Raw genomic sequence first — 222,488 nt, 5'->3', positions numbered from 1 at the left:
AAAGATAAACATCTTTTTTACAAAATTCTACTGGGGAGTGAACACTTGGTTACCTACTTGATATTGGTGGATGTTACCCTTAGGGTGATGGGATTTAGTAGAATTGGCACCTCTCAAAGCTTTGTAACTAACTCATAATTTCTCTAAAATAGATCAGAAGGAAATATTTTGGCTTAGAATTCCTTTTCTAAATTAACAAAGTTTCGGGCAATTCCCTGGTGGTCCAGGGGTTAAGACTCAGCGCTTTCACTGCTGTGGCCCAGATTCAATCCCTGGTCAGGGAACTAAGATCCTGTAAACCGTGCAGCGCGGCCAAAGATAAAAATAAAAAAATAATAAATTCACAAAGTTTTCAACAAATGATCAACATTAGAGAGAACCTGTAACTATATTGAATATCAACAATTATATTAATGTACAATCATTTGGTATTCTTATATAATAACATATTAATGTTAACATTAGCTACTAACCTGTTATACCATACCTTTTTTAACTAGAAGCTCTGCAAGGGACACTCATTCATTCAAACAGTCAAGAAACACATTTGTTCTAGGCACTGAAGTGTGAAGATAAATAAGGTTTGATTCCTGCCACCCAAAAGAGTTCAGTTTCTAATGAGGAGGGAAAACCATATAAGAAAAAGGTCAAAAACAGTATTATAAGAACTTTGTGTCTTAAAGCTGGATGGGAATTTAGAGGTTAGTTTAATCCCTTCAAATTCCCAAGGAGGACTCTGAAGCCCAGAGGAATTTTAAAATTGCCCGGGGTCCCACACTGATTTGTGATTTAGAATCCAGTATTCCTTAATTTCAGTTAGATGTTATTTCTACCACACAACACACTTCATTTGACTTTTATCATAAAATCTGAAAACAAATTCATTCATAGATAGTTTGTAGCATAAAGAAATAATATATGATAGAGTCAGAAACAGCACAGATTTCCAAGACAGTGTGTTTTCTTTTTCTCCAAATGTGAAATTGTTTTGTTATTTTTAATAAACTACCTCAGAAGTTCACAAATTTATAATCGAAGCTTCATTTCTTTCATGTCACATTTGCAAATAGATAGTAGGGAAGGACTTAAGTCCTTAAGTATGACCTCTTAGGTAATTTCAGGACGTGTGTTTTCTTATCATGCCCTTTTGTGAACAACACATCTACCAGTCTGTTTCCTGCAGGACTCTGGGCTAGTTCTTTATCATTCAACAAACATATACTGAAAAATAACTACTAAAATTTATTTAACACTTATTAAATGTTAGACACTGTGCTGAGTGCTTTAAATATGCATTAACATCTAATTCTCACAACAGTTCTATGAGATATGTCTTACCTTTATTTTATACATAAGGAGACTGATGTAGCATCCTTACCCTGGATGAGCTACCCTAGTGGAAGGAACTAAGAGAGAAATAACACATTATGCTATTGTTTGGTAAGATAACAATTGTATATGGTCAGAGTTGTAATAGCTCAGAGGGAAAAGCTATGAACAGATTGTCAGGAAGAAAAGATTAGAGAAAGCTTCTTAAGGGCAAGTAATATTCAGTGAAGCTTCAGAATTTCTATAAAGGGGCTTGGTGGCTGCAATCTAGTTGGAAGTGTAGGCCAGGCAACTTGCCTTGAAGATGAACTTTTATAGGAAGTACTTTGCTTTTCCTTAGATTGTATGTTACAGATCAATAAAAATACAAATGTTTTTAAAACATGCTTTTATACATAGTTTACCTAAGACTCAAAAACTCCATCCATACAAAAAAAAAATCATATTTTTTTTTAAATTTGAGTTCTTGGTGGAGGACTGATGAAGATTATGGAGAGAGTCTAAAGCCCCTTTGTACCATCTCTTGGAGCAATCAAGTAATAGCTGATGCTGGCTTTCAAGGATGAGTAGGAATTTGCTTGGTGATAGGGCATTCTAGACATTGGAGCACCTTAAGGAATGGTGACCAGGATGTGTGTTGAGGATGCAGACAAGGAGTGGTAGAAGATAAGGCTAAAAAGCTGAGTTGGAGTTGGATTCTGGAAGTTATTAAAATACTATGCTTAAATGTTTAAATAGTCAAAGCTCTGGATTTGGTAGGCATCATGTCTCTTTCCATTATGCATTCATTTATTTTTAACTCTCCCTGGACAATCTGTTTGCACATTCTTGGGGAAATAACCACCTACTGCTCACAATGGGTAGTCATCAAACTTGTTTCTTAAGTTACTAGGTAACATAACCAGGTGTTTCAGAAAGATAACTGTCAGCAGTAATGAAGATGGCCTGTTTTGGAGAAGCACTCAGATCTCAAGATGCAATTACAATAGTTTTGTCAACCTTAGAAATGGGGAATGGAAGAGGATTTGGTAACAGAGACATTAGGTAGATTGAGATATGGTGGCAGAAGATAGAAAGGAATTTTTTAATTGCTATCAAAAATAACATTTATTCCACACATATTTGAGGGCCCATGATATTTCTGGGTATTAAAAGATGAATGGCATCGTACCTGTCCTTGAATATCTCAGTTTAGTGAGAGATTGTTAAAACTTTTTAAGTTGTGTCAAAATAAAGCTCTGTATGAAGTGTAATCAATGAACACAGGAGAGAGAAATGATGGAGTGATACTTGGATGGGCTCCGTTACTATTTTAGGACTAGCAAGTGTTCACAAGACAAAGGAAGAGGCATATTCGGCACAAAGAGAGTTTAGAGGCAGTGGGGAATTCTTGTTCCATATGGCTGAAGAGTAGAAGGGAATGGATGGGGAGGGCAAGAGATGAAGTTGGACAGGGACATATAGTACAGAGAGGAGCATGATCAGATCTGCATCACTCTGGAAGCAGTATGTACAATTGAGTAGAACAGGGTCCAAGGCAGGTAGACTAGTGATGAGTGTTAAAATAATAAAGGCTTGAACTAGGGCAATGGCTGTGGAGATAGAAGGAGTGGCCATATTAGATTTAAGATGTGGATTGGAGAAACTGATTTTGGGTGAGAGGAGGGAGTCATCTTAGAAGACTCAGGATTCTGACTGAAGTGCCTGGGTTGTGGATGACATCATTAGCCAAAAATTGAAGCAAGCTCAGGAGTGGGGATGAGTTCAGTTTAGGACACACTGAGTTTGTGAGGCCTGTGGGACATTCAAGAGGCTGAGGACAAAATACTGTGGAATAGTCAGAAAAAGAAAAGCCGAAAAAGGAGACTGAAAAGGGATATTCAGAAGTAAGAGAACTAGGAGGCCAAAGATAAGAGGAGACAGTGGTGAATGTATAATCACCACTAATCAGAGAAGGGCAAATCAAGGCTGAGATTCTACTTTAACCTATCAAAGTGGCAAGGATTTTTAAAAGTTTGTAAAAAAAAATTCAACGTTAGCAAGAGAATGGTAAGTTTGGGATCCTTGTATGTTGCTGTAGGAGTGTAAATTACCTTTCCAGGAAGTAATTAGGCAATCTATGTCAAGAATGTTTATAACTTTATATCCTTAAACTAGTCCTTTCCCCTCTTGGGACCTGCCATTGAGAAATAAGAAGAATCTGAGACAAAGATTTGTCTACAAAAATGTTTGTCAGAGAGCTAGATATATAAGTGAAAACTGAAAACTAGCTAAATGTCAACAGCAGAAAGGCTAAATTATGGTACATCTATATAACACATTATGAAATGATTAAAATTGTTTTCAAAACATCTATTTCATGTCAAGAGAAGATACTTATAAGAAAAAAACCCAGAATATTAATTTACAAATATAACATCCAATTTTCTATACTTACAAGTACATAGAAAAAGAGACTTGAAGGAAATAAGTATTAATAGTGGTTATGGTTAAGTGGTGATTATTATTTTTATCTTTTAACTCATATTTTTCATGTTTTCTACAAGGCACAGAAAAATAAGTATGTTTGTTTTTAGGTAAGTAGTAGCGGTTAACAGTGCCAAATGCTGTTTGAAATGTCAAGGTTCACACTTAGACTAGTACATTGGATTTGGACATTAGGACTTTATTGGTAGTTTTTGTCAATTGGTGTTTTCTTTAGAGTAGTAGTAAGGACAGAAACTAGACTACAGTGGGTTGAAAGGTGAACAGGAAGTAAAGAAGTAGAACTTGTTCTTTTAAGGAGCCTGACTGAAAAAGAGACAGTAGTAGCTTGAAGTTACTGTTGTTTTTAAGATAAAAGTAACTTTAGCACTTTGAAAATAAGAGGTTGGGAATAATCAATGAATCAGGGGCCATCAAGGAAGAGGCAGGAGAAGGTGGGATCAAGCACAAAGAATACTAACTGATACAGGGCACTGCAAGGAACTTCAGGTGTTTAAAGCACTAAATGCATGTGGAACAGTAGAGGAAGATAAAGCTGGAAAAGTATAGGAAGGCCAGGACATGAAGAACCTGTAAGCCATGCCAAGGACGGGGAAAGCCATTTAGGCAAACATATTAAATATTTTAAATATATTAAATCAAAGGTAAACATATTATAGGACTGTTTTTTGTTTGTTGTTTTTGGGTTATTTTTGGCCTTGCCGTGCGGCATGTGGGATCTTATTACCTGAGCAGGGATCGAACCTGCACCCACTGCATTGGAAGCATGTAGTCTTAACCATTGGACCACTAGGGAAGTCCAGGACTGTTTTATTAAGATTATTCTAGCTGCATAGTGTGGAAAAGTATCTTAGAGAAGAGACTGGCAGAAAGAAGACCTGTAAAGGGGTCATTGGAATAATTAAGGAGAAAAAGAGACCCAAACTAAGGAAAAGATGGCGAAGATAGAAATAAGAAGATGGATTTGAGAGAAAATTAGGAGGTAGAATGAACAAGATGTGGTTACCAACTGAGTATGAAGACTTGGAAGAAGGGATAAAGGTGATTCCTCTTCATACCCCAGAATTCTAATAGGTAAAAAATGGAAGGCTGATGCTTTGTAGTTGAAAAAAAGATAATTTTCAATTTGGACATGTCACATTTGAAATGCAGTTGAGACAACCAAGGTATATGTCTTTCAAAAGTCAGAAACCCAACAAACTATGACCTTTCCACTCCCCACTCCATGTACTGCTAGTTTTGTTTCTTTGTGTTTTTTTTGGTGGGGGGGAGTAGGGGGGTGGGAACTTGGTTTGTCTCAATTTCGTGATTTATTGCAGGAGCTATTTTGGGATTGGAATTATCTACATACTCTTCTCCAGTGCTATGTATATTATTTATACTATAAATTCCTATATTAAGACTACTTTGAATCCAGCTAGTTAGATATGAGAAGTATACATTTCTATCATGTTAATATTGCATGAGTTACTTTCAGTGTTTGTGATTCATCTTACACACAATGGTTTCTTAATTACTTCCAAATTTAGCCAGTATTATCACAAGAATTTTAATTCTAATCTGAGAATTTCAATTCTATTCTGATTCTATATTTTATGATAACGTTATCCCAATCAATTAAATAATACATTTCCAAATCAGGAAGATATTAGGAAAAAATACTTCCACACCAAAAAATACAGTATTTTTCCCTAAAAGGTTTTCAAATAAAATGTTCTGAAGCTTACCTCTTTTTATTCAATTTATGGTCAACTTCAGTCAGGCAAGAGAGCTAGATAAAAAATTAAAATAGAAATATACCTGCACTTAAACAATTACATGCTTAAGGAAGAAGATGTCTAACACTCTTACAAAATTGTCCTTTTACTTAGATCCAAACTCTCAAAACATGCATAATCTACTTTTAAAGTCAAGAAAGTAAATAGAATACCTTCCTACAGTCTTCTGATCTGGATAAGTTATAGAGAACAACACAAACTCAAGAAGTTAGAAAAATAACATTAAATTGAATCCAAAGAAAGTAGAAGAAAGGGATTAATACAGGCAATAGTGGAACTTAATGAGAAGTCAGAAAAAGAATAAAACTGATAAATCTAAGGGCTAATTCTTAAAAACAAAACCACCCACACACTAGCTTAATGGAGAGAAAAGCATAAGTACACAATATTAGACAGAAAAAACAACAGAAATTAATAAGGTAGTATTTTATACAACTACATATAAATACAGTAGAAAACCTGGATGAAATGAATAACTTCTAGAGATATATAAATTACCAAAACAGGCTCAAAAAAAGACAGAAAATCTACACAGATTTTTAGCCTTGGAAGAAACTGAGAAAGCATTCAAGATCTATCATTTTGGCATATTGGAGAAAGAAGAAAGCTTCCAGATGCAATTTAAGAAGCCATCATAATATGATCACCAAAATTTAACTAAAGATAGCATAAAAGAGAAAATTATGGAATAATATCACTTATAATAATCAATGCAAAATTCCTAAAAGATCCAGAAATATATTAAAATAATATGTGGCAATTTATTTAAGGAATGTAAGACAATTTAAGGTTGGGAAACCTATTCATATACTATATCCACATTAATAGGTCAAATATAGAAAAATCATCTCCATAGATACCAAAATTTAACTTGAAACAATGATGCCAAAAAGTACTATAAGAAAACGTGAGATTATTTACAATTGCCAAGACATGGAAGTAACCTAATTGTCCATCAACAGATGAATGGATAAAATGCGGTGTGTATATATATATAAATACACACACACACACACACACACACACACACACACACAGAGTGGAATATTATTCAGCCATAAAAAAGAACGAAACTTTGCCATTTGCAACAACATGGATGGACTTAGAGGGCATTATACTAAGTGAAATAAGTCAAACAGAGAAAGACAAATACTGTATGTTATCACTTATTTGTGGAATCTAAAAAATACAACAAACTAGTGAACATAAAAAAGAAGCAGACTCACAGATATAGAAAACAAACTAGTGAGGGAGGGGCCAGATAGGGGGAAAGGATTAAGAGGTACAAACTATTATGTATAAAATAAGCTACAAAGATATATTGTACAACACAGGGAATATAGCCAATATTCTATAATAACTATAAATGGAGTATAACATTTAAAAATTGTGAATCAGTATTTTGTACACCTGTAACTTATATAATATTGTACATCAACTATACTTCGATAAAAAGAAAAAAGATAAAAAAGGAAAACGTGTGATAGTTTAATATAATCCTGCAGTAAGAAAGCACATGAGGGCTTCCCTGGTGGCGTAGTGGTTGAGAGTCTGCCTGCTGATGCCGGGGACGCGGGTTCGTGCCCCGGTCTGGGAAGATCCCACATGCCACGGAGTGGCTGGGCCCTTGAGCCATGGCCGCTGATCCTGCGAGTCCGGAGCCTGTGCTCCGCAACAGGAGAGGCCACAATAGTGAGAGGCCCGCGTACCCCAAAAAAAACAACAAAAAAAGAAAGCACATGAGACCCAGAAAAAACACATGGAACTCCAAAACATAAAATATAAGATTGTTAATTTGGTTATTTAAATTTTAGAATGAATATATGCCCCAGATATCATAAACAGAATGAAGAGGCAAAAGATAAACTGGGGGGAAATTTTTTTCTTTTTAACAAAAACTAAAATGCAGATGGCTGGTAAATAATCAAAAGATGTCTAACCAGACTCAAAGAAGCATAGAAAAAGAACCATAAAAGAGTTTTTGAAAATATGAATACATTTAATAAGTAATAAATTTGATAAGTGAGACTATTATAAGTAAATAAATGACTATCCACTAAACATTTTAATTACTTAGGAACTATGAATGAAAACTAATTAGATGCTTTGCCAACATAAAAAATTATTGGAGTCAATTAGATTCAACTAAGCAATTGAAATATATTAAGGTAGAGAAACAATTCCAAGTATTATTATACTATACAAGCTTAAATTATTGGTCAAGTCAGTTACCTTGCTTGGAATTCAATTTCACTTCTAATTTTGAAAATCAACCTAAAATTCTGGGCAGGTTACATTAAAATCAATCCAAGAACAGTGTGTGGGTTGACTGTACTTTTCATAGTCAATGAAATAAGAAAATCTAAAAACTACTGAGGAAATGAAATCATTTTGAGCTGTCATGTGCATCACAAATGCCTGAGTCAGTTTATATTATCACACAGATTTATTTATAGCATGTCAGTGTCAAACAGCTATTACTGCCATCACAAATCCTTATTTGCTGCTTTTTCATTTTTAAATTTTTTTAGAAGCAGGAAATAAGTCATCTTATAAGATCATTGTTTAATTCATTCATTAAAATGATCTTACTGATAATTTTAAAATTTATTTGAACATAATGTTGACATCTTAGAAACAACAATTCAGTCAGGAGACTCTAAAGTTAGTAATACTGGGCTTCCTGGTGGCGCAGTGGTTGAGAATCTGCCTGCCAATGCAGGGGACACGGGTTCGAGCCCTGGTCTGGGAGGATCCCACATGCCGCGGAGCAACTAGGCCTGTGAGCCACAACTACTGAGCCTGCGCGTCTGGAGCCTGTGCTCCACAGCAAGAGAGGCCGCGATAGCGAGAGGCCCGTGCACCGCAATGAAGAGTGGCCCCCGCTTGCCACAACTAGAGAAAGCCCTCGCACTGAAACGAAGACCCAACACAGCCAAAAATAAATAAATAAATTAATTAATTTTTAAAAAGCAAGTTAAAAAAAATAGAGTTAGTAATACTACTACTAAATGAAGAAAAATATTACATAGGTAAGAATTCTTAGGGGAAAAATATTGAGTTTTCTCAAGCACTTTTTTTGGAAAGATATGACTGGTTACCTGACTCATCCGTGGGAATGATGCTTCATTTGTGTATGAAAATAATCTAATCTTCATGTTTCAGTTCCCTTTATTTTAGTCACCAATAATATGAAAGTATATTTATTAATTTTGATTGTTTACCCTAAGTGAAAAGTTGAAGTATATATAGTTTCTTTCTTTAAGTAATTTGTATTCTAGAAACTTTATAATAAGAAAAAAGTAAGAGCAAATTAGGAATCATTTACAAGAGAGACAACAATGATTTATATTATTAATATATAAATACCTCATATATCAATCAGAAGAATGCTAACAGCCCAGTAGAAACCTAGGCAAAAAGTAAAAACAAAATTAACAAAATAAGAAATAGAAATGGTCAATAAAAATACAGTGAATGATATAATGTTTTATATACCAGTTAGTAAAGAGGTAAGAAACAAAATATGGTCATTATTTAATTGTAAAGATAAAATCATGAAACCTAATGTCTAGAGTACAGTGAGACTGGCACTGCATTCATATATGTTAGTGTAAGTATAAATCAGTGCAAACTTACTGGAAAGCATTTTGGCAATAGGAATAAGGGTCTTAAAAATCTTCATAATTGTTGAATCAGTAATCTCACTTTTAGAAAAGTAATGAATAATCAGAAATGGTTAAAAATAAGCACATGTATATAATATTTTAATGTCCTAAAACATAGTAATGAATAAGTTATTTTGATATGTTGGGATATTAAGCTATTTGTTAAATATCATGTTTGATAAGAATATTTGGGGACGTCCCTGGTGGTGCAGTGATTAAGAATCTGCCTGCCAATGCAGGAGACACGGGTTTGAGCCCTGGTCCAGGAAGATCCCACATGCCGCGGAGCAACTAAGCCCGTGCGCCACAACTACTGAGCCTGCGCTCTAGAGCCCACAAGCCACAACTACTGAGCCTGCAAGCCACAACTACTGAAGCTGGAGTGCCTAGAGCCCATGCTCTGCAACAAGAGAAACCACCACAATGAGAAGCCCATGCACCACAACGAAGAGTAGACCCCGCTCACAACTAAAGAAAGCCCACATGCAGCAACAAAGACCCAACACAGCCAAAAATAAATAAATAAAATAAATAAGTGTATTAAAAGAAAAAGAATCCGCCTGCCAATCCAGGGAACATGTATTCGAGCCCTGGTCTGGGAAGATCCCACATGCCACGGAGCAACTAAGCCCATGCGCCCCAACTACTGACCCTGCGCTCTGGAGCCCACAAGCCACAACTACTGAGCGCACGCGCCTAGAGCCTGTGCTCCGCAAAGGAGAAGCCACCGTAATGAGAAGCCTGCACACCGGAACGAAGAGTAGCCCCACTCACCACAACTGGAGAAAGCCCATGTGCAGCAATGAAGACCCAATGCAGCCAAAAATAAATAAATATTTTTTTTAATTAACTAAAAAAAAAAAAAATTGATGATTTGGGGTATGCTCACAATAAAATGAAGGAGTTAGATGTTAATATGTATGTATATGTAATATATTAATGATAAACACTTTAGTCTTATGTGTCAATCTGGGTGGGCTCTGGTACCCAGTTATGTAATCAAACATTAATCTAGATGTTGCTGTGAAGGTATTTTGTAGGTGTATATAACCTCTACAACCACTTGACATTAAGTAGAGATTATCCTTGATAATGTAAGTGGACCTCATCCAATCAGTTTAAGGCCTTAAGAGCACAAACTGAGGCTCCCTGAAGAATAAATTCTGCCTCAAGATTGAAACATCAATTTCTGCCTGAATTCCAGCCTGCCCTACAAATTTCAGACTTGCCAGCCCCCATAATCCTGTGGACCAATTCCTTAAAATAAATCTCTTAATATATATGTCCTATTGGTTCTGTTTCTCTGGACATCCTGACTGGTATAACTGCTAATATCCCACCCTAAATTCTGGTTTTCTCCTTTTCCTTCTCAACAGCATCCTAAATTTTATAGCAGGGCACTTGGCTACTCAGAATGAAAACTACATTTCCCTGCCCTTCTTGCAGTTAGCTGTAACAATGTGACTAGGTATAAATAAAAGTGTTGAGTGACACTTCCTGAAAGTTTCTCTATAGAGGATGATGATTTCTTTTCTTCTTTCCTATATCAAGCTGCTTGAAGCACAAATGTGTTCTTTTTTTTTTTTTTTTTTAATATGGAACGCTTCACGAATTTGCATGTCATCCTTGCACAGGGGCCATGCTAATCTTCTCTGTATCACTGCAATTTTAGTATATGTGCTGCCGAAGTGAGCATGTGCAAATGTGTTCTATCAGCCCTCTTTTGTACCATGAGGATGAGGGCCACACCCTAGAGATGGCAGAGTGGTAACCTATGTACCTGAATACCTCATGAAACCACTGTACCAACCCTGGACTACCTATCTTAGGATTGCTATTACATAAGGGAAGAGAACTTTGTATGTTAAACTTAGTATTTCAGACTATTGTTGATTTGGATTTTCTCTTACTTGCAGCCAAACACAAACCTAATTGGTGCACGACATATGAATACATTACTAAAAAGAAATACCTAACACATTGGTAGTAGTTAGCTCTGGATTTTGGAATTTGTTGTTGATGTTATATTTACTATTCTTTCTGTTTTTTATATTAAATATATATATTAATTACTCATATAATAAATTTTTAATAAAAATACTGAAAATAATAGGAATTATTTTTCCTAACAATTTTTGTAATGATTGTAGACATTGTAAGTGAAACATAAAAGATGGGTCTCATTGTGTCTTTAAAAGATAGATGATAGCCTTTAATATGATCATTAAAATGTTTTTGAACACGAAGCAAGTCAAATGAGTTTAAAAGCATAGAATTAGGAAAAGGACCCATTCATTTCCATTATTTTCATCAGAGTTATGCATACAGTTTAAACAGTGAAATAGTTCTGCAAGCTTTAGTAAAAAACAAACATCAGTCCCCTGCCTGGCTCCACCTACCCCAATCCCACTTCCTACAGCAACCACTTTCAAGTCTCTAAGCTATTTCTTGTTTGCTTCTATTTCCCTAAATAACATGAACTCCCTGTGACATAATCTGTCACAAATTAACTTTTCAGTTTTAGATATTATCTATTGTCATCTCACTCTGAAAAATGAGAATTTGATTCTCATTTACCCACACCCATTACCCAACATAGATGTATAATAATTTTAGTTGTATCAGAATTTAGAGTTTACATTATTATAATCATGAAAAAACTACTTACTGCTAAGTAAGTTAGTAACATGATTACTTTTCCTTCCATTCAGTTTTTCTTCCCTCTGAAGTTATAACTGTAGTTTTTTTAATTGAAGTATCATTGATTTACAATATTGTATTAATTTCAGATGTACAACAGTGATCCAATATTTTTATAGATTACACTCCATTTAAAGTTATTATAAAATATTGGCTATATTCCCTATGTTGTACAATATATCCTTGTAGCTTATGTATTTTATACATAGTATTTCATACCTCTTAATCCCCTACCCCTATCTTGTCCCTCCCCCCTTACCTCTCCCCACTGGTAACCACTAGTTTGTTCTCTACATGAGTCTGTTTCAGTTTTGTTATATTCATTCGTTTCACTTTTTAGATTCCACATATAAGTGATAACATACGCTATTTGTCTTTCCCTGTCTGATTTATTTCAGTAAGCATAATACCCTCTGGGGTATTATGGGTCCATCCATGTTGTTGCAAAAGGCAACATTTCATTCTTTTTTATGGCTGAGTAATATTCCATTGTATGTATACACCACATCTTCTTTACCCATTCATCTGATGATGGACACTTAGGTTGCTTCTATGTCTTGGCTATTGTAAATAAGGCTGCTATGAATATAGGGGTGCATATATCTTTTCTAATTAGTGTTTTTGTTTTCTTCAGATAAATACCCAGGAGTAGAATTGTTGTATCATATGGTAGTTCTTTTTTCAGTTTTTTGAGGAATCTCCATACTGTTTTCCACAGTGGCTACACCAATTTAAATTCCTACCAACAGTGCACAAGGATTCACTTTTCTCTACATCCTCACCAACACTTGTCATTTGTTGTCTCTTTGATAACAGCCATTCTGACAGGTGTGAGATGATCTCATTGCAGTTTGAATTTTCATTTCTCTAATGGTTAGTGATGTTGAGCACCTTTTCATGTGCCTGTTGCCCATCTGTATGTCTTCTTTGGGAAAATGTCTATTCAGATACTCTGACCATAGTTTTACTTCCAAATTTTGAATATATTGTTTCCAGTGTTGCTGTTGTTAAGAAGTCTGATGCTGGGCTTCCCTGGTGGCGCAGTGGTTGAGAGTCCACCTGCCGATGCAGGGGACACGGGTTCATGCCCCAGTCCGGGAAGATCCCACATGCCGTGGAGCGGCTGGGCCCATGAGCCATGGCCGCTGAGCCTGCGTGTCCGGAGCCTATGCTCCGCAACGGGAGAGGCCACAACAGTGAGAGGCCCACATACAGCAAAAAAAAAAAAAAAAAAAGAAGTCCGATGCTATTCTGGTTCTTGATTCTTTATAAGTAGTCTGGAGAATTTTAGGTTTCTCTCTTTGTCCTCAGAGTTGTAAAATAGTATGAACCTGTGCTCGATGTGGGTGTATTTTCATCCATTGTCCTAAGCATTTGGCAGGCCTTTTCAGTTTGGAAACCACATCCCTCAGTTCTAGAAAAATTCCCTAAATTAGCTAACAATTTCTTCCTCCCTCTAGTTTCTCTGTTTGTATTTTTGGAACTCCTATGATTTAGACATGAGACCATTAGTACCTTTTCCTTCATACTAATCTCTTTGTCTTTGTTCTTTACTTCTTGAGGTATTTCCTCAATTTTATCTCCCAATCTTTCCATTCAGCTTTCCATTTTTCATTATTGCTATTATATTTTCTATTTTGTTCTTTGAAATTTCTCTTAATAGTATTTTGTTCCTGTTCCTTTGATGCAATGTCTCCCCTATTGATCTGAGGATATAATTTTTTTTAAGTTTTACTCTCTGAACAGCGAATTTCTCCAAATTTGCTTTTTTTCTATGTGTTTGTTTTAGTCTCTATTTTTTACATTAGAGGAATTTGTGGGCTGTTTGCTTATACTTTAGGGACTCAAAAGCTTTTTTGAAAACTCTGTGTGAGTGAGTGGGACTTGCTGCTGACAGTGGGCCTCTCTGCAGGGTCAGCTGATGGGGCTCAATTTTTGTAAAACACCAGTGTCAGTATCTTGAGGTCTTTTCACCTGACCTGGTTCAGTGCTTCATAGAGCAATCTTCCTATTGCTTGCCTGGAGGAAATGACCTTGATACAAATATTCTAGGCTGTGACTGTGGAAAGATGGTTGAGGGTCTCACTTTCCATGTGTAACTGTTCTCTTATCCTCCTATTTTCAGCAAACTCCACTTCCAACTGCACTTGCAGTCCCCCAGTCAGAGACCCTCATGTTTCCCTCTTCAGAGAAAGAACCTCCAGTTCTGCTGAGGTGAGAGACATGGAATCACCTGGCCGTGAGGAGGGCATCTTGGGTTCTGAGTGCTTCTTAAACAGACTTTTGACAATTCTTCTAAATTTTAGTCACACCTCTGGTACACCAGAACCTCTGGAACAAATTCCTAAGCCTTTGGGAGTTCTGAGTTACTTTTTGACTTTCCCCATTGCTGGCTTAGGCTTTAGCTTTCTTGGATTTATTAGGTTAGTTATCACTCCTTTTGCTTAGAGCTTCCCCAATGTAGTTACCATCTCCTCTACCATTCTGTTTTGTCTTTGCTAATGTACATTTTTATTTTTATTTAAATATCTTCAACATCATTTATAAGATTTACATTTATTAATTTTGTCATTTTGTTTTATATTTTTATGGTTTGTGCTTCTTTCTTGTTTTTTATCTTTTTTCTCTATAAATCAGATTTTATTTACTTTTCTCTAGTTTTTGAAAAGTCAGTATTCCATTTTTAATTCTCCAAACAGTTAACCCTATTTTCCCTAAAACATTCTTTAACTTATATTTCTCAAATCCACAAGAATCAAATGTGTAATTCTATCTTTTGAGTTTCCCCTATTTAAGATAAGGAATTAGCATACCTCTCCATCACTCTCCTCTGTTATGTCCTTTCTTACTTCTTTCTCTGTTACTGAGATATTTTGAATGTTTGGATCCAGAATATCATTCATAATTTTTACGTAACTTCTCTAGAGTAATTTTGACTGTTTTAACCCGGCTCCCCAGAAAACAGAGCCTAGGGCAAAGCTTGTGGAACTAATGCTTTGTTGGAGGGTTCAGTCCCAGGGGAGCAACAGTGAGGGAAAAAGTAAAACAATGAAGGAAGTAAACAGAAGGTGGCAAGTTGTGCTCGGCTTCATGAGACACAGCTGGTTTCTTGGTCACACAGGACATCTTTGGAGAAGCCAAGGGAAGTTCTGGATTTTGGAACAATTGGGAGGAAGAAGAGTGAACAACTTATGTGCTCAGTCCTACCTCTTTCCTCCCATTGCTCAAAGTATGCTCAATAGGAGTTAACTACCCCCACACTTCTAGTTTGTGACATGGGTCCCTACTGGCAGCTACTGGAGAATCCAGAGACTATGTGGATTCCATTGAGCCATACAGCTCCCACTGTAACATGTATGACAGAGGCCATGCCAAAGCTGGCCTTTAATACCTGCCTGGGAAGGCTGAGCCAGCTGGTGGTGTCAGGAGACAAAATGCAGTTGGAGCAATCAAGACTTATTATTGAAGGAAAGGCAAGAGCCTTTGACAAGGTTGCTTGGGCTGGGAAGCAGAGCAAGTGCTGAGCCATAGGGGACAAGAAATGGAAAGGATCTGAAGACTTGCATAAATGAGTGCATTACATTTGTGTTTATCTTCTGTGGCCATATTTATAGTTCTTTAGATTTATGTCTTCATTTAACTCTTTTAGTGCTTATTGCCAGTCCTTCTTATCTCTCAGTTGACAGAAAAATAGCTTGTAGTAATCATCTCCTGTAATTTGGTGTGGCAACAGAGAAGTGCAAGGCTAACATGATTTTTTCTTCTTTCTAGGCAACATCTTTTATTTCCTTCATGGATGTCTGAACTACTTCTTCTATAGCACTGTAATTTAAAAACAGTGTCAGGGGGGCTTCCCTGGTGGTGCAGTGGTTAAGAATCTGCCTGCCAATGCAGGGGACACGGGTTTGAGCCCTGGGCCAGGAAGATCCCACATGCCGCGGAGCAACTAAGCCCGTGTGCCACAACTGCTGAACCTGTGCTCTGGAGCCCCTGAGGCACAATGACTGAAGCCCGCAGGCCTAGAGCCCATGCTTCACAACAAGAGAAGCCACAGCAGTGAGAAGCCCGTGTACCGAAGGAAGAGTGTCCCCTGCTCGATGCAACTAGAGAAAGCCTGCATGCAGCAAGGAAGACCCAACACAGCCAAAAATTAATAAATAAAATAAATAAATTTATTGAAAAAATAAAAACAGTGACAGGCCATGTCTAAATGTAGGTCTTTGTCATTTATTTTTGCCAAAAACACGGCTATTCCTTTCTGTCCGCATCTATGGGCTTTTTTCTCATCAAGAAAATGTTCTTCCCATCAAACATTTGATTTTTCTCCCATTTGTTTTGGTTTCTTCTTCATGAATACCTATTACCTTTTCTCACCTTTAGCTGTATCACCTACCTCTGACCCTTCTTTATCCTGGAGTGTCTCAAATAAACCTCATTATGTATTCAATATTCCTCCAGAATCAAGTTTTTCTTCATTGCCAATGTGGATATTTTAATTCTGTGGTTGTATAATTTTTGTATCATTCCATTCCTCCTTTACTTCATTCGTAACATTCTATTGACTTTCCACTTCAGCCTGTTGTCTTAGATCTTTCTTCTCATACTCTGGATGCATGTTTATAGAACATGCATGGCTTTTTGTACTCTAAGGATGCAAGTAGTCTCTTAAAGTTTTCTTTTGGATCATGCTTTTCCTTTGAGTCTTTATGATGCCATTTCCTTTCCCTTGCTCTGAAATATTCTGTCATAGGCTCCATGTCGACTTTTTCCTCTACTCATAAGTAAGAGTCCTTAGACTTAGTGTTTATCAGCAGACAAAATGTGTACATTTCCCTTGGTCCTATTCCCTACCCACTTGTATGTATGCCATTTCTTATTTCAATTTCCATGTCTACTAGGCATGCATCTACCGCTGTTTGCTCTACTGGCTTTTCCTACCCCACTGTTTGATCATCCGTTACTCTGAAATGATGGAGCACATGAAAAACTACAATATTCTCAGTGTGCACTGCTCTTAAGTTCATCCTCTCTCTGCCCCTACCTACAATGCTATACTAGGTTGGGACATTTCTCAACATGCAGTCCACTATCTTTTTCCTGCCCAGCTGTTTTTTGGAGCTCATCTCTGTGGATGTAGAACAACAGGACAAGGCAATGGAGGTAAAGGGAGGAAGAGAGAAAGGTGATTAATACAGTTCTGGCTGCCTCAAAAAGTGGTGCCTACCAGGTAAAGTGATAACCACAAAATTTCTAGTTGGTGTAGGCCCTTGAACTGAGGCAGAGTGCAAAGAGATAGATACTATGTACCTTATATCCTTTTTCAGACAGTGTCTGAATTATATGATAAAACTTGGCTAGGCCTTGAAAGGAAGCCTAGGTAGGAATTTCTTTATCCAGCTCAATACTAAATTTAGGGATTTTTGGAGGCCCTGAACCAAGATGGCAGAGTAGAAGGACGTGCTCTCACTCCCTCTTGTGAGAACACCAGAATCACAACTAGCTGCTGGACAATCATCGACAGGAAGACGCGGGAACTCACCAAAAAAGATACTCCACATCCAAAGACAAAGGAGAAGCCACAATGAGATGGTAGGAGGGGTGCAATCACAATAAAATCAAATCCCATAACTGGTGGGTGGGTGACTCACAGACTGGAGAACACTTATACCACAGAAGTCCACCCACTGGAGTGAAGGTTCTGAGCCCCATGTCAGGCTTCCCAACCTGGGGGTCCGGCAACGGGAGGAGGAATTCCTAGAGAATCAGATTTTGAAGGCTAGTGGGATATGATTGCAGGACTTCGACAGGACTGGGGGAAACAGAGACTCCACTCTTGGACGGCACACACAAAGTAGTGTGCACATTGGGACCCAGGGGAAGGAGCAGTGACCCTAGGGGAGACTGAACCAGACCTACCTGCTAGTGTTGGAGGGTCTCCTGCAGAGGTAGGGGGTGGCTGTGGCTCACCACGGGAACTAGGACACTGGCAGCAGAAGTTCTGGGAAGTACTCCTTGGCATGAGCCATCCCAGAGTCTGCCATTAGCCCCACCAAAGAGCCCAGGTAGGCGCCAGTGTTGGGTTGCCTCAGGCCAAACAACCAAGGGTGAGGGAACCCAGCCCCAGCCATCAGCAGTCAAGTGGATTAAAGTTTTACTGAGCTTTGCCCACCAGAGCAACAGTCAGCTCTACCCACTACCAGTCCCTCCCATCAGGAAACTTGCACAAGCCTCTTACATAGCCTCATCCACCAGAGGGCAGACAGCAGAAGCAAGGAGAACTACAATCCTGCAGCATGTGGAACAAAAACCACAGTCACAGAAAGATGGACAAGATGAAAAGGCAGAGGGCTATGTACCAGATGAAGGAGCAAGATAAAACCCCAGAAGAACAACTAAATGAAATGGAGATAGGCAACCTTCCAGAAAAAGAATTCAGAATAATGATAGTGAAGATGATCCAGGACCTCGGAAAAAGAATGGAGGCAAAGATTGAGAAGATGCAAGAAATGTTTCACAAAGACCTATAAAAATTAAAGAACAAACAAACAGAGATGAATAATACAATAACTGAAATGAAAACCACACAAGAAGGAATCAATAGCAGAATAACTGAGGCAGAGAACGGATAAGTGACCTGGAAGACAGAATGGTGGAATTCACTGCTGCAGAATAAAGAAAAAAGAATGAAAAGAAATGAAGACAGCCTAAGAGACCTCTGGGACAACATTAAATGCAACAACATTCGCCTTATAGGGGTCCCAGAAGGAGAAGGGAGAGAGAAGGGCCAGAGAAAATATTTGAAGAGATTATAGCTGAAAAATTCCCTAACATGGGAAAGGAAATAGCCACCCAAGTCCAGGAAGTGCAGAAAGTCCCATACAGGATAAACCCAAGGAGAAACACGCTGAGACACATAGTAACCAAATTGGCAAAAATTAAAGACAAAGAAAAATTATTGAAAGCAGCAAGGGAAAAACGACAAATAACATACAAGGGAACTCCCATAAGGTTAACAGCTGATTTCGCAGCAGAAACTCTACAAGCCAGAGGGAGTGGCATGATATACTTAAAGTGATGAAACGGAAGAACCTACAACCAAGATTACTCTACCCGGCAAGGATCTCATTCAGATTCGATGGAGAAATCAAAAGCTTTACAGGCAAGCAAAAGCTAAGAGAATTCAGCACCACCAAACCAGCTCTACAACAAATGCTAAAGGAACTTCTCTAAGTGGGAAACACAAGAGAAGAAAAGAACCTACAAAAACAAACCCAAAACAATTAAGAAAATGGTCATAGGAACATACATATTGATAATTACCTTAAACATGAATGGATTAAACGCTACAACCAAAAGACACAGGCTTGTTGAATGGATACAAAAACAAGACCCATCTATATGCTGTCTACAAGAGACCCACTTCACACCTAGGGACACATACAGACTGAAAGTGAAGGGACGGAAAAAGATATTCCATGCAAATGGAAATCAAAAGAAAGCTGGAGTAGCAATACTCATATCAGATAAAATAGACTTTAAAATAAAGAATGTTACAAGAGACAAGGAAGGGCACTACATAATGATCAAGGGATCAATCCAAGAAGGAGATATAACAATTCTAAATATATATGCACCCAACACAGGAGCACCTCAATACATAAGGCAATGTGCTAACAGCTATAAAAGGCGAAATTGACAGTAACACAATTAATAGTGGAGGAATTTAACACCTCACTTACACCAATGGACAGATCATCCAAAATGAAAATAAATAAGGAAACAGAAGCTTTAAATGACACAATAGACCAGATAGATTTAATTGATATTTATAGGACATTCCATCCAAAAACAGCAGATTACACTTTCTTCTCAAGTGCGCACGGAACATTCTCCAGGATAGATCACATCTTGGGTCACAAATCAAGCCTCAGTAAATTTAAGAAAAATGAAATCATATCAAGCATCTTTTCTGACCACAATGCTATGAGATTAGAAATGAATTACAGGGAAAAAAACGTAAAAAACACAAACATATGGAGGCTAAACAATACATTACTAAATAACCAAGAGATCAATGAAGAAATCAGAGGAAATGAAAAAATCCCTAGAGATAAATGACAATGAAAACACCATGATCCAAAACCTATGGGATGCAGCAAAAGCAGTTCTAAGAGGGAAGTTTATAGCTATACAAGCCTACCTCAAGAAACAAGAAAAATCTCAAATAAACAATCTAACCTCACACCTAAAGGAACTAGAGAAAGAATAACAAAAAAACCCCAAAGTTAGCGGAAGGAAAGAAATCATGAAGACCAGAGCAGAAATAAATGAAATAGAAACAAAGAAAACAATAGCAAAGATCAATAAAACTAAAAGCTGTTTCTTTGAGAAGATAAACAAAATTGATAAACCATTAGCCAGACTCATCAAGAAAAAGAGGGAGAGAACTCAAATCAATAAAATTAGAAATGAAAAAGGAGAAGATACAACAGACACCACAGAAATACAAAGCATCCTAAGAGACTACTACAAGCAACTCTATGCCAATAAAATGGACAACCTGGAAGAAATGGACAAATTCTTAGAAAGGTATAACCTTCCAAGACTGAACCAGGAAGAAATAGAAAAGACGAACAGACCAATCACAAGTAATGAAATTGAAACTGTGATTAAAAATCTTCCAACAAACAAAAGTCCAGGACCAGATGGCTTCACAGGTGAATTCTACCAAACATTCAGACAAGAGCTAACACCCGTCCTTCTCAAACTCTTCCAAAAAATTGCAGAGGAAGGAACACTCCCAAACCCATTCTATGAGGCCACCATCACCCTGATACCAAAACCAGACAAAGACACTACGAAAAGAGAAAATGACACACCAATATCACTGATGAATATAGAAGCAAAAATCCTCAACAAAATACTAGCAAACAGAATCCAACAACAAAACATTAAAAGGATCATACACCATGATCAAGTGGGATTTATCCCAGGGATGCAAGGATTCTTCAATATACGCAAATCAATCAATGTGATACACCATTTAACAAAGTGAAGAAGAAAAACCACATGATCATCTCAATAGATGCAGAAAAAGCTTTTGACAAAATTCAACGCCCATTTATGATAAAAACTCTCCAGAAAGTGGGCATAGAGGGAAACTTCCTCAACATAATAAAGGCCATATACGACAAACCCACAGCAAACATCATTCTCATTGGAGAAAAACTGAAAGCATTTCCTCTAAGATCAAGAACAAGACAAGGATGTCCACTCTCACCACTATTATTCAACATAGTTTTGGAAGTCCTAGCCACAGCAATCAGAGAAGAAAAAGAAATAAAAGGAATATAAGTTGGAAAAGAAGTAAAAAAGTCACTGTTTGCAGATGACATGATACTATACATAGAGAATCCTAAAGATGCCAACAGAAAACTACTAGAGCGAATCAATGAATTTGGTAAAGTTGCAGGATACAAAATTAATGCACAGAGCTCTGGGGCCGGGGCTGCCCCACTGTCGCAGAGCCTCCCGCCTGGCCGCCCATGGCTGTGCGCGCATGGCCGCCGCACTGCAGGACGGCACGTGCACAGCCCCCACCTCCCAGCAGTGCAGAGCAGCCCCCGTTCCGGCTCCACAGAGCACAGTGCCCTCCTGGCGGTGGTGCGATGCTGTGCTTCCTGAGGGGAATGGCCTTCATCCCCTTCCTCCTGGTGACCTGGTCGTCCGCCGCCTTCATCATCTCCTACGTGGTCGCCGTGCTCTCTGGGCACGTCAACCCCTTCCTCCCCTACATCAGTGATACAGGAACAACACCTCCAGAGAGTGGTATTTTTGGATTTATGATAAACTTCTCTGCATTTCTTGGTGCAGCCACGATGTACACAAGATATAAAGCAGTAGAGAAGCAAAACCAAACCAGCTATTTCAGCACTCTTGTTTTTAATTTGTTGTCATTAGTTCTAGGATTGGTGGGATGCATTGGAATGGGCATTGTAGCCAATTTCCAGGAGTTAGCTGTCCCCATGGTACACGATGGCGGTGCCCTTTTGGTGTTTGTCTGCGGTGTTATGTACATGCTCCTGCAATCCATCATCTCTTACAAATCGTGTCTCCAGTGGAACAGCCTTTCCACATGCCGCATACGGATGGCCATCTCTGCCGTTTCCTCTGCAGCCGTCATCCCCAGAGCTATAGGGACTTCCCTGGTGGCGGAGTGGTGAAGGATCCACCTGCCAATGCAGGGGACAGGGGTTCGAGCCCTGATCCGGGAAGATCCCACATGATGCGGAGCAACTAAGCCCGTGCACCACAACTACTGAGCCTGTGCTCTAGAGCCCAGGACCCACAACTACTGAGCCTGCATGCCACAACTACCGAAGCCCACGTGCCTAGATCCCATGCACCACCACATGAGAAGCCACTGCAATGAGAAGCCCACACACTGCAATAAAGAGTAGCTCCCACTCGCTGCAACTAGACAAAGCCTGCGCGCAGCAAAGAAGACCCAATGCAACCAAAAATAAATAAATAAAATTTCTTAAAAAAAAAAAATTAATGCACAGAAATCTCTTGCATTCCTATACACTAATGATGAAAAATCTGAAAGAAAAATTAAGGAAACACTACCATTTACCACTGCAACAAAAAGAATAAAATACCTAGGAATAAACCTACCTAGGGAGACAAAAGACTTGTATGCAGAAAACTATAAGTCATTGATGAAACAAATTAAAGATGATACCAACAGATGGAGAGATATACCATGTTCTTGGATTGGAAGAATCAATATTGTGAAAATGACTATACTACCCAAAGCAATCTACAGATTCAATGCAATCCCTATCAAATTACCAACGGCATTTTTTACGGAACTAGAACAAAAAATCTTAAAATTTGTATGGAGACACAAAAGACCCTGAATAGCCAAAGCAGTCCTGAGGGAAAAAAACGGAGCTGCAGGAATCAGACTCCCTGACTTCAGACTATACTACAAAGCTACGGTAATCAAGAAAATATGGTACTGGCACAAAAACAGAAACATAGATCAATGGAACAAGATAGAAAGCCCAGAGATAAACCCACACACCTATGATCAACTAATCTATGACAAAGGAGGCAAGGACATACAATGGAGAAAAGACAGTCTCTTCAATAAGTGGTGCTGGGAAAACTGGACGGCTACATGTAAAAGAATGAAATTAGAACACTCCCTAACACCATACACAAAAATAAGCTCAAAATGGATTAGAGACCTAAATGTAAGACCGGACACTATAAAACTCTTGGAGGAAAACATAGGAAAAACACTCTTTGACATAAATCACAGCAAGATCTTTTTTGATCCACCTCCTAGAGTAATGGAAATAAAAACAAAAATAAACAAACGGGACCTAATGAAACTTCAAAGCTTTTCCACAGCAAAGGAAACCATAAAGAAGATGAAAAGACAACCCTCAGAATGGGAGAAAATATTTGCAAATGAATCAGTGGACAATGGATTAATCTTCAAAATATATAAACAGCTCATGCAGTTCAATATTAAAAAAACAAACAACCCAATCCAAAAATGGGCAGAAGACCTAAATAGACATTTCTCCAAAGAAGACATACAGATAGCCAAGAAGCACATGAAAAGCTGATCAACATCACTAATTATTAGAGAAATGCAAATCAAAACTACAATGAGGTATCACCTCACACCAGTTAGAATGGGCATCATCAGAAAATCTACAAACAACAAATGCTGGAGAGGGTGTGGAGAAAAGGGAACCCTCTTGCACTGTTGGTGGGAATGTAAATTGATGCAGCCACTATGTAGAACAGTATGGAAGTTTCTTAAAAAACTAAAAATAGAATTACCATATGACCCAGCAATCCCACTACTGGGCATATACCCAGAGAAATTCAAATTATACCCATAATTCAAAAAGACACATGCACCCCAATGTTCATTGTAGCACTATTTACAATAGCCAGGTCATGGACGCAACCTACATGCCCAGTGACAAACGAATGGATAAAGAAGATGTGGTACATATATACAATGGAATATTACTCAGCCATAAAAAGGAACGAAATTGGGTCATTTCTAGAGACGTGGATTGACCTTGAGACTGTCATACAGAGTGAAGTAAAGTCAGAAAGAGAAAAACAAATATCGCATATTAACGCATGTATGTGGAACCTAGAAAAATGGTACAGATGAACCGGTTTGCAGGGCAGAAATAGAGATACAGATGTAGAGAACAAACGTATGGACACCAAGGCGAGAAAGCAGCGGGGGGTGGGGTGGGGGTGTGATGAATTGGGAGATTGGGATTGACATGTATACACTGATGTGTATAAAATGGGTGACTAATAAGAACCTGCTGTACAAAAAAAACAGAAAATAAGATGGTATTATATGCATTTTCTTTCATTCTTTCAGATGAAACATACATATTTACTAGAAGGATGATTTATTTATTTGATCAAATTTATTTATATTCTCTTTCCTTTCTTTTAACCTTACAGATTATAGTCAAATTAAGTCTTGATTTTTTGTTGTTGTTGCCCTTGGGTGGGTATTTATTTTTGTTCTACATTGGTTTTTGTTTGTTTTAATATTCATTATCAGCTATGGGCTCACTGACAAAAAATTTGGAGAAAATTTTAAAAAAATAGAAAAAATTCACTAATCCACACTACTATAAAACAAGACTTTAAATTCCCGGTAAAAGTTCACATATACAATAAAAAATAAATAAATAAAATAAATTTACGGATTTTTAAGTTGTCAGACTTACTTGTTTGCTGGTGTGTTCAGTTTTCATCTTAGTTGTTTTTACGTTATGACTGTGGACTGAGGCTAAAAATAATCTGTCGAAATATCTAAACCTTGAGGAAGTCATCACTGAATTACAGCTGTGCTCAATAAGCACATTAGACCAACAGCAGCACAAGTGATTACCACGAGAGACAGCTGAGAACCAGGAGAGATTTAGGTCAAAGAGGACAAATAGGACCAGTGAGGTGAGAGAGTGCAAAATTTTTTCTCAGTGCGTAAGTAGAGAACTGAATGTTTGCTTTTATTATCTAAGTCATATAAATTCATACTCAAACCTATTTAGAAACAGAAAAACTTTGGATGTTTTTAAAACGTCTGATGGTTTAATTAAATTGATCCTGTTGTTTCCAAAACAATAAATTGTCTAAATCCAATGATTTAAAAATAAGAATTATACCTGGTCAGGGTCTGAGAATATAGTACTGTGTCAGTTTTTCATATCAAAGAAAACTGGTGAAGGGCTATTTGAAAACAGCCACTTTTCTTTCATCCAACTTCCTCTATAATTCTGTGTGTGTGTGTGTGTGTGTGTGTGTGTGTGTCCTTTTGATGGGCTACAACATCAAGATTGGAACATCAAGAATGAAGCAGATAACATAAAGAACGTGCAGTGGAGCCTCAAAGGAAAATGATTGTTCAACATTTGCAAGTGACTAAAAGGGAAAAAATACTGAAATACATTAATTATTTTAGATCTATCCAAGTGTTCAAGCCACTAAGTAGATTCAAGCCTTCGTTGTTGCTTCTGAAACGGAGGCATCTCACAAAAAACATATTTTTGCAGTCTCATAACAGGTTGTCACTCTGCAACTAATGTGGAAGTATGGCATTGCAAGGTTTATGAAATATCTATTTCTTATTGATTCTATGCTTTCAAGTTGAATTTTACATTTTCAATCCAGGAATCAATAATTTATGGAATTAAGTTTTCATCGTAACTTTCTCACAGCTGGTGAATTAGGAATGTTCTGACACTAAACAGAAATGTAAATTGAACATATTTCTTTGTAGGCATTGTAGGGAGTAGGGAATCAGGGAGCTGGGCTGTTATAGAGTTGCCAAATATATTTGTGTATTCAGTTTCAATATATTTGGGTCTGAATCTTGTAGAAACCCTTAAAAGCACAACTTAAACAGCTTTATCTGTTCCATAAATGAATGAATTGTGGTAATACATAAGCCTCCTGAATAAAAACTCATTATCAGGATTAACTGTTGAACTTTTATTTCCAGCAAATATCTCTCAGACAAATTAGTTAGCCCTAACCCAGAAGACCAAAGCTTGAAATAAATTAGTTCAAGCCTAAAAGTAATAAGGGTAAGAATTTTAATAAAAATAGAGGCCTCCATTGGTACTATTCATCTCATGGCTACTAACATTCAATGAAGTCTGATATGTTATCATTGAGACATAAGCCTGAAGGAACTTTATAAGTGAGAGTGAATGATACTTCAGTATTTGACTATATTTGTTAGTGCTTAATAGGTACCAGACATTGTTCTAGGTGAAAGAGATTCATCAGCGAACAAAAGAGACAAAAATTCCTGCTCTTGTGGAGTTTACATCCCAGTGAGAGGAGAACAGCTATAAACAATAAACATAATAAGTACACACATTATATAGTATGTTAGAAGGTGACAAATGCTATTAAAAAGACATAGAGCAGGCTAAGAGAGATCAAGAATGGTTCCAATTTTAAATGAGGAAGTCAGGGTGGGTGGGCTTTACTGGAAAGATGACAGCTAAGATTTGAAGAGGAGAGAGAGTGAGTTATGAATATATCTCAGGGGAGAGCACTTCAGACAGAAAAGCTGATGCAAAAGCCTTGAGGCAGGAGCATGCCTGGCAGGTACGAGAAGCAGGAAGGGGGCCAATGTAGCTGGAACAGTAGAAGCAGGTGAGAGAGAGTAGTAGAAAAGATTGGCTAGGTAATAGGGAAACTGGATCACATAGGGCTTTGTAGGTCATCATAAGGACTTTAGCTTTAATTCTGAGAAAGCTGAGAGCCATTAGAGGGTTTTAAGCAGAGAGGAGACAAAATCCATCTTCTGTTTTAAGAGGATTACCCTGGTTGCTATGTTGAAAAATACTTTAGGGAGCAAGGCATACATAAACAAGGAGACCTGTTAAGAGGCTAATGCAATAATCCAGGTGAGAGTTGATAGCGGTTAAGACAAGGGAGGTGGTCAGGCTCTGGATATATTTTAAAGGTACAGGCAACAAGATTTCCTGATGGGTGAGATGGGGTAAATTGTATTTACCTGATGTATTTTACCTGATGTATTTACCTGATGTATTTACCTGATGTAAATTGTATTTCCTGATGGGGCAAGGTATTTAAATCTAACAATAGGAAAAATGTGAGTTATTAACAGAGATGGGGAAGACTCTGGGTGGTACAGCTTTGCAGGGTGGAAATTAAAAGTTGTCTTGCCATGTGAAATTTGAGATGGCTGTTAGTGGAAATATTAAATAGGCAGTTGTATATACCAATCTGGAGTTCAGGAGAAAAGTTAAGTCTGGAGATAGAAATTTGGGATTTGTCAGCATACAGATTACATCTAAAGCCACGAGTTCATGAGATCACCACAAGAGTGAATACAGTTGACCCTTGAACAACGCAGGGGTTAGAGGCACAGTCAAAAATCTGTGTATAGGGAGACTCAAGAGGGAGGAGATAATGGGATATATGTATATGTGTAGCTGATTCACTTTGTTATAAAGCAGAAACTAACACACCATTGTAAAGAAATATCTGTATCTCCAATAAAGATATTAAAAATATATATATATAAAATATAGTAAAGAAAAAAAAATCTGTGCATAACTTTTGACTCCCCCAAAACTTAACTACTAATAGCCTACTGTTGACAGGAAGCCTTACCAATAACATGAACAGTCGATTAACATATATTTTATATAATATATTGTATTCTTACAATAAAGTAAGCTAGAGAAAATATTATTTAGAAAATCATGAGAAAACACATTTACAGTACTGTACAGTATTTATTGATACAGTAAGTTTCCATCATCTGTTTACAAGATGAGTCACCTGTCAGTACCTACATCAATATTGTCTTACATGATACAAAACACTGTGGATGTTGTATGTATTACTAACACTAGACATCAAAACTGAAAAGATAATGTGAAAAATAAATTAATTTTTATTTACAAGTATAACAATTCATGCATTGGTAAAGAAGCAGCAATATGATTGTTCTATGGTAGCCTAATGTTTTTGATACAATTGCTTCACAGTAACCTAGCCTATACACTAATGAATGAATCATTAAAAAATTTTTATGGCATACATTATTGCAGTCATATTCATAATACAATACTGGAAACATTGTTACTTAAAAAGACACACTTACCTGTGATAATAGGCTGATATGCAGTTTCTCCAGCTATGAGAAAGAGGCATACTGTACAGTAATATAACTCTGAAAGCAAAGTTATAGAACAGTAAGAAAACTAACATTATTAATTTTACATTAAATATCACTCATGTCTATGTAAAGATAGACTAATATTTACATATATTTTATGCATTCACGACATGCCTAATTTTTTCTTAATTTTTTCAATATTTCTAGGTTAACGGTTTGTGAGTTTCTTCAAATTGTCACAAATCTCCAAAAAGATTTCCAGTATATTTATTGAAAAAAGTTCATGTATAAATGGACCCATGCAGTTCCAGGGTCAACCATATAGCCAGATAAGAAAAGAGGTCCAAGGATTGCACTTGGGGTGCTTCCAAGAGGTTGGGTATTGAGGGAAAAACAATAACAGATGTTGCAAAGTAGCCTGTGAGGTTAGAGGAAAACCATGAGAGCATGGTGTGGGAAAGCCAAAGGAGAACGTGTTTCCAAGAGGAGGAAGTGATCAACTGCAACAAATGATACTGATTGACCAAGTAAAATTAGTATTGAAACTGCTGAATTTAGCAAGGACCTTGACAAGACCAATTTCTGCGGCATGGTGGAAATTTTAAAAAGCCTAACTGGTTTTTAAGAAAAAGCTGTAGAGGTAGGGATGTGGCCTAGACAACTTAGGTTTGAAGCCCAGCCCTTTTCTCACTAGCTATATCATCAGGCCCAATAACTTAATCTCTATGAGCTCCAGTTTTCTTATTTTTAAAATGAGAATAACATAAATTTTACAGCATCTATGAAGAATATTAATATAATCATGTATGTAAAGCAGCTGGTATAGTACCTGGTACAGAGTAGGTTCTCAATAAGATTAGTTTTCCTTTCCCTCCCTATTCTGGTGAGTTGCCCAGAACTTCAGTACCCTCCCCAGAATGGACCCTTCTTTGCACTTGCCAGGTTCCCTACCACAACTGGAGTCTCTGCTCTCAACCCAGCCAAGTCTCCTTGTAGTATCACAGTTGGAGAGGGAACTGCTGTCCTGCACTCAGCCCACGGAGACCCTCCGATGCTTAATCTTGGATGTCTCCCCTACCCCTTTGCTATTAGCCTGCTCTGAAACGTGAGGACCTTCCAAGGAGAGTCCTCCAGCCCACACCAGCTGCTGACTCAATTCCTTGAGCTCTCAAACCCAGAAGGTGTGGCTCCAGCCAGGTCCTGACTCTTGTAATAAGTTTTGCCATGCCTTAACAAACTGTCCAGAGGCAGCAAAAGAGGGCACCGAATTATAATATCAGTTATAGGAAACTCCACACTTACAAAAGGGCTACCTCGGAATAATTAATCCACATTACAAGTGTGCACCAAAGGACTTTTTCCTGGAGCACTCTCCCCCATATTTTATAAAGTAAGACACAAATAGTTTTGCATTCTAGCCATTAGGCTCTAGGCAAATGGTGGCTTTTCTTTTTCTTTACTTTTGAATTTTTACAATTGTGAGCACCAGTGCCTAATAACTTGCTGAGCTTCAGTTAGGTCTGAAAAAAATGGAGTCCCAAGAGGAAATACAAAGGCCTCTATAAGTTACATTTACGGCCATTAATGAAAATGTATTTTTACCATAATTTGGATAAACCAGAGGTCACCTTGATTTTACGTTCACAGTGGTACTACAAGAATTGAGCCTAAATTTAAGAAAATTGTGAAAAATCAACTGCAGGCAACTCAATCTAACATGAAAAATCCCTCGGCTTTTTCTTAATCTCTTACCGGTTGGAGCAAATTTTACGCTCTAAAGAGCGGGGCACGCCGGGCCGTGGTTCACGGGGTCTGCGGCTGCGCAGAAGCCCTGCAAGCAGAGGGGGCTGAGGCAGCCGAGCGCAGAGAACACGCCTGGGCTTCCTGCTCCGCCCGCGGAGCTTCTCGCGGAAGGCTCTGGAAGTGTGCGAGCAGCGGATGGAAGTGTGCGAGCAGCGGAGCTGTCCTGGACGCCGTGTTGATCAGGTGTGTTTGCAGGCTTGGGGATGAGGCTGCCGAGAACGTGGTTCTTCGCGTTTTTCTTTCTTGGTTCTTTTCCAGTGTGGTTTTTCCTCACACGTGCCGAGATCAGATCTTTACCTCAGGGCTTTGGCGGGTGAGAAAGGATCCTCCCCAGCCTTTTCTTCCTTTGGGAATCGTGTGGAAAGGGGTTTTCTTGGGTTTTTCATGTAGGATTGTAGAATTGCCTCCTTTTCCGAAGCTCTGTCTTCCACCCCTCGAATTCATATTTGACTTCGGGCGGTGTTCGTAACCTCTTCCCTCCTCCCACTCCCGAGAGCGGGAGAAAGTCCTAAAAAGAATCGAAGAGGGGCTTCCCTGGTGGCGCAGTGGTTGAGAGTCCGCCTGCCGATGCAGGGTACAAGGGTTCGTGACCCGGTCCGGGAGGAACCCACGTGCCGCGGAGCAGCTGGGCCCGTGAGCCATGGCCGCTGAGCCTGCGCGTCCGGAGCCTGTGCTCCGCAACGGGAGAGGCCACAACAGTGAGAGGCCCGCGTACCGCAAAAAAAAAAAAAAAAAAAAAAAAAATCGAAGAGGCCGTGAAAACCACTGTAGGCCAGACTTCCACTTGATGACGGAGGAGACTGAGCGGGTTAGCGATGTACAGGAGGTTGTTGTGCAATGTTAAATTTATTTAAATTTGAAAACTTGGGAAAGACAAAACCGTAATGACGGAAGACCAGAATATTAGGGCCTTGGACCTGGCAAAGGCGTTAAGAGGCCATTGGGTCCAACCTGATTTGCAGATGAGGGAACGGGCCACCTGGAGGTGTGGTGAGTGGCTCACAATCAGCGATGAGTGGGGCTTGGTTGCTAGTCTAAGAGCGTTTCCCCGGAGAGATTGAGGGAACCTTGCTGCCTCAGCCCTGTTTATCTGACGCGTTCTCAGTCGTTAATAGTACGCTTCTGGGGGTCTGCGACCCCAATTCCTTTCTCACTTATTAGTGCATAAAATTAGTTAACCTCTAAGTTTAGTTAAATTAGTTAAAATTGTTTATTAAACCTGTATAGAGGGGTGTGAGGATTTAAATGACCGTACAGGTATGCCTTGGAGATATTGCAGGGTTTGGTTCCAGGCCTTAGCAATAAAGCGAGTTACATGAAGTTTTTTTGTTTCCTGGTGCATATTAAAGTTATTTCATACTATACTGTAGTCTGTTAAGTGTGCAGTAGCATTTTGTATCTAAAAAAATAATGTATGTACTTTCATTTTAAAGTAGTTTTTCAAAAGGTAATCATAGTCTGGGCTTCCCTGGTGGCGCAGTGGTTAAGAATCCTCCTGCCAATGCAGGGGACACGGGTTTGAGCCCTGGTCCGGGAAAATTCCCACATGCCGCGGAGCAACTAAGCCTGTGTGCCACAACTACCGAGCCCGCATGCCACAACTACTGAAGCCTAGAGCCCATGATCCACAACAAGATAAACCACCGCAATGAGAATACCATGCACCACAACGAAGAGTAGTCCCCACTCACCGCAGCTAGCAAAAGCCCACGTGCAGTAACGAAGACCCAAGGCAGCCAAAAATAAATAAATAAAATATATTTATAAAAAAGAAAAAAGCTAATCATAGTCTGACAAGGCAGGGTTGCCACAAACCTTCAATTTGTCAAAAAAAATCAAAACAAACAAAAACCACAATATCTGCAAATCACAATAAAGGGAAGCAAAATAAAATGAGGTTTGCTTGTATGTTTTGTGGATGTATTATCAGGTGGATTGTTATTAGCTAGACAGTAAATTAAGTTGTATGGGAGGAAATAAAAATTTCAGTCGTTCCCCCAGACAGCCATTTACTCATTCATAAACAAAGTTTGAGTATCTACTTTGTGCCAGGTGTTGGAGGTACAGTATTGGATAAAACAGGTGTCTCTGCTCTCATAGAGCTATTAACTTGTCATTCATTCATTCATGCAATGAATGAGGAAATTATAGAGCAGCTGGTTTCAACCCAGCAGGGAGAACTTTCTAATTATTAGAATTGTTCAAAAGGAGAATAAAATTGCCTTAGGAAATATTAGCTCACCATCACTGAAAGTTACTTTCACTTGGATTAGTTGGTTTCTAAATTTTGCTTTAAACTAATTTTGTATTAAGTAACATGGAGATTACAAATTTGGTTGACATTAAGGAGATTATGATCTAGGGGAAATGAACTACGTTTATAAATAATTTTATGGGGCAAAATATGAGAAGTGCTTAACAGGTGTTGTAAAGTGGATTCTGAGGAAGGAGAGGTCTCATTTAGTTTGAGGGAGACAGAGATAGTTTCTTGCAGAAGGCGGAATTTCTAATGGGCCTTGAAGGAGAGGTAGGATTTTTTTTTAAAATAAACTTTATTTTTTAGAACAGTTTTAGATTTACAGAAAACTTGAGATTCTACTTCACATTCCACTGCACATTGCATTACACTGCAATGTGAAGCCCGTGCACCACAATGAGGAGTAGGCCCTGCTCGCTGCAACTAGAGAAAGCCCATGCACAGCAACAAAGACCCAGCGAAGCCAAAAATAAATAAGATACATAAATTTATTTTAAAAAAAGAAAATTTAAACAAAAGTATGAGGAATACAGTAAAAAAAAATGCTTCTATGAACATTCTTATACAAGTCTCCTAGTACACATTGCATGCATTTCTTTTGAGTATATATTTAGGATTGGAATTGCTGGGTTATAATTTATGTGTATTTTCAGCTTTAATAGATAATGCCTGTCAAGAACTGTGAAAGGTCTTTTTACTCTACTTGCAACCTAACAAGCTAACCTATTACCGTTTTATTAATGCTGGCAGAAGATAAAAGATGCCTGGATTAGAAACAAAAGATTTTTAAAATTTTGTGGCAAAAGCAGTAACCAAAGTTTCAGGTTCTTGTTCGTTCCTCTGGCCCCCAAATTCCGCAGGGGTGTGGGAATAACATAAGTAAACCTAGGTGAATGTACATTCAATTGGTTGTGTTAACAGAGAGAAACACTGAAGGGAAGAACACTTGTTAATTAGTAGTAACAAGCCTGCTTGCCTCATTCCTCAATGTTTATTGCAAGTGAAAAATGGCCCGGATAAAGAGTAATCAGGGGCTTATATTTACATACCCAGCAAAAACATGCAGACACTAAAGGCCCCTCACAGATTATCTACCCCAATAATGCCTAATCATCTTCCAAAATGGTCATATCAATTTGCACTCTACCCATGTATAAGAGTCCTTGTTGCTTCATATCCTTACCAGTTTTTTTTTTTTTAATTCTAAGTTTTGTCATTCTAATGCAGCCATTCTCAACAGGAGTTCTATGAGAGAATTAAACCTGTAGAATATGGTTTGAGTGATTATTTTCTCAATTCTACCAAAGTTGGTAGATGACTAGTACCATTCTAGATGTACAGAAGAAAAGTAAAGTCATATCATGGATGTCTTAGGGAGGGCTTGGCAAACTACGGCCCATGAGCCAAATCTGGCCCTCCACACTTGGAGCCAAGAATAGTTCTGGTTCAAGTGACTGGAAAAAAATCAAAGAAAAATAATACTTGTGACACATGAACATTATATTAAATTTATATCTTAGTGTCCATAAATAAAGTTTTAAGAAATACAGCCATGTTCATTTGTTTACTTATTATCTGTAGCTGCTTTCACACTACAATTGCAGAATTGAGTCACTGCAACAGAGACTGTATGGCCCACAAAGTCTAAAATATTTACTCTCCAGCCTTTTACAAAAAAGCTTGCTGACCCCTGTCTTAGGGCATTAGAGCTTCATATCCCAGAACCCTAATTAAGAAGGCTGTCATGCGTACAAAATGATATCTCCTTGTGGTCTTAATTTACGTGTAATTTATCATTTTGAGTGTGATGTAAATAAAGTGAGTATTTAAAAGGTAAGTAGAATTTTGGCAGGCAGAGATCAGGGTGGTTGTTTCAGATGGAAGTAAATAGTATGGCATGGTAGTGAGGTGAGAAAGTATAGGGTTTCTTTGGTATAATGGGCAGGACTGACTATATAATTTGCAGGCCCGGTGTGAAATGAAAACATAAGATCTCTTGTTTAAAAATTAACATTTTCAAGACAGCAATAGGGGATAATAGCAATAAGACAAGTACAGGATCCTTTTAAGTGTGGAGCCTTGTGTGACTCCACAGATTGCATGTCAGTGAAGCTGCCCATGTTAGTGGGAAGTAATTCTGGAAAGGAAACGTGGCATCAGTCTTTGGGGAGAGGAGCTTGAATACTAGGCTAAAGAATTTGGATTTGATTTCTTAAGCCTTAGGGAGCCATTAAAGTTTTCTGAACAGAACAGTAATCTATGGGCTTCCCTGGTGGCGCAGTGGTTAAGAATCTGCCTGCCAATGCAGGCAACATGGGTTCGAGCCCTGGTCCAGGAAGATCCCACATGCAGTGGAGCAACTAAGCCCGTGTGCCACAACTACTGAAGCCCACATGCCTAGAGCCCGTGCTCTGCAACAAGAGAAGCCACCGCAATGAAAGCCTGCACACCACAGCGAAGAGTAGCTCCTGCTCACTGCAACTAGAGAAAGCCCACGCGCAGCAAAAAAAAGACCCAATGCAGCCAAAAATAAATAAATTTTTTTTAAAAAAGAAGAGTAATCTAGTTATAAATTAAGTTTTAGGAAAATTATTTGGGAAGAGTTTGTAGAATAGATTTGAAAGGAGGCAAGACCAGTTAGGAGGTAAATATAGTAGCTCAGGCAAGAGGTAATAAACATGGTATTAATGAAAAAGGAAGAGGAAAAAGGAATAGATCTAACATTGGACTCATTCACTTTTTTTCTTTTATTGTGGAAAGAACAGTTAATATAGATCTACCCTTTTAATAAAATTTTAAGTATATATTATTGTTGACTATAGGTACAATGTTGTACAGCAGATCTCTAGAGCTTATTCACTCATAAAAGAAAATTACCTGATATAATAAAGGCCATATATGACAAGCCCACAGCTAATATCATACTCAAATGTGAAAAATTTTCCTCTAAGATCAGGAACAAGGCAGATGTGCCCACTTTCACCGTTTCTATTCAGCATAGTACCAGAAGTCCTGGCCAGATCAGTTAGGCAAGAAAAAGAAATAAAAGGCATCCAAACTGGAAAGAAAGAGGTAAAACTGTCCCTGTTTGCAGATGACATGATCCTATAAAAAAACTGTTAGAACAAATATATCAATTCAACAAAGTTGCAGGATACAAAATCAACGTATAAAAATCAGTTGCATTTCTATATAGGAACAGCAAACTATATGAAAAGGAAATTAGGAAAATAATCCCATTTACAAGAGCACCAAAAAGAATAAAATACTTAGGAATACATTTACCTAAGGAGGTGAAAGACTTGTGCACTGAAAACTACAAAACTTGGATGAAAGAAGACACAAATAAATGGAAAGACATCTTGTGTCAATGGATTGGAAAACTTAATACTGTTAACATGTCCATTCTGCCCAAAGTTAACATGTCCATTCTGCCCATTCATTTTCACTCTGTAGGTGTATATGACCTTTGCCACCATCCTCTCTCATCCTGAATTTCCTAAAGTGTAAAATTATATAAATACTTTCTTTTTCTTTTCACATTTGTTGCTCAAAACCCAGCCCAAACTGAAGTTCAGTGTGAAATTTCTTGTGTTTTCCTTTGAGCATTCCTCGTAAGATATATATATATTTAAATATGAGTGTATACACATTCTCATTCCATTTCTAACTGATCTTTTGTTTTGTGATATGTCTCTACTCTGAGCAGCCTTTAATTTTATTATCAAGTTTGAATCACTTCAGTTTCCTCTCTCTCCTCTTGTTGCCACAAACTGCCTCTGCTGGAAGGAAAAGCCTGGTTTGTGGATGCCAATTAAATCAAATAACAAAATGTTTATAAACTGTCTACTGTGGACTAGTTTGGAAGAAAATCAAAAATTGAAATATCATTAGAGAAGGCTTCATGGAAATGCTGGGTCTTCCTTCTTTAAGTTAATGCTCTGAAATGGGAACCATTGCTTTTAATAATTCTTAATAGGAAGCATAATATTGAATGAGCTTAATGTATAACAAGACAGATATTTTTTCAGTGTCAATTTTTTTTTTTTTTGGCTGTGTTGGGTCTTCGTTACTGTGCGCAGGCTTCCTCTAGTTGCGGCAAGTGGGGGCTACTCTGTTGCAGTGCACAGGCTTCTCATTGCAGTGGCTTCTCTTGTTGTGGAGCACGGGCTTTAGGCGCACAGGCTTCAGTAGTTGTGATGCATGGGCTCAGTAGTTGCAGCGTGCGGGCTCTAGGGCATGCAGGCTTCAGTAGTTGTGGTGCATGGGCTCTAGAGCGCAGGCTCAGTAGTTGTGGTGCACAGGCTTAGTTGCTCCGTGGTATGTGGGATCTTCCCAGACCAGGGATCGAACCCATGTCCCCAGCATTGACAGGCGGATTCTGACCCACTGTGACACAAGGGAAGTCCCAATTTAAAAAAATATATATTTATTTATTTATTTGGCTGCACCAGATCTTAGTTGTGGCACTTGGGATCTTCATTGCCACGTGCGGAATCTTCATTGCCGCATGCAGCCTCCTTAGTTGCGGCATGCAGACTCTTAGTTGCGGCATGCAGGATCTAGTTCCCAGACCAGGGATGGAACCCAGGCCCCCTGCACTGCGAGTGCAGAGTCTTAACCACTGGACCACCAGGGAAGTCCCATCAGTGTCAAATTTTGACTTTCAAATATTCTTTAGAATGTCTCCATTACCCTAATTTTATTTCTTTCTGTAATTTACTCATTCATCAAGCAAACATTTCTATGTGTTCTTTTTGTTCTTATTTTTCTCAGATTATTGGCACCACTAGAAGCTGGTTTGATACAGAGAGATGGCTGAAAGTGATGGAAAAGAAAAAATTAAATGGACAACCACCATTATTATTAGCTCATCGCTTAAGGTAAAAGAGGCATTTGGGCCATTGATCTTGAATTTAAAATTAAAAGCAATAGAACAATATTTTTAAATATCTTTAGCTTGATTATCCAAAGTTGTGTGAATCGGCAAGTACATAATCTAAAATGTGTTTTAAAGACAAATTATGAATGTCCCTGCATCCATTTTCCTACTTCTCTAAATATTTGAAGGTTGGAAAATTTCTAAGTTCCTTTTTTTTTTCCTCACTAAGCCTATTCTAATAGAGATGTTAAGTGATTACAGAAACAATGCATATGCACATATATATTACTTAAGGTTTTTTGAAAGGTAAACAACAGAAACTGATCTGTCTAGACTTAGTGGCCTTGGGAGGAGGCTGTCTCCCTACAGTTTGGTTGGGCAGGGAATGGGAGTTGAATGCCTGAGGGCAGTTGGTCATTCCACAACTGTTTTTAACTCCTCAGCCAACAGGATTTCTCCATTGCCCTGATGTTTATCTTATGGACACCACCTAATGTCTAGAATGAAGGGGCAAGAAATGATTATTCTATGGTAAAGAGAGAGGCTAGAATAAGACTCTGAATACGATCTGTTTTATTCACCCTATCCATTCACTGCTGCCTCAAGCTGCACTTTGCTCTGTTGGCTTTAGCCATCTAGCACCATACCAAATACCCATTTAAGACAGCCTCAAGGTTCATTGGAATTTTTCATGCTTCTTTTTGTTAGGTTTCTGGAATCCATATTTCTCTCTTGTTTCTTTAGCTTTTCCAGACTGATTTTGAGAGAGGGAGACAGCAACCCATGCTAATGTGCTTGTTTTGTGCTTTCTTCTCTTTTTTCTTTCCTTTTTGTCCCACCTTTTCTTTTCTTATTATTAATTTTTTTTTATTTATTTGGTTGTGTCGAGTCTTAGTTGCGGCATGCGGGATCTTCATTGCAGCATGCAGGATCTTTCATTGTGGTGTGCAGGCTCTTCATTGTGGCACGCGGGCTTCTTTCTAGTTGTGGCGTGTGGGCTCCAGAGTGTGCAGGCTCAGTAGTTGTGGTGTGCAAGGCTCTAGAGCACACAGGTTTAGTCGCCCTGTGGCATGTGGGATCTTAGTTCCCCAACCAGGGATCGAACCTGTGTCCCCTGCGTTGGAAGGTGGATTCTTAACCACTGGACCACCAGGGAAGTCCCACCTTTTCTCTGTTTCTTTTTTCTCTTCTTTTTTGCCTCCTTTTATATTGATTGGTAATTTTTTCTCATTTTTTTCTTAACTAGCTTTGAAACTAGCTAGTTTCTTAACTAGCTTTGAGGTAATTTTTTCTCAACTAGCTTTGAATAGTTTTTTCTTAGCTGGCTTTAAACAGCTCTATTTATGTTTTTTAATAGTTACCCTAGAAAATTTAACATGTATACTTAGCCCCACAAAATCCAAAGTAAATAATTATTTTTATCTTCCTCTTAAATGACAAACAAATCTTAGAACACTAATTCCAATTACCCTTTTCTGTATTATATTTTGTTACCATATACAGTTTAATTCTATCAATTTTTTAACTCAACAAAGTGCTATTATTTTCTAAAGTTAGCATTTGTTTAGATTTACTCATGTCTTTGTTACTTTCTTTGCTCTTCTTTTCTTCTTTTGGCTCAGACCTTCCATTTTGGATCATTTTCTTTTTTATCTGAAGAATATAATTTAGAAATTATCTAAATGAGGATCCTCTCAGTTTTTGTTAGTATCCAAATACAGTTGACCCTTGAACAACGTGGGCTTATAGGCAGTGACTCCCTCACTCCCTCCCTCAAAACTTCACGTTTAACTTTACATTTGGCCCACTGTATCAGCAGTTCTGCATGCGAGGATTCAACCAACCTCAGATCGTATAGTACATGTATTTATAGAAAAAAATCCACATAGAAGTGGATCCACACATTTCAAACCTGTGTTGTACAAGGATCAACTATATTTTTGTCTTCCCCTTGATCTTGCAAGATGTTTTAAAAATCACTTTAATTCAGGTATAACTTACATACAATAAAATACATTTTAAATGTACAGCTTAATGAATTTTGACAAATGTGTATACCTGTGTAACCATCACCCCAATCAAAATATATAGAACATTTTCGTCACTCCAGAAAGTTCCTTCATGCCCTTTTGTAGTCAGTCCTTTTCCAGTTCCCCACCTCAAGCAACCATTGGTCTGATTTATCACTATAACTAGTTTTGCCTGTTGTAGAACTTCATATAAATGGAATGATACAGTTTGTACTCTTGTGTCTGGCTTCTTGCATTAAGCATAATGCTTTTGAGATTCATCCATGTTGTTACATATAACAATAATTTGTTATCTTTTCTTTGCTGGGTAGTAGTGTGTTGTATGAGTGTATGCCAGTGTATCTATTCACTAATAGATAGATATTTGGGTTGTTTCCAGTTTTTGGCTATTATGAATTAAGCTGCTCTGAACATTTATGTATGTCTCTGTTAAGACGTGTTTGAATTTCTCTTATAAATACCTAATAATGGAACTGCTGGGTCGTATGATGAGTGTATGTTTATAAGAGATTACAAACTGTTTTTCAAAGTTCACTACAAATGAACACTGAATCCATTTAACTATATAGCTATACTAAAACTAAATGCAGGGATTATGGTTTTATATTTCCATCAGCAATGTATAAGAGTTCAAGTTGCTCCAAGTTGAAAGATATTTTCCACTTGATTTACAGATATTTTCTCTCAGTGTACTGAAAATATCTTCACTGGATTCTGGCTTCTGTTGTTTTTTCTTTTTTTTCTTTTGTTTTGTTTTAACTTTTTTTTTAATATCTTTTTTGGAGTATAATTGCTTTACATTGTTGTGTTAGTTGCTGCTATATAACAAAGTGAATCAGCTATGCATATACATACATCCCCATATCTCTCCCTCTGACATCTCCCTCCCACCCTCCCTATCCCACCCCTCTAGGTGGTCACAAATCACCGAGCTGATCTCCCTGTGCTATGCGGCTGCTTCCCACTAGCTATCTATTTGACATTTGGTAGTGTATATATGTCAGTGCCACTCTCTCACTTCATCTCAGCTTCCCCTTCCCCATGTCCTCAAATCCATTCTCTACATCTATGTCTTTATTCCTGTCCTGCCCCTAGGCTCTTCAGAATATTTTTTTTTTTTAGATTCCATACATATATGTTAGCATACAGTATTTGTTTTTCTCTTTCTGACTTACCTCACTCTGTATGACAGACTCTAGGTCCATCCACCTCACTACAAATAACTCACTTTCGTTTCTTTTTATGGCTGAATAATATTCCACTGCATACATGTGCCACATCTTCTTTATCCATTCATCTGTTGATGGACATTTAGGTTGCTTCCATGTCCTGGCTATTGTAAATAGAGCTGCAGTGAACATTGTGGTACATGACTCTTTTTGAATTGTGGTTTTTTCAGGGTATATGCCCAGTAGTGGGATTGCTGGGTTATATGGTAGTTCTATTTTTAGTTTTTTAAGGAACCTCCATACTGTTCTCCATAGTGGCTGCATCAATTTACATTCCCACCGACAGTGCAAGAGGGTTCCCTTTTCTCCACACCCTCTCCAGCATTTATTGTTTGTAGATCTTTTGATCATGGCCGTTCTGACTGGTGTGAGGTGATACCTCATTGTAGTTTTGATGTGCATTTGTCTAATGATTAGTGACGTTGAGCATGCTTTCATGTGTTTGTTGGCAATCTGTATATCTTCTCTGGAGAAATGTCTATTTAGGTTTTCTGCCCATTTTTGGATTTTTTTTTTTTTTTTTGATATTGAGCTGCATAAGCTGCTTGTATATTTTGGAGATTAATCCTTTGTCAGTTGCTTTGTTTGCAAATATTTTCTCCCATTCTGAGGGTTGTCTTTTCGTCTTGTTTATGGTTTCCTTTCCTGTGCAAAAGCTTTTTGTTTTTTTTTTTTTTGCGGTACACGGGCCTCTCACTGTTGTAGCCTCTCCCGTTGAGGAACACAGGCTCCGGATGTGCAGGCTCAGCGGCCATGGCTTACGGGCCCAGCCACTCCGCGGCATGTGGGATCGTCCTGGACCGGGGCACAAACCCATGTCCCCTGCATCGGCAGGCGGACTCTCAACCACTGCGCCACCAGGGAAGCCCTGTGCAAAAGCTTTTAAGTTTCATTAGGTCCCATTTATTTATTTTTGTTTTTATTTGTTTCTCTAGGAGGTGGGTCAAAAAGGATCTTGCTGTGATTTATGTCATAGAGTGTTCTGCCTATGTTTTCCTCTAAGAGTTTTATAGTGTCTGGCCTTACATTTAGGTTTTTAATCCATTTTGAATTTATTTCTGTGTATGGTGCTAGGGAGTGTTCTAATTTCATTCTTTTACATGTAGTTGTCCAGTTTTCCCAGCACGACTTATTGAAGAGGCTGTCTTTTCTCCATTGTATATTCTTGCCTCCTTTATCAAAGATAAGGTGACCATAGGTGTGTGGGTTTATCTCTGGGCTATCCTGTTCCATTGATCTATATTTCTGTTTTTGTGCCAGTACCATACTGTCTTGAATACTGTAGCTTTGTAGTATAGTCTGAAGTCAGGGAGCCTGATTCCTCCAGCTCCATTTTTCTTTCTCAAGATTGCTCTGGCTAAAACTTCCAAAACTATGTTGAATAATAGTGGTGAGAGTGGACATCCTTGTTCCTGATCTTAGTGGAAATGGTTTCAGCTTTTCACCATTGAAAACGATATTGGCTGTGGGTTTGTCATATATGGCCTTTATTCTGTTGCAGTAAGTTCCCTCTATGCCTATTTTCTGGAGGGTTTTTATCATAAATGGGTGTTGAATTTTGTCAAAGGCTTTTTCTGCATCTATTGAGATGATCCTATGGTTTTTAATCCTTCAATTTGTTAATATGGTGTATCACATTGATTGATTTGTGTATATTGAAGAATCCTTGCATTCCTGGGATAAACCCCACTTGATCATGGTGTATGGTCCTTTTAATGTGCTGTTGGATTCTGTTTCCTAGTATTTTATTGAGGATTTTGCATCTATGTTCATCAGTGATATTGGCCTGTACGTTTCTTTCTTTGTGACGTCGTTGTCTGGTTTTGGTATCAGAGTGAGGGTGGCCTCGTAGAATGAGTTTGGGAGTGTTCCTCCCTCTGCTATAGTTTGGAAGAGTTTGAGAAGGATAGGTGTTAGCTCTTCTCCAAATGTTTGATAGAATTTGCCTGAGAATCCATCAGGTCCTGGGCTTTTCTTTGCTGGAAGATTTTTAATCAAGTCTCAATTTCAGTGCTTATGATTGGTCTGTTTATAATTTCTCTTTCTTCCTGGTTCAGTCTCAGAAGTTCTGCTTTTCTACGAATTTGTCTATTTCTTCCAAGTTGTCCATTTTATTGGCATATAGTTGCTTGTAGTAATCTCTCATGATCTTTGTATTTCTGCACTGTCAGTTGTTACTTCTCTTTTTTTATTTCTAATTCTATTTGAGTCTGTTTGAGACTTCTCCTTTTTTTTCTTGATGAGTCTGGCTAATGGTTTATCAATTTTGTTTATCTTCTCAAAGAACCAGTTTTTAGTTTTATTAATCTTTGCTACTGTTTCCTTCATTTCTTTTTCATTTATTTCTGATCTGATCTTTATGATTGCTTTCCTTCTGCCAACTTTGGGAGCTTTTTTGTTCTTCATTCTCTAATTGCTTTAGGTGTAAGGTTATGTTGTTTATTTGAGATGTTTCTTGTTTCATAAGGTAGGATTGTGTTGCTATAAACGTCCCTCTTAGAACTGCTTTTGCTGCATCCCATAGGTTTTGGGTCATTGTGTTTTCATTGTCATTTGTTTCTAGGTACTTTTTGATTTCGTCTTTGATTTCTTCAGTGATCTCTTGGTTATTAAGCAGTGTATTGTTTAGCCTCCATGTATTTGTACTTTTGAGAGATTTTTTCCTGTAATTGATATCTAGTCTCATAGTGTTGTTGTCAGAAAAGATACTTGATATGTTTTCAATTTTCTTAAATTTACCAAGGCTTAATTTGTGACCCAAGATATGATCTATCCTGGAGAATGTTCCATGAGTACTTGAGAAGAAAGTGTATTCTGTTGTTTTTGGATGGAATGTCCTATAAATATCAATTAGGTCCATCTTGTTTAATGTATCCTTTAAAGCTTGTGTTTCCTTAATTATTTTCATTTTGGATGATCTGTCCATTGGTGAAAGTGGGGTGTTAAAGTCCCCTACAATGATTGTGTTACTGTCGATTTCCCCTTTTATGGCTGTTAGCATTTGCCTTATGTATTGAGGTGCTCCTATGTTGGGTGCATAAATATTTACCATTGTTATATCTTCTTCTTGGATCGATCCCTTGATCATTATGTAGTGTTCTTCTTTGTCTCATGTAATAGTCTTTATTTTAAAGTCTATTTTGTCTGATATGAGAATTGCTACTCCAGCTTTCTTTTGATTTCCATTTGCATGGAATGTCTTTTTCCATCCCCTCACTTTCAGTCTGTATGTGTCCCTAGGTCTGAAGTGTGTCTCTTGTAGACAGTATGTATACGGGTTTTGTTTTTGTATCCATTCAGCCAGTCTACGTCTTTTGGTTGGAGCTTTAATCCATTTACATTTAAGGCAATTATCGATATGTATGTTCCTATTACCATTTTCTTAATTGTTTTGGGTTTGTTATTATAGGTCTTTTCCTTCTCTTGTGTTTCCTGCCTAGAGAAGTTCCTTTAGCATTTGTTATAAAGCTGATTTGGTGGTGCTGAATTCTCTTAGCTTTTGCTTGTCTGTAAAGTTTTTAATTTCTCCATCAAATCTGAATGAGATCCTTGCTGGGTAGAGTAATCTTGGTTGTAAGTTTTTCCCTTTCATCACTTTCAATATGTCCTGCCACTCCCTTCTGGCTTGCAGAGTTTCTGCTGAAAGCTCAGCTGTTAACCTTGTGGGGCTTCCCTTGTATGTTATTTGTTGTTTTTCCCTTGCTGATTTTAATATTTTTCTTTGTATTTAATTTTTGATAGTTTGATTATTATGTGTCTTGGCATGTTTCTCCTTGGATTTATCCTCTCTGCACTTCCTGGACTTGATTGACTATTTCCTTTCCCATATTAGCGGAGTTTTCAACTATAATCTCTTGAAATATTTTCTCAGTCCCTTTCTTTTTCTCTTCTTCTTCTGGGACCCCTATAATTCCAATGTTGGTGTGTTTAATGTTGTCCAAGAAGTCTCTGAGACTGTCCTCAATTCTTTTCATTCTTTTTTCTTTATTCTTCTCTGCAGTAGTTATTTCCACTATTTTATCTTCCAGGAAACTTATCCTTTCTTCTTCCTCAGTTATTCTGCTATTGCTTCCTTCTAGAGAATTTTTAATTTCATTTATTGTGCTGTTTATCATAGTTTGTTTGCTCTTCAGTTCTTCTTTGTCCTTGTTGAACATTTCATGTATTTTCTCCATTCTATTTCCAAGATTTTGGATCATCTTTACCATTACTCTGAATTCTTTGTCAGGTAGACTGCCTATTTCCTCTTCATTTTTTTGGTCTGGTGGGTTTTTACCTTGATCTTTCATCTGCTCTGTGTTTCTCTGTCTTCTCATTTTGCTTAACTTACTGTGTTTGGGGTCTCCTTTTTGCAGGCTGCAGGTTCGTAGTTCCCATTGTCTTTGGTGTCTGCCCCCAGTGGGTAAGGTTGGTTCAGTGGGTTGTGTAGCCTTCCTGGTGCAGACGACTAGTGCCTGTGTTCTGGAGGATGAGGCTGGATCTTGTCTTTCTGGTGGGCAGGACTGCGTCCGGTGGTGTGTTTTGGGGTGTCTGTGACCTTATTATGATTTTAGGCAGCCTCTCTGCTAATGGGTGGGGTTGTGTTCCTGTCTTGCTAGTTGACTGGCATAGGGTGTCCATCACTGTAGCTTCCTGCTCGTTGAGTGGAGCTGGGTCTTAGTGTTTAGATGGAGATTTCTGGGAGAGCTCTCGCCGTTTGATGTTACGTGGAGCCAAGAGGTCTCTGGTGGACCAGTGTCCTGAACTTGGCTCTCCCACCTCACAGGCACAGGCCTGACACCCAGCGGGAGCACCAAGACTCTGTCAGCCACACGGCTCAGAAGAAAAGGGAGAAAAAAAGAAGGAAAGAAAGAAAGAAAAATATAATAAAGTTATTAAAATAAAAATTATTAATTAAATAATTAAAAAATAATAGTAAAAAGAAAAGAAAATAGAAAGAAAGAAGAGAGCAACCAAACCAAGAAACCAAATCCACCAATGATAACAAGTGCTAAAAGCTATGCTAAAAACAAAAACAGAAACAAAAAAACCCCAAAAATGGACAGAGAGAACCCTAGGACAAATGGTAAAAGCAAAGCTATACAGACAAAATCACACAAAGAAGCATACACACTCACAAAAAGACAAAAAGGAAAAAAATATATATATCATTGCCCCTGAAGTCCACCATCTCAATTTTGGGATGATTCGTTGTCTAGTCAGGTATTCCACAGATGCAGGGTACATAAAGTTGATTGTGGAGGTTTAATCCGGTGCTCCTGAGGCTGCTGAGAGATTTCCCTTTCTCTTCTTTGTTCGCACGGCTCCTGGGGTTCAGCTTTGGATTTGGCCCTCCTCTGTGTGTAGGTCGCCTGAGGGCGTCTGTTCTTTGCTCAGACAGGATGGTGTTAAAGGAGCAGCTGATTCGGGGGCTCTGGCTCACTCAGGCTGGGGGGAGGGAGGGGTATGGAATGCAAGGCGAGCCTGCAACGGCAGAGGCCGTCATAACATTGCACCAGCCTGAGGTGCGCCGTGTGTTCTCCAGGGGAAGTTGTCCCTGGATCACAGGACCCTGGCAGTGGTGGGCTGCACAGGCTCCCTAGAGGGGAGGTGTGGCTAGTGACCTGTGCTTGCACACAGGCTTCTTGGTGGCTGCAGCAGCAGCCTTAGCATCTCATGCCTGTCTCTGGTATCCGCGCTGATAGCCACGGCTCACGCCCATTTTTGGAGCTTGTTTAGGCGGTGCTCTGAATCCCCTCTCCTCGTGCACCCCGAAACAATGGTCTCTTGCCTCTTAGGCAGCTCTAGACTTTTTCCCAGACTCCCTCCCGGCTAGCTATGGTGCACTAGTGCCCTTCAGGCTGTGTTCACGCAGCCAACCCCAGTCCTCTCCCTGGGATCTGACCTCCGAAGTCTGAGCCTCGGCTCCCAGCCCCCACCCGCCCTGGTGGGTGAGCAGACAAGCCTCTTGGGCTGGTGAGTTCTGGTCGGCACTGATCCTCTGTGCGGGAATCTCTCCGCTTTGCCCTCTGCACCCCTGTTGCTGCGCTCTTCTCCATGGCTCTGAAGCTTCTCCACTCCGCCACTCGCAGTCTCTGCCCACGAAGGGGCTTCCTAGTGTGTGGAAACTTTTCCTCCTTCACAGCTCCCTGCCAGTGGTGCAGGTCCCATCCTTATTCGTTTGTCTCTGCTTTTTCTTTTTTCTTTTGCCCCACCCAGGTACGTGGGGAGTTTCTTGCCTTTTGGGAAGTCTGAGGTCTTCTGCCAGCATTCAGTAGGTGTTCTGTAGGAGCTGTTCCACATGTAGATATATTTCTGATGTATTTGTGGGGAGGAAGGTGATCTCCACGTCTCACTCCTCCACCATCTTGAAGGTCTCCCTCAGTGTTTCCCAGTCTTATTTGAATAAGGCACATCTTTTAATATCTCATGGGACTAATATTTAATGAAACATAATTTGGAAAATCTAGTCTTAGCTCCTTGTTATGTTGAAAACTTAACTCTTGAACTTACCTATTTTTTCGTAATTCAGTACTTTCTAATTTTAACTTTATTACTTTCTTCTACTATTTTCTTTATACTTCTCTTAGTTGGCTCCTGGATAGGACAGAATTGAAATTCATCAGCGTGGCATACATGGTCCTAATTATCTGCCATCAGTTATTCCTAACACTGTCTCCAAATTAACTGACTCATACACAACTAACACACTTAAAAGAATCATACTTTCAGGTCTGAATACCTTTGTCTATGTTTTCTGTCTACGTTCTTCTCACATTTGTCTTCTTCCTTCACTTGTCTGCTTAATAAACTGTTTTCCATTTAAAAGATTTGCCTCGGGCTTCCCTGGTGGCGCAATGGTTGAGAGTCCGCCTGCCGATGCAGGGGACACGGGTTTGTGCCCCGGTCCAGGAAGATCCCACATGCCACAGAGCAGCTGGTCCCGTGAGCCATGGCCGCTGAGCATGTGCGTCCGGAGCCTGTGCTCCGCAACGGGAGAGGCCACAACAGTGAGAGGCCCGCGTACCGAAAAAAGATTTGCCTCCAATTTTATGAAACTTTCCTGACTCACATCTGTTACATCCTTTTATATATTTTCTGGTTCTTTGCCAAAATTCTTAACCTTGCCTTTCATCTCCTTGAACATAGTAAACAGCTATTTTAAAGTATATACATGGTATCTTTACTATATGTATCCCCTATGACTGCTTCTATTACCTGTTGTTTTTCATAGTTCTCTTTCATGTAATTTTGTTTTTGTATGTCTGATTATTTTTAACTGTGTGTTGGAATTTGTATTTGAAAAATTGTTTGTGGAAATAATTTGAGGCCTAGAATAGTTTTATATTCCCCTAGAGAAAACTTAATTCTGCGAGAGAATTAAACCTCTAATGTCCTAAGCAGGGTTGCCAGATAAAATACAGGACACTCAGTTAAATCTGAGTTTCAGATAAACAATGAATTTAGTGTAAGTTCATCCCAAATATTGCACAGGACATACTTATATCAAAAAATTATGTTGTTTATATGAAATTCAAATTTAACTGGATGTTCTATTTTTTTATTTGCTAATCTGGCAACCCAAGCCCTAAGGCTTCTATTGTATGTAATAAAGGAGCTTATCTCCTGTCATTTAGATGATACTAGTTATGTGAGAATTGAGAAAATAATCATTCAGATAATTTTCTTTGTTCTGTAGTTGAAATGAGGAGACCTAATTGAGAAGGGTCGCTCTAGGGGGTGCTTCTGCAAGGTACTTGGGAGCACTAGTAATACAGTATCACTTTAATACAATTTTAAGGATTGAAATGGTTTGAAGCTAGGCTGCAGCCCCTGTGAGAGCTGTTCTACTTTTGTCAAAAGCTCTGTTCAGCCTCTCCTCTCTCTTCCTGAACTGACAAATGCCCTCAGGAAAAAAAATCACCTAAGTGCTGATCTCTTATCTTTGAATTTCTGTATAGGTCTTGGTCTTGTAATTTTTCACTATCCTGCTAACTCTCTGATGCATTCAAGATTTTTTAAACTTTCCAGCTTTTCTAGTTGCCTTCAGCAGGAGGGTTGGCCTAAATTACTTAATCTGCCATCACTGGACGCAATGTGTAATTTTAAAACAGCAGCAGAAAACTCATGCGAAGAGTCTTAATTGAACTCTAGGTCAGGATCTGTTTGAGTACCATAAAATACTCTTTTTAGGAAGGAAGGGAATCAAGTATTCTATATCTAGAATACTTGATATTCTAGATATATTTAAGTATGCTTAAAATATACATGTTCTGAGGCTAAATATAAAATTTATATAAGGGATTTTTATCTACTTGGAGACTAACAAGCTTGAGTTTTAACCAATTCATAATTAGTATAAACCACGTCTATTTTAGTGCTTCGGGTAATATCTAATTACGTGGGTAGAATAGGAAATTAGATGAATTTTGAAACGCTTAGTATTTAAACCAAAAGTCCTATTGCTGTCTTCATGTTTTCTAACTCACCTAAGGCTTAAAACATTTGAAAAGTATACTAAAAGTAACTGTAATGTAAACATGAATTGGAGAATTGGTTGTCTCCTTGTGGTACTGTGTATGGCACTTCATGGTTCTGTCAACCATCTAAGAAACACACCACCATACACCTTCTATTTATACAGTAATGCATGTCAGAATCCATCTTCAAGTTGTTTTTCAAAGAGAAGTTTGTGTTTGCTCTTATAGTTTAATTCTTTAATACTGTCCTTATTTTCTTCCCTAAGTAACGTAACTAGTACACAACTCATTTCCAAACCACAGTGTCTTTCAAAACTAAATATTTTTACCTTTTTTTAAAGTTTTTTTCTCCATAGAGAGCACATTTGGTATCTCTTGTTGATGATCAATCTTTAAGTGGTATAGTTATAAAAGAAGCTATTAAACTTGTCTTAATTTTTTGATTAGCTTTAATTAAACTCTTTAAAACATGTCTTAAGTTTGTATTTCTGAAAATTTTTTTAAGAGTTATGAAGTTGCAACCGCCCTAGAAAATCGAAGCCATAAAGTTCGGTATTCAGATACAGTGGAAAATGGATCAATTATATTTTCTCTTTCTGGTACAGTATATTTGCTAACTTCCTTGATTTAAGTTTCTTAATAAATAAGTAAGTGTAAATTCTAATAATTTGGTAGTTCAGTAACTGAGTAATAAGCTTAAGGTGTTACCTTTTGGGAGAGGTAAATGTATAAAACTTTGTTACTGCTGCAAAAGCAGTACATATGGCCAATTACAAAATATATTCCTTTTTAGATTACAATTGTTGAACTAAAGCTGAACCAGTGGAGTCTGGTAGAGGATGGTACAAACTACTTGCTTTGGAACGAAGTTGAAAATAGAACAAAGCCACCCTCTGCAACAGTCAATACTTAAAATATTACCCATATTAACAGAGACCAACATCACGATATTGGTCAAAATCCATATACAAAAACAATATAATGTTTTTCATAATTTTGTACAAGAGTTTGCTGAACATAATATTGATATAAACAAATACTAACTAAAGGAAACAAATGGGGACAAATGTTCCTGAAATCATAAAACTGTACAACTGTGAGTCATGGGCAAAGTACAGGAAGGAATTAGATTAGGATATGAGAAAGCTAGGGACATGGGAAGGAGGCAGCTCCACTTGTGCTTGGAAAATGACAGAAGTGATAAAAAAAAAAAACATGGAGGTGAAGGATTTTATTAGGATGGTTACAAACAGACCTGTACTCTAGCAGAGATTTTGGAAGACAGGCACTTTCAAAAGCTCCTAGAAATAGACCTCCAGGCTGAAAATGGTCCAACCTCAAATTCATCTTTCCCGGTTGAATAGAGAGCCCTATATGCATTCTCTTATTTAATCCTTTCAACAAACCTATCAAAGAACTATTATTCCAACCTTACAGATGAAGAAATTTAGGTTCAGAGATATTATATAAATTTTTAGCTCAGGTTGATTCAATTAGTATAATCACATAGTAGCTTTCCTCAGATTGTGTCCTCCCCTCATCTTTTAAAGAGCTAAGTAGATTGTTTCCCTTCTGGACCATTCTTATAGGCCTGATACTGTTTCAGAGTTCCTAGATATCTGCTTACTGTTTTAATTTATGTAATAGTTTATGTTCTGATATAAAAGATTCTCCAAGAAATAACTAAAGGCTTGCTTAAAACAACTTTTCTTTAGTTGATTTCCAGCTTTTAAAAATCATAACATGTAACTAAAATTAGGCATTACTTTCATTGTGGACAGTGCCTTAGAGTAAAAAAAAAAAAAAAGGTTACTGACCAAGAAAGGGTTTTTCCCTTATTTAGATTAAGTCATCCTTTTATATACAGAGCACTTCAAAGAACTACCTAATTATTTTGTCATGTAAGACTTTCATTATGGTAATTTCCATTTGTTATGGGTTTAGGGCCTGGACACTTACAGCTATGTTTTACTTATAGTTATTTTTGTTGATTTTACTGAGTTTACAAAAAAAAATTTTATCAGTATGACGAAGTGACATTTTATATTACACTCACCTTTCCTAGGAGTTGCATTTTTATTGATGGATGCTAAAAAATGCTTTATGTCTGCTGAAGAAACATTTCTAGCCAAAATTGAGAAGTTTATTAACATTCACCGAAATAGTTTTTTGGTTCTGTCTGCTGCCCTGCATGGGCCTGAGGAATGGAAACTGATGTTCAGGATTCAGCAGAGGTATGGACAACAGCACTACAGACCTATTTTCCTGAAATTATTTTATTTACTTCGATTCTGAATTATATTAGGCAAGCGAATTATGTTTTTCCAAAAGGTAAACTTTATAATGTTAACCTGTCCTATTTAATAAAATGCAGGCCAAATAGCTAGTCTATGAATCAGGGTGACAAGTTGCAGAGTGCATGCTGATATATGGGATTCTCCAGCAAGACTAAATCAGAAGTGAACACTTCTTAGTCAATTAAGTTCTGGCTGTAAAGCCATATCAAATCCTCTGTGGAATAAGGCAGGCATGAATGAATAAACAAATGACAAACAATAAGAGGTTTGTCTCTTCTTTCCACTTAAGATAACAGATGTAAGTCATATCAACTATTTAACTTTTGAATTTTTTTTTCCAGATTCCTGGGTAGTAACCTACGGATCCTTCCAGTACACAACACAATAAATGCTATTAATCTTATGTGCACCATAGCTAAGGTAAGTCACCTGAGGAAAATGCCATACATACATACACACTGATACACTTCAAGGTTCTTGACTTCAAAATGCACACCCTCTTCGGTAGAACTGACAAATATTCTACTTCTGTTCCCCTCAGAGAGGTTGCTATTTCCAAACACATGCAACTCTTTCCCAAGCCTGAACTTAGCCTCTCAAGTCTTCTCAATTTACTTCCAGTACCAACTACCAGGATCACTCATTTAGGGCCAAAAGAGCATTTGGCCATATATATACAGTGTTGGCCCTATTGGTTACTTAAATCTTCTTTCAAATTCTAAAGTATAAATATTGGTAGTCATGAACTGTCAGAGTGCATACATACTATTTTATAACTTCACTGGTTATCCACTTTCTTTTCATACTTATTCTCCTCTGTAAAGTGTGCTCCCAACTCCCATAGGCAGTTAGGTGTTCCTTACTCTTATCCTTGGAACAGATCTCTGTTGAAGCAATTCTTAATAGTATTCTATTTTTTGGCTTGCACATCTGAAATCTCTTAAAGACACAGATCAGGTATTTTTCTATTACTCTAATAACCCATATACAATACTGATTGATGCTTGTTGAATAAATAATGTTAGGTATTTTATGATGTGACCCTGTAAAAATACCTTATTTCTCAAATAATATTGCATGTTTATATCTTCTTCCAGATCACCTCCAAACCACACATAGATAGCATCTGCTACAGAATGATAACAACTAAAGCTTACATCATTGAGCAAAGTCCAGTTTGGAAAACACTTCAAAAGATAAAACTGAGTAGTGATACATTTAACCCAAATTAGATTATCAGTTACAAATGTTCTTTTGGAAGAATATTAAAATAAAATACATACAATTAAAAATGATTTTATTTTCAGGAGTTCTGTTACTTCCTTTAATAATGTTCAGAAAAGGGACTTCCCTGGTGGCACAGTGGTTGGGCAACCGTCTGCCAATGCAGGGTACGCGGGTTCAATCCCTGGTCCAGGAGGATCCCACATGCCACGGAGCAACTAAGCCCGTGTGCCACAACTACTGAGCCTGCACGCCACAGCTACTGAAGCCCGCACACCCTAGAGCCCATACGCCACAACTACTGAGCCCACGCACCACAAATACTGAAGCCTGTGCGCTCTAGGGCCCACGTGTTGCAACTGCTGAGCTCACGTGCCGCAACTGCTGAGCTCACGTGCTGCAACTACTGAAGCCTGTGTGCACCCAGACCCTGTGCTCTGCAACAAGAGAAGCCACCACAATGAGAAGCCCACACATCGCAACGAAGAGCAGCCCCCACTCCCTGCAACTAGAGAAAGCCCATGCGCAGCAATGAAGAACCAATGCAGCCAAAAAAAAAAAAAAAAATGCAGTATCTGCAAAATGCAATAAAAAATGAGGTATATAAAAAAAAGTTCAGAAAAAATTGGTACATATATTATAAAACTCAGATGCAGTTTCTTAATGATACAAATTAAGTTGGATGAACAAATATTTAATTGCAAATAAATATACAGCATTTTCTAATTAGCCCCTTAGGTTAAAGGAGAAGTCATATATACTTCTTTATAATACAAGCCAGCCAGTATTTCTAAAATTAATCTTCACAGATGCTTTCACATTGTAACTACTGCTGGAGAGCTGGTGACTGATAGGACTCTGCCCCCTAAGATTCCTGAGGCAGGGAAAAAGAAGGAAATTAAGAGAAGTAGTCAGCTGGTCCAAACTCAAAATTTCTCTCTAAGCTCTGTTAGCTCTTAGTGGTGTGATAGCCAGTTTGATACTAGGAGTTCTAAAATGTAACACAGCATCTAACTGGAACATAAAGTGTATCAGTATTTTTATAAACTCACTACAACTGTATGAATGAATAAAGGCAATTCCAGTACATTTTATGAAGTCATAATATAAAATTATTGATTTGTATTGGATTTTCAATAGTAGTATTTAAATTACACATGGGCATTATTTACCATGTAGATATCTTTTTTTTTTTTTCATGTAGATATCTTTTTAAAACCAAACAATACTACTGATCCATAATGTGTCATTGCTGAAACGGATAAATGAGAAAAGCTACATTTATTTTCTATCAGTGTGTTTTACAGAAACGCTTTTATAAAGGTATTAAATAAACATAATGGAAAATATAGTATATTTCTAGTTTTTATTTAGGGGATGGAGCTTTCACTTTATCCCATATTTTCCTCAGAGGTAGACTTTGTTTTTATTTCAATGAGTTCTTCTACTCGAGCCAGAACACTTTCAATCAAATCAAATGTGAAAAGAGCTGAATGTAGGACCTGCAATGCCAAGAAAAATTAGTGTTATTAAGGCTGCCTTTAAAGCAAAACAAAGCAAAAAGAAAAGACTTCAGCTGTATGTAGCTTAGGAAAATTTCATATCTACCTTAAGCTGCATTTCAGGAGGCATATTCGGGATCTCTTCTCTACCTACAGTTATAGAACAAAGATCTTTAGACTTCTGGACTTCTGTAAGAGAAAAAAAAAATCGTGTCACACTTAATCATTAAAACAACTCTCAGATTTCAATAATAAATTTATAAGCTACTTTAATCATTTACTAACTTAAAAAATGCCAGTTATTTGTGTAAATTAAGCCTTAGTGTTTAATAGCTCAGGATATGCTAAAATCAAGCTATGAACAAACAAAAATATTAAAATTCTGCAACATGTGAATAAATGTTTAGGTGAATAGTATTTTGGCATGTACAGGATGAATGAAAATTTTAAAACTTTTTTCTTCAATATAAAATCAGAAATATACCTGTCACACTAAAAATGACAAAATTTTTAGTAATGCCTACAGAAATACCACCATAGTTAAATGGAAAAGACCACAAGATTATTATAATAGAATTGCTGACTTTAAAAAGTAATTCCGGATCTAAGATTCTTTTTCATAATTTGTACTGAGTACAGGGTGAAGTGGGGGATGGACCCCACAATACTAAAGGAAGTACAATGACATCCAAACAGAAATACTTGTGATACAATTAGATTCTTAATCAGACCTTGAGGTTTGAAACCAGAATATGCTTCATTTTGGTTTAAATCTTTGTTAACCCAATTTCAGTGTTAACTGGCATACAGATTTGCCAAGAAACATTTTAATTATAAATAAAATGACTTAGCTATCACAGTTCCCTGTTTGCTCTAAGTTAGACAAGTACAAGATAAAGTTCTTTATTTTGAATATAAATGACAGTTCAAAAAAATATGACTAATTTTTAGACCTAACTGAAAATGAAACTTCACATTACCAACCTTGGCTATTTTTAATTTCTGCTTCATAATGTGCTTTTGACATATTAAGACCTGTATGGAGTGGCTTTAAGAAATTATTCTCAATCTTTTCGAGTTCTGTCCATAATCCAGTCTGTTTGGAAGAATTAATGAAACAATTAGTTATTTGGTTCAAGATGTATTGATTGCCTACTAGTATTAAACATGTGCTGACAGTTGGAGAAACAGAAATGAGTAAGACATGATCCTTGCCTTTCAAGGTAGAGTTGACTGTTTAATAATACATTCATTACTACATCTAGTTATTTTATCTAAATACCAATCAAAACAAAAATGAACTTGTTCATACACTCATTACTGTGCCATTTGGATAGCTCCTGGTTTTGAGATCTGCAACTTAGAAGTTTTATCCATGAGAAAATTATTTGAAAATAATCCACACGGTCTGAGACATCTTTTTTTTTTATAAACCACCCCACAATGACTCTACCTTATAAGTCCCTTCAACTCTTTATCTTTCAAATGATATTCCTGTCACATATCTAGTTCCAGGGGATTCTTCTCTATTGATGGAAACTTTTCTAACACAAAGCTGATACAGACTTTCTTGGGGACCAATATACATGGAGATTTTACCTACCTAGGACAGCTTAGGGTTATTTTGTCATTTGTATTAGAGGTTTTTATTCCAAGAGCATTTCCTCCTATAGTACTACAGGAAGGGAATCATAAAGTCTTAATTTAAAAAAAAAAGAAAAGAAGGAAGACAAAGAAAATTCATTGGTATTGCTAAGTTTCCAGGTACTTATTACAAAGGAAAGTATCTTAGGCAAAAAAGGGAAACTTAGGAATCCAATTATCCTTAACTAGAACTGGATCACATGAAAATCTATTTTGTAATGAACTTATTTTGATCCAGGTAGTATATAACATTTAACATATACAGCCCTCCAAAATAAAATCTACACATGTCTGTGTTGAATAATTTATAATTTCACTGTCACATATATCCTTTTAATTTAAATCTGTCCTTTCTCATTATTCCTATTTTGCTAGGAAAAGTGGAGTTCTTGAGAGGAACTATCAAGAATCCAAAACCTCAAAAATATGCATACTTTTTCACTCAGAATCTATGAACTTAATCTGGGGAAGAATTAAATATGTATGTTATAATGATTCCACTGAAGAGATGTTTATAAAAATATGTTTAAGTAGTGAAAAGTGGTAAGTAATGACAATTTTTCACAACAGGAGCAGGGTAAATTGTATATCCACACAATGGAAAACTACACAGCCGTTAAAATAGTGTTCTTCAATACATATTGGTGAGTGGAAAAAAGGTTACAGCATGACTCATATAATATGATCTTTTTTAAAAAAGAAGTATGTACAGATTTGCTGGTATAAAGCCTAAAAGGGCATACACTATAATGTCAAAAATAAATGGTGAGATTTTGATTATTACTTTTTGCTTATTTATCCTGATTTTTAAACAATGAACCTGTTTTAATTGTATACTTTAAAAAACATTTTTTAATGTTTTTAAACTTCCATTGAAATTGTAAGTTTTCTTGTCCTCACATGGAAACGTGGGTTACGCATTAGTACAGCAGAAACTTCAACCAGTAGTCACACAGGATGTCAAGTATGTTACTCTACCACACGCACCCACTGCTCTCATTTCTCTTACGTTCCTCCCTCTCTCTCCAGCATCTTCTTTACCTTTCTCTATCCCGCCCCCACTTTTTTAAACGTTGTTTCCCTTTACCTCTAAGCTTAAAAGTAGAACCCACTACTACTGGCCAATATCATGGATGGCTTTCAAGGCTACAGAGGTTACTGATGACCCTCTACAGATTAAAACACATTCAGACATAAAGAATATAGAGAAAACACCTTTTTACTCACACCTAGCTTTGTCAAATGTAAACATGCTACCATATTTACTTTACAAAATACATTAGATATGGTTGAAGCCCTCTTTATCCAAGAGAAAGCCATTAACTAAGCTATGTAACATTTTCTAAAACTTGAGGTTTTAGTATTCTTAATTTATACAATATACCACAGTTTTTCATGTTTAAAACTTATACAAATGATATCACAGTGTACATATCCTGCGTTAGCTCCCTTTTGTTCAATCCTGTTTTTGAGGGTTATTTATGTTATAGCTCTAATCCTTTCATTTTAATTGGTATATAGGCATCCCATTATACTATACCTTTTATCCTGTTACTAGTTTTTTTAGTACTTCAAACAATGCTCACTGAAATTGCTGCATATGTTTTCCTATTCACATGGAATAAAAGTTTTTCTAGGGTAGCGTTTTTCAAAATATTTTTACCATGGCCCACAGTAAGAAATATAATTTACATCACAACTCACATTTATTTATATAGTTGAAACAAAAGTTTCACAGAATGTCCTTTCTATTTATAACATCAAATATAGCCTGGTCCTTTCCTTTTTATATATTATTTTTTAATGTCTGGTGTATTAAGGTATCATTTACATACAGTAAAATAAACATTTTTTAGCTGTACAGTTCTGAGTTTTGACAAAGATATATAGTTGTATAACCACCACCACTATAGTTAAGTTCCCTTGTTCCCCTTTGTAGTCAGTTTTCTTCCCCCACCCCCAGAGAATCACTGGTCTGATTTTTGTTTATATAATTTTTGCCTTTTCCAGAATGTCATATAAATGGAATCACTACTGTGTAACTCTTTATAGTAGAGTGATATTGTGACTTATAATAAATATATACCGTATTTGGTCTCCATCCTGTTCCTGGCAAAGAGCTCCTAAAACTCTTGAATTTCCTAAGAACAGTAAAACTGTCTTTTGTTATTTATAACAAGCCCTTTCAGCCATGAATATGACTTTTGGAAAGCCCCTAATAAGAATGGGGGCTGGTTGCCAGAGGAATCAACCATGTGATTAAAGGGTTCCAACTTTCAGCTCCTCTCACCACAAACTCCTGGTAGGAGAGAGGGGCTGGAGACTGAGCTCAATCACCAATGGCCAGTGAATTAATGAATCATGCCTATGTAATGAAGCCTCCATAAAAACTCAGAAGGATGGGGTTCAGAGAGCTTCTGGGTTGGTGAACACGTAGAGGTGCTGGGACAGTAGTTTAGGAGAGGGCATGAAAACTCAGCGCTCCTTCCCTCATACCTTGCCTTATGCATCTCTTCCATCTGGCTATTCCTGAATTACATCCTTCTATAATAAACCGGTAATCTAGTAAGTAAAATGTTTTCTTGAAGTTCTGTGAACAGCTTTAGCAAATTAATCGAACCTGAGGAAGGGGTCGTGGGAACCTCTGACGGACAGCCAGTCTGTCAGCAGCACAGATCAATACCTGGGCTTATGATTGGTAACGGAAGGGGGATAATGTTGTGGTCGAGCCCTTAGCCTGTGTAATCTGATGCTATCTCCAGGTAGAGTGTCAGAAGGGGACTGAATTGTAGGACATCTACTTGGTGTCAAAAAAAATTGCTCGCTATGGGAAAATCACTACACATTTGGTGACGAGAAGTATAAAAAATGAAGTGAAATACTGAGAGTAGAGCAGAAACACCGGAATGTTTTTCCTCTACAGGTAGAAACTGACAAAATTATTCTAAAATTCATATGCAGAAGCAAAGGATCTAGAACAGCCAAAAATTTTTTTAAAGAAAAAAGTTGGCAGACTCACACTACTTGAGTGTAAGACTTACTATAAAGCTACAGTAATTAAGATAGTGTGGTACTAGTGAAAGAAGAGACATAGGTCAATGGAACAGAACAGAATACAAAAGTAATACCCACACTTACATGATCAACTGATTTTTGACAAAGGTGCCAAGACAATTCAAGTTAAGTATAGCCTTTTCAACAAATAGAGCTGGAGTTGAAACAAAACCTTAACCCATACTTCTTCACCATATAAAAAATTTACTTGAAGTGGATCATAAACATAAATATAAAATCTAAAACTATAAAACTTCTATTAGAAAATTTGTGACCTTAGGTTAAGCAAAGATTTCTTAGAACCCCAAAAAGCATAAATCATTTAAAAGAACAAAACTGATACACTGGACTTCATCAGAATTTAAAATTTCTGCTCTTTGAAAAATTCTATTAAGATAATGAAAATACAAGCCACAGACTGGAAGAAAATATTTACAAAAACCAAACCTAATAAAGGACTTACATCCAGAATATAGGAAAAAGTTTCCTTTAAAAAAAGTTGGTCTAAGTTGAAAAAATTTTCTTTCACTCCTACTTAGTAATAGAAATTATTTGAAATCTCATTCCCAAAATGATAAATTTAATGTCTTATATTCATTCTTTGGTGTAAATGAATAACTAAGCTTCACTAATTAATTTTCTTCAGCCAACAGGTTTAACCTAACTACTGATTCAGGATTTTTAAAAGGAAATGTATCTTTTATCAAACATTTTTCTTGAATGTTTTAAATTTCTCCTTTATAAAGTAATGATTAAAAGTTTAAAACAGAGAAATGAGATGTAACAATATATCTAATTTTATATTCAGACTTAATTCATTAATAAATTCTATTCAGTAATGTCAGAAACATATATTAGTTAAAGCAATTACATTTAAGCCTTCCTTCTATAACAGTAGTGTCTTCTACAACCGACAGATAAGTTTAACATACTGAAATATATAATCATGTCTTCCTGCGGTTTCAGATTTCATTTCTTAGGCATGCCAGAAAATCAGACACATGTCAATTTTGCCACTCAATATTATCTTTGAAAATATCTGCCACATAAGATTGCTTTCCAACTAGAAAAACATGAATATTATTCCTGAGTTCTTATGTCCTACTTAGAACTTTCCATAGGAACAATAAATGAATTTTGATATGATACAAGGGTCATGCTTAGCTCTAATCACTGAAAAAAGTTTCAAGAGTTTGGTTAATCAGTGAACCTTTAAAATTAACAATTTTCACCACTTTTACAAGATATTTATAATATCCAGAGGGATTTCCTTGGATACCAAAGCTTTCCAAAAAAAAATACACTGACTTCAAACAACTTTGGTAGTGCTTCTGACAATTTAAAAAGATAATTGCCCATAGTTCTGTTACTTGTCATTCCTGTAAAAAATTTTCTACTTTAAGTTTTAATGACCCACAGTGTGTTTCCAATTCAGTAAATGTAGGTAATCTTTAGGTGTATGTAAGGTTGAGCTGAAACAATACAACATCATATTGTTTTGCAAATACCAGATATCAATTTAAGTGTTGCACAATTTATAATAAGTCTCATCAAGAAGCATCATAACCTTTGCATACATGTTTTGCAATATAGATTTGATAAAACATCACATTACCATTAAAACATACTTCTAAATAAATAAATAGACACAAACACTGTATATGCTGGGAAAATAATCTTTCCAGGTCCAAATGAGCCATTTTCTCATTTGCCAAACAACACACAATTATATACGCTGATAATAAGGTTTCTTTTCTACCTCTACAGAGACTAAAAGAATGTTGGTAACTTTTCATCTTTCAAAACATTAGGGGGCCTCATTCACAAGTTCAGTATGTTGTTTCTAGCTGTCTCTAATTTTGAAGGTTTTAAGCTTTCATTTGCAAGAAAAATTATACTTTAGACTATCATTTTCATTGGGTATTTACTTTTGATGAAACTATCTTAAATAGTCTTAGCTTTAAAGTCTTACACTCATTTTCTTTCTTTTTAGAATGTGGCTGAAATTAAGGCTAAGTTTACTAATTATAGAGTCAATACTTTTTTGAATATTGTCACTCTTTAGTTTCAGATACAGTTGAATGTGAACATGGTTCTGTATTTTTCACTTATTTTTGTTACTGTCATGAATTTGAAAAAAATATATCTCCCTCAATAAAAGTTCATTCTGAAAATACAGATTAAAATAATTTGCTTGTAAAACTTCACAATTTTACTGACAGCAGGTACAATTTATTTCCCAATTAACTACATACTGTTACTATAAAGTTAAACTGTACAGTATCATAGCCTTTCTGCTAACTGACCACTAAATACATCATAAGAGATATTGGTAAGCAACATGCATCTTATTCCTAGCCAATCTGTCATATCCCCTCCACTTTCAAACACCGTTCTTTGCAATTGACCACAAAATTTGCTGCAATAACCATAACTCTTACTAAGAATCTGTGCAAGCAACCTGATGTTTCAATTATATTCTATTTCATTTTGTAAAAATTGCCAGTCTGAACCACTAAATTGATTTAATGACTCTAATATGCTTGGTTATGACCAGCAATTTGAAGAACACTGCTCTAATTATATAGCTTAGGAGAGAAGTTGCTGAGTTAAGAGTATTTATTCTTCAACTCCACTGGATAATGCCAAATTGCCCAAAAAGGATTATCCGCTTTGTTTCATCACTGTGCTGGATCCTAACCTATGCTACCCACCTTTTTTAACATTCGCCATTTTGATGGGTGTGCAGTGGTATCTTACTGCAGTTTTAAGTTACACTTCCATAAACACTAGTGATACTGGGAATCTTGTCTTGTGGTTATTGGCCATTTGGGTTTCCTCTTCTGTGAGCTGCCTTACAATGTGTGTATCCTTTACCTATTTTGCTGATTTGTGGTCTTTTTCTTCTTGCTTTGTAGTTATTTTTTTGATACTAACTATTGGATGGAGAAAAGAAGACATTTTTTTCTCTTTTTGTGGCTTTTTCAATTTGTACACATTTTCTTTTCTTGAATAGGTTTTAGTTTCAATGTTATTATCAATCTACTTTTTTGTGGTTAGTGCTTTTTTACTTAAGAAACCCTTAGGTCACACAGATCTTCTCTTACAATGTGTTCTAAAAATTTCTAAGTCCATTTTCAATGTTATGTCTTTAATCTGTTTGGAATTTTGTTTTGTATATGTGAAATAGGCATCTAACCCCCCCTTCCCCGTACATATGACAAATTACCCAGCATCATCTATTGAAGAGTCCTATTCTTTCCTTCCAATTTGTAATGGCATCTCCATTTCAGACAGGAAGTTCAGTGCAATGGTGTAATTAAGAATGTTAGCTCTTGGAGATTGCCCAAGTCCAAAAACTGGCTCCTTCACTAGCTACGTGACTTTGAGCAAGTTCTACTTACCCTCACTATGCCTCAATTTCCTCATACCTTCCTCATACTAAAAAGTAATACCTTACAGGAGGATTAAATGAGTTAATACGTGCTTAAAGCACAACTTGGCAAATGGTTCTTAATAAATATAAGCTACCATTACCAGCAGCATCATATATATCTATTATATATATTTTCCACAGATATCTATTTTTAGATTCTCTACTGTTTTCTACTAGTCAATCTATCCAGTCCCATGGCAATACTACTCTAAACTACTGTGGCTTTATAATAAATTATGATATCTGGCAAGGCAAGTTCCTGTCCACACACCTTGCTCCTCAAAGGTGCTTGGCCCTTAACTGTTCCATATGAAACTTATAATCAATCATCAAATTCCATTTTAAAAAACTAATGGGTGTTTTGAATTATACTGAATTTTTAGATTAATTTGAGAACTGACAACTTTAAGATACCAAATCTTTCCATCCACATACGTATTCAAATCTCTACTTATATATTTTTTTATATCTCTCTATAAAGTATTATAATTTTCCTCAAAAAGTTTTATACATATTTTTACATGTTTTCCTAAGTATCTCATATTTTTGTTGCAATTAAAATAAAACTATTTTCTGGTTGACTAAGAATTTTTATCACGATTATGTACTGAATGTATCAAATGCTTTTTTTTTTCCTGTAACTATGTATTTCCTCTACTTTAACCTATGAATTACATTACCTTGCATTACTGGAATAAAACCAACTTAGTCCAATGACTTAAAAACATTTTTTTTTGCTAGATCTGGTTTGGTAATATTAGTATCTATATTCATAAGTGAGATGAGCCTGTAACTTTACTTCAGCATACTATCCTAGTCTGTTTTCGTATTAAGGTTATATCTTACTAAACAGATGCATAACATTAAGCACAACTATTCTTTTTCTAGTCTTTTGAACATTTTATATAAGACTTGAGTATCTGTTTCTTGAAATTATGGTAAAAATTATCTGACCTTGTGATTTCTCTTAGTAGATTGTGGCAGTTTTGTTAGATTATATTTTCTAACAAATTCTATTTTATTGAAGTTTCCAAATTTACTGGTATGTTTTCATGTAATTTTCTTCCTGTTTTTCAATCTGTGCTGTATTTATACTTCCTTTTTAATTAACATATTATGTCTTCATGCATTTTAAAAATCAATCTAAACAAGTATGTATCAGGAATTTTTACAAATCAAATTATATAAGATACCCAGCTGATTTTGATTAGGACCATATGCTGAGAAACAATAATCTAGAATGGCCCTGTCCAATGCCAAGGAGGCACTGAATTTTTAATTAAACATTTAAAAAAAAAAAAATTTAAATAGTCACATGTGGCTACTGTCTATTGGACAGTGTAACACTAGGAGGTCTTTATTAAGACTTTAGTTGTTCTTAATGGCAATAATTTAATACACAGCCCATAATCTAAAACTTATAATAAGGTAATAAAATGTGCCAAAATTAGGCTAAAGAAAATTTGTGCACATTCTGTTCAGCATAATTCCACAAATTTTTCATGTGATGAACAACAGTAATATTTTTAGAAGCATGTAGGAGTGAAGAAGCTATGGAAATAAGAATATTTTCTCTCTCCTACATTAAGATTACTAGATCTTTAAAAAAAAAAAAAAACACTACGAAGAAAATCATCTTTTTTTTTTTTTTTTGCGGTACGCGGGCCTCTCATTGCAGAGCACAGGCTCTGGACACACAGGCTCAGCGGCCATGGCTCACGGGCCCAGCAGCTCCGCGGCATGTGGGATCCTCCCGGACCCGGGCACAAACCCGCGTCCCCTGCATCGGCAGGCAGACTCTCAACCACTGCACCACCAGGGAAGCCCAGAAAATCATCTTAACATTTGTTTTATCTTCAGTGTCTAGAAAGTAACAAGATGTTAAAAAATAGTACTAAGGATAAAAATCTGAAATGTTCACAAATGCTTACTTTGAAATTTTATACCCAAGTAACTCACTGGTGGAGTAGTTCTGAGATCTTTTCAGTTCTAGAGCTTAACTATACATTTCAAATTTCACTGCAGCCTGTCTCACGAAAGAGAGAACGCAGTTTTATACCACAGTGAAATTTATTGCCAGAGCAGACAGGGACCTTGCAAAGGACACAGCCAACCATGATAATAAAGAAATAAAAAGAAGGAAATGAATAAGACCCAGTTTTCCCTTTTCTAATTTGTGTATCACTTCTTATTTATGAAGTAATATTGTAGAACTTCTATCACTTGTAATATTAAGGAATGTGCATAATCTTAAGTCATTTGGATCTGCAAATAACACACAAGGGATATGTTTTAATCTTGGAGAAAGAAACAATTTAAATGAGAACGTAAAATGTGGATTATATAGAACTATAAGTATGTGTTTGTATGCCAGATACTTGTTGTGTTTTCCTAAATGAAAAGCATATATGCATACATTACATAATTCAATTTTTAAAAATTCCTGATACATACTTCTGGCCTTTACAATCTTAAATTGCTTCCCTTGACCCTGCTCCCATTCTACATATTACAATCACAAATTATTTAGGAAAAGAATAGGTAAGCAGGTGGACAGGAAAGGACATGAGCAGATGGGACAGAAGGTGAGGGATAAATTATTATGGCCTATGTATTAGAATAAATTACTATAATTAAACAATTAACACTTACTTAAAGATACCTACCAAATAGTAGGGAACACTAGGTCTAAAAATTAAGTTGGTTTTATCAGTACAGATAGATGGAGGTTCAAGGTCCAAGAAGTTCTGTCAAACTGAAGTGTGGGAGAAAGTGCCTTCAACTTATGCAAAGAGATAAAGAGATATGAAATAGTAAGGTAAGGAGGGGAATGATTTATGAAAAGAATAAGTTAGTTGACAGTAACCCAATATAGCAGGGAAAGAAGTGATTATTCAATTATGAATCATTTTTTGTATTTTAATGATTCTGTTCTTATTTAATTTTTCTATACACCTTTCTGATTGCTTTTCAGCTTTTCATCTGACTAGTTACCACCTCAGCACACTTAACTGCTCAAAAATAGGTACTGGTAGGAATCCTTTTGAATAAAACTACCCACAATTCAGCATCACTAGAGTATCATTTTGTTTCTCCTTTAATCACAATTTCTAAAACTCAGAAGGCTCTTATTTTTTGATTAACCACAGCAGACAGATTTGCCTCTCATTTATATACATGACCTACTGTGACTGCACTTGGAAGAAATGCTTCCATGATGAACAAGCTGCCTCAAAGATGTTAGGTTGCCATCTTGGACTGAGTTTTTGGCCAATTTCCTTGGTATGATAATCCTTACAGTAACTTGCATGGCAATACTATGGAATATTTGATCCCTAAGAAAAAATTTTAAAAACCATTAAATAAGAAAGCAATCTTATAAGCTGGCTGTATCCTTTTCTTCACTGTACAGTGTTCAAGCCAAATAAATGTGAGGCATTATCTGTGGATATCATAGTAGACATTGCACAATGCTAAAACCGCTTTGCCTTCCCTCTCTAGGCAGAGGCCCGTTTGCTGCCCCTGTAGTACACTGTGCTCACTCTTAATCAAAAAGGTTCAGAAAGATTCTTTTTCGTCCTGTCAGGCAAATCAGATCATTTCTAGGTATGGCCTCATCCTGATGAAAGTAAAAACTCATACCATACTCTAAGGACATCTTCCTGAAGCCTCAGGGCTTCCACTGCCACTGAATTTACTTGTTATCTTTCTCTTTTTATCACAAAAAGGGAGTCAGGATTTAGTTTGTGATTCAAAGATTCTGGTCACTGCCTGGGGTCATAGCTATTTCTGCCACTTACTAGGTATATGCCCTTGTGCAAGTTAAAGATCCTTCCTGTGCTAACACTGTCTATGAAAAATAAAAACTAAAGAGCACTTATAGCACAGTGAAGAATAAATGATAGGGCTTCCCTGGTGGCGCAGTGGTTGAGAGTCCGCCTGCCGATGCAGGGGACATGGGTTCGTGCCCCAGTCCAGGAAGATCCCATATGCCGCGGAGAGGCTGGGCCCGTGACAACGGGAGAGGCCACAACAGTGAGAGGCCCGAGTACTGCCAGGGGTGGGTGGGGGTCTAAGCATTTGTTAAACCTCAGTGAATGTACAATTAAAATTTGGGCATTTCATTTTATGTAAACTTAAAGAAAAACTATAGACAAATATTTAACTCTTCTTAATGAAATACATGCTGAAATATTTACGGTAAAGTATGCTGATGTTTGCAGTTTACCTTGAAATGCATCAAAAAATAAGAGACTAATGGATGGATAGAGGGTGGAGAGATGGATAAGTGATAAAAGCAGAGTAAAATGTTAACAGTAGAATCTTGGTGGTGGGTAAATCAGTGATCGCTGTAAAATTCTTTCAACTTGGCTTTATGTTTGAGGGAAGGAAACTACTACTTTTTCCATAAACTTTTGATCCCAAATTATGATTTACTTAAATTAAAAAAGAAAAAACAACCCTCTGGCATTCTTATATAAAAATCAATTACTTGCATTTCATTTATTGCTTTCTAAAAAGTTTAACCATGCATGTAATCCAGGTAGTTACAGTTAATAAGATGACACATACACAAAAAGCAACTATTAGAATAAAGTAGGTAGAGACTTCCCTGGTGGCACAGTGGTTAAGAATCGGCCTGCCAATGCAGGGGACACGGGTTCGAACCCTGGTCCAGGAAGATCCCACATGCCACGGAGCAACTAAGCCCATGCACCACAACTACTGAGCCTGCACTCTAGAGCCCGAGAGCCACAACTACTGAAGCCCGAGCACCTACAGCCTGTGCTCCACAACAAGAGAAGCCTGCCTGCCCACTCTCCGCAATTAGAGAAAGCCTCAGTGCAGCAACGAAGACCAAATGCAGCCAAAAAAAAAAAAGAATAGAGTAGGTAGAAAGAGAAGATAAAAAGCAAATGTAATTTTACTGTATGATAAATCTCCCTCAAATAGTTTTCTATTTATTGAATACCTCTAATGGTGCACTATTTTAAAAAATTTCAACTGCCTACACATTATTCAAAAGGTGCTGTTAATGGATTTAGTGCTGAAAATGCTTCAATTTGTCATTTCTGATGAGGGGATATCAAATGATCAGATGATTTTATTTTATATAGCTCAGACTTAAATCATGAGCAATAGATGGCGGTTAATGAACAAGATACGCAAATACATGTTGAGTTTCAAAAGGTTAGTTAAGTTAGGAGCTGCAACTTATCTACCTAACAAGGTTAAGCAATGTTTATAGCAAGAGAGCAGAGGTACAACAGGAAAAGAAAAGGGAAAGCTGGATGTGGGGTGGTAAGCGCTCCTGGGAATTAACTTCAAGTTGAAAGAATAATTGTTGGCACTTGTTGGAGCTTTACAGCTGGGTAAAATATTAATAATTATGGCTTAAGTAGGTATTGATAAGAAAATACAAAACGCTCCTTATGCATTTGAATAATAGTTTTTTTCAAAAAATTCACTTACTTGATTGTCATTTTCATTATCTTTGATAACCAAATACCTCAGTAAGTTTAATGAAGCCATTATCCTGTTAATTAAAAATATATAATTTGTTACATACAGTACAGTTTCATATAATCAACAATTTCAATGAATAAAGGTAAGTTAAAACCTTGGGTATAATTCCACAATTATGTTTGCCATTAGAAGCTTCTCCCTTTAAAATACCTTATCAGCAAATGACGAGGTGGCCAAGTGGTTGAGGCGATGGACTGCTAAAATATCTTATCACACATCTCACTCCCTTAACATAACGTATTACTTTTGTTCTCCACGTTCACAAAATATAATTGTGAAAATTACTATTCGTTTTTCCCCCAAGGGAGACTTGTAATCTTTAATGTTCGAGAGTAGTCTTTTGTTTCCTGAATTTTAAGATTCCTTTGAAAAATGCTTACAACCATTTCTCAACGTTCATTCGAGTATACTGAAAGTAAAATTACATGTTGTATATGAAAAAAATTGATGTATGTCTTCGAAATAAAATCCAAACGTATAAGCCTTTTATAAGTTATATACACGAAATTCTTAGTGTTTAGTCACCAGTGCTATAGTCCCAAATCTCTATGAGCTAGGTACATCAAAGGTACAAAATCATACTGTTAGTCATAGTTCTGGAAAGGAGAATTTTTGATTGTTTTTATCTAATTTTTAAATATGAAAATCTTTATGTAATTTGATGAACTAACCATTGATTATAAAATCACGGAAAAATACGTTTTATTTTCGTTTAGGTTCCCAAAGCAGGAGTTTCACATTTTATTCTGAATTTACTACGTGAACCTTAGTAATGGTCACCTCACCTATCTGAGTTTTGCAGTAGATCTGTTTCAGCACCCTCTGGGAGAAAAAGTACCAAATCTAGAAGGGAAATCAGCTGCGGTCCTGTAAACCATTTGTTATATGTTCTCTGAGAAGCAAAAGAAAAATTGAGAAAGGCTTTAAATAATAGGTTGTTAGATATATGTGTTTTTCTAATACCTTGATACTACAAAAATAAGCTATTACACATTTAAAATATATATTTTTAACTTTAATTTCCATTCTTTCATTCACTATTTCTGGACACCTAGTACAAACTCTGCTAGTTTGAAAGCACTGGTGTGCTCTTTCTCTGTTCTCTATATGGAATTACTGAGTATTCACAAATAGACTTCAGTTTCCATTAACATTCCACAAGTATACAGCAAAACAAAAAAGTCATATTATCAGTTTTAAAAATTAATACAATTTAAATCTATAGTTAACAAATTTCAAAATCCAGGTTTTTAAAAAAGAGTAGAAATGGAGAAAAAAATATACCGGCATACCTCATTTTACTGCACTTCCCTTTACTGCATTTTTTACATATTGAAGGTTTATGGCAACTCTGTGTCAAGCAACTCTATCAGCACCATTTTTCCAACAGCATTTACTCACTTCACATCTGTGTCACATTTTGATAATTCTCAAAATTTTCAAACTTTCATTAATATATATTTGTCATGGTGATCTGTGATCAGTGATCTCTGATGTTACAATCGTTAACTCCTTTGGGGCACCATGAACCACGCTCATATAAGACGATGAACTTAATCAAAACGTGCTGTGTGTGTGTTCCAACTGCGCCAATGACTGGCCATTCCCCCATCTCTCTCCTTCTCCTCGGGCCTCCCTATTCCCTGAGACACAACAATATTGAAATTAGGCCAATTAATAACCCCACAAAGTATTCAAGTGAAAGGAAGAGTCATGTATGTCTCATTTATCAAAAGCTAGAAATGATTAAGCTTAGTGAGGAAGCATGTCGAAGGCCGAGATAGGCCTCTTGTGCCAAACAGTTAAGCCAAGTTGTGAAGGCAAAGGAAAAGTTCTTGAAGGAAATTAAAAGTGCTGCTCCAGTGAACACATGAATGATAAGAAAGTGAAACAGCCTTATTGCTGATATGGAGACAGTTTTAGTGGTCTGGATAGAAGATCAAACCAGCCACAACATCCTCTTAAGCCAAAACGTAATCCAGAGCAAGGTCCTAACTCTTCAATTTTATGAAGGCTAAGAGAGGTGAGAAAGCTGCATAAGAAATGCTTGAAGCTAGCACAGGTTGGTTCTTGAGATTTAAGGAAAGCAGCCATCTCCAGAACATAAAAGTGCAAGGTGAAGCAGCAAGTGCTGACATAGAAGCTGCAGTAAGTTATCCAGAAAATCCAGCTAAGGTAATTAATGAAGGTAGCTATACTAACCAAAAGATTTTCAATGTAGATGAAAACAGTCTTACACTGAAACAAGATGCCATCTAGGCTTTCACAGCTAGAGGAGCAAATTCCTGACTTCAAAGCTTCAAAGGACAGGCTGAGTCTCAGAGTAATACAGCTGGTGGCTTGAAGTTGAAGCCAATGCTTAAATTTTACCATTCCAAAAATTCTAGGGCCTGTAAGAATCATGCCAAATCTACTCTGCCTGTGCTGTATAAATGGAAGAACAAAACCTTGATGACAGCACATATGTTTATAACATGGTTTACTGAATATCTTAACCCTACTGTTGAGACCTACTGCTCAGAAAAAAAGACTACTTTCAAAATATTACTGCTCACTGACAATGTACCTCATCCCCCAAAAGCTCTAATGGAGATGTAAAATGAGATTAATGTTGTCTTCACGCCTGCTAACACCGTATCCATTCTGCAGCCCATGGAAAAAGGAGTAATTTCAATTTCAACTTTAAAGTCTTATTCTTTAAGAAATACATTTCATAAAGCTATAGCTGCCATAGACAGTGATTCTTCTGATGGACCTGCACAGAGCAAATTGAAAACCTTCCGGAATCATTCCTAATTCATGGGGAAAAGGTCAAAATATCAACCTTCACAGGAGTTTGGAAGAAATTGATTCCAACCCTCAAAGATGACTAGGAAGAGCTCAAGACTTCAGTGGAGGAAGTAACTACAAATGTGGTGGAAATAGCAAGAGAACTAGAATTAGAAGTGGAGCCTGAAGATGTGACTGAATTGCTGCAATCTCAATGATAAAATCTGAACGGATGAAGAGTTGCTTCTCATGGGTGGGCAAAGAAAATTGTTTCTTGACACGGAATGGACTCCTGGTGAAGATGCTATGAAGACTGTTGAAATAACAACAAAGGATTTAGAATATTACATAAACTTAGTTGATACAGCGGTGGCAGAGTTTGAGAGGATTGACTCCAATTTTCAAAGAAGTTCTACTGTAGGTAAAATGCTGTCCAACAACATTGCATGTTACACAGAAATCATTCGTGAAAGGAAGAGTCAATCTGTGTGGCAATCTTCATTGTTGTCTTATGTTAAGAAATTGCCTCAGACACCCCAACCTTCAGCAACCACCACCTTGATCAGTCAGCTGCCATCAACATTGAGGCAAGACCCTCCACCAGCAAAAAGATTACAAGTCACTGAAAGCTCAGATGATGGTTAGCATTTTTTAGAAATAAAGTACTTTAAAATTAAGGTATGTACATTGTTTTTTTATAGATATAATATTGCACTTAACAGACTAAAATATAGTGTAATTAAGTTTGATATGCACTGGGGAAACCAAAAAATTTGTGTGACTTGCTTTACTGAGATTTTTGCTTTATCATGGTGGTCTGGAACTAAACCCGCACTATCTCTGAGGTATGCCTGTACCCTAATACTAGAGATATAAAACGTCCACAGAGCAAAATTCCACATTAATAAATTCCACAAATGAATAAATATATCCTACAAAATAAATTGATAAATGACACCTTAGTTATGCTCTTACCTTTAATGACATGTCAATTTGATTTTTGATATTTTGAATAATAAAGGCCTCCACACCTGAGTGATTACTTGTATTCAATAAGCACCTTTAAAGCAAAATTACAATACATTTGAAATTATCTAGGCTGCATTATAATTAAATGATAATGAAAGTTTTACAAATTCAAATGGGGCATGTGCTATTTCTAGGAATACAAAAACCAGTGCATACAATTAGCAAGGTGATCAACCAATTACAAAGTCACCTATTATGATTTCTGCCCTCACTAACTGGCAAATTCTATTTTAACTGGGTCTTTCCGACACGAAATTTCTATTAAACCAAATTTGAATCTTTTTATGCATATAGTTGCAATGATTTAACATGGCAAGGATGGTCACTAGTGTAATAGCCTAAAAACTCCCCAAATTATTCCCTGTTAGACTAGTCTGGTTAGACTAACTTAATTGCAAAGAAAGGAAACTCAGTAATGAGCTTAAGAAGAAGGGGGAGATTTTGGGGTAGGAATACAGGTAGATCAGAATAGGAAGCTGGTAGAAGACATAAGCATCAAACTGAGGTTTCATAAACCTGCTATGACTCTATCAATAGAAATGAAAAAAAGATAAAATCAAGAGTGCTAGTATTGGCCAATCCCAAAGAACACTCCTTAGCACTCTGACATTGCCCCAATTTGGTTTTAACTCATTTTTATTACCTAGGTATCAACAAACTAAGGTCTGCAGGCCAAATCTAGCCTATTGCCTGTTTTGTTTTATTGGAACACACTTACCCCCACTACAAAGTTGAGCAGCTGCAACAGAGGCCGTGTGGCCCACAAAGACTATACTTACTTATGGCCCTTTAAAAAAGTTTGCTGATCTTCAACTCAGAGAGTTGCTAGAATCTTTTCCTCCTCAAACAGTACTATTAATAAGCTCCACTGTTAAAGTGGATATAGCCTGTCAAAAGTTATAACTCCAGGGCTTCCCTGGTGGCGCTGTGGTTGAGGGTCCGCCTGCCGATGCAGGGCACACGGGTTCCTGCCCCGGTCCAGGAGGATCCCACATGCCGTGGAGCGGCTGGGCCCGTGAGCCATGGCCACTAAGCCTGCATGTCCGGAGCCTGTGCTCCGCAGCAGGAGAGGCCACAGCAGTGAGAGGCCCTCGTACCACCAAAAAAAAAAAAGTTATAACTCCAGAGCCATTAATTTCAACTGTGAATAATGGACATTATTGACATATGTAAAGCTCTAGCAGGAGCCCCACCAATCTCAGTTTATTCTTCTAAGTCTATTTTAATTTTAGAGTTATTTCAATTAAACTGAAATATATACTATTATTCATGTAATATATATTTATATATGTATCCATAATTTTTGATTAACCCTTCACTACCTATCACAGAGAAGAGAATTTATTATGATATGGCTTCCAGGTAGAGAAGAATTACATGTAAAACATACCGAAATACAGTAACCTAGAATAATTAATGGCATTAATTTGGTTTTTAATCAACCACACATTTCGCAATTAACCATTGATACATACCTAAATAAAGTATATTTGCCTTGTGGATCCAACTTGTTAATATACAGCTGAAGCATAGCTAAACCCTTTTTCCTCTAAAATGGAACAAATAATATTGTTATATAAACTAAAGATTATTTATTAAAATTTCTCATTGTAACTCATTTAGTTCCAGACATTTACATACCAGTGTCTCAGTGGGGCAGAGTGTCATTACTTTGACTAAGCCCTGGAAATTAAAAAAATTTTAATTCAAACGTTAGATTATATTGACTATAAAGAAACAACTATATTATCAATGGACACCAAAAATTCAGAGAAATGAGGGCAAGAGATTTAAAGATGAAGTAAATTTTTCCCCGAGCCTTTCATTCTACTGTTTTGTCTACAGGGAGCTTAGTACAATCCATTTTGTAAGTGCTATTGAGTGGGTGTTACAAAGTATATCGTTAGAAGTAATTTTCAATTATGTCTAGAGTGGCAAAAAAAATGAAACCGAACATACAGAAATATAATCCATTAATTTAAAATAATCAGGCTTATTATACTAACAAAAGCCATATTTTTCTATTTAAATAGTGGAAAAACAATTTTCTACATTGACATCTAAGGTAAGACCTACTTGGCTATGATAACTAACAAACAGTATAACTAATAAACAGGCAAAATAAATCACAGGAGGGAAAAAAAAATGTCTTTGTAGTAATGAGTTATACACGCCTTGATGGAGTTCTGAGGACTTGAGTTATTAAAAAAGTAAAGGAGGGCTTCCCTGGTGGCGCAGTGGTTGAGAGTCTGCCTGCCGATGCAGGGGATGCGGGTTCGTGCCCCGGTCTGGGAGGATCCCACGTGCCACGGAGCGGCTGGGCCCGTGAGCCATGGCCGCTGAGCCTGCGTGTCTGGAGCCTGTGCTCCGCGGCGGGAGAGCCCACAACAGTGAGAGGTCCGCGTGCCGCAAAAAAAAAAAAAAAAGTAAAGGAGCTTCATTTTCCAGGGTTTCTACAGAACCAAAGTGTTGAGGACACAAGTTATATTTTTCCACTAGATGCTATGCTGTCAGCTATAGTAGCCACTAGCCACATACAGCTATTTAAGTTTAAATTAATTTAAATTAAATAAAATTTAGAATTCAGTTCCACATTTCAAGTGAACATCTCAAGTGTTCAATGTGGCTAGTGGCTTTCAAACTGTATGGCACAGATAATAGGACAATTTTACTATCACAAAAAGTTCTATTGGACAGCAAGGCACTAGAGTTTTCAAAGGATATGGAGAAGAAAGTGGGAGAGGAGTCTGAAAAGCCCTTTACTTAAGTTCAGAATAGGAAAGGGGCTTTTTTCAAGATTAGAATACATATTTTACTTACCTGAGGTACAGTAAGAAAACTCTTGATTTCTAAGTACTGGTGAAGTAGACTGTTGTCCTCTATTCTCAATAAACCATTCTCCAACAGATACTACAGATGAAAATATACGCAGAGATACATATATGGTAAAGTCAACAGCTGTATTTGTTAACATGACTATGTATTTAAATTATAATGGGTGCAAACAAATCTTACCAATCCTTTGGAGAAAACAGACTCCTCTGTTCTGGAAGAGAATATTAAAATTTATCAACATGGTTTTCTAAATTGCTTTAGAATTATTCTTCATCTTAGGAAAAATAAAGCAAAAACTGAAATTTAAATACTTAAAAAATACATATTAAGGAGAAATTCTATTGAAGAACCTAGTCAAAATTCTTAACCCACCTTTGATCTGTCTTTTGATTTGGCTACTGATATCCAAATCTAACCAAAAGCAGCCCATTCAGGGCTTATTTCAGATCAGCAGATCAGCAGATCTTCAACAGTAAGTGCTAAGAAATCAATTATACCTGATATAATACTAAGTATTCTAATTGATTAATCAGTAAAATCTTCTCAATTCTTTATATATATATATATATATATATATATATATAAAAATTAATGCTTTCCATTTGTGATTATTAAGTTTTACAATCACTGTTAACTAAATATTGAAGATCTGTGGCAAAAAATATTATCTCAGGCTCCAGGTTCTTATTCTAACCATACAAGGAATTAAAAATGTTATGTTTTTTGGCTCAATGACTAAACAGTTTGGAAATCTTAAGACTATAGAACTTAAGATTGAAATCAATACATATTCTCATTTTATGAATATAACAGAAGCTAAATAAAAATGTAAAATCATTAAGACATACATAATACAGTAAATTTACAGAGTTAATAACTACTTATGCCAGGAGACCCTTGGAAATTCCTGCCTTGTAGGCTGAGGCTTTGGACATTTGCCATGTTACAAATCTTCCTTCACCTGGGAAGAGATGGGATTAATAAACTGTCACCAGTATTCCTAGAGGATAAGGCCCTGACTGATCTCAAGAGATAATTTAAACATGTTACAGAAAAAGAAAACAAAGCATATAGAGTTTGGAAAAATTCTTAAATATCTGTCTGGGAAAACTATGCATACCTGTTACTTGGTAATTTTTTTTAAAAAGAGGAAGTCTTCCTTCTTATTAGTGCCTCAAATGAGAAAAGCTATTGAATGATATCACTATCAATAATCTAAGTTATAAAAGATGGAGTTAAGACACTTCCTTCCTTTTGATGCAGTTCACAGATTGTGTCCATGAAGCAAAACGAAGGATGAATTTCTTTTATTGACCACCCCTCCTTAGATCGGACGAGGCTGCATTGGGATAGAGATGGTTTAATTTATCAACTTCTGAAATAAGCAAAGAAACCTTAGAAGCAGATGACTGGAAACCTCCTTAGAAGACAATATTTTAAAATTATCTTTAGTTTAAAATAAGAGGTTTTGTTGTAAAAACCTCCTTGGTTCATTTCTATCTCTGCTGTGAATATCTGCTTCACTATTTTATAAAATAATCAATTAATTAACTAGGGTCTGGCAAAGAGAAAGTAGTCTCCCCTGATCTTGACAAGGACTATTTTAACATTACTATTTAATTCTGAGATGCCATCTAAATGATCTTACCTTTGTAAAAGGACTTCAATATGCCCCATATTAAACTGCAAAAGGTATGATGGGCTAAAATAGAAAAAAAATGTATATATAAACACACACACATACACACGCACTTTTAGTTTTACATACATAAATACTGTTATGGGTTGAATTGTGTCCCCTCAAGAAAGATATGCTGGGGCTTCCCTGGTGGTGCAGTGGTTGAGAATCTGCCTGCCGATGCAGGGGACACGGGTTCGTGCCCAGGTTCGGGAAGATCCCACATGACGCGGAGCGGCTGGGCCCGTGAGCCATGGCCGCTGAGCCTGTGCGTCTGGAGCCTGTGCTCCGCAATGGGAGAGGCCACGGCAGTGAGAGGCCTGCGTACTGCAAAAAAAAAAAAAAAAAAAAAAAAAGATATGCTGGAGTCCTAACTGCCAGTATCTCAGCATATGACCTTATATGGAGAAAAAGTCTCTCTTTCTTAAAAAGTTGGGGTAGTGATGGGCAGGGACAGAGCAGGAACCGCCCCCCACCCTAGGGACAGGATCTTTACAGAGGTAATCAAGATAAACTGAGGTCATTAATATGAGTCTTAATCCAGTATGACTGGTATCCTTATAAAAAAGGGAAATGTGGACAGAGACAAGCACACAGGGAGAATTCTATATGAAAATGAAGGCAGAGACTGGAGTGATGCATCTACAAGCCAAAGAACATCAAGGACAGCCAGTAAACCACCAGAAGCTAGGAAAGAAGCATGGAACAGATAGATTCTCCTTCACAGCCCTCAGAAGGAACCAATCCTGACCACACCTTGACCTCAGACTTCTAACCTCTAGAATAATAAGATAATAAATTTCTGTTATTTTAAGCTATCCACAGTGTGTGGTACTTTGTTATGGCAGCTCTAGCACACTAGTATACATACCTAAGTCATTTTGGTGGTCGAGTGTGATTAAGGGTATATGCTCTGGGGTCAGACAGAACTATGTTTGAATTCCACCTATCCTACTAACTAGTTGTATGATCTTGGGTGGTATGTATCGTAACTTGTCTAAGCTAGTTATTTTCATCTGTAAAATGAGATAGTGCTCTATTTAAAAGGGTTATTATAAAGATTAGATAATGTATACAAAGCTGTTATAGTGTTTAATACATGGTAAACATGCAAGTGGTAGCTATTATTGCTATATTTACATACAAATATGTCTCCAGGTATATTCATACCTAAACATACAAATTACACTAATACACCCAAGGCCTGCAACACAAATACACAATCTTTATTATCATGGACCTTAAAGTCTAAAAGGTGTTACATTATAGAAATATGTATTTATTTTTTAAAGTTTTGATTAAAAATTTAGTTTAAAAACTTTATGGGAAATGAAACACAAGGTCAAGGTCATTGTAACAGGAAGATTCAGCCTAAATTGGGTGGTAAAGAAGGCTTTCCTCAGAAAGCTGTATTTAGGATAAAGATGGTTCTAAGTGTACAAAGATCTTATAGCAGGAAGGTTCATGACACATGTGAACAAGAAACCAGAAGATCTGTGTTACTGGAGCACAGTAAACAAGAGGAAAGGTGGTAGGAGATGAATCAGGACAATAAAGCAAGGACCAGATCATGCATAAGCTTGTCTCATGGGAAGGCATTTAAGACTTTATTCTTAGAGCCATTTAGGAAGCCACTGAAGGGTTTTCATTAAGGGACGACTCTTAAAAGCTTCACTTTCTATGTGTTGAGAATAAATTGGATTAAAAGGGATTGAGGGTAGATATATAAATATCCACTCAGGATTACATTAATAATCCAGTGAAAAGATGATGGCAATTTAGACCACCCTATTGGTAAGTGGCCTAACAGCTTCAAAACCAAGCTCAGTTTAACACTTTGTGACTCTTGTCCCAATCATTCCTTAAGTCTATTTCAACACCTACCCACCCAACCACTTTCACTACTTGATGACTACTGGCTTTAAGGGATTATACGCAGTAATATTTAGCATAAAAATAGGTTTTGTTTATACTTCATTGAAAATGTACTAGTACATTAATAAACACATATTGGACATTAGATAAATGAGTTTGATGCTATTCCTTTCAGAATATATAAATAAACAATAACTCCTACCTTAATACCATTGGAAGCTGATCAATACTGATGCCCTGTACAAATACTAGATATGCCAGAGAAGCCATAGAGTCTGATAACTGTTTGTCTTCTTCTTCCTCAAATTCAAGATAATCCCAAGTCTTCTTTTTCCTTCCATGATTAAAAATCATTTTGAGGAAAGGGTGTCCAATTGCTGATAAAAATCCCTGTGAAATGGATAAAAAAGGAAGCTATAGCAGACACTCTACTGTGCACTCTCCTACCCCATATTCACATCCTATAAAATCCCCTCCTCTTGAGTGTGGGTGGGACCTGTGAGACTTGCTTCTAACCAACAGAATATGGCAAGATGCCATCCCTATGATTAGATTATGTTATATGACAAAAGTGAAAGGATTTTTGCAAATGTAATTAAAGTCCCAAGTCAGCTGATTTGAGTCGAGAAGAGACACTATTCTCCATGGGCCCGACTTAACAGGAAGAACGTTTTTAAACAGGATCCAGGCCCTCCTTAAGAGTCAGAAACTCACCCTTGCTGGCTTTAAAGAACTAATCTGCCAAGTTATGAGGGGGCCTATGAAGAGGGCTGTCTGTCAAGGAACCACAGGCAGCTTCTAGAAACTGAAAGTATTCCCTGGCCAGCAAGAAAATGGGGACCTCAATCCTACAGGTTCAAGAAGATAAGTTTTTGCCAACAACCTGAAGGAACTAAGTGGGTGGGAAGATGAAAAAGTTCTGGAGATGGATGGTGGTGATCGTTACACAACAATGTGAATGTACTTAATGCCACTGAACTATACAGTTAATGGTTAAAATGGTAAATTTTATATGTATTTTATCACAATTTAAAAAATGCTTCAGAGATATTTGAGAACAATCTAAAAATGTGAGACATGCAAGTATCATGAAATGACAGTAAACTACTCAAATGAAGAATACTCTAGGAATGCTCTACTGACCACTGTCTGCCTGGATATGGAGTGGGCAGGAGGAACACTGGCCAGTGGCTGAAGAGACAGAGGAAACAGTACTGATACCTCAGGTCATATGGGCTCTTGTAGGAGAAAGAGAAGCATCCCTGCCTGAGTTAACTGACTACATTTTTATGTTTGTTCATTTGTTTTAAGGGGGGAAGGAAAGAGAAAAAGAGAGGCTTAAGAAATACAAGGTCACTCCTATGCCTCTTATACCATTTCCAATTCTAGTGTGCTGGAAAGCATCTGACCTTCAGTATCCAATGAAATTAATCTGAGTTTTGGCTCTACCACCTATTAGCTGTTAGATACCGGGTTAGTTACCTAACCTCTTTAAAGCTTCAGTTTCCTTATCTAGAAAACGACATAATACGTATGTCAATACTTATTGAGAAGCTCCACAAAAAAAGTTTAAGAAAGCTAAGGTCACAACAAACTACTATATAGAAGTCAAGGGAATGACAGAAACAGCTAAGCTAAAGCTGACCTTCCACATATTCACTCATTTATTCAATAAATACTTGAGTGCCAGGCACTGGGCCTGCCATTGTAGAGAATTAGAAAGCCAAATAACACTTTTCTGGTCTTCAGGGAGTTAAAACCTGCCTACTCCAGATGGCTCCATTAGTCATTTCAGAACACAAAAATCAACCATGGAAAATAATCCTCAGTCACAAGAGACTGCTATTCAGCCACCAGATGCTAAATAAATACTGATTTTCGAAGGCTTGCATTCTTGTTATATCCATAAAACAAAAATTTACTGTATTCAGATTCCAAATGTCCTCTTAATCATGAAGCTCCATTTCTTCATTCAGCCAATGCTAGATGTGTTTTGGGTTTTTTTTTCCAGAGGAAGGTTATTAGCCTTTTTTTTTTTTTTTAGGTTATTAGCCTTTTAAAAAATCATTATATGTACCCAGATCCTACAGTGCTGCTGTAGATATTTGGGGTCCATCTGTGTCCAAATAGGGTCTTCACTATCTATCCACACACCAACCAGCAGCCTTGCTCAGACCCAACATACCTGCGCCTCTACAATTTCTCAAGGCAGTCTTCGCCCTTTCATGAAACGTCCCTATGCTGCTGCCTCTGGGACATTCAAGCAGTTCTATACCAAAACAACTTGTGCCAGAGGGATGGCTGAGGCATGCCACATTTACCTATACTTCTTCAGCATAGAACAGAAGGCACCTCCTCACTTCACTTCCTACCCTGACTTCACTTCTATTTCTTACCTGCTTTGTGCTTCCTCACTGTTGGCTTTACTTGTAATGTGCCTTCCACTGACTGAGACCTTAGAACCTCTTCCCTATACCCTCAACCTCTTCATAGGATGCTGACTCTATCTCACTGCTCTCATTAAACCTGACTGGTTTCTGGTGGGAGCTGCTCATACTCTCACACCTCTTACATTGCACAGCGAGGAAGGCAGCAGTAGGAAAGGGTGGTATGGGTAGAGGCTTAGTATTATCTTGGTTCTTCCTGCACTCTCAGGCAAAAGCACATTTTCCTTTGAGGCAGGTGCCATACTGCCCTTTATCTGTCCTCATCTCTGTCATACGCTGACTTCCTGGTCATTTCCCCATGTTCACGGAAGACTGGTACCTGCTCACATCCTTTTTCTCTATCCAACTCCTGCTATGATCATAGAAAAATTGAATGTTCATGTAGATAACTCCTGTAACAGGCCAGCCTCATGGTTTTTCTGACCACTAAATTCTAATGACCTTAATTTCTAATCCGTTTTGGCACCTAATTCCATCCTGGATCTCTATCAAAATTTGGAGCTATTCCATATTAGATACCTAAACTCCAGCATCTCATTTTTTGACCACAATTTCTTATTTTATCTCCCATGCCAACCTACTCATCTACCTCTAACTTCTCTAGTCTTGTTATGCCTTCATTTTAACCTACCCATCTGTCCCCTCTTAATCCCCTTCTTTCCCTAACCAACCAATGCACTATTAGATATTTGAACTATCTGCACCCTGTATTTCCGTTAGCTACGTCTACCCAATAAAATGCCAGCCTTGGAAAAACAGCTACAAACCACCTTCTCTACTTCTACACCCAGGTAGCTGAGTACTGCTTGAGAAAAATCACACAAAAATAGTATTATCACTATAGTTGTGGTCTCCAACCACAGTCGCCAAGTGCTTAGCACTACTGACTAATGTTTTCTTCATCTTCTACCTCTCTTTTCTTTCCACTCAATATTCCAAACATTTACCAGTTTCCTGAAGCCCCTTGTTCAGTCCTCATTTCCGCCTCTCATTCTTTTTTTTTGCGGTACGCGGGCCTCTCACTGTTGTGGCCTCTCCTGTTGTGGAGCACAGGCTCCGGACGTGCAGGCTCAGCGGCCATGGCTCACAGGCCTAGCCACTCCGCGGCATGTGGGATCTTCCCGGACCGGGGCACGAACCCACGTCCCCTGCATCGGCAGGCAGACTCTCAACCACTGCGCCACCAGGGAAGCCCTCCACCTCTCATTCTTAAGGGATCTGAGGACAGTGGGTCTGATTCCCTCAATTATAATAATATTAATAATTATATTATAATAATAATATAATTCCCTCAATTATAATCCTCCATTTCTGCTACAAATTTTTCTACCTACATACCAGTTCTTGCCTCTTCCTCTCCAGGTGTCCTCAATCCCATGCCCAGCTGTCTGCTCTCCTTGAGCCACATTATTTCAGTTATCCCATAATACTTCTCTTTCCTCCATGATGGTTCCCACCCCTTCAGTCTATAAACATGCTCACACCTCCTGTCTCCCCCAGTTACCTTCCTATCTAAGGCCGTGTCTTCTCTATTGCCTCTCTTCTTCCTTATTCATCCAAACTCTTAAAGAATAGCTTATACTAGTCATCTCCTTTTTCTCATTTTTCATGCACTCCTTTATCTAGTCCACTGATTTTTGTCTCCCACACTCCACTCAAACTGCTCTTGCTAAGATTATCAATGCCATCTTACTTCCTAAATCCAACGGATGCTTTTCAACTCCTACTCTACAGACTATCTCTGCTGCTTTTAACAGTAGCAATCATTTCCTTCTTCCTGAACTCTACTACCCCAGTTTCTGTGATATTTTCATCACCTCTTTGACTCTCCTTTCTTGGTCTCTTTGGTGGGCTCATCTTAAGTGCTGGTACCCTACAGGATTTAGTCCTGAACGCTTTTCCTTTCTCACATTGATCTACCACTTTGGGTAACCTCATCTACTCTTTTCCAAAATTTGCTCCTTAAAAACCTGTTGTCTCTGGGTATTAGAGATACATATATTAGAAATTATTGTTAATCTTGTTAGGTGTCATAATGGCATTGTGGTTATGTTTTTTAAAAAGTCTTTACCAATTAGAGAAGCATACATAAAGACTCACAGATGAAATGATATATCTAGACTTCCTATAAAATACTACAGCAAAAAAAGAGGGAGGCTGGGGGTGGGGGGGGAGGGATGAACTGGGAGATTGGGACTGACATACACGCACTACCGTATATAAAATAGATCACTAACAAGGACCTACTGTACAGCACAGGGACTCTACTCAGTACTCCGTAATGGCCTATTACAGAGTAAGAGTAAGAGTGGATATATGTATATGTATAACTGAATCACTTTGCTGTACACCTAAAACTAACACAACATTGTATATCAACTATACTCCAATAAAAATTAATTTTAAAAAATTAAAAAAATAAACTAACTTTACATTGCTTATCAACTCAAAATAAAAAGAGGGAGGCTAGATAAAACAAGACTGGCAAAAAGGTTGATAATTGTCAAAGCGGGGCAGGAGGTACATGAGAGTATGTTATATTGTTCTCTCTATTTTTATGAATGTCTTAAATTTCCATAATAAAAAAAATTTTTTTTAAGTACAAAACCCCCTACTGCTTGCTGTGTATTCTCTATCTTAATTATTGGTAACTTCACCTGTCCTGTTAACTAAGCAAAAAACCTTGTCCATAACTCAACCTTTTTACTATTCTTCTAAATCCAATCCATTACCAAACTTTGCTAATTTTATCTACCTATAAAGTTCTCAAATCTGCCTTCTCTTCTTTCCATACTCAGGCTCTCATCATTATCACTTAACTCCCAAAAGACACCTAACCCATCTCCCTACTTCCACTCTTAGTTAAGTTCATCCTCCAATAAAGTGATGAACTCAAAAAAAAAAAAAAAAAAAAAAAAAAAAATAGTGATGAACTCAAAACAGTTTGATTACATCACTCCCAGGCTTAAAATCCTTAACAGTTTCCAACTTTCATAGACATCTTGGAGTACATATATCACATATGGTGCTGTTTATATTGGATCCAGAGGTTTACACTGTACTCTAGTATTGGCAACAATGAAGAAGCCCCAGGCTCTTATGTGCTCCTGGGAAAATCCCTTCCCCCATCCGTCTTCATCACTCATAACCTCTTTACCGCTACCTTGACCATCAGCATTAACCCCATTAAACTATGTATCTGTTTATATCAGTTACCAAATCATCTCTCATCCTCAGAAGCTATTTCCCCTAAAGTTCTGGAATCTCCTCTCCTAACTCCTCCTATCCCTCCTCAAATTTCTAATTCAGGATACAGAGGGCTGACTGTAAGTTAAACACAGATTTTTGACTGAGCAGAGTTGTGGTGCCCCTACCCCGTGGGCATTGTTCAAGGGTCAACTATACAATATGATAGGATCTTTTAAAAAATTATGTATGTATATATTTATTTATTTATAAGTATTAGAGCAGAAAAAAGTCTGAAATAACAGAAAATACATATATATTGGTCTCTGCTAATGGTTGCTGGCACGGGGCTCCTGAAACCCTTTTTTTTTCTTTTTTTCCTGAAACCCTTATAACTTCCTAAGTGATAAGAGCACTAGGAACATCTCTTGTTCTAACGTTTGTCTTTAACCCTGTCCCTGACAAAGAGCTCTAAAACCTCTGTAAATTCTTAAATGATAAGACATTAGGAGCATCTTTTGTTCTATTAAAGTGACTCTGAGTGGGCACTAAGATGGTTCCTGGATGGGAGGTGGTAATGAGAAAGACCAAGCCATGATTAGAAGCTTGGAATTTTGAGCCCCATCCCTCAGTTCTGTAGAGAGGGGAGAGGGACTGGAAACGGAGTTAATATCTTATCATGCCTAAATGAGGAAGCCTCCATAAAATCCCCAAAGTATGGGTTTCAGAGAGCTTCCAGGTTAGCGAACACATCCACATACTGGGAGCGTGACACACTCCAACATCATGAGAACAGAAGCTCATGCACTTGAGACCCTCCCAGACCTTGACCTATGTATAATTATCTCTTCATTTGGCTGTTCTCTCTCTTCATTCGGCTGTTCATCTGCAACCTTTATCATATCTTCTAATAAACTAGTAAACATAAGTAAGGGTTTCAATTCTGTGAGCCGTTCTAGCAAATAATCGAACCCAAAGGGGAGGAGGTCATGGAACCTCTGATTTGTAGCCAAGTCAAACAGAAGTTGTGGGTAACCTGGGGACCTAACACGAGCAATTGGCATCTGAAATAGGGAGCAGCCTCATGAGACTGAGCCCTTAACCTGCAGAATCTGATACTATCTCCAGGTAGTTAGTGTCAAAATTGAGTTTAACTGTAGGACACCCAGCTGGTGCTGCAGAATTGTTTCGTGTGGGAAAGAAACCCAATGGGACTTCCCTGGTGGCTGCATTGGTAGGCTGATTCCCTCAGAGGTTAGGAATCTGCCTACCAATGCAGGGGACACGGGTTCAAGCCCTGGTCCAGGAAGATCCCACATACGGCGGAGCAACTAAGCCCCTGTGCCACAACTACTGAGCCTGCGCGCCTAGAGCCAGTGCTCTGCAACAAGAGAAGCCACCGCAATGAGTAGCACACGCACCACAATGAAGGGTAGCCCCTGCTTGCCGCAACTAGAGAAAGCCCATGTGCAGCAATGAAGACCCAACACGGCCAAAAATAAATAAATAAATTTATTTTTTAAAAAAAGAAAGAAAAGATAAAACCCCCACACATTTTGTGACCAGAAATGCCAGAAGTGAAGTGTTCTGAGTGAAAGTAAAGGAAAAAGTCACAGAAGGAGAACTGTAAATTTTTCCAATACAGGTGTTAATATTATTTATATCTAGTTATTGAAATTATTGCTGTTCGTTTTTCATCTTTTTATCTATATTTTATAAAAAATACATATTGCTTTATTAATAAATGTATCAATTTACATGCCCACGTGCAGTATATGAGAATACAGCAGGTAATATTTTAGATTATAGCAGATTTTATAACATTAAATTAGCTGTACTTACTATTATTTCAGATGCAAAACACCTTAAAGGATCATCTCCAGTGTCATCAGACTGCTCAAGGAATTGTGCTGTCAGCAAAGGGCATTTCAAGCTTCTGAAACAACTAAAATTTAAGAAATGGGTAACGATGAATACAGCACTTCCTAAGTATAAAATAACTAGTTTTCACATGAAAAATAACATAAGCACCAATAACCCAATGGCCTGTAAAACTGGTGATATAAGATCCTTCTTACTAGTAATGGGGAGAGCATGAGAATACCTTGCTAGATTCAATGCAGAGAGTCACTTCCATGTCTGGACTATACCAATGGATACTGAATATTTATCTTAGGACCAGTGCTAGTGTATATGTAGTTTTCATTAGTTTAAGGAAAATCAGGACAATGCAGTAATTTTTTCATAAAGCTATATTTGTTTTATTTAGAAAATCAAATGTATTCTGTGATTAAGCCTTACCTATTTTAGTTAAAATATGTTTTCGTTCATGAAATAATGGGTTTTATAAATGGTAAAAAATGCTTTAATGTCCTAACCTGACAAAATAGAAAGCTAACAGTGGTTTTAGTCTCAAAATTTTAAAAATAAAATTACTGGTCCATGTTTTTCAATATAATCCAGTCCAGCACTATCTAAGAGTCCCATATATAATTAAAGCCCCATATATAATTAAAAATTTTTTAGTAGTCACATTAAAAAAGTAGTAAGAGACAAGAAAAATTAATTTAAATAATTTCTCTTATTAACCCATATGTCAGAAACATTATTTCAATATGTTACCAGTATAAAAATTATTGAGGTATTTTAGTATTTCTTTTAATAACAAGTCCTCAAAATACAGGGAGGATTTTACACTTAGAGCACTAAATTTGGACTAACCATATGTCAAGTGCTTGACAGCCATACTGAACAGTGCATACATAGTCTACAGCAGGGGTTCCCAACCCCTGGGCCACAGACCAGTACTGGTCCTCGGCCTGGTAGGAACCGGGCCGCACAGCAGGAGGTGAGCAGCGGGCGAGCCAGCGAAGCTTCATCTGCTGCTCCCCATCACCCCCCATGGCTCCCCATCACTTGCATTACCGCCTGAACCATCCCCCACCTCCTGCCCCTCCCCATCCGTGGAAAAATTGTCTTCCACGAAACTGGTCCCTGGTGCCAAAAAGGTTGGGGACTGCTGGTCTACGGTACCCCTGGAGTGAATGCTCCTGGGTTCTCTGCTACTGTTTTTGTTGTCAAATTGGAAGTTCAACTGTCTGGTGCATCTTCTGCTGCTTTCAAAGGGAGAGTAAAAACATAATTCCCCTGCAGAAAACCAGATTCTTTGAGCTACACTCATCTATTTCCTTCACTGCTATTATTCACTTACCATGGTGAGTAAAGGCAATCCATAGAAGAATATAAGTAAACTAAACAAATGGATTTTGGTTTCATTTTTTTAAAATATCGATGCTTCATTAAATGCCCATGTTATATCAACTGAACCCCATATTCTTCTAAAATTCAAAATTAGAAACTAGATTTAAATTTCCATTGCAAACAAATAAAGAAACATAAAATAACTGAACTATCACTTAAGTCCATTATGAATTATTCTTAAAATATACTTACAATTTCAGTATTTCATCCTTTAATTTTTCATTTTCCATTGAGCTTTCCTTGTTATCAATGACATCTTCCACAAAAGGCTTAGTGAACTCTATTAAGGCCTTGCAGCACTGACAAAGGCCATAGTCATCTGCTTGTATTTGTTCTTTTGAGTATGGAACAGGAAGGAGAGACAGCTGACTCCAAAGCGTAGACAATGCTAATCCAACTGAATATGCCTTGTTGTTACGAAGTTTCTGAATCACTAAAACAGAGACCAAGTTGTTACTTGAGGCAGCCTCATCAAGTATGCTAAACTTGGGAGAAGTCCAATAAATGCAGAAGTACAACACATATTTCCCCCCCATATTTTGACAACTCTGATATCAGGATGATATATCATAGCTTAACTGGCAGTATCTTTTTCCTTCTTAGGGGTTCATAAAATAATGGAGCATCTTACAATCATGGCACGTTACAACAGATGCCATGAAATTTTGTTTAGGTATGTTTATACGACAGGTTACATACTTAAAACAAAAACACTTCTTTCCATATTTTTTTGGTTGTTATAAGTATAAAATAGGAACAAGTGTCTTGTAAACTATAAAGCACTGTAAAAATGAAAGGTAGTAGTATTAGATTTTTTTCTAGAAGACTTTAAATATTTCAAGTTATACAAAGCTGTTGGGAATTCACATTTAAAATAAATTTACTCTAGCTTCTGATTTTGGGTCCTTCTACCAGACTCTGAGTTATACGTACGTTATAAAATGAAAAAGTGGTCTCTTCCCATGCATAAATACTGTCTGCCTTGGTTGCCAAAGTCCATTACTTATCAATACTGTTTTTGCACTCAGTTATGGAAACTTTTCTTTCCACACTTGTTTCATTGTTCAGTAGTACCTTTGTTATTCCCAATCCCAACCTCCTAAAGCAAAGGCTGAGCAATGCCCTGCCCGATACTGTTCTTAATTAAGATACATGACTACCACAATGCTATCAAACTGAGCACTGCAGAGGCAATCCTTTAAATATGTTTACAGGAAAAATTCTAAATATAAGCTGCAGATAGGAATGTTATCTGCAGACAGGAATATAGCAAAAACTATAGGTCACAACAAAGCACATGAAAAAGAGCATGACATTCAACAAAATATTTACTGGGTACCATCTCTGTGCCAGGTATTGCCATCTTTCTATGAGCAGCAGGATTCAAACTCGCATTGCTATTACTAGTTTAAGCAGAGTACTAAATAATTAGGCATAAACTATGGGACTTCCCTGGTGGCACAGTGGTTAAGAATCCACCTGCCAATGCAGGGGACACAGATTCAAGCCCTGGTCCAGGAAGATCCCACATGCCACGGAGGAAATAAGCCCGTGCACCACAACTACTGAGCCTGTACTCTAGAATCCATGAGCCACAACTACTGAGCCTGCAAGCCACAACTACTGAAGCCTGTGCACCTAGAGCCCGTGCTCCTCAACAAGAGAAGCCACTGCAATAAGAAGCCCCTGCACCGCATCGAAGAGTAGTCCCCGCTCGCTGCAACTAGAGAAAGCCCACGCACAGCAACAAAGACCCAACGCAGCCAAAAATAAAAAAATAAATTTATATATAAAAAAAATAATTAGGCATGTACTTTGCTATAGTGTTGACATCTTGGAGTAATATCAAGGCACTTACACAAATAAAACAAGAAACACTTAGATGTCAATATACTCATTACCTGTTTGTAATGGCCGAAGTAAAAGAAGAATAATTTGGGATATCTGTTTTCCAGAGGGTTCTTCAATCAGCTCAAGCAAACCCAACAATAATTCCTTTGGATTACATAACTATAAAAATATTCACAATTGAACCTGTTTAATACAAGTTGTATTTAAAGCCACATGATTATTATTTTTAAAAGGCATATACTGAGACAGTATAATTATTTTTGTTTAACAGTAAAACACCTCATAAAAAAGTTTTTAAAAAATACACTAGCAGGGAGAATGGATACATGTATATGTATGGCTGAGTTCTTTTGCTGTGCACTCGAAACTATCACAACATTGTTAATCGGCTATACTCCAATATAAAATAAAAAGTTAAAATTAAATTAAAAAAAATACACTAGCAAAACACAGAGTCTGAGATTCTGTGAAAGCAAGAAGTCAAGGGTCTCCCAATGGACAACTACATTTAAGAGACTTAAATTCCTGACTAATGGAAAAGTTAGAGAAATAGGGGAAAGGAGAGCCTGAACACCAGAGCTGAGGTTTCCGCTGAGCTTTGCCTGTCTACTCTGAAGGCTGCCTTTGTCTCCCAGGGCTTCCAGCAGGTGGGATCTTTCTGTCTCATACTGTTAGGGTAGTTAGATGAGTGTAAAGTCTCTTTTGTTTTTCCTGAACAGACAAAACTTTGCATTGCTTTCTGACTGGTTATATCTTATCGCCTCACTTGCCTTGTTTTTCTAAAAGCTCTCATAGTTAATAACTAATATCTAGGGAGTTCCCTCTTTTCAAGTACATATTTGTGTCTATTTACAGTAATCTCTAAGTGGCTTCTTATAATGTCCTTTCTCTTAGAATTTCTCTCTTGTAACCATCATTTTTGGCTTATAACTCTATTAACCTTTTACTCAGAGTCTACCTAAGGCTGTCAGTCACCACTAACCTATTTCCTACTCTTATTTCCTCTGTTATCACTGGCATTCTAGGTTTTTCATATTCTTTTAGGGAACATACCATAGAAGAAAGAACACTCATATTTGATTTTAGTTCCAGCATTGCCAAAACATCAGTGTGGCCTGAAACTACCTCTTTAAAGCATGAATTTCACATCTGAACAATAAGCTACTTTTTAAAAAATAGAGCTTTTTAGGTCTCTCTCTGAAGATTCTGAATCAGTGGGTCTAAGATGAGGTCAGATAATTCTTACATCCAGAAAATTTGGGAAAAATGAAATGGACTGGCCCATCCAATAAATAAGGATGGGCCTTTTCTCCAAAGAGTTCCCACCTATACTTTCATGAACTAAAAGCTTTCTCACCAAAAACATTAAAGGGAATTATAAAATATTGATGTGTATTGTGACAAAGAGAATCTAGTTGTGTTAACTTACCTTTACCAATAAATCAAGCATCAGAAAATAATACTTTCTTTTATCATGTTCCTTATCATTCCATAAAAGGTATCGAACAACAGGACCAACAAGATTCCAGCCCATATTCTTAATGATGACCTGTAAAAACATTTTCAGAGTACAATAAAGCAAATACTGCCATCTACAGGACTCTCACAGTGAGCTTTCTTAACCTGGAGGAGCTGACAATTTCCTCTAAAACAGGAAAGATGAGGCAAGTGAATCCATGAACATCTCACCATTGACTTCCTAGGGTTGGCTGTTAACAGGTAACAGCATTCTAAAATAGTTTTTAATACTTTCACTGAGGAAAGGCAAATGGGTCTTTACTTTTAACCAGGTAATTTGGTCTTTCCCAGTTTTTAAATAGTTCCTCTAGGGCTTCCCTCGTGGCGCAGCGGTTGAGAATCCGCCTGCCAATACAGGGGACACGGGTTTGAGCCCTGGTCCGGGAAGATCCCACACGCCGAGGAGCAACTAAGCCCGTGTGCCACAACTACTGAGCCTGCACTCTAGAGCCCGTGAGCCACATATACTGAGCCTGCATGCCACAACTACTGAAGCCCGTGCACCTAGTGCCCGTGCTCTGCATCAACAGAAGCCACGGCAATGAGAAGCCCGCGCACTGCAATGAAGAGCAGCCCCCGCTTGCTGCAACTAGAGAAAGCCCGCCCGCAGCAACGAAGACCCAATGCAGCCAAAAATTAATTAATTAATTAATTATTTTAAATGCTAAAGTATAGCAGGAGAATAGTCACTTCTACCTGGGGAAGGCAAGAAAGGCTTCCCAGAATAGGTGATAGCTATGCTAAGGCTTGTTAAAGAAACAGAAGTTTATCAGGCATAGATAGGTGGGAAATACATTCAAGGCTCAGAAACAGCATTGTGCTAGGACTTAACATGTCCTAGAGAACTAGCAACAGAAAAATGTCAGGGTATGTGGATACATAGTTCAGAAAAGAGGAGATGCTATCTGTTTAACATCTTTATTTATCAACTGGAAGTTTTAGTGTTTGTCTTACCAACCTGCATGAGGTCCCTGTATGTTAATATTCACTTCACTGTATTTACGACAAATTGTCATTTGGTTTTTTGGTTGTCCTAATTTTTTATACAGCAAAATACAGTGATTTTTTTTCTTTGGTCCCTTTTCTAGTGCTTTTAGGTCTAAAACGGTTTTCCCCTTGAGATACATAAACACTCATTTAAATTAAAATATATATATATATATACACATATACTTATATATATATACACATATATATACTCATATACACACACACACACACACACACTCACATATATATCGCCTTTCTTTTTATTCAGTAAGATTTACATTGGAAACATGGCATAAAATGAAGCCTTAAATTGATTTTTTTTAAACAAATAGCAAAACAATCATGTCTTTTATCTAATGGGATAGACAGTTCCATTGATCTCTCTGAATATTCTTTTTGCACTAGTTTTTTCTTCTGCCTGGCACACGCTTACCCAGACAGTCCCATAGCTTACTGTGGGACTGTCTCTGCTTCCTTCAAATTTCTGTGCAATTTCACCCAACACAACCCATCCCCCTAATCATGCTGCATTATTCTCTATAGAATTTATCACTTTCCAACTTACTAAATGATTTATCTGTCTTTGCTAGAATTTAAGATCCATATGGGGCACTGATTTTTGTTCATTACTGTATCTATTCCCAGCATCTAGAGTAGGGCCTGTTACAAAACAGATGTTCCAGGGCTCCCCTGGTGACGCAGTGGTTGAGAGTCCGCCTGCCGATGCAGGGGACACGGGTTCGTGTCCCGGTCCGGGAAGATCCCACATGCCGCAGAGCGGCTAGGCCCGTGAGCCATGGCCGCTAAGCCTGTGCGTCTGGAGCCTGTGCTCCGCAACGGTAGAGGCCACAACAGTGAGAGGCCCGCGTACCGAAAAAAAAAAAAAAACCAGATGTTCCACAAATACAGGTTGAATGATGTCTATTACTTCTAAGCATGACAAATTATCCTCTCTCCAAAGATCTGATATTATGTCTTGTTTTCTTCTATCTTTTCTGTGGCCTGACTTTTAATATTTAGGTCTTTACTAATTGGGAATTTATGTTATATATTATTATAACACATATAATTTTTCCAAATTACTAAATATCAACGGTGCTGATGTTGAAAACCCCTGCACTGTAGTGTCTTAGGACAAACTACCATTCCTGTGACTTAAAAAAAATTTTTTTTACACAAAGCAGATTAATAGTAAATCTTGATCAATCTTGATTGTGTCACCTGCAAGTAAACTAAGGTGCAGTTTTAAACTCTGTCTTATCAATATCTGAACCTTTGAATTTAGAAGACCACATTACAAAGGTGATCCTCAAGCTATCAAGGCTAGGCCTCACTATGCTTAAGTCTATCACAATCACCTAATCTCTAAGAGGGACACACAAATCTACATCTTAATCTTGTATTTCTCTACTGAGCTGTAAACATTACTTTTCGATTGCCTGCTGCATCTTAAACTCAACGTTGCCAAACAATGCCAACTTATTTGTCCTCTGCCAGGGAACTTTCTCTCCTCCTTAAGTTGCCTGTTTCTGTTCAGGATGTATTGTCTTCTCAGAGGCTAGAAACCCCATCACCTTTGCCACCTCACTCTCTCACCCTCACAATCAGTCCTCTCTCTTCTACTCTAAAACTTCCTTTCAAGTGCTACACTGTGCTAACCAGAGGCAGAGCAGAATCATTAAGAGCTCTGGAAACAGGCTGCACAGGTCTGAATGCCTGATGCCACATAAAAGCTGATACTTTTGTGCAAATCACTTATCATTCAGTGACTCTTTCCTTATCTAGAAAATCCTATCTTACGGGATTCAGGAGAGACTAAGTGAGTTAAAAGATGTAAAACACCTAAGACAGCACCTGGCACATAGTAGATCTCAATAAATATTATTAGCCTTTATTAATTTTATTATTAGCTAAAAGTAAGGTACTCTCAAAGATAATCCTCTGAGAATGCAATTGGGAAAAATCAAGGAGTTAAAGAAAGCATTAAATTTATTTTATTTGGGGCTACAAAGGTATTATAAACACATATCAAAAACAAATGTACTAATTTTTATTTTAAAAAATTATAAATAAAAAGGGATAAGACCTTTGAACTAGTAAGAGATTCTATAACAATGTATGATTTAAAAGTTTTAGTAATCTCCTAAATACAATCAAGGTGCCCTGGATATAATCCTAGGCCAGCATGACTAGATTGTGATATCAACAAAGAAAATTTTTTTTTTTTGGCCATGCCGCATACCATGGGGGATCAGAGTTCCCTGAGCAGGGATCAAACCTGCGCCCCCTGCAGTGGAAGCGCAGAGTCTTAACCACGGGACCGCCAGGGAAGTCCCCAAAAAGAAAACTTCTGTATAAATAAATAGGACTATAAATGAAGAACGATTATGTTCCTGGAAAGATGATCTTCCCTTATATAAGAAGAGGGGTGGGGATGGGGGAAGGGTTCAAAGACACAAAATTAGGCAGTGTTGCCAACACTGTGTCCCAGCTGTTCCTGATCCCAAAAACATCCTTTCTTATTGTGCAGAATGATTTCTCAGACAATTGTAGCTGGATGATATTGGCCAGTAAGGTCATCCAGCTCTCCCAAAATATGATCTTACTTAATATTTGGTTTCCCATATACACCTGGCTGAAGGAAAAGAATGTGCTGATGACCAAAAATGAATATGTACCCTGGCTGATACTTATATTTCTCAATGTAAATTGCTAATTCAAATACCACTTTGATCTCTAAACCAGAAGTAATCCCCACTCTTCTAAAGCATTTTACTTACATTTCAACTATAACACGTATTCTGGAGAAGCTAAATGAGTTAACAGATATAAAGTATCTGTTTATTCCGCCTCCTTATTGCTAGTTCTTTACATGTTTATCTCTTCCACCAGACTGTAAGCACCTTAAAGTATATAATTAGTCCTAATTCCTTTTTATTTTCCACAGTTTTCTACTGTGGAAATTTAAGTTGATTCTTAAATGTTTGCTGAAAAAAATAAATGGATGAATAATAGCATCATGTGGCTATTCTCTTCCTAGTAAAGACTGAAAAGTACAAAGATTATACTTACCTTATTCTCTTCATTTTGAATAATTTCTAATAGCTGATCTATGTGCCCTTCATCTATGCATCTTTGGCCTGCTAACTGAAACAGGCCAAAATCTTCCTCTTTGAAGTCTTGCTCTTCTAGGATTTGCTGGCAAAAACAAAATAAACAAAAAAAACAGTAATTTTAGGCAAATGAAAATTCAATAACTACTTGACTTATTTTATCTCTCTCTAAAAAAAGAAATGTTTAAATTCTAGATAAGGTGCACATAAGCGTATATATGGAAATTAGGATTAGCCTAAAAATACTTTAATAAATCATCTTGAAATCCACTGTACCAAAGAAATCTATGAGAAGGATCAGTACTAAAATTATAAAGATTATTTCTCCAAGTGACATACTCCAATCTGTCTTCCTGCCTTCATGCTATTTATTCATAGGTCAAAAAAAAGCAAGGATTAAAGAAGATTAACAATTTGAGTGACTGCAGATGTAATTAAAAGTAATCTGTGCTCTGCCCATATTTTGAAAGATTATTTAACTTCATAAAAAGAAAAAGAAAAAATTACTTACACATCTCTTTATTATGGAATGAAGTTCCTCCACAGCCATTCCTTCTTGTTTTTACTAGTTTTGATGCTGAAAAGTACTAACATAAGATAAACTGTTAACTATCAGTAATACTATATTGAAATATTAATAAGTTGTTTCATTCTGATTATTAATAAATACAATAAAGAAAATGGAAAGTTTTAAAGCTGAAGTGGTTTTACTGAAAGTTAGTATGTTAGCCTAAGAAAATTTAAAAAAAGAAAAGCCTCCTGTTTCATCTTTTAAGTTTCCCTGGGGCATAATTTTGAAAGATAAACTCAAGGAAAAAAAAATCCTCTAGTGCACTCCCAAGAGGCAGCGCAAATTTGGACTACAAGGGCTTTAAAAGGCAGTCTTTTTTTCTCCAAAAGGTGGGCCTGAAATCAGTTCTAATCATCAGGGAATTTTTTATTTTTTAACGTTCCACTTGACAGAAAATGGAGTGCAACACAGCTCACCCGGAGGGGGTGAAAGTTGAGATGTCCTCCACCGCCAAGTGTGGCCAGGGCATTTGTACGAGATGTAGTCCCCCCAATATAATCAATCGAGCTAGTGAAATCACTGTATCGCACGGAGGCAAGGCAACAGGCCGCCCTCAGGACAACACCGTTGCGTTCCCACAGGCCATCGTTTCCCCCGGAGGGAAGGCCCGTTCCACGCCCCGCAGGAGGGGCGGGGGGTCGGTAGTATCCTCACAGCAGCGCGCTCCAGGGCGGATAAAACCCCAGCGCGCGTGCAGGCGGCATCCAAGGGAAGCCATTTCTCCCTGTTCCCGCCTGCGTCGGCCTTCGGGCCCCAGACCTCGCGGGGGCGCTCGGCTCGCGGAGCCGGGTTTTCTGAGACTCACCGTCCACCGCGAGCCCCGGCCGCCCGGGACCCCCGGTACACCCACTCACCCGCCAGGCCTCTTGCCTCTCTCGCCGCCCTCCTTCTTCTTGTGCTCCTCCTCCTCCTCCTCCGGCAGAGCAGGCCGCTTTCCCGGCCCCGCCCCACCCCAGCCGGCCCCGCCCCGCGCTACGCGACGGGAGGCGGAGTCTTGGGGGAAAGGCTCCTGGGCCGGTTCCGACGCCGACGACGCTCCCAATGGCCGACTGGCTCGGGAAGTGCTCTGCTGGCCGTAAGGCCCGGGGTCCTCGCGCCTCCCGAAACGTCGCAGGTAGGAAGAAGGGCCTTCCTACGTTTGGAACTGAGAACTGGTCCCCGACAGAATTCCAGACTGAGGCGTGCGGGGCGCTCCCGAAAGGTTGCCCCAGGGGAGGAGGTCTTCGGGGCAGAGAAGGCCGGGAGATTCCCACCGCCGAACTCTGGCCTTCTGGGAAAGACCTTCGGCCAGACCCCCACCTCTTTACACTAGTGTTCCGAGATTTCCCCCAGAATGGGCTGTGCTCCAGTCTCTGAGGGAATGAGAAGTAGAGGTCCTGGGAGCCTGCAGCTGGGGTCGCCAGAGTGGTTAAGTGACCAGGGCAGCGTCGGTAGGCCGAGTGCAGCTGACCTCACCTCAGGCACTGGTCCTTCTTCCAGATGTGCTGCTGCTTTGGTGCCCTGGTTCTCTGAGGTGTCAGACCCCTCTTGCCCGGGAGCGAACATTTAGGGGGACGGAGAGCGGTTGCCCCTAGAAGTACCCAGATCTCGGGCTTTCAGGAGTGCTTAGCTATGCGACTGTTATGCAAGAAAAATCAATCCTGAGAGAGATACATTTTAACCAAGAAAAATAATTAGTTTGCAAAACCAAATTGGATTCCCTTCCCATTTCATTTGATTTTCACACAGAATTGGAAGTGAAATGTGTGGAAAAGAAGAAAAGATGGTCTACAGTTTATTTGGGCAAGAATCTGTCCTGTAACCTGGTGTGTTTGTGTAGATTTGACCTACTGTTTTTTGTTTCTTTAATTTGTAGGTACTAAGCAGACAAGTGCCTTGAAACAAGAAGATGCTTCTAAAAGGTATGAGAACTACTCAGACAGCTGCTTTCACTTATCTGTTAATCACATATTAATTGAACCATTTTTAAAAACAACAATGGGTGCTACCTCAGAGATAATTATTTTGAGAGAAGGGGAAGATCTGGGAAGTATGATAAATTCTAACATAGATTGCTATTTTCCCTACTCCACACCTTAAGAAAGTCCAATGGACACTTTTAGATTGCTGGTGAAGGTATGAGTATCTGTAGAAAGATGTCAATGGGAATAAACATTCCTGAATTAACCAGGTACTTTTTTTACATCTCTTCACATAGTCTCCTTTTTTGTGCATTATATGCCAGAGACTCCAAGAAACCTTTTTTGTTGTTGTTGTTTGTTTACATCATGTCCAATTTTCAGCAAAAAGTTGTCCTGTACTGTTTATAGGCATCTCCTAAAAAGGCTTTATCTCCTGTCAAAAAGGTTTTTAGAATAGATGTAGTCTATGAGGATGATTAAAGTATACATATCTATAAGGTATCATTTTATAAAGTATTGGCTTTGGCCTTAATTTACTCATTCTTTCAAAAATGATTTACTAAATGTAAGACATGCCAGATTTGTGTTAGGCCCTGAGGATATGATTTTGAAAAATTTTTTTAATTGAACTATAGTTGATTTACAATATTATATTAGTTTAGATGTACAACATAGAGAGTAAATATTTTTGTAGATTACACTCTATATAAAATAATATTAATAATATTAAAAAATAATAGCTAAATTTCCCTGTATTGTACAGTACCTTCTTGTTGCTTATTTATTTTATACATAGTTTGTATCTCTCAGTCCCATACCCCAGTCTTGCCCCTCCCCCTGCTGTCTCCCTACTGGTAACCACTAGTTTGTCCTCTATATAAGTGATTTCATATAATATTTGTCTTTCTCTGTCTGACTTACTTCACTAAGCATGATACCCTCTGGGTACATCCACATTGTTGCAAATTGCAGAATTTCATTCTTTTTTATGGCTGAGTAGTATTCCATGGCATGTATAAACCACATCTTTATCCATTCATCTGTTGATAGACACTTAGATTGCTTCTATATCTTGGCTATTGTAAATAATGCTGCTATGAACATTGGGGGGCATGTATCTTTTCAAACTAGTGTTGTAATTTTCTTCAGATATATGCCCAGGAGTGGAGTTGCTGGATCATATGGTAGTTTTAGTTTCAGTTTTTTAGGGAACCTCTGTACTGTTTTCCATAGTGGCTGTACCAATTTACATTCCCACCAAGAGTATGGGAGGGATCCCTTTTCTCCGCATCCTCGCCAGCATTTGTTATTTGTAGACTTTTTGATGATAGCCATTCTGATAGGTGTGAGGTGATATCTCATTGTGGTTTTGATTTGCATTTCTCTGATGATTAGCAGTGTTGAGCAGTTTTTCATGTTCCTGTTGGCCATGTATATATCCTTGGGAAAATGTCTATTCAGGTCTTCTGACCATTTTTTAATTGGGTTGTTTGTTTGTTTTTATACTGAGTTGTATCAGCTGTTTATATATTTTGGGTATTAACCCCTTATTGGTCATATCATTTGCAAATATTTTCTCCCATTCAGTAGGTTGTCTTTTCGTTTTATTGATGGTTTCCTTTGCTGTACAAAAGCTTTTAAGTTTCATTAGGTCCCATTGGTTTATTTTTGTTTTTATTTCCATTTCTCTAGGAGGTGGGTCAAAAAGGATCTTTCTGTGATTTATGCCATAGAGTGTTCTGCCTATGTTTTCCTCTAAGAGTTTTATAGTGTCTGGCCTTACATTTAGGTCTTTAATCCATTTTGAGTTTTTGTGTATGGTGTTAGGGAGTGTTCTAATTTCATTCTTTTACATGTAGCTGTCCAGTTTTCCCAGAACCACTTACTGAAGAGGCTGTCTTTTCTCCCTTGTATATTCTTGCCTCCTTTATGAAAGATAAGGTGACCATATGTGTTTGGGTTCATCTCTGGGCTTTTTATGTCAGAGTATTCTGACTGTGTTCTCTTCTGGGAGTTGTATGGTTTCAGAGGCCCTGAGGATATGATTTTGAACAGAATACACACGGTTCCTGTCTAGTGGAACAGAGAAATACCAATTAAATTATCACAAATAAATACATAATTACAAATTATGATAAGTGCTATAAAGGAAAAGACTGTGATGGAGGAACTAGAAACCGGGGTCCAATAAAGCTGGAGGTTGGCAGGAAGGGTGGTAGGTTTTCAGGGAAAGGCTTCTCCAAGAAAGTAATAATTAAACTAAGACCTGAAGGCTAAGTAGGCATTTACCAGACCAAGAGTAGTGAGGCGAGACCACCAGCCAGAAGTGCCAATATGTGTGACAAGAAAAAGCGTAGTCATTTAAAAAAAAGAGATGCTGAGGGTGGTATGCAGCATTCTGAGCAAAGGAAGAAAGCAGCATAGGAAAAGGTTAGAGGTGGGTTCCATTCAAACAGTACCTGGTAGGCCATGGTGAGAAATTCAGATTTTCTAAGTACAAATGGGAAAACGTTAATAAAGTAGTAGAATTTAAGTTTTAAAAGTTGTAAGATGTTAGGGATAGTGATCATTTGGAGTGGAGAAATCAGATAAATTTGAGATCTGTTTTGAAGAGTATTCTCCTGTGGAGCAGCATGATTATAGTGACTTGGCTTTAGGAAATATTATTGGGTGGGCCAAAAAGTGCCTTCAGTTTTTTAAGTAAAAATAAAAGACACATTTTTCATTTTCACCAAGAACTTTATTGAACATCTTATTCACCCTTTTGTTCCACTACCTTCTGCCTTTTTTTAGGCAACTTCATAATTCCATCTTACCAAAACTGTTAATCTTTTTGAGCAAAGAACTGTTCCAGGTACCTTTTACAGTCTTCCAAGGAATTGAAATTTTTTCCATTAAGAGAATTTTGTAAAGCCCGAAATAAATGGAAATCCAAAGGTGCAATGTCTGGTGAATTGGGTGGATGAATCAGAACTTCCCAGCCAAGCTGTAACAGTTTTTGCCTGGTCATCAAAGAAACATGCGGTCTTGTGTTATCCTGATGAAAGATGATGAGTTTTCTGTTGGCTAATTGCAAATGCTGCTTTCAGTTGGTCTAATTGGGAGCAGTACTTGTTGGAATTAATTGGTTTTCTGGAAGGAGCTCATAATAGATGACTCCCTTCCAATCCCACCATACACACATCACCTTCTTTGGATGAAGACCGGCCTTTGGTATGGTTGGTGGTGGTTTCATTTCACTTGTCCCGTGATCCCTTCCATTCCACACTGTTGTACCGTATCCACTTTTCATTGCCCATCACAGTTTGTTTTAAAAACAGAACGTTTGGGCTTCCCTGGTGGCGCAGTGGTTGAGAGTCCGCCTGCCGATGCAGGGGACGTGGGTTCGTGCCCCGGTCCGGGAAGATCCCACATGCCGCGGAGCGGCTGGGCCTGTGAGCCATGGCCGCTGAGCCTGCGCATCTAGAGCCTGTGCTCCGCAGCGGGAGAGGCCACAACAGTGAGAGGCCCACGTACCGCAAAACAAAACAAAACAAAACAATGTTTTCATTACGTTTCAGTTGAGAATCTCATGCGGAAATACAGTCAAGAAGGGTTTTTTTTGTTTTTCTGAAGGGTATTTTTTTTTTTTAATTATTTATTTTTGGCTGCGTTGGGTCTTCATTGCTGCGCACAGCCTTTCTCTAATTGCGGTGAGCAGAGGCTACTCTTTGCTGTGGTGCACGGGCTGCTCATTGCAGTGGCTTCTCTTGTTGTGGAGCACGGCCTCAATAGTTGTGGCTTGCGGGCTGTAGAGCGCAGGCTCAGTAGTTGTGGTGCACAGGCTTAGTTGCTGCGCAGCATGTGGGATCTTCCCGGACCAAGGGCTCGAACCTGTGTTCCCTGCATTGGCAGGCGGATTCTTAACCACTGCACCACCAGGGAAGTTCTGGTCAAGAAGGTTTTTTTCACTTAACTTATGTGGAACCCAAACATCAAAGCAATTCACATAACCAAGCTGGTGCAAATGATTTTCAAGGCTTGATTTGGATATTTTGAGTGTATCTTCTATCTCCCGAGTGGTATAATGTTGATTGTTCTCAATTATTGTTCAATTTGATTGCTGTCAACTTCAACTGGTCCACCCAACTGTGGAGCATCATCCAGTGAGAAATTTCTAGCACGAAACTTCTCAAACCACTTTTGACATGTTTGATCAGTCCCAGCACCTTCTCTGTACACTGCACAAATCTTTTTATTGCGTTTCAGTTGTGTTTTTACCTTTCTTGAAATAATAAAGCATGATATGCCAAAAACGTTGCTTTTTTCTTCCATCTTCAATGTTAAAATGACTACACAAAAATTCACCAATTTTGATAAGTTTTTTTTTTTTAACGTGCGCTGATATGACAGCTGTCACATACAGTCTAACAAAATTGTTTCGAATGAAGTTAAAGACAACTAAGCGCTACTAGAGCCATCTTATGGAAAAAACCTAACAAACCTTTTGGCCAACCAAATACAAAAGTAAAGTTTAGTTAATAATTATAACAATGTAATTTGCAACTCTCTTCAACATGGATCTGACCACAAGCTTGAGATTATATTTTATTCTAAGCACTATGATTTGAAGAATATAGATAAACTGAAATGTATTTTGAGCAGATCACCCAGAATGATGAAACAATTAAAAATCCTTGGGGTAGCCAACTAGTTGTTGAAAGGAGTGATCCTTCATAAATTTATTCCAACTGAAAAATACTTCTACAGTCCATCCAGGTGAATAGTATTAAGCCAGAAATTAAAGAGCTTTGCAAAAATATAAAACAATTCCTCTCTTCACAATAAATTTTTCATTTAAAAATATGTTAAGTGCTTCCCTGGTGGCTCAGTGGTTAAGAACCCACCTGCCAATGCAGGGGACACGGGTTCGAGCCCTGGTCCGGGAAGATCTCACATGTCGCGGAGCAACTAAGCCTGTGCACCACAACTACTGAGCCTGCGCTCTAGAGCCTGCAAGCCACAACTACTAAGCCCATGTGCCACAACTACGGAAGCCTGTGCACCTAGAGCCCATGCTCCGCAACAAGAGAAGCCACCGCAGTGAGAAGCCCATGCACCGCAACGAACAGTAGCCCCCACTCGCGGCAACTAGAGAAAGCCCGTGCACAGCAACAAAGGCCCAGTGCAGCCAAAAATACATAATAAATAAATTGATTTAAAAAAATATGTTAACATGTAATGGGTACATTCCTATTAAGTGAATTAATAAATGAATGCTTGAAATTTTTCTCGCCTTTAATCCTAGCATGGTAAATATCAACAGATATAATCTAAATATCAACAGATATAATCTATATAAGCGAAAGCTAAGAGTATAAAGGAGCACTGAAACCAAAAAGTTTGAGAACCACTGCCGTACACCACACTACCTGTCATTTGGGTTAGAGAGCAGCAGTGAGACAGGGCTATCCATGGGATACAGCTGTAGGTATCCATCAGTTAATAGGAGTGCGGCTCTTCCTGCACGTTGAGGTGATTAACTGCTTAAGTTAGCAACTCCTAATGTACATTCTGTTCTGATCTTAGTATATGACATAGCTTTTAGTGGTAGGCAGCAAAATGAGAAAAATAAAATAATGTTTGTCATAAAGCTGAATATATATATTCAATACAAAGAACTGTCTTTTAATCTCTGTCCATGTCTTTTTTACGTATTTGACGTAAGATTGGTCTTTATGAAATGGTGGGAGAACAGGTGTTAATTGCAAGTTTCTTCTTGTTTTAATGTCCCTATTTGTCCCCAGCTGGCAATCTTGTGTCATTTCTCCAAATTGTTTTTGTAAGACATATTGCTCCAGGCCAGGAACTAGAGTCTAAAGTCTTGGAAGTCAGTGAAGGAAGGGAGAAAAGGTGAGTACATTCTAGGTCCAGGTGTGAGAGCCTAGTCAATGTCCAAGAGGGCAGCAAAGGTTGTTCTGGTAGGCAAGAAGAAAGTAGTGTAGGAAAGGAGCAAATAAGTCACCAAGATAGTTGGTATTTTTGGTCCCATGGCAGTGGTTCTCAGCCCTGTTACACGCTAAGATTATCTGGAACACTTAAGAAAACACCAGTAACCAGGCCCCGTCCTCAAAGATTGTGATTTAATTAGCCTGCAGTGGGACCTAAGCATGGTATCTTTTTAAAAAATCTCATCAGATGATCCTAAAGTGCAGCTAGACTTGAGAACCACTGTCCTAGGGCCATTGTTTGATCAGATAGCCCCTGCTTTTATATTCATGATGTGTATTCATGGGGCCAGCAAAGGCTGACGGAGTCCCACTGGTGCCAGGATAAGGTCCAGCCCTCCTAGGAAGATTGTTGTTTTCCTAAACAATATAGTCATATCAATATAGTTATTTAATAAGACTTTACAACAAAAGTAAGTAAATACTTCTTTGCAAATATGACTCTGTCCTGTCAGACTGGGCCAGCCACTACTTAACTTTTGAGAATTAGCACAAAGAAATTTTTACTCACAAGAACAGCCGAAATCCTCTTTTACCTCTCCAGTCACTTCTGATTTCTAACGATTTCAGGGGAAAACCTCCATTTTTAGGTACACACAGGAGTGATAGAGTATAAAATCTAACTGGCAAAAAGATTTCCCCTCATTTTCTTTTCTGTAGGAGACTCTAAGTTCTTCCTTGTCCTCTGAGCTCTGGAAGTCAAATAATCCTGTTGTTATGGCAGACATCAATGTGTGCAGTGTAACAAGTAGCTTGTTTCCTTTTTGAAAAGTATTGGGTTGAAAGAAACAGCATTTAAAAATATACATTTAACTTAAATAGCAAAATAGTAAGTTGTTAGTATTGTATTTTAAAATACAGAAAATTAGCTATGCTAAAACTTACAAGTAGAATAACCTTTATAATATGTAAAAAAATACATATTTTTTTAATTTTAGGAAAGCCGAACTAGAAGCAGTTGTCAGAAAGAAGATTGAGTTTGAAAGAAAAGCTCTACGTATTGTTGAACAGCTTTTAGAAGAGAATATTACAGAAGAATTCCTAAGGGAGTGTGTATGTGTTGATAAATTATTACTTTTGTTGTATAAGATCTTTAAATATGTGTAATGTGAAACTTCTTTGCATTATTGAAATCTTTGAATCTATTGTCAGCTACATGCTATAGAATTTATGCATTTAAAAATAATCAACTATTATGCATTCCTTGTTTTATAGTGACTTTAAAATGCACTAAAGATAGATAACATACATATTTTATCCCTTCGTGCTAGTTCTTTTAACCAGTCTGCTAATCTCAACCGATTTTCATTGCTTTGCACTGCTGATGCCCATGTCACTTTTCATATTCTGTATGTTATCCTATTTTAGTAACAGAAGATCGTTATTTTTGTTAATGTAATTTCATTAATTTTGATATTTTAAAAACCTGAAATATAGACCATTTATAGTTTAACACATAAGAGAATTATCATCTGCATTAAAAAACTTTTTTTTGTTTTCTTCAATGGCTTATTGCATTAAAACTTGAATGGAAATGTCTGTTATATCCTCATAATCCTTAAGAGAAAAAAGAAATGGAAATTTAAAGCTCAGAAATTTTATTGCAGAAATAATTCTTAGTGTGGCTTAGAGATTTTCCTAAACAAGAGGAATATAAATATGACAATATTTAAATTCATATAGGTAACTGCATCAGAATCTCCATACTTGATGACTTTAAAGACAAAGACAGACCAGAAATGGTTTGTCTCAAGAACTGAGATTATTTGAACATGAAAACGTCAAAGGAAAATATCTGGCATTAGCTTATAACTATCACCTCACTGTTCTTTTCAGAAGATAGAAGATTTTGCACAAAAATTTGTTCAGGAGTCACAATGACACCTTTAGTATACTTTGTTTTTGAGACTGTGCTTTAAGAGATAGGTAAAATTATATCCTATTATTTTATTTGGTTTATTTTTGAGTAATACTTTTTTTTATTATTATTTAATTGTTTTTGGCTGCGTTGGGTCTTTGTTGCTGCACACGGGCTTTCACTAGTTGCAGCGAACGGGGGACTGCTCTTCGTTATGGTGCGCTGGCTTCTCTTGTTGTGGAGCACGGGCTCTAGGCGCACGGGCTTCAGTAGTTGTGGCTCGTGGGCTTAGTTGCTCCGTGGCATGTGGGATCTTCCTGGGCCAGGGCTCGAACTGGTGTCCCCTGCATTGGCAGGCAGATTCTTAACCACTGTGCCACCAGGGAAGTCCCAAGTAATACTTTTTTGAAATAAAATATACTATCAATATTTTCCTTTGGTATAGCAGTCACTGTAGCATCACTTCTTCCTCCTTTCATGAACTGTATAATCTACAGGGATGCACAGTCTACCATGGCAGAAATTTTTTGGGCTTTGTGGGTTTTTGTTTTTTTTTTAAATAATAGCTAACATTTTCTGAGTACTTAGTATGTGTCAAGAAGCACTTTTTGAGTACTTTTCCTTTATTTTCTCTTCTGATTCTAACATCAAACCTATGAGATACGTACTGTTATGATCCCTGTGTTTTCAGATGAGATCGGTAAGGCTTAAAGAGCTGATAAATAAACTTTTCCAATAATCTGGTGGGGGAAATGCCCCTTTCATTTCTTTATAGGGGAAGTTCATCACACCTGCTCATTATAGTGATGTCGTGGATGAGCGTTCTATTATCAAACTCTGTGGCTATCCCTTATGTCGGAAGAAGCTAGGAATTGTAAGTAACTACTTTTTTTTAACATGTAGACTTTTAATTTTTATATTTAGCAAAATACTGTGTAGAAAGAACAATAAATGAAACAGGTCATGAACTAATGATGTGGGTTAGCCAAAGATATATGTAGATGACTTACTCTTGTTAACTGTAAAGTTCATGTTTATTATTTGAATTCTTTTGTAAGCTATATGTTCTTTTCTTTAGGTACCAAAACAGAAATATAAAATTTCTACCAAAACCAATAAAGTCTATGATATTACTGAAAGAAAGGTAAGTTTAAAGGCTGTTTTCAATGTGGCAGTTAATTTTTAATATTATACTAAATGGAGTTCTAAAAATATCTGTTTAAAATCTTGCCTTTTAGAAAATAGCCATGTTAAAAGTTTTCCATTTATAAATATTTCGTTCAAGGTGTTTAAAAAAACCTCTTTGCTTACACTTTACTTAATATGTGAACTTTTAAAAATTAAAAGTGCATATTGGCACAAATTCAGGCGAGTGAATCATAGGACAGAGTAGAGAGCCAGAAACAGACTCACTGCTTATGTGGACACTGGACATATGACATCAGGAGTATTTTAGATCAGTGGAGAAAGGATGGATTTTTTTAAAATAAATTGTACTGGCATGATTAGTTATCCATATGGAAATAATGAAAACTGACACCTATTTCAGTGTACATACAAAGATCAATTTTAGGTAGATTAAGGACCTAAATGTAAAAGAGATACCTTTTCAAAGACAGTATGAGAGAATATCTTTATAAACTTGGACTAGAGAGAATTTCTTAAATAAGATAGAAAACTATAGACCATAGAGGAAAAATTGATACATTTTTTTACATTAAAATAGAAAACATTTGCTCATTAGAAGTTTCTTTAAAAAGAGAGTGAAAAGATAAGCTACAAATCAGAAGGAGTTATATTTCTCACATGTAACTGACCATAGATTCCTAACCAGAGTACGTCATCTATAAGAAAAAGACAAAGACTTAATTAAAAAAATTTTATGGAAGGAACTTGAATGGCTAATGAATATATGAAAAGATGCTCAGCCTTATCAGTAATCAGGAAAATAGCAAATGAAAACACATTGAGTTACATTTTTACAGTCCCCAAATTAGCAAAATTATAAAAACCTGACAGCATTAGTAACTCTGTATACTGCAAGTCAAATAAAAATTGGTACAACCTTTTTGAGCAACTGTTTGGCAAAGTCAAATTTACGCATTCTTTGTGACCATTCTTTCTATTCTTTGGTATAAATCCTTGCCCATGTGCACAAGTATATATGTGTATAAATGTTCCTAGTAGGATAAACAAAATATGGTACATACATAGAATGGAATAATTATTTGACCTTAAAAAGGAAGGAAATTCTGACACAAGCTACAACTGAATGTACTTTGAAGACGTTATCCTAAGTGAGATAAGCCAGCACAAAAAGAAAAGTATTATATGGTTCTACTTATATGAGGTAATTAGAGTAGTCAAATTTATAGAGACAGAAAGTAGAATGGTTTTTGTCAGAGGAGGTGGAAATGGGGACTTATGGTTTAATGGGTGTGGAGTTTCAGTTTTGCAAGATGAAAAGAGTTCTGGAGCTAGATGTTGGTGATGGTTGCAAAACAGTAAGAAGGTACTTAATGCCACTGAACTATATACTTAAAAATGCTTAAGATGGTAAATTTTGTGTATTATACCACAATTTTTTTAATTTAAAAAATTGTTATTAAAAAAAGGTTCATAGTAACATTGTAATGATAACAAAAAATTACAAACAACTCAACTGTCCTTAAATAGTAACTGAAAGGCAGTATACTTAGGCAATGGAATATAATACACAGTGTAAATGAATAAGCTATAGCTACACAAATGAGTCTTAAAAACATAATGTGGAACAGAAGAATACAAGAATACATAACAATATGATTCCATTTAGACAGAGTTTAAAAATAGGCAAAACCGAATGATATATTTTATAGGATATGTATGTAAGTAGCAACACTAAAAGAAAGCAAAAGAATGAATAACACAAAATTTATAATAGTGGTTACCTCTGGGGAATGTGGAGAGTGATACCATTGGGGAGGGATACATAGAAGCCTTCAGAGGTACTAAATCTTATTTCTTACCTTGGGTGGTAGATTCATGGGTTTTCGTTTTTTTCTGTGAACTGCATATTTATGTTTTATATTCTCTTCTGTACATAAGTTGTATTTCACATAAGAAAAAAAATAACTTGCTAGTTTTAAAATGTTCTTTTCAGTGTTTTTGCAGCAATTTTTGTTATAAAGCATCGAAATTTTTCAAAGCACAAATTCCTAAAACTCCAGTGTGGGTTCGAGAAGAAGAAAGGTAATTTAAATCATTATGTATACATTTGTTCATAAATTCTAATAATTTCTTTCTATTTTTTGAGATATGCAAAAAGTAGGTATAGTTTTCCTTGGAATGCATTTACTGTACACAATTGTGGGGAAATGGTTATATTTCAAGCAGAGCTTTTGAGGATTTTACACTTAAAATCAGAAAATTAATACATACAAATGTTATGTGTTTGCTGTTTTAGCTTTAAGCACAAAATCTGAACTTTGCTTCCTATTGTGATGGTTATTTCTATTAATTCTGTTAATATAATCCTGGGATAAGAATTATAAATTTTTTCAGAAGGTACTGGATTTTGGGATCCAACTGAACTCACTTTGTTGTTAAGAAACTATATACTAATGTTAAAAAGTTCAGGTTACTAATTCATTTAATCTGTATTAAAAATCGGTACAATATAAATTTAAAGAAAGCCAATTTAAAGAGTCATTTTTAGCAAAAAAGTGTATAGACATTCCTGGGATTTTGCCTTGTGAGAAATGTTTAAACATTTATAACATTTTATTAGTTGCTGAATTTGAAAGAGAATTTATTACTGAGGGGAAAATTACATAATATTAAAAAAGTAACAAAAATTATTGTTATGTAACTGAACTGTATTGTCTAGAAATTCCAAACAAAGGCTTAAATTAATGAGATGAAGTCTCAAGTAATTCATGTTTGATAGAGAATATTATAACAACACAAGGCAGGGTTAAAATAGGATCTATGCTAAATAAACTTAAAGTCTTATTTGATACACAAGTAACATGACACTACTGTATATTCAACTAGCGTTAATTTTACTGACGGCAGTACCTTTGCAGACACCTTTGCCTGCTGCTCCAATTTTGTGTGGTTTAGAATATGTAAAATATACTACAGTATGGCCTTTGTTAATTGAATTCAACATAATGGAGACTAAATTGCTCATCATTTCTCTAGCAGCCTATCCAACTTTCTTGTTTGGAGGATAAAAGATTGTAGCATTGTCCAAAGTGACTGGGAAGCTAAGAGCACCTTTCTATCACTTTTTCTCTTTCCTTAACATTTCTTTCACCAGCGCTGCCCATTATCTCCTCAGTCCCAATGACAGTGACATATTCCATTTCCCAGTGTTAAGACCGGTGTTTCCTTGAGTTGTTCTTAACTTTGCTTCCAGAGATCTCTACTTCTTGAAGTTAGCTCTCTCATTTAGCCCATGCTCATATCTGCTTCAAAACCATTTATCAAAGCACCTTTGCTGTCATCTCTGTTTTCTTCAGATATAGTTATTGGCACTTCCTTCAGCTAATTTAAAGCAGTTCTTCCCTCTAACCTTTTCCCAAAATCTTACCATGCTCTCTTAAGAATGCCCACTTTTTCCCAAAGCATGAAGCTCTGTCATTTTATATTTGTAGTTCTTGAAAGTCTACCGTATCTATATGCCCTTTCTTACCTCACTTAAAAAAGAAAGACGAAAATGACCTTGGTTTCCCTAAACTAATCAATTTAATTTACATTTAAATTGTATAGCATGCTCTTACTACCCAGCAGGCTACGCATGTGTAAAAACCAACCTGTGAGTTTAACTTTAAATCTCATTGGGATGACAAAACAAATACACATGAGTGAAACAAGTTTGTACTTATTCTAATGGGAACCTGTAATGTAAGTTAGTGAGGATAAAGCATTGCATAATGAAAAACTGTAAGCAGAAGTGAGAAAATAAACTCATAGGAATAGGTTGGTATTGGAAGTAGATAGTGAGAACATTAGCTCACTTGAAATAAGGGATATGTTTGGGGGAAAAATAGAAAATAATGATATGTATCAAGGAGCCAAGCTAAGTTTGGTATATCCTCAAGTCCTGGGGAGATATCAAGTGTTTTTGAATAGAATTTAGTTTGGCATTGGTGTATAAGATGAATTAAAGAGAGGACCATAATGAAAGAACTGAAAGGGTCCTTAGAGAAAATTTAATCCAACCTTATTATCAAACAAGCTCAGAAAGACTAAGTGTATTTCTTAAGCTAGTGATAGATTCTGAACAAGGCTAGGATTCTTTCATCATATTCCTCTTGATTGGAAGTAACCAGTGAGTAATCTATAAATATACAGTTGTCACATTGTACATAGTGTAACTATAGCCCTTATTTATGTATAATACTTGTCTGTATATAATAACCATGTCAGTATTTTTCATATCTGGATGCGTCAGTGTTACCTTAATTTCTAAATTCTTAGGGGCAAGGATTATGTCAGTTTATCTAATCCACTAGAGGTCACTGTGTTTTCACAGAGAATGTTTGATATTTTTATGTGTGCTAATGATCAGAATTCTGGAATTCAGTATTCGTTTAAAAAGCTTGTCTAGCTATTGTACATATAAGCTCTACAGAAATGTGGTATTTTAAAGAAAGTCTGTTCACATATAGTATGGGGTATAACATTCATAACCTATCTTCTTTTAAAAGGGAAAAATGGCTTTTTTTTAGATGGCAGCATTAAGTATTTAATGCAGAGATATTTTTATTAGCTTAGAGTGAGTTGTAATAAATAATAAGCTATATCCCCATCATAATATTAAGTTATAATTTTATTAATATTACTATTTTTATTATAATTTAAAAATAAGAATAAATTTTAAAATTCACTCATAGAATTAGTTATTTTATTGTAATGACTTCCAGAATCTTTCTTTAATTGAAATATAGTTGACATTATATTAGTTTCAGGTATACGACATGGTGATTTGACATTTCCATACGTTATGGAATGATCACCACAATAAGTCTGTTAACCATCTGTCTCCATACAAAGTTATTACAATATTATTGAACATATTCCTCATGCTGTACTTTACATCTCTATGGCTTCTTTATTTTATAACTGGAGGTTTGTACCTCTTAATCAACCCTTCACCTATTTCATCGACATTTGTTTGTTCTCTGTATCCATGAATGATTTCCAAAATTTTTGACCACTGTAATAAACGCATTTTACATTATCCACCACATACATAGAACTGAAGCAAAAGTTTTAGGAAACAGTTTTTATCCTCACTACATGAAAAGCCTCTGATATTTTCTACTCTGTTGCTTTTTTGAAATGCTGGTAGCAACCCCCTTAATTGGTTGGTCCTGATCTGTAGTTTTTGTTTGTTTGTTTATTTGTATAAATTTATTTTATTTATTTTATGTTTGGCTGCATTTGGTCTTCTTTGCTGCACGTGGGCTTTCTCTAGTTGTGGCGAGTGGGGGATGCTCTTCATTGCAGTGTGCAGGCTTCTTATTGTGGAGCACGAGCTCTAGGCGCACCAGCTTCAGTGGTTGTGGCATGCAGGCTCAGTAGTTGTGGCTCACAGGCTCTAGAGCGCAGGCTCAGTAGTTGTGGCGCTTGGGCTTAGCTGCTCCACGGCATGTGGGATCTTCCCAGACTAGGGATAGAACCCATGTCCCCTGCATTGGCAGGCGGATTCTTAACCACTGTGCCACCAGGGAAGCCCCCGATCTGTAGTTTTAAGAGCACTGTTTTGTTGGATCTAGCTTAGATTTTTAGTTGTTTTAGTGTAAGAAAGTCTGTTACCAGCGCTGAATCTTACTTTCCTCATTTGTAAGTAGAAAGTTGCATTTAACCTTAGTTCCCTTTAGTTCTAATGTTTTACAATTCTAAGTCAGTCAGTGCTGCTATAGTAAAAGTTTTCTAGATAAGGAAATGTCTCATTGATAAAAATGATGAAAATTAAAATGATCAGTATAAGCCTAGGGAAATTTATACTACCTTGTAGAGAAGTCTGTCTCATTTAAGAGTACAGAATACAGTATTAGAATACAAATTACTGACTAAATAAATTTGAACTCTTCAGTCTGTAAAAGATAAAGACTGATAAAGGATTGAATTAAAGTTTTTAAATTATGAAGAAAAACCAAGATTTTTTTTTTTTTTTTTTGCGGCACGCGGGCCTCTCACTGTTGTGGCCTCTCCCGTTGCGGAGCACAGGCTCCGGACGCGCAGGCTCAGCGGCCATGGCTCACGGGCCCAGCCGCTCCGCGGCATGTGGGATCTTCCCAGACCGGGGCACGAACCCGTGTCCCCTGCATTGGCAGGCGGACTCTCAACCACTACGCCACCAGGGAAGCCCAACCAAGAATATTGTATATTTTATAGTATGTCCAGAACAACTTGAAGTTTACATCTTTAGGGACACCATGGTCTTACATACCATTTGGAAATAGAATATTCAATTTGACAATTTGACTCAATTTGTTTTTTCTTACATTATTGTGTAAGCTAATATAAATTTATTCACCAGATTCTAAAATACTAAAAACTATAGTAAAATTTACTATAAGGTAAATTTATAAGATACTATTTTGTACCATAATAAACTCACTACCTCATTGGTAAAAACCTATAAATCAATTTAAGAAAAAGTTAGACAAATTCATGAATTCTAGCTCCATACTTCTGTTGAGGCTTTGGAGTCAAAAAGGGTCTTCATTTTCGTTATTAAGGTAAAAATATCTGGAGTATATCTTTAATGTCATGAATAACAGCAATGCTTTACACAAAACGTCTCCTGATGCTCTGTCAGAGACAAAACATTGACCATGACGCAGTATGATGCTTCTCATGTTGTGAGTTAGAAATTTTTCACCCACTTGGTGGCCAGAAACAGACCACATACAGTTTTGTTCCTCTGAGACGGTATGCTTGTTTAGGTAGTCATATAGTTACATTTATAAATCCTGTTTGGTTGACTGTAGGCTCTGACGTTGTTGAAGGAGGGAAATTTCTTGAATTGTAACATTAAAAAATCAGGAGTTAAAGCTGAGAAGGAAGGGCAAATGTTTAGATTCAAATTTTGATTTAAAAGATGAAATTGGGGTGAATGGTTAATGCTGACAGAGCTAAAAGCGCCATCATGTGGCCCAGAGTAGGGGATTTTCACACATGCTTCTTAGCAATAAACAGTATAATCTCAGAGGTGCGGAAGCCAAAAACCTCTGCAGAACAACTTCTGTAACCTCTTCCTGAATAGTGTTGCTTGGTAGACAGAATAAAAACTTTCTGAAACAGGTTTTAACATGTTTCATATTGTGTTTGAAAAATTCCCACCACAGGGGGGAATTGTAGCCTGCTGCTTCTGTTGGTTTATATATAATACACATATTCTAAGTGATACACACACACCAAGGTCTTCTGGCATGCTATTTCTAGTTTTAGATGTACTTTGCTAAAGTTACAGTTAATCATCTAATTTGTACTTTAGTGAAAATAATGTGAAAATGTTTATAAAGAAGAGCTTGAAGATATTATTTAACTAAGATAGTTACTTATTTTTTAAATTGAGCTTATCTGAATTAAATGTCTCAGGACAACGTAAACTTTGAAAGGAATGGAAGATACTTAACATTGATGAGAAATGGTAGTTTTAACAAAGAAAAAGCTTTTGAATTTCATCTAAAAAAGGATAGAAAAGAAAGAGCAATGTAACTTGGTGCCTTGTTTCTAAAACAGCTCATAGCAAAAACAAACTGAATTTTATATTGAACCTCTTGTCCAGTACCTCATTAAATTCACTTTTGGTTTATCTTAGTGTCAGGTACCATTTTCCCTTTTACAGATTGGGAATCAGAGAGTATTAAAGTCACTCATAAAGCATCTAGAAACAATGTTCAGCGTAGTTTTCTTTATGTGAAGTCAGAGAACTGAAACAAAGGAGAGGAAAATAGTAAAGCATATTGAATTCTTTTGGAAGGGGATAAGTAAAGATGGTATCCTCGCAACTTTTGGGGTTCCTTTTTCTGGCTTTAATTAGAGGCATCACGTTAGAAAGAGAGAACTTAGACTTTGAAAGACCTAAATTCAAATCCTAGATTTATTACTCGATATGTGTAGTGATCTTAGGAACTCAGTTAACCCCTCAGAGCTTCAGTTTCCTCATCTATAAAAATAAAGTTGTTAGTTACGTGAAGATTAAATGAAATTATAACCATGTAGCAGAAAGTATGGGAAGATGAAAAAGTCCTGGAGATGGTGATAGTTGCACAACAGTGTAAATGTACTTGATACCACTGAACTGTAGCTAAAAATGGTTTAAATGGTCAATTTTATGTAATGTATATTTTACCACAATTAAAAAAAAAATTCACTTACCATATAATAAGCAATCAATATATGCTAATTTTCCCCTTCATTAGAGGTTTAATTTTCTTTTAATTCTTAGTGTTTTTCTCAAAAAATATCAAGTTGTATTGCTGGAGATTTCTCATAAAACTGCTTAAATTGTATTCATGATTTAGAATAATGTTTACATTTTTATTACCCCTTGATTCAGCCATGCTTGGACCTCATTCTTATTTGGAACCATTCTGCCAACAAGATCTTGAAATAAGAGCTTCCCGTCTCTGACCACAACCTCTATCTCATCTGCATCTGTCACTCCTGAATGTGCTTTGTGACCTCGTTTTGACCTCCTGTCTCTACCTCAGCTCTATTCTTCTAGGTTGGCAGACCCTCATTAAATTTGTTTTCTTGAGTTCCACTGTCAGCAGTTGTAATATCATCCTCTCAAACGATCCCAGATTCTTTCTCCCTTAACTTCTATTATGTCCACCTTCCAGGCTTCAGTCATCCTTCTTTTCTGTTGCTGAAGATTATTGGGTAAAGTTCTCAAATAAGATCATTAGCACTTTCGATATGCTGTCTCATTTAATTCAGTCCTCACAACATCCCTGAGGAAGTACCGTTACCCATTTTATGGGTGGTGAAACTGAGGCTTAGAGAGGTTTAGTGACTCTCTCAAGAACACTTAGCTTATATATATGGATTTGGGATTTAAATGCAGATTTGTCTGGCACCAAAGCCTGCACCCTTTGCATTCCTGTGGCCCTGTTCCAGTTCATTCTGTCTAGTCTCAACAGTGTCCTCACGTGTTTATTCTTTGTTTCTTAATGACTATGATACATTCAGACCTTTTCTCCTGTCCTTAAACTTTGAACCCCACCCCCAACTCCTAGTAGATATAACCTACTACTTAACTGAAATGATTGAGGGCATCCACCAGAAGCTCCTTCAACATTATTTTCTTCATATGCTTTCTCATTTCTCTGCCTCCTCGTTGCTAATGTAGTACCTCTGTGTTACCGTTTCTGTTCTCCTCTCACCAAGGCCTTGCTTTATGGTTTATTCCTATTTTCTTACTCTTTCAAACTCTCCTTTCATTCTAATTCTTTTTCCTGTACTTTAAAAAGGAAAAAAAAAATCCTGAAAAATATCCTTTAGATTTTGCAGTCCTTTGGTAATTGGTGATCTTAGCAAGAGCCATTTCAGTAGAGTAATGCTTACAGATTCCAGGAGGCAGAGGGTTGAGGACTGAATAGGAGATACGGAATTGGAAATGATGAGTGCAGACTTCTTTAAAGAAGTCTGACGATGAAAGGGAGAGGGATTGTATGGCTCAAGGACAGGGTTGTTTTGTGTGTTTGTTTGTTTAAGAGATGGGCTAAGTTTAAGCATGGTAGTTTACTGAAAGGAAAGAGAAAAAAGGGAGAGAGGTTTGTGGAGTAAAACCTCAGAGTAAAATCCATAGGATTAGCCTCAAATGTCTTTATATACAAATTATATTGATCTTTATACGCCCAGCTGAATCTGAAGCTTTCTTCATTGGCTCAGCCAGAAGTTTTTCTTTCTTCTCTAATTTTCTGGAGCAGCTCATCTGTCTCTCATGAATTATATGATGCAGGAGTGTAGTTCTTATGAGCGATGCTGGCTGGCAGTGATTCCTGGCTTTACCACTTACTAGCTGTGTGACTTTCGGCACATTAGTCAGTCTTTCAGTACTCGGTCTTTTTATCTGTAACGTGGGATGGTGGTAGTAGCTGTATCATTCTTATGAGAATTATTATTTATAAATATCTTGGAACACGCGCTTTTCTCCTACTAAATTGTAATGTCCTTAAAAATAGGAACCTATTCTTTGTATTACTTAACATACCCAACATAGTCCATACATATAATACTTCAGAATTTTATTTTTGAAGGAATTTGTTGAATGATGGAATATACCATGCATTTGCAGGTTAGCCATTGAGTTAGTGTAAGAATCCAGTTGAGAATCACTGTGTCTACACATATTTTTTTTCCCCTACAGTGATACTCAGATCCTGGTGTAAGACCAAATACCAGACAGCTGCATGGTACTGAACCTTGATCATTTTAGCCAGGAAGACTTGGGCGGGGAAGTGGGATAGGAAGAGTGAGAGAACTACAAATGGAAGTGGGAGGAAGTAGTCAACAGGCAATAAAACACTCTGTTGTAAACGTTACATATTATTTAGTATGCTAAAAAAGCTCTTAATGGGAGTTATAAATACCCCCTGGAGTAGTCAAGGCTCGTCACCATCCAAGCAGTGTCATTTGTTTTCTTTGAGTAACACCAAACCAAGGTAGCTTCTGTGACTAGAGTTTTCGTGAGTGGGAAGAAGGAGGGTAAACAGGATAATTTGGATGATTGGGAAAGGACACACCTCGATTGGCTGAAGGACTAAGGAAGAAGAAAAAATAGATCAAATTTTTACTGTCAGGGAACTTACTGCCTATTGCCTTATTTTGTCTTTTTCTTCTAATTTTTTTATTATTGGTTTTGGGGGAATTCCTGAACTGCAGGGAAATCTCTAGAGCAGGGATGTAGGCCTCCTGATGTGTGGTACTTAGATGTTTAATGGGAAAGAATGCCTTGATCAGTTAGCAGTGCCTCCCATAGCTAAGGAGAGGATTGGCAACAAATCCATTCCCTGCAGTGCCTAGTATGCTTGCGACTGAACAAAAGATGAATGGATTATCTAGGCAGTAGTTATATGATTGATGCTGTGATGTTTAATTATATAGAAAAATACTTGCAACTGATATTTTTGATTGGTAGCCTTTAAATGTCATAACTCAAATGGTTTCTGGTTCCATCTATCCATTTAGCTTGACTTTTTAAAATTAATTTTTATTGGAGTATAGTTGCTTTACAATATTGTATTCTTTCTGCTGCACAGCAAAGTGAATCAGCTATATATATACATATATCCCCTCTCTTTTGGATTTCCTTCCCATTTAGGTCACCACAGAGCACTGAGTAGAGTTCCCTGTGCATAGGTTCTCATTAGTTATCTGTTTTATACATAGTAGTGTACGTATATCAATCCCAGTCTCCCAAATCATTCCACGCCTTCTCCCCCCTTGGTGTCCATATGTTTGTTCTCTATGTCTGTGTCTCTATTTCTGCTTTGCAGATAAGATCATCTATACCATTTTTCTAGATTCCACATATATGCATTAATATACGATATTTATTCTCTTTCTGACTTACTCTGTATGATGGTCTCTCGGTCCATCCATATCTCTGCAAATGACACAATTTCGTTCCTTTTTATGGCTGAGTAGTATTCCATGGTATATATACACCACATCTTCTTCATCCATTCCTCTGTTGATGGACATTTAGGTTGCTTCCATGTCCTGGCTGTTGTAAGTAGTGCTGCATTGAACATTGGGATGCATGTATCTTTTTGAATTATGGTTTTCTCACGGTATATGCCCAGTAGTGGGATTGCTGGGTCATATGGTAGTTCTATTTTTAGTTTTTTAAGGAACCTCCATACTGTTCTCCATAGTGACTGTATCAATTTACATTCCCACCAACAGTACAGGAGGGTTCCCTTTTCTCCACACCCTCTCCAGCATTTAATGTTTGTAACTTGACTTTTTTTAATCAAACATTTTTGCAATATGACCTGCATTACAGCCCTATTTTGCCCTTTAAATGGGATTTATGTGCAGTGCCTTAGCTTCTCTTTAGTGCACACCTATGTTCTTGTATTTTTTTCTATTAATTGACTTTGTTTTTTTACTTTTATTATTATTTATTTATTTATTTTTTTGCTGTACACGGGCCTCTCACTGTTGTGGCCTCTCCCGTTGCGGAGCACAGGCTCCAGATGCGCAGGCTCAGCGGCCATGGCTCACGGGCCCAGCTGCTCCGCGGCATGTGGGATCCTCCCAGACCAGGGCACAAACCTGTGTCCCCTGCGTCGGCAGGCGGACTCTCAACCACTGCACCACCAGGGAAGCCCTTATTATTTTTTTAAATTAATTTATTTGGTTGCGCTGGGTCTTAGTTGTGGCAGACGGGCTCCTTAGTTGCGGCTCACAGGCTCTTTAGTTGCAGCTCACAGGCTCCTTAGTTGTGGCTCGCCAGTGCCTTAGTTGCGGCATGGGAACTCTCAGTTGTGGCACGCATGTGAGATATAGTTCCCTGACCAGGGATCAAACCCGGGCCCTCTGCATTGGGAGCTCAGAGTCTTAACCACTGCACCACCAGGGAAGTCCCAGTTGACTTTGTTTTTTGAGCAATTCTAGGTTCACGGCAAAATGGAGAGGAAGGTTCAGAGATTTCCCATAAACTCCCTGCCCACACACATGCATAACCTCCCCCATTATCAGCATCCCCCATCAAAATGGTACATTTCTTACAATTGATGAGCCTGCATTGACACATCATTACCACCCACATCCATGGTTTACATTAGGGTTCACTCTTAGTGTACAGTTTTGGGTTTGGACAAATGTATAATGACTTGAATCTACCATTACAGTGTCATACAGAGTAGTTTTATAGCCCTAAAAATCCTCTATGCTCCACCTATTCGTCTCCTACCCGCAAACCTCTGTAACCCCTTATCTTTTTCTGTCTCCATAGTTCTACCTTTTACAGAATGTCATATAGTTGGAGTCCTATAGTATGTAGGCTTTTCAAACTGGATTCTGTCACTTAGTAAAAAGCATTTAAGTTTCTCCCTGTCTTTTCATAGCTTGATATCTCATTGCTTTTTAGCACTGAATAATATTTCATTGTCTGAATGTGCCTAGTATTTATCCCTTTACCTAGTGAAGAACATCTTGGTTACTTCCAAGTTTTGGCAAATATGAATAGAGCTGCTGTAAACATAGCATACAGGTTTTTGTATAGACATGTTTTCAATTCCTTTGGGTAAGTACCAAGGCATATGATTTCTGGATTGTATGGTTAGAATATGTTTAGTTTTGTAAGACGTCTCTAAGGTGTCTTCCAAAGTGATTGTACCATTTTGCATTCCCACCAGCACTGAATGAGAGTTTCTATTGCTTTACATCCTCACCAACATTTGATGGTGTCAGGGCTCTGGATTTTGGCTGTTCTAATAGGTGTGTAGTAATATCTCATTATTATTTTAATATGCATTTCTCTGATGATATATGAGGTGGAGCATCTTTTCATATGCTTGTTTGCCAGCTGTATATCTTCTTTGGTGAGGTCTTTTGTGCATGTCTTAGTCTGTTCAGGCTGCTATAACAAAATAGCATGGATTGGGTAGCTTAAAAACAAGAGGAATTTCTTCTCATAGCTATAGAGGTTTTAAATCTGAAGTTTTAAATCTGTCAGGGTGCCAGTATGGTTGGGTGAACACCTCTTCTGGGTTGAAGACTTCTGGTTATGTCCTCACATGGTAGAATGGGAAGGGATCTCTCTGGCCTCTCTTATAAAGATGCTAATCCTGTTCAGGAAAGATTTGCCCTCATGACCTAATCACCTCCCAAGGGCCCCATCTCCTAATAGTATCACATTGGGTTAGGATTTTCTTTTTTTTTTTTATGGCTGCGTTGGGTCTTCGTTGCTGCGCGTGGCTTTCTCTAGTTGTGGCGAGTGGGAGCTGCTCTTCATTGCGGTGTGCAGGCTTCTCGTTGCAGTGGCTTCTTTTGTTGCAGAGCACGGGCTCTAGGCCTCCAGGCTTCAGTAGTTGTGGCACACAAGCTCAGTAGTTGTGGCTCACCGGCTCTAGATCGCAGGCTCAGTAGTTATGGCACACGGGCTTAGTTGCTCCGCGGCATGTGGGATCTTCCTGGACCAGGGCTGGAGCCTGTGTCCCCTGCATTGTCAGGCGGATCCTTAACCACTGCACCACCAGGGAAGCCCTGGATTAGGATTTAACATATGAATTTGGGGGTGAAGGGACACAAACATTCAGAACCTTTGATCTTGTCAGTGTTCTGGATTTTGGTTATTCTAATAGATGTATAGTGGTATCTTGTTGTATTAATTTGCATTTACTTGATGACTTTTGTAGAGCAGGGGTCCCCAACCCCTGGACCACAGACCAATACTGGTCCGTGGCCTGTTAGGAACTGGGCCACACAGCAGGAGGTGAGCAGTGGCTGGGCGAGCCAGCAAGCGAAGCTTCGTCTGTATTTACAGCCACTCCCCATCGCTCACATTACCTCTTGAGCTCTGCCTCCCGTCAGATCAGCAGCGGTATTAGATTCCCATAGGAGCTTGAACCCTCCTGTGAACTACACATGCAAGGAATCTAGGTTGCACGCTCCTTATGAGAATCTAATGCCTGATGATCTGAGGTGGAGCTGAGGTGGTGAAGCTAGTGCTGGGGAGCAGCTGCAAATACGGATTATCATTAGCAGAGAGGTTTGACTGCCCAGAGACCGTAATAAATCAGTTGCTTGCAGACTCTCATCAAAACCCTATCAGTTTAAAAAAAAAAAAAAAAAAAACCCTATCAGTGAGTGGCAAGTGAAGACAAGCTCAGGGCTCCCAGTGATTATGCATTATGGTGAGTTGTATAATTATTTCACTATATATTACAGTGTAATAATAATAGAAATAAAATGCACAATAAATGTAATGCATTTGAATCATCCCAAAACCACCCCCCCATCCTGGTCCGTGGAAAAATTAACTTCCATGAAACCAGTCCCTGGTGCCAAAAAGGTTGGGGACTGCTGTTGTAGAGCATCTTTTCATATGCTTATTTACCATCTGTTTATCTTCTTTGGTGAGGTATCTGTTAAGGTCTTGGGCCCACTTTTTAATTGAGTTGCTTGTTTTCTTACTGTTGAGTTTTAAGTGTGCTTTGATATTTTGGATAACAGTCCTTTATCAGATATGTGTTTTGCAAATGTTTTCTCCTAGTCTGTGTCTTATCTTTTTATTCTGTTGACAGTATTTTTCGCAGAACAGAAACTTTTAATTTTAATGAAGTCTGACTTATCAATTCTTTTTTCATGGATCATGCCTTTGGTGTGTATCTAAAAAGTCATCAAGGTTTTCTCCTGTATTATCTTCTTGGAGTTTTGTTGTTGATGTTTTAAAATATTTATTTATTTATTTATTGGCCACACCAAGCAGCATGCAGGGTATTAGTTCCCCAACCAGGAATCAAACCTGGGCCCCCTGCAGTGCTGCAGTGGAAGCATGGAGTCCTAACCACTGGACCACCATGGAAGTCCCTCTTCCAGGAGTTTTATAGTTTTGCATTTTACTTTTTAAGTCTGTGATGCATTTTGAGTTTTTGTGAAGAGTGTAAGGTCTGTATCTAGATTAATTTTTTTGCATGTGGAACATCACTTGTTGAAAAGACTATATTTTCTCCATTGTGTTGCCTTTGTTCTTTTGTCAGAGATCATGACTATTCCTGTGGGTCTATTCTGGTCTCTCTATTTTGTTCCAATGATCTTTTTTGTCTCTTCTTTCACCAGTGCCACACTGCACTGTCTTGATTACTGTAGCTTTATAGTAAGTCTTAAAGTCAGGTAGTGTCAATTCTCCAACTTTGTCCTTCTCCTTCAATATTACGTTAACTATTTTGGGTCTTTGCCTCTCCATAAAAACTTTAGAATGAATTTGTCAATATCCATAAAATAATTTGTTGGGATTTTGATTGGGATTTCATTGAATCACAGATCAATTTGAGAAGAACTAACCTCTTGACAATATTGAATCTTTCTATCAGTGCACATAGAATATTGATCCATTTATTTAGTTCTTTGAATATTTACTTTTATTTAACATGTTTTGTAGTCTTTAGAAGCCACTTTTTCTGAGTACTTCAGAAGCACTTTACAGAGTTTTCCTGTCCTCTTGGATTCATTTGCTATTATATTTGTTCCTCTTTGTATTTGGCTTTTGAAGAGCCTTTTCCTCCCCCTTTTTAATGCCCAGCCATATGTGATTTCTGGTATTGCATAGCAAAATTGTCCCTAGAGTTAAATCACCTGACCTACATACCTCACATCCATGCTACAATACAACTGCTTTCTCAAAATTAGGGCAAAAAGTCTTATTGACCATATAAAGGAAATAACAGGAGAATTATAATATTGAATAAATAATCTCTGACCTCAGCAAGCTTGTAGTCTAGTTAAGAAACTAGACTTAAACATACGAAAAGTAAGATATTTAGATAAAATTTCTGTGTTAGGTCATAGAAGAGCACATGATTAATGTGTATTAACTCTACAGACAATGATGACTCTGGAATTTAGAGAAGGGAGAGATTTACTTTAGTAGGTTAGTCAAGGAAAACTTAATTGGGCTAGTGGAAGTTGAACTTGGTCCTGAAATATAAGTAAATTTTGGATTAGAAAGATTAATTCATATTTCTTGTGGATGAGTTTTATAATATGTTGTGGTTTAATGTTTTTCTTAAAAAATCTTTATATGAACTATTTCCTTTTAATTATATTTTCTATCCAAAGTGGTTATAATAAACACTTGAAAGTGTTTGACATATCAATTGCTTTCAGTTTTTTACTTCTGTGTTTTTGTCACAGATGTCCTGATTTTCAGCTGCTACAGGAAGGACAAAGGTATGGTTGAATCAGTATCACTTACCTTCTATGTATTCTTGTTAATAGAAGCATTAAGAGTAAACCAGGTGATATGAACTCTTGGACTTCCTGTGCTGATGCATTATGTAAGTGCCCATTCTAGCCCACAAAAAGAAATATTTGCCTTGTACAGCTTTTTTTTCTTTTGTGATGGTAAGATGATGTGTTTGATCTGTATGATTTACTGTACAGCTGTTCCTACCAAGGAAGTCTAATTGAACCTGTTGAAATATGACACAAACACAGCTTCCATCTGAGATATTGTGCTTCTTTGTCAACTAGATTGTGCCAATTACATTTGTTGAAAGGTTTTTATAGTTTTATAGAACATCAAAACATTAATGTATCAGTTTATTATTTGAAAGAGTGTCTAAAGCATTAATAGAAATTCCAAGTTGTGATTTTTTTTCTAAACTTTCCTCATGGTATTGCTTGCCCAACCATGATCATCTCTCAAAACATATCCTTTTATCTTCCAGAATAAATTTTCCTAGTTATTAGTCACTATCTTAGTTAGATAGAATTGAGCACAAGTGAGAGATATTTATTATTCGCTATAAATCTTTAACTTACAGCTTCAAAATAGTATAGAAAAATATAATTACCATACAATTCCAAGAGAAAGTATACATGAAAATTGAGTTGTTCTAAGTTTTTTGGAATTGTACTTACTTCAGATACAAGAGACAGTCTGTGGCTATGTAGGCTAGACTCTAACTAAAAAATGGTATAAAATACTGAATGAACTTATCTTTTTTCTCCATTCCCATCTACAACCTTATTTTCAACTGTTTTTCTTCTTCTTTTACACTTCCCCCAAGCATGCTTTTTTGTTTATTGCTGAATTATTTTATTTCATTTTATTTTTAAAAATTGTAATAGGCTTTGGGGGGGATAAGTTTACAAGAAAATACAAAAAATAGGTTTACAGAAAAATTGTGTGAGAAGTAGAGAGTTCCCATATACCCTTTCACCACCCTCCAGGTGCTTCTTGACCTAGAATCCTTGCCATCCTGATCTTTTAAAGTTGTTATATGTGCATTTGCTTAAGGGTAATTGCTCTCCTATCCTTATTTATCTCAAGTTTGTATAGACAAAGCTCTCTTTGTCTCTGCTCTTTCATATTTTTTAATCTTTTATAAACCTAATCTGAAAATTAAAGGAACATAGGCAAAGGGAAAACTGTTGTCTTATTATTATCATTGTGATTTAACTCTGGGATTTTCAAGTATAAGTATCTTTCATTGATAAATGTTGATTTGCCAACTTTATTTTCTGCTGTGACTTTCTTGAATTTTTCATTCAGTGGAATTTTCTGCATAACTATCAGCCAGAATTGGAAAATGCTTAAACGTCTCTTTTTATTTTTGTTTCAAAATCTAAACAGTTCCTCTCATTTTTTTTGAGAAACCAATAATGAAGTTTTCAAAAGAATCCTTTTTTAAAAAAAGATATATAAAGCAGTTACAGAAATGGAGAAAGCAAAAATCAAAATAATTCAGTAGGATGGAATTATCAAATGTTGGTTTGTGGGGTTTTTGTTTTTGTGTGTATGTGGTTTGGTTTTTGTTTTGTTTTGTTTTTTTGCTATACTCTTACAACACTTTTAAAATAATTGGAGAGAAAATACAAGGGAAGAAGATGGAAAGAGACTTATATCAAATAAATAAGATGTAGAGAAATTATAGAATTATAACTTTCTTCTGAAATGTGTATGTGTGTGTGTATATAGGTCTAGGTAAATATAAGCCTATAAATAAGGCCTTGCCCAGGGAATAAAAGTTTCTACCTTGAAAGTTACAAAGTATAAATACTGTGGAACATGTTGCTTTTCTGTTACAGTTGTTTTGTTTCTTTCCCTCAACAGTGGTCATTCTGGAGAAGAAATACAGTTATGCAGTAAGGCCATTAAAACATCAGATGTTGACAGTCCTGGCCATTTTGAGAAGCATGATGAATCTAGTTCTTCTGGCTCTCATAGTGATAGTAGCAGTGATAATGAGCAAGACTTTGTTTCCTCCATTCTACAAGGAAACAGACCAAGTGCAACGGGTATAAGGCCACAGCTGCACAAAAAAAGCATAATGAAAAAGAAAGCTGGTCAAAAGGTTAACTCCAAACATGAAAGCAAAGAACAGACAGTAATAGATGTCACTGAGCAGTTAGGCAATTGCAGATTAGACAGTGAGGAGAAAGCTGCTGCTTGTGAACTTCCTTTACAGAATGTATATACTCAGATTTCTTCAAATAGGTCTCTGCAAGAAAAATTAGAAGCTTCAAAAATTTCTGAAAATAAATACAGTAGTTCAAAAATAACTCTTGTAGGCATAAGTAAGAAAAGTGCTGAGCATTTTAAGAGGAAATTTGCCAAATCGAACCAAGTTTCTAGGTCAGCTTCTAGTTCAGTGCAGGTGTGCCCTGAAGTTGCAAAGGCAAACTTACTTAAAGCCCTGAAGGAGACTTTGATTGAGTGGAAGACAGAAGAAACTTTGAGGTTTTTGTATGGCCAGAATTATGCTTCTGTATGTCTGAAACCCTCTTCAGCCCCTCTGGTTAAGGAAGAAGAACTTGATGAAGATGATGTGAACTGTGACCCAGACAGTCATTCCCCTGCCTTGCAGGAATCTCAGAACAGCTTGGATGAGTCTTTACCGTTTAGAGCCTCAGATACAGCCATTAAACCACTGCCAAGTTATGAGAACTTGAAAAAAGAAACTGAAACATTAAATCTAAGGATCAGGGAGTTTTACAGAGGACGATATGTTTTGAATGAAGAAACCACCAAATCACAAGACTCGGAAGAGGTATGTCTTAATGATAATGATTTTTCCATACTGCTAACATGTGGAACACTCACCATAGTAAATCTTGGAGCAGGAAGAAAAGTACTGAAGGAGTAATTTTTTTTAATTTTCAGAATTTTCTTTAGTCTTTCAGTCCTTTGGTTTAAAATGCCATCTCCAGTATTGACATTATTATTTTCCAAATAAGTTAAAGTTTGCCCCAGGAAATTTTCATCAATATTTAACATTTTTCTCTAATGTAGAAATAGCCTACAATTGTGGGACAAAGTTTTCTTTAAAACCTAATTCTTAAAAAAAAAAAAAAAAACCTAATTCTTCATATAATGTCTAGACTCTCTGAAAAGGCTTGTTTTTTCTTCGTTGGTATGTATGCTTTCAGATTTCTACAGAGGGTGTGTATCTTTGTGTTTTATTTCCAATGGGACTGTATGCAGTGGAGTAGACTTACTAATTGAATAGTAAAATATTTGGATAATATTTGGCAAGCATGCTCACTTAAAATATTATGAATGAAAATTATTTAGTAAAGGAGACTTATTGGGGAAATAGTGGACATAGGAGAAAATGGAAAGAGCACATTCAGGTAACGTAGATTTGATTATCTGCTCTGTCATTTACTAGCTGTATGAAAACTTAGTCTCTTGAGTCTGATTGCTTATCTGTAAATGGGATTATAAATGGCTTCCCTTACTCAATTTTTATGAGTTTTAAAGATAATGCATATAAAGCATTTATCCCAGTGCCTGACATATAATTGGTACTCAGTTATATGTAAATAGTTATATGTAGAAACTGATGTTACGCTGCTGAGATTTCATGAGGTTCTTTCAGTATTTCCATTACCCATTTTTGGTTGATGTGTAGTTTGGGAAAGGAAGTCATTTGGCATGAAGAGGAATAGGTGATAACCTTGTTTTTACCATAGGAGTTTGTTTTCTGAGTAAATATGGCTCTAAATTTAAGAACACATTTGGAGATTTAAAAAGAGTGTGAAAGTGGAAATACAGTAAAACTTTAGAAATTTCTTATATTTCTACAGAATGTTACCTAGCCCAACACTATATTTGAAATCACTTCAACTGGATTATTAGACAGCATCCATAACTTTATATGAAGCCTGGAGAAACATTGTTCTCTGTCATTAAGCTGCATAACTTTACTATAGCACTTGTTTTATTGTTTTTATGCTAATAAGCCTTAAGAAGGAAAAAGTAATCCCTGAAATTTGACTGCTTCTCTGTTGCTAAAACTTTTTCATTGCAGAAACTAACACAACATTGTAAAGCAATTATACTCCAATAAAGATGTTAAAAAAATTTTTTTTAATATATATTAGAAAAACTTTTTCATTGAAGTGTAACACAAATAGTAAGTGTACAGCTCATTGCATTATCACAAGTGAACACACAAATGTAATCACTACGCAGGCCAAGAAATTTGAGTAAACCAGAAGCCCCACTATGTCTCCTCCAAATCATTACCTCTTTCCCAAATTAATGACTATAATAGCATAGATTAATTTTCCCAATTTTGAACTGAATGTAAATGGATTCACTCAGTATATGTTCTTTGGTATCCAATTTATTTTGTGCAGCATTATGTTCATGAGTCATTTGCGTTGCACATAGTTGTAGTTCATTCTTTCATTGCTGCATAGTATTCCATTATATAAATATACCACAATTTATTAATGTTAATAAGCATTTAGGCTTTTTCCAGTTTGGGGCTATTATGAACTATGCTGTTATGAACTTTTCTTGTGTATGTCTCTCTTTTAATGTGTATGCATTTCTGATGGGTATGTACCTAGGACTAGAATTTCTCGGTCAGAGTGTATGCATATATGCAACTCTACTAGGTAATGCTAAACAGTTTTCCAAAATGGTTCAGCCATTTTATATTCTACTATCACTGTATGAGAGTTTACATGACTCCACATTCTCACCAATACTTGATATTGTTACTTTTCACTATTCCGATGGTACTGATTTTAGGTTATAATACATTTCTCTGATGATTAATGAGTTGAGTACTGTTTCATCTGTTTATGAACCATTTGGATAGTCTCTTTTGTGAAGTGCCTGTTCAAGTCTTTTTTTCCATTTATCTATTGGAATATTAGGAATTCTTTATGTATTCAGGATTCAAGTCCATTTTTGTGTATTGCAAATATCTTCCACTCTGAGACTTGCCTTTTCACTCTTATTAATGGTGTCTTGAGTCCAGTTTACTAATGGTTCCCTTTAGTGACTTCTTTAAGAAATCTTTACTTAGCCCAGGTTATTTCATCTTCTAGAAGCTTTGTTTTTCCTTTAACATTTAGATCTGTAATTCATCTGGAATTGATTTTTGTTTACGGTGGGGAGTATCAGTCAGATTTCATTGTTTCTCTCTGGGGAAATGTGTGCACATTAAAGTACTGTTGATTTTTCTTTTTCTTCTTTTTTTCCTTCTTTCTTTTTTGTTTTGTTTGTTTGTTTGCTCATTCCTTAAGTTACTGAGAGAGATGGGCAAGGTGGGTCAAAATCTCTCAGCATAATTATAAATTGATTATTTTTCCTTTCAGTTTTGTGAATTTTACTTTTAATATTTTGAGACAATGATCTTGGGTGCAAATGTGAGATTATTATGTCTTCCTGGTAAATCTAACCTCTTAGCATATGGAGTGACTTTGCTCTCCATTGATTTTATTTATTTATTTTTGGCTTTACAAGATCTACTTTCCTGACACTCTCATTCTTTTATTAGTATTTTCAAGGACTATCTTTTTTTAAAAAAAAATCTAGGTTGATAATCTTTGTCCGTTACGTAGAGAATTTAGTCCATTTACATTTAGTGTCACAATTGATATATTTGGGTTTAACTCTAGCATCTCACTTGTTGCTTTCTGCATGTCCCACCTGTTCTGTGTTCTTCTCTCCTTTCTTGCTTTCTTTGGATCATATATCATTATTCCATTTTTTGCCCTCTGTTAGCTAGTTTTTATACATTCTTTTACTGATCATTAATTGGTTTCCCTAAAGATTAAAAACTGAATCTGTGTCTTATTAAAATCTAATATAAGTTAATACTTTTATTGCTTCCTGGACAATTAGTACCTTAGAAACTTTAATTCCATTTACCCCATCTTGACTTAACGTGCTCTGTTGTTGTGTACTTTTATTGTCTCTGTATTTTTAAATCCTACAAGATTGTTTATAGTCGGTATTAAGTTGGATTTATCCAATTAATTACTCTTTTACTGTTCTTCATTCCTTCCTGCATCTCCATTCCTTCATCTGGGATCGTTCGCCTTGGGCCTGAAGAATATCCTTTTTTTTCCATTAGTGCCAGTTTGCTAATGATGAATCTTCTCAGTTTTGTCAGGACATTCTTTATTTTACTTTCACTTTTGAAAGATGTTTTCCTGGACACTGAATTCTAAATTAATTCTAAATTAGTAGTTATTTTCTTGCAGCCCATTGAAAATACATATTCATTTTTTTTTGGCTTCCATTTATTTCTCTTATTTGAAAATACTGTTTCTTCCTTTAGCTACTTTTAAGATTTTTTTTTTGTCTTTGGTTACCGTCAATTTTAGAATGCTTTGTGTGTGATTATATTTGTATTTATTCTTTTGGCTGTTGTATACTTAAATCTGTGACTTGATTTCTTTTATCAGTTTTGGAATATTCTCAGTTATTATCTCTTCAGGTATTGCTTCTGTCCCATTCTCCCTTTCCTCTCTACCTGGTACTCCAATTGCAGATACGTTAGTCTTTTTCACTGTATCTTCTGTTTTTTATATTCTCTTGTGCTTTGCATTACCCCAAGCCGGGGGGTGGGAGGAGAGGGGTGTGTGTCTGTGCTTCATTCTGGATATCTTCCAAATCAGTATTCTCTCTTCAGTCTTTTCTACTATGTTATTAAATCTATCCATTGAGTTCTTTTAAATACTCTGTTTTTTCAGTTACTAGGAGTTTTGTTTGGTTTTTTTATATAGCTTCCAGTTCTCTGCTAAAATTTTCCATCTTGTTATTTTTCTTTGAATATATTCAGCATAGTTATTCTAAATAAGGTTGATAACTTCATTACATGGATTTCCTAGGGGCTGATTTCTGTGAGCTAATGTTTCAGATTTTGATCATATTGTCTTGTTTTCTTATTGTTTTATTATGTGGCAAACATTGCATAATAAAAATTAGAGATAGCCTGAAACCCAGGCTGATGTTATCTTCCTCTAGAACAGATTTGTGTTTGCTTCTGGCAGATGATTTGCTGGTCTAGTTCCCTGACTAGGTTTTGAACCCGGGCCCCCTTCATTGGGAGTGCAGAGTCTTACCCACTGAATCACCAGGGAAGTCCCACCAAATCACTTTAATCCAATCAGTGATTAAGATGATTTGAAGCTGGGCTTCAGTTCCTGCAAGAGCCAGTCCATTTCCTCTTCATTCTTACTCCCGGAGTATGGTCCTTCTAAGTCCTGGTCTCAAGTTTGGGGTAGGTTGACAGTACCTCTTCCTTCTTGGCATGCCCTGAACTCTGATGCTCAGGTTCTCATTATCTAAATTGCCTCTTCTGGAATTAGTCAGTGCCTTCTCTGGAATTACTTTCTCCAGAATCTCAGACCATAATTCTTTACTACCTTATTAGCTCTCTGATGCTTTCAAACAATCGTGGGTTTTTTCCCAGTTTTTTCAGTTTTTCAGCAGAAGAAGTGGTTTGAATTATCTTGTCTGCCGTTTCTAGAAGTGGAATTTCCCATAATACATTTATAGCATTTGATAATTTTAGTCCTTTAATCTCCTATATTTATATAGTATTTAGCATTTTACGAAGTCTTTTTATATACATTTTCTCATTTAATAAAGAAGGTATTAGTATCCCTATTATACAGATGAGAAAATGCTCTCAAAAGAGGGCAGGTGGCTCAAGCAAGTTCATACCAGCCTACTGACTGAGCCGATACTCAAATTTAAATATTCTAATTCTGAAGTCTAATTTTTATTCTACCATACCACAGGTATAAACTTTTTGTGTTTTAATGTTTGTTGTTCTTATCAAAGAAAGAATGTAAATTTATGATTTTATTTTGCTTTGTTTGAAAATGTGATTCAGCATGATCCCACCTTTCCACTGATAGATTCAAGTTCTCAGAACCAGATTAGAAAACGCATCGTACTTGAAAAATTGAGTAAAATGTAAGTATGTAATTATCATTCCATGTTTATAATATTTAAATTAATTTGGTATGTGTGGGTTCATAACTTATTGGTGTAATCCTTGAATTTTGAACAGAAAAGTAATGTGTAAAGTTTACATGGATTTTGTCACCTGAGAAATTTAGATTTTTAAGATGTCCTACCAAAGAATATTGAAATTGTTTTGTGTAGAAGACATAGAGACACATAATAAAGAGGAAGGTTGATATTATGGGAGTAGAAAATCAAACTGCCTCACTCCCATTTAATAATCTAGTGAAGTCAGGAAAAAAATATCAGAGCTAGACCCATTTAAATACTGATTTGTGGTAAATGTGCCACATCAGTTTCACGTGTAAATAAGATTTTATAAAGGTTTAACAGTTTATTGACTTATTCTATATACATATTCATAGAACCGTTTCACACTCAACAACTTGAATTTTGCAATTTAGTTTTAAGCTTCCCGTAGTGGAAGTTGCTGTTCTTGTAATTAGCCCAGTCATAAATGACATTTGAAAATTGCAATCTTGGTTTCTCTTTCAAAAGGAGCTTGAAAATCTTTTTTTCAGAGGTGTGACGGCTATCTTGAACTTTTCAACCAGCATTTTTTTTCTTCAGCAGAAAAGACAGAAAGGTGTTTTCAGTCAATATTTAAGGTGCTGTGCACGTGCAGAAGTCTTAATTTTGTAGTAGTTCAAAAATAAGAAAAGCCTATTTTCTAGAAGCCATAGTATTTTGAACAGCTTACTTCTCTAAATTTTACATGTTAAATAAGTGTTTAAATTAATATTTATTGAATGCCTGTTATGTGTTAGACTCTTCATATATAATAAATCTGTTTTGTCTTTTACCTGCTCTTCATACTTGTACATTTGTTTCTGTTAAATATTAGTTTAGACAACAGTGTAAGTCACCCCATCTGTCTGATTCATAGGATAAGAAGATATCAGTCCTTGATTTTAGTTACAAAGGTTTTGAAAGTTGGGATAGATTAACTATACTAGCATGTAATTTAGTAGGTAGGGATTTATGTGAAAATAGTTTTCTAGACTTTTTATCTAATGAAAGTACCCAGTTTTAAATTTAAGGCCACATAGGCATGTCATTGAAGGAATTCTGTTCCTTATGGGTTTGGGCTACAACAGAAGATACCAAAAGGAACCCTGCTAGAAGACCAAGTTATCGATATTAGGGCAGGAACTAAATTTGAGAAGTGGTGGAATAATTTAAGAAGAAGCACAAAGAACACTGAAAACAAAATAATTATAGTGACATAGGGATTTTTTTGGTTGGTTGTTTATGAAAGCAGTTGAGTTTCTTCTCATTGTAAAAGTAGCACCAACTGTACAAAAAACTTTTAGAGAATCAAAGAACATGAAATATGCACTAAGTATTAGATGATATTAAGGAATTGTTAATTTGGTTAGGTGTGATGGTTTTATTATATACGAAAATGCACTTGTATTTAGAGATAAATGAGGAATAATTTAGGGGTCAAATGACATGATGTCAGGGATTTACTTTAAGATACTGCAAAAAAAAAGGAAGGAAAAATGAAGCAAATGTAACAAAATATAGGGAGATTGAATCTGGGAATAGAAATATGGGGTTATTGTTACTGTCTCTATTTTGAAACGTGTTTTAAACTTTTATAATAAGTTTTTTAAAAAAGTAATACATGCTTATTCCAGAAGATTTAGGCTGTAGAAAGTGATATAAATAAGGAAGCGAAAATCACCTGTAATCCCACCACTCAACAGTAACTATTAATATTTTGATGTTTATCCCTGACATATATGTGGTATAGCTGGTGTGTGTATATTCATTCCCTTTGGTTCCCTCTGGTATAGTCTAAACCTAGAGAGAATGACATATGTTCGATATATACTATGTGTGATATGCAATTGCATTATAACATGTATGTTTTTATGAAAATGGAACAATACTACATATGCATTTTTCACTTAACATATCATGAATATCTTTCCACATTAAAAAATATAGATTTATATTATTATTTTAAAGATTTTATTATTTGGTTATATCATAATTTATTTAACCACCTATTGATGGACATTTTTCACTACTAAAAATATTTCTCCAATAACCATCTTTTTTATGTTTATTTCTTTAGGATAAATTTTTTCATAGTAAAACTATTGGGTCAAAGAGTGTCCACATTTAAAATATTAGTATATGTTGTCAAATTGCTCTCTAGAAATGTACCAATGTTTACTCTTACCATAAGGATGTAATAAGAAATATGCCACACTCCCATATTGGACCATTTGGAGGGCAGTTCTTCTGGCCTGTGTTCTTTCCATTTATTTAATATTTGAAAATAAAAAGTTAATACTAGAGACAAGAATATAGATGGCAGCCAAAATGATATTTTTGCATTTCAGTGCCTCATTCTGTAGCATAGGCTACAAAATAAGAGTGTGGAGTTATTTTGAAATATTTCTTTATGACTTCTTACCAGTTACAACCTTGCTTAATTGTCTCCACCTCAGTGTTTCCCTATGGAAAATCCAGACTTAGGCAAGACCCCCAGAAATGTATCTATATAATTATATTTTAAAGGAAATGTAATTTTTTATTTTCAGATTGCCTGGACTTATGGGGCCTCTTCAGATTACATTAGGAGATGTTTACACACAACTTAAAAATCTTGTCCGAACTTTCAGGTTAGTGTTAATATTAGGATTTTCCTTCTCAGTTATTTTGACTTTATGTAATTGCCTTGCAGAATCCATAGTAGACTAAGGCATGAAGAAAGTAAATGAGTTACCTTCATTGTCTTAAATCTAAATACTGTTTTATTTTCTCTTCCACTAAACATTACTTATATCTTTTGTTTTCTTTTGTTTTTGTTTGTTTAATTTTTATTGTAGTTGATTTACAGTGTTAGTTTCAAGTGTACAGCAAAGTGAATCAGTTATACGTATACATATATCCACTCTTTTTTAGGTTCTTTTCCCATCCCTGTGCTGTACAGTAGGAAGGTCCTTATTAGTTATCTGTTTTATATGTAGTAGTGTGTATATGTCAATCCCAATCTCCCAATTTGTCCCTCCCCCTCCAGCTTATATCTTCTGTTAAATGCAACCCCTTATTTGCTCAAACCTTGATATGTTTAGTTTGGGATAGTTTATTTATGGAATAGCCTAAAATTAAGAAGGAGAATATCTGAGACACAAAGGTGGTTAGTCAGTGACATCTTGGATTTTAGTGAATTAGTAAATAAATATCAGATGACCAGCACTATGGACAATACAGAAGAAGACTAATGCCCACCCTTGAGGAAGAACTCCTGTGAGAAGACAAGGTGAGCACAGAGAGCAGTGCAAAACAGTGGATAATTTAGCTTTGAGTAGTGTGGAACAGACTTAAAGTGATCAGACAAGGACAGGAAGAATAGAGAATATCAATTACGAAGTGGAGCAGTTGGGATTTTTCTGCAACTATCAAGGTAAAAATATTCAACAGGCTAAGACGAGGTTCTCTACTAAGAAGCATAGAGATAGGCCTCTAAATACGTTATTAGTAGAGGTGTACCAAATACGCATTTTGGCCCAATGCCAGTGACCCAAAGTTAAATTAATATTTGTCTGTGGCTAAAGCCAGATAGCACCAACATAGGATGAACTTCTAGGGTAAAAGAATCATTTCATCCAAAAAATCAATTATTATTATAGTTTATTGCCAACAGTAGTAGTAAGATTTTTAAAGTTTACAATTATAATACAGGAACAGTTTCTTGGCACTGTCAGCAATTAGATTTCTCTTGCAGTCCCTGTATTGTACATAGGTAATACCAGCACATTTGAAAACATCACTAACCTTTTTGTGTGCCACAAAGTAATTCAGGAAAATGTTTTCAAATAAATTATTATTTTAATTTATTTGAGGAGCTAGGATTCAAGGAGCTAGGATTCAAAGTTTAGGAGCTAGGATTCAAAGTTTAGGCATGTCTCAAAAATTCTTCATCTTCAGCTACTGAAAAGGATTGTTTGTAACACTTTATGTTTGAATCTTCAGCCTTCATAGACCTAAGACTATATTAAGACATTCTTGTAGAGTTGTTTACTGTGAAGTTTTACTAACCAAAATGTGTTTGGGGTACCCTAATTTTCTCTAACAGGCTTGTCTTAACATCTTAAAAATTATTTTGATTAGAGATTATATTTGAATTATTGCCCATCCTTTATTTACATAGTTTAGGTATTTTTCCATCCCATGGTATTATGAGGTAACATTGTTTTTAATTCATCATCACAAGGTGTGAAGAATTCCCCAATAGGATGTTTTCTTGAAAAATTTATGACTTAAATGGAAGTAAATAACTGAAATTTAAATACAGCTCTTAAATGTTATTTTCTTTAATGTTATGAATGGTAATACATTATACAGTTCTGCAAAGACTGAATTATGATAAATCTCTATTATTTTGTCTTACATTATTTGAATTTTTATAAACATTTTTTCCAAGATATAATGTTCTTGAGGAAGTTATCTATTTAATGTATGACATATTTGTATTAACTGTCAATCCATTTTGCTAAATAACTGAAAATTTTTACTAATTCTTTTATGCATAAAATTAAGTTTTCATAAGCAACATTAATTACTACAGCATTTTACTCTTATATTGACTGATAAAACAAGCACATAAGAACATTTTCACTCCATTTCATCTAGAATGTTTATATTTGAAAGTGAATGTTCAGGGAATAACAATAAATCTGAATGACATGATTGTGCTAATTACTGACATTGTTACACTCATTGGATGTCATGGTAACTATGCAATTACAAGATCATTGAATGCCAGAAATGATGCTCAGATTGGCCTAGGCCTTTGGAAGACTGACTAAATGCTTTGCTAAAAGGAGGGTTTGGGCCAAATACCAAGACGAAAGCTGAACAACTTTGCATTTCTATTTAGTTAGGAAGAGAGAGACACTTGTTTTTTTAGGCCTAGGTCGTATACCTGTCACAAAACCATGCATCCAAAAGAAAACAAACGTGTTTTTCAACTGTCTACACTCATGATAAAGTTTGAATAGATATGTACAGTGTGGATTTATTAGGAAGTAAATATCATATAAAGAAAGGTTAGCTGAGGGAAGATGAAGACCAGGTGCTACTCTGTTTCATTGATTTTTAAAAGACTCGTTACTCAATTTCTTGCAGACAGTGTTTATTTAATCACCATTCTGAGCAAACTGGTAAAGTCACTAAAGACACATTAGATGAAATATTAGAATAAAGCCTTTGATCTTGAACTACAAATATGAATTTTGTACTTCATTTTTTACCCCACTCATTTAGAATAGTGGGGTAAATGAACAAGTGATTAAACTTACTCTGCCTATATTTTCTAAAGCTGTTTTTCTACCTAATTGTATGTTTTCTTTCTTTCTTTTTTTTAACTATTCTGAGGTTCTCAGAACTTACTGGAAACCCATTGGAAAAAAATGTTTGGCTACAACTGCAAGATTGCCACATTATTACTTTCATGTGCCCTAGAAATTTAGGTATTTCAGGTTGGAAACCACTCACTGTCCAGGCTATTTGTTATTTTGGTCTTTTGAAGCAGCCCTGGTAATAGTGTTTAGTCCATGTCAATACGTGTATTCAATATAGTACTTACTATCTGCCGGACTGTGCTTGGCACTTTACACGTTTAATTTCCAGAAAATAGTGGTATTGTCCTCATTTTACAGATGAGAGATGAGAGATTAAGTAATCTCAAATCACACAACTAGTAGTTAGGTTTAGACCCCAAATCTAAGTTGAGAGGATAGATCTTAAGTGGCCTCACCAAAAAGAAAGAAAGAAAGATAGAAAGAAAGAGAGACAGAGAGGGAGGGAGGGAGGGAGGGAGGGAGGAAGGAAGGAAGGAAGGAAGAAAGGAAGAAAATGGTAACTCTGTGTGATGGAAATGTTATTTAACTTGATTGTGGTGGTCATTTCACATTGTATACATATATCAAAACATCAACTTGTGTACCTTAAATATATAATTACTATGTGTCAATTATACCTCAGTAAAGCTGAAAAAAATTTTTTTTATAAATTTATTTATTTATCTTCGGCTGCATTGGGTCTTCATTGCTGGGTGCAGGCTTTCTCTAGTTGTGGCAAGCGGGGGCTACACTTTATTGCGGTGTGCAGGCTTCTCATTGTGGTGGCTTCTCTTGTTGCGGAGCACGGGCTGTAGGCGCATGGGCTCAGTAGTTGTGGCTCGCGGGCTCTAGAGCACAGGCTCAGTAGTTATGGCACACGGGCTTAGTAGCTCCGTGGCATGCGGGATCTTCCCAGACCAGGGCTCGAAGCCATGTCCCCTGCATTGGCAGGTGGATTCTTAACCACTGTGCCACCAGGGAAGCCCCTGAAAAAAAATTTTTAAAGGAATCTATTGGTTGTCTCAGTAATTATTAGTATTAAAGGTTTTTTTTTAAGTAACTTCATTTATCACCACTCTAGACCCCAAGTAAGAACTCTACTTGAGAGGATTCTGTTACCTGTGCCTTCTGTGACACATAAGCTAGCCAAGACAAGAGGCACAGTGTTCTTTAGTTTAGTAAGAGGTAGCCAACAGACTGCAGAAATGAGAAGACTCAAATATCACTTTCCTTTTGTATTTATAAACTGTTATTTTATCACCTTTTTCTGTCATTCTTATTTAAGTTTTTTCATTCTTACTTAAGTTCTTTCTGCATTATTTACACTAAATTAAAATAAAGCCTAGATGAAACAATATGATGTGTGGGATTTGCTTCATAATTATCCAGGTTAGGGTGATGTTGAATATGAGGTTGTATAGATGAAACATGATTGACCAGGAGTTGATAATTGTTAAAGTTGTGATGACTGTATGGGAGTTGATTTTATGTTCTATCTTTATATATGTTTGAAATTCAACAATTTCTGCAGAAATAAGCCAAAAAATTCTTCTTTGTTTTGGTGTAGGGGATGCTATATATAAAAATGTTGTTGTTATTTTTGAAAATATTTACTCTTTAGTACCTGCAAGTCAAAGTCTATAGCTTTAATAAAAATTACTTAAATTGACTTTGCTGCCTTTTAGCAAAATGTCTGTTACTTATAATACAGAAATACCTCTGGTAAGATAATGCGTTTTGGGGTCTTCAGATTGTGGCAGGACAATTTTAACAGGTATGTGACCATAGGCTAGGTCTTCTAGGTGAAGTCTCTGGGAAAACGCCGTATTGATGACAGTGACTAGTGTTGGGAGATCTTTTCAATCAATACTGATGGTGGGAGAGTTGACATAAATAACCATATCTTTCTCTTTGAAATGATAACCAATAATAGGAACTTGTAGAACAGTGTTTCTTAAGCCAGTTGTGCATCAGGATTACCTGGGGGAGCTTTTAACAACTGCAGATGCCTGGCTCCACCCCTAGAGATTGAGTTTCATTTGGCTGGGGTTGGGCTCAGACATTAGTGTTTTTCAGAAGCCCCCCAGGTGATCCTAATATTCAGCCAGAGTTGAGAGCCTGTTAGAAGTAAACATGAAGCAGCTTTTTCAGCTCTTTGAAGAATCTTTCCCCAGTGAATAGAGCTGTGCTTTCCACTGAATTGCATCTTAGTCATTTATCTGGAATGTTACATTGATTTACCTGTCATAGTGGTTCCATCAGAAGCTGCTTGGTAATGATTCACTGTTGTCATTGTTGAAGCAAGATATTTTTCTAAATATGATTTGAATTAAAATTGTATTTTGACACACAAGTCCTTTTTAAATTTCATCAGTGATGACTCTGTATGTTTTCTAAATCTGTATTGAATTTCCAATTATATTTTGGAACTGCTTTTAAAATGTTTTCTATCAAATATTACTGTTTTAATTTTTGAATTATCACTCAGAAAATAGTTAAGTATGATAATTTAGCATCTGTGCTTGAAATTATTTTGGCTCAGCAAAAGGGGAAATATGATAGCAGGTAAAAATTTTGCTGTTCTGCCACTTAAAGTACTTTGAAGTGAAAGCAGAGTACTTTGAAGTGAAAGCAGAGACCTTGTGTTTTCCCCAATGCCTGAAATGGTAGCATAGAGCAGGCACTCACTAGATTTTTTTCTGAACGAGTAAATAAATTCATGAAATCTTAAATTTGTCTTGGCTTTGGGAGATTTGAATACAATAGAAAAGGAAATTCTATTTAACTGTTCTTGACATTTTTTTTTCTTACATGCTTACCCTTCTTTGGCCTTTTTTGGTTATGTGATAGATTCTGTTTTAGTTGCTACAGATAAAACAGTGAACAAAATTAAAAAAATTCCTTCTCTCATTAACTATTCTAATGGAGAGGATATGTAAAATTTTAAAGACAATATGTGTGTTATTATGTGGTGATATACCTTTTTCCCTTTCCCAGTTCATTCTCCTCCTTTTCTCTCCAGAAGCAGGGAAAAAGGAATGGTACTAAGGAGGAAGTTGTGATTTTTAAATAGGCTGGTCAGGGAAGACCTCATTGAGAAGGTGCCATCTGTATAAAGACCTAACAGTTGGTGAGGGAACAAGCCATGTTGCTATCTGTGAAAATATATCAGACAGGGAACAACAGGTGCAAATGCCCTGAAGCAGAAGCAGGCCTGGTATGTTCACAGAATATTAAGGATGCTGGTGAGGCTGGAGAAATGAGCAGAGGCAAAGGTACAAAGAGATATGGTCAGAGAAGTAAAGGGCAGGGAATGGCTATAGTATAGTTATATAGTCCTTGGAGCCATGGTCATTCTTTGACTTTTACTCTGAGTGAGATGGAAAGCAGTTTGTGGATTCTGAATACGGGAAGGATGTGATCTGACATATATTTTTAGCAGTATCACTCTGTCTGCTGATTTGAGAAGTATAGTAGATGGTCAGAGGCAGGAAGACCGTTTAGATGTTGTTTAGGATATTGTTTCCATAATCTAGGCAAGAAATTATGTTGACCAAGGTGAAAGTAGTGGAGGTAATAAAAAGTGATAAGATTTTATTTTGAAAATAGAACCATCAGGATTTGATGACTGATTTGACATGGGATATGAAGAGAGTCGAGGTTACCCACAAAATTTTTGGCTTGAGCAGCTGGATTCTAGAAGGATTGGGTAGCCATTTACTGAGATGGAGATACCTGCAAGAGGACCCAGTTTGCGGGGGAAGATAAGGAAATCAATTTTGGCTATACTGAAGTTTTGAGATGCCTATTAGACATTCAAGTGGAAATGAAGGTAGATCATTAGATATAGAAGTCTGTAATTCAAGGAAGAGGTACAGGCTAGAGATAATAAATTTAAGAGTTGTGAGCACATAGTTATCTAATATTTAAAACTATGAGATTGGATGACATCACCAAGGGAATGAGCACATATAGAGGAGAGCAGAGACACAAGGGCAGAGGCCCTGGGGTGATCCAAAATCTCAGAAGGCGTGATCCAAAATCTCAGAAGGAGTGCCAGTGAGAGGGGAGGGGAATCAGGCGAGGGGAAACCAAGTGTAGAAAGTGTACCAAGGAGAAGGGATTGATCAACTGTGTCAAATGCTCCTGGTATATTAAGGTGGGAACTGAGAAATGTCCATTGGATTTGGCAACATGGACGTCGTTTGTACGTTTAATCCTCACAAGAACCCTGTGAGGTAGGTAGTACTATTGTCCCCATTTTACTAAATTAAAAAAAAAAAAAGTTTTACAGCCATTGAATGTGTCCAACATAAAACACTACTAATGACAGATCTGAATATTGAACCCATATCTGTCAGACTCTTTAACCACTATACTGTACTTGCTTTTTATATCATATAGACTTTTAACTATGGAAACATTTGTAGACATTTTAACTATGGAAAAAATTGAGAGTAATGTAACAAAGATACACATCTCCACTCAGAATTAATCAAATCTATTAAGACATATCTTTTTCAATAAAATAAATAAAATGTTATAAGTTAATTCATTCATTCAGAAAAAATTAATTGAATCTCTTCTGACTCTTATTCTGGGCACTTGGAATAAATATGTGAAGAACACAAAGATTCCTGCCCTCAGCCCAGGCAAAACAAAATAAACAATAACCGTATGTTAGAAGGTGGTAAGTGGTACGAGGATAAAGAAAAATATATAGCAGGATAAGGAAAGTCAAGAGTTTGGGGCTGGGAGGTGGAGGGAGTTGCACTTACTAATAGTGTGGCCCAGGTAGACCCTACTGCAAAGGTGACGTAAGAAAACTTATCATTCAGGCAGATGGAATCACCAATGCAAAAGACCTAAAACATGAAGTCCTCTTTGTCCTCTTCCCCAATCCATTCTCCTTTCCTCCCAGAAGCAACCAGTACTGTGAATTTCGTGTATATCTTTCCAGTCTTTGTTTTTATACTTTTAGTACGTATATTTGTGTCCATAAATATGAATATTGTCTGTTCTTGATTTTTATAAATAATGTCATACCATACTTGCTTTCATTCAAATTATGATGAGCAAAATGTGTAAGTTCATTCTTTTTAACAGCTATTTAGTATTCTATAAAAATGCCACGATTTATTATATTTTCTATTATAAGCAGTGTCACATCAAACATCTTCATATACATTTCCTTATGCATAGTGAGAGAGTTTAAGGTTTATATTTATAAGTTATTCATATGCATTTTCAGTATTATTAGATATTGCTAAATGGTTTGATTACTCACATCAACAGTGTGTTAAAAGTAGTATTTCTGGGCTTCCCTGGTGGCACAGTGGTTGAGAGTCCGCCTGCTGATGCAGGGGACACGGGTTCGTGCCCCAGTCCGGGAGGATCCCACATGCCACTGAGCGGCTGGGCCCATGAGCCATGGCCGCTGAGCCTGCGCATCTGGAGCCTGTGCTCCGCCACAACAGTGAGAGGCCCGAGTACCGCAAAAAAAAAAAAAAAAAAAAGTAATATTTCTTCATGTCCTCACCAACCCTTGGTATTGTTAATCTTTTATTTTTGCCAATGTAATGGAGTGAATTTTTATATTAATTTCCCGGATTAATAGTGAGATTGAGCTCCTTTTCAAATGTTTACTGGCCATTCAGCTTTCCTCGTCTGTAAATTGCCTGCTCATGTCCTTTGCTAATTTATTTATTGGCTGTTTTTTTTTCCATAGACTTTATTTAAAAGCAGTTTTAGGTTCATAGCAAAATTGGGAGAAAGGTACAGAGATTTTCCTTATGCCCCCTTCCCCCACACACGTAGCCTTCCCCGTTAAAACCATCCCCCACCAGAGTCATACATTTGCTATAATTGATGCACCTATGTTAATGACATCATTAACTCTTGGTGTTGTGCATTCTGTGGGTTTGGACAAATGTATAATGACATCTATCCATTATTATAGTAACAGAGTATTTTCACTGACCTAAAAATCCTCTGCACTCCACCTATTCATCTATCCTCCCTCACCCCACAACTCCTGGCAACCACTGATCTCTTTAAATATTTATTTATTTATTTATTTAGCTAGCTAGCTATTTGGCTGCACCGGGTCTTAGTTGCCACGTGCAGGATCTTCATTGCCGCATGCGGGATCTTTAGTTGCCGCATGCGGGATCTTTAGTTGCCGCATGCGGGATCTTTTAGTTGAGGCATGAGGGCTCTTAGTTGCGGCATGCCAGTTCTAGTTCCTTGACCAGGGATCGAACCCAGGCCCCCTGCTCTGGGAGCTCAGAATCTTAACCACTGGACCACTAGGGAAGTCCCTGATCTTTTTAGTACCTCCATAATTTTACCTTTTCCATAATGTCATATACTTGGAATCATACAGTTTGTGGCCTTTTCAGACTGGCTTCTTTCGCTTAAATAATATGCATTTAAATTTCACTTAAATAATATGCATTTAAAATACCTCTATGTCTTTTCATGGCTTGATAGCCCTTTTTTTTTGTGGTGTTATTTATTTGGCTGCATCGAGTCTTAGTTTCAGCACTCGGGATCTTTGTTGCGGCATGCGGGATCTTTCGTTGCATCACATGGGCTTCTCTCTAGTTGTGGAGCGCAGGCTCAGTAGTTGCGGCACATGGGCTTAGTTGCCCCGCGACATTTGGGATCTTAGTTCCCCAACCAGGGATCAAGCCCACGTCCCCTGCATCAGAAGGCAGATTCTTAACCGCTAGACCACCAAGGAAGTCCCACTAGCTCATTTCTTTTTAGGGCTGAATAATATTCTAGTGTCCGGATGTACCACAGTTTATCCATTTACCTACTGAAGAGTATCTTGGTTGCTTCCCAGTTTTTGACAGTTATATTAGTAGAGCTGCTATAAACATTCATGTGCAGGTTTTTGTGTGGGCATAAGTTTTCGACTCCTTTGGGTAAATAAATACCAAGGAGTGTGATTGCTGGATTATATGATAGGACTATGTTTAGTTTTGTGAGAAATACCAGAGTGTCATCCAAAATTGCTGTGCCATTTTTTTTTTCCCACCAGCAATGAATGAGTGTTCCTCTTACTTCACATCCTTGCCAGCATTTGGTTTTGTTGATGGTCAGGATATTGGCCATTCTAATAGTGTGGTATATCTCATTGTTTTAATTTCCATCTCCCTGATGACATATGATGTGGAGCATCCTTTCATATGCTTATTTGCCATCTGTATATCTTCTCTAGTGAGGTGTCTGTTGAAGTCTTGGACCCAATTTTTAATTGGGCAGTTTGTTTTCCTATTAAGTTTTAAGATTTCTTTGATATTTTGGGTAACAGTCCTTTATCAGATGTTGTTGGCTGTTTTTTTATTGATTTATAAATGATATTTTTAAAATGCTTTCTGAGAAATAAGATGACTACAATGTATTTTATTGTCATCAACTGCTAAGTGATAGAATTTACTTCTGATTTTTTAAAACTTAAGTTTTCTTGAATAAAGACCTAGTATTATAATTTATTAAGTCAACTCTCATTTCTGTAAATTATGGATTATGACATCCCTTAATTGCCTGCTGCCAACCTAGCACAAGGTAGAAAGGTACAAAAGGTGAATTAAAATTAAAATCAGAAATTGCTTACCTTGTCAGCTTTAGTAAAACATTTGATTAGGGAAAAACATAGAGGATATGGTTACAGGGAGGTGTATGTGTTTGTGTATGTATTTTAATAAACCATACAATTCAGTTTCCCATATTGTTCTTATATCACCATCTTGTCTAATAGTATTGTTATAAATATATAAAAGTGGGACTAGAACACTTCCTTTTGAGATGGCCATTATTAGATACTGAATATCAAGCCACATTATTATACTATTAACTCTGTTCTATCAAATATAACAAGAATTTAAAAATAGTGCTCTTTCATGATATCATAAATCTGATTATATCTAAAAATAGAAGGGTTATGTATTTAACAATCTTTGGGTAAATTTTATCTTACTGTCTTTCAGATTAACAAACAGAAATATTATACATAAACCTGCAGAGTGGACCTTAATTGCTTTGGTGTTGCTGTCATTGTAAGTACTCTTTCATATTTTTAACTCTAAATACTAAATATGAAGAATTTTGATTAGGGGAAAACAGTTATTCATTGATTTTCTAAACTTTCTTGGAAAATATTGTACCTCTATTTTGTGCCTATTTTCCTTTCCTATATGATAAAATAACTTTCATGTAAAGTGATATGGTATATTTTGATGAGTTGTAATCATTCTCTTTATATTTTTTACTATCTTTTCTTCTAAGGGCATTTTTCTTCTCAAATATTATTTGTAATCATTTGAAAGGGAAGAACATCTCCATGTGGGATATGATATATACAGGCTAGTCCCTTAATTTCTTGTAGTTGTTTTTTTTTGTTTTTTTGCGGTACGCAGGCCTCTCACTGTTGTGGCCTCTCCCGTTGCGGAGCACAGGCTCTGGACGCGCAGGCTCAGCGGCCATGGCTCACGGGCCCAGCTGCTCCGCGACCTGTGGGATCTTCCCGGACCGGGGCACGAACCCGTGTCCCCTGCATCGGCAGGCGGACTCTCAACCATTGCGCCACCAGGGAAGCCCCCTTAATTTCATTTTTAACAGTACATTTTATTAATGTTGAATGGCCTCATTATTTTACATCTGTATTTTTAGCAATATAGCTAATGCTATTTCATTTTTCATCAGCATTTTTATCAGTGATACCATCAGAAAAGTTTTGTTTTCCAAATTAATGTACATCTTTAAAATCAAACAGATTTAAAGGAACTAAAGTAGATACTACACAAGCATATATAAAACATTTAATACTCATTCACCTTTTAAGAAATCACTAGTGGTGTCTAAGGCTTTCAATAGAGTTAAAACCATCTAGCAAGTGTAGTGTTTTTCAGCTTGAATTGCAAAAGTCTTCTTTTGAAGACCATTCATTACTGCATTACTGTTGCTACTTGGTACTTGTTAGGTCATTGAAGCCCATAGGACATTGAATACTTACTGGACACTCACAGGTCAAGAAGTGTTATGAGCCAACCTCATAGCATCTCCAGCCCTACTTTTCTTTCTTTGATGTTACTTCAGTCTGACATGTTATTCTGGCCTCACTGTCCCACAGAAGGCTGTGCTGGGAGGCATTAGAGTAGGCTTCAGTGAGCCAGCATCCGTGTCACCCAACGAGATACAGCTTACATGATTCGTCAAATCAGAACACAGAAAATAACTTTACTTGAATGCCCTGACATAAATTTTTTATCAACCATAAGAACAAATCTTTTGTCATTTCTGCTATTCAGTGTTCCAGTTGAATTGGTAATTTGTGAAACAGGTCTTAATTTTTTAGAAAGTTCTTTCCAGTTTATGAAATTTGTAAATATTTTGGTCACTGGCAAAAAAAAATATCAGTATCTCTGCTCACCCACCATATCCTATGCCTGCTAATAAACCCTCGTAGATAACTGTTTAACTGTACTTCTGTAGTTCATTATACTAAAGGGGAAGTAGCTTTTTTGGTTGACAAGTCAGAGGCCCAGGCTCAGCAGTAATCTCAGAATCTTGCTTTCTAAGCCAGTAACTGGAAGTATTATCTTAATGAGCAGCTGCTTACTGAGGACACGTCAGGTCCTACTTCTTTTTGTATCAGACTATTGCCTCACCTTCTCCAAAATGTATAGCAAGAAACAACAACAGAAAAAAGTATGGAAAATGAAATTTAAAAGTCTACCATCAAAATCTCCTAAGTTTAGTCCATACAAAAGTATACCTCTAGTATTTGATTTTAATAGAGGCACCCATGAGGCCCAAAATACTGAAAACTTTGCTAGTCCTTTTATTTGACTTGCCTAACTTTGGATGTAGTGTAGGTATTTCAAGGGTCAGTGACCCATAAAACTAGTAACTTAATTGAATTCAAGAAACGAAACTGCACACATCTTAGACGTATTGCATATTTCACATTGTGCAGTCAGTCTTAAGGTTGTAGCAGTCAACACTGTTTCCTTTTGTCATTCACCTTGAATCCTTCTCTTTCATTATTTCCCCAAGCCCTACAGTTAGATCTACCCATCCTTCTCCTAGTCTTTGGTCCTTTTGATCCCTTGACAACTAAAAACCTTTCCAGTTAGGGCCCTTTTGGCTTCTTTTAAAATCTTTGGTCACTATAGACACCAAGTTAGCTGGTACCTCTTGGGTTTTGCCTTTCAAATCTTGTTTTCTCATAATTTTCTGTAACTTTTGCAATAAGCCCTCTTTGAACATTCTTTATCTTCCCTAGCTGAATCTCCTTATTGTTTGGTCATCTGATCCTAAGACTTCTGTCTCCTGTCCCCATATTATTTTATTTCTTATTTCCTCATTTCTCAGAAATCCCCTTTAGCTTTTCATATTTCTGCCCCCCAGGGAATCTGTGACTCAACTGATAGACCCTTTCCTTCTCAGCCTGTCCTTTTTTTCAACCTTTTAGAATAAATGTTACTATATGAGATGGGGATAAAATTAAAATACATATCCATTATGTTAAAGCTAATCCCATTGGCTTCTGTAAAGTATAATTATACTTTATATTTGCACCCCTCTTTCCTCCCACTTAGAGTTCACAGTTACTTTTTAGGGAAGATATTTTGTTACTGGGGAAAGAAAAAGCAGGCATGAGGGCCAGCATTAGATAAAGAACCTTAAACCCAGTGAAAAATATGGAGACTTTAGACACTCAAAGAGGTATGTGCATATGAAGAGAAAGGAGGTAAACACTCACATGTATTTGTAGAACAGTAACCCCTCATTCAGCTTTTTGATTTATCGCCACTAAGATTGAACGTAGGCATACATGGGATTACCTTTTTTTTAATAATTATCCTATGATTCAGAAAATCTTTGTTGTATCTACTCTCAGATTGCCAATGGAATTTTTTTAGTCATTGTAGACATTTCTGGAATTCATATTAAAAAGTGGACTTCTTATAAATCTTTATAGCTAGGAAAACGGTTCTGAATGGCAGTTGTAGACACTGAAGATGAATATAGTAAGATAATATGTTCAGTATTATTATAACAATGGTACTGTTCTTTGTATATGAATATTGCAAAGTTTTGTTATTAGCATTTGTTTAATGCATGAAAGGTGTTTTCAAAATTCCTCATGAGAACATTTAGAAAAGGATACATATACACATATATAATTTTATTAGTAAAATAAATGGCTCAAGTCTAGCTCTTGTTAGAGGGAAAAATCAACATTTTGAGCAAAACATGATAGTCCAGATGAAAGAAATCTGGGTCTTGAATTTTCACATCTGTATTCTTAAAAGTAGATAAGGTGGAGTCTCTGTAGCAAATCATCTTTTCCTAGTAACTTCCCTTGCACTTTCACAGATGTATTAACATTTTAAAAATTTGAACCATAATGTGTAATTTATCAGTGTATACTGATGGGAATTTTATACCCATATAATCTCAGAAAGAAATTCATCAAATCAAATTGGTTCACTTGATCTTTCCACACTCAGTGCATCTATATATAAAAATACAATATGACCCATTCACACTTCATTTAGATTTCTCACTAATTCCATAGGACTTGGATGGCCAGTGTGACCGCACATTTATTGATATTTATACTATGCATTCAGACCCTAAATAGTTACCAAGAGCACACTGAAAGACCTTTCAAAGCTTAAGCAGTATACATTTTTTTTTTTTTTAAGCTGCGTTGGGTCTTCCTTGCTGCACACAGGCTTTCTCTAGTTGCAGCAAGCAGGGGCTCCTCTTCATTGCGGTGCGCGGGCTTCTCATTGCAGTGGCTTCTCTTGTTGCGGAGCACAGGCTCTAGGTGCACAGGCTTCAGTAGTTGTGGCTCACGGTCTTCAGTAGTTGTGGCACGCGGGCTCTAGAGCTCAAGCTCAGTAGTTGTGGCGCACGGGCTTAGTTGCTCTGCAGCATGTGGGGTCTTCCTGGACCAGGGCTGGAACCCATGTCCCCTGCATTGGCAGGCAGATTCTTAACCACTGCGCCACCAGGGAAGTCCCAGTATACATTTATTTAACAGTGAAGGAATTAATGTTCCTTTACTCCTCTCATTTTTATTTAATAAATGTTATAATTAACAAAGGTAAGTTCTCAAGAACTCCTTACACATAGAAGGACATCTATAATAGTGATAACACTGTTTTTGTTTGTTTTTGCTTTTAGTAACGGATTAGAAATGCAATAAAGTAACCTGGTAGTTGGTGTTATTGCTTAAACTCCTGGCTATAGTAAGTTTTTGTTTTTGTTGAACCTTATACTTTATGATTACATACTATATGTTGAAATAATACAAAATCAAATCTGATTTTCTCACATAAATATGCTCTAATAAAGATATTAGGCTCTTTCTACAGTCTTGATGCATGATTTTTCATAAAAATGTATATGAATATATATAGTCTGCTGTAAATATTTTAGTACCTGTATGCTCTACTGTGTAAAGCTTTTAATGTATTTATATATTTTGATGTGTTTATACATCAAATTAGAAAGCACAATAAATTACATTAAAGTGTGTTTTCTGATGCCTCCTCATAGTATATCATATATTTGTTTTTATATTCCTCATAATTTTCATCTACCCTTACCTACCCTTCTGTATAGGAAAACAGAAACTGAAGGATCACTTTTTATCATGGTCATGGTTTTCAGGGAAGTTTCTCTGAGGATATTTTGACTGGTATTTTGAGATTTTATAGCTGTAGGACACCCGCCTCAGCTCGGTCCTTATCCTCCTTTCCCTCTTCCCTTTGCCCTTAGTCTTCCCAGTGTTCTTTGACCTCTGTCATTATACTTGAGCCTGTAACACGAGTGGGGACTATGCAGATGTTGACCTAAAGCTGAGAAATCTAGGGAAGGGTCCAGACCAAGGCTGGCAGCCAAAGAGAAGCCATATAGAAGGCTATGGAGAAGCAAACTGACTGGCCGGAGTTCTATGTGCAGCACACAGGCCAGAAATACAATAACTTCGTGTATTTAAAATGTAACTTTTTCACCCAAGTTTAATGTGGAACCTTTGTAAAAAGCCCACTGCTTATGTATTGTGATGATCTATGGTTAATTTTAGCATGGGAGTCCAGAGTCTCTTTGTGGATAGCCAGGGAGAGGTGTGTACTGTGTTCCATGGGAATGATTTGGTTATCTAATGAAGGAGTAAGTAGGTAAATACTTACTTACTTTGTGCTACTTAGAAAGAATGGAGGGTAGAAAGTGACTTGTAGTCTAACATGGATACATGCTATTCCTAGTTTTATGCCCTTGATGTTCTCTAATGGAAAGCTTTCAAGATCATCTCCAAAAATGTCTGCTTTCATTTTATTTATCTGAACTGTTTTCAGTGAACTGTGGCCCACTTCCTAGACAGAGACCATGCAATAGTTCATTCCCCCTAAAAGCTTTGAGTATTCCCGTCGTTCCAGGAGTAGCATGTAAGTTCTGGGAAATGGTATTTAAATAAGCTCAACTTGACCATGATCACTAAACAAAAGCCTTCACTGGACGTGGGCAGCCACTTTAGGTAACCATCATAAAGATAGACACTCAGGAGAGTCACTTCCCTAGGGCACTAGACATGAATGGAAAGATGTGACCAAGGCTTTTTGCCTCAGCAGATTGTTTGTTATAGCACGCCCATCACTAATTTCCTTAGAGAAATATGTGAGCACACCATGAAAATGAAGAGATGGTTCCTTAGAAATTTATTGGTTCTCAGAAGTATTCCAAAGCCTTTCTCTTAACATTCCCAATTTAGTTCTCAGTATTTGCGACCATAATAGATAACTGAAATAATTTTTGTTTCCTTATAATTATGGAATTTTTTATACTTAATTGAATTTTATTGAGATATAATTCCTATAACTTAAAATTCACCATTTTAAAATGTATAATTCACTGGTTTTTAGTATATTCACTATTTTGTGCAACTATCACCACTGTCTGATTCCAGAACATTTTCATCACCCCCAAAAGAAACCTCATATCTATTAGCTTAGTCCCAGTTTCCCCTTCCTCCATCCCCTGGCAACCACTAATCTACTTTCTATCTCTATGGATTTACCTATTCTGAACATTTCATATAAATGGAATCATATAATATGTGGCCTTTTGTATCTGGCTCCTCTCACTTAATGTATTCAAGGTTCATTCATGTTGTAGCATGTAACAGTACTTAATTCCTTATTATGGTTGAGTAATATTCCATTGTATGGATATACCACATTTCGTTTATCCATTCATCAGCTGATGGACATCTGGGTTGTTTCCACTCTTTGGCTCTCATGAACATTTGTTAACAAGTTTTTATGTGAACGTAAGTTTTCGGTTCTCTTAGGTATATACCTAGAAGTGGAATTAGTGGGTCATGTGCTAACTCTGTTTAACCTTTTGAGGAACTGCCAGACTGTTTTCCACAGTGGCTGCACTGTTTTAAATTTCCACTGGCACTCCATAGATTGAACTTCAAAGGTCATCTCTTCTTGCCTTACACCCAGTAGTCCCACCAGGCTTATGTTTGCAGTTTTTCCAAACTTTAAATATGCTTGTTCGTATTAAATTTAGGCCTTCATGGACCTGTAACATCAATTTTTTATGTTCTAGGAATTTCTACTATGTATGCAAAATGAGTACCTATGAGCCCCCTCACAAAAAAAAAAAGATCATAGTGTTGAATATGAGACCATATAAATTAAATGTCTGAACCATAACTAGAGGTATTTATTTTGGATTCCTCAATATCCATAAAATTCCTGTTTTGGTTTGTTTTTTGCTTGTGTAAATCTTGGATTTGTTTATCTAATATTTACTATCACAATACCCTTGTCATTGTGAAGTTTAAGTAAAGTACTTACTTACTGAGGGTTAAATAATAATTAGATTATTTCTAAGCCCCCTATACTTATTGCTGAGAGTTTATCTAAGAAAAATAAAATATTTTTTAATTGAAGTAACTTTATCCTCAGTCAGCAGGCTGTGTGGGAACCCAGATATTTTCTAAAGGAAAAATAATACTTGTGTAAATTTTTAACCAAAGACTGCTTTCTTCAGTGATTTTTTTTCCCTCAGAATTCCTCATATTTTTGGCAATTTTATAATATTGGTTTTTTAATCCATAGGTAGCTACGAGTCCCCAACCTCGGGCCAGAATACATATTAAAGTCACCAAGGATCCTCAGCAAAAAGATGTGCTCCCCGGCTTCCCCTTCCCAAGCAGCACAGTAACAGCAGCGGTGACAGCTAGTATCAGGCAGCGCTTAGCCCTTACCAGTCACAGCCTCGACTTGAGGAGTCAGTCTCCCTGTGTACTTTTGATATCTTCACATCCTGACTGAGTGCACTGAGAGCACAGGTCAGGAGAAGCCAGGAAGCATGAGGCGTAAGGGCACTGTTATCCCTAGCCTCAGGGTTCTGCACCGTAAGCGTATGATAATCATTGTGTGTGGACACCACTGGTTGGTCCCATTTCTGTCTTAGAGCACTGAAAAAGTTGGAGCCACTATGTTGAGAGAATTGTTACATAGCAGTAGTTATGAAGAAAAGTTTTTCCAACACACATCTCCAAAGCTGCTCTATAGAGCTGTCACAAACAGGATCTAGATATAAAGTTTAAAGTCACTACAGCCCAGCCCTTTAAACAAACCTATGTGTAATATATCGCTATCAAGTGAATTACAAAGAACTTGTTTCTTTTCAATTAGAAATATCAATGGAAAGCATCCCTGCTTCCTTATTAATAGGTAATCCTAAAGCATTAAATGCAAACATTATCAGAACACAAACCATCTGTTATAAGAAAAACATTTTATTTTATTTGGCTGTCATGGTCTTTTATATAATCAAAGTTTTTATCAAAGTTTTTATCTCAGTTTTTTAGACAATAGTTCTGAAATAGAAAGCTCATGATGACATACTTCTTCATGGTATGTTCTTGTCTACTTTGTTTTTCTTTTAGAAGTCCTTAATAGTAATAGCTTCATATGCCTCTGGGTTTTTTCAAATTTGGGGACTTTAGATTTGTGCCTAGGATAAAATTAAATTTATGTAAATTATTATTAAGCATTGTTATGATATTTTTAGTAAGTGTAACTCCCTTAACCCAAAGACCACCTTTAACTATGCAAGGGTCTCTTAAAACCTTAAGTTGAGTCTCATTCTGGATTTTCCCTTGCACTAGCAGTGTGCCTTGCACAAATTTCTTAACCTCATTGTGCATTTTTTGTCTTGTTGGCAGTAAGAGGGGACTAAGTCCTGGTTAAATCCACTTGGCAGTGTGAATTCAACGATGAGATGTTATAAGTAAGAAACAGTTTTAATGCAGTATGTCAAAGGCTACTGAAGGAGACAGTGGAGATGAGTATATTTAGCATAGGAAACAATGTAATTGTGCTGATAGCCATGGTGACACTGCCCAAGTGTTACTAGTTTGTTTGGTATCTTAGTCCTTAAGCTTGGCAAAGAAATACGTTGATAATATTGCTAGCCATTCTTTCTGTGGAAAGATTACACAGTACTCATTTAAGTAAATGGGATGAACACCCCCGAAGATTCCTTAACTCTCTTTCTACTACAGACCTACCTGACATTATATTGCTCTCCACATCAAAGATGAGGGACCTGCCCTGGATATTTAAGGAAACAGTGAAGTGATTTAGTACCTCAGCAATATAAATATTAAAGGTGATGAAGAGCAAAGTAAAATGTGTAAGTTGATTTTTTTAATGTAAAACTATGTTTTAGAACTCATTTTCTTACAGAATCCTCACTATAACCATGGACCTTTTCTCCCCCGCTTCCATATTATTCTTTTTTTTCTTCTTTTTCTTTTTTTTTTTTTTTCCATATTATTCTTTACATTTTATTCTGGGAATAAGTCTTATCAACAAATAGGGACATCTAGAAACCTGATATTTTATGTCAGAATTTCTGATTCTTTGTTCAGATCACATTTAAGGAAATTTTTTAAAAATTTATTTTATTTATTTTTGGCTGCATTGGGTCCTTGTTGCTGCACATGGGCTTTCTCTAGTTGCGGTGAGTGGGGGCTACTCTTCGTTGCAGCGCGCAGGCTTCTCATTGCGGTGGCTTCTCGTTGCGGAGCACGGGCTCTAGGCGTGCAGGCTTCAGTAGTTGTAGCACACGGGCTCTAGAGCGCAGGCTCAGCAGTTGTGGCACACGGGCTTAGTTGCTCTGAAGCATGTGGGATCTTCCCGGACCAGGGCTCAAACCTGTGTCTCCTGCATTGGCAGGCAGATTCTTAACCACTGCACCACCAGGGAAGCCCCAAGGAAAATTTTTAAAGTAGTTCTAGAATAACTTTTTTTTTCTTTTATTGATGAAAAGATCCCAACCATTCATTGATATAACTTCTTTGAACTAGGTATGTTGGAGTAATCTGAGTTTCGTCTTGGAGATAATAGATTGTTAGCTATAGGAATGATAAGCTACCTTGCCTGTAGCCCTGATTTTCCTTCTAAAGAGTTTATTTGCACTTTTTTTTAATGTTTTTAATATCAAGCCACTAAAACCAGCGTAAGTAGAGCCCACATTATACCAGGAAAGGATGAGACTCACACTTTGCTGTAGCATCATAACTGTAAATCAGTGTAGAGGCTGACTATACAATAATGGAAAAGTTTTCAAATATTAGAAATCTGACTTTAAAATAACCAACAAATGTTTATTGAGCAGCTGCTATGGGTAAGACTGTATCTTAGGCCTTGTGGGGGATACAGAGATTAAACAAAGATCCTGCCCTGGAAGACTACTGGGGGTTGAGGAAAGGGGGAGATAGATATGTGCACAGGTGACTACAGTAAAAAGTTGAATGTATTATTAAATGGCAAGAAAGAAACACAAACTGTTTGGGTGTTCAGAGAAGCAAAAGAGCTCTACTAGGGAGATCAAAAAAGGTTTCACAGAAGTGGGATTTGTGATAGGCCCAAAAGATAGAAACCGTTTCAAGAAATAGAAATGAAAGGATGCAAGCATTCTAGGAAGTACCTGTGTAATGAAAAAAGCAAGAAGAGATGTAGTGAAGAGTATAAGATAACTGGAAAGAGTGGTTGGGAAGTTGGGTGTATTGTAGAGATAGAACCTTTTAATGGCAAGGAAAGTTATTTTAGTGGACAGTGAAAGTCATTTAAGTTTTGAGCAGAGAGTACCATCATGAAGCCAGTGTTTTAGGAAGATCAGTCTTGCTGGAGTCACATCTGATCCTGTCTTCCACCTTGTGCCAGTCCTTCGAAGGCTTCCAGTTGCTCTTATTGTGGCCTACATGGCCCTGCGTCGTCCAGCCCCTTCTCCAGCCTCATCTCACATTACCCTACCTTGTTCTCCCATTCCTACCACTCTGACCTTCTTTCCAGCCCTTCTCATCATACTCTCCCTCAGCATAGGACACAGGATGTTCCCTATATCCAAAATGTTCTTCCCTCCCCTCTTCCTTTGGTTAATTCCCCTTTCATCTCTCAGAACTTGAGGAAGTGTTTCTTCCTCAAGAAATGTTTCGTGGACTTCCCTGACTAGATCAAGTATCTTTATAATACGCTATCATAACACCATGTACTTATCTTTCCTAGCACTTGCCCTGTTTTCAGTTTTATATTTAATTGTATGATTACTTGATTAATGTCTGTCTCACTCAACTTGAAGATTTTAGGGGCAGGTTCTATGTCTGATTTTACTCACCATTATATACCCAGCACTTCAACATCGTGCCTAGAACATCATAGATTTACAATAAATACCTGGCAATGAATGAATGATTATTTAGGAAGCTATCATTTCTAGCTTTTTGTTGACTCCTTCCCTCCTGCCTTCAAGTGCTTATTCATCTTTAAAGTTTAAAAAACAAAACAGAAAAAAAAAACAAACCTATCCTTTGTCCGTAACTTCACTGACCCCCCCAGACTATCATCCTTTCATTTGTCAAACTTCTTGAAGAGCTAGTCTGCTGTCAGTGATTCCCGTGCTTTTCATTAATCCCTTGCATTCTGGCTCTTGCCCACAGCATTTATGAAATTGATTTTCTCAAGGCCTCCCCTAGTAACAGCCTAGTTACCCAGCGAGCACTGAGGCAGTGAACTGAAATGAGTACAGTGAAAATGAAATGGGAGAGACAGATGATGAGAGACATTGCAGCACCAGAATCTACAAAGTTTAGCAGTGGGGGTAAGAGGAGCCAAACATGATTTCACAAAATTAAGACATAACTGGGAAAAATAGTGGTTCTTTTAGGGAAGAGAGTATGAGGAACTAATTGAAGGATATACTGCATTTGGTTTAATACCTGTTCTCCAAGCACTGAGACTGTTCCTGTTCAGGGAGATTTAAGGTTAAGGCAGATTATCCTTGGGTGGTTCCCCAGTAGCAGTTGAAAATGTGGAATTGAAGCTAAAGAATGGTAAGAAAAATCATAGACTCAGATTTTAGAGTCATTATTGAGATGGGTGAGAGGCAGAGGTAGAGGGTATTAAGTGCAGAGGAAAGAGAGAATCTGTGGAATAGCTGCATCTATGCCAAGGTTGCCTGAGGAATACAAAAAAAGGCAGAAAGGGGAGGAACAAACATTTGTTTTTTGGAACACCAACTCAAACATGCTAGACTCTTTACCTACATTATTTCATTTGATCCTCACAATTCAGTGAGGTCAGTGGTAGTGTCCCACTTCCCAGAGAAAGAAACAGACCATGGGAAGACAAGCACTTTGTCCAAGGTCATAGCTGGGATTTTGATTTCAAAATGTGTGCACTTGCCACCGCCCAGTGTACCTTAGAAAGGTGTGTATACAATCAGAACACTGTCAGGGAATCCAAAGCTGGTTTGAGGTTCAAGAAAGAGGTGGTAACTACCTTCCTGAGAACCAGGCAGTTATCCTCTGCTGAACAAAGACAAGGACTGAACAAAGGCTATGGTTTGGGCAGCCACAGTTGTGGGTGACCTTCAAGGAAGCAGTTTCCGTAGAATGATAGTGGAGACCAGATTGCAAAGGCTGCTCTAGTAGACAGTTGTGAAGATACTAGACATAGCAAATGTTGACCACTCTTCATATGGTTGGCATAAGAGAAAAGAAGAGAGGGCTTATAATCCAATAGGACATAGTAAATCTTCAGAAGATTCTCAGGATAGTGGAGGCTTGAGCATGTTGGCAGCAAAGGGGAAGGAGATGTCAGACAGGCAGGCTTGGGAGTACTGAAAAGACAGTGTAACTGATGGGATGTGTTCCATGAAGAAACTGGGAATGTCACCAAAGGCATATTTGCCGATTATTTTTTCTTCCCTGATCCCTGTCACCCACCTCCCTTACCCACCTTCCCCCACATGTTTCTCTCTCCTTGCCTTGAATGTCAGAGTTGTTTGGTAACATTTTGCCTCCTGTACTTAATTTCAAAAGTGAATGGACCAAATCTTGTATGTTTCTCCTTTCAAAAACTCGTATTAGTGTTATCATTTCATTAGTTGTTCTAGTTTATCCCCCTCCACCACAGGTTAGTGATCTGCTTTAGAATTAATTTAGGGCAGCATTTCTAAGTTTGACCTGTATAGCTACTGTGTTTAATTCTGGTGTCTAACTTTTTTTTTTTCAGATTTATGATTTTTACCTGCCTTCTCATCTTTTATAATCCACAAATCAGTCTTAGGGACATATACATGTACTTCACAAAAAAATACACACATATATACACACATACATACACACACACACACAGTTTCTACATGAGAATAAGAGACTTTCCATTCATCCAAAAATTGTGTTTGGACAGTGTGTAAACAGTACTAAACCAGGAAAATGTCTACAGTAAGTTAGGCAAATTTGAAACTGTTTTCTTACCAAAACATAATCTCCATGCAGCCAAGGACATTGTCTAGATTACTTTTGTCTCCCTAAATCTGGCACTCAATCTGGCATTTAATAAGCACTAAGTGAATATTTGTAGAATAAATCAAATGAATGAATGGACAGGAAAAACTTGGATAAATTATTGTTGGTGTTACGAACTTCAAAACAGAATTGGTAACACTGGTGAAATTGCACAGGAAAAAACAAATAGTTGCTTACTATCATGAGTAAAAAGGACAGTAACCTTTGTCTTGGTAATGATTCATATTTTCCAGGGTGGATATTGTCTGATAAGGATGTGACTAGCCTAAAAAGAATTGCTGCTTTTAACCAAATCTAGCATTGCTTTTTTGCAAAAAGATATTTATAAAATCTTTAATAAAATTAATGAAAAACAAAACTAGATGTAACTGGGAAATTATCTTTTAATTCATATAATTATAAAATTAGTAAGCATTTTAATTTTTTTTAATGTGTCTTTGATTTTAAAACTATATTTCAAATACTGCTCTTCTCTGATTTCCATGGACTTACTCTTTCATATTCTGTGGACTGATAAATAGAAGAATTGGTTATAGAGCAGTTAATCACCGAGTATGTAGATATGGCACTAAATCTTTTATTTATCTGATGCATCACAGACACAATTCTGGAGAATTCTTTAAATGCTTTACATGTTGGTATTTGTTCGTTGAATTGGAAGCATTTATCAAATATTAATGGGTCTTAATGGAAAATTTCACTCTAGAGGCAAACTCTTCCTTTAACTAGTCTTACTGAATGTATTTTATTAACTAGTCTTGCAAACTTGCATGAAAATTATAAGGAAAAAAATTATTATTCCTAGGCATATTGAGTGCTTGTTAAATTCAAGAACCAAATCACCTAGTGTGTTTTTTCTGTTGTCTTTAAACACTTCCATTTAGATTGTGTATTATAGAGACTTAACACCTTTTTAATATTTTTCCTGCCTCTGACTTTTCTCATTCTGATAGTTCTAGTTAACAGTAAAGTCATATAGTTCCTGAAGGCAAAACTAAAATACTTCCGATTTACTCCTGGTTTAAATATTTTTACAAAGTTTTAGAGCAGATTATAAAGGCCAAAGGGTAAAACGAGGCTTGCTGTTATCTAGTTCTCACTATTGCTGTTTGTGTCGTCCCATGTCCGCTTTCAGTGAGCAGTCTGAGAGTTGGCTCTTTGTCATTTTAGTACAGCTTAGGTATACTCTGCCTTAAAAGACACAACATATCAAAATACATAGAGCTTAATACTGAAAATTCCATTGGAGCAGAAGTACTCAGGAAACTGCTACAAACTGCTTGAACACCTGTAATTTCTGTGGAGGTGAAATCACATTCCAGTAACTGAATTGTCTGTACAATTTCACAGTTTTATTTATTTACTGATTTTCTTTCCAATGAGTTTTTCAGGCCCCACATTATGATGTTGTTTGTCACATGGAGGTTTCTAATTTCAATGAGTGACAAATCAGCCACACTGCAAAAATGTTTTTTAAGAATAATGCAACTGCCAGGTTATAACTAGTATTCCTGTGGTTTCAGTGCAGAGAAGTATGTTGCTCATCCAAAACACTAACACTTATACAACTTTCACATGCTCCAGAATTCCTCAAACTGTGTAAAACTAAATGCCACTAATCCTCTACAGCTCACATTACAGATTGAGAGATATGGTTATACGTTGAAAGTAGGAATAAAGTTATGTATTCTTTCCCCAAAGGAAAAAAAAATACACATTTGGAAGAAAAAAAAAAAGAAACCTTTTTATGTAATTTGAAGGACTATATGAATCCCAGTATCCCAGGTTAACATGAGGAAGTGGAGTCAGCAAATGGAGGTTTCTCTTTTGAGAAAACTGATGATAAGAGTAGGAAAGAAATTGAACTGCGACAATTTGTTTGGGAGAAAAGAGACAAGTGCATGTTTGTAGGGTATGGAGAAGGAGCCAGTTAAAAAAAAAAAAGAATCTGAAGCTGAGGGCAGGGTTGGGGGGGTAGACATGCATGGTGGAACAGGGTCCCAGAGGAGGTACAAAGAAGTGGGATCATGGTTACAGGCAGCAGTAGCTTGAACAGGAGAGAGATACATCTTCTGGGGCAGGAAGAAAATAAATGAAGAGTAATGTGGCTATAGGTAAGTTTGTAAGTAGAAGGGAGATATTTATTTACGTATGTATGTATGGCTGTGTTGGGTCTTCGTTGCTACGCGCAGGCTTTCTCTAGTTGCAGCGAGCGGGGGCTACTCTTCGTTGTGGTGAGCGGTCTTCTCATTGCGGTGGCTCCTCTTGTTGCGGAGCATGGGTTCTAGGCACGCGGGCTTCAGTAGTTGTGGTGCACAGGCTTAGTTGCTCCGTGGCATGTGGGGATCTTCCCAGACCAGGGCTCAAATCCGTGTCCCCTGCATTGGCAGGCGGATTCTGACCCACTGCATCACCAGGGAAGTCCCTAGAAGAGAGATTTTTAAATTACGCCTGACAACTTCAAGTAAGATATGATGTATTCTAAGAGTGAAGAGATGATGGTTGAGTAGGGCGTGAAAAAAAGAGGTAACAGTCATTGAGAGTATCGGAAAAGGACCTAACCAAGTGCCAGAGAAAATTGACAAGTTACCCAGCTGAAGCCAGAGATCATGGGTTTGTAGTTATATCAATCTTCGAAGTTCCCTTCTTCCTGCCACTTTCCTGTCCTCCAGTAGTTTTCAGCCATCCTGTTGTAGGTGTGGAGAAAGCAGGTTGTAGCACTACTTAGTTGTAGTTTTGACAAATAGGAAAGCTAAGACAAGGATGCAAGAGATTCAGAGGAGTGCTGGTGAAAGATTAGTTTAAGAAATCAGGACAGATATGATTGGTAAAGGGTAATGGAGTTATCTTAGGAAGAAAATTGGTTGTCCTAATGAAATGTTTCTTTTGTCCCTCCCTGCAAAGTTGTGTCTTCAGCTCTGACATCTCTCCTAGGTTGCAAACCAAAATTTTATGGGGGTGGGGGAGCATCTCCATTTGATATCCCTCAAGCAATTCACACTCAGAAATCTGAGACTGAGCTGATCTTCCCTTTCTTTTCCTTTGGTGGCATTTCCATCTTCCTAATTACCCAGAATTGAAGTTTGACTTGGCTTTGGTGCTTCCTTTGCCTTTATCTCCCATATTTAATCAATTGCTAAAGCCTTCCTTCTTCTCCTTTCCCACTGCTACCAACCCACATCAGGCTTTCATTACTTGCGTAGACTGCTGCAATTATAGCCTTCTTAAACACGTCTCTTGCCATGTGTCTCTTTCCTCAACTAGTCCATCCTTCCTCCAGCTACCAGAGTAATCTCACTAAAGCTCAGTTCTGATCAGGGCAGGCCTTTGTTCAGAAACCTTCTAATACCCCATTTCCTATCATGTAATTTTGCTTGAAATTCAAGGCCTTCCTAAAGTGGCCCCAACCTGCCTACCCAACTTATTTCTCTTTTGTGTCCTTACATTGTATCTACTGACTCTTTTCCCCTACAGGCATCTCTGTTAGCTTGTATGTTTGTGGACTCTGCTTAAAATGCCTTTACTTTTCATGTTCCTCGGTCCTAGCATTCAAGACCCACTTCAAATGTCACTACCTCCTTAGAAGTCTTTCTTAACCTCCCCCCGAGGTACAAATAATATCTTCCTTGTACAAATTTCTATAGGTGAGACCTTTCTTTTGGACTGTATTACCTTCTGCTTTGTTACATAGGTATTTATATAGAGATCTCATTTCCTTTGCTATTCAGTTTTGTCCAGCAGTATAGTTAACAAGTATAACAAATGATCAGAACTGCACAGATTATCTCAATTCAAAATTTTAACAGTGGTTCTAAACACTGGTTGTCCATTAGAATCACATAGGGAGCTTTTAAAAATTACTAATACTTGGGAATTCCCTGGCGGTCCAGTGGTCAGGACCCCACTCTTTCACTGCCGAGGGTGTGGGTTCAGTCCCTGGTTGGGGAACTAACAACCTGCAAGCCTCGCCGTGTGGCCAAAAATAAATAAAATAAAAATTACAAATACCTGATCCAAAGATTTTGATTGACTGTTCTAGGGTGGAGGCTGGACATATGTATTTTTAAGTTCCCCAACTGTAATTTGTGCAGACAGAATTGACAACCACTATCCTTAATTCTAGTGCAATTATTAATGTGCTAGATAAAGATATGCTAAATCAGTTAATTTAACTATGTCTGCCAGGATTTGCTTGCTGAGAGGCATGTCTTAGCCTTCTTCTAAAGTCTTCATTAGTTGATGATGTTGGAAGATGCTTCTTGGCTGTCACAGAAAGGATGAATTAATTAGAAACAATAGAATTGTCCGTTTTCATTAGCATCTTTTATTTTGTAATGACAGATTTCAAAAATTATTTGAAGAGCATATAAAAGTGGGCCTTTGAAATCATAAGGTCTACTCAGTTCTTAAAATGAATCAGACATGTGAGCTTGTGTGGTATAGTGGTTAGAAGCGTAGACCCGTGGGAGTACTTCTGGGGTTATTTGCTCATCTCTTACTGACTACGTGACCTTAAGAAAGTCACTGGTGTCTCACCTTGGAGTTAACACTTGCTGTAACTTCACAGAAAGGTTGAAGATCAACAAGTTAGTTTCATAAAGAAAAATTTCTTTTTACGAACTTGGAAATCAGTGTAGCTTCTTATGTTTGACTCAGTGGTTGAGATCCTGCCACAAAAGGAGTAACTGGGAAAGAGAACTGGTGTTCTTCAAAGGAAACAATTTGCTCTAATTTAGAAAGCCACCCATCACCCATTTTAAAGTATCTGAATTTTAAACTGATCTCTGACCTCCTGGCATTTGTTTCCTTGTCAAACTGTTTACTCTTTACTGAAAAACAACATCAAGAGCAGCTTAGGAAAATGCCATGAAGGAGTTATCTCTGCACGTGGCCCAGTCCATGTTATTTTATGGAAAAGGAAAAGCTCTTCCACAGGTTGACTTTTTTGGTTCTTTCCCTGTGCCCCCGGGGCTATTGTGTTACTTCAGGGAGGAGGCCAGGGGCCACAGATTAGACAAATATTTTTAGAGAATCACTGACAGAGTTGAATCTTCTTCTGCCTTCTCCCCAGTAAGAAACGCGCAAGGTGGGAAAAGAGTTATATTAAATATGAGCCCTGAATATACAGATGAAATCCCTTTTGAAAGTTTACACTAAAATTTTTTTTATATCTGAAAGAGACGTTTTAGAAAAATTGCTTGGGTTTGTGTGAGCCCTCAAATTTCTGAAAATAGATGACATTTTGACCCTTTGGGTTACTTACTGGTCACAGCTCTCCTTTGTTTCAGTTTTGAGTGTATATTTTCACAGAGGTTATCATTTAGTACTTATTCATGTAGAGAAGGAGGGAAAATCCCAACTCATTTTTTTGAAGAATACAGAGTATGGGTAAAGTGACAATTGTTACTGCAGTGCATGAAGGAATATCAGATTTCATAGATAAGCAAGATACCCTTGTGATAAAGGTGTCCATTTTTAGCACTGTTCTTAACCAGTGTGATCCTGGATAAATCCCTTACCCTGTCCAAAGCCTCTGATACTTCAGCTGTCAAAAGGAAACTAGCTGGGTTGTTGAGACTAAATCACACTTGAGGAAATTAAGTGGTATAGCCTCATCAAAGAAGACTGTGCAGTTAAACCTCATCTTTCAGATTTTTCAGTTACTCAGGCCAATATTAATAAAGATGCCTCATCTATCCTGGAAGACTTTTGGTTTTGTTTGATTCTAAGCCCCTGAAGTGTCAGGTCTTGTAATATCTGTTCTGTTTTCACTGGTAAAGTAACAAGCATAGTGCCTGTGCATGTAAACATTGAAAATACTTCTTTTTAACAGAAATACTCCTCCTTCCCAGCCCTAACTTCTGAAGGATGAGAGAGTGAGTGTTAAAAAAATTTCTTTTAAGCCCAGCATTATCTTTTAGCGGTCTGCATATTCATCACCTTTATGTGTGGTAATCAGCAGAACAGGTTTCCCTACTGCAACAGAACTCTGTAGGAACCCAGTAATTTCTCAAATCTGACAGGTACAGAAAAAGAAAAGTGTGGCTTTTCACTTCCTATCCTTTCCTCCAACCCCAAACCATAGAGAAGCATGCTTTCTGGTGACATTTATTCACATAGACATTCTCACAGCATTTTCTTCACTTAAGATTATATTGAATATGAGGAGTGTTGTTCAGTGTCATTTTACAGCAGCCTACCAGTTTGATTGTGCAAGTTTGGAAATCAGTAATAAACCCTTAGGAAACTCTAAGAGTTACTGCTGCTTAGTGTTGACGGACAGGTTAAGGGATGTCTGTGCTATATCATTTAAGGCAAATGCCTGATGTGATCTTCACCCATATTACCCAGATTATTCAGGAAAGGATAAATCAGACCATGCCGTGATTTCCAGTGTTACAAGAGTTGCACTGTATATTCCCCAATGGGAATGAATGCAGTGATCAAAGCAATACCGACCACAATGGGAAGACCATTTAAATATCCAAGTTCATTACTGACTTTTAATGCACTACAGGAGATGGATAACCTAGAGACCCATCAGTTGTTTAGCTCCACTTCTTCAGTAAACCATAACTTTAACTCTTTATATAGCTTTCTCTGTTAATGTGAAACAAACCAGTGACTCACAAAATCATAGGTAACTTTCTTCTGACCCTTAATCAAGAGTTTGTACAGCTCTAAATCCTTGGATAAAAAGATTTATAAAAAGGCCACTTTTAATTAAAAATATCTTGTTTCAGTTGTCAAACTTTGAAACTCCTCTTAATTCTGTGTATAATAATTCCTGTTAACCAGATGTTGTTTGATAGCTCAGTAATAACAAATGGAGGGTACCTGTCCTAACCTGACTTCCAATCTCTCCTTTTGATGTGTAGCATATGTGCAGCAGTCAGCTAAATAAAGGTCTTATCAATAAGATGCAGTTTGACACTTGGCTTTTTTTGCTTTTGTCATCATGCCATTTACCATATGGTAAAGAACTGGTTATAGAAGGCTGCCTTTCTTTTCAGAATAGAGATTTGAATCAGTGGAGTTTTCATGAGAACTTTCCTCTCTTGTTTGTGATTTATACATTTGCAAGTTATGTCGTTTTTGTCAAATCATATTCTCCAGCATACAGACTTTTTGTGGTAAACCATCCTTCTAGTGTCACCTTTAGAGGTTTTTATTCATATTTAAAAGTACACGAAGGAAATAAATTGAAACATAAAAATATTTTGTTCTTACTGCTAATCACAATTTCTGTTGATTATTTTAAAGGTATTTCCTATATAAAGCACATTGTTAAATACCAACTGTGGTATATTACTATATTATTTAAGTAGAGTAGTTATTTGGGCCCAGTTTATTGTAGTTTTCTTTGATATTCACTATTAGAAGTTGTAGGACTGGAACAGAGGTTTGAGTCCCTTTCCATATATAATAGGGTGGAAGTTGTTCTTTAATTAAAAGGTTAAACAGGTAAATGATTAGCATACACAGGTAAAGGATTAAAAGAAAAGGAGGAGCCTAGGGACTCTAACAAAAAAGGGGAGAAGGTTAATAAGATTCTGAGATTGTACTTCAAAGATAACTTAGATGTGAAAGATTTTACATCATGATATCTTTCTCTGAAGGTATATTGTTCTATGTTTTGAAGTAATGAATTTGAAAAATATTTATATTCTGGGACATTGCATTTTAGGAAAATGAGAAGCTAGAAGTGGGGGACATAGGGAATAACACCAATCTGAATAAGGAACAGTTAGATGGCATCTATTAGGAAAGATTAAAAGGACTTGGAATTGAGAACCATTTTCAAGAATATGAAGGAATAACTTTTAAGAGGGGGCCCCCCCAAAATTCTGCAAGGGCCATTTAGATTATATATGAGGAACAATGTCCAGGATTTAAAATGCGTTAGCCGTTGCAGCATGCTACACATAGACGTATAGAATCTCCCTCCTTCATGATCATGGAGGTAGTTTATTAACTGTCTTGTGTAAAGGGTCCCAATCACTACATCAAGAAAGGATCTTGAGTCTCTTTTCTTAAATGGGAGGAGACTAAAAGGGAGTATAGATTCCAAAAACAACTGAGTCCTCATTTTGTGGCTACATTGTTACTTTCATTGATCTAGAAAGAATAAGAACACACCCCATTCAAAAACAGTAGTAACAGCCAGAAATACACAGAAATAAAGACCTGTATTAGCTGGATTGTAGAAATCCAAAAGTGCTCTTCCTTTTGGCCAAGTGTCATCTCCTTTAGAGTGAAAGGAATTTCTTTCCTTTCACATTTAACCTGTGAGGCTAAAGTACTTTTGCTCCAGAGGAAGGCACCAAGCAACCACTCAAAGGCCAGCCCCTTGCTCCACAGTTTCCTCTACAGGACTGGAGTGAATTAAGCGACAAACCAAGCCTGCTCAGTGACACTAAGCCAACACTTAGTGACACTCTTGGCCAACACTGAGTTTCAGGACACATGGAAGGGAGGAGGGGAAATGCAGGAACAAGTGATAGGTCTTGATTTAGTGCTTGGCCTACCTGATGAATTTAAAGCTCATCTCACCTCACTGATGGATATTCTGAAATATTCTAGCAGGAGGATGCCACTATGTGCGAACAGAAGTCGTCAAGAAAATGTTTCCTCCCTTCCTTCCTCTAAATATGAAAGGAGGAATATTTTATGCAGAAGAAAAAGTATTTCAGTAAGCACAATAAATTAGTGACCTCTTAAGCTATTTCTTCATTCAACAAGTAATTAGTGATCATTTACAATGTGCCAGGCATGAGGGATACAGTGAATGCAGTGACTACACGAGTCATTGTGCTCGTGACATTCACCTTCTTTTGGATGAGAAATAGGCAGTAAACAAGCAAACAAAAAATAGAACTAAACAATAGTAACGACTATGAAAAACAAAGTAGGTAGGTAGAGAGGGCAAAAGTGAGGATAGATTTCAGGTGGGAGAGGTGACATTTAAACAAAACTGAATTACATGAAGGAGTCCACCATGTAGAGATCTGGGGGAAGAGCACCCCCAGGAAAGAAAACAGCCAGCCCTTAAGTGAGGACAAACTAAACCCTGGCATAATTGAGGCAAGGCTGGTCAGTTTGGCTGGAGTGGAGTGAGCCAGGGAAAGTTCTCTCTCCACCTGGTAGATTTTATGAGATATTGTTGGTTTTGTTAAGCCTCTTCCATACTGAAGTGATTCAGTATACAGGAGATCTTTCACAGACCAGACTTTGAGTATCCTAGAGCCAAGTGGTTCCTTTGGATTTCTCATCTCCTATTTTAATAACTCCCATCATCAGACTTATATAAAACATTATATTAGTGGCTGAGTTATTCACTTTAAATTAAAGTTGGTACATAATAATCTTCTAGTATAAGAGTTGGCAAACTTTCTGTAAAGCGCCAAATTATAAATATTTTCAGCTTTGCTGGCCCTACAGTCCCAACTACTCGACTCTGCTGTTGTAGCACAAAAGCAGCTGTAGAATACATAAATAAATGGGCATGGCTGTTTTTCAGTTTATTTACAAAAGTAAATTATTTACAAAAGCAGCAAGCCAGATTTGGCCCACAGACCATAGTTTGTCCAGGACCTGTTGTAGTACACTGAGAAGTGTTAGTATGGGGTAGCAGCAGTTTCAGTTCTATAATCATTCACCAAATTATGTATTAAGAGAACAAGCCTTTGAGGAATACAAGATGGATGAGTAAAATGTGATCCCAGTCTTCCACCTTTCTGCTTGGTGCGAAAAATATATACAGCCAACAATATATACTTTCATATTATTTGAAATATTTATGAAAATATTCATGTGATAGAAACAAGGAAAATAAAAGGCCCAAAGAAATTTGATTCCTCCTATAAGTAGTTATTAAAGCAAGAGAGTGACTTAATCAGATCTGTGAGAGAGGATTGTGGTGGCAATGTGGAGACTGGACTGGAGTGGGAGACCACTTAGGCTATAGCTGTAGTCCAAGCAGGAGATGATGCATCTGAATTAGGACAGGGACAGTGAGAGTGGGGGAGATGAAATGGATTCAAGAAGCACCTCAGAGGAGAATCAGCAGGACTTGGTAACTGACTGAACAAAGAACATTAAGGGTTAAGATTTAAAGATGACTGAGGTTTCTAATACTAGAAGGTTTTGATGAAAATGAAAGCTCAGAATTTCAGGGTTGAACATAATGTATTTGAGGTACCTTTTGGACGTCCAAGTGGAGAAAAATCCCAAGAGAGAAGTTAAAGATTTGAATCATTGATAATCAGAGCCATGAGATGGGATGTAGTGCAGAAGAGGGTCAATATGAAACCATAGGTAAGACCTATCATTATTAATGGGCTGATAAAAAAAAGAAATGCCAACAAGAGAGATCATAAAGATTCAGTAGGAGGAGGAGAACTGTGACAGTTCCTGAAAAGCCAAAGAAGGAGAATTCTAGGAAAGGAGGAAGTGATTGAGGACATCAAGTACTGCAGTCAGCCGGAAAAAGAACTAAGACGAGGCTTTCAGAGTGGCAATTAAGAGACCATAATTGACCATGTAAAGAATAGTTCCAGTAATAAGTCTTTGTTCATTTGTCCTTGGGCCTGGTTCTAAGCACACGTAGACTATGTTGCTTAGTGCTTTGTGCTTTCCAAAGCCCTCTTCCATGGTCACTGCTAACAAAAGCAGATTCTGCACAGAACCCTGTCTCCAAGCTCAGTGTAGTGCTCCTCACACCCCAGATAGGTCCACACACCCCATTCAGCCGATGATACCTATCATTAGGGTGGCATGTACCCTAAAAAGAATCCTTGCAGTTTATTAGTAGCATCTTTGGCAGTGGCAACAGCCAACTCTTACCATTGACAAAAACCATAACAGTCTGATAAAAAGTTACAATCTTGCCTCAGATTCATCTGTGCAAATAGGCACAGAAGCCTCTTGCTACAGAGATGACATGGAAATTCAGCAGATGTCCAGTAAGCAGTCAGTCTGGTAGAGTGGGCAGGTAGGCAGTTGCTATTAAGTAATAAAACATGTTAAGGTAGATGAGTCAAGGAATCTGGAAAACAAAGATTATATATAGCCCTTATTCAACTTTAAATGTAAATTACTTTGGAGATAAAAGCAAATCATAATTCTTTTGAAAGAATCATTCATAAAATTATTATATTTTCAGGGTTTAGCATCTTTCTTGACATATTATGACTTTATAGCTTGTCAAAACCATCCTTTTTATTTTGTATTAGCCTGGTTTCTAGGGAGGATATGTTAAAAGGAAAAACACAATTTTTACATGACTCCCCAAAAGTAATCCACTGGATTACTAATGGTTAGAGGTGCACAGGAACTATTAGAGTATTTATTTATTTATACCTCAGCTTATTCCAAAAAGGATTTAAGTCAACTTAAAATTTTTAGAAAGCTAACTTATTTCTTATGATCATTACATTCTGTGTTAGGGACTGGGGGGTGGGGAAGAAGTCTTTTCAGTTAAAGATTGAAGGAGAAACACAAGGGAATAAGTAAGGTTAAAGGAAATCTCATTGGCTAACTTTCCAGGAGTATAATTATGCAACAACTCTTAGGGCTCAAGTGTTAAGAGCAGTCAGGAAATCCTGGCTCCAGATGCCTAAGGATTGCTGTCTATCTGCTTGATGACTTGCTGCAGAAACCCCCAGGTCCCAAACTGCTATTCCTGTCTCCTAACAGACACCAGACCTTGCGTGATTTCTCTGTTAGCATTTCCTTCTGCCTGCCAGCTACTAGCTATTTTTATATTTGTAGTCCTGTAGTTCTCAAAAGCAAATTTAAAACATTCTGTTTCGGGCTTCCCTGGTGGTGCAGTAGTTGAGAGTCCGCCTGCCGATGCAGGGGACGCGGGTTCGTGCTCCGGTCCAGGAAGATCCCACATGCCGCGGAGCGCTGGGCCCCGTGAGCCGCGGAGCGCTGGACCCGTGAGCCGTGGCAGCGGCCGCGGAGCCTGCGCGTCCGGAGCCTGTGCTCCGCAATGGGAGAGGCCACAACGGTGAGAGGCTCGCGTACCACAAAAAAAAAAAAAAAAAAAAATTCTGTCTCTTCTGCATGTTCATTGAGGGCACAGTATACATCAATCAGGCAAGTAAAGATTAAATTTATATAGTGTTCTATAGATTAAAGATTAAATTTATGTAGTGTTCTACAAAGAATGAAAGCTATAGCCTACAAAGTATGAAAGCTTGCGTATTAGCCAAGAGCATGGGCTTTTTGAGATAAGCTGCCTGGGTTCAAAGGCCTGACCTGCCGCTTACTATCTTTGTGACCTTGGGGAAGGCACTTGGATTTTTTGTGCCTTTCACTCCTCATAAAATGGGAACAGTACTATATCCCCCAGCATCATTGTGCAGTTAAAGGAGATAATTCATGCTTAGAACAAATACATAGTAAAACTCCAAGGTAGCACATGGTAACTGGTATTAAAATCATTATTATAATTGATCTTTTAAAAACCTGTTTACAGTATCCTACTTGACTTTTGTAATAATAACTTATAAGGAACTTAAGTATTATTAGCCCTATTTTATAGATAGACCCTAAGGCTTTGATATTCAACTTGCCAGAAATCATAACAAGTGGTTGCTCAGAGCCCTATTTTGAGTAGTCTCAAAACAGGTCCAAGCTCATTAAGAAAAGAATTATTGATTCACAGTATTTGTCATGGGCTCACGAGCGAGATTGCATTGTTGCTTTCCTTTTTCTTTTCACTCCTAGCTAAAGTTTCTCATTAACCCTAATTTTTCTTTGTGAACAAAACTTTTGGGTAAATTTGAACATATCTTACAATAAAGTTATTATAGAATAATGTTAGCTTTATAAGTTTGCTAGAGAAGTATCACTATTCCCAAACCATTTTTTTTTTTATGAATTTATTTATTTAGTTTTGGCTGTGTTGGGTCTTTGTTGCTTCACGTGGGCTTTTCTCTAGTTGCAGGGAGTGGGGGCTACTCTTTGTTGCGGTGCACATGCTTCTCATTGCAGTGGCTTCTCTTGTTTCGGAGCACAGTCTCCAGGTACTCAGGCTTCAGTAGTTGCAGCACGCAGGCAGGCTCAGTAGTCATGGTTTACGGGCTCTAGGGCACAGGCTCAGTAGTTGTGGTGCACAGGCTTAGTTGCTCCGCCGCATGTGGGATCTTACCGGACCAGGGCTCAAACCCATGCCCCCTCCATTGGCAGGTGGATTCTTAAACACTGCGCCCCCAGGGAAGTCCCCCAAAATATTTTCTACCTAGGGTAATTCATAGAACAATTCTCTTACAAACTTTTTATAATGCTTTTAATTTTCTGCTTTCATTAGGCACACAGGTTGAGAAATCTAGTAGTCACCATTTATTTCTAATTTGAGGGTTAAGTTTTAAACATATTAATGGCACTTTGAGAAGTAATTGAGAAAACTTTGTTTTCATATATGAGCCAAACAGTAGTCTCCTTGATAATCGGAGAAATTGTTTTGGATATGTCATATAATTACCATTTTTAAAAAACACAAAAACTAGTTTTCTATGGAGCTGACAGCTGATCTGAAGAAAAAGAAATAAATACAAATTGGAAAAGAAGAAGTAAAACTGTCACTGTTTGCAGATGACATGATACTATACATAGAGAATCCTAAAGATGCCACCAGAAAACTACTAGAGCTAATCAACGAATTTGGTAAAGTTGCAGGATACAAAATTAATGCACAGAAATCTCTTGCATTCCTATACACTAATGATAAAAAATCTGAAAGAGAAGTTAAGGAAACACTCCCATTTACCACTGCAACAAAAAGAATAAAATACCTAGGAATAAACCTACCTAGGGAGACAAAAGACCTGTATGCAGAAAACTGTAAAACACTGATGAAAGAAATTAAGGATGATACCAACAGATGGAGAGATATACCATGTTCTTGGATTGGAAGAATCAATATTGTGAAAATGACTATACTACCCAAAGCAATCTACAGATTCAATGCAATCCCTATCAAATTACCAATGGCGTTTTTTATGGAACTAGAACAAAAAATCTTAAAATTTGTATGGAGACACAAAAGACCCTAAATAGCCAGAGCACTCTTGAGGGAAAAAAACGGAGCTGGAGGAATCAGACTCCCTGACTTCAGACTATACTATAAAGCTACAGTAGTCAAGACAATATGGTACTGGCACAAAAACAGAAACATAGATCAATGGAACAAGATAGAAAGCCCAGAGATAAACCCATGCACCTGTGGTCAACTAATCTATGACAAAGGAGGCAAGGATATACAATGGAGAAAAGACAGTCTCTTCAATAAGTGGTGCTGGGAAAACTGGACGGCTACATGTAAAAGAATGAAATTAGAACACTCCCTAACACCATACACAAAAATCGACTCAAAATGGATTAGAGACCTAAATGTAAGACCAGACACTATAAAACTCTTAGAGGAAAACATAGGAAGAACACTCTTTGACATAAATCACAGCAAGATCTCTTTTCACCCACCTCCTAGAGTAATGGAAATAAAAACAAAAATAAACAAATGGGACCTAATGAAACTTCAAAGCTTTTGCACAGCAAAGGAAACCATAAACAAGACGAAAAGACAACCCTCAGAATGGGAAAAAATATTTGCAAACGAATCAACAAAGGATTAATCTCCAAAATATATAAACAGCTCATGCAGCTCAATATTAAAAAAACAAACAACCCAATCCAAAAATGGGCAGAAGACCTAAATAGACATTTCTCCAAAGAAGACATACAGATGGCCAAGAAGCACATGAAAACCTACTCAACATCACTAATTATTAAAGAAATGCAAAACAAAACTACAATGAGGTATCACCTCACACCAGTTAGAATGGGCATCATCAGAAAATCTACAAACAACAAATGCTGGAGAGGGTGTGGAGAAAAGGGAACCCTCTTGCACTGTTGGTGGGAATGTAAGTTGATACAGCCACTATGGAGAACAGTATGGAGGTTCTTTAAAAAACTAAAAATAGAATTACCATATGATCCAGCAATCCCATTACTGGGCATATACCCAGAGAAAACCATAATTCAAAAAGACACATGTGGGGCTTCCCTGGTGGCGCAGTGGTTGACAGTCCGACTGCTGATGCAGGGGACATGGGTTCGTGCCCCAGTCCGGGAGGATCCCACATGGCGCGGAGCGACTGGGCCCGTGAGCCATGGCCGCTGAGCCTGCACGTCCAGAGCCTGTGCTCTGCAACGGGAGAGGCCACAACAGTGAGAGGCCCGCATACCGAAAAAAAAAAAAAAAAGACACATGCACCCCAATGTTCATTGCAGCACTTTTTACAGTGGCCAGGTCATGGAAGCGACCTACATGCCCATCGACAGATGAATGGATAAAGAAGATGTGGTACATATATACAATGGAATATTACTCAGCCATAAAAAAGGAACAAAATTGAGTCATTTGTTGAGACGTGGATGGATCTAGAGACTATCTTACAGAGTCTGACAGTTGTTTTTCTCTTTCTGAAGTAAGTCAGAAAGAGAAAAGTATCGTACATTAATGCATGTAGCTGGAACCTAGAAAAATGGTACAGATGAACTGGTTTGCAGGGCAGAAGTTGACACACAGAAGTAGAGAACAAACGTATGGACACTAAGGGGGGAAAGTGGCGGGGGGGTGGGGGGGCTGAACTGGGCGATTGGGATTGACATGTATACACTGATGTGTATAAAATGGATGACTAATAAGAACCTGCTGTATAAAAAAATAAAATTAAAAAACACACAAAAACTAGATTTCTGTGGAGCTGACATCTGATCTGACTGCTCTGACTTCTTGTTTTTAGCCAGTGCTATCCCATCCCCAGCATCTTTGGTCTTACTGTGGGGAAGCAGCAACTTGATGTTTTAATGTTGACATCACCTAAGTATGAGAAAAGCCAACAGAGTTGACTTCTGGGTTCCACTTTCTCCACAGGAAAATGCCTCAGGAAAAGCTGGCCACAACTGCCTATAATTTCACCCAAGTACCCAGCTTGAGCTTGGCATTAGAAGACTTAATCCTAAATAAGACTTAGTCCTATTTTCAAGTATAAAATACCTTTGGAGAATACTTGCAGACAAAGCTCATATGAGAACCTGGTACTCCATCCGCTAGCTGTAAAGAAATAGAGGAGAGGTGGGGAGGAATAAGTGGTTTTCTTGGGTAGAACTCTAGATTTCACTGGACTATTAGAGTTACCTAGTCTCCAATTCTTGCTAAAATACCTTCAGGAATATAGAGAATCTACCACCTCCTCAGAGTCTAGGGCATCTTTGGACAATTCTAACAAAATTTTCCTTTTATTTCTGTTTTCTGTATGAGATGGCTAATAAGCAAGGAAGAAATCTGTCTCAGAAAATAACATTTCTCATTCCACACTCACTACTGTGGAATTGTTCTGCTCTGATTTCTTGAGCATTATTGATTTAAATCAGGGTTATTTTATTTATATTTGATGTGCCCACTGGCAATGACCAAGGTTAAATAAGCATATGTAAGAGGTTTGTGTGGGAAGTATAGACTATTCGGGGAAAAAAGAATTTTCTTCCAAAAACCTTTCCAGAATGTTCTTGCAAAGGCTCTGTGAAGCATGCTCTCTGGAGATACAAAAACTTATGAAAAGGAATGGTCTGCACAGTTTGTGATTAGATATTGTTCACTTTTTAAAAATCATGTTTACTAATCACATTCAGTGAAAATTACTTTTAAGAATCTATTATGGGCTTTCTTGGTGGCGCAGTGGTTGAGAGTCCGCCTGCCGATGCCGGGGGCACGGGTTCGTGCCCCGGTCCGGGAAGATCCCACATGCTGCGGAGCAGCTAAGCCTGTGCGCCACAACTACTGAGCCTGTGCTCTAGAGCCCACGGGCCACAACTGCTGAGCCCATGTGCCACAACTACTGAAGCCCATGCACCTAGAGCCCATGCTCCACAACAAGAGAAGCCACCGCAATGAGAAGCCCGCACACCGCAGCAAAGAGTAGCCCCGCTCGCCACAACTAGAGAAAGCCGGCACGTGGCAACGAAGATCAAACACAGCCAAAAGTAAATAAATAAATGTAAAAAAAAAAATCTATTATATGTAATCAGTCTTTAGGGATATTTACTGGAAATGGTTAGAGAAGAAAGCATTGTGTTCCTTGTGAAGTTTGTATTAAGTGCCTTTTAAGATGTAATTCATGTGTTTAGTGTTACAAAAATAAAAATGTTAAGGTTTCATCCAAAAGGTAATCTTGTTCATTATCTTTTTTTTTCAGGTGATATAATCTAAACAGTTGATAGAAATTTTTTTTTAAAAGCAGTTCTCACCTCTAAGCTTCTCTACACAACCTCCTTTCACCATGTGGAAAGACTTCATTAATTTTCTTTTCTGGGCAGAATTTTGGTAGTTTTTGTTGGCATAATGAAGAACATGTTTTGGATTAAGGCTTTTAGGCTTCTTTCCTTATGTAACAATACGTTTGATTTTTCAGTCTTTTCCTAAGATTTCTCTTCAGCTTTAGTAAAGCCTTCTCTCTCTGGGAATTTTGTTAAATCAGATAGACTTCATTATCCTTACAAAAATCCCCTCTGCCATGTTAGAGACTGGAGCCCCTTAGTCCTTCCAATTTCATGGATATATTTAATATTTTTGGTGTTTCAGACTGACCTCAATTCTTGGCATTCAGAAGCATTCTCAGGAAAATGTAATGTTTACACAGTTTGTGACCACCCTGCTTGAAGAATTACACTTAAAGAATGAAGACCTTGAAAGTTTAACCATCATATTTAGAACCAGCTGTTAACCACAGTGGTGAGTTTCTTTGTGTTTTACTTCAGTTTGTTGTTGGTTTTTGTTTTTTTTTCATTTGTTGCCTGTTTGGATTCTGTTTTCAAATTGGACATTTTAAAAATCAAGTAGAGACCTCCAGATGACTTCAGCTTGCTATGGTAGAACACAATATCACTTAGTTCTCAGCTGCTCCAGTCATTTCCTGTCCACTCTTGTTACTTCATGCCCCATCTTTGTTTTTTTTCCTTTATAGGCTACCACAGTTAGTTCTGTTTCTTGCAATCCAGGAAACTCGCTGCTATCAGCTTCATACTCAAATCTAGACCATCCCATCCTGCATGTCCCATCTGATGTTTCTTCCCAGCAAGTAGCAGTTTACTTCAACCAAACTGCTGCAGTGATCTTTGAGAATATCCTCATCCTACTTCCCTCCTTAGCCCAGCCAATACCTTAGTCATCTCATGTGCAGATAAACAGGTGAATTTTCAAGTCTGGCTTTGTTGAATCCTGACCTTGCTCCCAGATACATAAGCCCTCTTCTACTATCCCAAGTTTTTGCTTCTTTTTAAGAACTACCCCCCTCAAAAAAAAAAAAAACTGCCCATCAGAATGTCCCCTCCCTGATTCTGCCTTAATCACAACTTTCCATCTCTTCCTCCCTTTACTTCTTACTTCACATACTCTGAAGTGCTCAGATAGGTATTGATTTAATGTTATGATTAACAAATTCATTCTGAACTACAAATGCGATCCTCTTAAGGAGGATTTCCTCTTTTTTAACTTTCAATTATTTTTTAAATTATAAAAGCAATACAAGCTTGTTGTAAAAATTAAACAGTACAGAATTGCATGTATAATTTTAAAAAGCAAAATTTCCAGGCTTCCTTGGTGGTGCAGTGGTTGGGAGTCCGCCTGCCGATACAGGGGACACGGGTTTGTGCCCCGGTCCAGGAGGATCCCACATGCCGCGGAGCGGCTGGGCCCGTGAGCTGTGACTGATGAGCTTGCGCTTCTGGAGCCTGTGCTCTGCAGCGGGAGAGGCCACAACAGTGAGAGGCCTGCGTACTGCAAAAATAAAAAAAAAGCAAAATTCCCCCCTCACTTCTGCCTCCAGTCCTGTCTCCTTCCCAGAAGTACACTACTGACCTATATCATTTTACATTTTATTATTTGAATATTTGTTTTAAAAAAAACAGCTCTTCAAGTAAATCTGTAAATATATGACAAGGATATTTGAGAGCCATATTTGGCAGGCAAGAAAGAATGCCATCATCACTTTATTGAACCTGCTAGAGAATAGAAAATAAGGAATTAGCACTGTAACTGCCTCCAGACTTATACCTAGTGACCTTTTCATGCAACCCTGCTCCCCTGAGGACCCTGTAAAATAAAGGCTTTTACTTAGGCAGTGTGCTCAGGTTGGCCTGTGGAAGCACCAGTCCAAAGGCCCTTCTAAGAATACAGTAAGTTTGGAGTTTTTTTGTTTTATTGACCTTCAGGTACAGAAGACTGAATTAATCATACCCCTCAGGGTTCACGACACCCTATCTCCATTGGTTGAACGGTTGCTTTTCCAGATAGACTGAGAACAAAGAGTGCCTGCCTAACCAGAGGTCCTTCCAGACCTGCTTTAATGAATAGGTATCAATTAAGAACCATTTTTAATTAGCATAGTTAATGCTTGTATATAAACAAATGGTGTTAAAGTACTTTTTGTTTTAAAGCTGAAAGTTCAAATTAGTCTTTTTTTATGCAGTTCATCATTTTTTAACATATTTATTGGAGTATAAATGCTTTACAATGGTGTGTTAGTTTCTGCGCTATACATATACATATATCTCCATATCTCCTCCCTCTTGCGTCTCCCTCCCACCCTCCCTATCCCACCCCTCTAGGTGGTCACAAAGCACCGAGCTGATCTCCCTGTGCCATGCGGCTACTTCCCACTAGCTATCTATTTCACATTTGGTAGTGTATATATGTCCATGCCACTCTCTCACTTTGTCCCAGCTTACCCTTCCCCTTCCCCGTGTCCTCAAGTCCATTCTCTACATCTGCATCTTTATTCCTGTCCTGCCCCTAGTTTCTTCAGAACCACTTTTTTTTTTTATATTCCATATATATGTGTTAGCATATGGTATTTTTCTCTTTTTGACTTACTTCACTGTGTATGACAGTCTCTAGGTCCGTCCACCTCACTACAAATAACTCAATTTCATTTCTTTAAAGTACTTTTAAGGATCAAACCCACGCTGCAGCAGTGAAAGCACCGAGTCCTAACCACTGGACTGCCAGAGAATTCCCTAAACAATAGATGTTTTAAGTGGACTTAACAATTGCCCTGTGATCATTGTTTTTTTTACATTGTTCATTTGTGTAAGTAATCAAAGGTAAATCTTTGCCCGGACTTTGTCAGTATTAAAAGGGACACTGAATGAATGAGGCCTTATTACATAATTTTCCATATGAGAAATGGAGATGGTTGTGAATAGGTAGATGGGTTTTTTTGGTTGTTGTTTGTATGATATTTGTAAACCATAAGTTCACAAAATTATTTGTGTATAATATGGCCTACCCTTTTCAAGATTAGATTACTAATAGCTAGGATATGTTAATATGCTTTCAGTTACAAATAACAGGGAAGAAAAAAAAAAAAACCCCAGCTCAAACTAGCTTTTCTTATGCTAGTATATTAATTATCTTTTGCAGCTTAAAAATTACTGTAAAATTTAGTGGCTTAAAACAAACTCTTTTTTTAATCTCAGTTTCTGTGAGTCGGGAATCTGGGCACAATTTGGCTTAGGGCCTCTGCCTCAGAGTCTCTCATGAGGTTGCAGTTAAGCTCTCTGACAGGGCTGCAATGTCATCTGAAGGCTCAGCTGGAGGAAGATTCCCTTCCAAGCTCACTCATGTGGTTATTGGCAGGATTTAGTTCCTCACAGGCTGTTGAATTCGGGGCCTCAGTTCCTCATTCTCTGTTGCCTAGAGACCTCTCTCAGTTCTTTGCTACATGGGCCACTCCAGAGTGTGCCTCGCTGCTTGGCATGTTGCTTCCCTCAGAGTGAGCAAGTGAGATGAAACCCAAGATGAAAGCCACAGTCTTTTTGTAACTAATCTCAGAAGTAACATCCATCACTTTTTCTGTATTCCATGACTAGTTAGAAACTAATCACTGGACTCAGCCCACATTGAAGGTGAGTGGATTATATAAGGGGATGAATACCAGAAGGCAGAGTTCATTGGGTGTCATTTTAGAAGCTGTCTACTACAGATGGCAGAATCATTCAGTAGTTCCCAGCTTTACAGCATACCTCACTGTCCTACTGAGAGTCTTAAACTTTTCACACTAATTGAGGGCACTTCTGAACTAATCCATGTCATTCTAGCAAGGAATGGAGGAGAGAGAAGAGGATTTTCTAATTGACCTAGACCTATCAGGGCCTACCCCTCAAGCTGAATATGAAGCTGGGTTTATTCTACCCAACCCACTGTTGCTACATAATAGGGGAAAATGGAATGTATATTGGGGAGACAACACAGTGTTCCCCAAAACTGGTAAAAATATTTTAGGTGTCTTATTCAGGTGTCCTTTTTTGTTTCACAGGTAATCCGTGAAGACCAAATAGATGAACTTACATTGACCATTTCTGGAATTCTAGCCACAATAATTGTACAGTTAGAGCTACTTATCAGTCACCACCGGACAGAGTGACTTCACCAGATAGAGGAGAACCGTTATTCCAACAAGGATAACCAAGTCCTTGCATCCTAGATAGAAGATATAGTATTTCTACTTATTTGAAAATGAAAGCTGAAATCTTAAGTTGAAACTTCAAGAAAATATAATGACCTATTTCTTCTGGATTATTACAGCCATCATATCAGTTGACCAGAAAATTGAGAAAAGTCCCATTTTAGCCTCATAGTCGAACTCTGGATTCTAAAGAACAGTGAAGAATTAGGTCAATAAATACAATTTAAGGCTTCCCTGGTGGTGCTGTGGTTAAGAATCCACCTGCCAATGCAGGGGGCACAGGTTCAAGCCCTGGCCCAGGGAGATCCCACACGGAGCAACTAAGATCCTGCGGAGCAACTAAGCCTGTGCACCACAACTACTGAGCCTGTGCACTAGAGCCCGCATGCCACAACTACTGAAGCCCGATTGCCTAGAGCCTGTGCTCCACAACAAAAGAAGCCACCGCAGTAAGCCCATGCACCACAAAGAAGAGTAGCCCCTGCTCACCACAACTAGAGAAAGCCCGCAGGCAGCAATGAAGACCCAACACAGCCAAAAATAAATAAATTATAAAAATAAATACAATTTAAGATGAAACCTTTTGGAAGTCTAGTCTTTATTCTTTTAAAGAAGCTGGCTATGCTATAAAGTGGACCTGAGCAATGTACATCTGAAACTTACATAATAGAAAAAGAAAAACATTAAGAAAACAAATTGACATACCACAGACTGGGATAAAATATTTTCAAATCATACTTTATAAATGACATCCAGATTACATATTCTTAAAACTCAAAAATACGGCAACTCAATTTTTAAGTGGGCAGAAATGTGAATAGACATTTCAGAAAGAAGATATCCAAATGGCTTGGCATATGAAAAGATGCTCAACGTCACTAGTCATTAGGGAAATGCAAGTTAAAACCAAAATTAGATACCACTTCACAGCCACTAGATGACTATAATAAAGACAAAGATAGTGTTCTTGAGGATGTGGAGAAACTGGAGCCCTAATACACTGCTGGTGGAAATGTAAAATGATTCAGCCACTTTGGAAAGTGATCTGGCAGTTTCTTAAAAAGTTAAGGGCTCCCCTGGTGGCGCAGTGGTTGAGAGTCCACCTGCCGATGCAGGGGACGCGGGTTCGTGCCCCGGTCTGGGAGGATCCCACATGCTGCGGAGCAGCTGGGCCTGTGGGCTATGGCCACTGAGCCTGCGTGTCCGGAGCCTGTGCTCCACAACGGGAGAGGCCACAACAGTGAGAGGCCTGTGTACTGCAAAAAAAAAAAAAAAAAAAGTTTACCATATGACCCAGCAATTCCATTCAATGTTCCATCCTAAGAGAAATGAAAACTGTTCACAAAGACTTGTAGGTGCATGTTCATAACATGATCATACTAGTGAAAAAGTGGAAACAATCCAAATGGCCATCAACTGCAAATGGGTAAACAAAGAATTCGTAAAATAGAATATACTGATATATGCTACTACATGGATGAACCTCAGAAACATCATGCTAGGTAAAAGAAGTCTGACACATAAGCCATATAAGGTATGATTCCATTTATAATGAAATGACAGAAAAGGAAAATATGTAAAACAGATGATTCTAAATTGGTAGTTACATGGGAGTGGAGATCATCTGCAAATGGCCACAGGGATCTCTTTGGGGTGATGAAACTGTTCTACAATTGTGGTTTTTGCACAGTTTTATAAACTTTAAAAGTATTTGTGCACTCAAAACAGGTTGAATGTAATGTATATAAATTACATCTTAATAAAGCTATTAGAAATAATTCCATACTACCAAAGCAATCTACAGATTCAGTGCACTCCATATCAAATTCCAATGGCATTTTTCATAGAACTAATAATCCTAAAATTTCTATGGAACTACAGAAGACCCCGAATAGCAAAATCAATCTTGAAAAAGAACAAAGCCAGAGACATTACACCCCTGATATCAAACTACATTATAAAGCTATAGTAATCAAAACAGTGTGGTACTGGCACAAAAGCAGACATGTAGATCAATGCAACAGAACAGAAAGCCTAGATATAAACCCATGCATATATATGGTCAGTTAATTTACAACAAAGGAGCCAAGAATATACAAATGGGGAAAGAACTGTCTCTTCAATAAATAGTTTTGGGAAAACTGGACCACTATCTACATCTTACACAAAAATTAAAATGGATTAAAGACTTGGACATAAGACCTGAAACCATAAAACTCCTAGAAGAAAACACAGGCAGTGAGCCCCTGACATCAGTCTTGGCAATATTTTGGATTTGACAAACCAAAAATAAATGGGACTACATCAAACTAAAAAGCTTCTGTGCAGCAAAGAAAACCATCAACAAAATGAAAATGCAACCTACTGACTGGGAGAAAATATTTGCAAATCATATATCTGATAAGGGGTTAATATCCAAAATATATAAAGTCATACAACTCAACAGCAAAAAAAAAAAAAATCATTTAAAAATGGGCAGAGGATCTAAAGAGACACTTTTTACAAAGAAGACATACAGATGGCCAGCCAACAGGCACATGGAAAGACGCTCATCACTAATCAGAGAAATGCAAATCAAAACCACAATGAAATACCACCTCATACCTGTTAGAATGGCTGTTATCAAAAAGACAAGTAACGGGGCTTCCCTGGTGGCGCAGTGGTTGAGAGTCTGCCTGCCGATGCAGGGGATGGGTTCGTGCCTGGTCCAGGAGGATCCCACATGCCGCAGAGCAGCTGGGCCCGTGAGCCATGGCCGCTGAGCCTGCGCGTCCAGAGCCTGTGCTCCGCAACAGGAGAGGCCACAACACTGAGAGGCCCACGTCCCGCAAAAAAAAAAAAAAGACAAGTAACAAGTGTAGGCAAGAATGTGGAGAAAAGGGAACCCTTGTGGTGTTTTGGTGGGAATGTAAATTGGTGCGGCCACTATGAAAACAGTATGGCAGTTCCTCAAAAAATTAAAAGTAGAACTACCATATGATCCAGCAAATCCACTTCTGGCTATTTATCCCCCAAAATGAAAACACTAATTCAAAAAGATACATGCACTTCTATGTTCATTGCAGCTTTATTTATAATAGCCAAAATATGGAAACAACCAAAGTGCCCATTGATGGATGAATAGGTAAACGAGATGTAGTATATATATTATGCAATGGAATATTATTCAGACATGAAAAATAAGAGAATCTTGCCATTTGTGACAATATGGATGGAACTTGTGAGCATTATGCTAAGTAAAATAAGTCAGATAGAGAAAGACAAATACTGTATGATCTCACTTATAAGTGGAATCTGTTTTTTTAAAAAAGGTCATAGATGCAATCTATTTTAAAAAATAAGCTCATAGGTGCAGAGAACAGATTGGTGGTTGCCAGAGGCAGGGTGTTGGGGGTGGGCAAAATGGGTGAAAGGGATTGAAAGGTACAAATTTCCAGTTATAAAATATGTCATGGAGATGCAATGTAAAGCATGGTGACTATAGTTAATACTGTATTGCATATTTGAAAGTTGTTAAGAGTAGATCTTGAAAGCTCTCATTACAAGAATGATATGGTAATGGATGTTAACTATACTTACTGTGATGATCATTTTGCAGCATATACAAATATCAAATCATGTTATACACCTGAAACTAATATAATTTTAAATGTCAATTTTACCTCACATACAATTATATCCCAATAAATGGGACAAACCAGAAGAAATGGACAAATTTTGGGAAACATACACCCTTCCAAAACTGAATCAAAAAGAAACAGTATGGACAGAACAGTCACTACTAGTGAAGTTGAATTTGTAACCAAAAAAAAACTTGCACCAAACTAAAATCCAGGACCAATTTCACAGGGGAGTTCTACCAAACATAAAAAGAAAAGTTAATACCTATCCTCAAACTATTCCAAAAAATTGAAGGAGAGGGAACACTCCCAATTTCATTCTATAAGACCACCATTACCCTGATGCCAAAACCGAAGACACTAAACAAAAGGAAAATTACAGGCCAGTATCTCTGATGAATATAGATGCAAAAATCCTCAACAAAATATTAGCAAACTAAATCCAACAATATATAAAAAGGATCATACTCCATGATCAAGTGGGGTTTATCCCAGAGATGAAAGGATGGTTCAGTATCCACAGTCAGTGTGATACACCACATTAACAAAAGGAAGGATAAAAATCACACGATCATCTCAATAATGCAGAAAAAGCATTTGACAAAATTCAACATCCATTAATGATAAATTCTCTCATCATTGTTGGTATAGAGAGAACACATCTCAATATAAGAAAGGCCATTTGTGACAAACCGACAGCTAACAGCATACTCAACACTGAAAAACTAACTTTTCCTCTAAAATCAAGAACAAGACAAAGATACCTACTCTCACCACTTCTATTTAACACAGTATTGAAAGTCCAACTGACAAGAAAATGAAATAAAAGGCATCCAGATTGTAAGGGTAGAAGTAAAACTGTCACTGTTTTGTAGATGGTGTGATACTATATACAGAAAACCCTAAAGTATCCACCAAAAAACTATTAAAAGTAATAAATGAATTCAGTAAAGCTGCAGGATACAAGATTAACATACAGAAATCTGTTACCTTTCTATATACACTAATAATGAACTGTCAGAGAATTCCAGAAAACAGTTTCATTTACAAGTGTATCAAAAAGAATAAAATACCTATGAATAAACTTAACCAAGGAGGTGAACGACCTATACTCTAGAAACCATAAGATACTGATGAAGGAAATTGAAGACAATACAAATAAATGAAAAGATAGCCCATGTTCATGGATCGGAAAAATTAATAGTTAAAATCTCCATTCTACCCAAATTAATCTACAAATTTAATGCAATTATCAAAATACCCATGACAGTTTTCACACAACTAGAATAATCCTAAAATTTATATAAAACCACAGAACACCCCAAATAGCCAAAGTAATTTTGAGAAAAACGAACAAAGCTGGAAGTATCACACTCCCTGACTGCAGACTATACTACAAAGCTACAGTAGTCAAAACAGTATGGTAGACCTTCAAGATGGCAGAGGAGTAAGACGTGGAGATCACCTTCCTCCCTACAAATACATCAGAAATACATCTACATGTGGAACAACTCCTACAGAACACCTACTGAACGCTGGCAGAAGACCCCAGACTTCCCAAAAGTCATGTGGCTGACAGAGTCTTGGTGCTCCAGCCGGGTGTCAGGCCTGTGCCTCTGAGGTGGGAGAGCCAAGTTCAGGACGTTGGACCAACAGAGACCTCCCAGCTCCACATAGTATCAAACAGCGAAAGCTCTCCCAGAGATTTCCATCTCAATGCTAAGACCCCGCTCCACTCAACAACCAGCAACCTACACTGCTGGACACTCCATGCCAAACAACTAGCAAGAGAGGAACACAATCCCACCCATTAGCAGAGAGGCTGCCTGAAATCATAAAAAGGTCACAGATACCCCAAAACACACCACTGGATGTGGTCCTGCCCACCAGAAAGACGAGATCCAGCCTCATCCACCATAACACAAGCATCAGTCCCCTCCACCAGGAAGCCTACACAACCCACTGAACCAACCTTAGCCACTGGGGGCAGACACCAAAAACAACGGGAACTACGAACCTGCAGCCTGCAAAAAGGAGACCCCAAACACAGTAAGTTAAGCAAAATGAGAAGACACAGAAACACAGAGCAGATGAAGGATCAAGGTAAAAACCCACCAGACCAAACAAATGAAGAGGAAATAGGCAATCTACCTGAAAAAGAATTCAGAGTAACAATAGTAAAGATGATCCAAAATCTTGGAAATAGAATGGAGGAAATACAAGAAACGTTTAACAAGGACCTAGAAGAACTAAAGAACAAATGATGAACAACATAATAAATGAAATTAAAAATTGTCTAGAAGGAATTAATAGCAGGATATCTGAGGAAGAATAACGGATAAGAGAGCTGGAAGATAAAATAGTGGAAATAACTACCACAGAGCAGAATTAAAGAATGAAAAGAATTGAGGACAGTCTCAGAGACCTCTGGGACAACATTAAATGCACCAACATTCAAATTATAGGGGTCCCAGAAAAAGAAAGGGACTGAGAAAATATTTAAAGAGATTATAGTTGAAAACTTCTCTAATATGGGAAAGAGTCAGTCAAGTCCAGGAAGCACAGAGAGTCCCATACAGGATAAATCCAAGGAGAAACACACCAAAACACATATTAATCAAACTATCAAAAATTAAATACAAAGAAAAAATATTAAAAGCAGCAAGGGAAAAACAAATAACATACAAGGGAATCCCCATAAGGTTAACAGCTAAACTTTCAGCAGAAACTCTGTAAGCCACAAGAGAGTGGCAGGACATATTTAAAGTGATAAAAGAGAAAAACTAACAACCAAGATTACTATACGCAACAAGGATCTCATTCAGATTTGACACAGAAATTAAAACCTTTACAGACAAGCAAAAGCTAAGAGAATTCACCACCACACCAGCTTTATAACAAATGCTAAAGGAATTTCTGTATGCAGGAAACACAGAGAAGGAAAAGACCTACAATAACAAACCCAAAACAATTGAGAAAATGGTAATAAGAACATACATATCTATAATTACCTTAAATGCAAATGGATTAAATGCTCCAACCAAAAGACATAGACTGGCTGAATGGATACAAAAACAAGACCTGTATATATGCTGTTTACAAGAGACCCACTTCAGACCTAGGGACACATACAGACTGAAAGTGAGGGGATGGAAAAACATATTCCATGCAAATGGAAATCAAAAGAAAGCTGGAGTTGCAATTCTCATATCAGACAAAATAGACTTTAAAATAAAGACTATTACAAGAGACAAAGAAGGACACTACATAATGATGAAGGGATCAATCCAAGAAGAAGATATAACAATGGTAAATATTTAGGCACCCAACATAGGAGCACCTCAATGGATAAGGGAAATGCTAACAGCCATAAAAGGGGAAATCGACAGTAACACAATCATAGTAGGGAACTTTAACACCCCACTTTCACCAATGGACAGGTCATCCAAAATGAAAATAAATAAGGAAACACAAGCTTTAAATGATGCATTAAACAAGATGGACTTAATTGATATTTATATGACATTCCATCCAAAAACAACAGAATACACTTTCTTCTCAAGTGTTCATGGAACATTCTGCAGGATACATCATATCTTGGGTCACAAATCAAGCCTTGGTAAATTTAAGAAAATTGAAATCGTATCAAGTATCTTTCCCGACCACAACACTATGAGACTAGATATCAATTACAGGAAAAAATCTGTAAAAAATAAAAACACATGCAGGCTAAACAGTGCATTACTAAATAACCAAGAGATCACTGAAGAAATCAAAGAGGAAATCAAAAAATACCTAGAAACAAATGACAATGAAAACACAAGGACCCAAAACGTATGGGATGCAGCAAAAGGAGTTCTAAGAGGGACGTTTATAGGAATACAATCCTACCTAAAGAAACACCTTACACCTAAAGCAATTAAAGAAAGAAGAACAAAAAAACCCCAACGTCAGCAGAAGGAAGGAAATCATAAAGATCAGATCAGAAATAAGTGAAAAAGAAATGAAGGAAACAATAGCAAAGATCAATAAAACTAAAAGCTGGTTCTTTGTGAAGATAGACAAAATTCATAAACCATTAGCCAGACTCATCCAGAAAAAAAGGGAGAAGACTCAAATTAATAAAATTAGAAATGAAAAAGGAGAAGTAACAACTGACACTGCCGAAAAACAAAGGATCATGAGAGATTACTACAAGCAACTATATGCCAATAAAATGGACAACCTGGAAGAAATGGACAAATTCTTAGAAAAGCACAACCTTCTGAGACGGAACCAGGAAGAAACAAAATATAATCAGACCAATCACAAACACTGAAATTGAGACTGTGATTAAAAATCTTCCAACAAACAAAAGCCCAGGACCAGATGGCTTCACAGGCGAATTCTACCAAACATTTAGAGAAGAGCTAACACCTATCCTTCTCAAACTCTTCCAAAATATAGCAGAGGGAGGAACACTCCCAAACTCATTCTACGAGGCCACCATCACCCTGATACCAAAACCAAAGATGTCATAAAGAAAGAAAACTACAGGCCAATATCACTGATGAACATAAATGCAAAAATCCTCAACAAAATACTAGCAAACAGAATCCAACAGCACATTAAACGGATCATACACCATGATCAAGTGGGGTTTTCCCCAGGAATGCAAGGATTCTTCAATATACGCAAATCAATGTGATAAACCATCTTAACAAACTGAAAGAGAAAAACCATATGATCATCTCAAAAGATGCCAAAAGAGCTTTTGACAAATTTCAACACCCATTTACGATAAAAACCCTCCAGAAAGTAGGCATACAGGGAACTTACCTCAACATAATAAAGGCCATATATGACAAACCCACAGCCAACATCATTCTCCATGGTGAAAAACTGAAACCATTTCATCTAAGATCAGGAACAAGACAAGGTTGTCCACTCTCACCACTCTTATTCAACAAAGTTTTGGAAGTTTTAGCCACAGCAATCAGAAAAGAAAAAGGGAATAAAGGAATTAAAAAAATTAAAAATAAAAGGAATCCAAATTGGACAAGCAGCAGTAAACCTGTCACTGTTTGCAGATGACATGATACTATACATAGAGAATCCTAAAGATGCTACCAGAAAACTACTAGAGCTAATCAATGAATTTGGTAAAGTAGCAGGATACAAAGTTAATGCACAGAAATCTCTTGCATTCCTATACACTAATGATGAAAAATCTGAAAGAGAAATTAAGGAAACACTCCCATTTACCACTGCAACAAAAAGAATAAAATACCTAGGAATAAACCTACCTAAGGATACAAAAGACCTGTATGCAGAAAAACTATGAGACACTGATGAAAGAAATTGATGATGACACAAATAGATGGAGAGATATACAATGTTCTTGGATTGGAAGATTCAACATTGTGAAAATTACTATACTACCCAAAGCAATCTACAGATTCAATGCAATCCCTATCAAACTACCAATGGCATTTTTCACCAAACTAGAACAAAAAATTTCACAATTTGTATGGAAACACAAAAGACTCCGAACAGCCAAAGCAATCTTGAGAAAGAAAAAAGGAGCTGGAGGAATCAGGCTCCTTGACTTCAGACCACACTACAAAGCTACAGTAATCAAGACAGTATGGTACTGGCACAAAAGCAGAAATGTAGATCAATGGAACAGGATAGAAAGCCCAGAGATAAACCCACGCACATACGGTCACCTTATTTTTGATAAAGGAGGCAAGAATATACAATAGAGAAAAGACAGCCTCTTCAATAAGTGGTGCTGGGAAAACTGGACAGCTGCATGTAAAAGAATGAAATTAGAACACTCCCTAATGCCATACACAAAAATAAACTCAAAATGGATTAAAGACATAAATGTAAGGCCAGAAACTATAAAACTCTTAGAGGAAAACATACGTACGACACTCTATGACCTAAATCACAGCAAGATCCTTTTGACCCACCTCCTACAGAAATGGAAATAAAAACAAATGGGACCTAATGAAACTTCAAAGCTTTTGCACAGCAAAGGAAACCATAAACAAGACGAAAAGACAACCCTCAGAATGGGAGAAAATATTTGCAAATGAAGCAACTGACAAAGGATTAATCTCCAAAATTTATAAGCAACTCATGCAGCTCAATATCAAAAAAAAAACCCAATCCAAAAATGGGCAGAAGACCTAAATAGATATTTCTGCAAAGAAAATATACAGATTGCCAACAAACACATGAAAGGATGCTCAACATCCCTAATCATTATAGAAATGCAAATCAAAACTACAATGAGGTATCACCTCATAACGGCCATCATCAAAAAATCTACAAACAATAAGTGCTGGAGAGGGTGTTGAGAAAAGGGAACCCTCTTGCACTGTTGGTGGGAATGTAAATTGATACAGTACTATGGAGAACAGTATGGAAGTTCCTTAAAAAGCTAAAAACAGAACTACCATATGACCCAGCAATCCCACTACTGGGCATATACCCTGAGAAAACCATAATTCAAAAAGAGTCATGTACCACAGTGTTCACTGCAGCTCTATTTACAGTAGCCAGGACATGGAAGCAACCTAAGTGTCCATCGACAGATGAATGGATAAAGAAGATGTGGCAAATATATACAATGGAATATTACTCAGCCATAAAAAGAAATGAAATTGAGTTATCTGTAGTGAGGTGGATGGACCTAGAGTCTGTCATACAGTGTGAAGTAAGTCAGAAAGAGAAAAACAAATACCACATGCTAACACATATATATGGAATCTAAAAAAAAGTTTCTGAAGTACCTAGGGGCAGCACAGAAATAAAGATGCAGACATAGAGAATGGACTTGAGGACACGGGGAATGGGAAGGGTTGACTGGGACAAAGAGAGTGGCATGTACACTACCAAATGTAAAATAGCTAGTGGGAAGCAGCCGCATGGCACAGGGAGATTAGCTTGGTGCTTTGTGTCCACCTAGAGGGGTGGATAGGGAGGGTGGGAGGGAGACACAAGAGGGAGGAGATATGGGGCTATACATAGGAGATTATTCCTATGTATATGTATAGCTGATTCACTTTGTTATAAAGCAGAAACTAACACACCATTGTAAAGCAATTATACTCCAATAAAGACGTTAAAAAAAGAAAAACACAGTATGGTACTGGCACAGAAAAAGACACATAGATCAATGGAACAGCATAGAGATCCCAGGAATAAACCTACATACCTATGTTCACTTAATCTGCAACAAAGGAGGCAAGAATATACAATGGAGAAAAGACAATGTCTTCAATAAGTGGTGCTGGGAAAACTGGACAGCTACATGTAAAAGAATGAAATTAGAACATTTTCTCACACCATATACAAAAATAAGCTCAACATGGGTTAAAGTCCTAAATGTAAGACCTGAAACCATAAAGCTCCTAGAAGAAATCATAGATAGACACTCTGACATAAATCATAGCAATTTTTTTTGGATGTGTCTCATAAGGCAAAGGAAACAAAAGCAAAAATAAATGGGACCTAATTAAACTTAAAAGCTTTGGCACAATAAAGGAAACGATCAACAAAATGAAAGGACAACATACTGAATGGGAGAAAATATTTGCAAATCATATATCAGATATGGGATTAATATCCAAAATATATTAAGTTGTCATACAACTCAGTAGCAAAAAAAAAAAAATTATTTTAAAATGGGCAGAGGCTCTGAAGAGACATTTTTACAGAGACATACAGATGGCCGACAGGCACATGAAAGGATACTCCACATCATTAATAATCAGAGAAATGCAAACCAAAACCACAATAAGGTATCACCTCACACCTGTCAGAATGGCTATCATCAAAAAGTCTACAAATAACAAATGTTGGTAAGGATGTTGAGAAAAGGGAACCCTTGTACACTGTTGGTGGGAATGTAAATTGATGCAGCCGCTATGGAAAACAGTATGGAGGTTTCCCAAAAAACTGAAAATAGAAATGCCATAGGATCCTGTAATTCCACTCCTGAGTATATATCCGAGGAGAATGAAAACACTAATTTGAAAAGATACACGCACCCCAATGTTCATAGGAGCATTATTTACAATAGCCAAGCAACCTAAGTGTTCATCAACAGACGAACGCATAAAAAAGATATGGTGTGTATATATACAATGGAGTATTACTCATCCATAAAATATAATGAAATTCTTCAATTTGTAATGAAGTGGATGGACCTATAGAGTATTATGCTTAGTGAAATAAGTCAGAGAAATACAAATACTGTATGTTATCACATGTGGAATCTAAAAAATAAAACAAATGTATGTAACAAAAGAAACAGACCCACAGATATAGAGAACAAACTAGTGGTTACCAGTGGGGAGAGGGAAGGCAGGAGGAGCAAGGTAATGGCAGGGGATTAACTGGTACAAACTACTACTATGTATAAAATAAGCTACAAGGACATATTGTACAGCACAGGGAAATACAGCCATTATTTTATAACTTTAAATGGAGTATAATTAATCTATAAAAATATTGAATCAATATGTTGTACACCTGAAACCAATATTATAAATAAACTACAATTAAAAATAAAGTGAATTAACATTTCACATTTCTAAATAATTTAATTTGCTCTCTATATTATTTATGAGAACTTACTTTATACTCTGCAAAATAATGAATTATGACTCCGCTGGAATACTATGGTTTATGAACACATTTTTCTATGCATTTAAACACAACTACACTATTTTTATAAGTGTGTTAACTCAAACCTCAAATTGCAAAACAAATATCATATATGCCTCAATTTTTTTAATTAATAAATTTTTAAAAAATCATAGATGACAGGGCCCCTCCCTCTGACCTATTAGTGACAACTCTCCAGGATAAAGAGGGGAAGAAGCTGCAGTATCCCACTGCTCCCCTCCCTGTGCCCAGAAACACCTCTTTAGTTATCTTCCACACCCTGCAGGTCTAGGACCTCAGGTGAAGGGCCAGTAGCTCACTAGAAACATTAGGAAGCCAAATGGACTGATGCCCAAGTGGACCACTACTGCTTCTGCCACAAGGTCACTGTGGAGCCAGCAGCTTTTCTGGGTGCTGCATCTGCCTCCCTCACACTCCTGCCAGGTTTATGTTAACTTGGAAGGACTTGAGCGGACTTCAGTTTAGCTCAGAGAACTGTGCTAGATCTTGATTTCTAAATGTCATTAAAGGAACTAAATGTCATAAAAGGAACCAGAGATCCTTGGGAAAATAGCTAGTTCTAGGGCTGGGGCAGAGAAAATACAAGTCTGGAGCACCTTATAGTACCATAAGTTTAAGCTAGTGCTCAAAAACCAAAATGAACTATGTCAAAGGGACACAGGAACCAACCTGAAAGCACCCACTGGCCAAGGCCGTGACAATTTCAGCAATAAAATAAATAACAATATAGTACGGAATTATGACCCAAAGTATAAAATAAATACACATACTGATATAAGTGATTGAAAAATAAATGAGGTAGAAGAGACACATCTTCCTTACAGAAGCACTCCAAGTGATATATGTAGAGCCCTTCTGCACTACCCAGAAAGGGATCCATATGGCATTGTCCTCTGTTCCTGTAACAAAGGGGAATTTTCATGACGTCCACAGTTCTTGATGTCCTGCAAATGAAAGAGGAGGATGTCCTCAAATTACTTGCAGCGGGAACCCACTTAGGTGGGACCAACCTTGAGTTCCAAGTGGAACATTTCATCTACCAAAGGAAAAATGATGGCATCTATATCATAAATCTAAAGAGGACTCAGGAGAAGCTTCCACTGGCAGTTCATGCCATTGTTGCCATGAAAAACCTGGTTGATGTCAGTGTCATCCTCCAGGGATACTGGCCAGCAGCCTCTGCTGAAGTTTGCTGCTGCCACTGGAACGACTCCTGTTGCTTGGTGCTTCACTCCTGGAACCTTCCCTAATCAGATCCAGACAGCCTTCCAGAAGCCTCGTTCTTCTGGTGGATATCACCCCAGGGCTGACAAACAGCCTCTATGTTAACCTACCATCACTCTGTGTAACTCAGAGTCTCCCTTTTTGCTATGTGGACACTGTCATCCCCTGCAGTGACAAGGAAGCTCACTCAGTGGGTCTGATATGGTGGAGGCTGGTCCAGGAAGTTCTGTGCAGGCTTCTATGAACACCCATGAGAGATCATATGTGATTCTACTTATACAGAGATCCTGAAAGGACTGAAAAGGAAGAGCAGGGTGTGCTAAAAAGGCTGTGACTGTGGAGGATTTCCAAGCGAATGAACTGCTTCAGCTTCTGACTTTACTGCTGCTCAACCTGAGGTAACAGGCTGGCCTGAAGGCAAGCAAGTGCCCTCTGTGCCTATCTGCAGAACACTGGAGTGCTCAGCCTGCCACTGAAGGCTGGCCTGCAGCTCCCACTGCTCAGGACACTGAATGGGTGGGAAAAACCACTGGGTGGTCTTAAGCTGTTCTTCCACAGGCTGTTAAACAGAAAACAGAGATAAGGTTGCCAGAAAATAATCAGTTTTGAAATAAATAAATGAATAAAAATATATGTAGATACTATCCCTTCCAGAAGGTAGAGTTAGAGGTTCTTCCACCCTTTGAGAGGAGATTAAACTTAGTGACTTGTTCCTAGTGAACAAAATAGGGAAAGGAAAAACACATTCCCCAAGTGATGAAGGTTCACATCCCCAGTGATCGCCTGATACGTATGATGAAAAGGGCACTTCACCTCTGTGGTGTATTTCCCCCAAACCCATAACGTCAGTCTAACCATGAGAAAACAGACAAATCAAGTTTGGGGGACATTTCTGCAGGAAACTTTGCCAGTACCCCTCAAGACTGTCATGAAAAGGGAAGGCTGAAAAATTGTCACAGACTAGGGGAGACATGTAAACCAAATGCAGTATGGTATCCTGGTCTGGACCAGAACAGAAAGAGGACATTAATGGAAAAACTGGTGAAATCCAAATAAAGTCTGAAGTTTAATTAACAGTAATAAACCAATGCAGTTTCTTAGTTTTAACAAATGTATCATGGAAATGCAAAATGTAAACGATGGGGGGAAATTGGGTGAGGGATATACGGAACTCTGTACTACCTTTGCCACTTTCTGTAAATCTAAAATTATTTCAAAATAAAAAGTTTATTTTTTAAAAAGTATACTAACTGGGCTTCCCTGGTGGCACAGTGGTTAAGAATCCGCCTGTTAATGCAGGGGACAAGGGTTCAATCCCTGGACCAGGAAGATCCCCCATGCCGAGGAGCAACTAAGCCCATGCGCCACAACTACTGAGCCTGCACTCTAGAGCCCACAAGCCACAACTACTGAGCCCGCATGCCACAACTACTGAAGCCCATGCACCTAGAGCCCGTGCTCCGCAACGAGAAGCCACCACAATGAGAAGCCCACGCACCGCAACAAAGAGTAACGCCCATTCACAACTAGAGAAAGCCCGCATGCAGCAACGAAGACCCAACGCAGCCAAAAATAAATAAATTATATATATATATATATATATATATATATATATATATATAGACATGAGAAGGGATGCAAAGATGAGACAGTCATTGCCCTCAGAATCTTCAGCCTGCCTATGGGAGAGGCAAGACTACAGTAAATGCCCTGAAATGGAGCATCCATCCTGGTTTGCCTGAGATTGTCCCTAGTATATAACTGTAAGCTCTGCATCATTATTAATTACAAGTACCCCCTTTTACTTCCAAAAGTATTCTAATTTAGACATTAAATTATATGCTCATACCACCTAAAAAGCACAGGGTATGCTGTGGTGGTCAGAGATAGGAGGGGACATTTGGGAAGGCATGGAAGGATGGATGGGGAGCTATGAAATGGAGATAGAAGTCAGAGATAGGAAGGGGGAGGAATGGCCCAGGCAGGGGCAGCTTCAAGAAGAAAGTCCCAGAGGCAGGTAAGACCCAGGGTGTGTTCTTTTCAAGACACAGATATCCGAATTTGGAGAAAACTCTGATTAAGAAGAGGGGGTTAACTGGGGTTTGGAGCAGGCTAAATGGACTAGAAATTTATTGGGGCAGTAATGTATTTTCAAGCACATAGGAGGGAAAGTGACCAAACCACCCTACAAATGAAAAACCTACAAAATTAATTTTCTTGAGAAAGATCCTTTTTTTCCCCTTGTGTATCCATTCTTTCCCTAACTTTTCCTATAAACTCTCTAGGCCCTTGCTATACACTGAGCTCCAGCTCACCTAAGCTAACGCTCAAAGGTATCGCGAGATCCCTCTAAACACTGATATTGCCATTTACTAAGCTCTCAACCTATACAAGATTAAGCAGCTGCTTCCCTAGGCCTCTGGTGTCTGACCCAATCTGTGGTTCAGTCATGTGCTCTGCCACCTCAGAGCCTACACTGTCTTCTCTCCAGGACACCACTCCCTGACCACGTGGCATTCTTCATTATTGAAGTAAAGTGTTGCCTTCAATAAAGCATAACCCCCAGGTTTTAATATAAACTCCAAATTTCAAAGAATGGGAAGAAATATTTTACAAAAACCCTGTTGCTCTTTCAGGGAAGAAGATTTGAATTCTCAATAGCTTTTACTCTGAAAAGTAAACAGTATGATTCAGTTTCACTTTCTATTTAAATACTTCAGCAACTCATATGCTGTTATATTCAGAGAATGGTGACCTTTTTCTAAATCTTGTCCTTTGAATAATTCCATTCCCTTCAGATTCTCAAACACTTAAAATCCCCATCAGGCTTAGTATATTTAGTGGAGTCTCTTTAAGGTATTATTTAGCATCTTCTGCTTATGGTCATGTCCAAAAGCCAGGTAATCTTCCTACTCATTAGGGAATAGGGTCAATTCTTTAAAGATTTACCTAGACTCAAGGTGATACCATTGTGAAGTTTGAAAATGTTTAATAGCTTTACATTATAAGCCCTGGCAGAAAAAGAAGAAGGATATCTGGAAGGCCACCTCTTCCGGGGTGAGGGTAGGGTAGGGAGCAGGGGTGACTTTCATCTGAAATGTGCCTAGAAAAGCCTGAGTGAGGTTGGGACTGGCTCCCGGGTCCTCTGATGTCCAGGTTCTCCACTCACTGCAGCACAACCTGGAGCTAAGAGATAAGGGGCAATGACTGTATAGGGATGCCCAGTGTGATTGCTGATGAAATACCCTGATGAAATTTGTTCTTCTGCAATAAAGCTCGTTTTCTTTGGGAATTCGTGTGTCCTTTTCCAAATTAAACTAGCAAAATAGGAACTTTTGTAACATCTCAGCCTTCTAGCTCTCTTCTCTAAATTTTCAAGCTTTGTGTCTCCTACCTTCAGCAAAAATACTTGTGTTTCGGAAAACTGATTACCAGTGAAGGAACCAGGAGGTGGAATTGGATCACAGTACTTTAGCTGGAAGCAGTGGCACCAAGCCCTTCCCTCTAAATGAGCTGGCCTCGCCTCTGGGGGGCCTGTGGAGAAAAGCCCGCTCCAAGGTTCTAGTTTTCAGTTTGCTTCTCAGCACCCGTGCAGTCATAACTAAAGCAAAGGAGAATACTGCATGACTTCAGAAGAAAGCCAGCCACCTTGCAACATCTTCAGGAAATTCTGCACTCCCCTAGGGCTTGCAAAACTCCCTATGTCTTGCAGACCAAAGGCAAGATCTCAGTCACCTAGCTCTAGTTTGCATAATTAAAGAAAGTGGAAGCTGGTTTTTTTCTGGGTGACCCTTGACCCAACCAAGCTCACAGGGCCTATCACAGAAATAAGATAGCATAAAATGAAGTGTTGTAGTAATGAAAGCTGTTATCATTTAGATGAGCAGGAAAAGCCAGGTCCCTGGGTGACCATCCTGACTTACTACGGTCATACAGCCAAGACAGTGTCCACTTAAGGTACTATAATGTTATTCTTTTGAGTTGGCCTACGTACAACAATATAATTTCATGTCATAATTTGTAAGACATTTCAGAGAAACCATGTACTAATATCTTCTATAATGCCTTTTATCGGGACTTCCCTGGTGGCACAGTGGTTAAGAATCCGCCTGCCAATGCAAGGGACACGGGTTCGAGCCCTGGTCCAGGAAGATCCCACATGCTACAGAGCAACTAGGCCCATGCGCCATAACTACTGAGCCTGCACTCTGGAGCCCACGAGCCACAACTACTGAGCCCATGTGCCACAACTACTGAAGCCCACACTTAGAGCCCGTGCTCCGCAACAAGAGAAGCCACTGCAATGAGAAGCCCGTGCACCGCAACAAAGAGTAGCTCCCGCTCTCTGCAACTAGAGAAAGCCCGTGCGCAGTAATGAAGACCCAATGCAGCCAAAAATAAATAAATAAATAAATAAATTTATAAAATGCTATTGTTCATTGGCGGCAAGTTGTGGGAAACCACTGTACTCATATGTTTGTGGTAAATAGCCCCTTGTGAAATATTAACATTTATCCATAGTCATTACCATTTGTGTCCATGCCTGGAAATTTATCATAAGTCACTAATTCAATAAAGGAAAAATCTGTATGCTTGAGGCTGTCTATTGAACGAAAAAAATCTAATGTCCAAAAATAAAATTATAAAAAAAAAACCTTTTATCTCCATTTTTTATATGGAAGCATAGCCAATGATCTGTTAACTCCCTCCCTCCCACATCATTACCTCTTTCTTGTCTTTCTCCCATTGTCCTATTAACATATTATCCATCTTTGGGGAAAAAAATTAAAACAATTTTAAAACCACATTCAGTATGACCACATGATGGGGGAGACAGTCCACTTTCAAGTCAAGCAGTTCTACCTCTTTTCCGTATTGGGCATCCAGACAGATTTCCTTTGTACAAAGAGTCTTGCAACTAGGGGAAAGAGTTTGAAAATCACTGGGCTGGTCTAAATCCCTTACCATAAAAAAGCACAAACTAAGACCCAGAGCGGTTACCTGACACGAGTTCAAGCGACTTTTAGCAGAGTGATTGCTAGAAACGAGGTCTCAAACTCCTAGTCTTGATTGCTAGAAACGAGGTCTCAAACTCCTAGTCTATGGCAACAAAAAAGCCCAATGAGCTTTGAAGAGAGAGAGGAACTCAAAACAGGACTCTTTCGATCAAAACCCACCTGGTATCAGGGCAGCCACCCTGTCTGAGTGAGCTAAACTGAGATTCCTCCACCTCCGCCCCCACTTCCGTTGCAGAACAAGGGTCATTGCCACAGGAGAGCTGAACTTGTGGACTGGGTTTGGGTTTGAGTCAGAACAATTTGGTTTTAAGGCTCAGAAATTTTTGTTTGAAGCCTCCTCCAGGCTTGAGTAGAGGTAAAAAGATCATGGGGCCACCGAGCAGCCCTTGGCTTTCTAGAGTTTGGGAAAGCAACTCAGTTGCATTAGAAGTTTCTCAGGCGGGACTTCCCTGGTGGCGCAGTGGTTAAGAATCCGCCTGCCAGTGCAGGGCCCAGGGGTTCGATCCCTGGTCCGGGAAGATCCCACATGCCTCAGAGCAACTAAGCCCGTGCGCCACAACTACTGAAGCCCACGCACCTGGAGCCCACGTGCCACAACTACTGAAGCCTGTGTGCCTAGAGCCTGTGCTCACAAGAGAAGCCCGCGCACCGCAATGAAGAGTAGCCCCCGCTCACCGCAACTAGAGAAAGCCCGCGCACAGCAACGAAGACCCAACACAGCCAAAAGTAAATAAATAAATAAATAAATTTAAAATATGTACAGCTTTAAAAATAAAAGAAGTTTCTCAGGGTAAGGCCTCTAGGACAGAAAAGGAATATTCACTAAGTGGGAGAGTACTAGTACTTAAGATCTTTCTAACCCATTTCTGTGAGGTTCAACTCAATAAAACCAGCAAACACACCTATCACAACTTTGTTTTCTCTGTGATTAAAGCCTTGAGTTGTTTTGTGGAAAGTGACACACCAAGAAAGCCAGCTTGCTCATGTTGGTGACAGAAGCAAGGATATCTACACAAGTAGGGTTCTGGGCCATTTGGGGTGGGGGGGAGAAATAAGTTAGCATTAATATGAGGATCTGTGAAGGTTTCTGGGTTAATTTTTTAGGAATATATGGAATTCACTGGCTGGGTAAATGCAGTCACACTCAGTCTTCAGCTTGTTCAGCTCCAGGCCCTGGGATGGGGGTGGACAGGCCTGAAAAGCAGTGTGGAGCTTTTAGAGTCTCCCCTGAAGCTGTTTCCTCACTTCCCACCCCCCTCAGCCTGCATTCCTGGGGAGCATCTTAACATCTTCCCAGGGCTTCAGAACCCTGCACACTCATTCATTCATTCAACAAATATTTGTTCAGTACTTACCATGGGCCAGGCCTTCCCATCAGGAACTACTCACTGAGTGTCTTCCATGATGCCCTGTGCAATTTCTCCACTAGGCATGTAGGACTACACCCTGCTCACTCCCTCACTTCCCACGGGAGCTTATGATCTAGCTTGGGCTGTGAAACATTCAGTAAACCATGAGCACAGGAGGCAAATGGGAAAAGGCTAGGATCTGTGGCCAGATTGGCCCAACTGAAATCCTGACATTAAGGGAATTGGCAATAACTAGCTGGTTGATCTTGGGCAGGTGTTTAACTTCCCTGAGCCTCAACTTATTTAAAAATGGAGACTAGGGACTTCCCTGGTGGTCCAGTGGGTAAGACTCTGTGCTCCCAATGCAGGGGGCCCGGGTTCTAATCCCTGGTCAGGGAACTAAATCCCACGTGCCGCAACTATGGGTCTGCGTGCCACAACTAAGACCTGGCATGGCCTAAATAAATGAATAAATTTTTAATGGAGAATAATAAAATATATTCCTTACAGGGTTATTGATTTAATGGGACATAAAGACATAGAGACCACCAATATTAGGTAAATACATAAAGGCCACCAATATTAGGTAAAACCTTTTAAGATTCAGCACAATTTTTGTTTTTATTTTCATTTTAATACTTTTCAAAGTAATGCCTATACATAATTATAACAGTAACTCACAGCACTTACTTTGTACTGGACACTAGTCCAAGTATTTTACATAGATTAAATTAGTTCACTCTAAAAAGAGCTTTCTGAGGAAAGCACATTATTACACCAATTTGCAGCAAAATATGTAACCAAGCAACAGAGAGGTTAAGTGACTTGCCAAGGTCACACAGCTAGTGAGTGGCAGTACCAGGCTTCAAATCATGTTCATATGCACATAGTTCAACAACTCAAAAAACTCTACAAGACTTATTATGAAAAACAGCCACCCTCTTCATTCCCTTCCCTGCCCTTCCCACTCTATATATTCAACTAATATGCTTATAGAAGATAAGGACTTAAGTCTCTTTTACCACTACTGGAAACCACCACATACCTGTGACACTCCACATTTTCCCTCTTCCATCCTTTCAATATCATTTCTAATTAGATTAATATTCAATGTTTACATTATTAACATCTGTAATGCTATTACAGGCAAGCCCTGCAGTATGCTTTCTCTTTCCTCCTTATACAAATAGTAACAAGAATTAATACTGGTCTTATTACTTTTCTTACTTTCTATGCATCTTCCACTAATCTATCACCGAACTCTCCATCCTGGTCATCTCCACTCCTTCTACTTAAACACATCAAAAGTTTATCAATCCCTTGAACTCACCTTTCCCAGAGCCTTTCTGCTCCAATCTAGACTGGATGACTCTAGTTCTGCTGCACAGCCATATCTTAGGAGCTCCTTTCATCATCTCTGTAATTATATTTGCTTCTTTCTTGGGCTAGTTCGCCCGGGTTCTTTAAATTTTGATGAAGTTAAATTTCAATTATCTTTTCATTTGTGTTTTTTGTGTCCTACTGAAGAAATCCTTGCCTACTCCAAAGTTGTGAAATTTTTCTCTTCTAGAAGCTTTACAATTTTAGCTTTTCTTTTTAGGTCTGGATCCATTTCAGTTACTTTTTGTGCATGGTGTGAGGTAAGGGATAAGGTTCTTTATTTCCATATAGCTATCCCGTTGATCCAGTACTTGAAAAGATTTTCCTTTTCCCCATTGAAATACCTCAGACGCTTTGTCAAAAATCAATTGACTATATGTGTTTGGGTCTATATCTGGACTCTCTATTATCTTCTATTGACCCATATATCTATCCTTATGCCAATACCTAGAATGTCTTGATAACTGTAACTTTATAGTACATCTTCAAATTAAGTTGTGTAAGACTTCCTTCTAACTTTGCTCTTTTCAAAATTGTTTTGGCCATTCTAGGTTTTCTGCATTACCCTATAAATTTTAGAATCAGCTTGACTGTGATTGCATTGAATCTACAGGTCAATTTGGAGAAACTGATATCTCAACAATATTAAGTCTTCCAATTCATGAACATGGCATACCTCTCCATTTATTTAGGTCTCCTTTCATTTATCTTAGCAATGTTTTGTACTTTTTAGTGTACAAGTCTCACAGAAATCTTGTAAGCTATGTCCCCGAGTACTTCACGTGTGTTTTTTTAAAAATAAACTTTATTTTTTAGAGCAGTTTTAGGTTCATGGCAAAATCCAAGTACAGAGAGTTCCCATATGCCCCCCCCCCCCACATACACACAACTGCCCCCACCTCAGGTGTTTTTTATGCTATTATAGTAAGTAGTATTTTTTAAATTGCATTTCCAATTGTTCATTGCTGGTATAGAGAAAAAGAATTTTTATATATTGACCTTATCCTGTGAACTTGCCAACCTACTTATTAGTTCTAGTAGCTTTTCTGTAGAATTTTAGGATTTTCCACATACCCAATCATGTCATCTGCAAATAAATATTATTTTACTTCTTGTATTATTTTACATCTGTATGTCTTGCCTTATCGCCCTGGCTAGGACCTTCACAACAATATTAAAAAAATAAGTGGTGAACAAAAAAGTGGTGAAAGCAGACATCCTTACATCTTAGAGGGAAAATAGTCTTTCACTGTTAAGAATAAGATGTAGGTTTTCAGATGGGAGGGATTGGGGAGTTGGGATTGACACATATACACTACTGATACTGTGCATAAGATAGACAACTGAGGGAAACATACTGTATAGCACAGGGAACTCTACTTAATGTACTGTGGTGTCCTAAATGGGAGGGAGATCCAAAAGGGAGGGGATATGTGTATGTATATGGCTGATTCATTCTGCTGTGCAGTAGAAGCTAACACAACATTGTGAAGCAACTATCCTCCAATAAAAATTAATTAAAAATAAATTTTTAAAAATTTTAAAAACTGGGGCTTCCCTGGTGGCGCAGTGGTTGAGAGTCCGCCTGCCGATGCAGGGGACACGGGTTCGTGCCCCGGTCCGGGAAGATCCCACATGCTGCGGAGCGGCTGGGCGCGTGAGCCATAGCTGCTGAGCCTGCGCGTCCGGAGCCTGTGCTCCGCAACGGGAGAGGCCACAACAGTGAGAGGCCTGAGTACCGCAAAAAAAAAAAAAAAAATTTTAAAAACTGAAAAAAAAAAAAAAGATGTAGGTTTTCATGGAAGGCCTTTATCAAGTTGAAGAAGTTCCCTGGCACTCGTAGTTTACTGGAAGGTTTTCATAAATGGGTGTTGAATTTTGCCAAAGGCTTTCAATGCATATCTATAAAGATATATCTTCACTTTTAATGTTGTAAATTACACTTATTGATTTTTTTAAAAAAATTTATTTTATTTATTTTTGGATCTGTTGGGTCTTCATTGCTGTGCATGAGCTTCCTCTAGCTGCAGCAAGTGGGGGCTACTCTTTGTTGTGGTGTGCAGTCTTATTGCAGTGGCTTCCCGTTGCGGAGCACAGGCTCCAGGTGCGTGGGCTTCAGTAGTTGCAGCACACAGGCTCAGTAGTTGTGGCTCGCAGGCTCTAGAGCCATGGCTCAGTAGTTGTGGCTCACGGGCCTAGCTGCTCCGCAGCATGTGGGATCTTCCTGGAGCAGGGATCGAACCCATGTCCCCTGCACTGGCAGGTGGATTCTTAACCACTGCACCACCAGGGAAGCCCCCAATTATTGATATTTAAATGTTAAATTAACCTTGCATTCCTGGGATAAACCCTACTGAATCATGACATATTTACCTGTTAGTATATTGCTGCATTCATTTTGCTAATAGTTTAAGGATTTTTCCCTGTTCCTGATGGATATTGGTTTATAATTTTTTTTTGTAGTGTCTTTGTCTGGTTTAATACCAGCCTCATAAAATGAACTGGAAAGTATACTATCCAATTCTATTTTCTGAAAGTTCTTCAGGGCTAAAGGACTGGTATTATCGCTTCCTTAAATGTTTGACATAATTCACCAATAATACCATCTGGGCCTAGGAATTTTCTTTGTGAAAACATGTCTTAATATGACTTTAATCACTTTTACTGACATATGGATATTCAGAAATGTTTCTTCTTAAGTCACTATTGGAAAATTGTGTCTTGCAAGGAATTTTTCCATTTCATCTAAGTTTTCAAATGTATTTGCAGTTATTCATAATATCTTTTTATTATCCCCTTAATTAATGTAGGATTTTAGTAGTGTTTTATCTTTTCCCAGATACTGATAATTTATGTCTTTTTTTCCTTGATCTATTTAGATGTTGTCAACTTTATTGATTTAAAAAACCTAAATCTTTCATTTCATTGATTTTCTCTATTTTTCTTTTTTTTTTTTTTTTTTTATTTTTTGCTGCCTTGGGTCTTCATTGCTGCGTGCGGGCTTTCTCTAGTTGAAGCGAGCATTGCAGTGTGCAGGCTTCTCATTGCAGTGGCTTCTCTTGTTGCAGAGCACGGGCTCCAGGAGCGTGGACTTCAGTAGTTGCAGCACATGGGCTCAGTAGTTGTGTCTCACGGACTCCAGAGCGCAGGCTCAGTTGTTGTGGCGCACGGGCTTAGTTGCTCCACGGCATGTGGGATCTTCCCAGACCAGGGCTCAAACCCGTGTCCCCTGCATTGGCAGGCGGATTCTTAACCACTGCGCCATGAGGGAAGCCCTCTATTTTTCTGTTTTCTGATCTTTATTTTTTCCTTCCTTCTACTTCCTTTGGACTCAAATTGCTCCTCTTCTCCTAGCTTCTTAAGGTAAAAGCCTCAATCACTGTGGAGAACTTTCTTCTTTTCTAAGCTATTAATTATCTTCTGAGCACTGCCTTAGCTGTATCCCATGAATTCTGAACACTTTCTTCACCTTTATTCAAAATATTCTAAAGTTTCCTTTATGATTTCTAATTTGACCATTACATTATTTAAAGGTGCACTGTTTTTACCAAATCTCTTTGTTATTGATTTTTAATTTAATTTCATTCTTATTAGAAAACATACTCTGTATGATTTTAATTGTTTTACATTTATTGAGACTTGTTCTATGACTTGTTCTATGACTATTTATTGAGACTATGTTCTATGACTCATAATATGAGTCTATAAATGTCAATTAGGTCATGTTGGTTGATAGTATTATTAATATCTTCCATATCCCTACTGATATTGTCTGTTTGTCCTGTTAGTTACTGAAGAAGGAATGTTGAAATCTCTAACAATAATAGTGGGTTTGTTAATTTATTAATTTTTGTTGCCATGTATTTTGAAGCTCTGTAATTGGATGTACACACATTTAGAATGTTTATGTCCTCCTGATGAATTGTACTCTCAACTACTATGAAATGACCTTCTTTATCCCATATGAAATTTCTTGTTCTAAGACACCCTTTGATATTAATATAGTCATGCTAGCTTATTTATTTATTTATTTATTTATGCTGTGTTGGGTCTTCGTTTCTGTGCAAGGGCTTTCTCCAGTTGCGGTGAGCGGGGGCCACTCTTCATCGCGCTGCGCGGGCCTCTCACTATCACGGCCTCTCCCATTCCGGAGCACAGGCTCCAGACGCACAGGCTCAGTAGTTGTGGCTCACGGGCTTAGTTGCTCCATGGCATGTGGGATCCTCCCAGACCAGGACTCAAACCCATGTCCCCTGCACCGGCAGGCAGACTCCCAACCACTGCGCCACCAGGGAAGCCCATGCTAGCTTTTTTATGATTGGTGTTTGCGTGGTATTACTTTTCCATCCTTTTACTTTTAATCTACCTGTGTATTTATATTTAGATTCCCTCTAGAAAGTGCATAGTTGGGTTTTGCTTTTTAATCCAGTTGGTCTATCTCTGCCTTATAATTGGGGTGTTAAGAACCTTTATATTTGATAACAATTATTAATATGGTTGGGCTTAAGTCTACCATCTTCATATTTTGTCCTATCATTTTTCTCTTTTTGCTTGTCTCATTTTGTACTGAGTATTTTTAGTACTCCAATTTATCTCCAATACTGATTTATTAGCTATAGCTCTCTGGGTTTTTGTCTTTTTTGTTTTTTTGTGTGTGCGTGTGGTTGCTCTGGGGTTTATAATATGCATACTTTACTTGATCCAAAATGTACTTCCAGGTAAAAGCCTAAGTGATGATAGAGCTCACCTCATTTGTCTCTCTTCCCTTAGGGATCACAGTCCTGTACTACCTCTAGTCCAACATCAGAAAACAGGTGTTTCATACATTTTGTACAGTTTCTAATTGTTTCCAGTGGCAGGGTAAATGTGGCCCCTATTACTCCATCATAGATTAAAGCAGAAGTCCACTTGTGCTTTTTTAAAAATCCGTTTACTAACAATTTTGAGGAAGTAGTGGAAAGTAAACACATGTGTTCAGTCTACCACATTTAGTTGAAAACCCACTTCAATTTTTAAAATTATAAACAAAACATAATACTTTTCAAATTAATAATTATCCCAAAACAGTGAGAAGGATAAAAATTGTTTTCAACTTTTCACCAAAGTGTCTATATAGTCAAATCAGTGAGGACTGACTTGAGCCATAAGTCAGGTTCCACATCTAACTGTTTTCTTTACTTACTTTCAGAAGGATCTCTTGATAAAAATAATTGTGCCCAAAGCTTGTTCTGCTTTCTCTCCAAGCCCAATACTTATCATTAGCTCAGCTTAAGCTGGTTATTCAGGTGTCTTCACAGCAATATGACTTGTATATGATTTTGCTCTAAGAAGTACAACTTTGAACAATATTTTTGTAGTTTTGGTCTCCTCCCTACCTTTACTGACAAAATTAATCAGTTTCCTATACTTACTCTGGAAAATATAATTTGCTTTGCCAGAGACATAACCATACTTTGTTTTAAAATTGTGGGGAGTTCCCTGGCAGCCTAGCAGTTAGGATTCCGGGCTTTCACTGCCATGGCCCAGGTTCAGTCTCTGGGTGGGGAACTGAGATCCTGCAAGGCACGTGGAGTAGCCAAAAAAAAAAAAAATTGTGTCAGAATTTGATGGCTTTGTGCCACTATAGGACAAAGTCCTATAGGAACAATATCCTTAGGGACCATTACAATAAAGTCCACTTTTCAAACATTCAGCACTACATTTCTTATTTGAACTTCTCATTTTCAGCTACTGTGCCAAATCAACACTCCTATAAATTATTTTGTCCTAGCTCATACAGATTCATGGTGTATATTCATACTAGAGCCGTATTCAATATTTATACTTACAGAGTTATCCTGTATTGCACTATTGATAATATTATCTTCATCATTCATTTTACTCTTTAATGAACTACTTTGGAATCATGAGAAATTTAATGCAACACAACAGTAACAACAAAAATGTAGATTTTTACAATTAAGAATTTTAACACTGTCCTGATATGAAACACATTATCTAAAATAATCTATAATTGATAACTGAAATTAGCTATGATGAACTGACCAATGCAGTCCTTGCAGTGAATATGATGAAACAATTATTAAGAAAGTAATAGGGATTCCCTGGTGGCGCAGTGGTTGAGAATCTGCCTGCCAATGCAGGGGAACGGGTTCAAGCCCTGGTCTGGGAAGATCCCACATGCCATGGAGCAACTGGGCCCGTGAGCCACAATTACTGAGTCTGCGCGTCTGAGGCCTGTGCTCCGTCACAAGAGAGGCCTCAATAGTGAGAGGCCCACGCACCACGATGAAGAGTGGCCCCCACTTGCCACAACTAGAGAAAGCCCTCGCACAGAAATGAAGACCCAACACAGCCATAAATAAATTAATTTAAAAAAAAAGAAAGTAATAGACTTTCTGTGGAAATCTTAACTAACCTTTCATTTTAGATTAGTTAAGTGTATGTGAACAAAATTGTTCCATCAGTTTTTCCTCTAAAACCATCAAATCACTTGCAAACTCATTGATAGATCACCAGTTTGTGGACCACCTTTAAGAAACCCTGTTTTAAGGATAGGCATTTGTATCTCTAATCAGTGGTAGTAATTATTGATTTTCAGTGCTTTACACAAAGAAGATATTTAATACCCACATAATAAATTTTTAAACAATATTTTTTGGTTTTGTATGTGTTAAGCACTATTCTAAACTCTGAGGATAGAGCAGTGAACAAGGCAGGTATTGTCTTCCTCTCCACTGGAAAGAAGCAGACAATATAAAGAAAACAGGTAAGTTCAGAAAATGTTAATGATATAAAGGAAATAGTGTAATGAGATAAAGTGTGACTTGAGGAGGGCAGGAACTACTTTAGATAGGGTGGTCGGGAAATATCTCACTAAGGAGACCACAGTCGAACAGAATGCTGAGAGATGAGGAGGAGGCAGACATTGAGGAACTGAGAACATTCTAGACAGAAGGCCCAGAAAGTGCAAAGATCTTGAGGGAGTGGTAGTGGTTTGGCCTTTTGGGGGAACAGAGAGAAGGCTGAGGTGCCTGAAGTGGAATGAGCAAGAGGAATGACAGGATGAGAAAAGGCTGGGAAGGCACTCAAGTGCCAGATTAGCAGAGCCTTGTGAGCTGTGGTGAGGAGTTTGGGTAGCTACTAGAAGATTGTAAGCAGGGGAGTGACAGGAGCTAATTTACCTTTACAAAAGATTGTTGGATGCTCCACAGAGTATGGAAAGGTTGGGAAGAAGCAGAGCAAAAGCAAGGAGACCAGTTACAAGGGTATTTAGTAATCCAAGCAAGAGGTGACTAGGGTGGGAGCAGTAGAGATGGAGAGAACTAGATGGATTGGGGAAGTATTTTTCATAGAGAATGGGCAAGACTTGCCAATGCATTGAATAAATTAATGAACGAGATAATTAATGAATAGTCACTAAAATGGGGAGATCCACAAGGAGAAAGGTCAGCATGTGATGTAGAAGAAGTTAAGGAAAGCTTTCTGGAGGAGGGAGAATGAGAGCTGGGCTTGAGAGATGATCTAGCTATGGCTAAGAAGCGAAGCAGTAGGGATCCAACTGCAAACAAATCAATGAAGTGGGACTGACTTTCTATGTGCTTGGAGACTCATGAGTTGCTAGCTTGGTGTAGGTGTTGACTGTTGAGGAACAAGGATAATGGGGTAGAACGGGATGGGAAGGGGCTGAATCATGGAAGATCCTGGAAAGCCCAGAGGGGTGAACTCTGTGCCTACACCCTACCTAATCTCCAGGACGGCTGTACCTTAGACTTCCTACCAAGCAGACTAACAATGAGCCCTTTCGCCAAGTTCCATGCCTGGACCCAGGCATCCATCTTACTGCCTCCCAGGAAAGGCCCAGAGCACTCACGGATCTGCCCAACATCAAGGTGACCTGTGAGTCAGTGGGCTGGGAGCTGGAACAGGTCCCTGGCACATTTACTGTCCCTGGCAAATATGGCAACTCCTAACACTCTATAAATGTCTCAGATAGCAAATAAATTATACCTTTTATTTTTTTTTGGCATCAGTCTGTCTCTGCCAAAGGTGGTGGGTTTTTGCCAACACCAGATAGGAAGCTCCCCGAGGTCCACCTTGGACACCCCCCACCCCCTCCTCTCAGCAGTCTGGCAGCCCAGTCTTTCCTGTCTCCACCAAGGAAGGGGTGTGCTCCACCACTCCATAATAAGAATCTGTTACACCTGGAGAGAAGGCCTGACTCTGACAGACCCCACTGGTGAGGATTAGATTCCCAGATTCTGCCCCCTCTATGACTGTACTAGATATTTCTCTGCCACGTGGTTCCAGCTCAACTGTGAGCTCCATATGGGCAAGGACACTGCCTGTCTTGTATATGTTTGCCCCAGCCACTGGCACGGTGAGTGTTTGGAACACATTTTCTGAACAAATGAATAAATGATTGACTTTGTTGTGGATTTGGGGGAGGGGACACAAAAACTACTCGATACAGAAACAGCTCTCCTGGAGGTCTGCTCACTCCCCTCATGGAGACAACAGCTGCCTTTTACTCGGTTGTGTACAATGTACAACACAGGTGCTAGGCACATTTCCCACATTAGCTCATTTAATAGTCACAACAACATCCCCCCTTCAGTGAGCTCTTATCCACATTTTACTGATGAGGAAACTGAAGGTGAGACAACTTAAGGTCATACTGTTAGCAAGAGGCAGAGCCAGGACTCCTACCTAGAGCTGACCAACCCCAAAGCCCTCATCCTTTCAGATCATAGTCCTAGAGCAATTCCATGGGCAAAGGCACTGGAGTCTCCCACCTGCCACTCTGGAGGGCAATTCAGCAGATCTTCAGCTCACCCTCCCACCTTAGCAGGAAGCCGTTTATCAGATTAACAACCCACCTGCTCCCACAGCAGACAGCAGGGCCCTGAGGAAATAGAACTCGGATTGGCTGGAACTTCTGTGAGGACAAAAGACACAGGGACACTTCAAGCCTTGGAGCAGGGAAGCAATCTTGTGCTTTTCCCCTTCCCAGGGGGAGACTGGGATGTGTCCTTTGACTTAAGTGTCAGCATGAAGTAATGAAAAGAACACAGGATTTGGAGCCAGACAGATGTAGGTTTGAGTTCTGACATGCTGAGTGACCTTGGACAAACCACTTAGCCTTTCCATGTCTCAGTTCCTTCAGCTGAAGAAAGGTTTAATGCCTACTCCTTCATGGGATTGTCTTGGGTATTAAATGAAATGGCATATTTAAGGTGCTCACTCCACAACTCAAGCAAGAGCTGTCCTTTTCTCTCTCAACTGGATAGGGTACCCATTACTGGTCCCTCTTGTCAGATGAGCAAACTGAGGCTCCAAGATATTGAGTGGCCTACATTAGGAATAGAGGCCATCCCCTAACTCACAAAATGAGGCTCTTTCCACTGCTTTTTTTTTTTTTTGGCTTGCTCCTCAAAAGCAAAAACAGTAAACTTCCTAAAACTGGTAGTTTCACCTTAAATATGTAACTGTCTGGATCCTCCTCCTCTTCTTGCTCCCCTTCCCTGAATTCTTATCTCACCAGTCTCTTTGCACACAAATCAGACTGATCATCATAAAGCAATAGAGAGGCTCATGGGCAGGATGGGGATGGGAGGTAAACACAATTCTCTCCACAAGCAAGACAAGCCCTCTCTGTTGGTGCAAAATCATGACTCACTCAAGGCCTTTTATGAGGGCCAGATGCTGAGCACGTCCAAATTGCTTCAAATTGCTTCTATGCTGTGTGTTGGTGGTGGGGAGGGGAACAGCCAACATCTATATATATTTATACATTTACAAGGAAATGTGTTGATATTGTTTTCCAATCAGGATTTACCATAAGCCAGAAGTCCCACACCTATTGAATAGGTCAAACACAGCCCACTGTCAACAGAGAAAAGTTTATCTCAAACATAAAAGATTTTAAATCAAAATGGATGTTAGAAGAGCAGGATTCCCAGCATTGTTGGGCAGACAGGGCTGTCTCTAGCAGCTGACAGGGTGAGTGATGGCTGTTTCTGAGCTCAGACTTCATCCTGGGAGCCCTAGAAGCTAGGCAAGGGAAGCTTCCAAGGAAGGAAAGGATCTCTTTGGACTGCAACTGCTCTACATGTAGGTCTTTGGAAATTCCTGGTATGGCCTCTGACCACCCAGAGCCTATCTGTGGGTTGGCCCGCTGTCAGCAGCCCCGCACCAGCCGGAGTCTCTATGGAGCCACAGCTTGGGTGTTCCACAAGGCAACCTGACCCCAGAGATCTGCGTGGACCCCCCATGCCTAGATGTTACATCTTGTAGACTTAAGTCACTGTCTAACATGTAAGCTTTCTCCTTTTTTCTCTCTGGCATTCTCAACCTCACACTCTTCTATGTCTCTTCTCCCAAATGCCAGCTGCCCCTCTTCCCTGCAAAGCTTTCCTCTGTGCCCACTGGACTCCTTATTCCATGGCAAATCAATGCCCTTCATCCTTCACGTCCTCACAGAAGGCTCTCTTCCCTTCTTGGACCTCACTGAGACCTGGTCACAGGCACCTCCTGCAGCCATCCTCAGTGATGACTCTGCTCTCTCATACATGTTTATCTGCCTGAGTCAGCAGATGAAGCCAGATGGTGGGGCCAGTGTCCTCACACCCCCGTGTGCAAGACCATTGCTCCCCACTAGCATAACTCCCCTGGGGCTCACACTGTCTGGCTGCACCAGCTTGCCTGTGTTCCTCTGTCTCCCTGCTCCCACCATCGTCCTGGAGTAGTTCAGCGTGCAGGGGGATGACCCTCCGATGCCATGCCTTACCCTTTGCATCAAGTCATCCTGGTCTCCCACGTCCATCACCTGCTGCCACAGACACACTGTTCATCTCGTCACTGCCAGATATGCCATTCGCTGGCTCAGGCTCCCAACCCTCTAGCTGTATATCTGTTTGATACCTCCTCTTTCTCCCAGTCCATCATCCTCAAACGGCCTTCTCTCCTTTCGAACCAAGCTTAAACTATTCTCTCGCCCACACCCTCCATGCCTGGCACCCCTATTCTTCTGCTGCCCCCCAACCCCAGCCCAGTCCTCTGCACCACGTGCCATTCACCTTCTCTTTCTCCTTCTGTGCCGACAGCTGAGAGCTACAGAAGAAAATCATATGCCCCACATCCCCACAAATATGCCTGCACCAGACACGGCTGGTTGTCAATTCCAATATGTCTATTATCACCATCTTAGAATCTTGATTTAGATAAAAATCTTTATAATCTTTAGAATTTTGATCTTGAATAAAAATATTCTCCAACAGTCCTTGGAGCTAGACATGGTTATATATAACTTAGTTCTGACCAATAGGAATTATTGTTTAGCAGCTTCTGGGAAATTTCTTTAAGATACACCTGGGATGTGCCCTTTGTCTCTTCCTCCTCGTCCCTCATCCTCCTGCTTGAAACATTAATGCGATGCCTGGAGTTCATCTTGGACCATAATGATGAGGGCCATATCTGAAGGACAGCAGAAAGCAGTCTGGGTTTCTGAGTACTCTAGAGCCTGAATTGCCTACAGTAGACTTCTTCTATGTAAGAGAGAAATAAATGTTACTCTGCTTAATCCACTGTTTTTTAAAGGTCTCCGTTACTCACAGCTGCTCACAGTAGAACTGAACTTAACACAGTGCCCTGAACACACAATCAATTCTTCTTCTTGTCCTTGGTCTGCTTTCTTTCCTGATACCCTCAGGCTCCAGGCCAAGCTAGCCCTATACCCCACAGACCCCAACACATTCAACTCCCTCCTCTTCCTCAGTCTCACTAAGTGACCTTACATTCTTTGGTAGGCAGCTGGATATAAAATAAACATTAAAAAATTCATAACTTGGGCTTCCCTGGTGGCGCAGTGGTTGAGAGTCCGCCTGCCGATGCAGGGGACACGGGTTCATGCCCCGGTCCAGGAAGATCCCACATGCCGCGGAGCGGCTGGGCCCGTGAGCCATGGCCGCTGAGCCTGCGTGTCCAGAGCCTGTGCTCTGCAACGGGAGAGGCCACAACAGTGAGAGGCCCGCGTACAGAAAAAAAAGAAAAAATCATAACTTTATTCTATTGGAAAATAGTAGCAAACGAAATAAGGAAAGTATTACATTTAAGCAACCAAAATTATAACACTCTTAGAGATCTACATAATAAGGAGACAGGACTTAAATGAAGTAAATGTATTGGAATATATAAAATGACATCTGGATGATGGAAAATTATACTATGTTTTTGGAGCAGAAGAACTAAGTAAAAATTTCAGTTTCCTCAAATTATTAATATATACATTGAATTAGTTCCAATTAGAATATAAACAATGTATTTAATTGAATTTTATAAAATTATCTTCAAATTCATGTGAAGAATAAATGACTGAAAATAGCTAAGAAAATTGTGAAAAGAAGAAAAGTTAAAGGGTTTTGCCTCACCAGAACATACAGAGTCAAACAGAAACAGAAAAACAGGTCAGTAAAAAAAAAAAAAATAGAAAATCCACAATCAATAGCAGTATTTATGAAAAGTAAACATGGGAATCTCCTGGTAGTCCAGTGGTTAGGACTCCTCATTTTCACCGCTGAGGGCCAGGGATCAATCCCTGGTCAGGGAACTAAGATCCCACAAGCCATGCAGAGGGGGAAAAAAAAAAGTTAGCACATGATACACGTGGAAGTTCAATTTGGTAGGAAGAGAACAGACTATTTAATAAATGATGCTGGCACAATTGATTATCCATGTGGGAGGAAGTAAAAAGGGATTCTAATCTTATACATTATACAAAAAAAAAGAATTCCAGACAGATAAAAAAATAAAAGTAAAACAGTGAAAAAAATATTGCAAGAAAACTTTGGAGACTATATTATAAACTGAAGATAGGGGAGACCTTCCTAACAAAGACCGAAAACCTGGAGACTCTAAAAAAGATGAAAGATTATTTTAACCATATAAATGTTTACAACTTTCATACCATAAACAAAAGCCATAGAGAAATAAAGTATCTGGGAAAATATTAATTTGTATTTTTTTAAAAAATAAGCAACTATGATGCAAAGAGTACATTAAAACGACCCCAAGATCATGTGTATATATGTGTCTGTATGTGTATCTGCAAAGATTATATTGGGGCTCCAAGAAGTTCTCTATGAATAGCACCCCTCTTTCTTGCTCAAGGTTCTGAAAAAGTTGAAAGTAAACAAAGAGTAAAAATGGGGACCAACCGCCTGCTGATGCAGGGGACACAGGTTCATGCCCCGGTCCAGGAAGATCCCACATGCCGTGGAGCGGCTGGGCCCGTGAGCCATGGCCGCTGAGCCTGTGCGTCCAGAGCCTGTGCTCCCCAATCTCAAGGTGCTCACAACTGCCAAGAAGCACCTAAAACTCAGATACCAAAGGGCTGGGGCCCCAGACTCCTGAGCCTCCAGAGATAACTCTGCCCCATAGATGTGCTCTGGCTGGCAGGTCCTGAAATGACAAAGTAATCAGGGCTAATCTGGACTGGGGAGGGGCCAGGAGGAGTCCAAGGAGAGTCATAGCTGCCTGAGGGAGATCTGGGGAGGGCTGGGCTGGGTGAGACTTCTCAAAGCCTTTGTTGGCCTCCTCTGGGAAGCCTGGGAGACTAACTCCCTCTAGCAGGAACTGTAGAGCCTTAGCACCCCTTTCAGGGCCTTTGCAAGTAAAAAGGCTTACCATGTCTGAATATCTGGACACTAGGTCTGTCACTCATATCTCCCCGGAGGCTGACGGCCTTTAGGTGTCTCTGTTCAGAAGCTGTTGGACACAGACTTTTTCCAGGTACTCCTGAAGGGTCTAGGGAAATGGCAGGTGTTGACTATACAATACCTACTTGATCACAGATATGCACAGTCTGTAAAAGCTTCAACTTTGAAGTCACACAAAACTGGGTTTGAAGCTCAGCTCTGCTCCTCACTCACTGTGTGACCTTTGGGAAAGGTTCTTTACACCCTAATCCTCAATTTTCTCATCTGTAAAATAGGGAATAGTACTGTTGAGAAGATTAAATAAGATAACATATGTGAGGTACTAGATATGATCCTTCATAAATCAGTTCCTATCCTTCCTTTGATGCCACCAGGCTTGTTTTCCCACTCTTGGATCCTTTCTCTTATTCTTTAGCCCCTATCTTATCTCCTATCCAAGTGTAGCTGCCCAGCTGGTGACCTGAATATACGGGTCTGACATTTACAGAAAGACAGACAGGTAGGAGAAATGATGTTGAGAAACACCAGCATGTAAATCATTAAAACTATGGGGACAGATGATGGCTATCTATCCCCAGGAAGAGTATGGCAAGGGAGAAAAAGAGAGCGTCTGGGATGGACACCAGCCTTAAAATCAGGTGGAGAAAGAACTCATGAAGGTATCAGAGATGGAACAGCTAGAAGAGTAGGAAGAAAATCAAGAGGTCATGGTGCCTTAGAGGAAAAACAGTTTGGAAAAGGGAATGAATAATGGTGTCAAACAGTTCTGAGAGGTCAAGGAAGGTGAAGACTCAAAAGTGACCCTGGGGCTTCCCTGGTGGTGCAGTGGTTGAGAGTCTGCCTGCCGATGCAGGGGACGCGGGTTCGTGCCCTGGTCTGGGAGGATCCCGCATGCCGCAGAGCGGCTGGGCCCGTGAGCCGTGGTCGCTGGGCCTGCGCGTCCGGAGCCTGTGCTCCGCAATGGGAGAGGCCACAACAGTGAGAGGCCCGCGTAAGGCAAAAAGAAAAAAAGTGACCCTGACATGCCCATCAAGATATCTGGGTTTCCTGGGAGGTGCCACTCAGAATGATCCTAGATAGGAAGGTCAGGCAATGGAGCCTCTGTCCTGCTTATGGCTGTATCTGAGCTGACCTTTGCCCTTTGCTTTCTAGTTCCAACAGTGCAGGACCCAAACCTTGTCACTACACTCTCTCAGTCTGGCCTGTTACATTTTGAGTTCTATAAAGTCTCCTCAGATGGAAAGGGCTACAAACCATGAGTACAGCACGCATAACACACCTGGGAAAGGCACCAGTCCTGGTGCATCTCTAATTTTCTCTTTGATCCTGAGCAAGCCATAGTTCCTCAATGGACCTCAGTTTTCCCATCAGTAACTTAGAGGATCAGAGGGGATTACCTTTAAGAGCTCCTTCCAACTCTCATATTCCATGATCCAATAAGCCACATGAAGAGACAGACTCTTGCTTAGCTTTTTCTGAGCAGGGACCATTTTCTGATGTAAAAAGCTTGCTCAGAAATCACAGGCTGTGTGTTAATTAGCCATGGGCAAGAAAGCATAAGCCCGCCTGAGTGACTCCCTCACTCTGCATCCAACTGCAGGACCTACAGTCATGTAGATTTCAAACACAATGAAGAAAGGATATCACACTGAATAGATGTTTGACTTCAGAGAAAGCCCTGCTCTTTAAGCCCTTCTTTGGTGCTTGTGTCCAATGAGGGACAGCATAAGACTGGTGACTAAGCCCAGCTTCAAATCCCTACTTATGAGTTGTGTTAACTCAGGCAAATTATCTAGTCTTTCTGTATATTGTTTTTCTCTACCGTTAAATAAGGATAATAATATACCTATTTCGTAAGATTGACATGCTGATTAAATGAGTTAATATTTATAAAGCACGTAGAACAGCACCTGGCACGTAAGAAACATAACACACATGACTGTTAAATTAAATAATAATAATAATACATACATATGCTGACTCACTCTGTGTCTCTGCTCTGTCTTCCAGGATGCCAGCTTCATCTTCCACACAGCCTGCAGGCAGCTCCAGGCAGTCCTTCATGCTAGCAAAATGGGTAAACAATTCTACCTTAAATCTTTATGATACAACATGTAGGGGAAGAGAAACACATCTTCTAGCAGCTGTTACAGAACTAAAAGAAAGCTTTTCTTCTCAAAAAAAAAAAAAAGTTTTCTTGTCATTTGCTATAATTGGGTAATATGGCCAATAAGGACCTACCCCTTCAACAGGGAATAGGTCAGTCCCATCCAAACCTATGGCTCAAGAGTAAGGCAGTGGAGAGGTCCCCAGAGGAAGATCAGAGTATGATTTGATTAAGGGATGGAAGATGTTTCCTACAAGTCTCTACTCGACAACAAGTACCATGCTATGCTCTGGGGATACAATTCTCAAAGTCACAATTCCTGCCCTCCAGGAGCTCACAGCTTAAAGGAGGAGACAGGCAGTTATAACACAGTACAAGGAAGGAAACACAAACATGAGAGTATAGAGAAGGGTCACCCTAGTCAGCCAGGCCAAGGGGCAAAGAGGCATAAAAGAGTGGAAGTGGGGGGTTGTCAAGGAGCTTCCTAAAAGAGGTGAATTTTGAAGGATAAGTAGAACTTCATCAAGTGAAGAAGGGGAGAAGGAATTTCTAAGCACAGCAGCATCAAAGGCATAGTAAATGCAATTAGTTCAGAACGACTGGGGCATATATGGATGGGGAGAGGAAGCTGTCAGGGAAGAGTGGTGAGATGCGAGGATGGAGAGGCCAGCAGACCCCAAATCAGGTCAAATTTATGGTGAGATCTATGTGGCAGTGGCATGAACTCAACAGTTGAAAATCTAGAGCAAGAGGAGAGAATAAGTAAAAGATCAGGCAGAAGAAAAGGAACCAGGAAAGAGTCTGAAAATGTGTTACCAGAGAAGTCAAAGGACTCAGATAAAATAGTAGGAAAAAACATGTTTAAAAGAAAAGCACAGAAAGTGGCAGTTGCTGCAAAGAGATTAGGCCAGATAAAGCCTGGGAAGACTTGTGATTAGTAATCGATGTTGACCTTAACCTCTGACAGAGCAGCTTCAGTGATGGTGGAAGGGCCAGGACTGCTTGGAATTTAATGAATGGGAGTTAAAAGTTGAAGGGATGATAGTAGGCTACTCTTTCAAAAATGTTTATATTTTGCAATAAAATATGCACTCAGGAACTTCCCTTCAGAAATTTATACTAAAGAAATAATCGGGAATATGTGAAAAGATTTATTTGCAAAGGTTGTACTATAATGTTAATTATAGCAAACAGTTGGAAATAACCTTATGATTGTGGTTTAAAATGGCTAAATTACAATGCATCCATACAATGGAAATTTTAATGCAATAATTAAAAATCATGTAGAATATTTACTGACAGAAGAAAAGTGTCAACTTACAAAATAGAATATCCAGAATGCTCTTGATGTTGAAATAAATTAATATTATAAGTGCATAGAAATAATATTGGAAGGATAGAAACCCAAATGTTAACACTGGTGATTACTTCCAGAACTGTGATTATGAGTGTTCAAAATATGTTCCATTATTTCTACTTCCCAATTTTTCTACTACGTTACTTTTATAATGAGGGAAAAAGTTAAGAACTTGCCAGTAATGAAAGGAGAAATAAATTAACTTCAAGGGAAATATGGTTAGGCTTCTATAGGTTGAGGAATATTTGAGCTTGTTCATGAGTGAAGGAAAAAGAAGAGGAGAGACTGAAGCTAGGAGAGAGGGAGTAAATGAAGGAGCCAGGTCCTGAAAGATAAGGGGGGGACTTGGGGATAAGAGCTCCAGGGAGATGAGGAGAAGATGACAGAGGACCCAAAGGCAGTGGGAAAGAGAACTGATCACAGAGGCACAATCACCTGCCGCTCAGTGTATGGAGAGCAGGGAGAAGATTAAGGGGATGGAGGAGAGTGGAAGAGGTTTACTTATAACAGCTGCTGTGGGGAATTAGGAAATCAATTAGCAATAAGTGAAGGGATTGTAAAGAGGCTCCAAGTGGCCAGCTGCCACTGAGGAGCAGGAATTGACCCCACTGTCAGTTAATTTATTAGCTACAGCTAAAGAGAAATCCAATGAATGTCCAAATAATATCCAGAAAATCTGACCCAGAATAAGTACACCCACTAAGGACTATACTAATATATTGGCTTATATAAGCCCTGCTTGCCTCTTCTAGTTTGGTCTCAGGCAGTCTCTTCACTGTAATCATTATTTTAAAAAATAAATAAAGGAAATGAGTAAAGGTAATAAAATGAAAAAGGGTTTAAGGAAATGGCACTTTATCACCCAAAATGATGAAGTGTTAAAAGATCACTAACACACTGGACCAAAACACATAGCCAGCTGTTTCCAAGACTGCTGGTGCTTGTTCACTTCACAGACGAGTGACTGCAGAAGTTGTCCTAGTGTCTGATAATAAATAGTCTCTGCTTTGGCCTTACAGGTAGGTGATTACAAGATATCCCTGTCTCATAAATAAATGGTATCAGACTTTCCTATCTGACAGTATAATCATTACTATTCACCTTGAAGGGGCAGTATCAGGAAATTCAAGATTGTTAGAAACCAAGCAGAATCCTCATATTATGTAGTTTGAGTTTACTGGAGTCACTTCCTGGACTGAAGGAAAGGAGCTACCATCCGTTAAGCATCTACTATGTACATAGTCTTTGCTAGGCCCCTTACATTTACTATTCTCATTTAATACAACAGTTCTGCAAGGTAGATATAATTTTCTTCATTTTATAGACAACAAAAGAAGCTCAGGGATGGTTAAAGTGGTGAAAATGATAGCACCTACTTCATAAGACTGTTTTGAGTATTAAGTGAGATAATACATGTAAAACATTTAACACACAGCAGTACTTAGTACTCTCCTCATAAACATTAACCACAATAAGGACTATTAGCCATAATAATATTCCAGCATTTATGCCATTGTTTGGATTCTTCTTCTCATCATCCCCATTTCACAACAAATGAAACTGGCTTAACTGAGGTTCCAGCAAGGCTCTCTATAGTCAATATTTGAACAATTGCTTTCACTAGGCTCTGCTGAACCACCATGATTCAGTACTAGATTTGAGTTCATCATGTCTTCATTTTGTTCACAGTTAAATAACTTTACAATCCCTTGAGCACATACCTGTGAGGGTGAGGAAACCTCAGAGAAGCAGTCTGGCCTCCAGCCAGAATAAGTCTGGCATCAGAAAAGCACTACTCATAGGGAAAGGAAAGTCTTTTCAACAAATGGTGCCCATAAAACTGGATATCCACATGCAAAAGATTGAAATTGGACTCCTACGTTACACCATACACAAAAATTAACTCAAAACGGATCAAAAACCTAATGGTGAGACCTGAAAAACTATAAAACTCACAGAAGAAAACACACGGAAAAGTTTCATAACATTGGATTTTCTTGGATATGACACCAAAAGCATAGACAAAAAAAGAAAAAAATAGATAAACTGGACTTCTTTAAAATTAAAAACTTTTGTGCAAAGCACACTATCAATAGAAAGAAAAGGCACATTACCGAATGGGAGAAAACATTTGCAAATCATATATCTGATAAGGGATTGATATTAAGAGTATACAAAAACTCCTACAATGCAACTACAAATATAACGCAATTAAAAAGTGGACAAAGGATGGGAATAGACATTTCTCCAAAGAACATATACTAATGGCCAACAGACACACAAAAAGGTGTTCAATATCACTAGGGTAATGCAAATCAAAGCCACAGTGAGATTTCACTTCACACCCATTAGGATGGAGATTTTTTTTTTTTAAGGTAAATAACAAGTGCTGGCAAGGATATGAAGAAATTTGGAACCTTGTGCTAGTGGGAATGTAAAATGGTGCAGCTGCTGTGAAAAACAGTGTAGTGGTCCATAAGAAATTAATCATAGAATTAGCATATGATCCAGCAATGCCATTTCTGGGTATATACCCAAAATAATTGAAATCAGGAATTCAAACATATTTTTACACCAATGTTCATAGTAACATTATTCACAATAGCCAAAAGGTGGAAATAACCCAAATGTCCCTTGATGGATGAATGAATAAACAAAATGTACATATATACAATGGGTTTTTGTTCAGCCTTAAAATAATGAAATTCTGATATATGCTACAACATGGATGAATCTTAAAAACATAGTGCTAAGTGAAATAAGCCAGAAACAAAAGGACAAATATTGCATGATTTCACTTATATGAGGTAACTAGTTATATTCACAGAGACAGAAGGTAGACTAATGGTTGTCAGGATCTGGGGGAAAGAAGAATGGGGAGTTATTGTTTAATAGATACAGAGTTTTGGTTTGGGATGATGAAAAAGTTCTGGTGTTGGAAAGTCATGATGGATGTACAATAATGTGAATGTACTTAATACTACTGAATTGTACACTTAAAAATGGTTAAAATGGTATATTTTATGTTATATATTTTTTATCGCAGTAAAAATTCTATTTTAAAAAGTGCTGAACATACAAAAAAGATGGGAAAGTTACATTTAAAGGTTCATAGCAGTTACCTTTAGGGTTTGGGATTACAGGTTTTGTGTTTTTTTCTTTACACTTTTTTCTTATTTTCCACATAATGAACTTCTGAAATGAGAAAAAGGTGTTTCTTTTTTTAAACTGCTGTACCTCCACTGGGATAACAGTGAAGGTGATAAAATATTTCATCAAGCACCAATTTTTAAAATGTCAATAATGATTTTCTCCAGAGCAAACATGGAGTTTAACACTATGCATAAAATAGTTAAAAGTAGTCTGAATAGCAGAGAAGCAATTTTGATACTTTTTTGGCAGAGGCTGATTTGGAATTTTTTTTTCAGATGATTATTTACTGTGTCAGCAATAAACTTTAAACTACCAATATATACTGAAGATAAGATGCAGCTTCTTAGTCAATTCATCAAACATTAGTTGAACACTCAGGGTGTGTTGGACCTGAGCCATGGTGCTCAAAAGACCCTTGCCTTTTGAGCCTAAAATATAATGGGGTGATCTTGATTGACTGTAAGTTCTCTCACCCTTTCCTATCACTGCTTCTACCGCTGGGGGTAACCATGGTTAATAATTTGGAGTATATGCTTCCAAACCTTTTTCAATGCACACCATATAAAAATATTCTTTTTACAAATATAGTTTTAAAAATTACTTTTTAAATTCCACACTTACTAACATCTTTCCTTGTTAGTACATGAAGAACTACCTTTTATTTTAAGTTACAAAGTATTTCAAAGTAAAGATACTTCATTATTTATTATTTATTTAGTCATTTCCTCACTGATGTACATTTAAATTGCCTACAATTTTTTGCACAATTACAAAAATGATACAACAAAAACCCTTGAATATTTATCCTTGTAAGCTCCTGTAATTATTTCTGAAGCACGAATACCTAAAAGTGAAATTGCTGGATCCTGTCATACACTTTTAACTTATGCTACTTAATTGTTTTTTTTGATTTTGGTTTTGGGTTTTTTTTTGCGGTACGCAGGCCTCTCACTGTTGTAGCCTCTCCCGTTGCGGAGCACAGGCTCCGGACGCGCAACGCACAGGCTCAGTGGCCATGGCTCACGGGCCCAGCCGCTCCGCGGCATGTGGGATCCTCCCGGACTGGGGCACGAACCCACGTCCCCTGCATCGGCAGGCGGACTCTCAACCACTGCGCAACCAGGGAAGCCCTACTTAATTGTATTTTATAATCCACGTGAGTCACCTTAAATCTTTCCTGGAACAATGTATAAACACATAGGGTGGGGATTTACTTTCAAAAGACACAAAACTGAAAATATTTGCAAACGAAGCAACTGACAAAGGATTAATCTCCAAAATATACATGCAGCTCGATATCACAAAAACAACCAACCCAATCCAAAAATGGGCAGAAGACTTAAATAGACATTTCTCCAAAGAAGACATACAGATGGCCAACAAATACATGGAAAGATGCTCAAGATCACTAATCATTAGAGAAATGCAAATCAAAACCACAATGAGGGGCTTCCCTGGTGGCGCAGTGGTTGAGAGTCCGCCTGCCAATGCAGGGGACGTGGGTTTGTGCCCCAGTCCGGGAAGATCCCACATGCCGCGGAGCAGCTGGGCCCGGGAGCCATGGCCACTGAGCCTGCGTATCCGGAGCCTGTGCTCCGCAACGGGAGAGGCCACAACAGTGAGAGGCCCACGCACCGCAAAAAAAAAAAAACCACAATGTGGTATCACCTCACACCAGTCAGAACGGCCATCATCAAAAAATCTAGAAACAATAAATGCTGGAGAGGGTGTGGAGAAAAGGGAACCCTCCTGCACTGTTGGTGGGAATGTAAATTGATACGGCCACTATGGAGAACAGTATGGAGGTTCCTTAAAAAACTAAAAATAGAACTACCATGTGACCCAGCAGTCCCACTACTGGGCATATACCCTGAGAAAACCATAACTCAAAAAGATAACATGTGCCGCAATGTTCACTGCAACACTATTTACTATAGCCAGGACATGGAAGCAACCTAAATGTCCATCAACAGATGAATGGATAAAGAAGATGTGGCACATATATATAATGGAATATTACTCAGCCGTAAAAAGGAACGAAATTGAGTTATTTGTAGTGAGGTGGATGGACCTAGAATCTGTCATATAGAGTGAAGTAAGTCAGAAAGAGAAAAACAAATACCATATGCTAATGCATATACATGGAATTTTAAAAAGCAGTACTGATGAATCTAGTGGCAGGGCAGGAATAAAGACACAGACATAGAGAATGGACTTGAGGGCACAGGTGGGGTGGGAGGAAGCTGGGATGAAGTGAGAGAGTAGCATTGACACATATACACTACCAAATGTAAAATAGATAGCTAATGGGAAGCAGCAGCATAGCACAGGGAGATCAGCTCGGTGCTTTGTGACCACCTAGAGGGGTGGGATAGGGAGGGTGGGAGGGAGGCAAGAGGGAGGAGATATGAGGATATATGTATACATATAACTGATTCACTTTGTTGTACAGCAGAAATTAACACTACATTGTAAAGCATTTATACTCCAATAAATATGTGGAAAAAAAAGACACAAAACTGAAAGAGGGAACTTTGTGTCTTTTTAGGAAGCCCACAGAACTGGAAGTGGGTCAGGAATGTTTGGTGGAAGTAGGGTAGACTGAGGGATTTTATTCTTTGTGGTCCTCACTCTCCTTTTTACCTTTCTTCTTATTTAGACAATAGAAAACCATTTTGGACAACTGCCTATAGCTTATA

The 222,488-nt window shown here is 37.8% G+C and overlaps 3 protein-coding genes, 1 non-coding gene and 2 pseudogenes across 11 annotated transcripts; 4 read left to right on the top strand and 2 right to left on the bottom strand.

Annotated features, from left to right (window-relative positions):
* Positions 1-10,848: 10,848 nt before the first annotated feature.
* LOC114900068 lies at positions 10,849-10,955 on the bottom strand. Its single transcript, XR_003794695.1, has one exon. It is a non-coding gene; the product is annotated as a U6 spliceosomal RNA (small nuclear RNA).
* A 10,672-nt stretch (positions 10,956-21,627) lies between these two features.
* Positions 21,628-30,456, top strand: LOC114897939 (annotated as a pseudogene).
* A 6,561-nt stretch (positions 30,457-37,017) lies between these two features.
* Positions 37,018-52,436, top strand: CUNH1orf146 (chromosome unknown C1orf146 homolog). The gene is made up of 5 exons (XM_029227142.1): positions 37,018-37,127; positions 49,350-49,443; positions 50,910-51,078; positions 51,483-51,561; positions 52,239-52,436. Exons 1-5 carry the CDS (start codon positions 37,059-37,061, stop codon positions 52,371-52,373), a joined length of 546 nt encoding a protein of 181 aa, XP_029082975.1. The 5' UTR covers positions 37,018-37,058; the 3' UTR covers positions 52,374-52,436.
* Positions 52,437-53,728: 1,292 nt separating this feature from the next.
* GLMN (glomulin, FKBP associated protein) lies at positions 53,729-95,556 on the bottom strand. The gene is made up of 19 exons (XM_029230788.1): positions 95,505-95,556; positions 94,591-94,666; positions 94,039-94,164; positions 89,888-90,007; positions 88,509-88,617; positions 86,800-87,040; positions 85,189-85,291; positions 77,916-78,103; positions 75,809-75,862; positions 74,341-74,371; positions 74,146-74,235; positions 72,967-73,008; positions 72,801-72,874; positions 71,272-71,356; positions 68,313-68,419; positions 67,474-67,537; positions 54,852-54,963; positions 53,974-54,056; positions 53,729-53,867 (listed from the first exon to the last, which is right to left on the bottom strand). Exons 2-19 carry the CDS (start codon positions 94,627-94,629, stop codon positions 53,757-53,759), a joined length of 1,779 nt encoding a protein of 592 aa, XP_029086621.1. The 5' UTR covers positions 94,630-94,666; positions 95,505-95,556; the 3' UTR covers positions 53,729-53,756.
* A 127-nt stretch (positions 95,557-95,683) lies between these two features.
* On the top strand, positions 95,684-179,321 carry RPAP2 (RNA polymerase II associated protein 2). 8 transcript variants are annotated; one of them, XR_003794434.1, is made up of 15 exons: positions 95,684-95,764; positions 96,506-96,551; positions 103,477-103,591; positions 105,172-105,270; positions 105,475-105,540; positions 107,539-107,627; positions 122,271-122,306; positions 124,195-125,131; positions 130,229-130,311; positions 132,921-133,001; positions 143,723-143,791; positions 147,933-147,997; positions 152,335-152,465; positions 174,302-174,451; positions 178,035-179,321. XR_003794434.1 is itself a non-coding variant. In XM_029228549.1 (13 exons), the coding sequence occupies exons 1-12, from the start codon at positions 95,692-95,694 to the stop codon at positions 174,441-174,443; spliced, it is 1,836 nt and encodes a 611-aa protein (XP_029084382.1). In that variant the 5' UTR covers positions 95,684-95,691; the 3' UTR covers positions 174,444-174,451; positions 178,035-179,321. The 8 variants fall into 8 exon arrangements, 3 of the variants coding, with proteins under 3 accessions (XP_029084382.1, XP_029084381.1, XP_029084379.1); XR_003794433.1 differs by lacking the exon at positions 178,035-179,321 and adding an exon at positions 176,660-177,158; XR_003794432.1 differs by lacking the exons at positions 147,933-147,997; positions 152,335-152,465 and adding an exon at positions 176,660-176,806.
* A 12,085-nt stretch (positions 179,322-191,406) lies between these two features.
* LOC114897938 lies at positions 191,407-192,253 on the top strand (annotated as a pseudogene).
* Positions 192,254-222,488: the final 30,235 nt, after the last annotated feature.

This window comes from Monodon monoceros, unplaced genomic scaffold, assembly GCF_005190385.1.
Source record: "Monodon monoceros isolate NGI ecotype Baffin Bay Population unplaced genomic scaffold, NGI_Narwhal_1 Super_Scaffold_18, whole genome shotgun sequence".
Classification (NCBI taxonomy): Eukaryota; Metazoa; Chordata; class Mammalia; order Artiodactyla; family Monodontidae; genus Monodon; species Monodon monoceros.
Note: the sequence above shows the minus strand (reverse complement) of the source record. Positions and strands in the feature narration are given on the sequence as shown.

Coding starts and splice junctions, on each gene's coding strand:
- CUNH1orf146 (XM_029227142.1), top strand. CDS start 37,059: ATGGCTGAAAGTGATGGAAAAGAAAAAATTAAATGGACAACCACCATT. Junction 37,128..49,349: donor TTATTAGCTCATCGCTTAAG/GTAAAAGAGGCA, acceptor AATTTTTTTAAG/AGTTATGAAGTTGCAACCGC. Junction 51,562..52,238: donor TTATGTGCACCATAGCTAAG/GTAAGTCACCTG, acceptor ATCTTCTTCCAG/ATCACCTCCAAACCACACAT.
- GLMN (XM_029230788.1), bottom strand. CDS start 94,629: ATGGCTGTGGAGGAACTTCATTCCATAATAAAGAGATGT. Junction 74,372..75,808: donor ATTGAAGTCCTTTTACAAAG/GTAAGATCATTT, acceptor ATTCTCTTCCAG/AACAGAGGAGTCTGTTTTCT. Junction 54,057..54,851: donor AGAAATTAAAAATAGCCAAG/GTTGGTAATGTG, acceptor TTTCTCTTACAG/AAGTCCAGAAGTCTAAAGAT.
- RPAP2 (XM_029228546.1), top strand. CDS start 95,692: ATGGCCGACTGGCTCGGGAAGTGCTCTGCTGGCCGTAAGGCCCGGGGT. Junction 130,312..132,920: donor CTTGAAAAATTGAGTAAAAT/GTAAGTATGTAA, acceptor TTTTATTTTCAG/ATTGCCTGGACTTATGGGGC. Junction 143,792..144,151: donor GCTTTGGTGTTGCTGTCATT/GTAAGTACTCTT, acceptor TGCGGTACGCAG/GCCTCTCACTGTTGTGGCCT.